This window comes from Balearica regulorum, chromosome 4 (assembly GCF_011004875.1).
Source record: "Balearica regulorum gibbericeps isolate bBalReg1 chromosome 4, bBalReg1.pri, whole genome shotgun sequence".
Taxonomy (NCBI): domain Eukaryota; kingdom Metazoa; phylum Chordata; class Aves; order Gruiformes; family Gruidae; genus Balearica; species Balearica regulorum.
This window is the reverse complement of record NC_046187.1, coordinates 36483158-36730019: the sequence shown is the minus strand read 5'-3', so window position 1 is coordinate 36730019 and position 246862 is coordinate 36483158. Positions and strand designations below refer to the sequence as shown.

The following is a 246862-nucleotide window of genomic DNA, read 5'->3' as shown; positions in this document are numbered from 1 at the left end:
ATCTTAATTCTCCGATGACTTTGCCTTTCCCCAGCCAGCAGGACAGCGATTTTGCAGCTGCTGCTACTGCACCTAATTTATCAGCAGCTTCCTTTGCCAGTGCTTGGAGCACCGACAATCGTGGCCGTAACTCACGCAGAACCGGGACTCCACTCTTGAAGGACACACGAGCTACACAACGCCCTCCTACAGCTTCCACGGCTGTGGGAGACGCTTGGCTGGATCGCTGGCTGACGCCCACCACCAGCCTCACGTCCCTGCCGACGCTCTTTAACGGTCAGGGAGCGGAGTCACGAACTGGAAACAGAATGAATATATCCTGCGCTTTTCCAGGAGTTACTCCTCCTCTTAGGGTGGCAGTAAGGTCAGAAATAAGGACAGCTGCCCTCACAGGGGGCTTCAGTGGCAAGGAAGGGAACAATTAGGATACGTTTCAATAGGTTGCCTTAGACAGTCTCCAGTGGAATAACGATCAGGTCCGATAGGACATACCGTGAAGGGTAATAAGGGTCTGCAAAGCTGAGCTATCTGATGCCAATCTGGAGCTAGGCAAGCAATCTGAAAGCAGCTTTTACACTAACTGCAGCTGGGGAAAAGGAGAATGGAATTGGCACCGGTCCCACAAAACACGCATTTTGGTATAATAGCCAGCTGTAGCTCTAGTTACTTCACCAGTCCTTCAGGGTGCAGTTTTCATGTTACAGCTAAGCTGAAATAATGGGTAGGTGATGCTGGAAAGGGGAGTCGTGCTTCTCCCTCTCATCCTCAGCACCTGGCGACGGATTCTCAAGGCATCAGAAGTAGCTCTCATCTGACCCCTGCTGCAAGCAGGTGGGTAAGGGTAGATTTCCACCAGCAAACACAAGCTATCATCAGCAGATTAGCTTAACTAATGTAAACCCACTGCCCAGAATTCCCATTTCATCACTGCTTTAAGTGGACTACACCGAAAGGGGCAGACCTGTCTTCTCCTGCTGCAGCTGGCAGTGGCACCCGCACACTTGGGTGATGAGCTCAGAGACCCAACCTCATCTGATGAGCACAAAGATCAAAATAACATGCTTATTGGTTGGACAGGGCTCTGAGCAACCTGATCTCATTGAAGATGTCCCTGCTCATTGCAGGGGGCTTGGACTAGATGACCTTTAAAGGTCCCTTCCAACCCAAACCATTCTATAAACAGTATTCCTTCCCATAGCAGGCACCTAGCCTTCTCTTGCTGTCAAACCTTGTGCTTCTTCCCCTCGGCACATGGGGAAAACAATTCAGGCTCCAACTGGGTTTGCTATCCCTCAGAACCCAGTGGTGCCTCTCAACCGCTCATTTTTACAAGAAGAGCCACTACTTAATCTCAAGCAGCAGAAAGAAATCATTTAATATCCTTTGTTCTGAGGACGTTTGTATGTTTGTCTAATTATCCAAAAGGCACCTTAATCCAAGGGGACCCACCATCTCCGGCTACCCAACAGCTGGCCAAAATCAGCTAGCTCCCAACAAAAAACGGCCAGGATTGCCATGGCAATTTATCCCCTTACAGAATGACAGTCACATCTTGTCTGGTCATGGTTGCTTTTCATCTTCTGATTCCCACCACATGGATTAAAATATGCAGCACCAAGACTGAATCAGGAACTCATAACAGACACTGGTATAGAGTCAAGTGGCATTTATGACCCATAATTTTAATTTTTTGCTCATTCTTCTTGTATTTCCTCCTGCTCCTATCCTTTCACATAGTTTAAAGCCATAACACTGGTTACAGTGTTTCAGCTCATATGCATACTTCAGAGCAAAGCCACATCATATCACTATTGTCTAAGTTAAAATAGACAGATATAAAGATGCTGCATTGCCACAGCACAACATTCTTTACCGAGAGGGTGGTCAAACACTGGAACAGGCTTCCTAGAGAGGTGGTCGATGCCCCAAGCCTGTCAGTGTTTAAGAGACATTTGGACAACGCCCTTAATAATATGCTTTATCTTTTGGTCAGCCCTGAACTGGTCAGGCAGTTGGACTAGATGATCGCTGTAGGTCCCTTCCAACTGAAACAGCCTGATCTATTCATTACAGGTACCTGCACACCAACGTGTAAAAGCTAGCGCATAAGCTCTTCTCTGTGAGGCAGTAACTTAACATCTTGTACACTCCACATGCTTGCCTGTAACACCTTCCCACTGCCTCAAACAAGAAACTCACTCAGAGACAAGTTTAACCTTCCACTTCTGCTTGTATTTTTCTGAAAACTAGCACTTCTCTTGAGTGGTTACCGACTCCTGCTATTTCTCACTAAGTGCTGCTCAGCAGCTTGTCATGAGTTACTTTTCCCCACATCATTGATGCATCCCAAGCAAAAAATAAAGATGCCTAAGAGCAAAGAAGCAGGTGTTTGGAAAACCAAAATACATTTCTTTGGCAGCTTCCATGGGGTAGATACTTTCAGCTAAATCTCTACCCTTACAGGCACAATTGTAATTGTACACAATAAGCTTTTGAGGCAATGTATAAGAATGTGAGGACTCTTTCTCATTTTTCTTTCCCAAAAGACAGATGTCTGGATGCCAGACACTATGTCTCTGACTCCTTAAAGGAATTGCCAGGAAGGGAGAATGGAGATGCATGCATTCCCCCCTCCACCCCACCCCAGCGTGGCCGGTGGGACTGTCCGATGACAAAGGCATTATTTTAGGACTCAGAAGACCAGGTACTAACCTTTGCCGCAAACTCATCCTTCTGTAATGAATAGTGGTAATTACCAGAACACTGAGAAAACAAACAGGAGCTGCTTTTATGCTGAGCCACAGACTCAGGGTGAAAATTCCTGACCTGCCACCAGCCAAGCTTAATCAAGAATTGGGAGTGGTTAATCAGTGCAGTTAACTCAGCATGGTATCAAGATTAGGATGCTTTAGGGAGTGACTGGAGACAGATTTAGGGGATCCAGAGACGATCTCAGTATTGCTGCGTAGTGCTGTACCACGCTGCCAAGCTGCGCTATCAGGATACTCTGTGCTATACTTCATCGCAGAGCGTGTAAAACTGCGTTTAACTTGAGCAAATCCTCGGCTCGGTAAAGTTCACAGTCACATTTCAAGCTCAACTACAACGCAACCCAGCTCAGCATCACAGCTCTGAGAAGAAGGGCAGTGGTGTACACATTGGCAGCCAACCAGCATCAAACTATTGGAAGTGCTACAATGCAAAGAGCAGCCTGTCGCTGCCAGACTCTTCACCCCACACCACTAACAAGCTCATCTGTGTGCAAAACTGTAGTTACATGCTTTCTAGCACAGTCCCTTTTTGTTGGGGAAAGGGTGACACTTAGCGATGCCCAGCAACCAGCAGTGAGACGACCTGCCGGTGCAGTTTGCTGCTCGGGTTCATTGGGACGGCGATCCCCGGGGACCCCAGCTTCGAGCGCTTTGCCTCCCGGGGTGGGACCACCCAGCTCTTCACTCTCTAACCAGACCTAGGTTTGAAAGCTGCTCAGCACAAACCCCAAAGTCCGTACCAGCTTTCTCCACGGCTGGGAGAGCAGTTGCTGGCCACAAAAATAGACATGCAGAAATAGATTCATATATTTAGAAGAAAAGCAGAGAATACCAATTCAAAAAGAAACAAGGGGTGGGAGGAGGCAAGCCAGCTTTCCTGTAAAGCTTAGCAGATGAATTAGAGATGAATTAGTTAGATTGGGTCCTTAGCAGCAATACAGTTTAAACACTACGAGGCTTAGGACAGGAGCCTTCCTCAAGACGAGAAGAGCGTTCTTGAATTACCAGCTTCCTTGCCTACCAAGAGCATAGGCACTCACATCTCGAAGCCACCAGGTCCTCTTCAGAGCTTATTTAATTCAAGCATATAATAATGCACTACTCCTCCCCCAACCGCTCCCACTAGCCAACGAGTTACCTACAACACTCAGAATTTATTTAGCAACATTACAAATGGGCTTTGCGTCTTTTGCTTTTGGTGTTTACCCACTGCTGAGCAACCGGAGAGGTCACTGCATTCTTGTGGGAAGAAAATGGCACACAGCAAACCAGAGGCAGCTGTCTACCTTCGGGGTGTAGCCATAGCTAGGTCTAACACAAATGGTTTAAATACCAGAGGCCTGACAAACTCATTTGGGTCATTGGTGTCTAAGTTATGTCACCGGTTGTACTGAGCTGATGTAGGTCGGTTCGTCGCTCGCTTTGGGAATGGTATCAGGTAGGCATGCAGAGGACCTTGCTCAACAAGCCTCTGGATTCAGGCGCCCTTTCACCTTAGGGACATCAAACCCTTACGGCAGACAGCCAGGAGTGCAATTACGGTAAACTGCAGGGCAAAGGAAAAAAATTCGCTTTCGCTCAGCACTAACTCCATTTTGGTTTATGCCCCCGCCAGGCAGCCCACTCCCTATGTTCTTGGTTCGACGGTTGCACTTGATGATCTTAGAGGTCTTTTCCAACCTTAAAGATTCTATGATTCTTGAACAACAAGGCCACAATGCAAGGGCCAGCCTGGCCTGGGACTTGGGCAGCCGTGAAAGCTGTCTTCAGCCACTCTGAAGGCACGTCTGCTTCCCAAATCAAAAGGTAAAGGTATTTCTTCTATTAGAAACACAGCTGAAGAATTAAAGTGCTTAGACCAAGACTGTAGTGCCCTTACATGAGCCAATCCCTTACAGAGGGCAGGTGGAGCTGATGGTTTACAAATGTGATTTTTAATTTCATGTTGCTCATGGCATGGGCATGTTTCAATATCAAAGAAGTTGCACGTTCCAGGGAATCGCAAATAGTTCAACAAAAAATGCTCAATTCAAACCCCCTATATTTTTCAAAGCTAAAATGAACAATTTTACGAGACTTGTCCATCTTAAGGCTAACAGTGCCTGTGCAGGCACTGGTACAATACTGTAGAAAATGAAAAATGAAAACATTTATGTGACAGTAATGTGCAGAAAAGAGGAAAAAATTCTCCAGCCTTGTTTTGCCTGGGGAAAAAGAGATGAGGTAGTAAGACAAAGTGGTAGTTAAAGTTAAGGTCCTATTTGAAACAAATTTGTTATATGCAGGGTTGGAATTCAATCCAATAGAAGGGAAAACATTTCTGCGAGGCAAACACGCCAGCCCTTGACCTCCCACCACTCTTATCAGACAGCACAACCGCTCCCTGGGAAGACGCAAGGATCAATTCATATTTCCACACCCACAAACACTTCTCCACCCATAGGAGCAGGAGCTCTTTCTTAGTGGGAAACTCCTTCCTCAGGGGACTCTGCTCTCTCAAACATCGTTTTGCCAGATCAGAGTGGAATTTCTCTTGTAGCTCCAAACGGAAGAAATCCAGTTTATAAAATTATTTCAAGTGCTTGACTGTCACTCCTAAGCCCTTTGGCCTCCTGTTGACCTTTAGGATTTTGAGACAAGATGCTACTCGTACTGCTTAAACTGTTTTAGCTTTGGGATCGCGCCAGACAGACAACTGACTGCAACTATTAGAGTCATTTTCCAGCACGTGGATTACTAGCATGTGGATTACTAGCATGTGGCCACTTAAGCTAGTTTTATATGGGATCAGAAGCCTTATAGGTCACAGTCTCAGGGTTTGTCACTCAGCTGCATGTCCTTTATGTCCAAAATCCTCTTTCTTATTTTCATTCATGCCCTCTTCAACTATACATGTACAGAAAGCCAAAGAATATGGCCCATAGATAATTAGCAGAAAACTTTGCTGTGTTATAGGACTTGTTGATTTAGAGAGGAAAGGAAGGAAAAAGTCTGGCAGAATTGTGGCACAAGACGTGGCTACTTTGTGATACAGCTCACGTTTACTTACGCCTGCTGTAGCCTTGAACTCCTTGTTACGTGAGCATATCTCTTCATCAGTTCTGTGATTCTCCTTGCCATTTATTTATGAGAAAAAGGGGTTAAATCATTTATTCACCATTAACATTTGCATTATTCCAAGTCATATCTTTTGAACAAATCACTGACTTTGACAGCAGAGTTTGATAGTTTTTCAAATCTAGGCATTATTTTCTCTTTTGCAGCTGTCAGTTCCAAAAGCTCCTTGTCAGCTCTCTCACAGCCATACCATGTGAGTATTTATTAGTACAGGTCCCTACACTTTCCTAGTGCTTGGCCGTTTTATACCGGTCAGCCTGCGCATCTGCCTCTTGCGAACCTGCCAGTCCCAATCATACGGATTCTGAAAGAGATTGGCTAATTGTCCTTTAGAAAAAAAGTTAAACTAGTTGATATGACCAACAGCTTAACTACAATTGTTAACAAGTAGTGAAGTCAGAGCAGAGGAGCTTCATGGAGTCTTACAAAGCCTGGGTGGAAGCCCAGGTTGCCCCTGCCCAGCCAATGCAACGGCCCACAAGCATCAAAGACATCAGGAGCTGGAGCAGCCTCGCTCCTTTTCTCTCTCGTTCCCTAGCTGAGGGGTCCCATCTCTTCCCTTGCCCTTACACTAGCACTTATCCAAGCCAAATTCAACTTGTTAACTCAGCAGACAACCATCATCAGCTTTTTTCTGCAAACATGCAGCACCTGGATATGAGTGACTGAATGAGCAACAGAGCAAGCCACTAGCTTGCAGATGCAGCTAGCAGGACTGGAGGAAAGACGGGCCAGGGTAATGGGGTCTTCCCCTTGTCACAGGGGTTAGCTATTAAATTGTTTCAAGCCCTCTCATAAAAGCACAGACTTAGAAAGAGAGAGGCAGCTACACAATTTGGCAAGAAGAGAGCTGGGGTGAGGTTACAGCTCACCACAGCACCATCACTTTGATGTACTTTTCACACTAAAAGAACCCTTTTGTTAGCATAAACACCAAATTTAGTTCACCTTTATGACAGGTCACCAGTTGTGCAGTACTACTAGCAGAGACCATGAATTACACAGGACTTGTAGCAGACAACGCAGCAGACATTTCTCCTTATTTCAAGTGTGCACACAAGCATTTAGAACCTTTGAGCATGAGAAAGAGTAGATTTATTTCCAAATGCTCCAGAGTTGATAATTACTGCAACCAGACCAGAAAGCCAGACGCTGTATTCACAGCGCCGTCACAAGTCCTTGATGCCAAAGTTCCTGGGCTTTGGTTTTATTTCCAATCCTTGTTAGCCCAACCAACAAGCAAACCTCAAACATTTCAGTCTACAGGTAAGAAGTGCTTACACGCTACAAGTCAGGCCATACCTCAGAGCTGTTCAAAGCTGTTTAGCATAATTACAGTTGATCATCTCCCCTCCATTTTTGTTTTGTAAATAAAGACTTTCTCCAGTAAGCTGCAGAATACTAAACAGCAATTTGGGTCATGGAGAGTGTGACACAAATTGAAGACCTCTTTGTTTCAAACTAATTCAAGTCCATCAACCAATTCATAGTCTAGTAGACACAAGGTGTCGCTCATTCCTGTTTGGTTGAGTAATTTTTGAAATTGGATATATTGTGTAAGAGTGACACATTTTTCAGATAGCTCTTTTCATATGCACTTGAGCTCAGTGACAGCCACACAGGTGTGTGGAACCTCTGCAGAACCTATTCCAACAGAGTCTTCACTTCCCATTATTTTTTGCAGTTAGTTTTCAAACTATAAGAGCCATTGTTTACATTTATAAGTGGGGTAAAGCTTCCAAAGATGCTAATAGTATTCACTCAGGTTCCAAAATTTTGTGAAGCTTTTTTGGTTTCTTACAACATTAACTTACCCCACTAACGGGTTATCAGATGTCCACACACTGTTAGGTCTCAGCTACAACAAGAACAGCTACTTCAGAAGAAAGTTTTGAAAAGGAAGATACCAAATACCATTTACATTCATTTCAGAAAGTTTATTGCACCAAATGCCGCAAAGAAATAGACCAAAATAATAGCGTACATAAACAACTAGAAGAAAAAAACCCATGTAGCTTGACATTGGTATTCAGTCATTCCTAAAAAAGCCTATGCTCTCCAAACATGCAATAGCAACACACATTTTTTTCTACTATGGAAAACCTGTTATATCTGTGAAATTAGCCCCCTTGACCTCAAGAAAAAAAAAAAAAAATGTCTAGAGTATATTCAGCAGTTCAGACTTGATTTTCATTTGGGTCCTTTTAACTGACATACAAGTTATACTTGAGGGATAAGTGAACTTCTTGTGTAAGCTTTGTATAGAAGAGTTTGGTGTGTCTGAAAAGGGTTTTTGACTTTAAAAGATGCATATGGTAGGGAGTGAGGAAGATCAATCTATAACTTTTGAGGATGCCATTAGAAATGTGAATTACAGCATCAGTATCTATTAATTTCTTTTGGGCAGAATAAAGTTGTATATGTGAGTTCAGAGTACCTACTTAAATTAAAATGTTTAGATCTTGGTATCATTTGGGGGTTAAAAAATTAATGTAGATTAAATACTACAATTCAGCACTTCATTCCTCCCCTCTGTGCATGAAGGTTTAGTCTTGCCTGAAAAAAAGCATACATTCTTGAAATTGCACACTGTGTAAACTGCTTTTATGTGGGATTTTGGAAAGACTGTGCACTCCCACTTAACCAAGAAAGTATGTATTTAAGTTTACAAAAAACTACATAATACTGATAAAAACAACTTTGGAATATTTGAAAATGAAGCTACATTATCAATTCTAAACACATCTGTACATTCATATCACTTTTCATCCTATTAAAATAAAAACAGAAACATGCCCTAAAGATGTCTAACAACACATCTGTAAATACTTACTGCCCTGTCATGCCACGCTAATTTACATAAACAGCAAGATGCTACCAAAAACAAGTTAAAGACTTAGAGTCAAAAAAAGCCCTAGAAGGTGGAATCCTGTCAACTGAGGTAGTACATTTGGTGGAGGGGAAAAATATGTATTTAACTTTCTTTAAACTAAAGCCTTTAAAAAAGGTAATAAACAGCTTTCATTTTGGATTTTCTTTCCCCCAACACTAAAACTGTGAGAACAAGATAGTTCATCATAAGAGCAGCAAAATGTTAGAGAAAGCAGCACGAACTAGAAAGGTTTAGCCTGGGCTGAAGAAAATCCAAGTGCTTTTGACCATCGCCTCACATGCCACCCCTAGGTTCATTTGATGTCTTACCAAAAGGCAGATTTTTTTTTAATTAATTTATTTTTTTAATAGTTGATGTAGTAAAATCAGGTGTTACTGCTCATGGCATTAGTCTTGAAATCACTGAATGTTGGCTGACCTTTGACTTCCTTAGTACGCTCTACGATAACAAAAGCACGTATTTTTATGTTAGCACATATTTCTTTGAAGAATTGTCAGAGTCTGTCCAGATAAAAACCCAACTAACACTTTAAAGGAACTGGAATTGACTTTTAATGAACTCTGCTACTATTTAAGAATGACATGAAATAGAGAAAGTACATGAGGATTTCTATATACACTCAGGGAAGCGGTTTCATAGTCCTACACATGCACACACACATTCTCCATCACAGGGGTAGTTTAGGAATATGTGACTTGGCCTATGGTTCTGACTTTGTCTTAACCTTGTGGAAATACAGAGTAATATCTGCTAGCAGCTCCATGCAGAGGTAAGTTTACTTTCCAGCAGATAGAAGGATTCACAGACCAAAAGATATGAAGTCTGCTCAACTATAAGCAGTAGGAAAAAACCTGAACCATAGAAAGATTTTAGCCTTTTTAGGCAGAATACTAGGGACAAGTATGAAAATGCAATAAAAGAAACATCTGGAATGTCAGGTCAGAAACCCAGCATATAAGGAACAGCTTTAGAAGCATTGTATCAGAATATTATGTATCCCTCCACTTGGAAACAACCCCTCTTCACAGTAGGTCAGGCTACCTATTTCCCTCAAAAAGCAACAGAAGGTTAATCAAGACCCCCATCACATTTAAACAACTCACAATATGCACATTTCATTGTTTCAAATCATTGAAAGTTTACTGTAGAAAAGTCCAAACATCAAGGTAGTAGGAAATAAAAACACTTTTAATAAAAGTGTGTCCCTTCAGTGTTAAAAATCTGTAATCACCAACGAGGAGAACTCATAACCGGTGATCAGGAGTTTCTTACTAGAATTCACCATTCCCAAGCAATTGTGCTGCTAGCAATCTGCTTGCAAGCTGACAATTTCGAACACCTCATTCATGCTGGCTCACAACAGAACGGCCCAACATTGAGTTTTCCATTTCTTTAAGAATGTTTGTTTTGATCCTTTGTTCTTTCCTCAGTCTGGTCCATAGTTTCATATCCAGCTTAACAGTGCTTTATGCAAAAAAAAATTTTTTTTTTTTTTACATTCATGTTATCAACCACATGAAAACAGTGAAATACAAAATTTTATTTTGCGTTCTAGAAACACAGAAGGCCAGTATCAACTAGTGGAGAAGTAGTTTCTGGTCTCAGAGTAGTTAACCTATTAAGGAAAGGCACCCGGATGATAGTTCAAGATTTCTGTAAAATCAAAAACGGTAATTGCAAACATTCATAGTAATATCAAATATTGGGGTTTGGCCCCTACATTTCATTTTACTTCAAATGATGCTCCTCTTTTATTCCTACTTAGAGTGACAACTAGTAGCTGGAAAAAAGAAATACTTTTGACTAAAGGTTTGGTGGGGGATCGTTCGCTGTCTTACTTCCCCTGTAAGATTGTCTTCAGTTTGCACCAATCGCTTGGTGTGCGTGCGCACAGACACGCACTAACAGCACTGTATCATACAGAAGTTTGTCAAATTCATACTCCTTAGAGATAGTAATACTTGATGACACCAAGACACAGGTTTAGTTCCCAGGACTACAGTCATACGGAAACTCAAAAGAGTTATTGAAGTTGCATCAGCAACAAATGTAAACTTGTAGCAGAAATTCCATAAGGCTTTCTCACAAAATCCCTATCTCAGAAGTCCATTCCATTCCACTTCTAACCATGGGCTCATTTGAATGCCTCCTCATTAAAACAGAAGCAACCACAGCTTTCTTAACCTCCTGTCCCTAAAGGAAAAAGTCACATCACCTCATGCATACCTCCATTCCCATGTAACATTTGGCTGCTGAATCCAGGTTCCTTGTTCCAAGCCCATCATTTCAACTATACAAAATCTTCTGTATGCTCTGCAAGAAAATCATGTCCCATCTAACACACTTGTGTACAGGAATGCTATATACATAGTTTACAGCTCCTCCTTCCCAGCAAAGAAACATACACCACACCACACTCACAAGCAAAGTATTACAAAATCCATTCTAACCCACTTGTTCTTTTAACTGTTACTTCATGGTTTTGAGCAGCGTTTTGGATGGCAGCTCCTGGTCTGCCACATAGTGTTAATTTTTGTCCTTTGAATAAAAATAAAATGCAAGGATGCGGTCGCTTTCTTGATTTAAGTCAGAAGTGAGGTTGTAAGAAAAACCTGAATGCCTTTTATGTTATGTAAACTGAAGTCCTCCGATAAAACATCCGGTTGAAACCAGCATTGGAAGGTGGTAGTCATCACCTGCTTTCCTCAGTGTTCCCCTTTACCAGTGTTTGGCACCTCTCTTCTTCAGTCAACATTCCCATTTTTCTTTATTTTACTTTAAGGGAATGACTATCCTGAGATTTTAATTTATAAAAGTATTTGAGCAACATACGGGGAATGAGTACTTGCTATAGCAGCCAACAAAGGCAAGTCATTGGATTCAATCCTAGAAATTAAAAAAAAAAAAAAAAGAGACAGACTTTAAAATATAGTCACCTTCACAAAAGAAGAGAAACACGGAGATATGTTTCGTGCACTTTAAAGAAACTGGAAATGTCTTGCTATAGCTGAGTTCATTGTTTAATTATTATTTATTGCCATTACTCATAACATACCAGTAAAGGCAGGTAATAATGTTTAAAACCAAGAAGTATGCTACCACTTAAGTTAAAAGATAGCAGTATCACGTTTTGTGGTATATAATCTTCTGTGGTTTAAGTAAAAGCTTTTATTTATTTGCTAAACCATAAGCCTTAGCTTGTAGTCTTACCAGTCAGTAGACACCAAATAAGCCCAGTTTAAGAAAGTACTAAACATTAACTTATGGAAGACCAAGCATTTCATGTTTTGACTTTAACTCAGTTCACCATATAATAGCACTTTCTTACCAAAGTTGACCAAAAGCTGGAATTAATTATTATGCAATAACAGTACCGGGAATGTCTCTCAAACACAGCGGTCAGTTTCCAACCCTTTCCAAATGTAAAGCTGCTCAAAGGCCAGGATGTATGTATATATTTATAGATATTTATACACATATTACGCACACTGAGAAAAGTGCTTATTTCAGGGTTTCACTATTTACAGCTACATTTCTCAGTGTGACATCTTGAACAGTTTGGATAAACATAAATTAAATTATAGCCACAGTGTTAAACATCCATCTTCTTGGGAATGGGTGTTCACTTCTTCCCTCTTCCCCCTCTTCTGCTGTCAGCAGGTGCATCCCTAAAGGCTGTATGTCAACCAAGGACTATTATTAGAAGACAGCTGCCAAACAGGACACCTGTCTATTTTCCTACACCTGCTTTTTGAGAACTCCTCTTCCCTTGAGATACAACCGCACCACCTAACCTTCCAGAGATTCTCAAATATTTTTTGGGATGGAGTTTTCATTAAGGAGACTGAGTCAGAAAACATGCATATGAATGTGTGGATAATCTCCTAATGACCAAAATACAAACTTTCTTCATTCTGAAAATTTAAGAATGACAAGTAATTTGTTCTTGCTGTAGAACTGTCTCTTCTCGATTCCCAGACGGATCAGTAGAACCCATTTTTACACTTTATTAGGCACATGAAAGAGGAGTGCTAAATATGAAGGAGGTCTTTATGGGAACAAGGTGTCAACATTCAGAAACTGAAAAGGAAAGTACCTGTCCCAAGTTTAGCCATTGGTTAAGACTGACACCTGCAATACTCACCCCAGTACAATTCCTAGTTCTTTTACATGCACTCTTGTATGTCCTCGCAGATATTCTGAAAGCATTTTGCTTTTGAGATACATCTCTTGTAGTCTATCCTCAAGATGCATTATGCACTGTAAACACAGACCAAAAACCTCAGAACAGCTTTAGGAATCGCATGAAGTTTTACAGCAATGCAAGCATATCATTTTAGCTTCTATCGTAGCTAGAACACCTTTCAAACTAAATCTCCACTCCAGAATCCAGAAGAGGAAATTGGTTTTATTACAGCTGCGCTAGCAACATTAAAAGGTTACACTACTCCTCAAAGGGGAACCCCCCCTCATAGAATTGGGGCATTTCGGCTTTCTTGGGCAGCAAGTTTGTTGCCCAAACTGCACATCTATTTACCACTCATGTTAGCCACAGTGTTTCTGCTGACTTACATAGTTTTAACCAGGTTCAAAGACACTCAAGACACCTTACTAAGAATCAAACCAGAAAAGTTGGATCAAGAGGTCTTTGTCACAAGGCAATACTATTTTTTCTGAAAGATTCAGTTTACACAACAGTTCCTAAAATTAGCACTCTAGCTTTAGGGATCTGCCATTCAAGAATCTAAGACTCAAGAAGTGAGTCTTCATTATCTTATTCATCATAAATCTATAGCTCTTTTGCTTACTACTTTACTGTAGAAGCTAGGTTACGAATCCTTTTTAGGCATTTGTTTTTATTAATACTAGGTAGTTGTCGTTTAAAATTGCTTAAACATTTGATGCTGCTTGCCAAAAGGTAATAGTTCAAGTTGAAATACCAATTAAATAACTCCTCTTTTCTTTCAGCAGTAGCATGCTAGAAATGCATATTATTTTTAAATACAGTCATGTGATGCACTGTAATTTCTCATACACCAACTTCAGGAGAGCAGATGTACCTTAGCTTCAAAGAGAGAGAGGGGTGTTTTTTGGTAAGACAAGGTAAGTAGAATGTCTTATCAGAAATTTTGTTCTAGGACAAAAGGTACATTCAATTTGATATATTCCTTCTTTCCACAGGGTCACTACTTCAAAAAAAGATAAATTAGTTCAGCTCTCCAAACTCCAGGAGATGAAAGCAGGAAGCACAGGCAGAACCTCACATTATCAAATGTATAATCATCCGGCAGGCATAGACAGCAATTAGAAACAGTAGCAGCAAATAGCTTCAGGCCATCGTCCAATGTACTTTTCAAGTTGAATGAAAACCATAAGTATTAGAAATGAGATCCTGTGAAACCAGTTTTGCTAATTAAAAAATAACAAGCAAAAAACCTGACTCATGCTTGTAGGCAGCCTATCACATATTTTTCTGATGGTCTGAAGCAAGATGAAGACTTTTAATTATTCTCTGAGCTTATATCAGGTCTTAATTATGGAAGATAAAGAGGCATTTTAAAAAAACATGCTATATGGTATTAGAATAAGATCACTGCCACCAGTGCAGAAAAGGCAAAAGCTTTTCGAGAGTAGTTTGGTCTATGTGCTTCAAGCAAGTTTTCACTCAAGTCATTATAATCTAGCCAAAAGGAAAACATTCTTTTCTTTTCCAGTACAGGTAGCCCTAACACAAAAAGCCTATGAGCACTTCCTCAGTGGTTCAGGAGAGCATGCAGCTGATTCACAAAGTAGCAGTTCAATATATTTCAACTGCAGTACACATGCTAAAGGATTATGGATATTTTTTAATTTTTTTTTTAAGTTGTGAGGGAGCTAGTAAGGAAGAATCCCATCTTATTCTAAAAAGGAGATTCTTTACATAAGATTATCTACTCCTCCTGACTGCCAGCAAAGAATCAAAAGACATTTTTCCTCATAAGCTCGGTACATGAATCCATTGTGTTCAAAAGGTTCGCATTAAGTGAGGTACATAAGTTGTGGTGTTTTTTTTTTAATGTTAGCTTCCTCTGCAGCTTTTCTCACTGACTAAATGGGAGAAAAAAAAGTCAATTCCCTTCTAAAAATAGAAGAGTAGCTTAAAATGAGTTTGAAGGTGGAGGTGAAACTTTTGACATATTGCTGACACGCAGCAGTTGTGATCATCACTTCCCTCTCACCCTGACATACTGCAAAGATCTCTGCAGTATGGTTACCAGTCTGAAGTGCCACAATAAAGATATCACCACTTGCCTTTCATCTGGTCTCGAGTTGGGTTTTGTTTTTTGTTGTGCCCCCAAAAAACAACAACAAAAAAATTCATCTGAACAGTAACTGCATGTAAAGAAACATAACTCTTAAAGGAAACTTCAAATATACTGCAGTATGCTCATCTCTGATCGATACTAGTACCTATGTTTTTGTCAAAATTTAAATCAATAGAATCATTACAATAAGCAAGTCACACTTCTCCCACTAAAGTTTGGTGGAACACTTCCATGTACTGATGGTTCTGTTTTAGCGAAGAGTTGTAAAATCCAGCAACAGAAGGATCAAAGTATCTCTAACATCAATTATAGAAAATTTACAAACTACTAGCACTGTCACTTCACTATTCCTTTTTGTAAGAAAAAGGCAATAAAAAAACCCCTGAAACACATTACGCCTCCAAACCCCTCCCACACCACAAAGCATACAGAAATTGCATACACAAACCCCTAGCCAGCATTGGCAAGAACACTTCAGTTACAGAAATTATTCAGTTTAAAAGTGCCAGAATTTAAGGCATTACTGTGCAAATATTAGGATGTAATTTTAACCAAAGTTGCCTATATTTTGATGCCCAGAAGAATCCAGAGACAACATTGACAATGTACCCACATATTTTGCCTAGCACTTGACTTCGAGAACTTAGCATAATCAATATCACTATTTTTTCCAAAACAATGCAGACTAATACTATTTACAGCTATTAAGTGTTTAGCTCTTATCTTCCTCTTCCATCTGCTAGCACAGTCTTTACACAGGCTTCCTACAAGTTTCTCAAGACTATCCGCTGAAGGACAAACCAATTCTGCTAATTGAAAAAGGGGTGACTACTGAAAAAAGACACCCCATCTTCCCTTACCTATACTCGTGTTTTAAAAACTGTCAGACTGGTGGGTAATTTTGTTGTAATCAGCAAAACCAGTATTACTGATTTGCTCTGATGAACTCTACTACTAATGAGGACAGGGATAGGGAGTATGGACTATGACAAAGTAGCATCCCCTGCTGCACCCCACCTGCCCCCAGGTGTTTTCAGGTTTCAGTTCCTCCCAGCAATCCTACGGAGACATCAGCAAGGCTATCCAACACAGCTCTTGTTGACAGGGTTGGCTAAAATATACATAAAACAGAAGGATCAAGTAATCACACAGAGGCATAATTATTTGGGGAGGAGAGAGGAAGCATCCACTGCAAGGAGCTGGATAGAAAGCCCAATAATAGGAAGTTGTATGCTAGAAACAGGCTTGGATAGACAGAAGCTTCAACAACATAAAGAGTAGAGAAGTCTGGAAGTTATACAAACAAAAAATAAAAGCCAAATTTAAAAGTCCTAATCATAAACACATGAGGACCATGCTAAAATTGCCTAACCAAGTTTAGTTTTGGCATATTTTGGAGTAGTTAACTTTAATCTGATCTACTAGATGTAAGTTACAGATGAAACAGTATCTGTTACTGGACTGAAGCATGTGTTCTTTTAAATATGTTGTACCAACTCTGCATTATTTCAGTTCACTGGTATAGCACCACAGTGTACAAAACTCTGCATTTGCTATTTAAGCTAAGCAATTTTCACTAGCTTCAGTCTTGAGTAAAGAAATACTTACAAAGTCAGCTGGGACGTTGAGTTTGTAAAGCTGTAAAATAGACTGCAATAAACTGGATACTTGACTCGAAACCAAAACATCCTTGCCTAACTTCATATTGTCCATCATCTTTCTCTGGCTGGTAGCTACTTGTACGTTCCATTTATCTGTGTCTGCAATAATGCAGACAGCTTCTGCTATGGGCTCATCTAGCACTGGATGCTGTAACAGATACAAAATACAAACATTACATGACACTTCCATATACATTTCCACAACTTAGTTTGAGGTTCCACTTTTATTCACACTGAGGCAGGGAATAAGAAAGTGATCCAAGGAATGTTTCTGTCCAATAGAAAACCAAAGGCATCTCAAAAATGAGAAGGAATACCAACTTCAGTGACAGAGTTTACATTCAGCAACATCAGGTCAGTTAGGTCTTAACTGCCAATTTGATCAAGGCATTTAATTTTAAGTAGTGCTTCAAAATCACTACTCCCCTATTTTTTTCCTTGAAGTATTCCACCTTCCCTGATAAGCTTCTTCCAAAGTGAAGTAATAATTATACCAGTGCAGTGATGGTGAAAGTATATTTAATGTTTCAGAGACATGTAAGGGATTTCACTATGCACAATCAAGGCAGGGTATGTATGAAGAGACAGTATCGTATTAGACCAATCTGATATTGTTTAAAGAAGTTACATACACATACATCACTGTTTCGGATAGCACATGGACTCATTCCAGCAGGATGATTCTTAATTGCTATAGAGATAAGCTGTTGACAATTACTAGATAAACATTTAAAATTGCATACAACGGTCACACCATTACTTTAGTGAAAGGTTGGTTATAAATTAATTATATAATTTAGGAATATCTAGAGTGAGAACATGGCAAAGTTCCTACCTATAAGCAATTACTTTCTGTAGCCAGTTATTTCTGCTACAGTCTAGTATAACATAGGTCTCCACAAGACTTCATCTCCCTTGCAACACATGCCACTAAGTGGCAACATAAGATGTTTCAACTTTCATATAATTTTTATGCAATGTAGATAAGTCTGTCTGCTACTATGACTGAAGAGAGCAGCAGTTTGAGGGTTTTCTCCCTTGTTTGTAACTTGAAGTTGCAAACAATTTTCCTTGTGTTTCTCTTTGAAAAGAAGTCTTAAAGGAAAGCACATGTGATTTTGTGTGAACAGGTTTTGCACACAATGAATTAAGGGCTTCCATCTTTCAAGATGACATGTCTGGCGTGGCTGTTAAGGACAGATAAGTAGAAAGAAACCTATTCAAAGGACCTGCTTCTGTAGAGCTCAGTAATATCACAACTCCTACTACAACTCAGAACAGTACTTTAACTCACATGCGTTGCATGAAGTAGGTCTGCCAGTAGACACTGCTTGAGTTTTTCATCGTTATTTATTCCATGCAGCACTAGATCAGGTATATATGTATGACAGTAACCACCTAGAAGTGATCTTCCAAAGTTTTTCACACATTGACTGCTGATTGTATTTGACCTGAAATACAGAAACACAAAGCAGGTAAGATTCTTTCTTGACAAACTGCATTCAGTGAATGCAAAATTCGGTTTATCACCCCTGCTTCTACTGCAAATATTAATCAAAAATTGTACTCATAATATAGTAAACCAATTACTGGTGCTCTTTGAAATGAGGATTTTGAAAGCTGAACTTTAACAACATATTGATTCCTTCAAAAGTTATGAAAAGGCAAATCTGCATTAGAGCTTGTGGTAGGTACGAGCTCCCTGTTCTGCAGCTAACAGGTTTGCTAAATTTGAGTTTTCTCCAACCCAGCCCAAGAAGCAAACTCTTTCTAGCTACCTACCTTAAGCATCAGCAAGCTCTGTGTGCACCTCTAAAGCTCAGACGTTTTCAAATAAGATGCCTGTATTTATTTCAAATCTGTCTGATTTGTCAAATATGTCAAATCTAAACAGTTACCAGTTTTAGGAAAGCTGCAGTTTTGCTTGTCTTCAGATGTTCTGTCTACTTGTCTACATTAAACATTTCAGGCAGTTCATATAAAAAAGTTTAAACACTTTTTACTAGACATTTGAAGAACACCTTTGTCACAAAAGTTCACTACCTAAACCCTTTCTGTCTTGGTCTTCTTTTCGCCAAGTCTGTTTACAAGAATTCTACCACATCAGTGTCTGTTATGGATTTGTTTGCAAGGAACTTAGTCAAGATCCCAGAGGATTTCAGACTTGAAACCCTTAACATCTCTAAAGTAGCAACAGCTTTTGAGTCAAAATTAGTTCAAAATTAATTTCAACTTCATTACCTTGGTAAAGGAAGTTCCACTTCTGCAAACTCTTCAAGTCTTTTGCTGACATTATCATGATGCACCTCGTTGGGGATACAACAATCACCTTCTTCATCACTGGCTCCAAGAGCACTGTCTGAACTCTCATTCCTTGGAATGTCCCCTTCAACTCGGAAGGCGATTTTCCTTCCAGCATCCCCATAGGGGACATCTTTAGCACCTACTTTAGGGGAATCCTGTTTGACAGCAGAACCTACTTCTACACAGCCAGGGGAATAGTTCTCCAGATTGCCAGAGCATAATGTTCTAGTTTCTTTCAGGCTTGGCAATTTTACAGTTTCTATATTATCTGTGGGCAAAAGTGGTTCACTAGATATTGTGTTTGCTAAATTCATTTCAGTTCCTTTACTGTCTATATGCTGGTTAAGTATACTCTCCTTCCCCTCACAAGGTGGGATTTGTGCGTGACAAACATTATGTTTACAGAAGGGTATAAAGGCAGCTTCACAACTTTCTTTTTTATTCTGGGAAGCATCCACAGTCAGATTTGTGGAACTTGAGGCACAATGTATCACCTCTGGATTTTTTCTGAATGCCTCCAGATTTTCTTCCATTTCTCTTCTATGAGTTTCTAAGTCTGACTCTGGTGACGCAGAACTTCCAATCCGAAAGGTGACTTTTTCTAAGTGTGAACTCCTGTGGCCAGACTTTTCAGGACAAGGTAAGGCAGATGACCTACTAGACAACTGTTTTTCCACTTTTCTCTCATTCTTGTTCTTGTTCTTCTTTATATCTATTAAATCCTCCAATTTACATGGTTCTTCAAAGTGGTAGGATATGATTCCTGTATCAGTGACAGTTCTACCATCAGCTGCTCCTTTACAGAAACTGCTAGTTAGACAGTCAACAGATGCTTCTGAATTCTGACTGGCCTTTCCTATTGCTTCTCTCTTTTCTTTTGAGGAGGCTGGGACAGCATGAGTGCTTTCTGGGTCATGTACCCACTCTGCAATACTGTTGTTCTTACTTCCATCATTCTTTGGAGGTAGGATTGGAGGCACAAGAGCAGGTTCATTTCTAACAGTGACAACCACATAATCAGACTCCTCTACCTCTCCCTTTTCCAATGCAGTTGTGATCTTGCTGCCATTTAGCACTTGCTCTCCTTCCCCAGCCTTCTCACTCCATGTCAGCTGATTTTCCTGCAGCTCAGAGCACCGAATGAAGTAAGTCAGAACATAGAGCAAGCGCTGCACCAACTCCTTGCGTTTTCCAACAATAACAGTTCGAGTCAATCTAACTGGAGAGCCTATGGCACCGTAGAGATCGCCTATATGGGAAAACAAAAGTTTCACATGCTTATGTTTGGTTGTAATGTGAGCTATACCATTTAAATTCTATACGTTCTGAAATGGCATTTACTATGGATACAAATCAGACAGTTAATTTCTTTCACAGTAACTTCATAAAAGTTTAAAACAAAGAATAATGAAAGAAGTCCCATGCACTTCTTACACCCGGCTTGTGTCCAGAAGGGTTTTGGTGGTTTTGTGAGGGATTAGCTGCTATTACTCAGTTTCCTTCTGTTCACAGTCACTAAGGTTTTGATTTACATGATGCTTACAAGATATTATCACTTAGAAATTGACACAACAGGGAGTGAAGAAGAATATAGACTCTGCTAAACTCTGAAGCCAGCTATACAATCTTCTATTTTTCTACTCATTTTCTTTCACATTAAAGTTATTCTCTTATTGCAGTCACTTTTTCTGTTAAGCACAGGAATTTTCATACAGAAAAAAATTAAATTATATTTTTCAGGACTAATATATTAAAAAAAGCAAAAAAGGATTCAACATTAGCTTAATAAATAAGGTTTTGAAAAAAGCAGCATGTAACTACCTTATTGGGAAAGGCACATGCACTTCTTTGTACTTGGAATCAACCCCACTAACATGAGCATTTATCTTTGGCAGTGGGTGGCAGAGAACTAGAAAATATATTTACTACTTAAAATACAACTGTAATATGAAAGGTAGGTACTACAACATAATCTGAGTCTCCCCAAGAACTGCTTATTTGCTAGCTCATTTATTCTGAGGAACTGCTTTTTTAAGAGCACTAAGGTCATACGTATCCTACTTTCAACGTATTTATTTGGGAGAGTGATAACTATCTTCCAGCTGCCTATAATCCTCTATCAGCTGAAGGGTTTCTATTCCAAAGTTGTGGGAGAAATAAACACAGATAGCCAATAAGGGAACATTCACATGCTCTATCAGACAAAGATGGGGTAACTCAAGAAATGTCTATTACCAGCTTGAGTTAACCCAGCTGTCTTCACCTGACACCCATTAGAGAACACCCACTAAATTGTCTTTGCCTAACCAAACTGTGGCTGATATCACCAGTAGATGGAAGAGAACTACCAAAAGCTCAATTTCTTTAGCCACCATAAGTGTTCACCTTGAAAGCAGGCTTCTCTGGCTTGAGGCTTTATCAGCTACTTGCTAATCTACCAGATTTTTTCAGGTGCTAAGTCCTTGCTCAGGACTGCTCAAATGTTCTGGACTGAGTTTGCACTAGACCTCAAGAAGCAACAATAAATGAAAGTTATAATCAGAGCTTCAGGAAGGTTTCTACCAAGGGCAAGGGAACCTCTGGTTTGAACCAGAGGAGACTAAACACAGAAAAAAACCCCAACAACCAAACACCACGTTTAGGCCCAGCCTCCTCTTCACCATACAGAACATAAAAGGAATAAGGCTCCTGACTCCACTCCTGCAAAACAAGGATCAATGAGACAGTAATCCCACTGCTCTCACGGTCTCCCCTGCCCAGATCTTCCATTTCCCATGATGCCAGCAATGCACTGGAGAGGCTGCTGCGTGGTGGCATCAGTGTGCTGTCTTCCCTCAGTTAAGGGCACCCTTGCAACTAGACGCATAGCCTAAAATGCCAGGAAATCCATTCCTCAGTAATGGACAATGGGCTTCAGACTACTCAGCTGGAATGAACCTCAGTGCCTGGTGGGCCACAAAGACTAGGAATCTGTAAAGGAAATGGGAAGATATCTTTTCACATTCAAGTTGGCACAGTTGCTATGGAAATCAGATTCAGGCTTCATGTTCATTTGCACAATTGACTTTTATATAAAACCATTACTAATAAGACAGTACTAAAAGTCGTAATTGTGATCTTCAACACATATTAGTGCCTACTGTTAAGAACATTAGATTGAAGCTGATGTTTAAGAGACAGTATTATGTCTTCCTGACAGTGGTACTTACATCTGTATCAGTATATTATTGTAATTGATATGTAATATGTAATGAAAACATAGATCTGAAGGTGGGAAGACAGGTACATCAAAATCCTTTCCTTAATAAAAAGTCATTTCCATTTTAAAGCACTACACCCCACAATTTTTTATCTTTCCCTCCAATTTCTAAAGGAGGAAACCAGCAGAGGGCAACATCTTACTTTCATTATCAGTTACTGAAACCACCTGATAATGGCTTTGTAAGAACAAAAACCACCCCCACCCCCAAAAAAAAAAAAAAAAAAAGCATTTTGAGTTCAGGCACTGAGAACTTGGCTAGGCCAATGCTGGTAGCAACATACAGCCTGGGAAAGCAAGAAGTGAAACAGACTCTTGACTAGTCACCAGTGGTGGCTCCTGGGAGTGACCACAAGAGCTACTGCTGATCTTACACCTCCAGTCCAGCTGGTTTTTATAACCCCAGGCCTGGCTACATCCTCAACACCCTAAGCAAGCTTCTATTTTCCCCTCCAAGTTTAATCCATTACTCCACTGCATAACATTTTAAAGACATCCTAAACCAGACAACACTTCTACTACAACTACATGGCCAGGGTAATAATTCTTAGTTTCATAAAGACTGCTGAGAATAACAAACATAACTGAGACAATTAGCAAGAAACACAACCAGTAGCACTGTGTAAGAGTCACATTATTGCTTTAGTGTGCATGTGTGTTATTTTACATGGCAATATAGTATATCAGTTAAAGTTAAGGCTGCTCTGATGTCAGACTCACAGCTGCTTCCAAGAAGGAGGAATTTTCAAGGATTTACCACTGGCAGCATTATTCTCTCAGCTCTCGCTTAATTGACAGCAGTTATTTAAACTGCTGTATCAAGATAACTTATAAGCTATAAAATATTTGTCAGAGAACAGCCTGAGGAGGCGGGCATCAAAAGAAAATCTTGGCCCAAGCCCACTCACATAACTGTGAATGAATGGAGGTACTGCCAGTTGCCAAACTTCTACTCTGTGGTCTTGGTGTCCATCCTAGCTCTGTGAGAAAGACAAAAGGAGGTAGCCAGGGCAGTTTCAACTACAAAGGGCCTCCAAGGCCCAGAGAGCTCCCCTCAATCCAGTCTGTTCCCTCTCGTTCTTTCCAAACTGTTCAGATCATTCACAACACTTGCACCATCTTAATATTTCTGTATCAAGTTACTTAAGCAGGCAGCGTAACAGAGGATGGCAACAAGGAACCAAGGAAAAAAAAAGCAGAGCACTTGGGCTATGCAAACAGGCTTCCAAATGCTCTGTCCAACCAGGTGCAAGACATCTGGTGGTGGCTCTGCCCAGCTTACAGCAAGGCAAAAGAGCAGATGCTATCTGGATGACAAGTAGCTGTTAAGTAAGAGGAATGGATGTAGGAAGGTGCTAGTTACAGAGAAGTCTGAAGTTTTCCATTTCCTACTGACCAAGCTGTGCCCAGAGAGGGTTATATGGATGGGATTTTGCCAGCATGTTCACAGACTGTGATGTGCGCTTCTCAGAGAAGGCCTTTATGGGAGGATGGTCAACCGGCATTACTGTTGGGACCCAAGCCAGGTGATAGGTCAGCACCGCAGTTAACAAAGCAGCAAAGAACCTAGAAAAAAAGAATATGACCAAAGTAACACCAGCAAAAGAATATCCCATTAAGTGCTTTAACATATCCATGTGCGCTGGGAAGCACACAAGCTTTTTTTAAGAAAAGGGGTAGGGGGGAAGCTTACTGATTCTTGTTGATCTGTTCTATCAGAAATGTAAATTCTTTAAGAAAACGCTGGCATAGCTGATTCTTTTCCAGGGTGCTGGACATCATATTAAGCCACACAGGCTCTGCAATCCTTGGAACAGAATATAGGTTCCAGATGGTAACTCTGCTCAAAGAAAATTTAAAAAAAAATAAAAAAAAGCATTAGCATGCACATTTCAATCTTGCAAATACAAGCAGTCTTTCCTCTTCTATTGTCCATTGATTTTTATTTAATTTTCTGTAAGATCTAGGAGACTAAACAAACTGGAAGAGTTTTCTGGACACACTAATTACTAGTGTCCCAGAACACCAGTCTCTTTAATTCACCGTACCAGTAACTTAGTGTCTTCATATGAATTACATATTTGCCTTCCCTTTCTTGCATTCCCCTGTGTATTTGTATTCAGAGGAATGATTCAGAAATCATTTTGAGAGGGGATAGAACCCATTCTATTCATTGCAGTGATTCAATTCCACATTCCAGACATTACAGAAACTCCATCCCACCAAAGCCTTGTCTGTCTCTCCTGGGCTGCCTCCCTTGGCCTCTGGCCATTCCTTCCTCCCTTAGGTACCAAAAAGAGAGCCTTTGACAGCAACTTTCTTGTTAGTCACACTGTTCAGCATCTAGAGCTAGGAGCAGACAACTCATCGGTCCAAATACAACAATCAATCCACTCATCTGCACAGGCATCAGCAGAAGCCAACTCCTGATGAGATCTTAGAGACTTTAACTGGCAGGTACAGGCGAGTCTTAAAAGACTAACTCCCAGGTACAGGCGAGTGCAACACAACTACTTTTAGTCTCATTCTGAAAGCGGCTGAGCTGGTTTTGCTAATGTTTGCTGGTTTCTAAAAACATTTACCCAATACCCAACACAGAAAATTCATTCACATTAACTTCAAGACTAGCTAAATTACAAGACCCTGCATTCAGTTTCTTACAACTGGAAGTGACAAATATCTTTAGAGAGGCAAGAAGAAGAGCTCTCCTTGTAATTCAGAATTCCATCAACTCACCTGAATTCTCCCAGGGCATCCATGACACGGCTGATATAAACCTGCACTCTTTGGCTGGATTCTGCTATTTTTCTACATGAGATCATGGCCTTGATTAAGAGTTAAAGACACAAAACAGCTTCTTAAAGGATTCACATTCTTCATCTTTTTAAGCTTCATTAACATGTCAAAATAATTAAGATCTAGCCCCAGTGCTATATAGCCACTCAGGACAGCAATAGCTGTCAGCCTCCCTCCACCTCATGAGAGGCCAATCCTTAAGACTGGACATGGGTAGAGAAGAGAACTTTGTTGAGGGAGTAAGGGGAAGACAGCAACAAACATTTGTTGTCTCTCTTTTAGTGACTGCATGAAAGGATAGAATACCATCATTTCCACAGTCTTCAGGGAGTCAAGAAAACCTCATAGTGAAATACACTGAGAAGGAAAGAAAAAGAAAAGCCACCCATACCATAAAACTCTCCATTCTCATTCTGACCAGAAAAGAAACTGCACCTCTTTTTTAGGATATGCTGAATTCCTACACTGGGCTCAGGCTCAAGACTACATGTGTAAGAAGGGAGGTAAGCTTGAAACCACGCACCTTCTCCCACTCTTCATCTATCAGATTCTAGAATACCTCATTCTGTTTAACACTTATTTTTCCACATTAAGCCAAACTAGTATTCTGTACCTTTTCTATTGCATATTTGAGCTTGTTCATGTGAGATTCAAAAAGAGGAAAGTGAGAGAAAAAGAAATCCTGGAAGTTTCTCTGTGCTTCTTCTTTTTCAGGCAGAGAAAAGATTATGCTGATTGCAATTTTTTTCCTCCGAACCATTGCAGGATTGGAGCTGCAGCTTTCATCAGCCATACTAAACATTTCTTCAGTGGACCTGTAAGACACATTTGTTAGGACAGTTACTTAGGTACTGAGAGGTAATTCTTCTTCTATCCATATCTCTCTATATAGTAAAAGGTAACTCATTCTTAGGTCTCCTTTGGCTGACTACATAAGACTCTTCTGTCATCTGTCTCTAAACAGAGGATACGCAACATGTTGATGGATAAGATGTGTCTTTCCTCAGATAGGAGAAAAGCAACCCCCAAAGCGGCCAGCTCCTAAAGCCACGTGAACATTTTCTTCTGAAACAGAGCTACTACAAAATCCCTCCTTCTGGATTTATCTTTAAGGGATATTAAGAAGAGGGAATGGACACACTACACACAAAGTCATTACCTTTTGTTAAAAGTAATTTTAGAGCTGTGAACTGCATCCAGCACTCATACTCCTACTTAGGTACTAAGCAGTATGTCCATGATGCTCCTGAATTTCTACTGTTGCTCGTGAAGAAAGTTGGGAAACATGCTACCCATACTGTTCTAGCATCTTAAGAGGGATGTTTTAAGGCACATAACCATGCAAAATAAGACTTTCTATTTTAACTGAAGACAAAATGTCACCACACAGTAATTGCTGTGAAAACACAAACTTAATGCCTGTAAATACAGGTGTGCCTAGGACAAAGTTGGATATACTTCAGTTTAAAATGCTTTCTTTTCTGCTAAAACCCACAAACAGTAGCTATTTTACAACTATTATTATTTCCCAAGTTCTGATTATTCACTTGATAGTCCTGCCACATTTCTTTCAACAGTTATGCCACTTTTCAATATTACATGTGGATTGATACTGGGATCAATACTGCTCAATATCTCCATTATCAGCCTGATCTGTAGATCAGAACACACCTTCCGTGAGTTTGCAGATGATGCCAAATGGGGGTAAAATGGTCAACACACTGGAGGACACTGTCCAGAGAAGCTGTGGAATCACCACCCATGGAGATTTTCAAGACTCAATTAGACTAGTTCCACAGCAACCCGGCCTAAATTCAAAGCTAGTCCTTTGCACAAGCAACTGATTTGGATGATATCCACAAGTCTCAGCCCAGCATAAGCTTTTCCGTGATTATACAAGAGGGTGCAAATCCCCTCATCCTGTTCCTCTGTAAATACTTGCATTACAGTGCTAGATAGTGATATTGGTGGATTTACAGAAATATTACTTTTACTTGCTTAACGTTCTTGATCAATTTCATTGAAAATTATCTTTAAAAAGTATATAAATCAATGAGTAAAATAGTGTGGTCAAAACGCCTTTTGGAAGGAACTTTAATTGAATAATGGCTTTTAATCCACAGAGAAATTATAGGGGGAGAAGGGTAAGAACAGACAAGAAAGCCATTAGAACACAAACAGAGACATTCAGAGCAGCAACTCATATGGAAATAGCTTGGTTTTGGAGTTTCTTTGTAAGTTAAGACAGCAATATCAGTGAGTGGTAATTAAAAGTTTGAAGGCTTTTCATATCAGAATTATCTTGAAATGGAGCCTGTGGCATTTATAGACCACTATGAAGCAATTAACAAGAAGAAAGCCTGAATGCTAAGCATTCATTTTAAGTTCATCCTAAAAATAAGTGGTTTACACTTTAATTGGTTTGACAAAGTTAAATATACGAAAGTTTCTCATCAAAGAGGTACGAGTCCAGGACTACAGGAAAACACACACACAATAAAACCCCAGCAAAAAACAGCTTGTGGGAAAACAGAGTTCAAGACAAAAACATAACCTCATTTGAACTTCAGGAACTTGCATGCAGAGACAGAAATTCTCAAGGAAGTTGGGAAAAGATGGTCAGTCAGCATCTAAGAAACATCAGAAGCTTTTGTACTGCTTCCCAGGAACAGAAATTGAAGAATTTAGGTCTCTGACAGAAGCCTTTTCAACAAAGCTGCTAATCTAGCTTGCCTGCCAATTGACTACATGGAGTTCCAGCTAGACATCTCATTTTCTTTGAGCTATTGGCCTAAAACATCAGTCACAGAGACTTGAATCTTGGCCGTACAAACTGAAGTGCACACTCTGTGGTCACTTAAGTATTCAACCAGAAGCCTACTGTTTCTCTAGCAATTAATCAGAAAACAAATATCTGAAGAGGGTTTTTTTAGCTTAGAAAGAACCCCAGTTCAAGAGTAGTTCTAGATAGTGGAAATAATCACATTTTGTTTCCAATATCTTTCCCCAGCATAGATTCTCCAATGTGGAAGAAACACAACCTATTCCCTACAGTGAATAAGCAGCCCCAAAAGGCTACTTGCCTCTAAACAATTTGTTACTTTTGTAACACTTTCAGGAAATTTATATTTACAAAACTTTGGCTGCTACCTAAACTGCACTGAAATTATCTTATTTACCCTAAATGTTTTAACTTTTTTGCATGCACTGCTCTCAGCCTTATTTCTTAAGGAAACTAGACTAAAAAGTATGTCCATTTACTGAGAGAAAAATGCTTACTAGCTTATTCTCAACTGCAAGCTTGATTTAGATAGCGTGACTACTGCCTTAGCACCACTGCACGATTCTTCATGTTAAAAATGATTTGGTAAGAATATCCAGGAAAAAGCTTCAAGTATTGACACTAGGGAAAGAAGTCTTTTCAAAAAGATTTTGTTTTTTACTGACCACATTTTAACTGCCAGCTTTTAGGCTACTCTTAACTGCAAACAGCGAAAAGGGAGAGAGGCCAAACAGTAGGAATTTCTTGTAGCTCTCCACTAATTCCATGCTGCCTCTGGGTGCAGGTGAATGAGTGCATACGAGCAGATAATCAAGAACCATTTGCTTTTTTGCAGCTGACAAGAGAAGAATTTGCTTATTAGCTATGAAAGGTCTGCTGCATTCCATGCTTTGTTATGCCACTGAGCTACAAAAGCTAATAAAATTCCAAAACAGAAGCCAAGCTTTTTGATCACAGCTCTTTTTTTTCCTCCTGTTTTGGCAGAAGTCACATCAGGAACATCCTGTACCAGCCGAGAGAGTCAGCATGGGCTATTACTCAAAAATTTTAGTAACTGCTCACTAGTCAGACTTCATCATAGTATAATGTAATTACAGCAGCAGCGCTGTTACAGTCCCTTTCATCTCAACAGGATGCTCTGCTCCTTCAAAATCAGTTTAATTTGCTTTTCAGAATGTGGCTTCAGACACAGCCTATACATTCAATAAAAATAAGCATATTCCAAATATATAAGGCCTTGCAGTTCATACTCAGCCAAAACTTGATCCTTCTTCATACTGGCATTCTTACGTAACATGCACAGAAGTTAGACTGAATTGAGAGTATTTAACAAAAGGATTTGTCCTTTTAAAGAAAAGAGGCTTAAGCTCTATTTAGCTTAAATTACTGCCAAACAGCTGTTGTAAGAAGAAAGGTGTTGCACTCACCACCTTGGAATAATCCCATTCTCTAAACTGGTTGTCTGACTTCGGAGCCAGCGACGTTGGTAGCTGCTAGAAGATGATGATGAAGAGCTTGGAGATGGAAAAGGAGTGACCAGAAGACTGCTCAGAGATGCTATCAAGAAAGCAAGAAACCCCACATATACTGAATTACAAAAAGTGCTGGTTGAATATTTTTCTTCATAGTCTGAGAAGAAATTCCCACAAATATTGCTCTTACTTGCTGATCTTTTTCACGTAACTCACTTGCAACAGGAAAGACAATGATTTTTAATAAGTCCCGCTGCCTAAGGACATTCTTTTCTTATAAAGTCAGAGATCTTCCCTACTAGAACATACTAAAAGTCATCTTATTCTCATTAAAAGCGTTCTGCTCTAAGAGGTGTTGCCCTCCCACTACAATAGACAGATCTCCTGGTCTGCTTTTCCTATTCAGTGCAAAAATATCTTCTCTCCCCTTGCTTTAGTAGAGGCTCCAACCAGTTCCTTCTCCAAATTATAAATTGGTTCAGAACTCAGAAAATGATGGCTGTAAACAATATCATTACAAATATTCCTGCATTCGGGCAAAAGCAGAAGGAAAACCGTTTAGCAGATCCAAAAAATTTTTGATTTACAGGTCACAAGGTGCCTATATTTCATGTGAACCACTGCACCAAAGAGTTGTAACATAATTACAAAAGTAGGCAAACAAGACACAGAGAGCAGATACCTGATCGAGCAATACCGCTGTCTCTGTCCTCATTTTGTCCTCTGCTAGGCATATCAACAGGCGTGCTGTGTGCTAAAACAAACAGATCAGATCAATAGAAAATATTACATAACTCACCATACTATTTGTCAGCATTTAAAAAAAAAAGTTTAAGTTTAAAGGTCACAAAACAGCAAAGTTACATTCTGTACTGTTACTCCAAATAAGCAGTATGGTATGAGCAGAGGTGGCAGCAAATAGTATTCCCATACTATCATGTTACTAGAGGAAGTTGGTTATTTGCCCCAATCTAAAAACATCTAAGAAGCTTAAGAATATGAATACAGTCTACATGATCAGAAATCAGACATGCTTTGAAAGCGAGGGCTGATGGTACCCCCATCTGTCACTTGACTTTGTGTGTGCAAGACTGTCATTTTACAGGTTAACATCATAGTGAAATAGTCAAATACGAAGTCCATTAAGCTTCTGATTCACTCCCCAAGCAGAGATTTACTACCCACAAAGCCTCACAGTAAGAAACATTCAGTCTAAGTTGTTTTACATTGAAGCATTAGTAGTGCAGTCACTCAAATTGTAGAGCATGCAAGATTTGCAAAGGCTGTGAAGAAACTGCATTGGTATTCCAGTTCACATTTTTGCAATTAACAGAACTAATTAGGCCTGAGATCTACCCACCTGCATGGGTCATCAGTATGCCTGTAAAAGGAGACTTTATATAGCTTAAAGTTTTGAAAATTAAAGAAATTGATATTGTTAAAGAAAAAACACCTTAAAACCTCCCAGACTTGTCTCAAGAATTAATTTTGAATGTCTGTCAAATTAAAAAAGTAGCAAGAGGCAAGAGAAGAAAAAGCTGTACACCAGCAAGACACCTGCACACCAGCAAGAAACCAGCTGCAAGCCAGGAAACATAAGTTCTCTAAGAAACATAAGGGCTCATTTATTATTAAAAACACTGCATAAAAATACCTTTAAAATTAAACACAGGGAATAGAAAAGAAATATGAACAAAAAGCAATTCGTTTAGCTATTTTTTTTGGAAGAAAGATTTTTTAACTATAAGCCAGATACATCTGTTGTCACTATTTTAGCCCTTTGTTTCTAGAGAGTAATTATGTATGTCCTGCCAGAACTCAGAAGGAGCTGGATTTGTGTGTGCATATGGATGGGTCACACTGTGGCTGGCATTCCACACAAACCTGCAAAGAAAGAAGCACTGCGGATGAGCCGGAGGGGACCTCCTTCAGACACACCCTGCAGCAATTTGCTGCTACACAGCTGTAACACACCTAGGAAACAAAAGCAATGTAGAGAAAATGCAATGCAAAAAAGTTAAAAAAAAAAAACAAACAGAAAGAAGGGGATGCATAGGGAAAAAAAATAAAAACAAACAAACTGAACCAACAGATGGCCTCATGTTGTCAGAAAGACATAGAACCTGGAAATATTTACCTAAATTACTTCCACTGCGACAGGTTCCCAAACCATTCTGATTTGAGCTCAGCTTTCCCAGGCTGGGATCTTGGTTGATGTATTCAAAGCTATCTTGTAAACTAAAAAGTGGAAAAAGTCAGTGTTCCTTAAGAAGGTGATCAATAGGCATTAATATTAGCTTGAGAATTAGGCTCATTTTATGGGAAAAAAAAGGCTGAAGATTAACTTACAATCAAACTAAAGGACCAATAGTAGGTTTTCTGAAACTGTAAGGAAATAGGCATTTATTTTCTATATAGGCTCCCTCTTTGAATTATGTAAGTTTCTGTATGTCACATTTGGGATTCAGTTTATTTGCATTTGATCATTTTTAAGACAAGGAAAAAAGGAACAGATGAGAAATAGTATATCTTCTGTCATTGCTGAAGGAAACAGAAGTGGAGTACAGGAACACAAAGGTTTCTCAAAACATACCCCTTCTTCACCCTTCTGGTAGCAGGAAGAGATCGAGGCTTTGATTGTCCAAAGCACCTGACCTCTGAAGCTTATTGCATGCACTGGACAAATTAAGAAGAGATTCTAGTTTTTAAACTTGGGTGGCCTGGCTGACATCTATCAAGAGAATCCTTCTCCATAGTCACCATTTCTGATTTTCTACTAGACTTTTCCACTTTGGCTAAGTCACATTTAGAAGCAGTGACAGAAGGACTACAAAAGGAGAAGGAAGGACAGACAATTGCATTGGATGGGAAACAAAAAAATAAAAGTAACACTCTTACTTATTGTTGCTTCCACTGAAGCTTCCTACCCTGGCTGAGAAGACTTTACTTATCATCAGCTGTGGGGGAGAGCTGAAAGGATAAACAGTCATTTCAGTGAGTCATCAATTCCAAGTGCCTAACAAGAGAGCGCATCACAGAAAAAGGACACTCACCGTATATAGTGAATTTTCAAGGTGGAGCCTTTGTAACTCATTGCCACTGAGCCAAACATCATTTCTCCCAGCATGTTGACATCAGAGGCTGGTCTGGTGTACTACACAGACAAGAAGACGGGAAGAACAAAGTCAATAATAACTTGGCATACCATTTCAATTTAATATAGTGCCATAGTGCTACATTTTTAATGGAGAATACAAGTTCTGCTTTTCCATGCAGGCTAAGATCCTGTGTGGTTCTAACACACTGAGTGTAAATACAAGCAAGTACAGCTCAAAGATGTACTCTGTTTTGCTCACTAGATGGGCATTGTTACCCTTGTTCCAGGGGGACCTTCAAAGGCAAGAAAGAGGAAAAAAAATTCTACTGCATTTCCAAGAAATAGCTGTCCAGCAACATTCCCATATAGAGTGTATGATGAAATCTGTAGGTGTTCACAGGACTTGATTCTGTGGTGTGGATCCCCAAGCATTAAACTGTCTTCCTTATTCAAATGAGTAAGTTTTCCTTCCCTGACCTTACAGAAAGCTTCTTGGAAACATTTTTGATTGGAAAATAATTTGTGAAGACTGTGTTTCTAAATACAACCAGACCGATTTCTTATTTTGTTTCAAAGACTGATTACAGAATCATAGAACGGTTTGGGTTGGAAGGGACCTCAAAGATCATCTAGTTCCAACACCCCTGCTGCAGGCAGGGACACCCTCCACTAGACCACCTTGCCCAAAGCCCCATCCAACCCGGCCTTGAACACTTCCAGGGAGGGGGCCTCCACAACCTCTCTGGGCAACCTGTCCCAGTACCTCACCACCCTCACAGTAAAGAATTTCTTTCTAACATCTAATATAAATCGATCCTGCTTCAGCTTAAACCCATTACCCCCTGTCCTGTCACTACACTCCCTGATAAACAGTCCCTCACCAGCTTTCCTGTAGGGCCCTTCAGGTACTGGAAGGCTGCAATTAGATCTCCCTGGAGCCTTCTCTTCTCCAGGCTCAACAACCCCAACTCTCTCAGCCTGTCCTCATAGGAGAGGTGCTCCAGCCCTCTGATCAGCTTCGTGGCCCTCCTCTGGACTCGCTCCAACAGCTCCATGTCTCTCCTGTACTGGGGCCCCCAGAGCTGGACGCAGTACTCCAGGTGGGGTCTCACAAGAGAGGAGTAGAGGGGCAGGATCACCTCCCTCGACCTGCTGGTCACACCTCTTTTGATGCAGCCCAGGACACGGTTGGCTTTCTGGGCTGCAAGCACACACTGCCAGCTCATGTTGAGCTTCTCATCCATCAATACCCTCAAATCCTTCTCCTCGGGGCTGCTTTCAATCCATTCCCTGTCCAGTCTCTAGTCGTGCTTGGGATTGCGCCAACTCACATGCAGGACCTTGCACTTGGCCTTGTTGAACTTCATGTGGTTCGCATGGGCCCACCTCTCCAGCCTGTCAAGGTCCCTCCGGATGGCATCCCTTCCCTCCAGCGTGTCGACCACACCACGCAGCTTGGTGTCGTCGGCAAACTTGCTGAGGGTGCACTCGATCCCGCTGTCCATGTTGCCGACAAAGATGTTGAATAGTGCCGGTCCCAGTACCGACCCCTGAGGAACACCGTTTGTCACCGTTCTCCACTTGGTCATTGAGCCGTTGACCACAACTCTCTCAGTGCGACTATCCAGCCAATTCCTTATCCACTGCGTGGCCCATCCATCAAATCCATGTCTCTCCAATTTAGAGAAAAGGATGTCGTGCAGGACAGTGTCAAATGCCTTGCACAAGTCCAGGTAGATGATATCAGCTGCCCTTCCCTTATCCACCAACACTGTAACCCCACTGTAGAAGGCCACCAAGTTTGCCAGGCGTGATTTGCCTCTAGTGAAGCCATGCTGGCTGTCACCAATCACCTCCTAAATTGGCTGTCACCAATCACCTAAATTTTTTTCCATGTGCCTCAGCATAGTCTCCAGGAGGGTCTGCTCCATAATCTTGCCAGGCATGGAGGTGAGACTGACCAGCCTGTAGTTCCCTGGGTCTTCCTTTTTACCCTTCTTAAAAATGGGGGTTATGTTCCCCCTCTTCCAGTCGGCGGGAACTTTGCCAGACTGCCAGGACTGATCACCGATAACAAATTTGGAGAGAAGTTTGTTAATACTGAAGGAAATCATTTACCTTCTAGTTAAGTATCTTTTTTCTACCTTAATTTATACATGCTTCAATTACATTTTTCTAGATGAAATGTTTATGCTTTTACTGAGAAACAGACAGAATACCTAAAAAATAGTTCTCTCAAAAATTTCACATTATAGTAAGACAGACTGAAGGGGCATCTTAATATACCATGTTCAACAGCTGCTTCAGAATTGACCTGAAGCATAATAGACATTTTTTCAAAACAAGGAGAGAGAATGGTATAGTGCTTTTTATGGCTTTCACAAATAATAATAATGCTATTTAATATCTTTTGTAACTCTTTCAAAGACAAGACCAAGACAGACCAAAAAGTTAAGATGTACCCACATGTTCTTAATCTATAACGCTTTAAAGATAGGGTAGGTATCTCGAGGTTCAAATTAACTTGAATATATTAAAAGTATAACTAGTCATTCAATGCATGTAAGTTAAGGCTTTTATATACAAACTTCTTCAGTAAAAATGATAAATACAAGCAAGAAAAGTAATAATATTACCTGATATTTCGGTATCTGTTCTTTGATATTTTGCATACAGCTTATTGAGGAACTATGGGAAGAAACATTGTTGTTCCCATTGCTTGCTTGGCAGTTCTTGGCAGAAGCCTTTACAGAAGCATCCTCTGCCATTTTCTGTGTCAAAAATAGAGCAATATAATGAAAACAATTATAGCAAACATGAGATCTCCCATCTGTAAACATATCATGGCAAGAGTTCTCTTAAACTACAAGTAAGCAACAGAAATAAAAGATACGATAATTTGGTTCAAAAAAATATGTATCAGTTTGAAAAGTTTTTTTAAAGGCCAGCATCAGAGAAAGTATAGAACTACTCTCACATCTATATTGTCATACAAGTTTTCAAAGTATCATACATAGTCAGAGTAATTAGTCAAAATTCCACTGGAAGATCATTCCCAATTGTTATGAATAGCTCTGTGTAACGTTTGCTAAAGTTTATGTAAACAAAATCTCAGCTTATGGGTTGCTTACAAACTAATTTCAGTAATCGTTGGCACAATTAATCACCCAAATTGCATATAACTTTTGCTCACCAACTGATTAACAAATTTGTTAAACAGAAGAACAGCCAGCAAAAACAAGGGGTGAATAACAAGATCATTTGGTAGATTTTATAACCTGGTAATTCTATTTGTCAAACCTGTAAAGGACTTGTGTGGAAAAAAAGGCAGAGAAATGCTTAAATCCAGAGGACTTTGAATTAAAAGTTTACTCATAGTTGCTATGTTTTAAGATCTTAGAACTGATCAGAAAGGTGTAAAGGAAGTTTTGGAAAGATACCACTATTCATATATGTTTCATAAGACAAGCTGTATTTAATTCATTGGGATTTGCTTAATACGGTTTTCTTGAACAAAACCCAATGAGTTTCTTGTTTTCTTTAACAGCTGCTGGTTTTTTTCCAATCTGAATGTTCATTAGATGTCAGTTAAAAGGGTCACATTATTTTGAACATACTTCTCACATACACTTGAAATGATTTATATGAAGGGAGCAAAACTGTAACCTTGCAGCAATCAAAACTGCTTCGAAAGTCTTAGAAAGCTTATCTCACACTCTTAAACTTTTTGTATATTTAACAAATTTAAAATCCCTTAATGAACATATATTTAATATGTATTAATGTAAACATTAATTCATTTGGTGCACATTAGAATAAAGTGTATTTCTGTAAGTCTCATTTTGTACCAACATGGTTCACCTCATTGGGAATGTGCACTGGCAGAGATCACCTAAATTTTTTTTTAAATGTCAACAAGGTACATGTAGATAGTTTACAGAAAAAACAAGCAAGCAGGCAAAAAGAAGTAACAGCCACTTAGACGCTAGTAAAAAGTAGACCTAGCCAAGTTTACATCACATATTTTAGGCTCAGCAAGATAAGAAAGGAATGGTAACAGGAAATTAAATGGAAATAAAAGTAGAATCCAATAATTGATTTTTATGACGAACACTTTGAATACCACAGTGCAATAACTGTAGTAAGTTGTAGAGTACTGGAGTCATGATGACAAGATGATGAAATGGGCAAAAGGAAAGATGCAGAAGAAAAAGAGGAAGAGAAGCCAAGAAAAGTGGAGTGGATGATCTGTCATTTTTTTAGAAGTTGAGTTTAAACTACAGTGATAGTGCAGCTTCTTTATAAATTTAAAAATAAGCCTATTATCATATTAGAAAAAACAAAATCCTGGACTTTTACATGTTATCCTAAATTTGCACTCCTGTTGTGCACTTTTTCCTGTCATAGTATTTCTGTGCTATTGCTTATCTAATCCTAGTGTGACTGTCATTAGGGGTTTAGAAATGCACCAGTGTCAGTAGTCACATGTTTAATGAGCTATTGACAAAAAATGCCTAATAAAAGTGGTCTGATACATGCCATCTGCAGAAAGAACTGGAGATTAGATTAAGAACACTGAAAAGAAATACAGTATATTAAACAAACATTTGGTTAAATGGGATACAGACCTGCTAGTTCCCCCAGTAAGTTTATTGCATACTTTAAAGACAAACAATGTATTTGACTATTCAGTGCAAATAAGCTTTTCTGTATTTCAGGAAAATGGACAAACACACAGTATACACACACACATATATACACTTTCTTGACTTTAGTTTAAACAGGACTGAGCTTGAGAGCAATTTTGCATTAACTTTAAATGAATCATGTTTTAGGCTTGCTGTCTGGTAACGTACCAAACAAACGACCAAACATTCAAGATCACTTTTAACATCTATGTTTGCGCGCCATTCAAAGGGCTTTGGCTGTTTTAGAAGGGTATCTAGATTAGTGCCTGGCTAGAAAACAGATTACACCCTGTATCATGTTATGAGAGAGGTTATAATCTGTTTTATGTCAGTGTTACATAGAGCTTCTGATAGGGTATTTTGTTAATTTTTAAAGTATTCAAGCAAGTAGAATAGTTTGAGTATTTAAATGAAGCCAGAAATATATTTCTTCCGGACATGCTCTGTGTTTTAAAACCAACTTTAAGATACAAAGTAACAATCTTGACGGGGGGGGGGGGGGGGGGGGGGGGGCGGCGAGGGCAAGCAAGATTAACAGACCCGTCTGACCCATTTACCCTCTTAAGTAGATGATCAGCCATCAGCTGATGATGCTCAGTCTTACTGATTTGGCATAATGGCATATTTGCAGTGTGACTGAAAGAGATTGCTGGGTTTTAAGCATCTTCATACATAATTTCTACAAGTCGCAACTATTGTATATAGCTAGTGATTCCACAATAAGCTATGTTAGTCTGACAGGCTGAAGCTGCTGGTTGTAACAAAGGCTTCAAAACAAACAAAAAATGGAAATAATTAAGTGTAGAAGAGAAACAGAGCTAGTACAAAAACCCCCAAAACTACCACAAAACAGAAAACACTATTGTTTTACTTGTCTTAAAATCACTAGGTTTGCTGGAAGCATTACTCCACAATTTGCATGCCTGGAGAGCAGCACAAATAGTTTTCATCTTGACAGCATCTACTCTTGCTTCTATGTGTGTTACCAAAACTTACATGACCATATATTGCCATGCGTCAGCCTTACACACTACAGCATGGTTAGCCAAAGTGGAATTGTTTTAATTCACATGAAGCCAACTTTACACGTTTAGAGACTGCTAGACATCACTGGAACAATGGGATTGCACAACCAGGGCTAACAAAAAAAAGCAGTCCCAGTCGACATTAAAAAGGCTAAGGAAATACTCAGTTTAAAGGGGTATAGATTGCTTTGCTTGAAAGCAAATCGGGTCTAAGTTGTTAAGTTTCAATACTGTATTTGTATTATAAATATAACAAATACCAGATATGTGTTCACGGGCTTCTTGGAATCTAGCACACTTGTTGCAGCTATCACAGAATTGAGATCAAGTAAAAGATCACAAGTAAGATTAAGAAGTTGACACTGTCATATTAAAATTCCTGCTTTTGAGAACGGAAACCAAAGAGCAGTAGGACAAAAGCAGAATTAGCATTTCATACCTGAACCACAGCTTCATCAATTTTGCGGACTGCTTTGGAATCAAATAAGACCTGTCTGCCTCTCCTCTCACAGTCTTGATAAACTATCAGGCGGATTTCATTCAAGTCAAACTCTGAAGAGGACCAGCTGCAGATTATAAACACAAGATGTTAAAATAGCATGCTTACTTTGCAGGCTTAAGTGAAGAAACAGGTATTTGGCAAATACATCTTTTACTCAGCATTTAGAAGAATCAGGCTGTAATCACAGAACTCCAAAGGGGCATCTAAGCCCAATGTCACTGATACACAGGCAGACACAGCCAAACCAATTTTCATCCAACCTTTCTTCAAAATTTTCCTGAAAGGGAACACAAAACTGTCTCAGCAATCTGCTCCAGGGCTACTCTTAAATTTACTCCCTTCTCTGCACACAGTTTGGATCTTCCTTATTGCAAGGTAGGTATACTGTTCTGTGCAATTCTCTCAGCAGCGATAAAGAACAACGGATTACCATCCTCTTTACTTTGACGAGCACAAGGTTTACACCCTCCCTCATCCTTCTCTCCTCCAAACGACAAACCAAATTCCTTTTGGCCAATTCCTGTCAATATAAGTTATGATTTTTCCCAAGTTTAATTCTTGTAACTGAAAGACAAGGTTTATGTTGTTCCATTATTTTTCTCCTTTCTTTTCTGAGGTGTTTCAGTGTTTACAGAGCAATCAGATTACCGTGACTTGATCTCCTACTATGATGAAACTCAATTAGTAGATGAAACCAAGATACCATTGAGATTCAACCTGAAGCAAAACAACCCTCTCAAGCCAGAATCTGCCCATTCCTCAGAGATATGCCACGGCACACGACTTGCCTCCTTCTGCTACTGCAGGAGGCTGAGGAGCACAACTGGTCATGGCTGCGATAGCAAGAGACTTTATTTCCTAATTCCAAAGGGAGTCGGGTCTGCACATCAGAGCATGGAGGTTTGCTTGGCCTCAGGTTCAGCTACAGAAAATGTTATGTAGCTGACAGGCCGAAATTAATGGAAAAAACCTTCTATTGCATAAAGCAGTGCCACACAGCACTGGTGCTCAGTCATATTGCCTCATGCTTGACGTGGATGGACCACATCTAGGGGGTAAGAGTACAACTGTTATTAATAGTTGTTGGTTTAACAAATTGCCTAACAGACTTCAGTCAAGGTCACACTGATCTCCCACCCAAAAGGATGTTTCCCAAAGGAATTTTCCCAAACTATGCCCAGAGAAGGAAGGTAGAGAAATGAGAAAAGAACACAAAAACTCTATATAGCTGAAAGACAAGAACTTCTGAAGCTGTGTCTTTTATTCCATGCTCTGTCACTAGTCATAAATCAATACTGAAGTAAACACCATCAACTCTTGCTAGAGTCAGTAATATAACCATGGGCAACTCAGAGACTTGCAAATCTAAAAAATCATTATAAGTAAAGCCAGCTTAATTTCTTCTTTGTGCCTCATCCTGCATTTCAGAGATCAACTCCCCTTTCTACATAGCTGGAAAGAAAAATACACCTAAATAGACACCTTTTTCAAAGCTTGAAAGACCTCATCAATCTGGAAGGTTTTATTCTATTTTTAAATACCTTGAAACAGAGTAAGCCAGACACCTATCTCCATTGTAAGGTAGTCTGATACAAGAATACTCTCTACATAATATACAAGGGTCCAGTACACATCAAAGCCAGATCATAGAACAAGGCTAAAGGCTGTTTTGCCACCAACAGTGAGGAAACTCATTGGTGCGTTTGTAACATGTTGCCTCCAAAATGCTAGGAGTGCCAGGCAGATTTCTTTTCAAGTCTTCATTTTCAAAGGGAGTCATAGCATTAAGTTAACCTGCATGAGATCAAACCAGATACCATTGTTGATAATTGCCCAACAAAGATCCTACACACCTCACATATACAGAGAGCTGCAACTACACCATCTGTTTTAAAAGTCTGTTACTAGTTTCTCAGCCTACTGCCTGTGCAATGCTATTACAAAATCCAGTTATACAGAATGCAAGAGAAGTCAGAGCCATCAATGGGCTTCATTCTAGTCTGCTGCATGAATCTGATACTCTTCAGTACTGGATACTCTGATACCTCTTCAGTTATACAGCTAGCTAGTACACACTTTCTGCAACGGACAGTACCTGAAGTCTTCCCTCCTTTTAACAACAAAGGTATATCTCTATGGCCTTCATTTAAATTGTATGCAAGAGCAAAGCCTTATTTATCTCCAGGACGCACACAGCAGGATCTGTAGTTCAGACCACAGGATTGCAAGTCTAAACTGAGAAAGATGCATTTCAGGCACAGATTGAGCCAATCCAGCTTTGCATCTGTCCACCAACGCTAAAAACATGCTCACTGAATTTAGGTTCCCTTATGAACGGGTGAATTTCCACATTCTGCACTAAAGCAAACTTCATGTTGTTTGTGCGGTGCCAGCTTCTGTGTAAGATGTGAACTGGGTTTTATAACAAATGCTGAAGTAGAAGCCAATTTACTAGCTTGATGACGTGCCTTTTCCACGCAATACATTAGAATTAAAGATTGTTGCCATCTTTCAGAGCTTCAGATTCTAGTACCAGACAGCAACAAACTAAGAAATTACATAAAATCTATCATACAGAGCTTTACAGAGACCAAATAGACCAAATCTAGGGAAGTAACTTCAGATAATGCTCCTTACAGTACTAACCAAATATCAAACTTACATTTTAATGAAGTCTTTGCTTCCAGGCTTTGAATTACCCAGAACACAGATGCAGTCCCTGCAGCAGTCCTAACCATTACAGAAGAGATCCATCCTACTAAAGCTTCATTTGACAAGATCAAGCGTATTTATAGGCAAGTTATACAAGCATATAAACCCAGTCTCATTACTTCGACATGGAATCTAGCACCAGGCCCAAGACTAGTCAGATGACCAGGATGTTTTTCCTTGTCACAAAAGCTGATGAGCACACTGCTTACAGTACCTCCACCCTTTATGGTTTAAGCCAGCTTATAAAACATACAGCCCCCAAAACAGGGACAGCAGAAGCATTCAATCATCTCCTAAAAGCAGAGTGTTGAAGAATACAGACAGTACAGAGACTCATTGGTCAGCTCTGTTTTCATACGCATAAAACCCAAGACTCCAAACCGTTACTTTTCTGTATCAGCTTCTTGTTTATTTAGCAATGCTGAAAGGCATGCGGGTTTTGTTTCTTCTTCACATACAGTTTCTGAAAAACAGGTAAGATTATCTTGTACAAAATATCAGTTCATGAAAAACCCTACGACATTACTGCATTGTATAGTTTAACACTCCTTTAGATGTTAGAAAGAAATAGCTTAAAAAAGATCTTTCACTCTTCCATCAGTTGTTTCTAAAAAGTAAGATCAAAATACAGGAAATAGGCAACAGAAATATTTTAGCCTGTTTTTCCTAAGGAAAAAAGGCTCCTATGCTCACAGGCAATCATTCACCTTGCCAATTATTTGTTAATTCACTAATCAATTTCAACCACCAAGTTTGACCAAGGGATATATATTTCTATCCACCAAAAAAAAAAAATCATGAAGGAGATAACAGACTCTTTCCTCTCCCCCTCCAAGGCCAAATATGAACTACTGTTAACCTTAAGGCAACAAAGAAATCCTTGTGATGCATTTGTGGGAAATAAGTAGAGGATGGGGAAACAAGATTCTGAAAGTGTTATGTGAAAAGCTTGAACCAAAATTTACACATTATTAGCTTGAATTTTCTATTTTTCATTGACTATTCTGTAACAAAATTATTAACTCTTCCACTTTTGGACTAGAAAGCAAACCCTCACCACACTTACAGACAGCCCCTTATTTTCCAGCTGCACTCCATTATGAGATTCCAGTAGTCTACTCCGTGCCCAATTACAACAAATATTGACGTTTATTCTTACCAGAAGTGCCCTTTTAGCTCTTTACCACCACTCCTGACACTCTCCTACTTCATGTCTCAAGACTCAGCTGTTTTCCTTATAGTCATATGGTAAAACCTAAACTGGCACACTGTTGATTGTTTCCTTTTTCTGTTTCTGACTAAAAGAGTTTACCCAACCATATGCAAGTACTGAAGGAAGTTATGTGAGTTATATAATATAGGTAGTTTTGCATATGTACCTACTGCTGGAAGTGTTACTTCTGATAACAAAACTATGTAATCCCCAGGGTAAGCTTCATATTTCTTATGTTTAGCAAGAATAAATGTGCTACAATCACTACTTTTGGATAACAAATCTTGCTTCTTTCAGTCAGTTTAAAAAAAGCCTTCAAAATAAGTTTCACTAAACACTAACTGAAACATCATTTGCTTTAGCCCTGTTTATATAAAATTTTTCTCATTCTGCTTATACAAGACAGACCTTACCTGTTCAATTCCTGTTTAAGAACTACTTAATAAATAGAATGATTAAAAAAAAATCTGTGCTGAAGGAATACATAAGAGACTTATACAACAAATGTTACAAATAAAATGAATAAAATTACAGTAGAGGTATTTTTCAGCCACCTGAGTGTCAACGTACTGCAAAATGACAAAACATGCTTCTAATAACATTACATCCTAGAAAGGTAAGGAACTGAAGAGACTGACAGCTAACTGAAATGTTTCACTTTGACTTAAAAGCAATGCGTTACGCCAGGTCATGTGTACTCTTAACAATTAGCTGAATTAAATTAATATGAGCCCATGCAGATGTTTGTATTTTGGGTTAAATGTGGCTACTTTGACCGAACATAATATTTTTGTCGTCAAATAAGAAAACAAGAGCCCCAAATATCCTTTCTCCCCTTTTTGTAACTACATGACCATTCCTATTACTCATGTCTGCTCTGCTAATTGCTGGACCCTTCCGTAAACTAACCAAATTCTCTGCAGCAGCAGAAGTCTGTCCCAGGGCACAAAAGCAGATCAGAAATGTAGCTGGAAAAAGGAAGTAAGGAAGGTGGCAATGGAAACTCCACCTCTTGGTGGCAGCATGAGTTATACTAACATCCATGGAGTTATACACCTTTAGGAAAGGGCACAAAGAAACGTTCCCTATACATTCCAAATAAGTATTGAGGCTGGTTATAATGTTAATTAAGTTTTCTTGTTCCCAAGTCAGTTTTCTGCCTGGTTGGTGAGCTGAACTGATGGCCTAAGGGGAGCCAGTTCCAAAAGGAATGGAAAGGCCAAGGCCAGCACAAGGGGAAAAAAGTACAAGAGCGTGATACCAGAAACAAAGGAACAAGAGGCGATGTGATTACTCTCTTTAGCATCAGCAGTCTGTTCGAACAGTTCAGCTTATCTAGCCTCACCTTCCAGAGTAGATCTTTCCTGCATGTGTAAGATGCTAGAACATCATCTTCAAGTCAAAATAAAGTCAAACTGTCTACGTTCATACAACAGAAAACCCAGGTCTACTAAAGATATTCGAACACTGGATAATTTTTTTTTTTTTTTGAAAGAAAGCTGCAAGTTTGGAACAGCTTACAGATATCCCAGCAAGTTTTCTCCCCAGATTCCATATTAAGCTGAAGTTTGCTTTATCATCTCTTAAATTGGCATATAAGCTACTTTCCTTTAGCTTATTCAACATTAATTCCATTACAGATAGGAGACATGGAGGCAAGGAGATCTCTTTTACTTAGGGGAAAGCAGACTCATTTGTTTCTGGAAAAAAGTCACAAGAAGTTTGCCCCATTCTGCCCTGAATCAGTATTTTCAGTTAATATAGCTCTCCAAACTCTGATCTTTACAAAGAAAGCTTTTGGTTCACCTTCATAATAATCAGCACGCATGCAATAAGTGAAGAGTGACCCATTAATTTATATTCAAAAACTACTGCAGCTGACCTTGAAAAGTTTTTGCAAGTGACTAATCACTCACTACTTCAGTGCAACATCTATAGGCTAGAAAAATAAAAAGGCTGAAACATATCTATATACCTACACATCTATCTATATTTTTCTGCTTCTTAGATCAGCAATCCTGAATGTAGAATAAATATTCTAACACCCTTGGGTGTTATAATTTGGAAAAAGCTGCCCTGAACCGTATTTTCAACAGTTACATAGCAGTAGAGACTCAGGCATTGGAGTCATGCTGGTACACATCTAAAAAAGAAGTCAAAGAAACACTATTCATACTCTAGATTACTTTGATGTAATGCTTGATCTAGAGGCCATTTACAAGTAAAGCAGAGGGTTCCCCTCTCCATTCTTCTCCACTTCACAGCAGTCTCTCCTGTCTGCTCTGCACACTGTTACTACTTGACCCACTAACATAGGAGGTGGCAAAAAAAAAAAAAAAAAAAAAAAGGGGAAACTAATTAGAAAACTAAAAAGAGAAGGTAAGACTACTTAACCTTAACTGAAAAGAAAGGCAATTATCCTTCATGCCTCAGTTTGCATATACATAAATCTTACACATCAGAGTCAAGAATGCAGATTCAGTTTCAAACAACAGGGAAGACTTTCTGGAGTACCAGTCACCATCAGGCACATGAGCATAAATCTAACATCAACTAAAGATGTCCATTCTCTGTCAAAAATCACATATATCAAAAAAGTTACATGCATACCTGTTTTGCAGCAGTCTAGTCACATTGCGCACACAGCTGACACTTTGGTCTCTCAAAGATGTTCTAATCCTTTCATCCAACTTGGTACAAGAAAGATTATTTCCAAGCGGTACATCGTTGTTGTTTCTTGCTCTTTCTATTTGTCTCCCTGTGCCGTTTGTAGCTTTTGGTGTACCCCCACACATTTTCTTTTGCTACAAATCCTCTTGTAAAGCTCCCTCAAAGAGACTAAATGCCTGCTGAAGAGATACAGCCTCAAGCTGATTTCTTTACTATAGGATCAACCATTAACGATGGTAATTTACCATCGGCTTTCTTCCCTATACAGGAACACAGTCTGCTGAATTTCCTGTTAGGGGCAAAAAAGGTAAAGAGATCTTCATATATTCTATAAGCCATTAATGCAGAAAGACAGCTGTAGCTAATGTACTGCTGCAATTATTCCAGAGGAGCAGACATGACTTTCAAGTTTCAGAAGCCATTGTAGATTTGCTCTTGCTGCTGTCAGAGTTTTTCCTACCAAGCCTGGTGCAAAGCCGTAGCAGATACAACAGCTAATATTGACTTTAACTATGTTTGTTTCCTGGTATGTGATTAGGTAGCTGGCAATTATGTAGTCACAAGACTGAACCATATGGCCTCTTAAAAAAAAAAAAAAAAAAAAGCACAGTTGCTTTTGCAGTGACTCGCCCTTAGTTGCAAGGTTGTTCTAACACTGGCTACAACACCCTGTTAATGGCTCTCATGTGAGCAAGTGTCATCTGACAGCCCCTAGCAACCTCACAGAGCTTAGGAGCAAATAAGAATCTGTCATCATTGCCATATGTTTATCAGTTAAAAAAAGTGACCAACACCAAGAAACATACTAGATATTGTGCACTGTAATGCTTTTACTTTTAAGGACAAATAGTATTTACACTTTGCCAAGAATCTGAAACTTCTATTTTGAAAAACTTTTTTTTAAAAAAGTAGAAGGGAAAAAAACCAAAAAAGTTTGTCACAGACATCAGGTTGGTTGATGAAAATGTATAGTCAAGTGCCTATTAAAACAATTTAATGACAGTACTGATGAAAAAAAAAATCTAATAAAATACTTCTGACCAAGAAAATTTAAGTTTTTAAACAAAATGAATGAACCTGATATTTTGTTCAGGCTCAGGCAATTCCACTGCAGAACAAAGTACTCTTCTCCATCCCTGATTTAAAACTTATCCATACATGTCTGCTCATATTTCATGTTTGTATGTAAGAACATGGCTCTCCCTCCCATCAGTAAAATTTTAGACATTTTATAAGATGACAGCCATAGTGCTGTTTCCCTTCCAGATTAAAAAGGGAAAATAACTTTGCTAATGGTCACCCAGAAATACAGCAGTAGAGTTAGAAAACACAGTAAGATTTCAAAACTTAGTGCTACGTGCTACCTGCTAAACGGCACAGCACCCTTCTTAAAAGGATTTCGTAATCACAGTAAACCCCAACCTCTAAACACTGGACAAAAGTCAAGCAGAAAACTAGAGCAAGGTTAGGTTGAACAACTTGCTCAGTTGCAGAAGGAAGCCTATAGCAATGAAACAAAGCCCAGTTTCAATTCCCAGAGTAGTGACAAGTATTAGATCACAATCACTCCTCCTCCCAAGTGAGGGAAACAAGTGAAAAGCTTTGTCCTGTTCTCAAGTTATTCAAACGATCTAGGAGAGGGCGACTCCTAGCCCTCACCTCAGTGAGGACTACTTTAAACATCGGGGTTCCTAGTCACCTTTGAAGTGCAAATGAAACAAGCAACTGATGGCCAGGTCCCTATGCTTACACTAAAATCAGCAACTGACAGCCTTCACTTCTGTCCTATCTTTCCCCCAAACAAAAAAAAAAAACACCAGAACAAAAATTCTGAAACATTAAGTTAAATGATCACAATACAGGATTCACATCAGGGACTAGAACTAGGAACTCCTGCAATCTCACTAAATAGACATGCCTTATCTGTGGATGAGGTCATCTGTAGAATACTGTAAATCCCAAAATACCTGGGGAATTACCACTGAAAATCCACAGAAAAGTTTCTGAACAAAAACCCAAATAATGCAAACCCAGATATGGAAAACACCCTGAGTCCAAGAAGGACACAATATAGAAAATGGAAGAAAGTGTCCTGCTCTCCACACACAATCCTCTGGGAAGCTGAGTTTAATCACTCTTTTCTAGGCTATGTAGACAGCATGTCACCTGCTCTGTTTGTAGGTCATTTCCTGTCCTTCATCTTCACTGCGAGACAATTGCCTAAATGATTTCAACTCAAGGTAATAAATACTTTAGCAAGAAAATTTGGGGTGGGGGAAAGAGGAAATATATATGATGAAGTTATCTAATTAAGAATAATTTTCTATACAAGTTACAGCTGTCCAGTAAAACTTAAGCACTGTTTCAAATCTAACAGAATATTTGCAGAGCCTCCCATAAGGTTTTATTTTCCAAACAGCTTTAGAAGCAGTCTAGGCAAGCATAGGAAAACAGAGAGTTTGAATCATACCTTCTGTTTCAGTGAGCATTTGTTTTTGCAAAACATACATTTAGCAAAACTGATACACAAAAAAATGCCTACAACCCAGACATTCAGGATGAGTGCCAAAACACGTGTTTAAAGGTGAAGTGGAATCTATTTTGGAGCACTTAGTTATGAATTTCCGTCTTTTAGTCTGTTGAATAGCTTATGTAGATGGTGTAGGTTCCCATCCTCCCTCCTAATTTGAAGTATTTACCCCGCATTACTCCTCCCCTTTTTAAAACCTTGGATATGGAAGAGCTGTGCTGATGCCGCACCACATTCTTTTTACACAATGATTTAAAGTAGTCCTAATATGGTAAAGCACTATTAACCTCAGATGAACTACCTTGTTCAAGCATGATACACAGTTACTAGTTTCACACAAGTTAGGCAGGATACATTGCAGATTAGTCATGCAACAAGTGAAGAAACATGTTATTTGCAGTACTTCTCTCCCTCAGTTCACATTTTCCTGTAGAGTTCTGGTGGAGAAAAATAAAGTTCTCAATATCAGATCCCTGTACAGAAAGGCTACTTAAAAAACCCCAAAACTATATATTACTGTATGAAAAACAAAACAACATTGGATATATTTGTTCACTGAAAAGTTGGAATTCCACAGACTCCCTGCTTACGGAAAACATACTGAATTTTTGCAAGGTTGTAGGCATTTTTCATCATTGTTGCTAGAAAGCAATACCATTACATATACACACAAAAAACAACCACAAAACACACACACACACCTGATAGAGGCTAACAAACACAAGTTAAAGTCACCATAAATTGCACACATCAGCTTTCCACAAACATCAAGAACAGCCTACTAAACCAGTGTTTCATAACTCAGCCGACTTTTTTGAGTTTGGATTCACTGCTCATTGGCTTATCTACAAGTCAGAAGTTTGGGAGATAGGTTTCATATAGTGTCTCAGTGATAATGTAAACAACAAAAAAACCCAAACAAAACAAACCTTAGGCAAACAAAAAATCCAACAAGAACAATGTGTTTGAAGCAGTACCATAAAGGGTAGAGATGGTGCTCTCAGTTGCTAGCCCCAGAAATGGAATTCTTCATTAGCAAAGAGAAGAGCCCAAGATTTGTAATTGCACAAAAAAGTGCATATATTTAATTGTGGTTTACCATGAAGAAAAGTGTTTAAAGTCCTAGTTTAACAAAAATAAACACAAAGAAAGGCGAAGTATGCAATAAGGTTAGCACACTAGATCTATCACTTAGCCCTTTTCTCAGTACAGAAAGCCTTGCTTAGTCTTAACTAGCTTTCCCTCTTCCATCCCACTTCCCCCCCCATCCCCCATAGCTTCTAACAGCTACAAAAGCTCAGTTGATCTAAATGAAGTCAAATATTTTACAGAAGTTGTTTCATATTAATAAACTTTATCATTTCAAAGAACTGAAGGTTTACTTTTTAATTTAACCCTCTTAAGGGTTTGGTTTCCCCCCGCCCCCTCCAGTTTATCTTTTTAAAGGCACCTCCAGTAACCAACTTCCAGGTTTCACTGGAGCCAAACAGTTGAGCCAAACAGCAGCCGCCGGCCGGGAGCAAGCGGTGCTCAGTCCAGCATCTCTGCTGAGTGCTGGGGCGCAGGCCGCCTGGCTGGCCGGGCCACCCCACCTCCTCCAGCACGCAGCGCTGGGTCTCAGCTAATGCATCATTCCCATGTCACTTGTTCCAGCGGCGCCATGTGACTGGGCCTGCGTCCAGGAACACAGCTACTAAATACAGACACTGCCAAGGCACGTCTGAGAACTGCCTCTGCCAGAAAATGAGATGAATAGAAATCTCTTATCCTACCAGCTTTACTGCCTCTGCCTTCCCCCACCTTCTCTTGAACAGAAGAAAGAACTATACATTGCATATCTGAAGGAGAATTTTGAGCAATAATGCAAGGCAGAATCTGGTATTTATAACACTATACCAGCTCTTGTTGCATTTCAGTGCTGTATGAAAGTACCAACAGATCTCAGACCTTAATATCTCCTACGTAAATGAGCAGGCCAGCACAGACACCACCACCACACCTTAGGGGCAGTATCCTGAGGCATGGGTTTGGTTGCCTGCTCTTTCCTGTTCCTTCTCCCTCTTCTGTAAAGCCCTATTTTTTATTATTTTTTATTAAGAAAAAGTCTGTATGCAGCTTTCAAGCCTCTCTTCAAAAGAGTAGTTTTAGAATATGAAAATATAAAAACATGACTAAGAAACAATATTATTTATTAGACATAAGTAAATATACATTCATGCCAACTGATACAGAGATATGAACAACGTTTGATGTTCAACATACTTCCCCACCGATATTTTCTAGTTAGCTGGAAAATACTCCTTTTGCTAAAACACACAAACACCTTCACTCAAAGTCACTAAAACCACCTGCATATTAACAGAAACAATTTTCTTACAGATTTCCTCCACTCCTGCTATGAAAAGGCTACATTCACAAGAGGGCTTTGTAGACTTCAGAGGACACGGCATTCTCTCTCAAACTTCACAGCCAAATAAGTTTAGGGTACTGTCTCCAAATCCCCTCTTCGTCCTTGCTCTGAACATGCACTACCACCGCACCAGAGAATGCTTCCGAGTGGGGCTAGAGGCAAGCGCTACCCAGGGACCCCACGCCCTTCATCCAAGGGAAATTGCTTCAGAAGTGATCAGGTTCAACTAACTCAAAAGTGCATACTCAGCAGTATGATTTCACTAAAAATAAATAAATAAGTAAATAAAGATATCTGGTTCTAGGTGCACCCTCCCAAATTCATAATCTATAAAATCAAAGGTGAGCCTTCAATTCTTGCAGAGATTGTAACTGAAAAGTTAGTCTGCAATAATCAGGAAGGAAACAAAAAAAGAAACTAATTATGTTGAATATTTATGAAAATTTACTGATTTACCCAACTGGCAAGGATATGGGAAAATACATACACAAGAAGCCATGCTTGAACACCCAAAAGTTGCTATAGCATGAACAAAGTCCATCGCCTCTGTCTAGATGAATGCCAGGAAATCCTGATTTAGATTGAATGAAGTGATAACATGGACGGATATAACGTCAGCTCCGGCATTTTTCACTAGTTATAGCCAAAAATATGTTTTGCTCCTCTTGTTGTTGTTATGATAATTTGTCTATTCCATCCAAAACACTTTACTTAACCCTCTCTTGTAGGCAGCATGGAAAGTAGCTTTCCAGTAACTAGCACTATATCTTGAAGTCTTACATACATTTATTTTCAAGTTTCACTGGAAAGAGAAGGAGGAGCCACGTTTTAGGACCTCATACAGATGATCAAGGCAATTAAATCACTCATACCATAAATCCTTCTCAATGAAAAATACTACGCACAAAACCAAACAAACAAACCACAGTCCTGCAGCTGACTGGCATGGGCAAACCTAACTTTGCTGCAAGACACTATGTAAGAGAGTTACATTTTGTTTACCACAAATTGCGTAGGACTTTGAATGTATAAATAGTCATTAAGTTATGAAATAGCCTCCTCCTTCAGGCAGGCCAACCGCTCTAACTACTCACATCGGATTCTAAACATTTTCTCAAAAATACTGGTATTATATTAGACTTAAAAGTTTAGTCAGCCAGGTCTATACACAATGACAGTTGACTACACCCAGTAACATGCTAAGATTTGGCTGCCAAGTGGCAGTCTGTCAATCATGAAATATCTAGACAAAAAAATAAAAAACCCAAAGAGCCATTTGCAACATTGTCATGCAACAGGAAAATGCTTCAACACTGAAGATTCAGCGATAGAAAGAAACTAAAATTTCAGTCAGCAAGCTTATGTAGCAATTATCTATTTCGAGAAATTAGAAACTTTTCTTCTTGTGAGAAGGTAAGAATTGGTCAAGTTCCTTCAGTGTTTTCTAGAAAAACACTGTATAAGAAAGTCCTTTATAATGGACCTGACTTTCTCCCGAGATGAAGTCTACCAGAGCAGACTCACTAAGAGCCTTCTTAACAATTACAGATTCAGGACAACTTCATTAGAAAATAAACAAAACTCTCACTTTCTTTTCTAGTCAAAACAGGGCCCACGGACACAACTCTAATGAAGTCTATACTCTGGCCAACTTCTAGTGCTTCAGTAATGCAAATGAAAAGCCACTGCTTCTATCATATGTCTAGTTCACATGCCAACACAACATTTCAATACAAATATACAATTATTTCTTTAAGCAGTAAACAAAGTTTAATTCAGACGTTCAGGTCACCTTTGACATTCCAACCAGGCATTTTTTTGCTTGAAAACAAAAAAATCAGGCAGATATCGTATCAATGTGTATACAGGTTCATTGAGTCAACTGTTTTGAAAAACCCATGTCCACTACAAAAATATAATGTTCTGTTCTCATTTTCCTGTCCATTGCATACCTACCCCTGGACCCATTATCCAGTCCAGCTATACAGAGGCATTTTACAGTTACCAAGTGCCACCATAAAGTGACAGAAAAAGCTAGTTTTCAAATACGCATTATTTTCCTAATTCCATTCAAAAGCATTCCCAAACATATTCCTGTCTGTAAAACTGCACACAGGAACTTCTGAACACAAGTTTAGTACCTGAATTGTTTCTGAACTAAACTGTACTCTGATCTAGTCCACAGTGGATGACTGACTTATATCCTCGAGTCTCCCAAATACTGAAGTCATTAGGTGTTACTCACCAGCTCTAGAACTTGGAATTATATGTGAAAACATTTTAGCACTTAGTAAGCATGCTGTATATCCACAGCCAGATGTCATAAATGTCTTTATAATCAGAGAGGGTTAATTTTTCCAACTCTTTAACTTGATGCAATTTAGAAACTCTTAACAGTTGGTAAGGCAGAGGTTGGCTCTCCTGAAACCGGCTACCATGTGAGAGCAACCTTCCTGCAGGCTAAAAGCCAAGATCAAGTAAGTGCTCAGATGCATGTCGCTACAGTTGTCTGCCAAGTGAACTGAAGTGGGTACCAACTGCCAGCTCTTTACTCCAGCCTTCTCAGCACAGCTGAGGACCAGAACATATGACTGAACTCTGTAACCATTTCTGCTTAACACAAACTACTGCAAGACATGGTTATATCACTGACCTTTACATAGACATGACTGAGGAGGGCTCCAACACTCTTTATTCTATCAACACGATCATGGAAGTGACAAATGTGCAGCAAACAATCAATTCCAGCACAGCATGGGAGAATGCAATAGCATCTCGTACCACCGCAGCCATTTGCCAAGACCAGAGCCTTTAACACCCATGGGCTAACCCTGCTGCTGTACAGCTGGGCCAAGTGGTTTCTGTACCTAACTAGCTTCTTCCTTGTGCCTGCACCGAAGGTCGCCAACCTTCCTTTCTGGCAGCTCAACAGCTCTCTGCCCAGCTTGTTTAACCCAGTCATGTTAAACAAGCCAGGACCTCAGAAACAAAAGGCCCATGACCTTTCCTATAGCAGGATTTGTCTTAAAAAGCACAACCCATTTTAGAGTGCAAGTTAGAGAGCAGAGCATTAAATGTGAAGATTTTAAAAGGTTATTTTGTAGGAACATGAAAGGAAAGGCAACGAAAGATGACAGATACAAGCACTCAACTGATCAGCAATAGTTGGTCAAGCTCATGTGCCCACACAGAAAAACAGAAGAAGATACAAAAATTTGTCTGAATATAAGCTAATTTCTTTTAGTTGCAGATTTTAAAAAATTTCCATAACTGTCTTTTCCAGACTTCAGAGGACTTCAACATTGCAAAGTTATATTAATTTCTGTAAAGTGATCCACATTCAGTGAAAGAATAACAATTTAAGAATGACCTGTTTAGAACTATGTATTCAAGAGTTTGTAGATCCTTCTCACTGGGGTTTCTGTCAAAAAACATCATCTGATGCGCTCTGCTCCTATTTTCTGTACCCCTGAAGCCATGGATTCACATACCCAGCCCCAAATGTTCAGCAATTTCACGTGTCAGATAATACCCAGATTCAGAATTCAGTGCAAAGACTCTGCATAGAAATCCAGAGCACTAAGTTCATTCAAGCCACTGTTTTCTTTCACGGATGTCAGTAAACTTAATGACAATAAAACCTAAGAATTATTATTGTAAGAAGCTTCCTGACTTCGTTATAAAATATTAAGTGTTCAGAGTTCTAATTGGAAAGCGCCAATATCAAATTCAGCCTGTTAGCACCTCTATTAGAAAAGTAAAAAATATTGTGTCAGTTTGTTTACTTCATACAGCTGATTTCATTAGCACCTGTGAAACTCCACAGAGCACCTTGGAGGAGAAAAGTTGAAGTGTATTGTATTGAGGTGAGAACATGCTGCAGAGAAAACTCCATACTGAGTCAGTAATTGCATCACACACAGCTCAAGTTTCACTTCAGCTTAGTCTATGGAAGGAGAGTCATGAGTCAGTTTTAACAGCAGCAAGTGTGATGTAAAGCCCTCATGCCCATTTATCAGTACAATTCTACAAATCTCACCAATATCCAGGAAGCATGCTGACTGACAAAATAGATATTTTGGCTGTTGGTCATGTAAAAACAACCATACTTGCCCTAATTGTAGTGGGGAAGGCACAGGTGCTATTACTGAAACTCCTAAGCTAGTCTTCTCGGTGCCTCAGAAGAATTCTTTGCCTTGCAGTCTGCACAGAACCTAGTCTTGTGACCTCAATCTTGCATATAAAAATATGACATTGCTATGGCATTCAAGCGACAAATGCATACAAATAGGGCAAATGGAGTGAGACAAGCAAAATGGAGAACCACCTGAGCCTGAAGATTAAGAAATGGAGGCAGAGCACACACAGAGGAGATGATTCATGACAGGCAAAGGTGAACAACCACATCCACGAGTAAGTCAGATCAGTAGTAACCTGACACTATCACAGGAAGTGCACGCAGAGATGCAGACAGATATTTGTTGTCTTCACATGAGTACCACCCAATTCAAAGTCCTCCTTTTCTTGCTTACTCTCTCTAGCAAGCCTGTTAACCACCATCCTGCAGAATTGCATTCCTCATCTTTCGCCTAACAAGTGTGCCCATGGAAACCTTCACATTGCAAGTACTGATAATTAGGATAGCATAACACTCTTACAACCCTTTGTCTAAGTGGCATGCAAGACAACAGTGTGCTCTTAATCAAGGGTGCACTTAGTAGAAACAACTGTTGATAAATCTAAAACACAACACATGGCTCAAACTGAGTCTTCTTTTCAGAAACCATCCCTGAACATCACTAAGGTGTAAAGTAGGTTACAGAGGAAAGCACACGATTGTTAGTGTCAGAAGGAATACATAAAGGAGCAGGCATGTCACCAAGGTTTGTAGCACACTTAGGCAGTATTAGTCCAAAGAATTCTCTTTGCAAAAGAAGTCCTCAGCAGCTCCAATATTACTGAAATGCCAGAACTAGAAATAACTTGCTTTTATGAAAACAATTACTCCATTTTCTAGCCCCTCTGACTCCAGATATTTTGTCATATCTATTCTCTCTGGGTTTTCAGTCTGCTGTTACTCACTGTTCTGACCAAAGCTACAGCTAAAGGCCACTACCATGCACAGGAACATCTACATCCCACAATGTCAAAGTGGGATGACATCATGACTAAAGATTACAACATTTTTATCAAACCTCTGCTGCAGAGGTTTCTTTCCTTTCGTCTCAAGTTTTAATAAAGCTATTCTGCTACTTCAACTATGTTTACATACAAAAGGTTATAAAGTTTACTTCAGTTTACACGAAGCCAGCCTCTACTGGCAATAAACTCTGCATCAGCTTTTAAAACGTTTCGCTAATAATTCAGCTCTTATGAATGAATGTCCACATTTTTCAGCTCCAAGTAGCTCTATTTCTCACTCACATCAATCCATTTACAACAGACAAGTATACCCCTACAGCATTAGCATCATTGCTTTAGATTGTAGTGCATTCTGCTTTAAGTTGTGCTACCAAAGGAAGGTAGCTCCAAGGCTTTCTGTTGCTACTATTCCCCAAATCACTTTCTACTGAGCATAGTATGTGGCAGAGTACTCACCTACAGAGTTTTGAACATGTAAACAGCAAAATTACCCTAAGAATAAGGAATTCAAGCATCTACTATCCAACTGCGCATCAATTTAAGAGTCAGGTGTATAGGAAATACACTACTAGCTGGTTATGCCACATAGTAAATTACTTGTAAATCAGAAATAAGGTAGCTCACTGGCAAAACCAATTTGATCAGTCGGGCAAGGATGCATCTTTTCATAGGATTAAATTAAATAACCAAGGTACAACCACCCCTCTGAGAACATCAGTAGCTTATGCATTTCTACACAGGTTTTTAGCCATCTGTGGCAAAAAAAAGAAAAAAGGGATGCCTTTTTGCAACTTTAAGAGAAAATGAGAGTTAGCCTCAGAGCGCAGCTAGAGGAAACCAAGAGGTTGTTCAGTGACAGAAGCGTGTAAGGGAGGGGAAAACCAAACAACTTAAGGAGAATGGTCTTGGTTCCTGCAAAGCTCAAAAGCCAAAGGACTCAGGAGTTTGTTTGTTTTCCTCCAAAACAGACGAAGGCTGGAAGTGTGGTTTCCATGTCAAAAGACCATACTTTCAATCACTTCCTCTCTAAGCTGTCTTCTTGAGTGAGACTGTAATAAATCTCTTTCTGCAGAACTTAATCTTTAGCTCTCATTACTAAGGGAAGGCTAATGCCAGAGCAGAGGTATGATACTGCACCTTAAGGATCACCTTCAGCTCTCAGTGAAGAGGTATGTGGCTCAGACTTAACTGTTTTAACCTTCCCTGCCCACATGCTCAGATCTGGCCCTGGGCTGTACTGCCCTTCCTACAGCACATAAAAAAGTGATCTTCTTCCAAATGTTTTCTGAAGAGTTTACAGCCAGATGTTTAATGATATTTCTATGCACGAAGATGTACATGGGTGCTCAGTAGCATTATTCCTGTGTGGATGTCTCCAAAGCTGCAACACACTCAAGAGAAACCCAATTAGGCTACAAGAATTTATTCAGGAGTGCTTCTTTTTAACAAAGATATAAGAAACTGACAAGCAAGCAGACTCAAAGCTCACTACAGCTTTCTTTCCTTTTTCAGAAGGTGGAACATTGCGAGGCTGGTAATAAATGGTGTGAAATAATGCTTAGCGAGTAGGATCTCACCAAGCATTTCAGCGCTATGACCAAAGGAATTACTAGTATCAGCTGCCAAACAAATGATCTCATATACCAAAGCTAACAAACTGTTACCAGATAGATATCCTGCAGTTACAACATGACATCCGTTCCATTATAGACACCAGAAGGAGCAGCTGATACTTAAAGCTGAAGAAACAGCCTGTTTGCAAGTTTCAGACACAGCTGAAATAACACAACCTTTTATTTTTAATAGAATCCACATAAAATGAAATTATTCCGTTTTACAACATTCCTTCATTAAACATATCAATATCATATCAAAGAAATTTCATCAGAGGTTGTAATCCACAAATTACACATTCAGCAGTGAAAGCAGCCTTTTGAGAACTCCAAGGCATTTCTTTTCGTTCTTACATCCCTTGATATAGGTACTTCATTAAAAAAAAAAAAAACACCAAACCAACTATCAAAGACTGAAATTAGCGTGAAACCTTAGCCCTCTATTTAAGGAAAATATCAATCTTTCATGTTGGAAAGTACAGAAAAGCACTGATGTGAAATCTCATTCTAGAATCAGGTAAACACAATTACAGAGGAACTGCTATAAATTTAAATACAATCAAACTACCTGCAACCCATATCCATTTCCTTAAAGCCATTCCTCAATACCTTACTCAAATATATGCTTAGCACTTGAGACGTTCTAGTCTTGAGATACTACGTGCTTATAAAATACTCTACTTAATCCCTAAAATTTGAAATTCATGGGGAGTAGGACGCTTGCTTTCTGCTGAGCACATGATCCTGGTAGCACTCAAAAAAGCTGTACAAACTACTCTAAATCAATCTTGTAAGGGAAGTAACATTTGATAAGGAAATAAAAAATATTAGGGGAATTTAGCCACATAAATACACATTTCTCACACACAAAGTAATTAGGATTTCCTCAGAGTATTAGAGGTTTAAAAGAAATATACTGAACTACAGTTACTCAAATGTCTCTGTTGAAATGTGTGTGTGTGTATATATATACATATATTTTTATGTATGCATCATACACATATATGCACAAACACATATATAGATACTTTTAGTTAAGGGAAGCAAAAAGAAGTAGTAACAGAAACCTGAAGCGGAAGATCTGCGTACAAAACTGCTTAGAACAAATACAATATAATGTCACTAATACCCATCTGTTCTCCAGCTGGTTTATAATTTCTCTTTAAAAAAAATAATTAAGATATTCTACAATTCTAACTACTACCCTTCTACCACTTCATACCTCCATTATTTTGAAGAGAAAGCCAGGCCAGTAGAAAGTCTATCCTAATAGCTCTATATTAACATCTTCACCTCATGTTTACTTTCTCCTCACCCAGCAAGAAAGGGTTGTGTCTACATGAACGTGTAGTACAGCCCAACAGGGCCAGATCCACAGAGCGAATTAATTGGTGTTAAGGACCTGACACCCACACCAGACGTGTTCTTGGGTTTTACTTTTAACCAGCTGTAGCCTGGTCCCAGGGACTGAATGCCCATTAGTGGTTGGAGCACGCTCTCTAATTTCATTCATTCCAACAGGAATCCAGTTTATGCACCGAAGCCACTTGGCTACATGAGCCTAAGTGGAGACAATTGAGAGGTTTTCTTTAAAAGAGCACTCTGGATCCAAATTAAGATGTTAATGCTCATGCACCCAAGAAATCATTTCCTGTGGCTCCACATTCAGCTATAGGCATCATGTCTCTCTTTGAGGCTGTGCCAGCTCATCCTGGTAAGCAGGATGGACCTTGTAGCTTGCTGTTTTCTTCAGAGCCAAAGAGAAGCAGCAGCACTGACATTTGGTCAAGCTTTAGCTCCCATTAAAGAAGAGGGAGCAGCAGAACAAGCACACACAGTACTTGTCAGAGGCAAACCTCAAGCCTGGTCAACGGCTCTCTGCAACAGAGCTTCTCCTGATGTTCCCAGGAAGACTAAAAAAAATGCACAACTTCCTAATAACATACTAGAAAAGGGAATAAAACTAACTACAATCCTTAAACATATAGGCTTGCCATTAGAACAGAAAACGATCCTGCGACTTTGCCCCTAACAGGGGCCAGCAGCATATGCTTAATAGAGAAGCTACCAAAGGATTAAATCTTCCCTTTTACTTAGGTCCAATCACATCTCTCCATTCAAACAGAGATTACTGTTCAAGAGAAAGTCTATTAAAAACGTTGTAGTAGAGCTTCTAAGATCCAGTAAGTATGCTCCTGCAGGGCATCAACAGATCACTAGAAAGCATTGCAGCACATTTAGAAGTCATAAGGAAGAAGCTTAATGCAATATTAACTGGCAAAAAAACCCCCACCCCACATGCAAAATGCTTCAGATCATTTTAATAAACTTAAATTTGCCAAAAACTAATCAGATAGCAAGGGAATGGGGGAAAATAGGGATAAAAAGGTTGATGGGTACCTACAGTAGTATTTTAATGATAACACTTTTTTTTTTTTTAAGTGTCACATCATTTAAATGTTATTCAAACTGAAAACTGAATGTGGAATATCTTACCCAAGGAATGGGAAGAAGAAAACAAATACAAACCCTAACCTCACAAAATACTCCAGATGGAGCGATCTTACTGATTTTAATGGGGGGGACACTGTGCAAGGAATCTGCCTTCATGGAGATCCTCAATGAATCCAATCACCTTAAAACTAGAACTACCAGCACTGGTCTCTGATATAGAGTACTTGGTAAGATTTTCAGTACAAGGCAAAATAATTAGTTATAAGTTAGTTGGGAATTGTCACTCAGTTTAAATGTGGAAAATATACTTGTTTTCTTTCAAATTAAAGGAGATACTTAATTCATAAAGTGCATAAGCGCTACATAAAGTAACCACCAAGTATAGCATACAGACTTTACAGCCTCCCAAAATTCACAAGCCCTGTTCTCTGATGCGAATGCAGCACTAGTACTGTGTCCTACCACCTTCAAAGGAACCGCCTTATAACCCAGATATCCTAATGCCGTTTTGATGTCACTCCATTTTTCACCACAGTCTTGCAACTTTGGCCACGCACGCGGCCGTGGCCCACACAGACCATCTTTGAAATTATAATGGCTCCGTGATTGTGACCTTTCATACTTGGTACTATGGCACTTTGTGGATCAAGACATTTTCCACCCCTCTCCCTTACCATTCTTAATAGTTTCATCAGCGAGAGCACAGATTCCAATTCAATCCTGTATACTATCTGATCACAAGACCAGCCAACTCATGCCAAACAGAAAAAAGACACAGAGCTTACCGGACACGCATGTGATGCTCACCAGGACCAGTTTGGTCTTGTAAGCAGAACGGATGCTGAAAGTAACAAAGCTCCAAACCACCAGCCTGAGCAAAATACTGTCCCCGAGGGTTTAGAAAACAGTAATAATTCAATATTATGTAAAGATTACATATTCAAGCCCTGAAGTAGCAATAGCTACTAAATCTCACCTTTGAGGGTTTGTGGTACCACAAGCAGAGAGAGCAGTGAAAGGTACCTAATGCTCGGTGGGTCACCAGACTATGCACGTGTATTTAGGTCACAACAATTAAGCCATTTTCTGATTTTCCTGCGCTGAGGAGACCCGAACGCGAGTTATCACAGCAATCACATACAAACGCAAGGAAAGAGGCGGCCTGGCGCCTCTCCCCCGGCGGTGCCGAGGGGGCCGGGCGGTGAGCGCCCCACGGTTCCCGAGCGTGCCACTGCCAACTCGGATATAAAATGGCTGAGAGATCCAACGACAGGGAAAGGCGGGAGAAGAGCCACCCCGGCGCAGCGGTGTCTCCCGCCGCCCCCCGTCCGTCCGTCCGGGGGTGCCCCCTCCCCGCGGCCCCTGCGGAAACTTCGCAGAGGGGGAACCCCGAGGGGGGCTGCGGCACACCTGCGCTGCGGCCCCGGGCTGCGATGCTCTCGCTCCCTGCCGGCCTCTCCGCCACCTCCCCCGCCGCCTGGCCGCCCCCCCCGGGGGGACCCATGTGGAGCCGGCTCCGGCGAGCCCGGACCCGCCCTGCCCCCGCAGCTCACCTGAAGGCGGGCCCCTCCCCCGGAGCCCGGCCGTGGGGGGCCGCCGCGATGCCGCCCCTTTTGTTGAAGAGCTTCTGGAGCAGGGTGGGGGCCATGCTGCCGCCCTGCCCCTGTCGCCGCCCCGCCCGGCGGCGGCCCCACCGCGCCTCTCGCAGAGGCTCAGCGGGCGACAAGCGGCGGCGGCGGCCGCGGCAGCATCCCCGCCGCCGCGGAGCCGCCCAGCATTGCGCGAAGGCGAGGCGATGCGAGGGGAGCGCCGGCCCGTTCAGCCGCGCCGCGCCGCTCCCGGCGGCCGCCCGTCACCTGACCGAGGGGCCGGGGCCGAGCCCGACCGCCCGGCGGCGCTGACAGCTGCCTCCCGCCCGCCGGACAGGGCACGGCACGGCGCCAGCAGCCGCGCGACGGGGACGGGGACGCGAACGCGCCGCGCCCCTCAAGCGCTCCCCATTGGCTGCGCGGCGCTCCCTGCCTCGCCCCCAGCACGTGGTAAGGCGGTGGAGGCAGGCTTAAAGGGCCACGGGCCTGCCCCGCGCTGGGCGGTGGCCGTTGGGGACCTGGCGGGGGGCGGGGCAGAGGGGCGTGGGCTTCCGCGTGGCCTTGGGCAGCCTGTGTGCCCGTGGGGGTGTGCAGCTCCACGCGGCGCGGGTGGGTCGGCACAGCCATTGTACCTGCGTGACATAGTAAGAAGCATGCGCATGTATATTTCTAATGTGTATTTCACGATACGTTTCTCTATGGGTTTATGTGTGCATACGCACACGCGTACACGCATACACACGCCTCCCCTGTATACGCATATGTGCAAATCACGTATTTGTGATCTACAGCCACATTTGTGGGCGCTGAAGCAAGTGTGAACAAACCACCCCCCGTGCCACAAGGGCCAAGCACGGCGGCGTCAGCGTCGGCCGCGGCATCGTCCCCTCCTGCCTCACGCTGGCGCAGCGCACGGCCCGGCTGGACTTCAGTGGCTTTTCGGGAGCTCACGTCCCTCATTTTGCTCCACGCACAAATACCAGTCACCAGTCCGGGAAAGTTTTAATCTGATGTTTTTTCTAGTCCTGGTCTCTGCAACGGAGAGACCCCCCTGGCATAAAATCACGCAAGTAGTGCGATTCCCTTTGGGAATCTGAACTTTGACGTCAGTCTTTGGCCAGGCAAGTGAGGACGTTTATGCGGGAAGGCAGCTCTGCTGAGACAGTGCCTATTTTCACTCGTTTCTCTCTAATTAACCTATTTCATTCACAAAATAATTATATAATGCTGCTGCATTTGGGGGTCACTTGGAGCTTTATGTTTGTTTGTTCAGTCTGGGGGAAAGGGTTGTGTGCGTGGTTTTGCGCAGCAGCAGGATGACACTACCACGCACCCACCAAGCGAACACAACTTCAAATGCTCCTTTTTAACCAGCCAGGTAGCTGCACAGTGTGGTGCAGCAAAAAAAAACCCCAAACCAACAAAACCATCAGAATCACGATAGCTTCCTACTCTTTTCAGGAAACTTGGAGATGAGACATGGGGAATGGCAATCATTACAATAGCTGACTGCAAACTCAACGTCCAGTAGTGGCAGAAGAGGTGGAGGACATGCTGATGCTTCGAAGCCAGCCTTGCAGTGGCTGGAGAAGCTGATTTCTCTTTAAAATAAAAATCAAGAGATATCTTTCTGCTGGCCTGATGATCAGCTGCTCCCTCTATAACATCAGATTGAATTTCGTAATGCTCAGCTGACCCTGTCTGGAGGTCCGTTCTCAGAAGGGATCACCGTTTTGAAGGCTCTCAACCACTTCATCTGCGAGACTGAATACCCAACGTAAATCTTTCAGCTTGGATGTTCTTATCGCTTTTCATTCTTTACTTCTGCGATCATCACCAAATGCCCCCAGTCATTAAGGTCAATCCACTCAACCGAAGCTGAAGGACAGAAAAGTAAGGGTACAGTGATGATAGTACACGGAAAGGGAAGTGAATAGCAGGGTGTGGCTGGACAAGATGAAAGACATCATGCCTGACATAGCAATCAATGCAAATGAGAACCTAGGCGTCCAGCTCCAGAAATAAGCACTGGACTGTATTTCTCAAAGAACAGTCTTGAGGAACCTAAAGTTGCAAACACCATGGCTGCCACGCCTGCGTTAGCAAGTGGTGCTGACCAGTGGGGGCAGAATCATAGGCTAACCAGTTGTCTTACAGAGCCTCATGTCCACATCACAAACATTTTACAAACATTTTACAGGGTTTTATTTTGGACTAGTCGTAATCTGGCCCCGTCAGCAGGATGAGTGTCAGTGGTTGGAGCTCAATTAATGTGTTTCTGAAAAACATTTGGTTTAGTTTCATCTGAAAATGATTCACTTGTATGCCCAGATGCCTCTCCAAAATGAGAAGCAAGACAAAAATGCAAAAAAGACAAAGCAAAAACAGCAGTGTAAATGCACCCTACACGTTGGCTGATGCTCAGTGCAAAATTAGTTCTCAATATTTTCTGTTAACATGTGTGACAGTCACTACGATCTGAAAATGATAACAAAACATTAGGACACTAGTGTTCTGAAGGTTATTTCTGAAAAAAATAATGGGGGAAACACAGCAGAATCAGCAAAGGATTATAAAACAACTTTCATGGTCAGTATGCGCTGTCCCACCCCAAACAGAGTTTGGCTAGAAAGAACACCTGGCAAAGCAAACGTGGTGCTTTTTCACTAAGCCATGAGTGCAAAATATGAGCAGATGTAAAGAAAAAAGCCATACCATCTCTCAAGCAGAGACCATTTACAGCAAGACAGTGTGTCTACAGCCCTCACTCTTCGAAGAAATACAGGAAATAAAAATGTGGCATATGAGAATCAAAACCTTATTTGTAATATTCTAACTAAGGGTCAAACTCTTTGTGTGCAGAGAAAGACAATGTAATTGATGAAACTTCAATCACAAAAGGAGCCAGATTCTTGATGTAGCAATACATGGGACTTGGTTAGAATGTTGTCAATACATAAAAAGGATCATTCACATCCTGGAATAGCTGAATGCTTGGATAAGTATTTATACGTTTCATAGAGCATCAATCTCTCTGAAGATTCTCTCCTGAGAATGTAGGAACAAGCTTTTACAGCCAGGACAGGCTGGGTTAAAAGCCAAGTCTCCTAAGCCACGCTTTGTCTCCCCGTCACTTAGACCTGGATGAAACTGAGCTCTCTTATGGCTGCTCCCCTTCCACCCTGCTCAGTCCTGAATGCACAAGTCCAAAATGCTCCTAAACCTCTGTTATCGGAACTAGGCTTTGGAGGAACCACAAAAAGAAGCCAGAGGCCGGAACAGGTAAGCTCTGAAGATTTAACAAAAAGTTTGTTAATCCAGGATGCTAGTTAACTTACTGCTTAGTGTAGTGATGCATGCTGTCTAAGTTACAGGAACACAGCAAGTCTTGCTACACTTTGCAATGTATCAGTGATATTCTGGATTCTGTAAAATAAATAAAAACTGACCTTTATTGCCACTTCAAACGTGCCAAGTAAAATGTGGTATCAAGAAATGTCTAGAATTATTCTCTCTCCATACTGTTATTATTACTATTTAGCACAGTAAGTCTTAAATTACTCTCCACAGAGAATATTAAAGCCTCTTATAAAATGTATTCCACTTTGCAAACAGGGACAGAAACTGAAAGAACGGGAGAGCTTGGGATTGCAGCCCCCTGCAAACCAGCTTACTCATCCTTCACTGAAGGGAGCGTTACATAAATTGCGCTGTTGCTGCAGCAACTTTTCCTGGCCCCTGAACAGTGCCACAAACGTGCTGCCTTAATATAGCTAAGCAGTTTCACTCTCTTTTTGCATAGAAGATACAGTCAGTGGAAAAAGAAAGACAGTTTAAAGGGAAATATTAAATTATTTGTTTCAAAAATACTGGGAAGTATTGATGTATGTAATGAAACATTTGATTTTCAATAGTCTCTGGTGTGAAAAATAGAGAGAAAGGCCAGATAAGGGGTGTCTTCTTTTAATCACCACAATATAAATATCGAGTAATATGGTGAGGATTGGACTGTGTGAAGATAATAGGTATTTAGAGTCCTCTGAAGTCACTACTGTTAACTTACATATCTTGTCAAATTCCTAAAGCAAAGGTACACTACTTTTTCCTCCAGAAGAGCCTGAAGATGTACGTACCTGTGAATGTTCAGATGCTTGTTTAGAACCTGGTTTGGTTCCCCTCTATAACAGAGTTGTTAGCATTGGTAGATTGTATTTCTAAGCCTTCAGACCAGGACTCCATCCAAAGCCGAGTTGGAAATCCATATGTCCCAGGTTTTCAACGGCAAAATCTATTGTGGGATTTCCCACTTGCTGGTTGCAATCTTGTCTTTAAATCCATGCTGATGTAGTTCACCTTGGACTCCATCCTACCCACGTTAGATGCAGACCAAAAAGGCTTTCTATATAAAAAAAGAATACAGTCATCATGATTGATATTTTAATACCTTTTGGTGAAAACTATGATAAACAGCATTATACATTTACATGAAGTTGCAGTAATATACAGGACATAAATTTGTATCAAAAGTGAGGGCAGGAATTTAGCAACAAAACTGACGTCCCACTTCAGCACTGCGGCAACAGCGGCCAGAGGCTAGCTAACACTTTGGGCCTCTCCTCCTCGCAAGCCATGGCTTGTCCTGTTATCAGAAGTCGTAGGCACTCTCTGCCAGGCCTCCTCATGTCCCGAGGTCCTAAATGCTACTCTGGTTATTTGCCTCTAAAACATGCTCTAAGCACATCTAAAATATATAGCTAAAAAGTCTGCTTATTTTTGCTTGGTTCTTAGCTAAACCATTTCTTTAGTGATCAGCGTACCTGAAAACTAGTGATGAGTAAATGCATGACTTTTCTTTCAATTCTGTCATATTATGTCAGCTCTGTGTAGACAATTTTCTTTTTAAAACATCCTGAGACAAGAACATATGGTTCTTTCATTGTTAAACATGGCATTTTAATTCAGCTTAGAGGAATCAGTTCAGAGTCAGTAACAGCTCAGTGTGGGTTTAATCTGGGACCTCTTTATTCAGCTTTACGCAGAAAAAGACTTGGTGCAGATGGAGAACAATAAGCCTGATGATGACAAAACAGATTTATGTCTCCCTCTCCTGTCCCATGTCTCTGTCATGTAGGTGACATGCTTGATGTGCCAGGTCACATGGGAATAGCACATGATGTACCCCGTGTGTCACACGGCAGAGGAAAGGCTGAGTGGCTGCTCCATTTCACAGCAGGCAGTGAAAGCATCCTCACCAAGCCTGTTACCAAAAAAATTGCATATTGGAAGTTTCTTGACAGCTTTTCTGAAAAGCTGATGAGGTATGTGTTTCAGTCGCTTGGACTCTATTCTGAAGCTACAATTCAGTCCAGTGAAAAACCCACAAACATACGATTACTCCTTTACAAACCAGAACGGCTTTTAATATCCTTAGAAAAGGCAGTTCTGCACTGAGCCAAAGCGCTTACCTTCTGGTGGAACGTACATGTTTAAGCTTCTGTTTTCTTTGCAGTGCGAAATACAGACTTAAAGGTGAAACAAGAAGCAAGAAAAATAAAAAAAAAGCAAAAAATCCTAGTCTGAAAATATAAATATTTGCCCATCTTACACAATCAGCAACAATTATAAATAATCTTTATTTTATAGTTTATTCTTTTGTGAATGCTATTTGACAGGCTAGAATGGTTATGAAATAAATTTGCTTATTGGGTCTTCCATCAGAGTACAAGTTTTAGAATGATATATGTATTTCTATGCATTTATCAATGATAGCTTTTTTAGTCAGGGTGGGAAGAAGAGGTAAAACCCAAGATTCTATAACTGGTTGGACACATAAGATCCACAGCCCTTTGGCTGATCTTGAGTTCAATTAGACTGGAATGTCATACTGCAGCAAGTATGATGTACTTGGTGGAGACCTGTACTTCAAGCCAATGGCTTCAAGTTTTTAGCACTCCCAACACATATTTATTTAATAATAATAATATTCAAACTAATTTTACTGGGGAGCCAAAGCTGTATGTGCAGAAAAATAAGTATCTGAATTAAAACATTTAACAGATAAGTAAATATAGGAAATATTTTGGTGATAGGAAATATTTTTAAATTACAAGATCATGAAGCATTAGAGGATCTCAAAGGCAATTTTACTGCTTGAAAACAGAGATTTTAGAGGACTTTATAAAGTAAGTCTGACTTTGAAAGAGATTATTTATCTATCAATTTAGTGTACAGCTTAACACATTAATTTGAACATTAAATCACCCAGTAAATTATTGACAGAAGTCACACTATATTTGTTTTTTACGATCTGTCAATGACTATAAATTAATGTGTAGTAATTATGCTACTGCAATGCTTGAGAGAGATTCATTCAGCTCACATATTTTCCAGAATCTACAACTGACACTGAGAAAGTTGCTTAATTTCTCTCTTGTTCAGCTCACATCTGCAAATTAGCACAGGAATTGCCTCTTTCTTTGTACCTCTGAAGTACCTTGCACATAAGGACTTCTGAGCAACTACTGCAATATGAATTACTAATCTAGAATCTAGACTATTCCAATTTGGCCAGAAAAAAAAACTGCAGGGAGTGCGTCAGTCTGCTCCTGGAAGAATGAATCACTGCTTCTTCTTGAGAGGAAGCTGCCAACAGCTCTTGCAGGGGACACACACCACCAAAACACACTTTACTCCCATGTCTGCTAAAGAAATCGCTTCTAGACTGTACTGGCTTGGCTAGCAACTGCTTCACTGAGATCACTTCCACACCACTGCACCTCACCTGTGCTAAGCGTAATGATAAAAATATCTCAGCCAGCATCCATGGCCAGATGCCTGGTGACTTACTGATGACTCAAAGCTCTGGTGGCCTTTGACATTGTGGAGCATGTGAAATCCCTGACACAGCTGCATGACCTGGCTCAGAGAGAGAAATGCCTTAGCATGGTTCCACTGATTCCTCACTGAGTGTTCCCAGATGGTAGCAGATGGCTTTTCCTTCTGTTAAGGATTCCCAGATGTTAATATGCAACAGCACTTGGTGCTGATCACCTCTTCTCTCCAACATCTGTACAAAGGCTGTGGGAATGATCACGATGCAGTATATGGACTGCAATGTTATTAATATCAATGCTGCTTCATCTTTTCTTTCAATTTGGGAATTACAACTGCCCTCTGACACGTCTAATATTGAGAACATACTGAGAGAGAGATGAAAACCAGCTTGGTGAAGCTCAAGTCCAAACCTATAAAGATGACATGAATTAGAGGAGAAAGCCTTTGGATGATACAATGAATCAAAGAATGAATGTAGAGATTTCTGGGATGGATTAGGGAAGTCAAAGGACTAGAGAGGCTCATTTTGATCAGCAGCATTCCCAGAAGGACGTAAGTTCGTGAGAACCCTTCTGCCCCTTCTGTTTTTGCCTCAACACATACCTTGCCTTCGTAATGCCAGTGAGCATGGGATGTGGCCGTGCTGACCGTTCATCCGCTTGGGAATTCGGCACCTTGAGGAGCCCCAGCAGTTTGTTGATAGCATTCACATCCCTTGGTCAACACAAGTGGCTGAAAGAGACTGTTTGCCTTGGAGCAATTATCGTGATACTCATACTTTGGGAAGAAACACATTTTGCTTTCAGACTGTAGTAAGACTGGAGTTATTCAGTGTTTCTAAACATTTATGTGGTGACAGTCACTTCTGACAATTTGCCGACTTTTCCATGGGTCACAGCTTTTCACAAAGCCTGCGTTTCTCTCATAAAACAGAAAGCCTGGCAAAATCAAAAATCCCTCTCCTTGCCCGCCCTTTCCAGGCCTCCTGCGTGTGTTTATATCCTCAAGAAAGAAACGTGGTTTCTTGGCAGATTATCTCCAAGTCATTGAGGGCTGCTTCCAGGCGGGACGCAGAGGCAGACCTTTCCCGCAGGCCATTTGCGGGACCGTGGCTCCGCCGTGCGGCACCCCGTACCCCGCAGGCCGCCACCGCGGGCGGCCCTTCCGCCCGGCGCCTCGGAGAGCGGTGCGGGGCCACGCCGGCAGCACCGAGAGGCGCCCGCGGCGCAGCCGCCCCCCCCCCCCGCCCAGCGCCGCCGGCCGAGGCGCCCAGCCTGGCCACGCTGCCTCAGCCTCGCCTCGCAGCGACTGCCCACGCCGCCATTAACTCGGGGACAGGCTTCCCGCCCCTCGGCGGACACGGCCCGCTCCGCCACCCCCCGCCCCGCTGGTGGGAGGAGCGGGGAGCGGCCCCGACCCCGCGGCCGCCGGAATCGCGGGCGGCCGAGCAGGCGGAGCCACCGCGGCAGGGGGCAGCTGCGATATGTCGCACCCGTCCCCTCTCGCCCGGCCCAGCAAGCCCTGCAACCCCCGCGCCTTCTTCGATGTGGACATCGGGGGCGAGCGAGGTGGGGAGGGGGCGGGAAGGGGCCGTCGCGGCGGGGATCCGGGCCAGATCCGCGCGGTGGGGCCGGGGCCGGGCGGGAGGGCCGGGGCACCCGTGTGCGGAACGTGCGGGGCCCGGGCCGGGCGGCGGGGAGCGGGCGGGAGCGGCGCGGCTCGTCCCCGGGCCGGGCCGGGCCTCGGGGCGGAACGTTCGCAGAGGGGAGGGACGGTTGGGCTCCGGTGGCGCCGGGCCGGGCGCTGTCCCCGCGGGCTGCGAGCACAAACACGCCGCCCCGGGGAGGAGGAGAAACGTGGCCCCGCCGCGAACGGGCGGCCTGTGGGGCCGGAAGGGGCCTCCTGCTGAGGCTTCCCCGCCAGAATGAACAGGCCCGAGGAAATAAAAAGGCAACATGGCTGCATAGCCACCCCATCCCCCGTGGCTTCCCAGGCGAGGGAAGTACTCGTGGGCGATGCAGGGGAGCCTATACCGCCATCAGTGACCCCCTGCGACACGTTCCCTTTACAGCCTCACCCTGCCATATATGTCCCCGGCGTACCTATGGCAGCGGCCTGCGCCTACGCACGTACTGCCACATGCTGTCGGTGTGCCCAGCTCGGCCTCCATCAGGGCGACTCACTTGTCAGGCTGTGACACCTGCCTGCGAGCCGTGGCCCCCCGCGCCATGTCCCCCGCGCCATGTCCTGGGGACGTGCTCCGGGCCTTACCTGGCTGCTGCCGCGGCCGGCCGGAGCTGTCCTGGGCCGTGGTGGGCTCCGGAGGTAAAAGCGCGGGCAAACAGGTGGTCCCAGTCATGCTCTTGGCATCGCCAGTGTTGCCAGAGGTCATTTGAGAATCTGGGCAAACGGTCAAAATGGAAATAAGAAAACAGCAACGTGGAAGCTGGGGTAATATTTGAAAGCGTAGGTTTTCCAAATTTGCTTGGGTGAAGATAGATGCTGCCTTTGTGTCAAGATGTTGCCTCTCATTTATTCATTCTGCTACTCAAAAGAATAAAAGAAGAAAGTCTGTAAGATGATTTGCCTTTTATTGACTTTCAGTTGTCTAATTTGTTTTCATTCCTGTATTAATTAGAATTAATATATTTACATTTAGCTTCCGGTAGAGTGGAGTTATGTTAACTAATTGACTGTGAGGCTGATGAGAAAACAGGAGCATCAACTGATGGCGGCTGCTAGGAGCGAGGAATAGCTCTCCGAGAAGCCAGTTTGTGAAAAGATGAGAATTTGACACAGAATCCATTTATCGACTGTTACAGGATCTGTTAGCTAGTCAGGTTTCACTTCTTTTGGTTAAAACATGTACATTTTTGGATTTAACAATTGTTTGTAGCATCTGTAACTGTAAATAACCATAATTCATAAGCATGTTAAGTATTACTGTGTCTTAGTAAAATTGGAGTTTAAGAGAATGAGGAGTAAGGTCAGTGTACATGCTTGGCATAAGCCAAATAAAGCCAATAAAAGTCTCCACAAACCAGTCTTTTTTATTGTATCTATTTTTGATTGAACAAACTACATATCTATGTTAAAATAGACATAAAATAAGTATGCACATTAAAATACATAATTTGGCTTTAATATGTGTGCCTGTGATTTCCCATGCACGGTTTTTTGGCAGAAAATGCCTTTGGAATTTTTGGTTGTTTTTGGCAGAATCTGTCTTTATTCCCCTAAATTATTCTTGATAGGAATTCATTGTTGGTAATAACCTTGCTGAAAACCTAATGTCACTCTGCCAGCAATTGCCGTGGAATAACACCAAAATGTAAATTTAACAGTAATCTAAATAAAAGTAATCAAGTCTGAAACATTAATTTCCTTTGTCCTATAATGCTCAACACATGACCATGCTAAGGACGGAACTTAAAAGTATGTCGCATTCTCTCTTTGTCATTTCAGTTGGACGCATTGTCTTTGAATTATTTGCTGACGTTGTACCTAAAACTGCTGAAAATTTCCGTGCGTTATGTACAGGGGAGAAAGGAACAGGGCCTACCACTGGAAAACCTCTCCATTATAAAGGATGTCCTTTCCACAGAAGTAAGTTCTATGAAATCCTCTGGTTTCCTGTTGGTAACAGAAGTCCTCCATTATCAGTGTTTGAAATAATGTTAAATAATATTTTGGAGCACTTGTTTAAGAAATAACTTGACTGAAAGTAAGTTTTTGACTTTTTGATCCTGCTAGTGACTAGATGTTTTAACCATGCGTTAGCAACAGTAAACTATAAATTTACTAGTAAGTTGGTAATAGTAAAACTAGTTTGCTATGAGTTGTGAATAGGTTGAAATGGATTTCAGGTAAAGGATTAAATATCAAGTGATGTCCACTTAACTGAAAAGGAGTATTTAGGGGAGACTTGATAAATAAAAGGTGGTTTTCGCATCTTTAGGTGCAAGTGCTGGGTGACAGGGATTGCTCTTCATCTCTGAATTGCTTTTCTTTCTGCCTTTCCCGCCTTGCTGCTATATTTTGTAATTATTTTATTTTACAGTTATTAAGCAATTCATGGTCCAGGGTGGGGATTTCTCAAACCAAAATGGCACAGGTGGAGAAAGTATATATGGTGAAAAATTTGAAGATGAAAACTTTCATTATAAGGTACTCTATTGAAAATACTAATTGTATTCAGTTTTTGAAGTTTCAGCAATTTTAATTTTTCTACAAGTTCAGAATCAGTGCTCTTTAGTCCAAGGTTAACATATTTTTAAGCAGTGGAAAGAATGTGGCAAAAAATCCCCAAACTGGTTTGTCCTTAAAGTCTTTGTTGAATACAGAACAAATACGTGTATGAATACATCCAAAATGAGGTCAACCTCATTAAGACAAAGATAACTGCAGTTTAAATTTTCTTTTTAATTGCACCATCAGAAATTCATTTGAAACACTACTTTAGTTCTCACTGAAGTAAGGATATTATTTTAAAAGAGTGGCAAATTTTGTCACTCTGAAGTATATATAGCATATTAGCATTAAATGGATTTTTTTTTTCATATACTACTAACATTCATAAGATTAGATGTAGGAAGTACCTTTCTTATTTCAGAAGTGGGGAACTCATGGTAGATTGCAGAATTAATCCAAAGGAAAATTTAAAAGAAAGCATTTTCCGTACTGCAGTTATTTTCAATGATAGGAAAAGTAAAAGGCTGTTTATGAATGGCTTTTTTTTTACCCAAAATGTTGGAAAAATGTGCTGTGAGCAAAGCAAGTTTTTGAATATGCAAAGATCTCAATTTGAGGATGTCATTTTAAGAGATGCTGGCTTTGATGGCAGGAATTCCTACCCCTGCTCACATACTGGAGCTCAGTATTTCATCACTAGCAACCATTAGTGCAGTCCCACAAGCAGTTTTGTCAGTCCAGCTGTGGGAAGAGAGGAAGGAGCTGTTCTGCAGGAGTAGGAGAGATTATTCCAGTAGCGTTCTGTTGGCGAGGTGCAATTCTAGCTCTCAGCTGTACAACCTTTTCCCAGAGTTCCTGAGCCAAATCCTGGTTGAAAGATTCAGACCGTATGACTGGATGAACACCTCAGGCAAGGACTTCTCCCTGCCACCGTGGAAATCCAAACACTGTATGGGAAAAGAGTTTTCAAAACAGCAGGTTCTTTGAAGTTGTAGAGACTATAGGGACAAACCAGATGCTTAAATACAGCTGTCTTAGACTGTTGTCTCAAACTAATCAACCTCCCATTGAGCTCTGAGGTCTACTTTACAGCAGTTTCTGCTCCCCTCCCCTCTGTGCTGTTACATTCTTTTTTTTTTTTTTTTCCTCCCCTCCTCCCCACAGCATCAAGCTTCTTGGGAATACCACAGCTTGCATGCTGCAGTCATGTACTAGTGTCTTGGTATAACATACTGGCTTACGTTAAACAGAGTTCCTTGCACTTAATAACCAGATCAACCTGGGGAGAATAATACTGTAATGACTATGTCTTGCCAGTTTAACAAGAGATTCACAACACATACAAAAAGTACATTTTTTACAGTACAAGTGAAAATGAAATAATGTGTGATGGAGCAAGATAATTCTTATTTTAAAGAAGGAAAAAGTATTTATGGGAAACAAGATCAACCTAATATCTTTTCACATTGGGCTGTTTAATAATTTTTTTTGTTATTTTGTGGCCTGGTAGCATGAGCCAAAATAATTAGATGGTGAAAAATCCCAACAAAATAAAAATATCTCTCCAGGAAAGTGAAGGAGTTAAAAAAAAAAACAACAATCCACCAACCTTTAAATAGTAAAGACCACAGTCCCCTAAAAGCCACAATTCTACAACATACTTTGTGTGAGTAGCCATTATAAAATTAACAATACATACCCATCTTGACACTGTAACATTAAAGTTGGTTTAAGTGGTGTTTTGCTGTTTCTTGAGGCCAGTGGTCTTGAATAATCCAGTGAGGAACTTCACGTATCTCTCAGGTGATCTGTCTAAACTCAGCAGCTGTGCAGGAGATGATAGAGTGTACAAGCAGCAGACAGATGTTACAGCATCCAGTCACACATGCGGCTCTGCTTGCTAGGCTGCAAGTAAAGATGCAGAGCGAGGCATTTGCCTTCTTCAGCCACAATAGGTAAAATTAGTTGCCAACTGTAGGTAACTGGTTTACCACATTGTCCTTGCTATATATAGTAATAATTGCCTTACAGAATCTTATGTATGGTTTTATAACAGACCTTTTATATGTTGGTTGTGATTTTTTTTTCCCCCCAATGCAGCATGATAAACCAGGGCTGCTGAGCATGGCAAATGCAGGACCTGGTACTAATGGCTCTCAGTTCTTTATTACAACGGTGCCTACTTCTCACCTGGATGGGAAACATGTGGTGTTTGGCCAAGTGATCAAAGGAATGGGTGTAGTTAAAATACTAGAAAACGTTGAAGTAAAAGGAGAAAATCCTGCTAAGGTAAGCAAAATCCAAAGCACTTAGGGATTATGTTTATTCTTCCATTATATGATGTATATTCATTTCTTCTAAATGCTTGGTGTAATGTTTAGAACTATTAAATGTTAACCAGTTATTTTTACTAACAGTGTTAATTTCCATTTTACTGTCTCTGTTAAGAGGCTTTTGTTCTTTTGTCATAAATTTCCTCTGCACAAACAGTTGATTTATTCAACACAGCTGTGGGGGTGGAAACCTTTATCACGGTGGAAATACACAGTTAGCAGTGTAGGATGGATGGTGAAATTAAAAGGTAGAATTCACAACCCTATCTAAATGAGATGTAATTCTTACGAATTTTCTATCAGAAGTTGTATTTCTGGAAAAGCCATTGGGGTGTAAGTCATGTCAGTTTGTGGTGGTTTGAAAAACTAATACCTCTAACTTTAAAAGACTTGGCAGTTTCAGAAAGAACTGTCATCTTAATGTAGTAGAACTTCCATGTCTTGTGTTTTCCTGCAGCTCAGCTTGCTGCCAGTTCTTCTTCCAGCCTCTCTGTGGAGCATGGGTATGGTATTCTTGGAATGCTGCTCTTCTGAAGGCAACACTTTCTGTGATAAAAGCCTTCTGATGGGGATAGGCTAATGATGTGATGGGCTTCTGAAATCAATGCACCCAAACAACAGATGAAAAAGCATTTTTACTGAATTTCAAAGAGCACTCAGAAGTTACAGCTTTTTTTTTTTTTTTTTTTTGGAAGTTGTCTTAATAAGCAGTACTTCTATTTACACTTTTGTTTTTTTTCAGTTGTGCGTCATTGCAGAATGTGGAGAGCTAAAGGAAGGAGATGATTGGGGAATTGTTCCCCAGGATGGATCTGGAGATGTTCATCCAGATTTTCCTGAAGATTCAGATATAGACTTGAAAGATGTAAGTATTTTTCTTTTAAGGTACTTATTTTATAGAATGCAAGACTTGTAGGTAATCTGAGTTACATGGTGTCTGTGATGATGTTCATTAAGCCTTTTTCTTAAGAATTGATCAAGGTCCAGATTAAATGGTGACATTCAATTTTAGGAAAGAGAATGCTGTGGGGAGGGGATAGCTGTCTCATTTTTTCAATTCTAATTGCAGCTGATGTATTCCCCAGTAACTAAAACCACAATTACTTACAGTTATTACACTTAATTTTTTTCTGTTGTTTCTTTTTACTTTTGTTTGTGCTGTAGTGACAAATTGCAATTACTATAACGCCATCCTGCAGATGACTAACTTACGTTGTACCTACACACTTCTCTGTGCAACTTTTTAAATACCCACCCTTAAAATTATTTTGCCTCATTTACTAGAAATAATAAAGGATCAACCTTTTTAGAAGATTCTTATTACATCAGAGCTAGTTGTTCTCAATTCCCAGTAGTTGTTTGCTTTTGAGGCTGTTCAAACTGAAGGAACACTTCTTGTTGAGAGAGAGGGAGCAGACTGGTGAAAGCAGCTCTTCTGCAGGTTTTTACGGTATCATGAAAGTGAAATAGGCAAACTGTGCAAATCAAACAGTGATTTGCGAATCACTGAAACCAGGGCAGAAGGGGGAAAAAGGGGGCTGCACGTGTACATTCCAAATACAGAATTAGAAATAGAATAGTAAAAAAACCATTACAGCTAGAAACCAGAAACTCCTCCTATCTGGCTATTGAGAAGCACTTCAACTTCTGAAAATGTTTTTGGATAGCACTTGCTGTGCTTCAGAACTGAAGTTGGCAGGTGCCTGCCTCCTTTAAACTTGTTCATATAAATTAAGTATAGAAACCACGGTGACATTGGTCTCATGTTGTGATCAGTTTGTTTTTTTTTTTCAAGGTCATTAATTCTAGTAGAGTAGAAGTGTAAACTGATAGTGTTACAAATGGCAATATATACATTTGTCTCAGCTTAAGACAACTGTGGTATAGACAGCAGTAATTATAAACTGTTTATTGCCACTGGAAAAGTAACTTAACACTTGAAATGTATGCCATTCTGGAAATAGAAATGATGGATTTGATAAAGACAGGCACTTGTCTTTTTATCCTTTCATAGGTGTTTGAAGTGTTTTGAGAGAAGGAGAATTGTGTTGATACAACTTCTAGTTTGAGAGGGTGCAGACTTCAGGTGACTTTGTTTTTGAGAGCAGAAGACAATTTTTTCTTGGGAATAAGGCAGTCTTGGTTGAATACTTTGTTAACATTTTCTTTTCTATGAATAACAGTCAACGCGTTTATATATAGTTCTGTGTGGTAGCAGCATTTAGGGGAAGGAGTTGAACTGCTATATTGTCTCTGGTATTTTCTCACCCTTTATACTGTAGAAAACCCATTAGGAATTTCATCTTTCAGACTATTGTGTTACATAGAGAATATTATAGGAGTGGTTTGAAGCTAGTATTTTTCTAAAATTGAAATACTTTTATTCTGAGATTTTACAATAATTTTTGAAAGAGGACGGACATGGGATCCTACTATTAAGTAAATCAAGACTTCTTTCATAATTACATTCATGCTTTATATTTTCCATCTATTTTATTAGGTTGACAAGATTGTGGCCATAGCAGAAGACATAAAGAATATAGGAAATACTTCCTTCAAATCGCAAAATTGGGCAGTGGCAGCTAAAAAATATAGTAAAAGTTTACGGTAAGGCTATCATCATTCAATCAGGTAGTTTCTGTAACCCAAATTAATATTGCTATCAAGCAATGATATGTGCATTTAAAAAGTGCCTGTTGCTGTGCTCTTTTCTATTAATTAAAAAAAAAAAAAAAAAAGAAGAGCCTTTTGAATCTCAAACATCTGGTTGATTTTTAGGTACTTATTCAAGTAGATCTTCTACTCGTTGCTGGGTAAGAGCAATAGGCAAGAAGTATTGTTCCGAACGGACTAAATGCTCCCTTTTTAATACTCTCACTGAGCTGGTGCATAACTGGGAAGAAAGCACAAAAGTATGCAGTGTAGTTAATGGACAGGAAAGGAGGGGAAACTCCTTTAGAAATCAGAGAAAAAGTAGGTTTAGGAAATTGGTAAGTTCAAGGGAGTAACCCCCAAATATGACACTTAATAATTCATTATTATTTTTCTGAGGCTCCATACCATCATCCTGACTCCATGTGTAATTCAGACTTGCCTTCAAAATCATGGTCATTCTGCTTTTGTCTCCATACTGCTCCTTTCTTCTTACCATGCTTTTTGCTTTATGTATATGAGTTTCTCCTAAAACTTTTTTTTTTTTAAAAGTTATACTGACCCTTATCCCTACCTTCTTAATAATCACTGGTTAACTAGCAGTAACAATAATGATTCATCTTACTGATTTCTTTGACTTGGAAGCTCTTTTTTTTTTTTTTTTTTCCAGAATGGTTGTGGTCTTTCATGTTTTGGTGTGATTTATAAATATTACAGGTGTATTCTGTTTGTTTTGAACATAACACAGTTTTGTATTATAAGTCTCCTTAGCTTTTTACCCTTTTCTCTCTTCTGATTTTCATCTTTTGCATGATGCCTGGCAAGTGGAAAAATCACTGGGACTACGTCTAATTTACTTTTTAAGTATTGCTTCTTTCTGTGATCCAAAGCTGTATACAAAGCATGCAACACTCAAAAGATAGGGCATGCAAAATTTGGACTTACACAGGCACTGATCTGCAAAGACTGCATTAATCATGGCATGCTTAAGATGTGAATGTATGCGAACACATAATTTTTATTTTTTAAATAAAACCCATATAAGTTTTATCTAGTAGGCCATTAAAAGAGTTAGAACTTTTATATCCACAACAGACCTTTGCCACTTGAAATAAAAAACTGACAGCATTAGCACACTGTAAATTAAGAATGAGATACAGTTTGCCTACCAATCAGAGATTCAGTAAATGATTTGGCTTAGTCCCAAACCAGCGTCAGTTTTGAAGTTCAGGAAAAAAGTCATGAAGGAAGACAATGGAAAGAAGGTGGAGTTACTAATGCTCATAAAACACCCTCCTTTATAAAGTAAAGTTAGCTTCAGATTTTAGCCATAAATGCCTACATTAATAAAAAAATTACCGAGGGGAGTGAAGGAGAGATGAAGTTTCCATGAACCTGGAAGGTGCAGTGGTGGTGATGACTTTTTGCCACAGATAAGCAACATGTTTTTTGAGAATAAACAGTTATTGAGATAAATTCTAATGGTTTCATGCCATCTAGAATCGTGCATTTGTCTAAGAAAAAGCATGCAGTTAGTATAGTGGAGGGATAGGAGTTACAGAAAAACATTTTCCAGTGAGTTCATCTTTTTTGTCAGGGTACATCTTATATTTAGGTTAATAAATATTTGTAATAGTGGAATTGAAGCTGCTTTAAAAATACCAGTTTGGAGAGGCCAGTTCACACATATCTGTGGAAAGATAGCTAAGGGCAGAACAAAATGGAAGTTGCAACACTAATACATGTTCTTTGTAAATCTGTTTTTCTGCAGGTATGTAGAAGCTTCTGAAGCAGTGGCAGAGGAGGTGGACAAACCGAAGTTAAAGAGTGTTGCTTTGACCTGTGTTTTAAACATTGGCGCTTGTAAACTAAAATTGTCGGATTGGCAGGGAGCCATTGAAAGTTGTTCAGAGGTAAACTTAATGTTTAGTATTTTGATTAACAATTGGCCTGTATAGAAAATGGAGACTGAAACTACAAAGTTTTTTTTAAAGAAAGAGTCTTCTGACAAGCTTATGATTTGAAAGTAAACAAAGTAGAAGGCTGATTGAGAAGTTAGTAATAACTTTCCAGTATGTGGCTTTTTAAGAAGATTTTGAAATTGAAATAACTCATTAGAAACAAGCTTTAAAAGAGGGCTGTTGCTTACTGCCAGAAAAAAAACCCCGCACACTGTCATTGTCAGTTTGGTATGCAGAGCTAATTTTACATTAGAAAGAATTAAACTGTCTTCAGTGAAAGAAGACTACTTTCTGGAAGACTAGTATGAGCAGAACATTTTACTTGCTTTTAGATTTGATGGTCTTGTATTTAATAGCCGAAGTGACTTTTCTAACTAAAGCCCTTTCAGGTTGACTTAGTGGTGAAATGAAACCAGTGAATAGGAAGGAAGGAGGAAACAATACATACAGAAATATTGAAAAAAATTACAATTAAAGGAAAAAAAAAAAAGGAAGTGACATAGGCATACAGACTGAATTTAGTACATTTGAGGAAACTTTAAATAATTCATTAAAACTGTGAAATTTTGAATGGAGTAAAGAATACTTTTAGCAGAGGATTCTGAGCAGCATCTCCTAGGGCTTCATGCTGAAAGCAGGAGTCTTGGCTAATCTGTGTGTGAGGGGTCTTTAGAGAGCTGGCTTGCTTTCTAGCCTGCTGATGGCATTACCGCATAGAGAACTTTCATAAACTTATAGTCAGAATGGACAAATGAGGGATGAGGAAAGGGAAAAAATAAGGAAACTGTGTAATGTTATATCTGCCATCTAGAAAATGGTAGAAATTGAAACAGCATGTAAGAATTACATGTAGAAATTATTAATCATAATACTTGCCACTGAGGAAAAGAAAAAAACTCTTCCTTTTTTTTAAGATTACAAAATTGTTAGATAAAGGCAACACCATAGCTGTAACAGACTTCTGTAAGGTATTAGCTTCCGTCTCACACACAGTTTAACACTTGTTATCAGTGTCTTAATGAGAACACCAGTTTCCTAGGATTAACTAGCAGAGTAGAAGGTAATTGTTAATGAGAAACTATTCACTTTTATGATTTCCTAAGGCCAAAAGCATTTTAAATTAACAATCTGTAATACATGCATTATTTGGTGTAAATAAGGAAATACAGCTGAACCTGTTCAAACAAACCTGGCATTAAAATAGCTGTAAGCACAATGGTTCAGCTAAAACCAAGGAGTGCTACCTATGTTGTACATGATACAGACACCTAATTTTCTAATTCTTGACATAGAAGAGGCTCTAGGCTTTAGAGCAGACAGGATGACTGCCCAGAGTAATACTTCCTTTTTATCAAGAACCAATACTGAAGTGATTTAAAAAAATCTGGATGCATCATCTAATATCTGTAATTAATAAATTGAAGTTAATAAATGAAATTAATAAAGCCACACATTCATGCAAAGAAATTTCATCAAATCACTAAGAAACCATAGTCTTGAAAATAATCAAAAGACACACTATAGAACTATCTGCAATAAGAAAAAAGAACATGATCTTCACAGGCAAGAAAACAAAACACCTAGCTAGCCAAATTAACTGAGGTACTTTGAAAAAATAATGTAAGTAATCAAATAATGGAACACTCTGTTTGTCCAGCCACTGTACTTCCTATTTTGATATTGTCATATCAGAGCTGGCATATACGCATTAGCAAAACCATTCTGCTCAAAAAAGGCATAATGACTGGAACTTGGCAGAGCTCCTGAAGCATGAGATGGATTGCTCGTACGTATCTTCCGAGCCCACCACGAAAAAAGCTTTACAGGAAATGCGTGTGTTTTCTTTAGGATGCCATGTGAGGTTTTTTTGGTGTGAAGGAAGAAGCTGCAATATAGAGTTGTTATACTATGAGATTGAAGGTTAGGATAATTTGACCTGCAGCAATACCTTTGCCTTAACAGAGAGAGAAAGAGCAGGTCCATGTTATCCACCTGTATGGTCATCCTTCACAAAAGGCCACTTCTGGTGTGGGGATATTAAAACTGATTAGCTAGCTATTCAGTGTGCTACAACATAGCATTCCTTTTTTACACAGTTAATGTTTTGACAGCTTACCCTCAAACCAACTGGGGAGATTGCTGGTGTGAACTGTGCCATTTGCAGAGATGGGAGGCTGTGAAGTATATGACATGTTAATGTGACAATTTTATTAAATTTACAGGCTCTTAAAATAGATCCAGCAAATACTAAAGCTCTCTACAGACGGGCTCAAGGATGGCACGGAATAAAAGATCTCGATCAGGCACTGGTAATGATCACACTATTTCACTTTAAAAAAAAAAATCTATAAACACTTCATCAGAACATTAATTTGTATTTCTCTTTTATTTAAGGCTGATCTTAAAAAGGCTCATGAAATAGCCCCTGAAGACAAAGGTAAAATAAAGCTTTTTCTTTATAAATTCTTTACCTTTTTTTTTTTTTTTAAAATGTAGAAAAGTAACCAGGGTAGTATTTAGTAGGAAGTCATACCAGGGTGATGCCTAAAATGCTGGCTTGTAACAGCTTAAATGCTCATGTATTGAGCACAGAGCCGAATGAGGTGGAAAACCTGTTTTTATATAGCAGTGATGCTTCTGTTGCACTGGGAAACCTGCTTATGTAGGTCAACAGCATGCCTATTGAATCATCTCCCTATCTCACAGAGTTCTTAGTAACTTAATTTCCTGGTCTAACTAGCTAAGATTTTTAGCTCATAAATTCTGTGTTGGCACCAATACTATGGTTGCTACACCCTCCTCTACATGGTAACCTTACTTTGTTTCACCTGGTAAGAGACAATGGTTTTTTTTGCTGCTAGTATCTGACCTAATAGAAGATTAAATGCAGTTCTGTTAAACAAAATAATGTGGGTAAGTTGCAGCAGCATGACCTGGTCTTGACATATCAGGAGACCTAATGAAAAGAGATCATTATAACTGCATCACACATTTTCTTTTTAATCAGCTATCCAGACGGAAACACTCAGAATCAAACAGAAGATAAAAGCCCAAAAGGAGAAAGAGAAGGCAGCTTATGCTAAAATGTTTGCTTGATTTTTTTTTTCCCCCTAAACTTTTAAATCTATGCACTAACTCATGCACAAGGATAAATGGAGCTGCTTCTTTCATTTGCCCTGTACTGCAGTTGTCAGTGTTTACAACTCAACAGTCTAATAATAAAGACAAACTGTTCAAAGGTGAAGTGATTTTCTTTTTTAAGCTCTAATAACTTGCATTTTCAGACTCAGGTATGTTTCTAATATGTGAAACAGTAGTGGTTGTGTTTTTACAGCTTAATAGTTAGTGCTTCCTAAGAGGCTTGATTTCACACCAGGACAATTTAGGCAGTTTCTATTAAGAGTTTTTATTAGAGCAGACCTGATTTCTTGTAAGGAATAAAAATGGTGGTAGACAGACAATGAAGGTGTAATGTTACACTTTTTTCTTAAACAGCTTTACAGGTTTTATTGCAGATGGGCTCCCTATTATCATCAGGAAAAAAAATTCTAACTGTAACTTTGATGTAAACTGTGTAACACATATACCAGTCTAGAAAATTGTCACTGCTTTTTTTTCCCCTACTGCAAGGTAGGATGACATAGTAAATCACTCCAAATAGAGAAAGAAAATACTTTCAAGGGTACATACTAAATTCTTCCACCATACCCATGATTCTGGATATGGCTCCTATTATCACTGAACTTCAGCAATAAATCCAAGATCCAAAGTTCCTTTGTCAGTCCTGAGAAGAACTTTCTTCTGCCTGCCACACAATTCCTGTAAAGAAGTCCTGTTTAAATAAGGCTAGGGTTTAACTAGAAGGCACCAACTTTTCCATTTAATGCAACAGTCATACCTAAAATTCAGAATGGCACATTAGTCTCAAACTCTTCAACATTCAAGTCAGTGCTGTATTTCAATTACACTGCAGCATAAAATACTGTTGGTGATCAGAAGTCGCTGAATAGATTTCCTGTCAGTTTACATCCCATTATAAGCTGGTCCTCCGCCACCTTCAGGCACTACCCAGTTAATGTTCTGACTCGGGTCTTTAATGTCACATGTTTTGCAGTGCACACAGTTCTGAGCATTTATCTGCAGTCTTGATCCTTCTCCTGTTTCCAGAGGAATATATTCATAAACTCCTGCAAAGGGCAAAAGAGAGCTGTCACTTCACTCAACAGTCTCCCCCTGCACATTTGCTCTACTACTTGCCAGCAAGCACAATGAGGGAAGTCTATTGCTAGTGTGATTCACCTGCCTTTTTCCATGTTTACTAGTTGTTTTGTCAGAGTACTGTTAATGTAACATATTTTAAGACCTGCACTTGAAGCCTCTTCTAGGAGCAGGATGGGGATAGAATGCTTGAAGTAAGTAGTAGGCCAGGTGGATTTTTTCCTCAAGTACTTAGTCTTTCGTCTTGTGAAAATCAGCTCAGGCGCATTTTTATTACCTACCTGCTGGACAAAATCTTTGTTCTGGTCCATCGAATACAGCCAAATTCCTGCTCACAGGGACGCTGTCATCTTTGAGAGTTAAATGAGCAGGCTGGTCATGTTCATGGTTTGTACCACTTAAAGCCACAGACGACAGGAGATCAAAACTGATTTTTCCATCAGGCTTTGGGTATTCGATAGGTGTGCAATCTTTGGCTGGCTTGAGCTGAGCAAAATCTGGTCCTAAATACATTTATTAGTTTCAGTATAAGTGACTGTAATTTGCAGTTAGAACAATTTCATTACGCTATTTTAACTTCCCTTGTCATCAGAATGAAATATTTCATAAAAGGTAGCCTTTTTCATGAGACAAAAACCCCATGCTAAGTAGAATAGTGTTTTAATGTCTTCAGTTACATTATGTGCTAACATGACAAAGTCTGCTTCACTGCCTTACCACCGATTTCTTTTCTACACTCTAAGGCCTTGCTGCTTGACCAGATGTGCTCTAGCTTTAACTAAGACCAGAAAAGAATGACATATACATTTAGTATCTTCTATCAGGAAATAATGCAATTACCTGGATGTTTTAATGTCCATGGTTCCATTCCTCTCAGTAGCCAATAAAATATTCCTGTGTAAATCATTCCTCCATACACACCAAGTATGCTATGGCAGGATGGCCGGATATTTCTAACCGCATACAGCTCTTTCCAGACCCAGGACTTTTTCAGGTTCTCTTCGTATTCTTGCACATCGAGTCCTAAAGCAGTACATTACTTGTTAGGTACCTACAGTGAGTAAAGACTATCCTTGAAATAAAAAATAATTGCTGAATAAAGGCAATTGTTAGCAACAAAGGCAACAAAATGAGAATTTCAGAATAGTAAGCTAGGAATGTACCAGACAACATATTTCAGCCTCTTGAAGAGACCTGTTTTGTTGACAGTTACCAGGAGATACTTGCTGCTCCTTTGTAGCCTCTAATAAATGACCCACAAGCAGCATTAAATTCCCTCAAACATCAGGAAAATATAAAGATAACTGGCCAGGTGGCTACACTGGCAGCTGTATGGGAAAACAGCTACTTGCTCATAGAATCTAAGAATCAGCCAGGAGAGTTTACCTGTGATCCAAGAGTCAGGTTTGCAATTTTAACGTTGTCAAGTTCAAAAGCTGCTTCTTTGCAAGTTATGCAACCACCAACATTCCCATTTCAGTAGCTATAGCTATGGCCCAATGGATGATGCCAGTGCTACAGAACATTTTTTCTCCCTTTGTAATCAGCAAGTTAATGTGAGATATTTGACTACAAACTTCTGATTTAAACTCTTTCATTGTATTCTTTACAAATACCAGACATTGCACACTTGACACAACACATCTACTGTGGCATAGTTAACACCAAGTAATTATCTTCAAAAAAACCCCTTCAAATCAAAATTTTCTGACAGCTTCCCCTTTGCCATTCTCCATTACTACTGTATAGGAATAGATGTTCTAGATAGTAAGTTTCAGGCCTTGTCTATACATGGAAAACATGCTTCAGTCCGTATTTTCTGTCTCACATGAGGCTTTGAAAAAAGCTCATTATCTATGCACAGAAAATGGGCTGTAATATTCTACTGTCTTGACAAAACTGGAAACAGCATATAAAACCTGTCTATAATCAAACAAGAGCGCACACTACCCAGCAAGAGTGTTTATTGTTTCAGATGGGTTCTAAGCATTTTACTCTGTTGCACTAGTTGAAGCTTTACCCTCTGTAGCATGTTTCAGCTGAATGAGAGCTGACTAGGACTGCATCCACCCCCCTACAGAGAAGACATTCCTAAAATACAAATCATGTGGCACCTGGCTGTAGCGTCCATCTCCAGAATAACTGAAAGTCTGACTGGGTTCTCCCTCTGGGCAGTCTTTGTTAACAGATTTAAGCAACAACTAATTATTTCAGACACAGTTACTGCTAAGCTGTTGGTGTTTCCAATTAAACACAAGGTAATTACAAATCGAAGTACAGTGATCTTACCTATTGTCTTTGATTGGAGATTTTCATTGATTAATTGGCTAAAGATGGCTTCTGAAGCCAACATACCGCTTTTCATTGCGGTATGTGTCCCTTTGATCTTAGGAACATTCATGAGTCCAGGACTGCAACCAATTAATAATCCACCTGGGAAAGTGAGTTTGGGTATTGACTGAAGAGGAAACAGAAAGAAAGGTGATTGGTTTGGGTTTTTTTGTTTGTTTGTTTTTTTTAAAGTGAAATCACATTCTGGAAATGAAACTGGCAGGAGGCTTGAGTGTCCTTTACATTTTTAGACTTGCATGTGCACTATCTAAAAATACACCAGAGTTATGCCACTTCGGGAATTTTGGCATAGTAAGCAAATAAGAATACAGGCATTGACAAGACAACATTTTCCTTGTATCCTCTCTCCAGTTGCTTTGTCTGCAACAAGACTGTGGTAATGTCACCCATTGACACTGTTTTCCTCCTTCAAGTTTAAATGAATTCTTTAAAAAAAACCACAACAAAACCCCCGACACATTTGTGTTCCCATTTTCCACAGAGTAAGTTGTATATATCTTATCTAACAGTTTATTACTCAGTGCTTTTTTCCACAAATTTTTTCTATGAAACTGTACAGTGTCCTCCCTGTCCTCCCTCAGGTCCCACTTAGTTTAGAAGTTGGTCAGCAGCCAACAAATACATTTTTGGTGCAAAATCATTGCCTTACAGAATGGGAGTAAGCAACATAATGTCATTGAGGACAGTCAACTCACAAACCTAAGACAGCCAGATTATTTGCAAACATCAGATCTCTATATTAATATACTGTTATATACCTATATTAACTAAGCAATACCTCAACTGTCAAGATAGTTACTCTCACCCTCATCCAATGAGGTCAAGATTTTAGACAAGGAATAGCTTCAGAAGGTGGACTGACTGCAGCTCGTTGAGCAGAAAGCTGTCATCAAATCCTAGGTCTGAAATTGCTGAAGCTAAGCTATGCACACAGCATTCCTCCAAAGTCTTTAGTACTGAGCAATGCTTGTGAATCTAGCATCCTGCTTTTATTAAAGCTGCCTCAAAGAATTTATTTTTTAATAGCCTAAATAATTTGACCCCAAACAGGTAGTTTTATTTCATGAAAAATGTAAAAAAAAAATTTATCCCATGGAATTCAAGATGATCTGAAAACCACATTTTGTTTCTTCTGCTTGTTCAATTGTTCTCTGTTTACTAGTCCCCCCCAGGGCTGGCCACTTTTGAATATTCATATAGTAGTCACAAAAAAAAAAAAAAAAAAAGTACTACATACCATTTCCCCTGTGTTTTGGGCAATTTGTTTAATCACAGACTTGGTGATTTGGTTCGTAGGAAAGGTAATTTAGGCTGAAAACACAACTACACCTCTTAATTTAGTTTTCAGTGACCAGAAGTTCAGCTATAGAGCAGTATTTCAAAGGAGTTAAGTATGTCAGATGTCTTTTCACAAGACCCTTGGCTGAAAACAGTTATTCTGTCACATCTATTAGGATGCAATGATGCAGCACTGACATAAGCATAGAAAGATTTCTTGACTGACTCTTTGAATCACATAAAAAGATGGTGATCAAGTATTTTTCTTCTGCAACAAGTGTTTCACTTACTAGGTAGTGACAAACATACTGTCAAAGTATAAACAAGACTAGTCGTGTAACAGGAAAAGTTCCAGGTACTGCAGCTTTGTTAGTAATTCTCGTTAGTACTATGGGAGTTGGTGCCTGTTTTCCCAGTCAGTTTATGGAGTTGAAGGAACACACCATGCCAGCATAGCACAAGCCCTCCCTGCCCCTGAGATACAGGGTGAAACTCTTTCAACCTTGAGCACCTGAAGAAGCCACCACCCTCTTGGCAGCAACTAGACAAAACAAGGCTGGTTTGGAGGAGGGAAAAGGGGAGACTCCTGCTCCCTGTAGAGTTGTCCCCCCCCACTCCCACCAGACAGGGAACCCCACATTCTCCACTTAGCTCGGGGTTGAAAAAATCTGTTAAGTGAGTCTAATGTTTGACACTTCCATGGGTCATCAATATGAAGGTTTTTTCCCCCTGATGTTCAGAATATATATTGCTCAACAAGAGCAACACCTTTTTATTTTTTTCCACAAAACTCTTAAATATTTTCAAAGTTTTTTGATGAAACAGGTACAAAACAGAGGTTGCATGGGAATTTCTTAAGTGCTTGATTTTGCAGTTTTAATAAATAACACCTTGTCCTGGTTTTCAGCTGGGAGAGAGTTAATTTTCACAAGAAGCTGGGAGGGGACACAACCAGGACAGCTGACCCAAAGGAGTTATTCCATACCATATGATGTCATGCTCAGTATATAAAGGGAGCTGGGCATTTTCTGGGTGGTGAACAAAGTCCAGGCAGTGAGCAAACTGCATTGTGTATCACCCATTCTGTATATTCCAAGTAGTGTTGTTATTTCCCTCTCGCTTTGCTGCCCCAGTAAACTGTCCTTATCCCAACCCATGCGTTTTACCTTTGTCTTTCCATTCTCCTCCCCATCCCACGAGGGGATGGAGGAGTGAGCGAGCGGCTGGTGCTAAACCACGACACAGCTATGTAGATGTAGTCTATCGAACTACGTCCCCTCTCTCACATCTGAAAAAGCTAAAAAATCAGGGAAACATCCAAGAGTGCTCACTCTCTCTCCCATCAACTTAACATCACTACATGTTAAAGACTAAAGAACACAGTCATAAGGATATCTAACACAAAAAAAAGTTTAGATTGATGGTAATTTTATATACCTATTTGATGCAATACTGTCACCAAAATGAAAACCGGAGCTACAGAACAACTTACGTAAGAAAATATTCCTGGACTCTAGTGATGCAAATGAGTCAGACTGCTATAGTTATTAATCAAAGCAACACATGCAAAAGAAGAGCTAATCTTAAAAATCTTCCTAAGTGACTCATCAATAAAGGTTTGTGTTGTTTTTTTTTTTTTACTGAAAGCATGTATTAGAAAGACATTTAAATTGTGACTTCATGATAAACTAGACAGTTCTATCCACAGGAAATTAAAAAAAAACCAACACAAAAAACAGAACAGTGCGAAGTGACATGTTGTTTTAAGCTCGGCAAAGAAGTCCAAAGATTAGGCAGAGATGTGCAAGAGCTGTAGTCTTACTGTCTGTGTAACTTAGCACAAACAATGTCTGTAAGTGACTTAAAAAATACCATGTTCTTTCAGCCATATGTTTCAAGCAGTACGAGGAGTATGCAATTGAAGTCACAATCTGGCTACTTCATCAAAGCCAGAAATTCCATAATGACTATCTGTGACAGAGAAACCAGTGCATGGGGTGGAAAGAGAAGTCCCTCTTGCATAAACGTCTAGATTAAAACATCTCTGCATTTTGTATCTTACCTGTGTTAATAAAGGACTGACAATGGTTTCTGAAATAAGTTAGTAGCACAGTCACATTACAACATGATATACTTACTGGACAGAGTAATCAACCCGCAGACTGATTAAATGTGTATCACGTGTGTAATCAAGAAGTTGCTTCATAAACCCATGTGACTCAGTCCCAGGAAGGCCCACTGCTGTCAAAGCCTAACTCCACAAGACTGTGACAAGAGTTACACTGCTGCTGAAATTCTACTTGCATTGCAAAAGCTGCACAAAGCCACATTTATACTGAAGAAGAGGTTTAAAAAGAAAGACAAAGTAGTCAGCAGAGTGGAATAGTCCCACACACATGCTGCAGATCACGAAAACTCAGGCTAATTTTAAGTTCCAAACTGAAAAGAGCATCTAGAAGATGCATCTAGGAGTCCAGGACACACAGCCATGCCCTGTGTTTCAAGGTTCCCACATGAGAACCTAACAGGTTGAAAGGACTTTAGCTGCTATATATAAATTGTAGACTATTTCTCCTGCAAGTTGTTCCAACCCTTTGAAATGACCTTAAGTCTCAATGAATATATTTTTAAAATTTAACCTTTTAGACTCCTTAAGCGAACAACATGAACAAGGTACTCCATCTCCCAAGAAAGCAGAAATTCAAAATTGTGCATGAAAAAGACCAGAGGTATCTGTCTGTACTCGAGGAGGTGAAGACTTCTCTGCCAAGCTACATAACAATTTCGGCACCATCATGGACTTAAGAGTTAAGCATTAGAAAGAAGTTCCCTCTGCTAGGATAAACAAGCAATTTGGAAAATATGCCCCCCTCCATCCCAAACCCCACATAAAGCCCCCAGATGAGTGGTGCTAACCTCTCTTCCCCAGGGTTCCAGGCACAACAACAAATGATCTGTAGCTTCTTTGCTGCTGAACACATTTGATTGTAATACAAACTCTACTTCATACTTCATTTAGAAAGTAAAGTGACTATGTCAGAAGATTTTTAGTATGACAGAGCTTAAGTCTAGCAAATCTCGGTAGCCAGTATCCAGCAAGATAAAGACTTTTCTGTCCAGCAAAACTTTTGGCCTTATTCATCTTTGTTATAGTTCAGCTGTTTCCCAACAGCATGCAACCTGAATCTACAGCACTAAAAACATGGCTACAGAAAACTCAAAGTAAAAAACTTCATGAAAAAGTTACCTGGAAACCACCTTCATTCAATGCTCTGGCACCATAGGCAATCCTTGTTCCACCCTCCAAAGTGGGCTGTACACTAGGGTGGTGCTTCCACCTCTGAAACTCCCTAAATGGATTCAAATAGGGATTTTGATAATCTAAACCAACCTAAAAAAAAAAAAAAGGTTGCAACATTAATGAAAATAAAGTATGAAATTTCAACAAAAGTTGGAAAACAATCACGTATTACCACATCAACTCTTTAAATCTATTATACTAAACCAACCTTAGGATCTTTCTACTTGGAGAAACTACTGCCAAAAATACATTCTATTAACAGTATAGTAGAAGCAAATCTGAGATTTTGCTGCTATAAAACTGTTCTCTGACTTACCTGAAACCTGAAGCATGGAAAAACATTTAATTGCATTGTAACCACTTTCCATCTGTCTTTGAAATAAAACAGTGACATTAAATTAAGCATGGTTTAATGGGCAGCATAAGCGAGAAAACTTGTTTAAAGTTAGTGTTTCAAAACCTCTTTGCCCTACAAAAGGTGGAAGAGGTAAACAATTATTTCTAGATAGTTATGTCCTTGTGCTCACATATTTTAAACAGTTTCTCACATCATTTAGTGGAGTCAATTAACATTTCCAATTAGGTGGGCCATTGTAATAAAGCACAGGGGAGCAATGATGAAAGCAGAAAATGGGGGGGAAAAAGACTTTGCCAATTGGCTGGATGCCTAGGATTGTTATCTTATGCATTTGAGAATTTGCTCAAAGACATACTCTGCATTTCCCATCTTTAATATACTCTTAAAAGGACTTATGTTGCCCAATTTTCTCATTTGAAAAATGGGTTACTTCTGGTTCCTGTAAGCTTTATTTGAGACAAATAACAAAATATATCATGAACCAGCAACAAACAGTACCTTGACTTCTCTGGCAGCTCACTGCTTTTAGAGCACTGCTTGCATCTACTTTCCTTGCTAGACAAAGTTAACGAACAGTTTCCAAAACAAGTGCAAGATAATCCTAATACAAGAATTAGCTCAGATTGACGTAGCTGTAAAGTTCAAAGACAAAAAAGTGCATCTATGTTCACACAAAAGTTGATTTTCTCCTATCTGAACTGGAGATAACACGAACATCACTGATTACCATCCTCTGTAAAATCAAAGCTCTACCCTTCTAAAAACAAACAGGATTTGAATGTCTACTGTCTGTACTTATTTATTCCAACATCAGAAATCTGCACAGGGTAAGTACACATCTGAAAAAAGCTAACAAGTTTTTCCAATGTTTCTTACAAAACGGTTAGACAAAAAATACAGCTTTCACCGCCCCACAGAGACTCTGGAATCCTTCTGAAATCTAGGAGGCCAAAGGGTCACCCTCAATCCCATGCTGCTGAAAGTCCAGATTGTGTCCCTGACTCTTACGTCTGTGTGTAAAGCATCCACACAGGATAAACAGTGCACGCTTCATTTAGGACCGCAGGTGCTAGAAAAACATTTCCTACCATTGCTCCTTGCATCACTGGCTAGCAGAACGACACACTCTCTCTAGTGATCTCAATGCTTCTGATAAAGAGGCAATAAGAAGGAAGATGCTGCCTGTCCAATTCAGATAGTTGCTAAAGAGGGCAAGTCAGATGGGGGTGAAGAATGGTAAGAACAAACTGAAGATCTCAGAAAAGAAAGAGATACTGCTTGTGGAAGGGAAGCTGCAGAGCGCTTCCACTTTATATGCTTCTCTCAAAGTGGATATGCACCCAAGGTTGACACACGAATAAGGAAACCAAATAGTACAAAGTGTACATGATTTAGATATTTCTTAACCTGTAAAAATTTTCTGAGCGCAGTTTTGTTTAATCATCTGGAGTATCTCTCATATAAGGAAAGGCTGAGAGAGTTGGGTCTGTTTAGCCTGGAGAAGACTGAGAGGGGATCTCATCAATACTTATAAGTATCGATGGCTGGACTTGATGATCTTAGAGGTGTTTTCCAACCTTAAGATTCTATGATTCTATGAAATATGTAAAGGGTGGATGTCAAGAGGATGGGGCCAGACTCTTCTCCAGTGACAGGACAAGGGGCAACGGGCACAAACTGGAACACAGGAAGTTCCATCTGAACATAAGGAAAAACTTCTTAGGGTGACCGAGCACAGGAACAGGTTGCCCAGAGAGGCTGTGGAGTCTCCTTCTCTGGAGATATTCAAAACCCGCCTGGACGTGATCCTGTGCAACCTGCTCTATGTGATCCTGCTCTAGCAGGGGTTTGGACTAGATGATCTCCAGAAGTCCCTTCCAACTCCTTACCAGCCTGTGATTCTGTGATTTGGTTTTGGCTTTACCAAAATTTGTTTGGATTGCAAAAAAAATGTATTTTTAAGTTTTCCATTTTGTTCTTAATAAAAGACACTGAAGTAAAGACAGATTAATATGACAAATTAACCTTCCCTAATATGAGAACAAACGCACTTCAGATGAAAAGTACTAAATTTAGTCTGTTGCTATTCTTGTGTTTTCATCTTCACATTAAAACACAGAGAATAAATTGCATAAAAATGAAGACCAAACAACAAACAAGCATGAAAAAAACCCTTCACTTACCACAAATCCAAGAGCAACTAAAGGTTCACCCTCATTTAAGTGGTAAAGAAAGGATCCTCCATATGTATGTCTGTCTAAAGGCCAACCCACAGTATGTTCTACTCTTCCTGGTTTCCATTTCTTTTCATCAATAGTCCATAACTAAAAGGAAAATCACAAAAAAATTACTTTCTATTGCAAAGTAGTGGCCTTTCAATAATAAAAGATAAACACACAATTAACTACAGAAGAAAATTAATTTACTGCTGTGACCAACGTATAAACTGATACAGCAAAATACCAGGTAATAAGTAGAAATACTTGTTTTGGATTATCATTGAATAATTTCCTAATACTTCTCTTTCTTGAAATGTTGTGCATCAGAAGACGTGACAGACTCCAGCACTATACCCCATTATTTTCATTCAACCACAAGACCTTTATATTAGTGACTTTGATAGATACTTCTGCTAAGGAATGCAATGCTTACATTGACTCTTTTCTTTAAAAGCTTTATTTTTTCATATTGATTACTGCAATTTCTTCACATGTTTTTCAAGGTCAGGCTTAACAATATCTGAGTTGATCCAAATATTTGCTGTCAAACAGGTCGTCCTCTCTGCTCTCTCCTACACATCTCCAGTACTCATCTGACCCATGGTCAACTCACAGAAGCATCTTTACGTTTCCACTAGTGAGGGAATTTTCTGCTCATTTCACAAAACATCTCTTTGCCATGGAGTTATGTGCCAGGTACAGTCTAATGACAGAGGACAGTTGAGCACCATTAGATCAGCTCAAGCATGGATGGCACATCTACATGAATGTTCCAGCTCAGACTAAGGAGCACACTGTTGAGCAGGACTCCTGATTCCTCTCACTGTGCTTTGGTTCACATCGTACAGCAGCCACAGAAGGCATGAACTGGGTTCCTTTCACATGGAAATCAACTCTAAGACAGGCTCCAGAAGCCAATCTAAAGCATGCCAGTTACAAAAGGGCACTCAGTCCATAGGACTAGACCAAAGCTAGTCCAAAGTAAAAATAACCCTGAAATGTGCACAGTATGGCTATCAGCTCATCAGCACCAACTATTTCACTTTACAGGTACATTTTTATTGGACTGTATTATTTGCTACAGCAGACAGTCTCATCTGGAGGCAAAGGATCTCTGCAGCAAAACCTTGCTTTAATGACAACTTAGGTATTAGAAATTTTAAGAAAGCCTGTCATACATAGGAATATTTACAGAGTGGTTATTCTCTGCAGAAGCGTAAACTAATTATTTAACAAGTATTTTGTAGCTGACAGCACATGCTTAAGTAATAAATAAAGAATATGTTATAGTCAAACTCTGAATATATTCTAAATAATACAGTTCTTTTTTATGAGTGATATTTCCCCAAGTATAAATTATTTCAAAACCGAAACCTGATCCTTATCTCAATTTTATAAGCTCAGTGAAGGTTTTTATTTGGGGGGGGGGGGCGGGGGTGGGGGAAGTAATCTGGAAGGTGTTTCAGAGACCATGAGTCATCATCGGGAACAGCCCTTTTCTCTCTCTAATGAATATACAGAAAATCCATAGAAAGCCTTTCCACCCCTCCTCAGGTATTAAAATCCCCTAAAATCAAGCAGCATGAATCTCTTTCTCATTTAGTAAAAGTACTGAAAACAGATTTCACAAATTAATGTGATTTCATATTAAGACATTAACAGAGTGGATTCACAGGTACCTCTAGTTATAACACAGATAGAAGAAGCAGCTGAAGCGAAACAGTCACAACACTCAGGGAGCATCATCTCTGATTAGCTTCAGACTAGCACAAATTCTGAAGTCTGAAAGTGTAACTGAAAAATCTATCATTCTAATGTCTTACATAAATTAGCTTGAAAGCAAACAGAAACTTCCTTACAGCTTCACAGTATCTTCCTTAACTGTTAAAATTATGCAGGTAATACCTCTTTCAGTCCAATGCCATAGCTCTGGGGTTGACATTTCTCCCTTAGGTTGTACTTTTTGTACAGCTGTTTGGCTAGATGCCCATGACAACCTTCAGCGAAGATGGTGACTTTAGCATGGAGTTCCAAGCCTCTTTCAAAGGTAGCCTACAAGTAGAACATTTCATCAGCAGTTAGATCTGTGCCGCACCAAACTCATAGCAAGAAAATGGAGGACGATAAAGTGATTTTACACTACTTCGTGGCACTGCCCAGAACCTACAAACCATTGTAAGCTATGGCTCTAGTCCAGTTGTCTTTTCCACATAACCATGATGCACCCCTGGCAAATCCTGTAAGGGGATTCCAGTAGAGCAGCATTACAGTAAATCATCATTTGTTACTGAAACAGAATTTTCCGGACCGGAGGATACTTGTATCACATCTGCTCGCTCATATGGTGCAAAGGAACCCTGACAGAAGAGAGAATCTTAACCTATAACTTCACACTTTAATTTTTCCTCATGAAGTCAGAGTAGAATAAAACATTGTCTCCCCCTCACAAACACATAAGACAGGCTAGACAGACGCACTAGGTCAGAAAAACCTGCATCAGCCCTGCCCCAAAAGAACCCAGTACCTCAGAATAAAGTTACTATAATATTACACCAATCTTACATGTTAAAACATATAGTAAAATTAAACTAACAGCAAGTATTATTATATTAAAAAAATTCTCATCAGAAATTCCAACGAGATTGAGAGCAAGATAAGGGGAACCTGCACACTCACGTATAAGCATGTCAGCTGTGTATGTGAGAGCACTGGACAAGAATATTAATAGATTATATTTGCAATGTAAGGATATAAGATTCTAAATATACACAATCTTGCAGGGAAAAAAAAAGAAAAAAGCTTGATTTGAGACAGAAAGCTTAATGTTGAAAAAGCTATTGAAAACAGTTTTAGATTAAGATATCCAGTGGTACCCAATAAAACCATCTCAAGGTAAACCAGCATATGTTCAGGAAAAGCTTATTGCTTTGGTTTTAAATTGTCTCTCAGGTGAAATCCGCTTGTAACTTACTGGTTGGAGACCTCTGAAAAAGGCCAGCAAATAAAAATGTTCCCTCTAGTCAGGAATTACCTTTAAACAGGATTTACAAGATTTCTGTGTGTTTTCTTTGAATTTCTGATTGCTGAGCTGAAAATTAACTAATCTTACAAATTACTAAGAGAACTACAGGGAACTAAAGATTAAAAAATATAACCTCTCCAATTTGAAGTAGATTTATATACAATAAATCAATTAACTACAACTTTACACTGTAAATACCAGAAATTCACGAATTTGAAACATTTTGGTAACATGCAAAGTTCTATTTCACAGTTAATATCCTTCTCCAGCATCTACGGAAGAATCAATGTGCAACTTTTTACTATGTATTTTTACCATTAGCATTTTTGTTTGATTGGTGCTGACTGCAAGGTGAAACTCTATTCATTAACCACAGTCTATTTGATTAGGCTTTGTACAAACACATTGAAGATATTCTTGCCTTGAAGGTTATACAAACTACATTTATTTGCCTGAACTTTTATACGCTGGGGGTATTATCAGCTGACCTAACCGACAGTTAAAACACCTGAATACTCAAAAAGTTTGCAGTAGTAGCACATTAATTATGTACATTAAAGAAGTTAATAGATACATTCTTCAGAATAAATGGGAAACAATAATCTAGGTTTTGAGGATGCTTTAATAAAAAGAAATAATCATAGTACCTTTCCATTTTAAAACTAAATCTCGATGACCGCAGCAAGCTGTATGCATTACTTGCGCCCCCTACTGGAGACAACGCATACCGGAAAATAAGGGCGAATATTCTATTGGAAAAATAACATTACTTTTCCCTGCCACCCCTTTCTCCTCCATTGGAGACAGTCTCTTAAAACAAGAGGCAGTCTTCTCATTCCCTACCTTAAATGAGAAAAATAGTCCATGCTTTTATGTGAAAGTAACTATTTCTTTGAAACTATTTAACTAGTAAGAAACTTAGGAAAGAAAGATCTTAAGAAAAAACTTGTACTCAGAATTTCTGCAGCCAGGTAATTATGTGTGAGAGTTGTTCTAAGTTATTCTGAGGTGACAAATTCTCCATACATATTGCACAGGGAAGTTATATGCTTACCACAGGTTATAGATTCCACTAAATATCAGCCAAAGTCTGACACTTTGGGCAGGGGGTCACTTACTAGATACAGAAATGCGACCAAAGATTCAGTGTGTACCTTGCCCCAACAAGGTAGACAGACTGTCAGCAAATGTGTGTCAATATCAAAGAAAACAAATCAGCCAGAAACACACTCCCATGTTGCCACATGCAGCCAGACAACAGCCTTCCATTTCACCTTTGCACCTTTTTTCTAGGAGTTCCTGGAACCCTTTCCTTTGTTTCCTGATTTCACATATGCCAAAGCACCCTTACAGTATTTCCTTCAAGTCACCCTCAAACAAACCTCCTTTCTGTGAAGGCTTTTTCTATTAATCTCAGAAGTTGTTTACGACATTCTGAGACCAGAGCTTTCACGGGTAATCAATCCATTTTATACACAGAGAGGGAAGACAGGTACTGAATTTTATACTTTTTGTTAGGCTGCAGCAAGACTACTGACAGTAATAGAAGCAGATATATCACAATTTCCATAATTAGACCCCTAGTTATGGAAAGACAGCTACTTACTTTAGGTGCTCCATCCTTTTGAATGCCTACATCATTAGTTGCTATCCCTTTCACGCTACCGTCTTCATGAAAAAGAACCTTTGAAAATATTTAAGCAAACAAACAAAACATTTCAATGATCTGCCATTTTAATCCATTCATAAAAAGTTCTAAAGCAGAACTTCTAAGCACTATGTCTTTAATGGTCAAACTTTAAGACTATGTATGTATTAACATGCTGTATGATCCACTTGCACTTTGCTGGATCTAGGACAGGGAATTTAGACACTGAAAGTCTTCACAATATGCTTCTTTTAAAAGGAACGTTGTGAATGTACAAATAAACTGGGAGCGGAGTGAAGGGGGTTCCAAAAGACGCTTTTTGTATACACACACTGATGTCTGTATTACCTCAGCTGCTGCATAGCCTGGATAAACCTCAACACCCAAAGCTTCTGCTTGTTCACCGAGCCAACTCACAAAGTGGCCCAGACGTACTATGTAATTTCCATGATTAACCATCGGAAGTCCTAGGCAAAAAAGACACACATGCATAAACCACAGAACACTAAGCAACATAACAAGAGTTGTATACATCAGATGTCATATCTTCTTCTACAACTACTACCTTCACAGTAACATCCTGTGTTATTACAGCCATCATCTACAGGGACCCTATCACTGGAAGCTATTACATTCCACATACACTTGCTGTACTACGTTGAATAAAATAAATTGTTTCATTCGTGCAAAAGTTGAAAAAGAAAGATGACTTTTACCGCCTCACCAAACTTTTACCTGGAAGAATTGGCACTGGAATTCTGTATTTCTTTGTTAAAATTCCAAACTTGTCTTCAGTTACAGGAGTATTAAGTGGAGCCTACATTAAAAAAAAAAAAAAAAAAAAAAAGGAAATAGAAACTGTACTGAGAGTTATGTTTCTCTAGCCAATCCAACAAAACCAACAAATAAACCAAACCAATTGAACTGGCAGTCAATTAAAGGTTTAATAAAGCACTTCTACAGGAAAGTATCAAAAGATAAAGTACTTTATGAGGCAGTATCAGTTAAGAATTAACACAACTATTGAGGTAAAAGAACTGGAACAGGGCCTTGCAAATCACTTCTATAGCTTGTACACAGGCTTGTGCTACATCAATATTCTAGACCTTTCTAAAGAAGGCAGCTCAACTTGTGTGTTTAGCCCAATAAGACAAAACAACCAGTCGACAGCCCACCTCTTGCAGCTCCCAGGTGACAGCAGGCAGCCAGCAGCCAGCCAGACAGCTGTTCTGGCAGAGGTGGCAGCTCATCGCGTGCTATCTTCCTTCCTAAAAGCATCTCAGGCCTCCGTTACACCACTACGTCTGCACAAAAGTCAGTGTACTATGCATCATTTCCTGAGGCAATGAAGAACTATTGTACAGAAACAAGTCCGACGTTGCTAAGAATCTGCCTACTGCTTGTGCACGGGAGCTGGATTCTGCACAAAGCAGTTAGTGTAGTGCATCCCAGGATGCACCAGACATACTGCGTATACGCAGTAAGGCCACCGGACAGAAGAGGAAAGGCCACAGCATATCTATGTAGACATAAAAGTTTAGCATAAAACTCAAGAAAACAGACTAAAAAGAAGGTAGGGGTTTTTTTGTTTTGTTAGACCATCGTATTTTAAAATGGTATTAAGTATCAATGGCACCAAGGTAGTAAGTCATACCAGAATGAGTCAGATACGGAGTTCGTTACAAGCTACTGATTAATTGCAGTGTTTATATGCTCATACATACCCCTCGCTCCTTCCAGTCTGGAAACAGTTCTTGTAAGGACCGTGGCTCAAGACAAGCACCAGACAGTGTATGGGCACCAATCTGAGAAGCCTTTTCCACCAGACAAACGCGTATTTCTTTGCTATGCTCAGCAGCTAACTGTTTGAGTCGAATAGCTGCAGAAAGACCCGCAGGGCCTGCTCCAACAATGACAACATCAGCTTCCTCTGCAAATCTTTCCATGTTTACCCCTTTAATGGAAAAAAAAAAACCAAAACACAACATAAACCAATCTCCAATTCCCCCAGGCTCTCTCTCACTAAACCTTGCTCTGTGATACTGGCTACTGGGTACCCCAGAAGCATTACTTTGCATACAAGGAGCCTAAAAATTCAGCAGAATCCCCACTTCAGTACTTGGAAGAGTGCAAAAGGACATTAGCATCCCAAAGTAAAATCAGCTCTTTTTAAGTTGAAGGGACATATACCATAAAAACAAATACTCAATCTCTATGCACCAAAAGTAAGTATCATCCTAGAACGTTAAACTTAAGAGCCCAGTTGACTAGCTGTATCAACTGTATCAAAGACGCTCAGTGAAACTCTAGGTAAGGCAGAAAGAAAAGAAAAAAGGCCCTTAAAACAGGTGACTATTTTACACTAATTAATCAGTGTCTTTTCTGGAATTGAAGCCATTAAAATTGCTGAATGTAGAGACTGGAATGCCCAGAGATTTATATAAATCTTATTTTCTCACAAACTCTCAAGGTAAGAACAACTGAAAAAATCCAACAGATACATACCTGACAGAATTAAATGTTCTTGTGACAGTCACTAAAGCAAAAGCTGCTTATATATATCCTTTAAATAACTAGGATTACGTTTAATCTGATCCCATTTTATAGCACTAAAGACACTCATTTTGAGACAGCTACCACAAAATTTCATTTGGAATATTAGTACTATATTTTAGAGTAAAGAATTTCTGTAAAAAGAAAAAAACCCAGCAACACATTTCAGTGTCTTTAAAACTAAGCAATAATAATAATAATAGTGCTTTTAAAGAATGCATTTTTTCCACTTACCTTCCCATCGTTTGTCTTTGTCCCGAGGATGAATTGTATAATGTGTAGTTATGCGAGGCACAGAGGCAGTAGATGCACATCTTGCAAAATGCAGTGATGGAACGCAGTCTCTCTTTATCAACTTTAGAGCATGAAAGCACTGACGTGCTGCAAAAACAAGAAACAGATTTGTCAAATCAGTCATTTTCCAAAATTTTCAACTTTTCAGAGACACAAGTTGCACAACAAATATGACAGCTCTCCCTCCAAAGGCTACCAGGTGATGCGAAGCTGAGGAACCATAAACACAGATTTTAAGTTTGTACTGTATAATTTTATATCAGAAAAAAAAAAAATCAAAGACTAAAGAGCTTCCCCTTTAAGCATTCTTCACACAATAACACTCTACACTGGCCAGCTGTTTCTGACAGCTGACATAGGATAACGTGTGTAAACAGATAAAACACATTTAAAGTTCCTATTTCATTTTGAACTTCAAAAGATTTCAGACTTCACTTAAAGTGACCAAACTGTAAAGAGAGGACATGCAAGTTCATCTCTTCTGACATCTCAAGACATGTTGAGACACACAGTTTGGACTACCGACACTAGTCAGTTCATCTAAAGTAAATGTCATGGTCTACAATAAAAGATCAGACTTAAACCCATGTGTGCTTTAGCCAAAGCTAGGAATTCTTGGTCTAATTTTCCTCTTTCACAAAACAATTACGAAGATGTGTGCAATTTATACTCAGAAAACTAGCATGGTTAGCACCAAAACTAGTTGTAGTCAAAAGGTCTGTGAACGAATGCACCTTGACAGGTATTTTTCCTTCCTTTAAGGATTCTCCTTCTCTAATTTCAGGGGTAAAGAAGGAAAATATCATATTTAAAATAGAGTATTTCTGCAAAACTACATAAGTAAAATCACCAACATGCTACGAGCAAAATGTTTTGCTGAGAATGGTGATTGGCAAGGCCAGCACAAACATCTTCCATTGTAACTCTGCACAGTGACAGTCAGGACTCTCTCTATAAGCCAAGTAATGACTATTATCTATGTTGGTTTCTTAACAGCAGTTTTATACTTAACCAACATAACATAAAAGCTATTATCATACCATAACTCTCAATTATCCTTTACCTGCAACCAGGCAGAATCTGAGAACAAACAATCTATTTCATAAGCCTGATAACAACTACACCTATACATATAAATTCAAACGTGACACCTTAATTTAATTTTTGAGATATTTTTATTTGAGCAGAACTGACAGTACTCTGAATTACAAAATACAGCAAAAAAAAAAAAAAGTCAATTATTTCACACACACACCAAAGAAGTGAAATTCAGCTCAGAATTTATCTGACCATCACAAAGGCAGGTCCAAATCCCGAACGGACAGATCCTTCCCAGTGAGCAAGCCGAGCTTGCGCTACCGCGCTAGTGAGAGCTTACGGACTCGGTAACGGGATGTGAAAACTTCGCACGAAGCAAACAATCCCTAAGAAGAGGCTTTACTCTTCCGCAGCCGCTCAATTCGGGATGCTGTGCCTACAATTACTTCGTCAGTAAGGGCGTGCACTCACTTGTTTTATTTTACCCTTTAAAAGAGGCAACATCTACTATCACTCCAAAAAAAACAAAAAAAAACCCCCCTACATTTGTTAGGCACCACGTTACAGACAAATACAACACGGGAACAACCCGTAGTTCAGGCTCGGCCAGCGCTCACGCACAGCTCCGTCCTGCCGTTCGGGAGCACCTTCAGACGGACAGAGGCCGCCGGGGAGCCACGGCCGTGCCACCGCTGACACCCACTGCCGCTCACCGGCCCCCCCCACGCCCGCAGGACCCGCTCCGGGCCCAGCGGCCGCCCCGCCGCCCGGACACCCGGGCGCGCCCCGGGCGAGCCCCAGCCGCGACCTTTGCTCTCCTTCCGCGCCGCGCCAGCCGCCGGCCCCACCCCGCCCCGTCCCCTGGGAGCGGTCAGCCGCCCCGCAGCGAGCCGGCGCGTTACCTCGGCCGGAGGACGGGCAGCGAGACAACAGCATAGCGGCGGCCCGCGACCCCCCTTGGCGCCCTCCACTTCTCGCGACCGCCCCCCGCCGGCCCTCGGCCACGCCGCGCCTGCGCACTCGGCTGCAGGCGAGAGGGCGCCGGTCCCGCCCCGTCAACCGGCAGGACTACAGCTCCCAGAGTTCCCGGCGGCAAGGCCCGTCCCAGCTTCCCTCGCGGGGCAGCGGCTCGAGCCGGTACGACCCGATTCGCTCATCTAATTTAAACAGGAGACGCTCGGAGGAAGCGGGGCGGTGGGGAGGAGCCTGGGCTGATGCTGCGAGGGCCTGCGGCGGGAAAGACTACCGCTCCCGGCGTGCAGCGCGACGCCCGTCGCCGCAGTGACGGACCCGCCCCTCCCCAGGGCATGCCGGGATGCCGGGGGCCAGGCTCGGGCGGGCGGGAGGTGGGGCTCGGCTCGGGATGGGCGGGGCGGTGTCCGTCAGCGCAGCGGGACATGGCCGAAGTGGGGCAGCTGTCGCCCGCCGCGGTGCCCGAGGGATCGCCGGCCCCCAGGCCCCGGAGGACCCGCGGCGGGAGCGAGGGGTCGCGGCCGCCGGCCGGCGATACGTGGGAGCTGCTGGAAGAGGTGGAGATGCAGATCGGCGACGTGAGTGCCGGCGCGGCGGGCGGGCAGGCGGGCGGGGGTCCCCTCACGGAGGGCACCTGGGGAGGTCGGGCGGGTGTCGGCGACCCCCAACCTCTCTGCCGTTCCTCCAGGCCGCCTTCTCCCTGGCGAAGATCCTGGAGGCGACGTCGGCCGTGTCGGCCCAGGTGGAGGAGCTCGCCACCAAGTGCTCAGAGAACGCCCGGTTCCTCAGAACATGGCGGGACCTGCTGAGGGAGGGCTACGAGTCCCTGAAGCCCAGCGGCTGACCCTGCCCCGCGGCGGCTCCCCCGGGTCACTCTGGGCTGCCCGCTTGTGTCGGACTGGAATGCGGTTCTTCTTTTTAAACGACTTTTTTTTTAGGGATTTCACGTGAATTGTTTGTTTTCCCTCAGTAGCTCCCCGTGAGCCCGGAGTTCTTTCAGAAATACTTTATGATTCGTGTGGATGTTGTGTGTAAGTCACAGACTAAAAGAACTTTGTTTAGGGAATCAGTCTTTGACTTTAGACTCTTCTGTTGCAGCTCAAGTGATCTCGTACATGAAATACTCGTCCTTTTTTTTTTTTTTTTTTCTTTATTTGCTGATGTGGTGGATGTGAAGTTAGTATGTGTGGTATGTCCAGAACTAATTACTGGTGGGTAAGTGGTGTCCTGCGAGGAGGTATTGTCAGCCCTCCTTTTTAAGAGCTGTCACCAGCACAAACCCTGCCAGCTCCAGAGAACTTGCTGATCTGACTTCAGTTTGTCTATGCATGCTTTTTCTTTGTGTTGAGGATGGGATTGTATGGCAAGTCATGGCTTATTTATGAGCTTTAGATAAGTCCCATATCCCAAACCTTACTATTTTTAGCAATATTACAATATATTTCTATAAATTTTGCAAAATTTTATGATACTTTTTGTTGTAATAAAGTGCCTTATGGTGGACCATATATCTCTGAATGGTAGAAGTTTAACAGCATTGTTTACTGATCAGATGAATTATTTTGAACTATAAGTAAAAGCTTCCATCAGTTAGAAAAGAATCTGTGAAATGTATTCTCCCATATTTTGGGAGGCACATTAGAGCTTTTTCACTATTAGGTCCTATTTTATATCTTTGCCTTCAGCAATTATTAGTTATTTAGTCTAGAGCTTTTCGTCTGAAAGATCACTAATCTGTAAGAAGTAGCTGTACTGAAACTCCTGTACCTTTACCAGAGCTATGTGAAAAAAGTAATGCTGAAAGTGGGAGGCTGTACCATGATTTATTAGTCAGCCTTATTTTTACTGGTAGAAGGACTTTTTTAAAAGACAAACTGTAGTTTTCTTACCAAAACAATAAAGATGTTACAAAAAATTCTGAAATCATGAATATTCTTGTGTTACTCATAGAAACAAAGATGACATTGAATATATTCACAATCAAGTGAAAAACAAAGTAATGCTGAGGATGAGCATCCTTGCGTATCTCATCAAAACCAGTTAACAGTCATTGAGAAGGCTTGGCCCCTCGAAGTACACAAGTTCTATTAAATTAAGTTCTAATTGCCTCAGTTAAAGGCTATCCACGTGCAGGATTTCACCCAGCTGTTTTTAACCCACAAGCCAAAATGTTGCTGAGCAGCTTGGAAAAGAAGCCATTTTGTTCAGCAGATAATCTTTTATTTCAGTAAAACATACAGTAGTGGAAACAAGAGGCTTAAGAATCTTCAATTTCAAGATAATCCAAAGTTCTGTAAACAGTTGAAGTGTGAGTCACTTTTCAAATTCTACTTCTTACACTGTCAAGAAGTTAAGTGCAAACATTGGAAGTATCTTTTAACTTCATTTAAAAAAGCTTCAGATCATCAATGCAAAAGGAGCATTTCTTTTACCTTTGTGGGCTTCTAGGCTATCGGACTGTGAGCACGGTACTGAAAGAACTAGGGAAGTCGTAGTAATTCATAATGGAAAAGATTCTCTTCAGTAAAGATATCTGAAGGAAAATGCCTCTGGAGGATTGTTTTAGATGGGATATTATTTTTTTTTTCACCCTTGTAACACTGGGAAGTAAAATAATGCCTCCGAAAGTGCTGAATGGCTGTGCTCCTTAAATTATTTTAACTGTAATGCATCCAATCAGATGCAAAAGGTGATTAAAATGTAGCTGTCATGACACCTATTAAGACTGATAGTCTTCTATTTGGTTGTCTCCCATTATTCCATGTACAGAGTGAGACATCTTAAGACTGAAATTTGTTGAAGTTTGCAAGCTGTGGGGAGCCACTTATGGTAGCCCATTAAGAAACAGTGAGGAAAAGAGCAGCATCAAGGTGTTGGGATACTGAGTCCAGTCTTTCCTGGGAAGGGTGCTCTTCTGAAGGGGGAAGCTTCCACCAGCTGTAGCTGGGGGACACTCAGTTGAGAAAAAAACCCTTTTTATTTTCTCCAAAGTTGTGCTTCTGCCTGAATTAGAACAATCATTACAATTTCAGGATCGTCTTTACATAAGTGAAGTAGTTGGTAAATTTATAAAAGGAATAAAATTTCTACTTGTCTGGCTTTGACAAATACAATAAACTGGTCTAATTATGAAATCTAAGTATTTTTCTTAGGACTATTTCTCCCTAAAGCTGATGTAGCCTAAATATAGCCAGTCAGAAATTTTGAGGAGAAAAAACAAATTCTTAATGAGAAAACCAATCATCTCTAAAAAATTCAGCTGTTGAAATGGGGAGTTTAAAAAAAAAAAGTTTAATGGAAATAATCTCCCCCCCCCCCCCCCCCCCAAGATAGGTGATTTTGAAACATTGTGCTTTCAGGGTGAGATGTTTTAAATGACAATTCGGTTTGTTTGTTGGGTTTGGCTTTTTTTCCACATTCTTGGCTTCTGGGAGGAAGAAACGAAACAACTGACTTTGACAATGAGTTGTCAAAATGTCAGGTACTGCCATGAGATGGTAAAATTGTTGTTGTGTCAGTTCTACCTGCGAACGGACACACTGCTCCCTCTTCTTCCTGCTTTGGTTCACAAGCCCAGGTGCCATTTTTCCTCCCTCGTTTTTCCTCATTGCTGTAAAGCAGTAAGCCCACAGATGTGAAGCTAACAGTGCAGATGTCACCATGAAGATTCAAAATGTATTTACGTGTATGAATTTAGTCTTGTTGACTGTGTAGTCACCGAAGCATCAGAGGAGTCTGTACAAAGCACAGGCTTGGTTAGCTTTGGCGTGATTTCATGGATTGGCCACATCTCTACCCAAATGAATGACGGACCATATGTTTTCTTACTGCCTTTACCTCTTTTGGATCTTCTTTGTCTGTAATTATACCAAACCTGATGAATCATTTCTTTGAAAGGTCGTGTAGTCAAAGTGTAGAGAAGAGGATTCAAAGCACTATTTATTGGCAGTATAAAAATCACCACCCAAGAAGTTATGGTACCTTAGGGAGGGAAAAAGAAAGGAAACTGTAACATCCATTCCAGCTTTTGTACCCATTAATCACACAAGCACTTGATGCCTATGCAGCACAGCTTCCTGGTGAGCAGGGTGATCATGCGCTCCTAGGCTGAGTTCATGTCATAACACATACTTTTCTTTTTCTCCTCACTGTTATGGTTGCACTGCCCTCTTACCTCCCTTTGTTTCCAGGACGCGCTGCAAAACCAGCCTTTTTTTTACCCTCCCAGTAGTTCTATTTATCCCTTTTACTTTTCTGTACCATCACTCCCAATTTGCCCTGGCACACTTCTTGTTCTGGCTGGGCCCCATTTTCTTGCCCCAAAACCTTTTGTCTCTGCTTTGCTCTCCCTGTCTCTTCCTGTGATTGCCGTTCCCCATCCTCTTCCCACCACTAGTGGCATCCAATCCTAAAGATGTCCCTGATGTCCTGTCCTGCAAAGCAATATCCTCCAGTCCCTGTATCCCCTCAGAGGTTGGTTTTCTCCTCTGCACCACGACTTCTGTGTTCTTGCCCCTGCAAAGGGCATTATAAACATCATCCTTATTTCCTTTTTGCCCTGTTGGTAAGAGTTTCTGTGTTCACACTGTCCTCCTTTTAAAGGTTTCCTGTTCTGCCTATATCAGGGTCTGTGTGCATTTTTTCATCCCTTCCTCTTCATCCTCACTGTTTGGGGGGTAAGTCAGCTTGTTACCTGAGGGGCTGGCAGAGAAGGGACAGGATTAAAGTGCTGAAAGATGTTAGTGGGTGCCCTCCGTTGCAGTATTTGGTTTATAAAATGATTATAGAACTGTTCCAACCTGCACAAAAAACTTAATTCATTCTCCCTTCCTCAAAGAAAAATAAATGCTACCAAATAGGGTTTAAAATTTCTGCAAACTCAGGCAGCTATCTGTGATGTCTTTAATTTTATGAAATGAGTAATTACTGTTTAACCTGGTTTATCCAATGCAGAACATTCATTTGCTGAACCCAAGATCACCCTGCACTTCAGCAAGGTTTCTTGACTCAGAATACATCTGCTTCTACTTTTCACAGTATTTTCCTTGAAATTTCTTAGGTGTTTTGATCACGAAGAAGCATTTTAGAAGATTTAAAATAACTGAAAATACTTGTCATAATCAATGTAAGTTTCAGACATTTGAAACGCAAGTCAAAACTTTGAAAAGGTAACTCCCAACACTCCTGGTCAGCACATAAGACAAAATCCTCTGAGCTATAATGTTTTCTCACTGACGTAGTATTGTGACACATATCTGTACGTTGAGTCTGAATCCGCTGTTGCTGATGGTACTGTTCATGTTCACATGGTCTTTCTAACAGGGTTTGCAAGCCCTACTTAAAGAGACTACTTTTCTGGCATGTACTGGTATTCCAAAGAGAAGGAATAAAATAAGGTACATTTTTTAATCTTTTAGGTTATGTTATTTTTATATGGGAATATATTAATAGCATAAGAAAGGTAAACAGAGCTTTATATAACTTAATGTTTTGAACTATGAGTACCAGTTCGTAAAAGAAACTTATTTCAGGATAACTATTATATTGTTAAATCAAGATAGGAAACACTGTATTGTCCTGAGCTGTATTTAGGCAACAGAAAGAGCAAAAGCTGTAAGATGAGAAAAGTCAATGCAATTCAGCCTTGGTTTTCAAATACATTTTGTACATTTTATAGATATTCTATGGAGGTAGACTTAATAATTTGAATTTTGGGTTTTGGTTTTTTTGCTGACTCTAAGGTGACTAATCTTTGATGATTATAGTAATATAGTTCAATGCAGTAGTAAAACTGTAGAGTTCTTTATATTGTGTGTACATATATATAGATATATAACAGTTCATTATAGTAACATAGTTCAATATATTCAATTATTTTTCTTCTAAAGTAGAAACAGCACTCTTCATACAGATACGGTTGAAACAACCTCACAAAAGAAAGGATATACCTGGTATTTCTACTTGAAGTAAAGAAAGGAGTTTCAAAATAAAAATGGGTATCCAACATAGTGCATCAGTAAATACAATGAAGAAAAAACGTTTAGCAAGGATCATCTCTTTTTTAATATGATTCCGAATTTCAGTAGCCGTAATAGCTGTTTGGTGAACACTGTAGAACATACTCCCATAGGAAAACACAATGATGATGAAAGCTGCCAAGTTTACACCTGTTTAAAGAAGTTAAAATTAGTTATAATTTAACAGCATAATGGCAATTCCACATCACCTATTTGCAGGCTGGGTAGTAAAGAAAAATGTTTCATCTAACCTGCTAGTCCCATAGAATTAAGAAGATCTGAGTCTGTCTTCACCTGAACACTGAATTTTCATCTCTACTCGGGTATTTGTTTCATTCATCGCCACCTGATAAATTGCTGCCATCTGATCCAAACCACGTAGTTCTCCTCTGGTCTTACCATTGCTCTACTGCCCTGGGAAAGTCTGTTCATTCAGGAACTTAACGGCCATTAATTTCTTCCTACTTTCTCAGCCCTTCATGCATTTTGAGGTACGTAAGTATCTATCTAATATAGTACAATATTCAGGCTGGAAAAAGTGTGTAAGTGCTTGCTGGAGCATCTATATACGAGGTGTGAACATCACAGCAAAGCTATCTTATTTGCTTGAGAGTTAAGTTCATATGCAACGCAATCATATATAAAGAAGAAATGCTACTTACCTAAAAAAATGACAACAGAATAAATCTGACTTCCTGAACTTTCTGTTTGTTCTGAGTGAAGAGGAAAACAGACGCCGTTGGTGCCATAGTAGTTCCTGAAAAATTCCTTATTGCTCAGTGGGATAAAAGCAACAGCAAACCCAATTATCCAGATAAGAACCAAAATGGAAATTGTCCTGCGTTTTCTGGGCTTCAAACACCTAAAAGGATAAACTATGCAGATGTATTTTTCCAAAGTCAGGTAAGTCAACAGTAAGACTGACACCTCTGTAGACAGAATAGCCAGCGATCCCACCAATTGACAATGTATACTGTCCATCCACAACTGAGCGTGCTTGTTGTATTCTCCGCGATATTTAAGATCAAAAGCTCCAATCACAAATAAATATATTCCCATCAGACAGTCAGCACCTGTGGGCACAGTGCTCAACATCATTATTTACACATCTGAATTTCCCATTCTCTGTGTATATGTAAATTGGAAAACAGACATGCACACATATATATGAGTACATATTAATAAGTCAGCTAATATATAAAGTCAATGTTATAGTTGGAATGCTATTGTGAATTACAATTAAGGCAATATAATTCAGTTCTGTTCCTTTTTTTGTTTTAAATTTTCATTTGGACTGACAGTCTATGTTTCATACTTGTTTCCAACCTGATCTTTTGAAGCTCAGATAAATGGATTTGCAAGTAGAAAAAGGTACGGCTTCATTTATAGAAATATTCTTGCAACCTTTTTTTTTATTCGGTCTTATTCCTTTCCATATTGACATTTGGCTTAAGATAATTTGTTCTGAGTAGGGCATCTCTGCTGGCTTCAAAGTTTAGTTTTGGTTTGTCCACCTTATGGTAGTTCAAAACTGATGTGCATGCCTAGTAAGGGAAGAGGAGCTGTCAACACAAAGCTGAAGGCTTCTCAGGTACTTGGGTTAGAAGTTTTGCATCACATTCAGATTGTTCCCATGGAAACAACAAAGTTTCAAAATGACTGACATGCTGTGTTTAGAAATGTTGCAATCGTTTTATACTCCGTTCACGATTATCTTTCAAAATGCAACTAATTGCATTTGTGAAATGCTTGTAGGCTCTCCTGTATTGACACAGGGTACTCGAGACTATGGTGACTGTACTGCCGAATAGTTTGCCCATAAAGGTGTCTTGCTTTTAGGACAAAAATTAAAACCCCCCTAATTCTTAATATTGGGCAGCTAGGAGTGATTGTTTTTCTATATTTGCATAAGTAACCTTTTGCTCGTGCGAAAAATAGAATAACTATCTTGAACACAATGTTTACATGCACAAATTGCTATTTACTCAAAAATGCGTGGTGTAATTTAGGTTTATGGGCCTTTGAAAAATTTGGAATTTTATTTCTCCTTGCTGAAGAAAGTGTGAATTAAACCTGCAGCATTAAAATCAAATGTGAAACCTTTGGAATTATCAACTGCCTATCAGTACAGAACAAAAGCAGCATCTAACGAGACCTCCCAATGCATAAGGTACACAGCGTTTTGTATTGTCATTCACAACAACATGAAAGCTTAGTTAATCCAGTGCTGGAAATATGTCACTACATTATAACAACAAATATCATACATGTGACGAGCAGATTAAACCAATATTCTTTTATGCATGGAGTACTCACAGCAGAGAGACATTATTGAGATGGCGTGGAGCTTATTCTCCGATCTAATGTAAGGCCTCATGCAGATAACAAAAATATTTCCAAAGCAGGTGATGGCAGAGACAACCCAGACAAACACTCTCTGTATGATGCTGGCTAAAAGATTCTCAAGGGATGAAATCCCATCAGTATTGGGCTTACAGCTGCGCACATGAGGGGCATATCCACAGTACTGGAATTTCTTAAAATATCTGGTTGTGAGAAAGAAAAACAAAGAAGAAATGGTTTTAGCTTGGTTACCAGAATATCAAAGCTCTCCAGTGACTACTCAGAAAACATATTCTGAAAGAAGAAAAATTAATTAAAAACTGTCAAATTCGACATCTGCTCACATGCCGCTTTGCATACACTATTATTTTCAGTATTCCGTAAATTGTAAAAATCAGACCAAAAAAAGCAAACTGGAATAATCTACTTACATGTGGGAAAGGTTTCTAAGGGGTCTGAACATTCCTCTCTGGATGTTTGTGATTTCAATGCCCTCCAAGCTGCTGTAAACAATATACTCTCAATAAAAGGCAATAGAATCTCAGTAGTAAAAGAACAAACTTTATGAGCGTTTAATTGTGTTTCTGTGATTATATGTAACTAGACATGCACTTTCATTGCACAGAATCTGTCATCCCTTTGAAATTTGAACAGAAAGTCTGCGTGAAAGCTGAAGTTGAATAAAATGAATTGCCCTTAAACTCACTGTTCTTCCAAAATCATGAAGGTGGATCTTTTACTGCTCTCAGCAGTGCAATCTCCGATTATTATGTTGCCCTTCCAAAGTATTGTTCTACTGATGCTCTTTCATCATCTCTGGGAAAATAATAGCTTGTTCCAAGAGTAATGTTTTACATGTCTCTTCTGTTTTTATCCTAGAGTGCTGTACTAGACAAACAAATCACTGCAGGAATTCAGTCCTCATCGTGTCAAGAGCAGCAGGAAGCTGGGACCCAGAACATGGCATGTAAGGGAAAGCGCTGACTTTCTTGTGACACGTAGATGGGATTTCTTATTTTATTTTTAATATATTGAAATCAGCACTATTATTTCCCCTGCAGTCCTAGATCAGGCAGAGGTCTTTGGTTCTTCTTGTGGGGAGCCTTGTTTCAATTCACCTTTCAATGCTTTGAGCGCAATATTCCCATAAGTTCTGAACATATTTAAGCAAAAGTGGAGAAAGGTACCAGTCTTACTGGTTAGTCGCTTTGGGCTGGTGAGTAGTTTTGCTAGGAGACAAGAAGAAAGCCCCAGGTATGGAAATTTGTTAGTTTTATTTAAGCACTGCACTGAATCCTGGCTTGTGCTTTCCCCAGCTATTCTTATTATTTTAATCTAGGAAAGAGGCTGTGGTAGGTTGACCCTGGCTGGGTGCTGAAACATACAGTTTCCTACAGATCTCTCTCAAGATTTAATAATTTTCTCAACTTAAAAATATGAAAGGCCATGGTCAATTGCATGAGTTCTTTGGTGTTAAATAGTAGATAAAATATATGTTGTAGCCTGACTGTTAGGGAGGTAATTAATTATTCTTTTCTGTGCTCAGCTGCTTATTTTCATGAAACTTGTACAGATTTAGTATGTTCAGATCATTAGCCATTTACCAAATTTAGTTGAAATTGGCCACTGGATTCCAAATCACTGTAAGGAAGCTGGACTGGCCAACAAAGGTCTGTGCACTGCTGGCTGCTTCTCAGGAGTCAGTTCATAAACTCCTATTATGCTCCTATCTAAGGAGGCATCTCTTTTTTGGATCTCCACCACCATTTTGAAACGATGACTGACAAGAACCAATGCCGTGCTCTACCAAGCTGGTTATTGCAGACATGCAGTGGCCTGTGAAGATGTACTTAAACCTACTGCAGGATAGTTTCAGATTTGCAAGAGTGTTGCTCCATTATCGCACAGTTTTAGGAAGGTCTCTTCTGGCAGACTTCAAGTTCAAGCTGCTGTGTTAGTGCACCCACAAAACCTCCCTCTAAAGTCTTCAAAAAGGTTTGTAAAAGTCCCACCTCCCTCTGGCATGGCAGCCGAATCGTACTTGGTTTATATTGTTCTTTTCATGGTCTTGGCAGTAGATTCCGTAAGAATGGAAGTATGTCCCCAAACTTGCACATATACCAAATTCCTTTATCATTCCTGTCTTTACCTATGCTCATGGTACCTGCCCATGGCCTTTATAGCACAACTGAACCCTGCACGATCCTTAAGCCCAGTGAACAAATTGTGCACGATCAAACAAGGGTTGCATTAATCTTGTTCTGTAATAGCAGAAAAGAAAATGTCCTTCTCTAAGCTGAATTTATGATCTCTTTGTCTTGGAAAAACTTCCATTATGAAACTGGTATTTTCGGGAAGGAAAATTTGAGTATTGCTAGTAATTTTTTGCCAGGCTCAAATTGTTGAGGATCGTCAATAAAACTATAAACTACTTCAAGGGCAATTTCTTATAAAACATGTTCTGGATCATGTACTTCTGAAGGAGAAGCGCATAATCACAATGAAAATATAGCTAAAATATAAAAACTTGATACTTACAGGGATTTGAGTTTAATTAAAAAGTCAAACTGGTCTATTTGTATTTTCTTGATTGGGTTGTAAGAAAGGTTCCTGTAAATACAACAGTGACATAAGTAACTTTGTGCATCTTCCTTGCAGCTTTTTCTAAAAATAAAGTCAAACTATGTCATCCATTTGCTTTTCCAATCCTGCGTGAAGAACTCGTACAATTGGCAGTTACAGCTGCAAATGGTAACATTCACTTAGCGTGATTCAGCTCGTTAAGCCAGTGGAAAGAGTAGTCAGATGCTTCACAGACATGCTATTGCCACGTACGCACACACGTACACACACAACTGTCTCCCCCAGCCTGCTGCTTAAAGGTTTTGACTATAGAAATATTTAGTTATTAAACTTCCAGGACTTGTTTTTCAAGTAAAAGGACGTAGCTGAACTGCATGCATTTAGACATAAATTACACTTGCTTTTGCTAGTTACTAAAATCAGTTTTTTTGTAATCATTTGTGTGAGTTCAAGAAGAGATGGAGGCAGTGGAATGTAAAAATAGACATTAGTATTAGATGGTATCTCTCTGTGTAAGAGAGTTTCTATGTACATCCCCTTTTACTTCTGCCTAGAACTTTTCCTTATGTTTTTGTTTTGATATTGTAATTAAAATGCGCAAACTCAAGAAATGCAGCTGTACACAGTTGGTTGCTCCAGTGTAATATGATGGATCCCAAGGATGCTGGAAAAGCACAAAAATAAATTATTCCTCATACTACCTCCCCTCCTCCGGAGAGGTCTTCAATTTTGTGACTAGTGCTTCTTTCAGATTATGCGAGAAAGACTGGGACTTCCCAGCAGCAGCATAGGAGAATTTGGCTATATATGCATCATGAGAAGAAGGGAGAACACCTTTCTGGTTTTGTAATGCCTTATGCTTTTTTGGAACTCTTTCACAGGAAAAAAGCAGTTGCAAACAAGGCATCTGTATGATGCTCTTACATGCTTATGGTCTATTTTTAGAGCCACATCTTGATATCACATTAAACATTCCCATCAAATTATTAATTTCTCATGATACAGCTAACATAGCTCATTTTGTATATGCTAACAAGATCTAGAAAAAAAGCAGAATTTGAACTTTCTATCTTTCAAGACATGCAAATACACATCTTTTACGAAACTATTCCAGGCAAAATGTTATATTGAATTATTTTTGGCTTAAGTATTTTTTAGGCAGAGCTTAAATGATGCATACAAACAAAGGTGATCTTTTCTTTCCCAGCATTCATAACTGAAAGCATCACATTGAATAAGTAATATACAGTTATATATATTAATAATCAAGAATCCTTACAGTTGTGAAAGCTCCTTTAGATCCTTAAATAAATACGGAGGAAGTGATTCAATCTTGTTGCTAGCCAAATCTCTGCAGAAACAGCCACAGGTAGGATACAGTAAGTTCTTACTAGGCTCAGTGATTTTACCGAACAGTTTTGCCGTTTCAAGACACACAGTTTTATTTTATTTCCTAAATAGCACGTTATTTATTACATGGGTTATCAGAAACTTGGACTATAAAAGAATGCTGTTAAAGCAGGGTGGGAAGCTAGATCCATCAGATCTGTCTTTGTCTAGTTAGTTCAGACATGCCGCTAGATAAATAGTTTTTAATTATTTTTTTACATCAGAAAGAAAGTTGTGCTTAAGTTGTGCTGTAGGAACTTGTAAATAAATCAAACATATTATTTCATGATGGGAATTCTTTCACATGGGCTAGCCAGCACATCTTTTAGTTCTTCTCTCAACCTTGCTCTTATTTCCACTAAACGTAAATCCTGATGACTGTGGACAGAGGAGTAAAGGTCACACGCACCTAGACTGTGGTGATGTAAGGTTAATTAACGTTATTCTGTTCAGGGAACACATCGATCTTTTGAGCAAAAACCCTGATATTGATACAGGGTACGTATTTTATTGTCTATTTCTTTCCTGTTAAATACATAGAAAAAACCCTGAGACGAGTGCTGTCTCCAGAGCACGTTATATGAAATAGAATTTATGATAAATGATATTTGCAATATGAATTATAAAACTTTGTAACTTGTGATACAAGTAAGAGAAGAAATCAACTCACAATTCATCTAACATCTGGAGAGAAGAAAAGCTGTTTTCATTTAAAGAGCTGATTTTATTTTGTCTCAACACCCTGAAAGAATAAAACAAACTTATGTTATTGTTTCTTGACATCTGTTTGGTTTTGGAGGAAACTTTTTATAAACTTTAAAATTTCTCTCTTCTCTGCATCTTCAAATATTTGCCCAATTCAGTTAACGACCTAATCGGATCGAGCAGCTTACCATTTCACCACGTGATGGATAACTTCTGGTGTCTAGACATGCATGTATTTGCGCATATACATAAATACATTTCTAAATCTTACTGTCAGTCGTATCACTTCATATAGTTGCATATATCAATGCTTAACTTTGCTATAAATGTGAACAGTGGTTATTGCGTATGGCAGTCATTTAAGACCAAGCATTTTGATTTAATCTCCTTGAGATCTAAATAACCGTGATACTCGGGAAGCTTTTATATTAGCTGTAATGAATCAGTTGACGGTTCAGCACAATCATATCTCACTCTGGCTGGCTAGCATATCCTATTACTTACAGCACAGTTAGAGTGTTGCAGGAGATGAAAGTGACATTTCTTACATGATGGATATGGTTGCCTTCAAGGTCTCTGGGATATAAAAACAAAACATAAATCACTGAAAATAAATCAAGGTGGCATTTACTCTAAGGTAATTAAAGAAAAATACTACCAGAACTTCATGACTGCACAAAAGAGAGTGGGAACCAGACATCTGATTTTCCACACACCTAGTTGATGACTTCAGGTCATCAACCCCGCAGTGACCCAGCAGGCACTCTGTAAGAGCCAGCACCCCATTAGAAAAAGTGGCGTGGAAGCGCCATAAGATGATGACAAAACAATAATTTCTAGTGAAATAAGGTAGACTTACAGCCAGTTTAGTCTTGGCATATATCGGCACAGAGGTTTATCAGGCAAATGAGCAAGAGAATTATTAATCATCTCTCTGAAAAAAAGAAAAAATGTATAGCTGGCTATACTTGCCAAAAATTATATTACAGAAGAAAATAATCTCTCTTAAGTTTGTACTTTGGAAAAAAAGACAGTCAAGGCTTGATTCTTTTTTCATAGTCTTGGAGGTAGTATTATTTTCTTAGACTTCTACATATTTTCCCTACGGCATTCTGCGGAGCAGTATTTTATCCTTAACTTGTTGATTACCAGGTAAAGGAAAGATGTTCACCTCGCTGTTTTTCAGTAAAGCAGGGCAAGTCAATATGAGTATTTTGACTATTCTATCGTTGCACCTAACCTCTGTTGGTGAGGGAGGAAGGGGGAAACGGAGGGAGGTTTCCCTCTGGCTGCAGGGGAAGGGAGTCCCTCGTGTTTGGGTCTGGAGGGGCAGCGGCAGGTTGCGGACAGGGTTTCAGGGAGGGAGGCTGGGCGGCTGCCGGGGGGCCCCCCACCTCCTGCACCGTGGCTTGGTAGGACAGCTGGCACCCATTGCTGCAGCTGCCGTGTCCTTGCCCTCTCAGTGACATTGTCTTTTTATCATTTTCCCCACCCATCTCCTCACACTTTTCCAAACACCGCATGCCCGTGGCTGCCAAATCTTCCTACTCCAGCACATCTTGCCTGGGGGTAAGAAAAAGGCAGCAGGTGTACTGCTAGCACTTCGCAGTCGTTACAAAAAGGTTTTCATATATATATATCTATCTATATATCTGCTCTTTCTATTCTGTTCTTTTAAATAACACTTTTGGCTCTTATTCCATACTTACAGGAGAATAAGTGATTTGAGTCCGTAAAATGTTAATGGCGAGATCCGATTTATCCGATTATTTTCAATTATCCTATAAATTACAGCAAATCAATATCAGATTGATAACTGACTGCAGTCTTAAATTGAACAGATGATAAAAAAATAACAGACTTTGAAGTGGATTGCTTCAAATGCCTATTCAAACTACTTAAAAAAATAATGTACTACTCCATAGCAGGTCAGGGTATACATTGAATTAATTTCCTTTCAGAAGAATTTGATAAAAAAAAAAATAAAATTAACTTAGAGAAAATAATTGCTTTCAATTTAGAAAAAAAGTCTTTTCTTTCCACTTTTTAAAATTCTTTGATCAAGAATTTGAATGAATTCTCTGTGAAAACAAAGCAGCACCACATAATGGCATTCCACGGCAATCCATCAGTTCAAAACACACAGAAAAATCTTAGGCATATTATTACTTGCTTATTTTTAATAACTTTACTGAGTCAAAACAGTATTTCATTTCATCTGTCTGAAAAGCAGTACTAAACCTATATTTCAGATTATGACAGTAATTTTGTCTGGGACATTTTCAAGCACTATTTACAGGGAAAGACCTGCCCAAAAAATTATCTTTCTACTATTTTATAGTATCTGAGTTATTTCTCATATTAATTTGTAGCAATCAATTACTAATAAACATTATTTAGTATTGTAAAAGTCATCAGTCATTGGAATCATTAAGGCCCAAGAACTAATTTATACTCTCACCAAAGTCAATTGGATTTTTACCTCACGCAGTGTAACAGGAGTTACTTGGTTATTATCTAGTATGAAGTACTGCCATGCACAAAAAAGAAAGCAATCCAAATATTTCTTTGTCTTGCTTTCATCATTCCTTCAGAAAACAAACATACAAATCAGAAAAATACGTACAGCCATTCCAGTTTGTGGAGATCTTCAAAGACACCAGGCTTCAAACTGGTTATCTTGTTGTTGCTCAGGTATCTGAAACAAGACCAAAAAGATAAATGAATGGAATAATTAACTAGTATCAGATGTGTGGAAAATTTATTTTAATTTTTTTTCCTTTACAGTTTATCAGAATACTCCTAAAATTTTTCATAATTATAATTTTTTATTAGGGTAATTTTCATGCCCTTCTCTGAAAGCAAGGTGGGACACTGTAGCGAGGACTTTCAGAGCAACTGTGTAGAACATTTTGCCGTATCTATAAGAAAACACAGCAAACTAAATATTTTCACTGTGTCATATGTCAGGCTCTTTGCAGTTTCCTTTTATAGAGTGATTTGTTGCATTACTGTTCCCAGGATCCCATTCAGTTTCAGCTAAGGACGTTAGTCAAATGTAGATGCCAGAATCATGGAAAAAGAAAGGCAGAAATGAAAGGGTGGGGGTGCGTGTGTACTATAAAGGGTCTGGGAAGGTAATTAACAGCAGCTGTAATAACAGATAATCAACCACTCACGGAACCAAAAACTAAAAGGTACAACATCCTTTTAAAAACACTGCAGAAACAAAAAACTGAACAATGCATTTTATGTGTCATCTCTTTCACTGAGCGTTATCCTTAAAAGTTGGAAGCACCTTTCAAAACCTGCTGCAGAATAAAGAAGATAGTGTTCTTTTCACTACTGATACTGGTTACTTTGATTTGCTTCTGAAAGCCAAAATACAATGTTAAAGAGTTTTCATTCATCGCAAGCTCTTGCTTTTGTTTTATTCCTTTTTAATTCCTTCTGACTTTGTGCAGGTAACTACCATACTGTCTCCTCTTCCATTCTGCAGATTTGGGGAACTGGGGTGAAGTATGGAGCCCACTTGTACTTTCAAAGTATTGTCCTGTCAGATAAACTTGGACAGATAGATACTTCACCGATAACTCTTAATCTATCTTTGCTTTCTCAATCCAATCGTTGAGTTAAAGATTTGGACCATTTTGCAACTTCCTGACATTGAATCAAATAAGAGCGAGACATCCGTAGCAACTCTCAGAGCTCTTCCTGTTGCTCTTTACTTCAGTATTCAAAAAGCAATACTTACAGTTTCGTCAAGTTGTATAAACCTTTGAAAGCACGTTCAGATACAGCTCTGATTTTATTATTCTGAAGATACCTAAGAGATAAACCCAACAACAATTAATTCTCTAAGCATGCAAAGTCAAAGCAAGCATAAATAACCAATTAAAATCTATCAGCGAAACTGAATGCCTGTGTGATACTTGAAAAGCAGCTGTCAAACTTGTTCCATCTTAAATTTGACAATACCCATTTCACAGCTATAGTTGCAAAGACTGCAAAATAAAGAAATACCCCTTGCCCCAGCAGCATTACAAAATTCATTCAAAGAGCCACTTGCTTTGCCTGAGGTGAACAACAAAGTGGTTCCTGTTTTCGGTTCTAACCTTGCAGTTCTCACCTGTGTGACCTGATCTTTATGTTTAGCCAGAACCCTGCCTCAAGCAAACTTTTGCATGGCAAATGTCAAATTAACACAAGTTTTTGAATGTTCTTGTTATGGTATCAGAGAATTTTAAAATTGTGGATTTTTAAGATGGTATAATAAAAATATAAAGTGAATATTGCTAATTTTCTGTAAACTAAAGAATAATATTTCTTTTCTTTCTATTTGACTTTGCCTACTTTGATTAAATAAGTTAAAAAAATATCAATTGCAAATGTTAAATGCTTCTAAAATATTTTTTAAGCATTATAGTGCTATTCTCTAAGAAATATTTAAATACAAATCATTTAAATTAAAGTACAGTCAATAAAGTGTCCAGATGCATTCCTGTTAAAAAGCAATACGAAATCTGACATTGGCTTTTACAAAATGGGTTTGTGTCAAACACTGCTCAAAAGCTTTCTGAAAATATACACTTATCATTCAGAAATGTGTGAAATTAAGTAAATGTAATTCAGTAATACTAATTAATATTAATATACATTAACGATTATTTATTTTCATGAAGATGTGGCTTTCCAGGCTTTAATAGTGGTACTTAACTCTGTGAACACCAGATGGTGCTGCAGTACAGCACAGTTTCCATAAAAGTTACGGTCCACTAAGTCTTCTAGGAACACAAGGGCCTTGGATTGGTGACGTAAGAGCCCTGCTCTAGACTTCTGCATTTGAGTCTTAATTTTACTAATTCTATATAAAGCAAAATTGTCAAAGGCTATGATTTTTGAACAACACATATGTCAGGCACCATAAAACGTAGCGCAGTATTGCACTGCTGTAACAATTTGTCTAGTTGAAGCGTTATCAAACTGGTGCCAGACATAATTAGGAGTAAAACCAAGAGCCGTGTAAACTCCCCATGACAGTGGGGAGTTTAACTTTTCCAGATTTCATTTTGTGGAATGAACTTCTTGAATTTCTTTTGGTATATTACTGTTCATTATAAATGTAACTTCCTTCAGACACAGTGAAAGTTTAGCATTTATCTGGTATAAAATAGTCAATATAAAAAAAAAAAATTAAATATGCAGAAATTATGGTTTTGAAAAAGAGAGATGCCAGATAAAGCTATTTGAGCCAAACAGGTTACACAATTAGATAATGTACTGAAGGGTAAGAAAAAACAAAATTTTTGAGTGTATACTAAGAGTCGTCACTTAGACGTTAAGATCTGTGTGTATATGTGAGAGGGAGAGGATGAATATTTAAGGCACCAAATAGATATTTTAAGTTGAAGTACTGCCTTACAGATTTTTAAGGTCTTGGTATTTCTTGAAAATGTCAGCAGAAAGTTTCCTTAGCAGATTCCTCTGAAGAGACCTGTAGGAATGAAAGCACACAGTAAAACCACTCTCCCGGCTTCTTACAGTGCTGCCACTTCTGTTATTCAATAAGAGCAGCTTTCACACTGCTAAATAACAAAAGCAACATGAAACCATCTGAATATGCTACCTCTGTTTGTCTGAATATTTGTATCTATTTCAGCAGTAAGCCAAATACTTTATCATCAAAAAATATTCTTCCATGTCCCCAGAGCAACTGACAAAATAATAGTTAAATCTAAAAGTTAAAAAGATACGAGCATAAACTAAACCACAGATTCATTTCAAACCTCAAATGCATACAGCTTTTATTTCCCAGTGCAAGTGTCCCTATGCCCCATCTCCATTGGGCACCGACTCAAGTTTCCTGTCAAGAACAAAAATCGTTCAGGGCATGGTTGGATTAGAAGAGACTCTAGCCCAAAAGCCAGCTGAACCCACTCACTGCTTTTTCTAAAGCTAGAACTGGGCCATTATTTTTTAAGTCTTTGTTGACCCGAAGCCAACAGCCAGTGTCAATATATATTTGACATTCCACTCAATCTTCGTTATGAAGTATCGCAGTATTCGAACAGGAACCCAACAAGGAGAAGCCCAGCCGCACGTGAGCACAAACTGGTACCAAACAGAAAGATCCGTACCCCTGCTCTACAGGGAGGATCCTCAGGTAAGGACACACGATGCTGCTCTCTGCTCATCCCAGAGAAAATGGTTTCTCAAAGGGTGATGTGCAACCTAAGAACAATATCAACCATTCCTTGATCTCTTCAGAAAGTTTGGCTTACACTTACCTATCTGTATGATGACCCAGCCCAGATTAAATCCTTTTAAATAATGACATATTCCAAGACATCAGATGAGAACTAAAAAGATTTGCTCAAGCAGGTTGTTCCACTGAGTTCAAGGTTATTGACCTTATTGGCAGGAATATAGACTGGGAATAAAGGCAGGTGCATAGAATAATGAAAAGGTCTTAAGCATTGTGTCTTAAAAGGAAACATTTATTCTGAAGATTTCTTTAGATTTCCTGAAACTGTTGCTAGCTCAAGTCACTGTTATAAACATGAAACGATTATTTCACACAGAGTTTTTAAGTTCCTATTCTCTCCTTTTCTGCAGGGAAAATCCACACTTAAAACATTAAAGGACTTGTAAACAGAGAGACACTGTGCTCTCACAAACACCAGCTGAGCCAACTGGCCATTACTATAAGGCTGTAGGTGTGAAGAGGTCGTAGGATCGGTAGTCAGGCCAGAACAGAGCAAGAGACGACTGCTCTGCTCTACTTACATTATGGTTATGTTTGAAGAGACTGACGGGACAGCACGCAATTTGGCAGCATCGCAGAAGACCTCCAGCCCCTGGCAGGTACACTCTGCTGGCACAGCACCAGCCACTGCGGGAGAACAAGCACATGGTCGTGGCAAAAGGTGGGATGGGTGGTGCGATGGGATGGGGAGAAAAGAAACGTGGTGTAAGAGAACGGCGAGCACAAAGGCAGACATACCAGGCTGGGTTGAACAGAAATTGAAGCACGCGTTTTTATGTAATTGATTTAGACCTGGGAAGACACTAACCATAAATACAAAGGGACACAAAAAATTATGTTACCTCCTGACCTCTGTGAAAGAGCTTGTAAAAGCTCTCAAGGTCTAGGCTTGATATACAGGAATCTGGCATGGTAATGATTTTTCAAATTTTTTGTGGCTCTTCTTTAGATTATTCAGTTCTCTTATATTTACTAGAATGAGCACAATTCTGTCCAGCTGAAAATGGGTCAGGAAGTCTTTGCTCCCTGTCCGCCTGTCTGTGCTTTAAGGTACTGCTCACAGTGGACAGCAGAGTCAGAAAATCAGTATGAGGGGATGAATGCCTGCAGAAGCAGAGGAGGTTTGCAGAACCATTTGATGTACGAAGAAGTGAATTTGGAGGAATGCTGTCTTCATTTCACTCTGAAACTTGTGTTTCATGGTCTTCCCAGCTGTATTAATATATCCAGATAAACATTTATATTGCCCTCCTAATTGGCACATGTTTGACGCTTCTCTTACAGAAAATGAATCACTCTTATTGGAAATGAAATGAGCTTCAATCCATTTGTTTGAGACATTAATTTTGGCTTACTATAAATGAAACTGCACTACATTTCTCTTTCCAAGGAGCATATGTACTGTATATTTCTTTCTAAGAATCATCAGTAATAATCAGGCAAATAATATCTGTAATTACTTACAGCACTCAGGTGTCTTCGTCTGAAACGCATACAGAGATTTCAGTTTATTGTATTTGTCCTTTGTATAATGCTTATCAAATTGCAGAGACCATCCATTGTTGTCTTCTAATAAAAAAAACCACAAATAGAAGACACATTAGAATAGAAATTTCATTGCATCACTTTTGCCTCAATTTTTATCTCAATAGCATGATTTTTTCAGAACATTTCATAGACCATTAAATGACCTTATCTTTATACAGCTGCTTAATCACAGGTATGCATGGAGATTATGAGCTGCATAGTAGCAACAGCTTATTATACCTTCAACAACGACATTTTCCATGAGAGTTGCACCAAAAAAGTATAATCTTTCACTTTTTGTTTACGTAGGAGTCTAAAAATGAGAGGCAACCATATATTTTCCTACCTTCTTAAATGTGCAGGTTTATCACTTGTCCAAGAAAGCTCAACTGATTACTACCACCCTGACTTCTTCTTCCAGAGTACTATCTCACACTATCACAGCATGTAATTTCTTTCCTGGAAATCTAGACAAAGGCCCAATGAACACTGCTTTTCAAGAGAATGGGTGACATGGTGTAACACATTCAAGTCAGTGTGTTTAAGTTAAACTTAATATGCGTCTTCTTAAACAAAGCATTAATCCATATTACCAGTTTGGTCACTGTGCATAGATGTACTGGAAGAGAGTAGTTTATGGCCATAAAGGTGAAAATTGAAAGGCGGATCTTTCAGTTCCTTCCCAGGAATAGAGATTTCCAGATACAGAGGTGCTGGAAATAACTGCAGACCTGTTTCACAGAGTCATAAACTGGTTTGGGTTGGAAGGGATCTTAAAGATCATTTAGTTCCAACCCCCCTGCCATGGGCAGGGACACCCTCCACTAGACCACATTGCCCAAAGCCCCATCCAACCTGGCCTTAAACACTTCCAGGGAGGGGGCAGCCACAACTTCACTGTGCAACCTGTTCCAGTGCCTCACCACCCTCACAATAAAGAATTTCTTTCTGACATCTAATCTAAATCTGACCCTCCTTCAGCTTAAGGTCATTCCCCCTTGTCCTGTCACTACAGTCCCTGATAAACAGTCCCTCACCAGCTTTCCTGTAGGCCCCTTCAGGTACTGGAAGGCCGCAATTAGATCTCCCTGGAGCCTTCTCTTCTCCAGGCTGAACAACCCCAACTCTCTCAGCCTGTCCTCATAGGAGAGGTGCTCCAGCCCTCTGATCAGCTTCGTGGCCCTCCTCTGGACTCCCTCCAACAGCTCCATGTCTCTGCTGTACTGGGGCCCCCAGAGCTGGACGCAGTACTCCAGGTGGGGTCTCACAAAAGAGGAGTAGAGGGGCAGGATCCCCTCCCTCGACCTGCTGGTCAGGCCTCTTTTGATGCAGCCCAGGACACGGTTGGCTTTCTGGGCTGCAAGCGCACACTGCCGGCTGATGTTGAGCTTCTCATCCATCAATACCCTCAAGTTCTTCTCTTCAGGGCAGCTCTCAATCTATTTTTTTGGGAGTCTATTGTATATCTGACATCTGTAAATTAACTGATCAGGTAAACACTTCCAAAACAGAGCACAAATACACACCACACCCAAAAAAAAAAAAAAAAAAAAAAAGAAAAAGAAAAAAAAGAGAGAGAAAATTAATTTGCCTTTAAAAACTGTGATCCAATTTTAGTTTTATTAATTTGAGTCTGACCTCTCTTCAGCTTTGACAACACCCACATCCTTTTAGTTTAAAGCATATTATGTAATGAATATGCACCAGTAGCAGAAATGCTCCTTAGGATGGCACTCACTAGCTGGTGAGTCAAAGCATCAGTGATAATTGAAAGCATTACTTTGTAATGATACCTACTGTCAAATAACATTATATCTCTGAGGATGGCTCTGCTTTACTAGTCATTACAGTCTTAGATTCACTTTTATGATATGTTAGCAATTATCTTCCCGCCCCCCTTTTCACACAGTAATAGTTCCGTTATACTTAAATACTATTCCTCATAGACATTTCTCTATAAATCTTCATATCCGAGTATACGTTACTCCTATATCTATTGGCTTCAAAATAGGCAGGGAGAAGTAAAATGTAATAATTTCTTTGCAACTTTTCCCATTCTGAAATGGCATCTCCTTTTTCATGTCACATTACAACTCTGTCGTTTTCTCAGCTAGGCAGGGAAATTACCTTGAGAGCATCTCCTGAAGTACCTATTTGCCCACGGACTGCTAGCAGACAGAGCTGTTCCGAGGGCTGCCAGCCCCCCTGCTGCCTCAGCTGAAAAGATGTACTATACATGCTGATTAATAGACATTATGAAAGCTTAAGTAACTTCAGGCAAACTGTCTTTTATCTAGTTATTCGTTTGGTATGCATAAATCGAAAAGGTAAACAATTCAAAGCAACCCAAACTCTTTGTCTTCAGGAATTGTTCCATTAAGAGAAAAGACAGACTTGAAAATCTTGAAATTTTCACTTGAAAATTAATGTGAATTAATTTATGCCCTGCAAGAATGCCAGCTTCCCACCGAGGGAAGGCATTTAAGCATATTTTACTAACTTCCTCGAGAGCACCTGGTACGCTCTGATGCACAAGCTTTTGCCAGGTTAGATCATTAAGCTGATATTCAGAAGCAGCCTAATGCATTTTGGACAAAATGAAAGGTGTTGGCAAACCTGCAGAAATATTGCTCCTGCCTGTTTTAAATGCTCAGCAGTTCAGTTTTAGAACCACCTCACAAAACTGCAGCATGGAATCCATAATTGATGAAGCGATAAGAACAGAACCTTCACCAAGCGGTGAGCCCCTCATAAACCCCCTGCCCTGTAGCTGGGGCTGTAATGAGGTTTCCCCTATCACTATTTCTGAATATTTAACTAGAACACATCCATTAGCTTTCATTTGCAAGACTGGATCCGGGAACCGGGACCTGAAGAAACTAATGGGAATACAGTATATGCAGAGGAGATGAGATTTAAAAAGAAAGGAATCTTTAATTGAGGATTTTTGAATAGAAATTTGTAAAGATGTATTAAAAATGAGATTATTCTTAGAGTATAATCATACCAAATAAATATTTTGCAGTCAGTAATACAGTCACAAAATATTTTTTGGACTTAATAATTACATTCACAGAAAGTTTTGAACAACTAACCGCTTATCTGCAGATTCTGAATATATAGTTAAAAGTCATAAATTCTAATCCTCCTGTAAGCCAATAAACACATAAACTATTGTTTTTCTGCATTTCCCTGCTTCTGACACTGAAGAGTGGATAGATGAGATTTTATTCCACCTTTTAGAATTTTGAAAGTGCTTTGCCATGTGACAAAGCACATGCAAGAGGTGACCATCGCTGCGGTTCACATCTGCAGAGAAAAAACACGAGCAGTGCCTCCTACACGAGGAAGTGGTTCCCCATGAAGGGGAAATTCACCACCATTTTCAAGGAAGTTGAGAGGCAGCTGTGTGTTTTTGGGTGGCCATAAAAGAGAAAGGGGAAGAAAAAAAAAAAAAGCTCAGAGAAGGGAGAAGATGGATTATTTTGTACTGGAAACATTCCAGTTGTCTGGAGTTTCTGGTCAGTTCATTTGGAATAACGGGCTTTTCTCATGGCATTGGTTTTCATGCCTTTGACTAGACATACAAAGCCGTATCTGAATATAACAAAACAAGTTATTCAAAGTTTTTCAAGCTTCAGAAATGTTTGCTTTGGGCTCAAGTTTTGTGCCCAAGCCTGGGACAGTCTTTATTTTATACAAACTGTTTTGTCAAATCCCAGAAGAATGTATTGTGCAAATAACTATATTTAGTACAACCGTTCGGTGAAGCACTCAACGCCAGAACTGTAAATCACTTTGTGATTGTTTAGAGTTTATATGGTAGGTTTGTGACCTGTTTACCTCTGTCGAGACGAGGTTCTCCAAACACTTTAAGAAATGACTGGTAATAGTACTGGTCTTGAAATCCTAAATCTATCATTTGGGGGAGTACAGCTCAGATGAGAAATTACTTTTTCCCAAGCCAGTTCTAAAATAGATTATGTTGGCTGCACTTCTGTAAAAATGAGATCTGAGAAAACAAGGCATCAGCAAATCTTCCCCTACGTGGGATAAGCGAAATAAGTAATCGTAAACGGGACTTATCTGACTACTGATTAACACACTGTTCCTTGCTAAAAGTTGTCAATTACCATTTCTGATGGGAAAGAGAATGGGTATGTTAATCCTGACAAACTACAGATTTGAATAATCTGTTCAGTGACAGATCCAAGAAAATACCAGCTTTACTTAATTGAAGATACATCTCTTATTTAGGTTGAAGCTTAGGAAAAGGACATTATCTATACGACTTTCCCTTTCTCTTGGCCATGTCTTCATGGGTTATTATGCAGAGAAACACTATCAGTTAAATGCACAAGCACTCTAAAGAGACACAGCATCACCCCTTGATTTCACCTTTGCTGTTGGTGGCCATAACCCGTGGACATATTTCTTTCTGCCAATTGTTCAAACATACTTTCTCTTGCTGTAAGAAATTACTGCAGGCTTTTCACAAAGATATCTTTTAGTACAACAAGGAAAACCTGTATCCTCCAGAGAAGAAGCAATTCATTTGAAAACGTTTGCAGATGAAGGAACATCATTGCCCTTTTCCACAGAGTTGGGGCATGCCTAATAACTTACAGTAGAACCAAAACCACGCTGAGATTTTTACAAAGCGGAGTGTTGCAGTGCCTGGAACATTCAACTCTGGGGGTGAATTTCACAGCCCCAATTTAGATAACCAAGTGGAAAAAAATGAAGAACCTATAAACTGGACACCTGCCAGTCACGGCCAAGGCAGCTTACCCCGCACCAAGCTGCGTGTCACTGCACACTGACTGCTTCCTCTACCTGCTGATTACTTCAAATGTAGCTTGGCTACTTGTACGGGACAATGCAATCACGGAAAACCAGATAGGAATCAAATCAATTCAAATAAGGTTTATGCTTCTCTGGATGAGCTAGATTACATGCTTACACAAGTTTATTCTTGATTTAAAAACAACCTAATTAATAGAGTGCAACTTTTAAGAAAATAGGCAGGCTCAAATTTCCGAAAGATAAATATCTTCTCAATATTGTAGCTTTATTCCTGTGAAACACTTGCATAGGGGAGTTTTTCAGTTTATGTAACAATACTTTTAATCTATAGAGATTAATTCCATTTTCTATTCTGTTTTTCTTGAAGTATTTACAATTTTTTAAATAAATGTGACAGAATAAATTAAAATAAGCTAATAGCGTGAATACATCCGTAAAACCTTGAGTTGGTTGAAAGTTCCCTTAGCAGTAAGCTGACAGTGGAGACCAAAAGAGACAAAAGTCTCGCAAAATGTAGAAGTTCCTCTTAGTTATCAACAATATTTAAAGATCTCAATAACAAAATCAATTAAAAGCCTCCAGAACTTCAGCAATGCTATTCCATTTGCTGATATTTGCACATCAGTGTCATATACCGTGGATTAACGGCAACGGCAGCAAGAATAAAATTTGGCCATATATGAAAAATTTCCACACGAAGCTTGAAAATCTGATCTTTTGACAAGTATTTGCTACATTTTGAGCATGCTGCTGACTTCCAAGCATTTTCTTTTTGCTTCATAAGCAGCATTTACTATCTAGGACTCAAAAATGAATGGTGTCTCATACATTTAAATCTCACATTTTAAGTACGATGAGGAAAAAAATGTCATGCCAGGAAAAGATGAGACCAACTGTAACATTATTCATTATTAGTATTAATATGAAATATAAAGTCATCAAGCTCTTCTGCAATGTGCCGAGGCAAAAATGGGAAACTCAGACCCTCTGAAATTTCTCATCCATTATGAGCAATGTTGTAATATTAAAACATATATCTTTTGTATAGATGTTTTGAAACATCCTATAGAAATTTAGGTTTCTGCTATGGAAATCTAGAAGATGATTTAATGAATCTACAGAACTGCAATAATTCTATCTAAGTTTATAGACCTTTAAAGAAACACATACAAAACCAGCATGACATCTATATAGATTGTTATTACTTTCATCCTGTTGAATTTTATAGGCTCTTTTAAAAAAAGAGGTAGTAACTTCTTACTTATTAAATAAGGCAAGCCCTATGACCGTATGGCACGCAGTAACAGAGGAGGCTTGTGCTTTGAGAGGTAAATAGGCGCGAGACTTCAAACAGCCGCTCCCTGCCCCGGTTCTTTCAGAAATCTGTCTGTGATTTCCAGCCTACGAGCTAGACAGAGCTTAACGAACATCTATAAGTGAACTCTACGTCTGGGGACTTGAATGCTGCCTTTTGTTCAGAGACCTCTCAGGCCTGGAAGCAACACAATGGTAAATACATTTAGCCAGTGAAGAACTCCTCCGGAGAGTCAGAAACATCTTAAATTAAATCTGCGTGCCTGTTCTTGCTTCACTGGACTGGAAAAATGTGGCTATGACACTGTGATTAAAAAACAAATGCAGAGACACTACAACCATTCCCTAACTGCCAAAAAATCAGTTCTGCAGAACTATCAGCAAAATTGTCCAGAAGCCAAATATCTAAACACTGAGGAAACTTGTGCTCTCAAAATAGCTCAGGCTACTTTGTTCCATTAACTACTACATAATTAAAGACCTTGCTTGTGAAAAAAGATAAAATGAAACACTCTAGTGTGGTGTTCTTTCCATTCCCCTTTTATTATTGCTAGTAAGTAGAGTGGTAGTCAAATATGTAATAGTAGTTGGTGGTTTTTTAATGCTCCATTCACAGTGCAACAGTCCAGTCTACAGATGTACAAGCGATTAGGCCCAATGCATGCAATTTTGGTTTTGAAATAAATAAGAATTCTGAAGTATTTGCATTTGTAACAATTCTTGTGCTAAAGTACCTTTTATCCTAAATGAGACTTATACTTGTGTTATTTGCACATAACCATTTCCTCTAGAGATTTACTAGTAATAAATGAAGAACATATTTCAATAACTAGTTCGGAGATAAGAACTATTGAATAGCACAAAACAACAGTAACCCTAATTCTAATTTTAAACAAAGCATGAACCATATCTACTCAATTCCCAATTAGATTTAAGAAAAGAAGAATTAGGGCATTTATTTATGAGAGTTATATATCACTGGCTGCATGGGCAGGTATCGTATATCTCCTGTTTCTGTGATGCTGTGGGAGATCACAACCAAGATTTCTTCATCTCATTTAGAACAAATACATAAATAAATAAAAATCACTGCTAGCACAGTGTTTCCAAACAGTCGTATCCAGTACTATTGAAGAAGGCTAACACATGAGTAACAAAAATTGGGGTTTTTGAAACATCCCAGCTTTTCATTAGTTTCCTAATTTAGGTAAGTTTTGATTCTTTGCTCACTGAAGACAGGGGGAGCCTTTCCATCGATTTCAGTGAGGTCAGTCCAGGTCAGGTCTCACCAGGCTCAGCCTCGCTTCATAAGACACGTTGTGGTTAAAAGTCCAGATGGTGTCTCTGAAGATTTTATATCGATCTTACTGTTTGCATTTTAAATTAGAACAGAACATCATCAATCCAATAACTACATAGATTTTGACTGCGTGTTTGGGTACTATCAAACCCTGATGGAAGTTAGCAAAAAATTTTCAATCTGAAAGCATGACTATCACAAAAATAGGTGCACCTGTACTTTACATCCAAGGGATTTTCAAAACCTGTAACTACAGGATGCTGACACATTGTGCTAAATATATCAGAGACAAAGCAGTAGGGCTTAATCTTAGACTTTAAGACATATCATAAAATATGCCTTCAAATTGGCCAGGTAAGATGTCAAGTCCAGAGATTCCCCTCAAAGGAGAAAAGCTCAGAACTTTTGAGATTTGATAATGTTTCTGTATTTCTGCATTTACAGTTTTGTACCAAACTAAATTCAAGAGCTGATGGGTGGTTTTGGAACAAGAAACCTGAGGTAAGTTACACTGCAATTTACTGGGAGGCTTCTCTCCAAGAACTGGCATCACATTAGCATCACAGCTCATTTACAGTTACGGTGAGCAAATCATGCTGACTATCCAGCAGAATGGCTGGAACATTACGGTTCATTGCAACAAAGGAAAAACAAATATTCAGTCTCTGGATGATTTTAATATTTAACTGCATTAAGAATTTTTGCAGCACTTTGTAATTAGCATATGACTACAAACTGATAACTGACCCAGTGATGTATCTAGAAGAGATAATGACACAAAAGCTGTTAGACTGATAACATCACACTTTTATTTGTGCATTTAAGAGTAGGAATATTTTATTCAGAGAAAGCTGACCCTTTCCTAGGACAAAAGTTTGCTCATTCAGCCCTGTAAGTAGATAGCATATCAGAAAACTTAAAAAAGAAAATATAAAGTGCTTATAATTTTTAAAATGTAAATACTTAATTAGGGAGCAGATTAAGGATTTTTTTTCTAAAGCTACTTAGATAATTAATATTTTGAAAAAAAAAGGAGAGAAAATCCATAGATGATTACCGGCAACATTACTTTTCTTCTGTCCAAATTTGTAGAGTACATTTATGTTATGATTTAACTTTTCATACATTTTTGCAGTTCGTCACATGTCAGAATTTGTTCATCTAAGCGAACATGCACTTCAGGATAATGAAACACATATGGACTTAGTGAAAAGCTAAATCACAAATACTATAGTTCTGTTATTTTTGTTTTCTGTTATTCAACCTCTATTTTATTCTGCTGTTAGCTTTAATTTTGTTTTGCTTATCATCAAGTGTCAGTGTCAAAGTAGAGACTTTAAAATGCTTCTTTCAATGAATACGTACTTGGGAATATGTACTTGGCACTTTCACTATGCCGTTGGGCTTTAAAGGGCTTTGCCTAGAGATTGTTTAGAGTACATTAACAGTAACGTTGCAGGAGTAATGTCTTCAATGTAAGAAATACTCTTTACTTGTTTTAGGAACAATTCCCATGTCCACACTACCATAGCATTAGGTGAGCAGAATTTGCTATTATGCCTAACATTTATCCTTCCTGCTCACGTTTAAAAAAAGCAATGAAGTAAACAAATGTTCTAACCTCCCATGTACAAACATCAAGTAGCTACAGAATCAAATCTTAACAGCTGTAAATAAACAGAAAAAGCTCTTCCCTTGGAAATTAGGCTGAAACCATTACATTTCAAATCAAACAGTCTCAGTAGGACAAAACACTATCAAACTCACTCTGCTTTGCCAGCTTGAGCTTTAATCGAGCTTGGGCACAAAAGGATGCTGGAATTGCTTTACTTTTTCCCACACAGTTTGGGTTTTGCTAACAGATAGGGAAATAACTCCAAGTGAAACAGGTGATATAGGCTAAATTGTTTTGAACATTGCACTTGGTCTTTTTAAGAGCTCGGTGCTTCAGAAAGGATGAGCACGGGGCAGAACAACAGAGAACAATTTACTGCCATACTCAAGCCTAAAAAAGGAAGTCCTCAAAACCATAAGCTTTTATGACACATTATGAAACTTTAAATAAAAAAAATTATTTAAAAATATCGCATTTATGACAAATTTGCAGAGATGCCCACTTCTACTTGATGGACTGTGTTTTCAAGTTCAAAAGGTAAGACTCTATTTTCTATGCATGTTTAAGGTTATGTAGTCATAGTTCAAAATAAGCCTCCTATCACTTTGGACATGATAAATTGCCAGCCGCCTCCTCCTCCTCTTATTGCCTTTTACTACATTGCCTCAAGCTCTTCTGCATCACAATATAACACAGAGTATTTTATCATTTTTGGAAACCCAACTGGGTGACAAAGGCATGCAAATTTTCAAAGACAGACGAGTGTTTTCTCTCTACTTTAACATCTCGGCTACAATCCATCCCTTTCTAGAAGTGGACAAAACGCTGAAGTTGAACTGACCAGCAGGATGTCCACACACTGAGGTTAAGGACTAGCATGGCAGTCTGAGACCTAGAGTCTCTTCCCAACTCAGCCTGTGATGCTAATTTCAGGTCATTTCACTTCTCTGAGCCTTAGTTTTATGTTTGTGATTTGGACATGGAGAACACAGTGGAAGTGAAAGAGGAAGCAGATTTGAAGAAGGCACCATGAAGCCAACCTTTACGTGCATGGGTTGGATGTGAATGGTGATTACAGCACATCTGAAAACATCTCATGGTGAGGATTCAGTTTAGTTTCAAACATTTGTGATCATGTTTTGCTATTACTGGGCATGCAGTGCATGAAACAGGACTCATATTGCAAATTGTTTCAAAGATTACAACAATAAATATCCCTATAGGAATGAAGTGGGGAATGAGAGAACTTTGTCCACTAAAAGAGGGAAGGGACAGAATTGCTACAAAATAGTTGGAGTGACTCGTTTCAGTATTTTCAGAGGCTCCTACCACGTTGGTCTCTTTTGCACTGATGCCTTTTACTTTTTGTTTCAAGGTCATTGAAAGACTTTTACAAAGTAATTCTCTTGGAAGACCTACCTGTGCTTTTTATGCTAGTTGCTTCTCCACTTGTTTCGTTCACTGATGTTTCTCAAAAGTGTAATTTCAGTAATTGCAGTTGCTGTTAATATTCAGCATGCTTCAGGGGTTGTATTGAACAGCTAAACTTTGGATTTTCTTACATTTAGAGTAACTGGTGGTTTGTCTTTTTCTTTTTTTTTTTTGTGTCGTACCCCCCCCCCCCCCCGCCCCCAGCAGAAGTATTACAATTTTCAAAAGAAGTCGGGTTTTTCCCTTTTCTTCTTCATCATCCTTTCCACCACAGAAAGAACTACTGTCCAGGACAGATTTGTGCTTTGTGTTTCGTTATAATACTGGTATGTACATAAGATATAGTCTTCACTATAGCATTTTTCCGTAGGCTTAAGATAGTGCTAGTGCTTTATCCTGAAGAAATTGTTAGCAAAGCTAGGTAAAGCAACTGCTATGTTTGATATACATGCATTTTTATTTTTTTTTTCTTTTTTCAACATATTTCTGAATTCCTTTGAGGGTCTACACTGATTTTTTTTTTCCTCCCCACAGCTGTTGGGTTGAATGTTGTAGACTGGCCACCTCAAAGCTTTTACTCAAATTTATGCAAGATAAAAGTGTGCAAGAATTTAAAAGTTGAGCTACTTTAATTAGACTACATTGTGGATAAGATTAAAATTTCCAATGGTATTGCATGAAACAATTACTACACTGAAATAATTTCATTCTGAATTGCTTTTCTGTAACCAGGAGCAATGACTTTAACTGAAAACTAGTTGTAAATTTAAAAAAAAATTGTGGAAGGAAACAGATACAACTGCTGGCATAAGGCAAGCATACTGAACCGGTCCTGGGAAACTGCAGCAGCATAAAAAAGGAGCCGGATAGTTTCTTTGTCTTGGGAGCTAATCATGAGGCTTCCTTTCTTAGTTTTTAAGCAAGATGAATGGTCACAGAACAGACCTGTCCCACAAAGATCTCCACACTTACTACAATGTAGGGGTGTTGCAGAAAAACTCATCAGGACGTTCCATATTCTCAGGCAAGTAAGCAACTCTTCCTTTATTCAAACAACAAAGTTTGACTGCAACACCAGTTTTTGAGAAAACATTACTGCTGAGTATGACCTTAACATGTTACACATGGCATGCATTTCTAAATGAGAATATGGGATCAAGATATGAAAAAAAACACACTAATTGCATAGGTTTTCCAGTAAGTCAATACAATGACTTCTCATCTTTTGTAATTTAGGCTCTCAGAAATTGAGGTTAACTCATTCTTGAATTACTAGACCCAGAAGAGGATTCAATATCGCAGCTGAATTGTCTTGCAGCTTATATTGTCTCGTATGTCACATTATGAAACTGTATATCCCAACTGCCGTTTGATCAAACTGTACGCTTTCAGCAAGCCGTGCATGATAGACTTTCTGGTACTCTGCAGAAATGAAACATGGATAAACCAACAGTTTACCATACTTGGACTTCTTAAACATAGGAGGGCATCACCAGCGGCAATGTCTGCCACTGTAGGGCAAGATAGTTGCAGAAGAAGAATAGAACAAGAGCCAATATTTTTTTCAGGATTTTGATTACTGGCGACAGAAAATGTGTTTATGGCATCAGTGAATGACATGAAACTAGAAGAAGATGCAGGTCCATTAGGTGGGATTAGAATTAAAAGTGACTTTCATATGGAGTAAAATGCTGAAATTTGATAGGCATAAGAATAACATACCACACATAGATTCAAAAATCAGCTCCACAGATATACAATGAGAACAACTATTTTCAAAATCTCATTGACACCACTGAGAACACTTGTGAAAAATACCTTTACCTTGAAATGTCGTTCAGAAAATTTATTTTGGTATTACATAGCTTGGAAGTTTCACTTTTTGTTTTTCTCCCCCCGCTCTAAAGGCTACATGCTTGGCTGGGACAGGCAGACGGTTCATTGCTTGGCTCCGGGGAGCAGCGTGCGAGGCAGGGCACCACGCATCTGGCTGCCCTCCATGTCTACAGGCAAACTGCTGAGGAACAGGAAGTCTAGTTTCCCCATCTGCCATGGATCAGCAGCTCTGGAGGGTAGCTCTGAAACTATCCAGGCTGTTAGTAAGCTGACAATACCAGTAAATAAAATGTGCTAGGGATGATTTTCTCCGCCCGTGGTCATAGCTCACAGCCAAACGGCTAAGCTCTCTTCTCACCAAATACCGGGAGGCCTTTCCCAGACTACCCCAGGTCTGTGCCACCCTCCGAGCAGCGTCCAGGCGCTGCGTGAGAGATGCTGCTCAGCACGGACTAAAGCTGTGCCGGGGCCACGCTCACAAATAAGCAGCGTGGACAGGTGTGTCCCAGTGCAAAGCCCGTGCCCTGCCCCTACTCAGTTTGCAGCAGGGGTAAAGTCTATGAACCAAGCGAAGTTCACGGCTGCTGTCTGGCGGGGCCAGGAGTGACCAGGATCACAACAGCAGGCAGCGGTGGCCTGGCTATGTGTATTCCCTCAGATTTTGACATTTCCAAGCCCCGAAGCCTGGTAGCAGCACAGCTTGTACAGCTCAGACAGTCACAGTTTTGGTTTTCCTCCCGAGTTAGGGCATAAAAGATTTCTGAAAAACCTTGAAAATTCTTCTAAATTATGTTTCCCATCCAGCTTTAAAAGTCACATTAAGCATATTATAAACTCTGTTAGTGCATACCTCTACCTTTCCTCAGCAGATATCTTTGCTAGATCACGTACATACATTTGCACACATCAAAATGACACAGGCAAACAAGTTCAAAGCATGGATAAAATTGGATAAACCGATACCATACACAAACAAAAACGTGGTACTTCCTAGCAAGTGGCTTGTTGGGTGGCCTTGTGAGCTAAAGCAAATACTTGCTGTATCCTCTGCAAAACATTTAACTTTCCTGTTCCTAACACTCTACTTAATGTGAGCGGTGCACGGGTTCCAGTGACTGCGCGTGCTAGACACAAAGAAAAGTCTCAACCACGTACCACAGTTGTCTTCGTCGGCCCGATTCCCGCAGTCATCCTCACCGTTACAGTGAAGTTGTTGGGGCAAACACTTTGTGATATTGCCACACGGAAAGTAGCCCAGGGGGCACCTGACCCCAACTCCAGAAACATGATCTTCCAAAGAGTCACGGATGACTAAATAGAAACAGAAAGAATATACTTTAAGATGTACTCTTAATTTTAAAGATTGAGGCTATGCTTTTATAAATACTCATTTGCATTTGAATGTGAATATCAAGTGATAAATACATATTAGTTCATTGGACATGCAATTACAATAGTATATTAAGTACTTGTTAACTTGGCAAGAAACATTTATATCATCAGCTAATTAAAATTTGCTTTGATATAAAGTAACCAGGTAATTCCTCTCCACGCATGCTAGGAATAAGATGAAAATGCTAATCATACAAGATAAATGACGTAAGGCCACTATTTAAAAGGATTGTTTCGCTTTGCACTAGAAATTATTTTATTATAACAATATAACAGATAAGGTGTGCAGATATGGATTATATTAATTTCTGCTGAAATTTTAGACCCAGATAGATAAGTCCTCTTTATACAAAGTCAGAATTAAGTATTTTAAAGCGTATTCTAATTTTAAAGCAATTTCTAGATGTAAACCGACCAAGGATCAAAGAACAAGGAAAGTGAGATCAAATCTGTGATGTGGTTTTGCTGCAGAACAACTAAGAAGACATAAAGACGCCAGTTATGAATCCTTTGGAAAAGTAGTCAACCTGGTCCAAAAAAATTGGTGATTTTGTTCAGAATCTATCAGTCTGAAGGTGAGATACATAGATGTGGTTCTGTTAAGCCCATTGCTTATAGGAAGTACTTTCACAGAATACAGGGACTTCATTCAAGCAGTGCTGAGGGAAAAGGCAGAGGGATGCTGACAAGGGACAGTGGGGGCAGCTGGAGGACTCTGCCTGTCCTCTGGTCCTCAGCATTCTGTTCTACAGCACCTTCAGTTACCCACACTTGCAGAAGCATGATGTCTTACCAGTCCCTTCAGTGCACCCGAGGGACAAATCCTGCCACCACCACTTTTTCCGGGGTCAGTACTACTGCTTTTGTAACAGATTGCAGGGTGCCAGCTCAGACTTCTTGTAATATAAGACTAACTTCTTCCCGGGAGCATGTGACAGAGAGGGGGTTATATTACTCTAGAATGCACTTTGCTCAGTCTCCAATATATTGGAAATGGAGAAAAGCAGAACATTACTTCGTGCTCTTCATGCTCCCAAGGCTTCAGTAAGCCTACCTAGCAAAGTACCAGTCTGCAAAGGCCTGCTAAATTAATTTTTGAAGTACTTTCAAAAAGGAGTATCACTTCCTAATTATAGATAGCATTTGACTTAGTGGATGCTGTCACCAAAAAAAAAAGATAAAGATATAAATTCCAATACAAATTATATTTTAGGTTTCATTGCTGTCTTAGAGCACTTGAAATGCTCTATGCCAACTTCATTAACTGTGATGTGATGCTCCTTCAGACAGTATATTGTCACTTCTGAAACACGCAACTACTTTTCCAGCTTACTTTCATAAGATAAAGTACAAATCTTTCATGCAACTTTCTCAGATTAACAAGGAATATGTTATTACACATCTGATTTTTTTCCTAATTTTCCTCCTGGGCTAAGGGAATCATCTGAAATTGAATCAAGTACTTCAGATTCATAAGAAATCTCTTCTAGAAGAACTTTTACATGTTAAACCCTTGACAATGTTTACAACACTTGAAGTTTTAAATGTAGGTACAGTACCTGGAGGAAATTCTGAGATAAATATTCTGTTATTCCCATATGCACAGAATTATTTTTGCTGTCAGAAGCATGCTGCTTAGGAAGTAATATAGTCAGCTCAGAATCACTGTATGATTTTGTAAAGTCAATTTGCTTTCATCCACCACTGTATAACCTATGCAATTGCTCAGAAAGACTTTTGCTGTAGGTCCTTATCGCGCCTATGTATGGGTACCAAAAATAAGGATATATTCCAATCCCAGGGTGAATTCACTCTTGCATGTTGTTCGTAAACCTCTCTGCTGTTCTGTGCCTGTATACAGAACATTATGTTTAATCTGTTGCACCCAAAAAGAAGTAGAAAAAAAACAATCTTACACAGGCTCATGGTATAGTGTTAAGCAAACAGAATATGTATAGTACATAGTGTCTAAAGTATCTTGCTACAAAAAGAAATCACAGACAACTAAGGGTCCCTTAAGTGCATTTATCTAACAATCTGAACAACTAGCCAGGCACCTGGTTGAAGACAACAATATGGAAAAATCAAACATAAATGGCAAAAACCCCCAAACAACCCCTTATATTTTGTCAAGCCTTTTTCACTACACACTGGACACAAATTCAGACTGAGCTAAACTTTGTGCTTAATGGGGGTGATCTCCATGCAGTTTAAGTTCCAGATGATGGCCTTTATCTTCTCACAGTATCATTCAATGGATTCTCATAGCATTTTCCAGAAATCATTATTAATTAGTCAAACAGTATTAATCCCTGAAATAACTAACGATTTTACTTTTTGTCATGGTTTAGAAATCATTCCTTGTGAAAGAGTACATAATTCCTCACTGTGTTTAATGATTTGAATTCTCTGTAAGTTTATAGCCTTGCTGATATCTATTCTGAATCTCTGCATTACTCATTTTGTGCTATGTCGGATTACCCTGGCATGTAAATATCTGCCTGGGAAAGAAGATAACAAGGCATCAACACTTAACAACTTCATTTTAGTCAAATCATTGAAAGCACTGGTCTTTGTCCATTGACTTGTTAACATCACTTTGTTTATGTAAAAAAAGACACAAGTTTGGACCCTGCAGATCTCTGGAGATTTATGAATGGAAAACCCCCCAACTCTCCATGGAAATATTTGGCAAAACTGACACAGGTAGACAGGAGTAAAATCCATTGTAAAATGCTAGATAACATTCAAAAGATACTTGCCTGGATTAAGGAAATTATCCATTATCCTCATAAAAGACACCATTTTAAAGATAGCACTGCAACAGCAGCAACAAAAGAACTATGCTTCTTATTTTGCAACTACAAATTGTACTGACAAAGTAATGATCTATCATACTCTTTTTGTCATGCGGTATTAAAGGTGTCAACTTTTCTACCTGTTATTGATTTTCCACAATCAAAAAAAATTGAACTACTCTTCTAGTGTCTGTTTCACTATCTTTTTTTTTTTTTTTAGCAATTAAACCCTCCTGATAGATATTGATTAATGATTATTTCATGTCATGTCATGTCACTGGCTGTTTCACACTGGTGTTAAATCAAGAAAAATATTATTTTGTATTCCTTTTATTAATCCATAGGTTATGTCTCTGATCCATATCCGTATCAAGCTTCAAAGGTACATCTATTGTTTTATAGGTTCTCATTGACAGCACATCTAGGATAGAACATCTCAGCTTTGCTTCTTATGGCTAAACGAGCACTGTAAAAGCAAAAGACCTCCTGTAACACAAAGGTACGACCATCAGCAAACCATATAAGCAATGAACATATTAAGCCAACCTTAATATGGCTTGATTAATATAAATTATTTGTGGCTTGTAATGAATAAGTTTGGACCAATATTTTCATCTTCCACAGTTAACAGAAAAATACTGATGTCCTTCAAAGTTATGGCCAACAGTGGGGTAGACTGATAGATAAAGGAAGACTAAAAGTTGTTAAACTACATATAAAGAATTCAGTTACAAAGGTACAAACAACAAAAAAGGTAGAACTTGGGACAGATTTGTTTAGGCCTCGGTTGTGAAGGGGAAAAGTACAAAGCTGTGCCAGACTTGATTATGTCTGAAGGTTTACTTTTACAGATACTCCAAATAAAAAAAAAAAAAAAATAAAAAAATCTCTTTGTGTATGTTATACAGAAAACAACCTCCCGCCCTTTCAGTGACCTAGAGGTAATTTCATACATTTCAGCCATACTGTACCAGTAAATTTGTTTTTTCCTCATAATGGTCAGAATAAATATTAAAATATTTGCAATGTTTCTACAACAAACAGAAAATAAATAGGTGAACTGGTATCAGTACATACAACAAAAACACAAACAAGCATCTTTCTGACAAGATGTTTGCCATCTCATTACAGAATCATGTTCTACCCAGTAGAGCATGTTCATAATTCTGCAAATTAAATATTTCTGACTGTTAAGTACTTCGGGTCCCCCTTCATCCCCTGATTCTTCTCAAACAAGAATTCACGTCGTACACCTCTTAGCCTTGTCCAGACCTGCTGCTTCAAGGCACTTATTGCCAAGGCAGACATCTATGACCTTTCTTCTGGCTTGAAGAAAGTGGATAATGCTTTTCCTGCTAGTCTTTAAAAGGTAAGGCTAATTTACCACTATTTTCCTTTTTTAAAGGAATAAGCAAGAGTTGGATTGTCATCTAATATGAGATAGTAAGGTTCTTTCCTCTGTTGTATGGACGCAGAATCACTGGGGAAAGAACACAGCAGTCCCTCTTTAAATTCTCACAAAAAGAGATCAAAAGAGGGGATGCATTTGGGAAAGCCAAGAACAACATATTCCCAGGAGAACACAGCTCTCCTCCCAGATAAATTGATTCATCAATTTAATCAAGTTCACTATTTTTGTGCATTGTTTGAAAAACAGCAGAAAATTTTGAAAACAGATGCTGGGTCACAAATGCTGTTTGAGAAATCAAAGAAGGGACATGTACACTAGAAGAACATGTATTGAACACAGTTACTTGTAGGTTCCATAAGACAAGTGAATATGACTCCATAAGAGAAACAATACTGGGCTGATTAGACAGAATCATAAGCAATTAAACTAATCAAAGCAGCATGGCTCACTGCTTGGTACTTGCTAGTGACATCAGTCTCAATTGGATTGCATATAGGTTGGAATAAGGGCATATCATGATAGCTGAAAAATATTTTTGTATTTTCAAAAATTTGAATCACATGAAGACCCATCATTACGAGTACAAAATGACTCTCAAATTCCAAATAAGCTAATATGTTTTTCTTCCCTTTGAAAAAGTTATCAGTTTGAAAGTACTGAGGCCAACTGAAAGTACTGAAATCCAACTATTTTCAAAAAGGAGTCTTTAGATGATGAGGTCCAAGGAATGATCATGGCACTGGAAGAAACCAACCCCCTGTACTTACTATGATGGAAAGCTATTTTACCTAGAAAAGCACATTTTTTTCAGAGACTAATGCAAATTTATCAAATGGTGGGGCTTTTCCCCCCCTCCCACCCATAACTTATTTTAGTTGCTGTACTTGTAGACACAGTGGGAAATGGGCTAGAGCAAGGGAGGACTGAAAATTTTCTTTTGAAATGATTGTTTTGAAACAGAATATTTTCCTTCAACTAAAACAGAAAGAGTCAACAAAGAAAATATTAAAGTTGAAATTGATTTTGCCCATCACTTTTGTGCTAGCCTGAATACTTTAATATGACAGTAGATTTAAAAATTCCTCTTCTGCTGAAGGTTCTTTGAAGGGTGTGTTGAACTGACTTTGAAAAACCGTTAGCATAATATTGAGGAGAGGACCTCATAGGCCTGTAACCTTTATTTTCGAAGACAAATCATCAGAACAAGACTATAAAAAAAAATTTATAACTATGGATTCCTTTAACTTAAAGGATGGTTAACTTAAAAGAACAGCAGTGACAAGTGGTTGACCAACTCTGATCAGAAGCATTTGGATCACCAAATGGCAGAAAAAAGAAGATATGAGCTCTTACAAAGATCTTATTTCTAAAAAACTAATTTGTTGTCTGGATTTGTCCGTTACAATAATATTTAGAAGTGAATGAAATTTAGTTCAGTCTTACATTAATTTTCTTGGTTTTGTTCTGAATTATTCCCACTTAACAAGGGAATTTTTTAGCAATTCATGACAGAGACTAGGATAAAGTTAGTCCAGTGTATTTCAGGATAGAAACATGAAGTTAACTTTTGTATGTTTTTATTTAACTTATTACAGCTTCATCAGTGGGAATGCATTTTTTTCAGCACGTAATTTTATAAAGACTCTCCTAAACAGTTGGACTTGATGATCTTAGAGATCTTTTCCAACCTTAAAGATTCTATGATTCTAAACCTGATACTTCTTTTAGGAAAAGCTTTCTAATATCTTCTGAGACTATGTAATGGGAATCCCATATTATTAAAAGTATTTTTATTAACATTAAAAAACTGTCCATAAGTAACATATTGAAAATAGATTCTAGTTTCATACGAGAATAAAAAAACAGTTTATGCACATGAACTTTCAATCTCCACATTTGGAGTAACCCCTTGGGCAAAACTTGTAGACCAATGTACCTTGCTCCAGTGGCAGTAGATTAGCATTAATCCTTGAGGCAAAGCATCGTTAGCTTAAAGGATTTAAACATCTGTACAAGATCTCCACAGGAGTATAATTAAACTGTTATCACTACATTGCCTTGCCTGTAATTTGCTCCTCTCCTCCTTTGCTAATCGTTCAGCCCTGATGTCTGTAACAGTTTCTAAATATCTGTATAGCATATGCATCGTGTTCGTAATTTTAGATTTTATTGGATGCAAGTGACACAGCGTCATTTATTCAGAATCCCAAACGGTTGCAACAGCTTCATTTCTAAAACACTAGCAATTTTTTATATTTTGGCTGTTGCTCCTGCAACCAGAATTACATTTTCAGTTTTATTGCATTACATTTATCTCTACTTAACTGTATGAGATGTCATTCTAGGAATATGTAGTGCTTGAACTACACATACGAGTTTATGACTGACGATATAAAATACTTGCTTTCATTAAACATAATATAGGGCAAAGGTTTTTAGCACAAGATGTGTATATTATGACTGTCTATAATGCATGCCAATCTGGTCATTATCTTGAATTTTAATTTCATAATGGTCTATATGTCTTGCTGTGGGTTTCACAATACTTTCAGAAGCATTTTCCAAAGCAGAAAATTTCTACTATATTTTGGAAAGTATAGACTCTAATCTCATAACAACATTGCTAAAGTTAGTTATCAGTTGTGCCACAGATAATTCATTCTAATTAATCCAGCTATAGCGCTGGAAGATCCTCTTTGTATAACTGCCAGATAAATCTGCTCCGGGGCCAGAAACTGCCAGTAGAGCAATTCAGACTGGGCACGTGGCACCTTGCCAGAGGATTTGACTCTTACACCTTTTATTAATTTGTCTTTTTGTTCTGCTTACACAGAACTTAGAATTAAAAGATTCTGATGTGCAGAAAGAGCTGGAAGAGATAATATCTGAAAAAGCCCCAATATGTAGTATAATGATTTTTTTCTGGAAACGTGAATTTTGTAGGGCATTCCAGAGGATGAGGGTTCAGCACAACATCCAACAAAGACACCAATTAATGAGCAGAGCCGAACCTTTTTATCATTCCCCTTCCCCTTTTCTTCCTCTCCCCAAATATACAGAATTTAAATGATGTCAGACTGTTATTTCTGTTTAGAAATAGATTCTGTCTCTCTATTCTGACACTATTTCCAATAGAAAATACCTTATGGTAGGCTTTCCTTTGCCCTAGAGTTGTTTTGCATCGGTGTAACTCCTGCGATTTCACTAATTTCTTTTTCACCCTGATGCGATACAAATCTAAAGCGCATGAAACACTAGGGTTTTGTTTGGGTGGCGTTAGATATAGAACAAAAATGAAGTCACCGATGTAAAGGTGTTAAATGTACTGTGCTAGTCAGTACTATCCCACCAGACAAGGCAGTGGCTAGCCTAGCCATCAAAATAAAGGAAAACTTCCCCCCCCAGGAGCTGATTCTTCCTCACAACCACTGAGGAGTGTGCTTGGGCTCCCTCCTCAAGCTCCAAAGATAAAAGAAATCTGTTTCAAATAATAATTTTTTCCCTCCTTTGAAACACTGCATTTGTAAGAGTTAATGATTTAAAGACATCTATAAAAAGGAAAAAAAAAAAAAATCCTGAAGCCAAACATCACAAATGGCATTTTTCATGTTTTGTAATCTCAGGAAAAAAAAGTTTCTTTTGTAGTGGCATTTGCCATGGTTTTTTTCCCTCTCTCTCTCTCCTATCTCATAACATGCTCAGCAGCGAGCTAATTTTTTTTTTCTTTTCTTTTCTTTTTTAAATCTGAGCAATCAAATAATTAAAAAATGTACTTTAGCCAAGAGGATCAAGGACAGATGGTTATCAATAAATTAGTGTCCCTCAAGCAACAATCACTCAACTCATCTGGATAAGTAGCATTCTGAATTTAAATACATAATGATAGTAATTAGAGATTACTGCAGAGAAGTTCACTTCAGACTTGTTGCTTTGCACAAGTTAACCCAATCAGCCATATGTAAAGTAAGGAAAAGTGAAACATTAATTAATGAAAATTAAATTATTTAAATTGACAAACAAAAGACATTTGTAATATGTCTCTTACGTTTCCATAAAGAAAAGACAGATTTAAGTGACGTCTGTGACACAATACCATATACAGGAGAGGAGCTTGTGTACTTCATTCATGCATGGAAGAAAAAAGAACTCCAGGAGATGAGGAAAAGTACTTGCAGCAAAGCCCTAAGAGAAAGGCGCAATGAGAAAGGGGAAGAAATTATAAAGGCAACGAACAGGGAAATTACTTGCTGATATTCTAATTGTAGGATCTTCTGAGAATATGTTATTTGTAAATGAGCAGAGTTAGCAAAGGATTACATGACTATCATTAGCTTCTCATAACAAAAAACAATCTCAAAAGATCATAACGCTTTGCCTAAGTTTTCTTAGGTCAGAAAGGACAAAACTGTCTTCCTTTTTTTCTTCTCTCCCCCTCACCCCCAACTACAAATTGCATGACTTAGCTGTAACTTCTTTCATATCAACATCCCCCCCCCCCCTCGTCACAGGAGCATACCAAAGACTGGTGGAATGACCACCTTGCAACACTGATGATAGCAAAACAGGTTTGAGAAAGCCAGCCCAAACACGGGCTGAGGAAAAGAACCTGAAGAGGGGCAGTGGGAGATTTTATTTTCTCTTTTATCATCTTCTTTTGCTCTTTAGTCTCTTATTTTGATACAGGGTTGCTTGAACTAAGCAAGCCACATCAGCATCAGCCACAATTTCAGAAGCCACAATATTTTTCCTCTTCTCCAAAGTAACACAGTCCTAAATAAAACTTTGTAAAACACTCTCAGGTAAGCTTTTGCTATCTAGGACTCTAGAAAGAGAAATGGAAAAAGGTGTTTTGGGTACACAAAGTATTTGAAATATGAAACAATCTGGTTTTTTCATCCATCATACCTTTAATAAAGGCTAAAAGGATTTTAATGATAGTTCTTACAATAGAACTAAGCTAGCATAAATTAAAATGAAGCTCTGAAGCATACTTAAGATTAATTTTGTAACGATAAAAATATATTATTTCTTGGTGAGCCTGAGACAGGATTATCTGATACATTTTATTTATTCACATACTTTTGTTACCATTTATAACTATTAAGAATTTAAATTTAATTTAGAACTACAAGTTCAGATTTGGGAGGTTGCTGTGCCCTATAAATCTATGAGATTCCACCCTCCTGAAGTATTACAAAAATAGAATACTTTGTTGTTCTGTTTTGAAGTAAAATAATTTGAAAGGAGTTTAGAGAATTTGTCCTCTAAGAGTTCATGGGACTATTTTGTGAAAAATCAATTTGCAGACACTGTGCTTAAACAAACGCATTATTCTGGGATTCTGACTCATGGATATTTGGTTCAATTTAAAAATCACAAGTTTTTCAATCTCTACTATATTTTACTATGAGTAAACATAACTCACTGCTATAAATTGTTACACTCCAGTTAAAGTGCCATAAAACAGAAATTATCTCAAGCTAATAGGATTTCTGACTTTCTTAAAGTGAATAATGTTAGCTGGTTGAACCATGATGGGAGACATCTGGTTTATTTCTTCTTTTGCAGATCATATAAAAATGTGCATGCAGGTTAAGATTGATAGATTTTAACATTATAACTTTTAGATTGTATCCAATCATTAACATACATAAAGAAGTGTTGTGTTAGCAGCACATAGGTGTAAGTTATCTGGATGTTAATTTTTCCAACGAAGTTAGAAAAAATAACAAGAAAATACATTCAGAAGTGACGTCCATTTTAGATGCAGCTTGGCTAAACAGTGCTTGTACATAGACTACTGATGGATTTCACCTCCGATAGTCTATAGCTCCTCCTTCTCTTCCTTTTGACCCCACTCCAACTGAATCAACACATGATGATGCCCGTTCCTGACACTGTTTCCTTGTTAGTGCACATGAAAGCGTGCCCAGTGAAACATGGCTTAAATTAGAGCAGTGCTATCACAATCCAGCGCTGGCGTGGCACACGAAGCAGGATGTGGAGCTGGGAGGGGGAGAGGTTTGCCCTGATCTGCTGCAGCACCGTGCTCCTGCAACACCTTTCCGTCAGGTCTCCGTTCACCCCACATCCAGCTTGCTGACTCAGACAGCGGGCTTTTCGGGAAAAGAGTGCCTTTCGGGAAAAGAGTGCCTAGAAAAACACATCCCTGGTCTCAGCAGGGACCGTAAGAGGCTGCTGCGATAGTTGTGTTACGACAGAGGAAAGGGGACCGAGACGAGAGTATTGGAACAGAGCTTTTGCCAAGACTTTGAAAGTTACCTAGCCAGATGCTTTGTCAGACATCTTGAGTCACGCACAACAGGATGCAAAATGACATGTATTATCTAAAGTCAATGTGTCTGAGTACTTTTATTGTCTATCATATTAAAGACAGTACCTTTTTTTTTTAAACTGCAAGATCCTTACTTTATTTGACCTATACCAGTGTAGATATATCAAATATTCTTAGCACCTAATGCTTCCCTATATAAAATGTACAGTATGTTTTTGAGAATAAATCTTAAAACTTCACATCTAAAATGAAGAATTTTTGTTATGATACCTTATTTCAACGAAGGATTAATTTCTAAAAAGAGTTTTCTGTGTTACCAGACATCAAAATCTGGCCGCATTTTTTTTAATAGATTGAATAAGGCTATTAAATCAGGATAGCATATTTGCAACTTACAAGATCATATCCCAGTACTTAAAGCAGTTGTTGATGTGGCCGATTATTTAAAAATATCCGTTAGATTCTCCAAAGATGCACGTACATAAATAAAAGAACTGTTTCTCTGGGCAAGGAACCAATCTGGTTAAAAAGATGATGTGAAAGCAGTGAACGTGTAAATGAAAGACTTAAAAAAGAAAAAAAAAAAAGAAAATAAAATCAAATAGTGATAAAAAAATAAAAGTGTAGAGAGAGGCATGCTAGAGAAATAATCAGCACTTATTTTAAAATAACTGTTTTTTCTAAAACATATTGGGAAAAAGAGAAACCTCATGTGACATATAAGTCTTATGAGTGTAGAAAAGCCCAACTATTCAATATCCGTTTCTGATACATATTTGGAAAGAAGAAAGCAATTTTATTCTTTCTGCATGATGCTGAAAATCTGCACCAAAGATAAAACAGCATTTCTAAATGAAAATATTTTCAAACCAGCCATAATAGGAATTTGAAAGGAATTAGTTGAGAAACACTTTGAAACTAATGTTATTATACAACACGTTTTGAAATACAAAGAAAATACCAAAAGAACTAAAGGCTTGCAGTGTTATTTGAATACTAGAAAAGAATGACGGTTTGTGAAAACTAGTGCCTATAGTTCCAAGGTAAGACAACACCACAGTTAATTCCCATGTTTTAACATGGAACTGAAGACCAGAATTGAAGACTCGAAAATGACATCAGGGAGTGTACTTTCATGGTAGATGGGCCTTCTTGAATAAATCTCTAAAAATTAAGATAATCTTTGTCAACTGTATCACTATTAACTTCTACAGACTAATCAAGGCATTTGACCTGCAATCACACGGCTTTCAAATTCATTAACGTAGTCTTTTTTTTTCCATACAGTGCAAACTTTGTTTTTAACTATGTTGTGGCCAGAACTTAAGTTTCACGAACTGATGCTGTTCTCAGCAGCTGATTCCAAAGAAAAGTTGGTCTATTGCTCTCTCACCTATTTTTAAATCTATTTTTTTAATTACACTGAAAACCAAAGTAAAACAGAAAAAAGCTTATATTTCTAAGTAAAAAAATACCACCATCACCTCTCTAAGCACCGTGCATTTTCCCCCATGTTCAGCACAGCATGTGATGGGAAAAAAGATTCTTCTCCTAGGTCAAGTCAGTGCTTTTATTTTCTCTGCAGAACAGAGGAGAAAGAGGCAACGCTCTCCTAGGCACATCTTCCAGTCTCAGTCACCGCTACAGCCTCTGCCATTCTTAGTGCTGCAGTGACACTTGCTCCTCTCTGGAGGAAAGAATTACTTGACAGAATAAACATTTTGACCAAATAAAGCCTTGGGAATGCTACAGGGTATGCTGGTGGAACAAAATGACCTGCGGTATACAGGACTGGGTGATTTAATGTCCTTTCTGGATGAACTCTACTAAGTGATCTTACGGGCACAAGTCCCACAAGACCAGCGTAGCTTCTGCTGGGCTCTCCCTCCCCACCACCTGGCCACCCTCTTCCCCTGACATCAGGTGTAGAGGGACAACTTGCCCTCCCAGGGCTGGCTCTCCCCAACAGGCCACAGCTGATGGCTCCAGAGACTCTTTCAAACCTGTGTTTTCCCATCGGTAATTCCTCCAGGTACCTATATCTCGCTCTGTCACACAGGCCAACTGCATGCTGGATGCCTTGTCAGCGTTGGGGACAACAATTAGCTAGCATAATACTGCGTATTACTTCTGCGCTTATACAAAGTCACTTCTTTATATCATACGTTGTCTTCTTGTCTTGGCTATCACACAATTTACAAACAGTTTCTTGGTTTTTTTCCGCTATGACAGGGACCATGTGCAAACGTCAGTTATTAGCAGCATACATTCAAATTCTGTCACATATCTTTAGATTTCACACATTTCTGCAAATGCACCTCTATATAATACTATAGGCTTTTTACCTACACTTTGATTAGTCTTCTAATGGATTACTGACATCCTGTTGTTTAGTCTGTCTAACCACTTATAAGTTGCAATATTAAAATCCTCACTGCTTTGGTCATGCATCTATAATAATTAGACTACTCATTTTTAGGTCCTCACAGATTGCTTGGATTACAGTTTAGAATATGACATTATTGCTCAGATGGGGACCTGAGATATTAACATATGTATGGCAAGTATTTCTGCTAATTTTAGGTTCCTATTTTCAGAATCAGCTTCACAGATTACTTAAAGCACAGCTTTTACAGATTTCAGCGACAGCTGTGAAATGTACGCGGCCATATCAGGATTATCAAGCCAAAAAACTAGAAAACCTGCCATTTGATTATTATCCATTTATGAAGCATTTAGAGCATTACTGTCTGGGGCAAGAAACAGGAACAGAAATCAGTTTTCCACAGCAGAGTTCAGTTGCCTTCATCACGCGGCCATTATTTTGTAATCCCCAGCTTCATTCACAATTTATCCTTATCTTCTACAGCAAATAAGGGGTCACACAGACAATGCAATTCACTATACATTTCTGATTCATTCTTTGAATGCAGTACATGAAACCTAAGTTCTTGTGGAACTATAGCATGAAGAAAACTTAGTATATGCACATATGATAAATTATGATTGCATCCTTCATCTTGATTCTTAAGCACTGAGTTTGCAAAATTAATAATGTTCTTTGATATAGGTAGCATCCTGAAATATTAAAAGAGAAAATCAATTTTCCTCTGACTTTTCATAACGTGACACCCTGCGGCATCACGAGTTCAGAACCTTAAGCTCTCCAGACTTTTGGTGTTTGAGAGGGTGGAGTGATCTGGCAGCATTAATTACCAACCTCTGAGCAGAGGGTGTTACACAGCAGGAGGAGACATTTTGCAGGAGACAGTAAGCAGCAGGACAACCTTGAGCTTCTTTCCATCTTTGTAGCACAGTGCTCACCCCACCAAACACAGCTCCTTTTTCTGCTCAGCCTCATCTTTTCCTCACCCTGGCTGCTTACCTCACCTTCCATCCTTTCTTGCCTAATCACTACCTGCTTCCCATCCTCTTGTCTCCTCCTGTCTGCGTAGGGTCCTAATACTGGTCTCACCATCCTCTGACCTTATTCCTCAGGCACTCTCCTCTCCTCTCTCAGAGCTCCTTGTCCTTCTCTAATTCTCTCCTTCTCTGCTGTTCCCTGCTGGCTCCCTCTCACACATCCCTTTCCTCAGTCTCTACTCTCAGACCAGCGGCCTTTCTGATTTCCACTTTCCCTTTCTAAGTAGCGTTAGCCTTTTCCCTCACCTCTCTTCTCCCTTGTTCCACCTTCCTCTCCCTTTAGCCGCTACTTTCAGTCTCCTTGCTCAGTCCTTCCTAATACATTTTCACCTTCTCTGTTTTTCCAGACGCAACCAATATACCTTCCTCATCCTCTCAGCTCCCTACACCTCCCCACCTTGAACCAGTCATCTCAAAGTCTGATTTGATGGCTTCAAAGCGTAGGACATACCGCACCAACAGGAAACCTTTGCCGAGATCACTGGTGACAGCTCCTGTGATGAGTTTCACCTTGGTCTCTAGCATCCAGGACCATCCATTAGAGAAGGTTAATTTTTACACTGCTGCAGCTATGCTGGAACAGGCTCGTTAGCTCTCGTGGAGTGGCCTGTCAGAGGACTCTCCCCTAGACACAGTGACTTTGTAGAGAAATACTGCAGAAACCCTTATTCATTTAAGAAAAGGCGTTGCTTAACACAAGATTCCCAGAACCGTTCAACATAGGCAAAGTACTAATTTCTCACTTTCTGAAAAATTGAAATTATTTTGGTAAAGTTTTGTTTGTCTTTTTCCTCGAGGAAAAAAAAAAAGGCACATTGCACATAAAATTTCAGCGCCAATGGTTCAAGCCTGGTAGAGTTGCTATAAACAGTCAAGACAGGTTTGGAGTTGCTATAAACAGTCAAGACAGGTTTGGAAGCTGGGTAGCCCCACATGCTATTAATGGAGAGGTGCAAGCAGCCTTGCCCATGCAGCAGTTGCCGGCAGACCAGCCTGTGCAGACAATGATCTAAGTTCCAGAGCTTCAATTTATCATCGTGTAGTCTTTTCACTACCCTCGAACTGAAATCGGAGGAAGATAATTTCCCGAGGAAAATCTCATCCCTGATTTTCTGTAAGGATACTATTTTTTTTTGTTGTACACACAGATATACAAGATGCACATTATTCTTCTAGCCACAGGGAAGCTAGTCAGATTAACGCCCAAGTTAAATGAAAGAAGAGAAATAATCAAAAATTATTATTACACAATGATTATTTGAGCTTGTGCAAAGGCTGAAGTAATTTCACCTTCCTATATACAAATCTGGAAGGGATCTTAAAATTTGTTATGAACTAAGCAAACAAGAGCACTATCATGCACATCATAAACTTGCACTCCTCCAAATGATTTGGGACGGTCTGTTTCCCACATTTGATAGAAAGCATTTGGTATAAGAAATCTTAGCCTTGAAAACAGCTGTCACGTGCATGCAGCACCAGAAGGCCTAACAAATTTCAGATGGTTTTAATAAAGTTTTCCTTGGCATTTTGAAGTGACAGTAAGGGAAGGAAAAAAAAAAAAGTACAAGGAGAAGAACAGAAAAAGGTGAGGGAAGGGGAACTGTAGGCACAAGAAGAAACAGGATTGGAAAACTTCAGGTAGGGGCACAGAGCATACAGGGTTAAAATAATAACCGTTGCAATTGTTTTCCACAAGAGGCCTGCCAAATTCCTTCTGGAATTCACTTTGAATAGTTTTACATACTAATGTTCTTCTGTTTTACTTAATGATTGATAAATGAATTGTTTGTGGGACTGTCACTTAGCCAAAGTCCAGGAGGTCAAAATAGTTTTGGACCCCGGAAAGCTAATCGAAGCACCTCTAAAGGCACAAACACGCCCTATGGTTACTGCAGTGATTACAGTTGGTTATTGTACTAAAGGAGAAGATGCAGCAGCAGCCAGTGCAATGCCAGCCACACGCCCAAGCAACCTGCCAGCTTTGCGGGGGTGGGGGGGGGCGACGAGCCACCTGGGCAGATGTTTGTCCTGGCTACCCATTCAACGGTGCCAGTTCCACAACTGGAGTCTGAAATTTACTTTAACTGATGCTGTTGCGCTGCTGAAAGCCATGGATGCTGCTTTGTTGTGAAAGAAACCCTCTACCTGGCATAGTACGTTCCACACGGGAAAGTATTCAGGCAGTTGCCGAGAGCTCCTGGTGCATAAAAAAAGCTATGTAGTTTGACTATTTGGATTTTGGGAGGAAAGATTTTCACATTAAAAGATTTAATGAAGAATTTGAAGGAAGACAATAAAATAAAAGAGTTATTGGAGTTATTTCTGTGCAACTTTAGCTGCTGAATGGAAAACTAAGCAGATGTAGATTGAATTGGTATGGAAGGATCGGGCAAGAGTAGTTTGGTATAATAGATATTTCCCATTTTACTTTTTAAGAATTAGGAGTATCTGTGAGTTGTAGAAATAAAAAAAAAAACCACATCAAAACTCTACAGCTGAACTTGTAGCAGTCCATAAACAACAAATCCAATTTCTAAGCAGAACTGTACTTATTTCAGGAGTGTTTGTTTTAATATCAGCTAGTCTAAAGACTTCAGCAAAGCTTAAATCTACTGTGTGGATGAGATCAGCTGACGCGTAGATGTGGTTACAATTCAGATTGCTGGCTAAAACTCTGAAAGTCAGTGTAGCTATGTGTCTTGGTTTAAATCACAATGCTACTAACTGAGTGAGGTTAGGAGAAGCAGCACTAAACAGGAACTCATTTTGGTCCAAAACAGAGCGCTAACAGGCAGCAGAGCCTCCAGGCATGCGTGTGCTGTAATCTGTGCCCGCACGGCTTCTCTCTAACAGATCTAGATGAGCCACGTGGTTTTCTTATAAGTGTTATATATGCTATATATGATGAGCCAACAAACACCTTAAAAAGGCAATGGCTATCGTAACTATTATACTAGAAGGTCTGTATAGTCATTCACAGCCCTCACCTGCTATCTTATTTTGCAATATGCCTTAACATATTTCAATAGGTTTTATAAATTCCACAGCTGAGATGAATGTTTCAACACTTTACTGTTATGGTACAGAAAACAGTAATTTGAAAGGCTTAATTTGCTTGAAATCCTTTAGCTTTTGTTCTGCATACTTTGAAGTACTACCTTTAACTACTGGCTTATTGCTCATGGATAACACGGGTGCATACGAAGCCAGACTTTGCTCATGGGCTTGATAAGATCTCATTATCATAGCCTGCTTAATTCCAAATACATTAATATCACTGGTTTTTTGTGCTTACAGCTCACATATTGTGTATTCCTCCAAAACATAATAGAAATGCTTAGAGTTTTCCCACAGATTTAACTAAGCTTTGCAACCGTAAAAATAACTGTAAGTGGAGCTTTACTCCCCAAACTCCTAATGCGCGCAATATCCCTTACAAATCTTATGTTAAGCAGTATAGTATGCACACGTAAACCCAAAAAGCTTTAATTGAAAGGCAGGAGAGAGACCAAGCTATTCTTCAGTACAGAAAAAGGTGGCAGGATTCAACCTTATGCTCCTATTAGTTTAACAAAATAGTTGATATTGCAAAAGGTAACTAATTCATCTACAAAATTAATAAAACATTATTCTGGTATTGACATAGTGCAACAAAAAACATTTTTAATATAAAAATTATAACTAAAGGAAATTATAATCATTAGGAAAATCCAACATATCAGTATCAATATTGGCAGCTTCACAGGGACAGCTTTACCCAAATTGAAAGCAGCACTTACGAAAAAGGTACTCAAACAGAATGAAGAAAACATTACTAAAGTAAGCAGAAGGTCAGGTGTAACTCCCACCACACTGAAGGGACTTGCATCTGAAGAAAGCTTAAATTTAATTCAGTCTTCTCCATCTTGCATCTATGCTGCCTATCATGCTGAATCAGACAGTAAAGATTCCTGTTACCTGAACACAATCTACTTTTTGAGAGCTACCAATTCTGGTAGCACTGCACAGTACCACTAAAAACTACTGAACTGAGTCTAAAATGTGGATTTCAAGGCATCCAAAATGAGTCAGTTCTATATGTTCCTTCATTAAATATTTACAGCAAGTATTTTTGCAATGTTTAAACTGTTTCTTATTTTTTAATTTCAGCTCATAACTATTAATAGTAACTCTCAAAGCATTAAGTACAAAAATATCTGATCCTTACATGCAGCTAGTAACCTTGAGAGACTGCATTGCACTTTAATTCTATCAAAGAATAATTGCCACGAAGAACTGTAAAATAACACTGAGTTATCACAGTTTTTAAAAGTTTATCAGCTATCTGCTTTGCAGTGCTCAAAGCAAGAAAAAAAGCCAGATACACTTACCCTTGGCACCAATAAGCAAGAACATATAGAAGCAGCACTCGGATGTCATATCTGTCTTTCAGCAATTCAATGAATAAAGTCAATGAACGTTGTCCCTGAAATTGCACACCAGCCAGCGCGCTGCTCGTGTGCTCTGCTTCCGACAGCCTTCAGCAGAGCATGAAGCCAGCTCCCTTCTCTCCCCTGCCTTCCTCCCTTACTCTCCTTTGCGCTAGGTTTCCCTCTCTCCCTCCTCTCTGGCGCGTGCACACACACGCACCCCCACCCCCCCGAAAGTCTCCGGGAGCACACCGGCTCCTCAGGCTCTCCCTTACAGGACGGGGACTGCTCTGCAGCAGGCAAAGGCTGGGATGTGCATGGACACGGGTCTGCCCCAAGGAAAGCTGCTGCTGCTGCACAAAACGCAGCCAGGTCCAGAGAATTGTCACCAGTAGTCCAATTCCCCCCCCCCTTTTTTTTTCTCTTAAGTCACAATACTGCAAGAGGCCTGAAAAGTACAGTTTTATTTAGGCAAATCTGTTTGAAACTAAACATTTGCTATAGTTTAGATAAAAACTGGTGGTTTCTCAAGTAAGGGGAAGTGAAATTTATAAACACAGTCCCTTTGTAGCAATCTGGTCACTCACTGAAATACAGAAAAATGCAAAATGTAATTTATTTCCAATAACAGCATGTCACTATTTTTACACATTAACCACTCTTTGTGACTAATGTTAAAGAAAACAATCTGAAAGAGCAAAGAGGGATGTTCAGAAACATATACTATATGGGAATAAGATTTTTCACTGATTCTCTCCTTATTTAAATACTTTGAGACATTCCTCTCTGGCTCTTGGCTTTACTGTTACCTGTGGATCATGGTATACTCGATCACATATGCAGACACACAGTTAAAAATATTTTTTTATGATGTGAAGCCTAACACTCATCAGCACAGCAAGGTGTATTTCAAAACGAATCACTCGGTTGAGATGAACTTGAGACAAGAAGCTAAATTATATCTGCCATCAGATGATTCAGATATTTTTCTCTTTTTCTCTCTTAAAAAACAAAAAGGGGGCAAAAACCCCCAACTTGATAGATTCAATAGCTTGCCAGGATGACACAAGTCAGGGAGCATGAGTAATGTGTCAGCAGCTACGTCAGGTACTTAGGAAGAAAGCCTCTCAGAACAGGAAATGTGAGCATGCACGAACACATACATGAAATGGTGAATTTAGAGAGTGGGAAGAACTTATACCATAGTCAAAGCAAAGTCCACATCATTGCTATGGCAAAGCTATCTATAAAATAGATATTATGAACTGTCAGTCTCTTGATTTCTAATATAAAAGCATACAAAATACAGAAGGGGTTAAACCAAAAGATTCTTGTCTATGGAAGCCCCAAAAGGTATGTTGGCATCTTCTGTACCAACACCAGTACTAGGCAGTGTACAGGTAAAAAGGGATTAAATGGATTAGGGACCTATAAAAGATTTCTTTTATAGGGTGGGGAATAGTTTTGGAGCACATCAAGTAAAACCACAGTCGCCTCAAACAACTAATCAAGACTTAAGATAATACCTATATAGTCTAGGGCTAACGCCTGGGCTGAAAAGGGCTTCCATGGTGGGAAAATAAGAGGAAGAAACTGAACTGAGAATGTGAAGAATAAGAGAAATATACTTTCAAGGAGAGTTAAAATAAAAGCTCTACCTCCTTACCGCAGGATGAGACAGAACTGATGTTCTAGAGAAAGTTTTTTTGTAGTATAGTTTCCTCTGTGGCTTTCTGCTTCTGATTTAGTCACCTCTATTTGAGACATTTAGGAACCATATATATTTTTTGGACTATCCTATTTTTACCTGATAATACAATAAATCAAGCAAGAAGTTTCTTCAAAAAAGCAGCTACAAAACCTCAAGATTTTCTACCTGAGGATAAACAGGGAAAACCCAAAATGCAGCGCACACCACCCTCACACGTCTTCTGAAGTTCTACCCCAATGGGAGTTGTCACTTTCCAGCCTTTCTCTTTTTCAAGGACCTTTAGCAAGGATACTCATTAAAGTGAATTTTGCTGCAAACACTCGCTCTATGGAAAATCCACTGAGATCTTCCTTCTTCTAAATTGCTTATATATTCATAATAAAAATACATAAAGAAGCAGCAGCACTTTCCAGCCCATTCTCTCAGTGTAATTATATTTAAACCAAGAAGCTAGAGTTACAAACACGCACACTTCTGAACTCTGGAATGCAGACCAGAGAAAGGAGGAGAGGCAAGCTTATTATTAGAACAAACCATTAAATAGGACATTACTAGCTTTTGAAAAATAGTTTTGGCTTACCTTACTTGAAAGCATTTTTACTACTTCTTTGAAGCACTTCTGTGCATTAGAAGGTCAATAAGTACTGTCCTCCCACCTAAAATGCAGAAAACTATAACATTTGGTGGTTTAGAACACTCTTTTCAAGAAAACAATGGCTTTATATGCTAGTTCCTTACAGAACAAAGGGATAACACATCAGAATTACATATTTGTTTCAAACAACTTGGAAGAAGATATTTGGCTTCATTAGGATGGTCAGTATTTGCTTGTATTTCTACTTACAGCAATTCTACAATTGAAATTCCAAAAACATTATAGAAAACTGTAGTATGGGTTATAATGCAGATGTTTACCTCTGAGTTACATGAAATGAGCAGGTTAAACTGAATTCACTAGTATAAAAGAGCTGTCATTTACCTTCTTTACCGGCTACTGACAAATGCTGGCGGTTTGACTTGCTGTGTTCACAGCTATCTGGCACCGGTCTAAAATTGCAGTTTTAAAACTGTTGGAACCTACACATCAGATGCGTGGGGACACCCTGCCATCCCACCCCAAACATTCAACCAACATTACATCATCAGCACCACAAGCTGCCAGAAGACATTAATGAACCGTTTCACTAGATCCAAATAAGTATGGCTATTATTTTATTGAGAAGAGTCACCTCCTGTTTCTATTACAAAGTGTTAGAAATTAAATAGAGTATACAGGGCTTAAAATTAAATAATGGTAATTATGACAGACTTGCAGATAAGCATTGCTAGCAAAGTTCTAGCACTTTGTAGTCTTTTTTCCTATAATTCACATTAGGTGCTACATAGAAGGAAATTCCTACAAGTAAACAAATCATATTTGTATGCATCACCATTGTAAGCACCACCATTAAAAATAAAAATACACTATGCCGTAAACCATTGCAGAAATAAGCTTGAATAAAAAGGTTTACTTACTCACAGGCTGTAGCTACTCCATTGGAGGTTAACAAACATTTTACCTCAAACTCTACCACACTCAATGACACAGCTGATAAGTTTCAGGTAGATTCAGTACAGGTGGGAGCAAAGGTAGCTCTCAGTTTTAGTGCACGGGGGGCAGATAGATGCACGCAAACTCTACCTGTTACCATGCTGCTCCCAGTACTAAGCAGTATGGGTCTCATTGTCCTTTCCTAAAGTGGGAATTGTCCTTGGTTTGATTAAGAATAGTTTTGAGGATGTTTTGTGTCATGTATCAAATCAAAGACCCACAAGACAATAGGTATGGCAATGGTGACTTTATAACTAAGAGTTGCTCATTAAGCAAAGTAAATTTTCAGCTGAAAGTATTGATGAGGTTGTCAGCTGTTTTGCTGCCCTAGCGAAACACAAGCAGCGCAGAGTGAAGCACTGAAAGTAAACCTGGGCCCATGTTGCTATCCACAGTCATGAAGACTATGTAGTTCATATTTAGAAATGATTCCTCAAGAAGTGAGCCTCTCACTTCCTCAGTCATTTGATGGCCAAACTCTAGGTTTTGTATTATAGCAATGTGAATAATTAACGTACAGATAAGGCTTCAGGACACAGCATTTAAAATGTAAATCCTCCATTATGTATGTCAATCCTACAATCCAAAAGATTTAACTGCGCAAATGAACATAATTGGCTTAATTACATTTAATTTACATAGCTTTCAAAGCTCCATTAGTATGCTTTGCAGACAGTGCAACTGAGAAGAAGACATTTATATTTTACAAGGCAACGGTTACCTTTGGAAGATATATTCCTTATTTAACACCTACATCTAGGTTTCCTGAGTTTGGAGCAAAGCAAACTAAATCAAAAGCTCTCAGGGAAAGTACAAGAATATTGAGGCAGCCTAAGTACAGAAAGATAAGAAAAGACCTCATCGACAGCAGCTTTTTCCAAACAGAAAGCTGTACTGCAGTACATTTATCTTTCTCAGACACTTGTGACTCAACCCATATTGTAAGAATGTGTTATCTTTTCATAAAGATTATTCTTCCCCATTGCACAATTGCAGAGATTTAATAGAATTTACCTCCCAAAAACCTGAAGAGCCTGGTACACCTGGCTTAACAGCCTGGACTAACTGCACAGGGACCTTCACTGCAGGGCCTCCGGACTTCTCGCTCCCCTCTCCAGACACTCTTTATTAGCACAGTCGCAGCTGAGCTGGGATTACTGGCATTTCCTTCTGGAGAAAGGGGAGAGACTTTTCTCTGCTGGAGAAACTACCTGAGCTAGATATTTGCTTCTGAAGAGCTTTAGTACAGGGACAGTACGGAATTTATTTTTTTTTTTTCAGTGCATATGCATATCCACCAAACCAGTTCTGTCAACCTTATTTAAGCTAAAGCAATTGTACAAAGTTTGCCTCTAGTGCCAGCTCCCCGCTGCAGAGCAATCCTAACTCCCTCACTAGGTCTGTGGGTTTCCCCTTTCCCCCCGGCTCCTTTTTTTCCCTTCCTACAAGGGGAGCACAGATAATGAGTTTCACTGTTCCGTAGGAAAACAGCAGACAGAAGGAAGGATTCAGGGATGACTATTTGTCCCTTACACGTCTTTTGTTGTTTGTAAATGGGACACTAGTTTGGCTGTAGGCAATGGCGTACAAGCAGCAGTCTCTAGCTAGCTCTGAGCTCATTGAAACGCTTCCCTTCCTTCTGCAAAAGGTACTCTCTGCTGCTGGGTGGTTTGGTGACCCTGTCCAGCTGTCCTTCCATAGCTGGTGTGGAGGAAGGCACTTAGAGCAAACTTACTCACTGCCTCCCTCATTTCCCCCAGTTTTCTCCAGATGTCTGTTCCAGCTGGGTGTTTTGACTAAATCAGATGAAAGCTCACCAGTGTGCCTGACTCAAAGCTGCCGCTGGAATGTAGAAAATACATTTCTTTCAGAATAACCAAACATATAAGTTTTGCCAATGATATCTTTTCCTAATCAGCCATTTTCAGTCTTTTGGTTTATCAAAGATTGTAACAGTTCTGTGATTGCATATGATTATAGGCATGATGTTAATGGCTTTGGTAAGCTACTGTTGCATTTGGGAAGGTCATAGGAATTGTATATGACATCTTACTTTTCCAGTGTGACTCATTTTCCATGTTATCTCTGTCATATTTGGGGGAATTACAATTTCTTTTTTTTTTTTTTTTTTACAACTCTTAAGCTTTTAGATGGAAAGGCAAACTTCCCACATATGAATAGCTGAATATACAATATTGGAAGATGTGAAGTTCATAAAATGTTCACTAGCAATATATTTACATATTTTAACATGAGATGGTACCAAATATATGATCATTGACAATTAAGTCATACTTTGATAGAATGAGCTCTAGAAATGTGCAGTTTATAAAGTTTTGAGGAGGCAAGGTGTTTCAATAACTCATCTACGAGAACCATCATGCTAGAGAATTATCAAAGCCAACTTCAAAGTTGGAGAGAAATAGCTGTGTGGTACCAGGATGGTCATAGAGTTGGGCTGTCTGTCTCCTGGATTAAGAAATTGTCCTCAATGTACTCCAAGGGCCTCCCGGACTGCTGACAGCTTGCTTGTTCATCCGTGCCTTTACATGTGAACCCACAATGTTCCCTGTATGGTATAAACTAAATTGAGGAAATGTTTAACTGAGATTCAAGAGAAGGAACAACCAATTAGACATGTTGGATAAACACATGTTAAAGTGGAAAAAAAAAAAAAAAAAAAAGAATAAGTGCAAACCCCTAAAAACCTCATAGGAAGAAAAGGAAGGTTATGGTATGAGGAAGCATGGCTTAGTAAAGGGCAAATATATAATGTAAGGAGACACTATCAAAAGGAGGAACAACTGAAATGAAGAATGCATTTGAGAGATTATTAGTAGGACTATCCATACCTGTAGTTTGCCACCGCACTGTTGTGAAGAGAACAAACTCTGTAAAATGAACCCATTTTTTGTGAAGTAGGTATGATTTCCAATCCAGTGGCTTTTATGTAATACCTTAATTTACAATTCTAATTTTGTGTTTCTGCAACAGCTACAGAGAACAGAAAGAACTAAAGGGAGCTGCAAAATTCAGAAATCCCAAGGTCATTGCTATATAATTACAAGTGACCAGTAAAATATTCTCCTAATGTTAGTAAATATCCATGACCTAAACACACTGGGGCTTTGAGTTCCTTGTTTGGAGTGTTTATTTAGATTTGTTTTTTTACACAGATACACATTTGATGCAATCAGCAAAGAAAGTATAGCATTTATCTGTATCTAGTACTGCAGCTTTTGAGAAGCATAAAATGAAAATTGCCTGGCAGAGCTAGGAAAGATGTTGGGTTTGGGAACAGCTGATAGCCTGTGGTGAAGGAGCTTATATTCACAGAGATTTTTTTATTTAAGTGAGCTTTTTTTCCTTTCCTTCAACTAAATTGTGCATTGAAAAAAATCAATATTTCTATGAGCAGCTTGAGCCAAAATGAGGAATTGATTTCAATATTAATCATACAGTTCTAAAGCACTGGGAGTGATACAAGTGGAGAAAACATTTTCAAAGTAACGGTGCAGAATGCATGGTTAAGCCGTAGGAAGTTATGACCTCCAGGTTTCTTCTTGTTTGTTTTCTGATTTTATTTTGAAATATAGCTGAAACTACAAGGTTTCCAAGACTGAGTGATAGTTGTACAAAATCAACATTTCAAGTAAAAATATTTGGCGTTTTCCCCCAGTGTTTGGCTGACTAATGCTATAAAAATCTTTTTTTTCCCCTTGATGATTTTTTTTTTCTAATCATCTTGAATGTTCTAATACCATTAAGATAATAAAGTATAATCGTAATGGATATTGAGATACTTTAAACAATGCATTTAGCCTGTTTTTGTATGTTATCCCAGGATGATTTCCATCTTAATTCTAGAAAACATCCTTGTGGTAGGGATTATAAGACAAAAATCCTAGACAAATGCTTGAACCACTAGCACTGTAATGGCATGCTATATCTTTTGCTCTCTTTCTGGCTCAGTCTGGGATTATTTTTTGTTCAGGAATGTAGCTTCAGTAAAAGAAACAGTTCATTCTCTTCCCCTTGATCCCTTGTGCGCTCCTCAGAGATATGAGAGAATTGAATGAAATCTTCCGCATCCTGCTCAAAAGCTTTAAACGCTGGGCTATGACATAAAAGGAGGCAATATGATCAGTCCTGGTTGGTGCTGACACACACTTATGTTAAAGGAAACAGCAGGGGCCATCATTATGCTTTGTATGCGGGCTGACTCTCTTTTGGTGTATAGGTGTGCTCTGAAATTAAGTCTTCAGAGGGCTCAGGCAGCTGAATGCCTAGTTTCTGGATCCCATTGAAATAAAGTGAAATAAAACTTGCAGGGGCTCTAAAATGAAGCTAACAGACTGTGTCTCCACTGGCCTGAAAGCAGCAATTTAGCAATGAATTTTACTTGTATAGATGCCATGTGATTTCAACAATCTGATGCCCTTTTTAGCTTCAGCCCTTATTGCTTGCTTAAAAGATGTGGTACATTTCTACAGGTTTTGATCTCGCACAATTTAATATACTTTTTTGATTACCTACATTTCTACCCATCGACTTTTATCTTCAGGTCTCTGAGGAAATACAGATTAACAGTTATTATTCCTTTTTTGACTTTGTAATTGCCTAAAATGTTAAAACAAATAAATCGGAACTGATGGGTAGAATTCTAAGAAGCAACAATTATTGTATTTCTGATCTATGCATGCTTTATCCAGGCATCATTTAAATGCCTTGGTAGTAACGCTGACTTCCTCCAGATCCTTATGTCTCTACCAATATATAAAGCCTTTTATTTTTTTTATTATAAAAGATGAATCAATAACTGTGTGCTGAAATAGTTTTAGCATAAATAATTGAATTCCAATAAATATAGAGTATAAATCCAAAACTCTAAGAAGGCATTCAGTGTAAGGACCCTCCACATTCAGCACAGCTAGAGGCACACTGGCACCCTTCTAGAAAAAGGTGGGAAATTTGCAACTTTTTAAAAAAAGTATTTGTAACCTGCTATCTAAAAATGTGGTGCGAATCCATACAAACATACACCTGGTTTTAAAATCAGATAGCTAGATTTTAATAAAGCTGCAACCAACAACAGTTACACTTTGTTTGAAGTGTAAAACTGGACAAAAAGCATATATGTTTTTACACCTTTCTCTAACCACTTGCTAATCAGGGTATAGCCCTAAGGCATGATAAAGTAAAACTCAAATCCCACTGTCTTGCAAATCCTGCAGTATCTAGTCGTTGAGACCAGCATCGCTACATTAGGGAGAAGGAGGTACTTCTTTACGTTAGCAACCAGTTGGGAAGGTGCCATCAGGCCTGGGACCGGCCCTGACACGGGGATGCCAGGATCCCCAACCTTTGCCTCCTGTAAATTCATCTATCCCTCCAGGGGGCTATCTGTGACCTTTAGCAGCTTCTTACAATGTCATCTCTCACAACCAGCAGTTTCTCACCTTGTGTCTAGTAGTTTCACGTGTCCTCATCCATTAGCATGGCCTGGTCAGGGGCCTGGGCATTTGCCCTCAGCCCAAACACTTTACCCAGCAGGCATTCAACTTGCTGTGGAGCCAGATAGCATCAGCAGCTCAAAGGGGATTAGGTGAAGTCAAAGACACTTGACCATGAGTGGTGTGTAGAAGGTCTAGGTGAGGTTGTATGCCCCAACATACCTTGTCTAGCAGTTCTGGATGCTGGGAAATGCAAGGACAATACAGAATGACAGATTCACAGACTGGTAGGGGTTGGAAGGGACCTCTAGACATCATCTAGTCCAACCACCCTGCTAGAGCAGGATCACCTAGAGCAGGTTGCACAGGATCACGTCCAGGCGGGTTTTGAATATCTCCAGAGAAGGAGACTCCACAACCTCTCTGGGCAACCTGTTCCTGTGCTCGGTCACCCTCAGAGTAAAGAAGTTTTTCCTCATCTTGAGATGGAACTTCCTGTGTTCCAGTTTGTGCCCGTTGCCCCTTGTCCTGTCACTGGGTACCATTGAGAAGAGTCTGGCCCCTTCCTCTAGACATCCACCCTTTAGATATTTATAAGTATTGATGAGATCCCCTCTCAGTCTGCTCTTCTCCAGGCTAAACAGACCCAGCTCTCTCAGCCTTTCCTCATACAAGAGATGCTCCAGTCCCCTCATCATCTTTGTAGCCCTCTGCTGGACTCTCTCCAGTAGTTCCCTGTCTTTCTTGAACTGGGGTGCCCAGATCTGGACACAGAACTCCAGATGTGGTCCCACCAGGGCAGAGTAGAGGGAGAGGACAACCTCCTTCGACCTGCTGGCCACACTCTTGTTAATGCACCCCAGGATACCATTGGCCACCTTGGCCACGAGGGCACGTTGCTGGCTCATGGAGAGCTTGTTGTCCACCAAGACTCCCAGGTCCTTCTCGGCAGTGCTGCTTCCCAGCAGGTCAACCCCTAACCTGTACTGGTGCTTGGGGTTGTTCTTCCCTAGGTGCAGGACCCTACACTTGCCCTTATTGAATTTCATTTGGTTCCTTTCCACTCAAGTCTCCAGCCTGTCCAGATCTCACTGAATGGCAGTGCAGCCTTCCGGTGTGTTGGCCACTCCTCCCAGTTTAGTATCATCAGCAAACTTGCTGAGGCTACACTCTGTCCCCTCATTCAAGTCATTGGTGATTACATTGAATACACTGCCCAAATACCATCTCTCTGATTTCCATGCGTAGTACCCAATAGCTAGGTACCAGGTCAGTGGTTAATTTGTTGAGGTAAGCAGCACTATAAGTTTACGTTGACTTTACTCATTTTTCTTTTACCTGCATCAGCAAACTGCAAATCAGTTTCTTATTAGTAACTGCTGATCCAGATGAATAATTTTCTTTAAATATGGTTATTACAGCATGTTTAAGAAGCATGAGCACAGCTTCTGAATATCAAGTTTCCTCTTCCATGGCAAAGGCGGCTGCAGAACATGCTTCATACTGTCCTCTAGTTACAAATAGACCTACCCCAAGAACAGCTGTAATTCAGAACAACATAGAAACAACAAAGAGGAGAGAATAACTGTTTTTCACTTGTCAGAAGACAGATTTCTGAGGGAAGGGTTTTAAGTAGTTCTTCTTCTGTGATGATTAATTTATTCCTACCTGGCCTTTACTATAAATTCGTTCCATTATTCTACTTCTTTTTTAGAACAGAAGAGGTTAGAAAACAAGTAAGAAATGATTAAATGGTGAAGTTAATTTTCAGAATAATATGAAATATATATTTTTTCAAGTTCTGAACCAAAATTCATTATTTTTTCCCTGTATTTTAGCCTGCATTTAGTTTAATGCTTTGATCTCCTTTTCCAGTGGTCGTAATGACCGATTAAAAAAATTCTTGAATGGACTGGGCAACACAAAAAAAATCTGAAAGTAATAAGAATTTGGATGATGCTTTAATGAATTTATTCTCCCCATCTTGAGCAGCTGACCAGTAAGAATTAATGATTCTGTTTTCCAGCACAGATAGAGCAATCCTTTTCTGAGATATCAGAAGTGTTGCACTGATAATCTAATCTATTATCTGATTCTAGGAATGCAGGCAGCGTTTGAAAATGGCCCTCTATAAACTGAAAATTGCTACAGGATTGTCTTTGCTGCTAATAATACCTCCACCCTGAAGCTGGGGGTGTGACTTGACATAAGTTCACTCATCCTGCAACCTCATGAATCTTATTACTTTGAAAGGAAACAGCGTACACCGTGTTATTGTGGTAGAACTGGATATCAGTAGTATGTGGTAGTATTGGATACCAGTCAGTCCCATGTTACTGCCTGGCTCACACTTGTCATTTCTTTTCATCTCTAATTTTGGAAATAGTTTCCTATCCCCTAAATATATAACTTTACAAATACTTTCCTGTTACTGAAACATCTTAAAGGCAAATGCACTTGGATTGGGAAATTAGAGTATTTTTATCAATATTAACTCTGGAAAATGGAAACTAAGTATTATAGTATCAAAGTATCAAAATTCTTATAAATAGCTTAGGGACTAGATTGTCAAACATTGAATATATTTTTGAAAGTTCTTCTTGGTAACCATTGCAAATTCTACGAAATTGTGCCGGGTTTGAGTGTGTGGATAGGGCAGTAATCAGGGAAGAGAAATTCAGTAGATTTTTAGCAGTTATTCTCAAGCTTTCAAAATCTGCTCATATGAATGAAAGGTTCAAGATATTACATGAGGTATCTGCTTTTTCTGTTTTGTGGAATTGCTTTCATTGTCAAGTGCTATAGGTCAAATCTGGTTTAGGACATCTCATCATCAAGCAAGATATAAGTCTGAGTAATTTTTCCTAAAAGAACTCAAAACACAAGATTTTTCTCAGAGGTTTTCTCCATGGATGGATCATGAAAAGTCATTAGGTGGGACAGGTTATTCTTAAAAATTTTTTAGAGTAAATTTTTATTTTGCTTTAAATGATTTTTTTTTTCTTTTGGCATAAGATTCTTGTTTAGTTCAGTTCACAAGGTTTTAGCCATATGTGCTACCGCATGCACTTTTTAAATGTTGCAACTCTGCTGCAATGACATGCAGTTTTTCCACTGGGGCAAGTTTTCCTTTCCTGTTTATTTCCTCATGAGGTGAAATAAAAAATATCACAAAATACTTTGACAAAGAAGCTGCCACCTTTAGGCAGTCATGGTTCCCTGCATGCTTATTACGTGTATTCGATTGTTATTGCTTCTTTAGAGCATCCACATGCAATTTAACAAAAATGGTCTGAAACTTTTGACATGTTTGGAGAAAGTACAGCTGTAGGGAAGATTTGGCGTGAAACGCTGATGCAGTGCAAAATAAAAATAGCAGGCTTCAAAAAACAGACTTCATAAATCCAAAGTTTCGTAGGTGAACTCTTCTGGGATACTGATCTAAAAAAAAAAAAAAAAAAAAAGCTGAAGATATCTGGCAGCTTTTTGGAGATGCAGCATTTAGAATAAAAGAGTAAATTATACTATTCTGGGGGAAGAAAGGCAGAGTAATAAAAAAAATCAGCTGGGTTTAATCAGTAACTTTTTGTTGCCCTCAAATACAAGAGAGTACTGAAATGGAAATGAAATCAGATTGCTGAAGATGAGTACAAATGATCAGGCATGCTGGCCAAAATCAGAAAACCAAAAGGGCAAACTGAGTTGCAACTAACAAGGGACGTCAAGAAGAACAAGAAATTCTTGGACACGTAATTTAAAAAGACAGTGTTAGGACTGTGCTTACTGATAAATGTATTATGAAGGCTATTTAGTGTAATTGCATTTCAGAGTGCTTAATGCTCTTTATCTGGATATTTTCACTCAAAAGTTCAAGGTGATCATGTGGCCAACATAAGAGCAACAAGAAGGGGCAAAAGGTAACGAACAATTTGGGGTACATGTAAATAAGTCAAATATCTTCCTACTGTCCTGGCCCAATGGCCTTCACCCTAACATGCCTTGAACGCCTGGCTCAGTCAATTAGAGAGGTTAATGGTTATCTTTGCAAACAGGCAAGTGCATGAATACTTGACCTACTTTCCTGACAGTTTGTATAAAATAAAATTTGTGGCAGAGGGTGTTAAAAACTTGGAAAATATGCAGAGAACATACTAAAAAATAATAGAAGACCTTTAGTGAGTCATTCTCTGTAGTTTATCAAAACAGAGATTAAAAGGTAACTTTATGGTATATGAACACTTTTCTGCAGAGTTACTTTTGCTGGTTACTAATGGGCTATGTAATATAACAGAGAAAGATCTAGTATGAATAAGCAGTTAAGAGCTGAAAGCCAGACAAGCACAAACAAGAAATAATGCTTGGCTTTCTAACAACGAGGACAATTAATCAATGGAATAAATGACCACAGGAAGCACTATATAAACCATGCTTTAGTCAACACACATATAATTTGGGCTCATTTGAGGGAAATTTCTGTAGAATTATGTGTGCTATATTCCCTCTTCCCTACGCCTATTGCTTGTGAACTTAAAACCCGTGAAACTCTTCTCATTTATCCTCATGGGCAACAACAGTATAAATATGCTTTTTCATTTGGGATCATGATGCCATGCAGGACCCCTAGATTACATCTCAGAATAGAGAATATACATTTATTACTCATTACCTGATCAGAGTTTGACTACTTTCCAGCTAAGACATGGGTGTTTTATTTGGATTATAACGGGTTTATAAAAGCCTGAAATGTCATTTGTCAAGTACAAATATATAGCTGTGGCATGGCAGATACTATAATGGAGAACCATGTTCATCCACAGGTGCTGTGTAGATGGCACTGAGAATTTGGAAAAACTCTGCTCCTTTATTTCAAAGAATGAAAACATAATAACGTTACCCCAAAGAACTCCATGGTCCTTAGTGTGGACTTTTAAAGTCCTTTTCAGCAAAAGTCCAACACAGTATACAAAACTGCAAGTTTCATAAAACAAGCTAAAATTTAGTACAGTCCACATAACAACTTAGTGGGTATTGTTACTCAATAGTTCAAAAGAGTTGTCAATTAAAGGTGTGAACAAGAGATGAAGAAAAGATAGGGGCATCTTCAGGTGTGAATGTGTAATTTATTTCAAGCCAGCAGGCAAGGCTGGTGTAAAAATAGAACAAACTTTAATGAAGTCAACAGCGCTATTGAAAGTTTGCTTTGAAGCAGAATTTACCACGCTAAGAGCTCTGAAAATCCCTGTTAACCAGACCACTGAGGTAGCAAGATATCTCTTTTCCATTGTACGTACCTCAAAGACTTAAAATATACAGGTTGGGCTATGACACCATGATGAAGGGGTTACTGAGCACTGGTAGAGGCAGAGCTCGTGACTTCAAGGGAGCAGTTCCTTCCCTTGGGAACAGTCAACAGACCCTGTTTTTTCAGCAAAGCAGTATTGCAGCTTTTCCAAAGATGAACTAGTGGCAATGTTCAGATCAGTCAAGTTTTGTCTTTCCTCTTTGGCAGAGGTTCTTGAAAATGAGACCAAAGGAAGTCCAAGCAATCAAGTGGTACTTATTTAATCAGTTTTATGTTTGGTTTTTTTCGCTCTCTCCACACTGGCAGATGCTATTTGCAGAACATTTAGTTGCTCAGTAAGTTGGCAAGGCAATTTTTACTTGAACACAGCACTAATAATGGTCAGCAGGTTTGAAAAATCTTTATAGAGATAGAGGAACTAATGCACTTGTCTTCAGTGTTGCACATAACCCTTTATAAATGCTTAATTGCTTGTAAGGGATATTGCAGACTCCCATTCTCTCATTCTCTCGGTGAACTACTCTTATCTCTGTTCAAAATCATTAGTATTTCCTTGGGACACAATAGATCAAGCACCACATAAAGAAGAAACAAATAATGCTTTTCTGTCAGCCTCTACATTTTCATTTTTTTCAGGTTCCATTTTTGTGTATAGTTTTAAAAAACCTAGCAAGTTATAAATGTGCTTTTCGTACATCCATATATTGGGAAATGGAAAAGTTGAATAGAATTCTCTGTTAGTAGCAACCTCTCTTTCCATTTATTTGAAAGGAAGCAGAAAGCTACAGATTTGTCACAACACTATTAAACTAATAAGCAGTTTCAAACAATCAATGCAAGCCAATTAAATGTGTCTCCACGTTTCTAGACTAACAAGCAGAGAGTTACATTTAAATTGAAAATTTATTCAGCAAAGACATAAGCCCCTCTTCAACATATTCTATAAAATTAATGAGGTACAATATGCCCCATACATATTAGCAGTTCCTTCTTTGTAGGGGCATTAAAAAATACAATCAGCCGGCACTTTAAACCTCTGAAGCGTATTAGTACAATGTGCTTTGCCGTATTTCAAAGTTGGCAAAATGGCATGTGACATAGTAGCCGGTCATTCAAAATCTCCCCATGTGGCGTGGACGGCGATTGTATGCTGCATCTCTCATTTCCTTTGCCACCCTGATTCATCAAACCTGTTGTGCTATATCGGACACCCATTTCTTAGGCTCACTTATGGTGAGAACACGGACTATGTGGAAGATGCAGCATGCCACAGGCATACAGAAAACATTTGCCAGTACTCATATGCTAGGTTTCCTCAGACACCCACTGCTGTTTGCTGCTCAGTGGTTTTCATAAGAGTGCAGGGAACCTTCCATGGCATCTGCATGAAGGTCCTCTTGCAGTCACTACATTTGTTGGTCCTACTTGAGGGGGCATTTAGTCAGTTAAGGCACGCTATCTTAAACAGATCCAGGTCTTCCCCTTCACTGTAGGAGTCTAAAAACAATTGCAGGCAGTGCAACAGGCCTGGCATAGTTCTGAGACTGCTAAATCTCACGCAGTCTCCTAACTGAGTATATGTTGTGGGTCACAGATGGTAAGTATTCCTGATTTGCAAGATGACAGGACAGCCATTAGGCTTGCCCTGTTAAAGAAATGCCGGTTCATACATAAAGCAGCAATCGCATCCCTTCATATGTTTCATGTCAGCATCCTTACTGCCTACCCTGTCGGTAAATTCTCCAAGCAACAGTCAGAAAAATCTGGGCTGCTCTCACAAGACACTTCTAAAGAGATCTCGGGCTCTGACCTGGCACACCAATAACGTAAAAACCTCTTTGCACACAATTGCCATGAAGCTCGTATGTGGCTCTACCACAGCTTCTTTGACTAAGACCACTGGGGAAATGCATCTGTAATGATTCAGAGAGCAACACTTAGAAGGCCTCCTAACACTACTGCAGAGACTAGAGGTGAAATTGAGACATGTGATTCTGACCACGCTCTAAATCAGGATTTTTCTGAAGTAAAGGTATTGGATCAATTTAGATGTTTCATCCAGAGAATTTGATTTGGCAACAAATACAGCCGAGCCAAAAATGTGGGTAGCAGACTTCCTAGCATCCCTGGTTACTCATGTATAGAAACAAACAGAAGACTCTTTCTTTGTGCCGACTTGTATCAATAGCTCATTGTCTCAAAAAAATAGTGCAAGTTAATGAAACAGAGAAAGGTAATTCACATACTCCAGCTTTAGGCACCTAATCTAGATGTCTGTAATAGGAACACTGTATCCAGTGGAATTTACAAGGATTATTCAAAGTTTCTTGGTTTCTTTTGGGAAGCTCAGCTGACTACAGGGGGCTGTGATAGGGTACATAGAGTTAGCTTCTATATATGCACTCCCAGAAGCTCTGGACAGCCATTATAAAATGCTGGAGACTGCTGAAGAATGTAAAGTAAAATTTAACTATGTTTACATTTTTACTCACACTTGCCAAATACTGTTGCTGACATCACACTTAAAGTCTGCCAGACTGCTTTCATTTTGGCTCGAGTTAATCTATTTGATGAAAACAACCATCTCAGCATTCCTATGATGTTTCTTTTTTTTTTTTTTTCCCTTCTCTCTGCCTATGGCCTCCTTTCTAACCTGCTAAATGTATTTTCCTGAAGAAAGAATTCCTGCTTAGCAAATATGATACATTACAGTCTCCTTGTGCTGGAAACTATACAAGCTCTTGCCCAGAACTAACTTTAAATCAAGCATATTGCTGGAAGAAAATCAACTGAGTTATCTTTAAAGTTCTTTTCTAAATATACATTCAGTAGTATAACTTATTCAAGTTTGAGTTTTAAAATATTTGGGTGTTCACAATTATTTTAACAGCAAGTAATAAAAGAAAGTAAGAATAACAATGCCTTGGTTTATATTTTCTTTTTAAGAATAATTGGCTGCTAGGGGCCTATAACTTCACCTGCTTCCAACTGAATCTTTTTCTAATTGCACCTGTGTGCTTTCATCCCTGCAGTGAGAAAGTCTGTGGCCAGTACACTTAAAAAAACCAAAACATAATGATATTCAAGTTTATACAGTTCACTTAAGTCCCTACACTTTGATGAAAGTAGCACATAATTTTTATTTAATGTTGTTCCTCAGAATTGTTTGTATTTCAAATATTACTTTGAGTCTTGTTTAGATTTAGAGAGAAAGTAACAGTGATGAGTAAAAAACCCACACACTTGGTTACCCTGAAATCTGCAGCATTATATGGTACATGGGATTGTACGCAATCATATTTTCACATTGTGTAGGCACTTTTCTCATCACGTTTCTTGCTGTTAGTATGGTAGCTACAAGCCAAAAATGATGGTTAAAATAGCAGAAAAGTAACATAAGTCACAGAAGAAAACTGCTATCCTCAAAGTACATCTGAGTATAAAAGTTTAGTTCAACAACAAGATACCACTTGTATTATGCTGTTTTAGTTATATTAGTCCTAGAGGATGTCAAGATGGATTTTTAAATAACACATTGTGTTCTTATTTATTTCTTACAGAGGCTTATGTGCACAAAGACTTATTGGAGGGTTCATGGCTGATTACACACACAGACTCTAATGGTGAAAATGTCTCTTTTTTTGGGGAAGTGGGGGGCAGGGGGGGCACACCAAACCACAAAGAAAAAAAAGAAAAGAGAAAGGGAAAACTGCCCAGTGGATACCTGGGAAAAGAAGCAGCAAGGCCTCCTAGGCAGATGTCTCGCTTTGGGTGTCCTCTGCAGAGCAACCCATGTTCCCACATGATACTCCTCTCACGGTAACCACACAGCCTCTGCTAGGACCCCCTCAAGCCCCACTCTGAGACGGTGCAGGTGTTTTATGCTCGTTTGCTGTTCAGTTCCTTGTTGGCTTCCCCTGTGTAAATTAAGAGTAGGAAAAGGCAGGTGAAAGGAGGAGTGACTCTCACACAGGTGGCAATCACTTCCCATGAGAACCTGCCATAGCAATAGTATTAGGGTTTGCTTGAAACAATATTGGAGTCTGCAGGTGAAAAATGCCACGAGCGGCTGTGACTTAGCTGAGGAAAGTTTTAGTTTAAAGAGCTGCAGTGAGTTCTCTGGAGATTCTGGAGATTTGGTTTTTTTCTTTCTTTCTGATTTTTGCAGAACACACAATTTAAGTACAAGGGATAGATGAACGAAGAAGATTACACCTGGTGCAATACTTTTCCTGTGAGGAAAGTTAAACAATTATTACTTTGATCCTGCATCAGCTTTGGCAGCATGAAATTCTAGCTAGCACATAGATAGGCAATAACACAAAACTGCAGAACTGGAAAATAAATTTGTTTTGGACCCTTCTTTAAAAAGCCCAGTACTCTCCTGGGCAGATGTTTTCCTCAGCCAGTTCATTCTAAGACTGAAGAAAAGCCATCAAGAAAAATCACTATGTTGTCTCTCTTCAGGTATGGTGGACAGTCAGCACTGACAGAGATGGCAATTGGTGTTTATTGATCCATTCATCATTTTTACAGACTTAACGGACTAAGACTTAAATAGCTAAATATTCTCTGGTTCTGGCAGAGATGTGAAATAAACTTTGATTTTGTTTTGCTGTCTTTCTAGGATTATAACCTTCCAATATTATAAGAAGTTAATGAATTTCCCTTTAGTTTCATTTTCTTTTAAAATGCCATCATAATAATTATCCTAAGGAAGCAATAAAAGATTTTGTTGTTTCCAAGTACAGGACTTTGGAGATCAGTTTTATGAACTCAGGAACCATTATATGTATTATTGCAACAGAAGGATAGCAAGTATGTTGTCACAATGTGCGAGACTATTTGAAAATAGTGCCCCACGCTCCTCACTGAGATTATTTCTGTTTTACCATCTCAAGAAAGAGATGGTGCTGTTATTCTTTTCTTCCTTTTATTGTTACTCATATTGTTACTCTGTCTTTTTGACAGAATCTTCTTAATTAATATACCCTCTTCTTGCCTCCACATATTCTATAGATTTTCTTATCGATCAAAGATGGGCTCACTGTGATTCTGTCTTGAGGGTTGTGATTCAAATCCTTACATGTGATCCAGCTGCTTGGTATAGTGTTAATAGCTTAAACTGAGGTACGTGACTACTCTGTTCACCCTAAACAAAATGAAAGGGGAAAAAAAAAAGGCACTTTAATATTGTTTCAGGATTTTGATTCAGGATCTGACTGCTTAAAAAAATCATGTATGTGTATCGGTTTTAATAGGCAATGATAGAATATTTAATTTTTCATAAATACATACACTTAGTTAAGTGTATGTTCAACAGCAGCAACATATCCTTGCCTTGACATTCAAGTAATGAAATTATCTCAGACCACAGAGGAAGCATGAAACAAAGGATGCGAAATCTCAAATCCATGTAGGATGTCAATGCAAAGTTAGGGTATTAAAAAGCAAGGTATTTTTAAACTACTTTTTGCACACTTTTTGTGTAACTTGACATGTAAAGCAAAGCCATTGGGGAAGAATAATTATATTGGCAACTCTCAGACAGAGAAAGGACCGAAGGAAACCATTTTATGATCAGTATTTCTTTCAGAGTGGCCCTGGCATTCCTTGCAATAAGGTTTCTGTTGTATTGTCCGGACAATTGCTTCTTTAAGTCATTGACAGTGTTCGTTCATATGATTTAGTGGCTATCTCCCAGTTTTAGATCCTTATGTGGTGGGTTGACCCTGGCTGGGTCACCAGAGCCGCTCTGTTCACTCCCCTCCTTCACTAGACAGGGGAGAAAAGGTATAACGAAAAGCTTATGGGTCGAGATAAGGACAGGGAGAGATCACTCACTAGTTAATCATCACGGGCAAAACAGACTGAACTTAGGGAATTCATCTAATTTATTACTAAGCAAAACATAGTAGAGGAATGAGAAATAAAACCAAATCTTAAAACACCTCCCCCCACCCCTCCCATCTTCCCAGGCTCAACTTCACTCCTGGCTTCAACCTCTTCCCCCCCTCAGTGTCACAGGGGAACGGGGAATGGGGGTTACGGTCAGTTCATCACGCGGTGTTTCTGCCGCTTCTTCATCCTCAGGGGGAGGACTCCTCTCATCATTCCCCTGCTCCAGCGTGGGGTCCCTCTCACGGGAGACAGTCCTTCACGAACTGCTCCAACGTGAGTCTCTCCCACAGGCTACAGTCCTTCACGAACTGCTCCAGCGTGGGTCTCTCCCACAGGGTGCAGACCTTCAGGAGCAAACTGCTCCAGCATGGGTCCCCCACAGGGTCACAAGTCCTGCCAGCAACCCTGCTCTGGTGTGGGCTCCTCTCTCCACGGGTCCACAGGTCCTGCCAGCAGCTTGCTCCAGCGCAGGCTTCCCATGGGCCACAGCCTCCTTCAGGTGCCTCCACCTGCTCCAGCTTGGGGTCCTCCATGGGCTGCAGGTGGAATCTCTACACCCCCTCATCCTCCCTCCACGGGCTGCAGGGGGACAGCCTGCTTCACCATGGTCTTCACCACGGGCTGCAGGGGGATCTCTGCTCCAGCGCCTGGAGCACCTCCTGCCCCTCCTTCTGCACTGACCTTGGTGTCTGCAGATGTTCTTACATCTTCTCACTCCTCTATCCATCTCCAAAAGCTCTCTCTAGCTGTTTTTCTCTGTCTTAAATATGTTATCACAGAGGCGCTGACTGGCTTGGCCTTGGCCAGCGGCGGGTCCATCTTGGAGCCGGCTGGCATGGGCTCTGTCAGACACAGGGGAAGCTTCTAGCAGCTTCTCACAGAAGCCACCCCTGTAGCCCCCCCACTACCAAAACCTTGCCACGCAAACCCAACACACCTTAATAACTGCTTAATGCACAATGTCTGATATCCGAATGTACTTTAAACAGAGTAACTTCTGGTAATAGAGATGAATTAAAATGAAAGAATATGAACCAGGAATATTGAGCATCTGATAATTCCACTCTTTGAATATTGTTAAATCCAAAGTAATTATGTCAATTTTGATTAACTTTGCTAAATTTTCTTTGACTGATATCTGAATAATGGTTATTGCTTTAAAAAGTGTTTGATTTTGCATCCAGTAGACCTTTATCACCTAACATTTTAGGTAGTAATGTAAGTACATCCTCAAGAAGTCTTTGTTCCTGTAACATTATTCAGCTGCAACAGGCCAAATGGGGAATACTGGTGTGAGCCCTTAATAAAAGTGTGTTTGTTGCCCTCATGATGGCAAGTAGCAGCTCTTTCAGATGGAGTTAAGAAAGTCAATCTCCCACTCTACTCCCTAAAACCTTCCATGACCTGCACAGAGGGAGGACAGGAGGCAACGTGCACTTTGCAGAATGGCCACTGGGATCAGTGAACAAAAATATCAACCTCAAAGCCTGGTGCTTATGGTTGATGGTCACACCAACTCTCTTTCTACCATCTGCTTAGGGAAATAGAAATTCAAGCTGTGTTTCAGAATCTTACTCAAAGATACTCAAAGATTTATATTTTGCTAGACAAATTTATATGCAAGATAAATGTTCTTGGATATATGAAGCAACCTAATAATGTTTCTTTGTAAGTGATTAGAATAAAAGTAGCATACATTTTCCAAAGGAATATTTTTTCCACACACACCTACACAATGGCACAGACAGATGTTTGTGACAGGCCCAGCAGTAGCTATCAAAATCACATTTGTTAAGTTATTTTATTTAGCTGAGGTGCTGCTGTTTCCTTCCCATACTTCACTGGTCAATAGCAATTATGACTACCTTTTCCAGAAGATAGCATCTTGGGCTATTGAAAGAATGGTCACAATTATCCCAAATTAGTTATTTCTATGACAACAATATGTATGTTCTTACTAGACTGATCAATTAATTTTGTTTGCTGTCAATGCAGCTTAGTAATGTACAAAATATTGGTAGTGAGAAAGGGCTAATAGTCCAGTACCTAAACATGGCTTCAAAAGGAAAGACAGACAATTGATTTCCTATATCCTGACTCAGGCATGGGCAAGTTTGCATATAGACACTATATGATCAAAGCTTGTTATCATAACAGATGAACAGGAAGAATTCTGGTTTGAACTTGTGAACTATCTATCTATAAGTTAGACCTATCCTTGGTTTTGTCAGATTTCAAAGTATATTCTATTTATGTAATAATTTCACTTCTATAAAGGCAAGGGAGATGGTGGTCATTGATTTACATAGGAGCTTTAATTTCAGATATTCCCTTAAATCTCTGAAGTAGCATGTGAAAAATATACAGATTCCACAGTGCTATAGAAAGTGTTAATATATCATTAGAAGTAAAGAGAACAAAAATAAATAGTTCAATGATTTAAGCAGTCAGAATTGCAAAACTTCTTGAATGGGTATTTTTTTTCTTTCTGTCATAACCTTTTCACTAAACCATTCACAGATTTTTCAGTCCCCAAAGTTTTTCTTATAATTAACATGAAATTTGGCCAGGAACAGTAAAGCTTCTTCCACTTGCTCATCCAAGAAATTGTGTGTAATGTCTCTGAACTTTTTCTAAGTCAAGGGACTGAAATCAGACAAGATAAACCTGTCCTTTCCATTTCCCCCTGAATTTCTAGCTACCTGTTAGAAGTTTCTTGCACTCATGAGCCTCATTTAACATTGCTCATAAGTCTTCTCTTTTTTTCCTTCTGGGGACACACCATCATTTTTAATGCATATTAACATCTCTTAATCAGTGCAAACTTCCCTTAAAACGATGAAATCCCTTTCTCGATTAATAACGGAATACTTAATAGGATTGCCTTACACAGACACCTTTTCTTACTTTTGCAGCTTGTTCCATATTTCTCTTTCCATAGTATTTCCGCTGTTAATAACAGACTCGTTTTCTGTTTTCTTTGTCACCTACACAAATGCAGCAACACCTTTCCAGCCTTTAGCTGTATAGGACTCATCTCTATTTTCAGTGACCGACCTCTCTACCACACCAGCCATGCAGAAAGTATCTTTCGGGCAAGGACCTTTTCCTATCTACTCTAAGCCTTAAAAACACCTTTAAATTTTCAAACCTTATTTCCTTTTCTCTGTTCTTACATCCAGAGGAAAAACAAAAAAGATTTTTTTGCCATATTCTTGTATATCACATAAGCATCTGCAGTGCTCTAATGCTGGTGCCATGCAATTCGTGATCCTGGGACTGAGAAAGGAAAATACCTTTCACCTTGTAACCAACAAACGGTTTGCTTATGCACTAAAATGACGAAGAGCCTCAGTTATGGTAGTTGATTATAATGATGGTCTGATATCTATATGAGTCCGTGATGGGAAACAAGAAATCTTAGTGTAAGATTCATGCTAGTGTCTCTGTCAAGTGTGCGCATAATAATTTGAATCTCATTATCACTTTCATCTGTTTCATTTTTTAATAGAATAGAGATAGTAGTTGTAGGTGATGAAGACTACTGATGTATGCAGACAGTTATGATTTATGCTTTATTTTGGTGTAGGAGTGAAGAGAATACCAAGGACCTCAGCCAAAAATATTCAGGCACATTAAAGGCATCCTTGGAATGAAAGATTCATCTGAATAAACTTAACTGACTCCAGAGAAAAGGTATAATCATGTTTTGAAGAATTATAATATAACCTCACTGATTGCTGTATTATGGTTGGGACATAAAAGATATAACATTTTTCTCTCCCAGTATTCACTTTCAGCCTCTGAATCTAGCCTGCCTCTACTTAACAGTATGTCTCTGCTAACAAAGATGGAGAGTCACAACAAACATTTATCTGAAAATATTTTTGCATAATGTGTATTCTAATGTTTATTTGGTTCCTTAGGTCCTGAATTCTTCAAATATTACAGAACTGTTCACATGCTTCTAGTTAGGCATATACTCCAATATATGGGGCTGTGCATAATACTGTGATTTCGGGTCATAAAACAATGTTATGAATACACACATATTGCACCATTTGTCTACATACCAAATCCTAGTATTATTTATTTGCATATATTTCCTTACACAATTCAATAACTTTTACTATAAGAAATAGATACTAAGCTACTGAAGCTATTTTTATTCATCAGCTCCCCCAAAGCAGGTTTCAGGTCTCATATTGGCTCTATGCAAGGTGGGCTTTGAAGATAACTATTTAATTTTCTCTTCCTTTTCTCCTGACCCCATTGAAAAGATGGGAAAGCTTAGCATTAAAAAATGTGTACCTCAGCAGCTGCATTTTAGCACAACAATTTGAAATATGGGGTAACAACAGCGCAGTAAGAATAAATGGATTTAGAATCTTTGCATTTTGTGACCCCCCAAATATGGAATTTTAAAAGTGGCATTTATGCATGTAAAAATCAATATTCACTCCAAAATTTACCCTAGTTCACAAGGTAATATAAAAAGCACTCCCTAACAAACTGTCCTGCTGCGTGTTAGATGCCTAAGGGTTCAGAACAATTAGCAGAGGGTCCAGAAGAGTATTGAACTATTCTTAGAAGATATCGACCTTCTGCAGCACCTACCGCACATTCTCAGGAGGAGCAGGAACTAATGCGGTGGTATGAAAGCGTGGCCTCCATAAACAAATCCTTCTGCTGCATCTATTTGCTGTGCAATTCCTAACCTTAAAAAGGATGGGGAAAAGGGAGGGAGAAGCAGAAAGACCAAGCATAGCTGCCATTTGGCCAGCTAGCAATTTATAATGTCAGCAGCTAAGCTTTGAACAGAGTATTGGCACCGACACGGTAGATAAGACTTGTCTCCTGTTCCTTTTTACTATTACTTCTCAGAATCTGAGAGAGTCAGAAGTTAGTAATTGGTTAACAAAACAGTTTATAGACAAGGAAGACTTGTGCATGTCTTGCATGCACAAGATATCTAGTGAGCAACGTTTAATTAAACCATTTGTTATAATTCTATGCTTTGAACAAAACATTTGTTTTTCATGGGTGATTAGTTTTCCCTTTATTCAGCTCTGTCTCACTCCCCTACACCAGAGCACAGAGTGTTCTTACCTCTCCTATAGTTCTCAGAGTATTTATAAAAATAACACACATTACCATTGAAACCTTTTGTTTCTTCCTATCTCCCCTCTTTTCCTTATTCTACGCCCTTACCTCTTAATCCATTTTTCTCCTTCCTGTAACCTTTCTCCAGATTTTTACCAGTGCCTACATATTTTCCTCTGCTGTCCTCTTTCCTATGCCCTCTTGCTTTCATGCCCCTGCCTCACATTTTTTCCCTAGTTTCCTTTTACCCTCTGTGGACAGGCTTATTAATTATAGAGGAAAAAAAGCTGGCAATGCCTTCACCCAGGTGTGCGTGAAAGGCAAGCTCTGGGGCTCTGGACTGTCTGTCCCAGAAAGCTGCAGGACCCGTTCTTTGCCCCTCTTCTGGGAACTGTGCCCCTAGAATTGGCTTGAGGGGTGCACTCTCCTCACGCCCACCAGGGCTGTCTCCTCCCCTGCACGGGGTTCAGGCTCTGCTGCTTCCATTTTGGCCCCATAGTTATTTATACCGTGAAATCGTTTCCTCCTAACACTACCTGCCTCCTCAAATGAATGTTTTAGGTGTGTTTCCATGCCCCCAGAATGACTATTACTTCTCATGCATAATTAATCTCTGCTGACTTCTTCTCCAGTAATGCCTTTGTCACTCCACTTGTTCTTACTAATGTGAATCACCATACCCTTCCTGTGAAGTGAAAAAAACACTTCTATTACACTTCAACTGTTTGCTGTGCTTATAACTTACATTGACAAATTTTCTATTAGTCTCTTCTTCCCCACCAGTTTTAATTTCAAAATGGCAGTGTGTTATATTTGTTGGTGCTAGTTCAATCCTGTCTTTGAAACCTTTTGCTAAAATCTCCCCTCATTTCAGTTTCATCTGTTTTGTCTAAAACCTGAAATTGCCTAAATTATTGTCTGCACCTTATAGATATATCTGTCGCATTTACCTCTTGCTGCCTGCTTAGTCCTTTTACTTAACAGTCCTCTATCTCCCTAGATCCTTGACTTTATGTCTTTATTCATAGCAATTCACGCTTTGAATACTTCTCTACTTTCTGTTAAGCTCTACTTCCTTCTTACAAGCTCTACTCTACATTTTCTGCCCCAAATAATCCTCTGGCTCTGCGTTAAGCAACAACGATGCCATGCTGTCTTTTCACCACCATGGTTTGGGTGTCTGGTGAGACCTCCAGTGAGGTCTTGAAGGCTCCTGTGTTACAAATGCTAGTTAAAACAGACCCACAGAAAACACTGATAATTTACTCATGGTCATCCACTTGGCCAGTAATTAGTCAGTCAAAATGAAAATGCCTATTTGAGGGAGTAACAATTTTTAGACAACTTTTTTTTTAGAAACCATGTGTTTTGTTACACAGTGTTACAACTGGTACAGAAACCAAAATAACTTTGTACCTCCAGAGTTACCTGAGGTGACTAGTCAATTTATAGGTGGATAAAAGCCTTATGTTAAAATGGAACATGATTTTAGGATGAAGATGATGATAAATAAAATGAAGACTATCTGGAAAGTCCTAAAACCAACTTTAGCTTAGAGTTTGAAAAGAAAATCAACTGCAAATTTAACACTGAACAAATTAGTAGTTGTCATTTCCTCTGCTGTATGAAACTTTCAAGTGTTATGTTGCTTTTATGAAAGACTTAACACCTTCACAGAACCTCACAAGATATTTTTCTTTTTTTAAATGCCAATGATAACTTATTTTGTACTTATTTTCTTCAAGGTTTTGAAGAAAAAAAGTCACAGCAGAGAGCTGCTCCCATCAACTTCAGAGCTCCGCTGTCTTTTCTATCAACAGTTTCAGCATTTCAGAACATACAAACAAGTTACTTTGACCAATTTCTTCACAGAAATGCAAAAGAAGCCCGTGGCCAATTTCAGGCATGCTGTAAGATACAACTACCGCAATCATGTTGAATTTGGCTGAAATGAAGGTCATTCTATCCAAAAACAATACAATGGATTTCTTTGGTCAGTAGATTTAAATGCAGAATATTTTGGATTTGGGTAACTGGGGAAGAAAAAAAAAAAAAAAAAAAAGTATTTTTTCCCAACCTTTAACAGTGTGGCTTTAGACAATTTTAAAAAAATATGTTTAACCTAGTGAAATCACTGATAACTTTGCAGCTGATTTTAGATTGTGTACACTTCGAACATTTAAATGCAAAAGAGGAACACAGTTTCCCTATTAATAAGGAAATGTGTAGCCTTGAAAAAAATAAATGAAATTACATTTTTTTTCTTCAGAGAGATTATTTTTAATATAGCAGGAAAATATTAATAAACTTATAGATGGTGCCGTTCAGAGTTCCTCTTGTGCACTGAGTACCATTCCTAGTTACTCAGATTCAGTTACACAGAAAAACTACGAGGAGGATCAGGAGAATGGAGAACCTGCCTTAGGAGAAACAGGCAAAAGGAGCCAATTTATTAGCCTAATAAACAGAAGGCAGAAGGTAGCTGGGGTTACTTTCTGAAAATACTTGGTGGATATGCAGGGTGTGGAGAAGTCCTCATGAGAGACTGGGAATATGGGAAAGAACTGTTTAAGCTAACAGACCACACCAGCAGGCAAATACCTGGTTAATATAAATAGAAATAACACAGTGTTATTCTCTGGAAAGTACCAAACTGTCACCGTGAGGAGTTTCTAGAACAGCTTTCCCAATAAGTATGAATATGGGAACCAAAGTGGGTTTAAGATGAGAACTCGTGAGTATAGGATGGATTTTATGGTACAGTTATCTGCACCATCAGGAATCCTGGTCAGATAACCACAAAGCTTCCTTCCAGATTAGTGGTCCTGAATGTAAGAAATCTATAGCAGATTGTAAATACTAATGAAACAGTTATTTTTTATTTTTTTAAAAAATTAATTAATTTATTTATTTATTTAGGGCTTTCCTGCTAGGTTTTCTTTTGATCTGTGTTATTACAGCAGTATTTCAAAAGAGAAAGAATAAATTCAAGACATAAGGTTTGAGGCTTAAGGGGACATGGATATTTGGGTAGTCTACTTTTTGTACATTACTGCTTAACAGTGTCCCTTTTGGATTGCTTATATATCATCACAATTTATAATGGAGTAATTAATAGAGGGAAATGGTATGCATATAAAAAGGAATGCAGGAACAATAGCTAGTTGCCAATAGCCACATGCAAATAAACAGTAGAGAACTACAGGCTACTTTTTATTATTGTCAAAAGGAATATAATAGCAGAATATTTAAGATAGTATGAAAAATAGTAAAGTTTGTTTTAAAGGTGGTCTTCAACTACAAAGCATGAGTCTTTACTTTCTCTGAGGATATTCATACTGACTTTCATGAAGCTTTGGGATCATGAACAGAGACTGATTGAAGTTAATGTGCTTCTGGCATTCCCTACTTATGAATTAAAAAAAAAAAAAAAAAAATTCCCCAAGAGAATTCTCATGAAATTTCATCAAAATCTGAAAGTGAAGGGGAGGCTGCCCTCATGACTCATTGCCCGAAGCAGCTGTGTTGTTACAGACACTGTTGAAATAGGTGTGTGCTAATTGTTCTGTAGATATGAACTGTTTGGGAGATTTTCTAGTCAGAGTAGAAAAATACTATTTGGACAGGAAGACAAGACATATCATTTTGCCTCTGACTACAACATGAAAAGGAGTTGAATATTTACAGCAGTACAAAAGGCACAGTCTTGGTGACAGCAAAAATGAGCTATTAGTTCCTTATTACATCAAAGTTCTTCAAAGGCACTTGTGATAAATGGATGAATTTATTACTCTCAGGTTTTTCTATAACACGTATCTCAGGTGCATATGAACATTTTTTAAATAGCACTTAGTTACAAGGACAGATTTTCATATCACTGCAATGCAGATGCATTTGTAGGATTACTGGGGCATTGCAGGTCTAATCTTGGAAGAAATTCTGATCAAGTCAGGCCAGCTAGCATCTTTGTGAAACATCAGAATAAAGGTAATTTGAGAAGTTAAGGTGAGCGTGGCAGAGGGATCTCTTTTATATATTTTTCATGTGTAACCTGACTATACAGGTATAATCATGATCATAAATAATCCAATGCATAAAATTCCAAAAAAGATTTTCCAAACATGCTTTCCTGGATGAATATATGGGAATAAAGAATGTTTTATTTTCTCTCTTTGAAGTACACTTCAGCTATATGTTGCCAAAGTACCCTAAGGCAGAAAAGAAACACAAACCATGACCCTCTCCACCCACTAAACCACTCTGCTAACATTGTTAAGAATGTTATGTTAAAGTTGACTTATTCGGGTACTGACTTTAGATAAATAGATATTGAAATTACTTTCTATTAATAGATGTGCCACAATATTTCATGCTAATAACCCAGGGCTGAATCTATTTTCCTTGTGCATATCTAAGCCTATTTAAGAATGTAAATGTCTATAGACAGATGAACAGAATATTTGAAAGGGATTTTTATCTAGGCCTTAGGAACTTCTGCTACTTGATGTGCCTTTGCTTTGGTGGTTTTGGAACTAGAGTGATTAACACATTTATATCTACCCATTAAAAGGCTGTAGACATGATTTTAATATTTTTTCTTATTTTCTTTTGCAGGGACTTAGAAAGGCTGCTTGTCTCTTCTAAGATAATTCACTGTAAAATCAAGTTAAACATAGAATAAAATCAAATTACACTTTTTTATTTTTTTTCTCATGATAACAGAATACTATTTTAAAAAAATGACTGAAAATTTAACATGCTGGAGTTGTTGGTTAAAAAGAATATCTATGTGCAGTTTATTAATTCCTGTTGAGGATATTAAACTGTTAGATTATTGAATACATTATTTATTAATGCATATCAAGTCAACCATTTTCTGTCACATCTCTTTCAGACCAGGAAAAGAGAAAGGTCACCGAGGCTCTGGCATTTGTCAGAAGGATATATGGCTGAGGAATTAGGGAAACCTGTCCAGCCTACTCCGACGTAAGAAAATGATGGTATTACCTCGGAAACAGGACAAAGAGGAGACCTGCTAATTCAGGATCTCAAGGCTTATTATTTCAAGGCGCTCAAGTTTTGAGATACTTGGAAAGGCGTTAGTCTCAAGTGCTTAGGGAGGCGATCAAAAGAGCAAGGCATAATTTTCGCAACAGACATCCGTAAAACCAGGCAAGAGCCTGAGACCTATCCGCAGAAAGGGAAGGGATTCTCTGTGGGCTCACAGATGGGAGAGGAGACTCCTGATGACTGACCTGTCTCAAATGATCAGAACTGATAAGGGACATGATGCAGGAAATACATACAGATATTTTGTATTTCTTTAGGGTTGTTTCTGGGTGAGTAAGGAATTACTATTTTTTTTAATCCCTCAGAAGTTAATAAAATAACTTTCAGAAATAAAGAAAATTCTTAAATTATCCTCAAAGCCTACCAATGGATCATTTTTTGCTTTGATCTTAGCACGTCCATGTATAACTGATTTATAAACCCTGAGTGCCCTTAAGGTGGTAACAGGAGGAAATGCTGTCATGATGCTGTCAGCAGTGATCCTTAGGATGTGCAGCAGCAATGTCTAGGAATAGAAGGAAATCTATGTTCAGGATACATATCTAAATAAAGAAAAAGTCCTGGTGAGGGAGTTCAGCTTGGACTTTATAGACATGATACCACTTTTTTTTTTTTTTTTTTTTTTTTTTTTAATGACCATCACCTTGGTACAATGGTAGCTGTAAAAGAAAGCCAGAGACAATTTTAATTTTAGGATAAGAAATCTGGGACATTTTCCTTCTTAGCTGGTTTTTATTTTTTTCTTTTTAGTAATTTACTAGGGTTCTCCTCCCCTCTACTTTTCAATATTCCGCCTTATAATTATTTGTATCAGACACTGAACACCAGTTCAGTTTTACAATTTTAATACCCTTCATTCCTTCCACTACTGCGAGTTCAAGTATTCAGAAACCACACATTTAAAAAAATCTAGCAAACTGATTTTAAAATGAAGCCTGAGCTTATTTATGTTTCACTTCCAGTTTCTGTATTCTTAAGTTATTCTCACTTTACACTCAACACTTACAAGGTTCATGATAAAAATCAAGAGAGTCAACAAAAGTAGAAGACTGGATGTCTCTTAGTTGAAAATAATTGCAGCTGTGGCATAGCCATGTGCCAGGTCCTGCACTTGGGTCACAACAACCCCAGGCAATGCTGCAGGCTTGGGGAAGAATGGCTGAAAGCTGCCCAGCAGAAAAGGACCTGGGGGTGTTGGTCAACAGCCGGCTGAATATGAGCCAGCAGTGTGCCCAGGTGGCCAAGAAGGCCAACAGCATCCTGGCTTGTGTCAGGAATAGTGTGGCCAGCAGGACTAAGGAAGTGATTGTGCCCCTGTACTCGGCACTGGTGAGGCAGCACTTCAAATACTGTGTTCAGTTTTGGGCCCCTCACTCCAAGAAAGACATTGAGGTGCTGGAGTGTGTCCAGAGAAGTGCAACAAAGCTGGTGAAGGGTCTAGAGCACTGGTCTTATGAGGGAGTGGCTGAGGGAACTGTGGTTGTTTAGTCTGGAGAAGAGGAGGTTGAGGGGAGACCTTATCGCTCTCTACAGCTACCTGAAAGGAGGTTGTAGCCAGGTGGGCGTCAGTCTCTTCTCCCAAGTAACAAGCGATAGGACAAGAGGAAATGGGCTCGAGTTGTGCAAGGGGAGGTTTAGACTGGATATTAGGAAAAATTTCTTCACAGCAAGGGTTGTCAATTGCTGGAACAGGCTGCCCAGGGAAGTGGTTGAGTCACCATCCCTGGAGGTATTTAAGGGACATGTAGATGAGGTGCTTAGGGGCATGGTTTAGTGGTGGACTTGGCAGTGCTAGGTTAATCTTTTCCAACCTAAGCAGTTCTGTGATTCTATTCTATGACTCTCTGATTCTTGCACAACACAATGCTTAACATGCAGATTGATTTTTCCCATTCAAAAATTGCTTGGAAAGTTTTCCCTCACAACGTGGAAGCGATTGGCTAACATGAAAAAAATCCAGCAGACTTGCATTCAAATTTGTGATCTTCTAATTAATCTGAGATTTATGTAAAAAATTCTTTTCCATCTTTATTGAATGACTAGAGAAAATAGATATTGACAAGATGAGTGTAGTGAGCATTTCCATGCCACATATGGCAGCATAGTATTTACTTATTAAGGAGAAAACATAGCATGTCAAAGAGAGAATGCATTTCTCATAAGATATAGAATTGCTTTGTATGATTTCCAGTTGAGCAGAAGTGGAAACTCAAGCCCGGAGAAAGCAATTTAGGTTACTGACCACAAAAGGAGTCTAAATAAGCATCAGGGAAAAAAAAGAATTGAAGGGAGAGGAACGGAAAACAAACACGTGAAGACATACATAGTGTTGCGTATGTTCATGTAAAAGGAAAAGAAGCTGAAGAGAGAGATTTGAACAAAACTTCTCCAAGACTAGTTGTCCTACAATATCTCTTCCATTATTTTTACTTTGCCAGTAATTAGATGATCTGCAGCAACAAATGAAAATGACATGATGCCCCCCACAGAAACTTAAGATAGATCTCCAGTAAATCTGCACCTTTACCTAGGACTAGGATTAGTCTTTGGGTATTAATTTGGGGATGTCACATTTGAAATAGAAAAGAACTTCAGGCAAATAGCTAAACCACATAGATTAATCTGTGCATAGAAGGAGGTTGTAAGGCCAGTTAACAAGTCCATAACAAACCAGTGAGTCATTTGGCACTGTGCCTGGTGAGAAGGATGGCTTTGGTGTATTGGAGGAGCTGACCCTCCTTGTTGCTGTTGAAATCCCCTAGTCACTTTTAACAATGACATATGCTTGCCCAACTCTGATTTTGTAACATACCCATCACTACAGTCTCTAGGTATTTGCTATTTTTGTTAGTTTTACTGTAAAGAACACTGCCCTCCTGTACAGCTAGAGATCAAGCTGTCTTCTTGAGCCATACCATTTGTTAAGCAATTGCTTCAGAATATTTTCATACAATATACTGATTTGGCTGTGTACCCAATGGCATGTCAAAATGTACTGGACAGAGTATGATTTGCTAGGAATAGCAAATCCTTTTGGAGATGCTTTTTTCAGTGAACTCTTTCATATCCTTGCATAATTGCTGAAGTAAACAGAAACAGCATCATATTTCCTCCATTTCAAGAATGAGAGGGAGCTATACAAATAGAATTATGCAGCATGTTGCTTTTGGAGAAACTATGCTAATAGCCATAATAACAACACTGTATTATTTAACAACACATAATATTGTGTAGCAACTCTGTTGGCACCAGTTCATCACAATAAAACAGCTATTTATTTGCCAGTGGCAGGAAATTCCTTGTTTTAGTTCATGACACAAGATAGACAATGGATACAAGGACTACATTATCAGTCTTAAACAAGTGGACTACGTAACATGTTAGAGGTGCAGTGAAATTCTGAACATCATTCACAGAAATGTGAGATTAATGCCATATATATACTCACAGCCCTTCTCTCTGGGGGAAGAAAAGAGGAGGTGTGCAGCAAGAAGGTCAAATCCCTGTCAAAGGCAATAGAACACTGTCCCCATTAACTGTAAACTAGTTCAAACTGAACCTTAACATTCCCAGGATAAAGCACGCTAAAACTCCATATTCATTTTTCCAGGAAACTGTCCTCTGTGCTAAAACCCCATAAAATGGTTTTGAAACAAAGCAGATGACAGCACTTTCATGGTTTAAGATTCTTGAAAATTTACTGGTCTTGGTCTGAGAATATGTTTGACAAAGTACGAGAAAACATGCTGTCCTCTTAATCCATTAAAATAATGGAAAGTTTTAAGCTGGGACATTAAATGCAAGACTTCTGACGGAGTTTTTTTAGTTATTAAATCACCAACCGCACAAAATTGATAAAGATAACGTTACATTGCCTGACTTACTTCAGTATCAGATCCAGCATATTGAGTGTGAAACTTAGAATTAAGTATCTTGAGAAAAAAAAACAAAACCTCATTGATGACTGACGATTAGCAAACAAAACGTTTCAACTCTTGCTTCTTAGTTTCACTGAGGGAAGAAATACAATTTCCAGAAAGAGGGAAATCTCATTAAACTTTCACTTAAAGCAGAAATGGAGGTGAAGTTCAAAGTATTTAAGCTTTTATTTTTTTCCTTTTAAAAAAAAAACAAACCTGGATTAGGTAAAAAAATTACTACATTTTTATTTGAAGGATTTTAACCAGTTGAGAATGAGTATTTCAAATTAAAATTTTGTAATTCAGTGAAATTAAGCATGTTCCTCTTCAGTCTAACATAAGTCTGAACTTTTTAATCTCATCACAATCATGCTGGAAAGATAGAATACATAAAAGCACAACATTTTTCCTTCAGCTAGGATCTCAAAATTTACAGCTGATTTGGTACAAATTGCTGTAGAAAAATAATAAGGATTTTACATAAACGGGAGACTTACAGATGGTCACTCTAACCTCAGTCACCACTGCAGTGAATATTGTTTATGTTGACTATTGAGGGACCAGAACAAAACAGCCTTCAATGCACAGCTGATGGACTCCAATATAAATGCTGTAAGGTCTCTTCAATTACTAATATCCCCAAAATAGTAAGAATCTGTTCAGGTAAAACATCTCAGTAAAGCACTGTAGAATTGCTTTCTATATCTCTAACCAGAAGACAAGTGAATTGCCTAAGAGAAATTCCTGGCAAAGGGGTTCCTACACACAGAACAAGAAAGCAATGCTCGTTGCAACCTCTCTGCTGCAAGCATGTCCTTATTCACAGACTTTCTTGGCAAATCTAGAAGAAAACAGGATATATTTAATATCAAACTACCACCAGGTTTGCGTAAAGAGTAAGTTACCCACAATAATCTGATTTTCTTCCATGAATTCTTCATTACTTGAAGTATCACATATCTTAACTCCTAAAAGGCAAGCAAACAAACAAAACCCAGCTTTGAAGACAAAGCTTAAATTGACACACACCCCCCCACACACTATTCCCCTCTGGTTAAATGCTACCAGAATTTATTTCTATTTCTGTATCTCCTATGTCTTAGTGAAGTCTCATACCTCCTCCTTCCTGCCATGGAAGGGGGCCACGCAAGAAGATCCATCTCAAAGTCATCATGAACAATGCAACTGTACCTATACCCTCTTTGTAGCAAGACTTTGTAAGAATGTCACAGAGAATTGTATAAGCAAGTAGAAAGACTTGGACAAAGTTACTGTATATGTCTCATCCTAAAGGACAGCAAATGTGATTTGCCCTTAGATGTCCCACGGGAGGGAGGGTGGTTCATATGTCTACCATTACTTAGTACTTGAATAATAAGAGACATGCATATTTAGACAGGAAACAGGCAAGAGTTTTGTAGTAGCTTTTAAAGATGATCAACATGGTACTGATATCTCACACAGGTAGTCCAGAAACACAAGGAGGAAGCCAAGAGAGACTAAAAGCTACACTTTGGAAGGACACAGAAGCACAGATGAAGGGCAGGGATATGATTGACTAGGAGCCATAGGGCAGAAAATAATTTTGGTGTTATAATAAACCAAAAAAAAAATCCAAAGCAGATAATTTGTTGCAAAAAACCCCAAATAAGTGTATGAGAAAAGGGTTATTTTTTTTACTCTAATTGATACTGGTGGGATCTCACTGGGCCAAGATGACATTCAGTTTGAAATGTGTTCTTAAAGAAAAGGACAGATAGATAATCCAGAAGAACAACAGTCAGAATGATGAGAGGTTTATAAAGTAAGACGACAGTTTATTTTCTTTGGAAAAAAGAAGACAGATTCTTGGAAAAGAATTATTTAGATGAGAGAAGAAGTATTTGTTGTTAGCTCTTCAGAAATGAAAAGCAGAAAAGGTCAAAACGTTGGAGGGCTGTTAATGTTCTCAGATCACAAACAGCAGTGTGGGAAAGGAAGAATCAGCAGTCAATGCTATCTTGAAAGGTAAGCATCAGAAAATATGCATGGCACCTACTCCACCAAGACACTCAACATGAACAGGCTTTAACAGAATTTTTTACTTCTTTTAGTTGAGTGTGGGTTTTTTTTTTCTTCTACAGCAATTGGACTGTGGGAAACAAGAGACTGTCAGGCATAGGGGTGTTCGAACACCTCCAATGTGTTCTGCATCCACTGCTGTACGAGAGGAAGAGCTGGCATCACACAGATGCCTGCACAGCTCACAGGTAGGTCCAACAGCTGCCACAATTCAGCCAACACAACTTCTGAGCTCCACTTCCATTCAGTCCATTTCTTTTCTGGCACACAGAGGCATTAGCACTGTTGCAATATGTTCTTAAGCTCCCAGACTGTGAGTAGCTAATCTCATACCATATCTATCTAGAATGCATTTGCAGAAGTCCAAGCTGCACCTTCAATTATGGTGCCAGGAAAAAATTTGAATCTGAAGATCTTCTGGCAAGGGTGGAGGGGGAGTGGCTGAGGAAGAAAAAGGGGTGAAGGATTAGCCACTGATAGGTTTATCTCCTGCTATTTTCCCCAACTCCTACCTATTTGTTATCTTCTTGTGAGGATTGAGAATTTGTCTCCACAACTTCCTTACAGTTCACAATTCTTTTTGCTCCATGGAGCAAAACTCCCTCAGAACAACTTAGAAGAGCTAAGTCACGATGAAGGCCCAACCATGATAGTTTGCAAGACCAAGCATAATTCAGTATAATTTTTGTAAATGGAAAGTCATTAACTATGAATTTAGGTCAGTATAACCAGCCACTTTACACCCAGCTTTTGTTATTTAGATGCTGGATTTCATTTCAAGAGTTACATGAATGCTGTCTCCTATCAAGGCTATCCTGAATAAAAATAGAAATTCACAAAACTGGGGTTTGTGTCCTTTGGAACTCTAGATCATATTTCAAGCAGTCAAAACATTCAGTTTACAAGCAGCAGGTGTGACAATGATGGCACTTCTACTATAAATTCTCTGTGACATTTTTGTAATAGAAATATAAATCAAAATAGATGACAGAAATACAGCCACTGAACAGGCTAAGTCTAGAATATGATCAAATTTATCACACACCAATAATTAAAGGGCAAATTTCTCAATGGCCAAAACATATATAATCCTTAAAGAGTTTTTTTTTACCCAGGGATGAGAAAATATGATTTTACATTTTATGTAACGCTCGTCCTTCCAAAGATCTCTTCCCTCATCACAAAGCAACACGGACTCGTTACATCAGACGTTCCTCAGGAATGCATCTTTGGCACATTATATGGCAGAGTTCAACAGGGCTCACAAGATCTTTAAGACAAATTGGGAGGTTTATTGCTTCTAGTGCAAGTTATGGGGAAAACGTAGATGCTAATAGCCTGAGTCAGAATTTGTCTGTGACACGATGGACTACGACTAGAATCTGTACCAAGTACCTGAAACATTATTAGCCTGTTTTTTCCCTACTCAGCTTCTAGAGAGCTGGTCTGTCATCGCTTGTTGTCTCCCCCCACCCCCAACCTTCTCTCAGATCTGACACCTCATTCAGATTGATGAGTCCAGTTTAGTACTGCTAATCCTTTGCTGTCCACTTCTCGGTTCTCACACCCCACCAAAAGTTCACTTACGATCTAAACACAAAATTAAAAATATTATCCTGAAACTCTACCTGCCTTTATGTGCAAGAATTTTTAAAGCAATGTCAGTGCAAGGAGGGAAGGGCTATTAGAACAGATAGTAGAGGAGATACACAATCTGTTCTTATAATAGGACAGAAAAGAAGTTGGGATAATTTAGCATAGAAAAAATGAAGGTCAAAGCAGAATAAACTTAACCCCTGTAGACACATCTACTGGGTGAAAAACTAGAGAAGAGAAAGAGCTACAAAACAGTACTGAATACAGAACAAATGAGCTTATGGTGATCACATGTAAGTCTGGGACAGATATAAGCAGAAAGGTTCTAACCATGATGGAACAAAGATTGTGGAACCCTGTATCTGTTAGAAATGGCAGGGATGAGAAAAGTAATCGTAGTCAAGATGCACTCGTCACATGCCTGGAAGTGATAACACGACATTGTTGCATGTGATAAGAGGGCAGTGGAAAATGCCAGTCTAAACCTGCAAAACTGCTTTATTACTAGCAGCGATTGAAAGAAAAATGAAGTCTGTTGTAAAATCTATCCTACACACCATATCTGAAAAGTGTCTGATGCTCTAAAAAAAATGTGGGTACAGCATGTAGCTGCCCATTTTAAATCTTACTTATCTATAATTGTAAGATGAACAATGAACAAGCATGATTTTGGCTTAGAAAAGGAAAATGTGGTATCTAACCATAAGACCAGCATATGACACTCACTTAAACATGCAGTTTGGTCTTTGGCAACCTGAATCCAATTTCTTTCAGCAGTTATAAATCTCTACAGCACATTTGAGTTCTGCCACCAAAAACATTGTGCCTTTTGGCCTGAAGAAATGAATAATTTCTTTATGTTTGTATGTATAATATCATCCCCACAACAACAATAAAATCTAGAAATGTTATGCGTATCTCCAAAGCAAAAAAAGTAGTAGTTGTTGGTTTTAAAATGAAGACTGTTTTGATGTTCTTCATAAGATGGTCTTAAAATTCAGGGGCACGGCTTTTTCAGCGAGGTCTAAACTGGCTCTTGTCATTGAAGTAATCCTAGGGACTCTAGTCATACTGCTTCCAAAAATCTCTTGGTTCTTGTTGCAGAACCATCGTGTTCCAGAACAACATCAATTTCTCTACCAACTCGTTTGAAATCAGTTCCCTACTATCCTCTTCACTATCCACAGAGAAATGAAAGGAACCACTCTCCAGGATTAGTTTCTTACCTGCACAAAACCCAAGTTGTCTGATAAATTTTCACAGCCTGAATAAGTATAAGGATATGCATAGCAATACGCCATTAAATCTGATGGTGAGAGCACACCAGCCAAGATTCCAGATAAGGAAGATGCAAGAAGAATATATGCAACAAACAAACAATGATCTCACTTAACAGGGGCTCACTTAGGGTAATAAAGAAAAGCTGACAGTACTACAGTTCGTGCCATTTCTGTCCTGTGGATAAAGTGCATAGAAGACTATGGTTTTCAGATTGGTCAATTTGATACATTTTAAATGCACTTAATTTGAAACAGGAATAAATTGCTAAGCAGTGTCAGTATTTGCTCTGAAAGAAGAACATATTCCTTAGGAGGATGAATAACGTCTGATGAAAACATCAGCCAAAAAGCTGCAGAACATCAAAGCCTAAAATGGTTTTAATAAGTTTAATAAAAGAAACTGTTACACAGTGTAGAGAGAAAATAACTTTTGGTTAGTGCAGATAATTTCCTTGGGAGCCTGGATTGGCCTCACTTCTGTTGTTACATTATACAGAATACATGCATTTTAATTAAATGTTGCTCTGATACATCTAAAATGTAGGACAGATCATTTACTGTATCAACAGGATATGCTGCCCTAGGATGTACAATCCTTCACAAAATTAACCAAATCGGGCCCAACTGTGAAAAGGGTCAGGTTATTTAAGCAGTAAATCTGATTTCCATCACAAAGCATACTATGTGAAAAAACCCTCTATTTAAATGGCTTCGTTGTCATCCACGTAGTGGCCTGCAGCCGGAAAGCCATTCTCTTTTTGCCTGTCTTGGGATTGACTTGGACTGCCGGAACACTACCTGGTCCACAGGAATCAAGTGAACGAAAGCAGACTACAACGCATAGCAGGAACATGACTTACAAAGCAGATTAGAGTGTGTAATCAGAACATAGTTTAGAAGGTCTCATTAAATTTGCATTTACCACTAAGGCAGTCTCTTCCAATCATTTAGCTGTAGATTAGAAAGTGATCAAAGTTAGCAGGACAATACAGAGGTCAAATTTGCACTTCTGCATTCCAACTTCTCCAAATTTTTAGGCTTTTTGGGCATGGGAGTCATGAAGACTGAGCACAAAAATTAGTAGAAAGAAAGTAGTTAAAAAGCAAACTTTTTAAATTAAAAAAAAACCAAAAAAACTCCAGACTTCTCAATACCAACAGCAAGCACACATTGCAAATCAGAAGGCTCTAACACTAGAGCATTTTTTCTACAGAAACTTGAAAGTCAACTTTCTGAAATAATTAGCCAGATTTTTAAAATACTGTTTCATTCTTGGGCCTTATATCCAAAATATGTGAAATACATACTGATTTTCTGTCTCCAGCACTAGGAAAAGCTTAAGCGACTACATTAATCTACTGAAAAGAGAAATTTAAGACTAAGCCTTAGGAATTTTATTATAAACCTTGAAAAATTCTTCATTTCCCCCCTGCCCATAAGTTATAGTTGAAATATGAAGTCTTGAATGCCTCCAGCTGATACGCTTGCAATGTCCAGATGCAAACCCACCCTAGGGATTTCTGCGCAAGTTCTGAAAATCATTCCTTTTAATGTCTCAGGAAAGACCCAGACAAGGCTGCCATGGAGAGAAACGGTATTTTTTGAAAACACATTTCTACCTGTAATGATCCAATTACTTTTCCTAGCCCAGTGAGATGGTTAGGAATGGGGTGGTATAATAACCTTGGAATATTCTCTACCATTAACCTGTTGAGCGTCGACTCATACAGAACTTACTCTCATGGCTTGGCACCTCTGAAAGGCGTTTAGCCAGTGCTTGCCTGTTGCTGGGCATGCACGGGAGCGTGCTTCCCAACAGCAAAGAGTTCATTGTAGTGGCTCACAAAAAAGCTGTATATTACTCATAGTCTCTCACCATTTCTGAATTGACTTTGTATCCAGTGACAATTCCCCTTTTGCAAAAAGTAATGCATGATTTAAACTAATATGCTTACTTGCCTGCACAAAGACACAATACCCAGCAATTTGAAAGACACAGAAGTATTTGCTTTGTTATTTTGCTTTATCCCCAGGCATTTGACTTTTTTAGCTCTTTTTACTTAGCTATTCTTCCCATCCTTATTTTCTTGCAAGTGACAAGCCTTTTAGAGCTCTCGAGAATAAATTGTTTGCTTCTGCTTAGAAGGGAGAGAGTAAATAAAAAAATACCTATAGAAAAATATATTGCTCATTGCTTCATTCTGTTTTTCTTATTTCTTGAAGGATGAACATTTTCAACATTCACAAACTTTTAGGCTAATTTTTTAAACTCTTCTGCCATAGTTCTTCAAAATAGTACATCTAGTTGCGTATCTACATCCCAAATGCAATGCCAGCAACAGTGATATCTGTTTTGATCTAGGACCAAGACATTTCCTGCAGATTGTCCCTTCACTGCATCACAAAATCTCTCCATGGAAGCATTCAACAGTTTTTGATTTGTGAAGTGCTAACTAGTGAAGGTGTAAATCATTTACAGTAAATTTAAGCCTACTATCAAGCAGTTACCTTTCACAGATGCCTTTGAAATGGTCCACAGACTGAAAGACATTTCTCCACAACATATATGTCAGATCACAAACTATTTTTTTTTCCTCCTCTGATTAATTATTTATCTGTACACTGGCAGATGGAAAACAGAAGGTTGTTTGTTTTGTTGGGTTTTCCTGCAGTTTAGAACACTCCTAAGGCAGGAGGCAGCCAGCATGGTCAGTGCTATGCCGTGGTCTTCCAGTTCTGGCTTGTGGAGACCTTTTGATGTGACCATATCACTGAATTGTAGCTGTCCTCAGCTTCAGAATGGGCTTGCTGAAGCTAGTCATCAAATGAGCTGACCTGGGCTGGGATCAGAGCAGCCTCGAGCCAGCGCTCAGATCAGAGAAAGGAAAATAATATTTGTAGTTTCTCTCCTGTGTGACTCTGACTGGTGGCCAATTATTTATCTACCAAAAATGAAAATTCACTTGCAAACAGTAAAATTACATAGTCCTAGAAAAAACAAACATCAAGCTAGTTTCTAGGCCTCCTTCAGAAATTTACATTTTACTGTTGTGTTTGCAAAAATTAATTTATTCACTGCAGCCACAGCCTTGAGAGCAATAATGCTGCATAATTTTTTGTTGACATCACAGAATTTGGGAATCAAGGTGTAGCACATTACATTTTTCATTTCTCATCAGATTAACAAGCAGTAACAAAACCTTGCAGAAGACAGAATTTCCTATAGTTTGGATGCCTTCCCTCCCCTGCCCCCAGCCCTCCTTTAGTTATTTAGGCATAATATCCCCTAGAAATCTTAGACTAAGACAATATTGTATTTTTCTTTCACTAAAGGGTACATATCAACAGCTGTTTAAAGCAGTCTCACTCTCTTCCCACATTAGAAAACACATTCTTGAAAACTCTTGACCCAACAGGAGCCAAAGTTTATTTTCAACCCACATTTTAGATCTCACGTGAGGAGATGGGCTTGACTGATCCAGCACTGTTGCAAATAATGAAGTTATGCTGATTTATACTAAGAATCTGGATGACTATACTTATTTTATTGCTCTTAGTGCATTTTATAACATACGTGGGTTTGAATTTCCTTGTATTTTATATATTTTCACAGTTAAAATTGTCTACCTCTAATTACTACTGATACATTTAGAGTTGTGATTATAATTACAGATTTTGCTGTTTAAATGTAAAAAAGTATGGAAACCAATCTTGCTTCTCCACTGCCAAGAGTGGGAGAAAAGACATCAGGAATTTCCTTTATAGTGTGAAAAAGGCAACTCTAAATTATTAAAAAAAGAAACCCACAAAACACTTCCAAACTCACCAAACAGAAAAGCTTTACAGGGCAACATCAGCACTACTTTTTGCTGCAGACTTAATTCTGCACTAGCTTCAAGTTTATTTAAAACAGAGATATTTTACGTTGCATTATTTTAATTCATTTGCATATTTATCACTTTACAGTTTGTTGGGTGATCTATTTTGAAACTATATTCAGCTTCATGTATGTAAGCACTCAGATTTCTATCTCAGTAATGCTAGAGGAAGTTACAAACAAACACAGAGAAAGCAAACAGGTAAACCACAAACATTCCAGTAGAAGTATATACCGACCAAGGCTTCCAGAAAATGAAAGAAATCAAAGCTTCATGCAAAGCACCAAAGAAATCATAATGGTGGGAGAATAACAGATCTGATTTCAGGAGTTTTGAAGAAGGAATTATCCCCTCTGGGAGTGAAAGATGCATCAAACATTAACAATTTATTTTCCAAGGGAATGCTCATTTCTTTGATGTGCTTCTTCTAATGTACTCATGCTATAGTAGAGCATGTTGTTTTTCCCTCAGAGGAGGATATGTATGAGTAGTCACATATAGAGATTAAGGAAATTTTTAAATGCACTTCAGGGAGACACTGAAATGCTGAAGTGACCCATTCAGCAGAGGAACCTGCGTGGATTGGAATACACCCTAAAGCACACACCAGCTTGGGTTTTGTTTTCACCTTATCCTCTATTAGAGTGGTGCTGACATTCTCTCCTCTGTGATAACAAACAGGGGCATCCATGCTCTCTTGAAGGAGAAGGGGTTAACTCAAATGCGTCACAACAAAGATTGAAAATAATACATTTGTTAATTAACCTTCAACATACTTTTACTAGGTCAACACTGGTCAGTTTGCGGGGGGGGGGGGGGGGGGGGGGTGTTTATTCATTTTTTCACATCTTCAGTATTTTCTCAGACAATTCCTAAATAACAGCCTTCTCTACTCCTGAGAGCAGGAGAGCAATCGACAATCTAGCTCTGCAGCAAAAATAAGATTTGCATTAAGTTACTCATCTCTTGAAACAGATGTCTGTCTTGGTATCACACAAAGGATGAAGAGAAGACCAAAGCATTTAATACTCTTCCAGACTCTTTATTGTATGACCCTTTGGATTTTTCCAATTCTTTCAATAGTAATTGAGGATCTGAAAACCTGAAAAAAGCCTTGAAAAGTTTGAAAGAAATGTGTGCTAATTTTACCCAAGAGAGGTGAAGAATAAGTTCACACAGCTCAAGAAGTTGCATAAGTCCTGAACTAGAATAAATTAGATCGCAATTATGATCAAGGTCAGGGTCAACAAGAGTAGTGGGCAAAGTCTGACTCAACTTTTCACATTACATTAGTTAGCTATGCATCTTTATTGGGCACAGAAATATGTTGAGTTAAAGGTGTATTTTGACTAAAGTGAAATCTGTCAAAATGACCCAATTCTTCCACTGCTGAAAGCATGGGAGTTTCACTACTGGCAACAGCAAAAAGCAAGATCTATCCATATCACCAAGATCTCCAGCAAACCTCCAAGTTTCTGCAAGTACTTTAGAAGATGCATTGGACACTGGGAAGAGTACACTTACGATACTTTTCTGTGCCAAAGCTGAGCATAAAATTCTGAGAGCAGAAAAGACCTCAGTGATTCTTCTTTTTTTTTTTTTTTCCCCCTGCAGGAAGAGAGATCTTTTTAGTAATCACCCTATGAGGAGAGGGTGATGTTAAGGGTAACGCACCCTTTGTCTAGACACAGCCTAGCACAGAGGAGGAGCGTGCTCCATGCAATATTTTGTTAACAGTTGAATATTTATGACACTTATCGTGAAAAAGGACAAGGTGGCCTTTTGAGAAACACTTGTATAAAGCCTGTGGTCTGGAGCACATCCTTGAAAATTTGAAGTACTCTCTCCTGCATATACTTGTAGTGGAGCAATTCGAATCACTAGAGACTGATTAGAAAGGCTGCAATCAGTGACTAAAAAAAGTTCTTGTATTTTATATGCAGACTACTTAAATAACGACACCTTTATGTACAGCTTTACAAAGGCAGATATTAATACAAATTATTTGCTTCTTCCACTTCCTTTATCTATAGCGAATCATAAAGCAAGTGTGCATTGTTTCTATTGCCTACGCAACTAAACTTTTATATCAAGATTTGGTGGGAAGGCAATGAGGGTCTATACTTTGTATTTGCAAATCTTAATGAAAGTCTGTATTAAAACATTTGGCATCTGAAAAAGAAGGTATATAAATAGCTCTGCAAGATAGCAGGATGTTATCAAATTGCTTTTGGCTAAGAACTCAGATTCATATTAACGTTTGTTGTGATCTGGGAATGCAAAAAGTATAACATAAAAAAAGTTTTGTGCTTTTATTTGGATAGTACTACTATAGTCTTCTGTTTGAAGTGTTATCAAGAGTTTAGAAAGGATAAAAAGAACTTCTTGATATCAGATTTTATATACATGTATAAATATATAGGTAAAAGTACTGCCTTAAATATATGGGTTCCAGAATTATTATCTGACATTGACCTATAATTTCCTTAAAGCATAGCAACAGCTTAGTCCAAGCCAATATTCCAGTCAGTTTATAGGGATGGAAGTAGGGGTGGTTTTTTCCCCTTAGTCATTCAAAATATGGTCTTAGAGTAACAGCTGTTGTTTGGAACAGTAACTTGGTTTTTCAGTACCACAGAGGGCTAAGATTTCACTAGCGTTCTTGAGGATCAGTTCTTATATTCCTGTGCTTTCATCCAAAGAGGGGATGCTTCGAAGGATTCTTGTCTTGATAACCAACAGAACAGAATGCACCTTCTTTCTATATAAAGAAGATAAACTTGTTTACTCATTTGATAACAGGAGGAGGAACAGAATGAAAACGCTTTTGCAAAGGAAATAGTTGACTGATTTTCTGGCTGGGTAACACCGACATTGTTGAAAACTAGACCTGCAAGCTAAAACTAAAAAATGGAAGAGGATGCCTGTGGTTACCCTCACAGCCAATGTTTACATGCTGGCTGTGTTGGTACCAGTATTTCTATTGTAAATGTTTAAAAGCCTCGAGAGATGTGTTCACTCCAACTGCTAAGATCCCATTGTTTTATGTAGTTTAATAAACATAAATCCAATACACGGGGGAGAATAAGTGCAATATGCAAATATAAACTTCAATTTTTCATATTTGTTCAAAATTTTCTTTACTCACTATTAATTTTATGCAGAACTTCTAATGTTTTACTTATCACCTTTCATTTTGGCAAGACCGTATAGCTGAAAGGCAGTGGTGTCTCAGATTAAACACAGCAATTAGCTGTTCTCTAAGTTAACCTCTTGTGCTACAGCAACTAAAGAGATTCACAAAAAGTGTCTAAACACTGTACAGTGCTGATCTCTTCTCTTACAAGTATCTTTTCTAGGCCAAAATCATCCTTTCATGCTGAATCAAAACTTAGTGACAACCAGTTATTTCCTTCGGTTGAGTTCCTTCAGTACTCTCAAGCATTTCCTGAACACAGCCACACAACACTAGAACAGCTTCCAGCTGAGGCCTGTGGGACACTACTGTAAGGTTGATAAAGATACAATTAAAACGCACAAGAGAAATTTAACATCCACCCTTTAGAAAAAATATTTCTTATGTGACCCCCATGAGTTGCCAAAGTGGATCACCTTGGGTTTTGATGTCATACTTCTCTGTTCTAGATGCATCCAGCTTTTGATTTTAAACAAAAACACCAATTTATACTGTAAAAATAAAAAAGCAGATCATAAAACTAAGGTCTAATTCTGCCAGGTGCTGAGCACCTCTGTGCTTTGCATACTTAACAGATTCCACTTCCAGAGGACTTTATTGCTGCAGTAACAATCCCTATGTAACTTTAGAGGTCACCTTCTCAGAGTCAGCTTTAAACTTCTTTCCACACTGACCCTGCCTGTAGATCTAGAGATTTGATTCCTGTGCCACAAGAAGATTCAGATACAAAAAAATTCAATTACACCTGATGTATAGCACTCTGATAGGAATGAAGGAAGGTTTGAGTGCTTTGTGACTCATCCCAGCTTCGGGAAGCTGAACACTTTCACAGAAGAGATTTTCAAGCAATCATAGAGAACAGTATGTATCAAGCAGGTTACATTCCTTCCAAGAAGGAATGCTACCAAGTGACCATACTATGTGATCATCCAAACTGATATCTAATTAAACTATACCATTATCTTGTCAAGCTCATACTTGCTCTTCTGGGGACAGCACCAGATATTTTAGAACAAGGTGGAAGAAATCTTTCCATAAGCAGTTAAATAACCCACTTCCAAAAGTTTCCAATTAATGTCCAAGATTTATGTACACGATCTTGTGCATCAGGTCAAATTATCTGATAATTTGATCTCAGTATTTACAATAAGTTGTTAGTTTTTAAAATTCAGATTTTCTACTACTTATGCTTGAAAATACATGATTATTCAGAAGACAAAAAAATTAAATGAAGGCTCTATATTAAAAAAAAAAAATAAATGTGACAAATAACACATTGTTTATGCCTGTTAGCTGTCATATAGGATTAGTCTTCCCTGCTTCTTTAAAACTGTGAAAGAGCATTCTGAAAAAAATTATGTTGCATGACAAGTATATCCCTTTATAAAAGCAGGACAAACTTTTCTTACGACTTCTGCTTAATTCATCCTTCTCAGACTCTTCTCTTTGAGTCAATTTTTTCTTCCATTATATCTTTCTGAGGATAGTCCCTTTAAGTTCAGCAGAATCATGAGCTTCAAGATTTAGTGTCTTTAATAATTAATAATTACAAGCTGAATTTTCTTTTGCTGAAAGATAAAGGACTTTTAATTTTCATCTTTCTCTTTGTTTTAAGGAAACATCATACCTATGTAATAGTAGTTCCTTTTCCAACTTAAGTAGCTTTAATACTAAAAGCATTCTCAGCTTGTACCCGGAGAAATCTGATTTCTTCTTGAAGTAACAGTAGGAAGTAAATCATGGCATTCAGTACTTTTTTTTTTTAAATTGTAGGTGTGCATCAGAGAGCTTTCAAGTTCTTTGCAATATAGATGTAAAATATAGGAGATTCCTAGCAGAATTTTAGACATATTGCAACTTAAATACCTCAATCTTCCAACCTAGCAAAAGGAATAGTACGGTATATAATTATCTTCTAAACAACACCTACCAATCATCAGAAGGCTTGTGAAATCTCCAGGAGTTGAAACTAAACAAGCTGTTTGAATAGGCATTTGCAAATAACAACCTTCTTAAGTTCAGCATTAGTCTGTAAATAAAAGTCTTGAGAAGGAAGAAGTCTTGTGTTTGTCAGGTGCCTTATTTATAACTAATAGCCTAATTGGGTCTACAGGTGGATGAGAATCTAATTAACTCTTTTCCAGTTGGCAATGGGGAGAGTTCATTTCTCTCATACGTTAAAGGAACAGCTGTGTTAAGAAATGGTCAATTTAAATAATTTCATGGCTCTCGGAATGAGCACATCGTCCACCACCAATATCATACATTTGTAGTACAATGCTTACTAAAGGAAAAATTGCACATAGCAACATTTTGAAATAGACTATTTTTGTACAGAGAAAACGTACTTAGTTATTGCTTTACTTTGCTTGTGAGGCTTTTCTCATTCATAGTCTCTTGCAGTGATCATAATGCAAAAGCAATTACATCATAGCATGTTGCTATGGAAAATGTTATGAGGTTATTTCACTAAAATATGGAGTAGTTGAAAGCTGACTTTTTATAAAGGAGGTCATCAAGCTGAAAATCAAAAATTCCTGTTATTTAGTTAAAAGTGTCAGAGAAAATTTCTCAGCTTAAAAAAAAGATAGTAAAGGGAAAGAAAGTACTTTGTAACTAACTTTTTAAAACAGAGACATGCTTTTTAACAGTTGGTCTAGCCAAACCCAGAGTTTAGAAATTGGTTCTTTTAAAAATAATAAACTGATAGTATCTCTTTAAAATAGTAAAAAAGATCGTAAGAGGCAACAAAAGAGCAAGCATTAGTAGAAATGTCCCTGTTTAAAGCAAATTAATTACGTAAATGGATATATTGGTAATGGTTATCAAATTGAATGTATTTTCCTTAACTGAATTGAAGTATCTAACTTAAGAGTTTTCAAAATTGTCTGAAAAATTTTCTGTGTGAATTTTCAAAAAAATTCTACGTTATTAGCTCCAAAAGAGAAAATGCATCATAGGGAAAGTCAGCACACATTGTCCTGCCTCTCCATCTCGCCCCTCTGCTGTTAGTTTGATCTTTGGCCTGTGGACTGAATTGCCCAAGGAAATTGCAGAGTTGTGCCACTCAGTGTAAATTACTGTGTAGAGACTTGCCAGCTTGACATGAACCAGTAACTCCTTCACATCCAATACAGAGCAGCTGTCAAGTAATAGTGTTCAGCCACACTGATCTATAACGAAGCCAGTCATCTGGAGGTTCAGCCTTGCAGATCCCAAGTGATAGACTTTTAATGTACTTTTGATTAAAATTCATACTTCTCAAATCTTTTATATTGCTCATTTCACCTTTTGCTGAAATGTAATGACTAATGTACTTAACGCTTGAGCTGCGCTGCAATGCATAGGATGTGTGATTAAATATGCATTTGAAGATTAATTAACTTGCTTTGAGTAATCAGATTGTGACTGAACAGTCTGCAACATTATCTTTAGTACAGTGATAAGACTATTTCAAAGCCAACTTTGTTTCAAAGCATGAAGAAAAAGAAGCTAATCCTTCTGCTGATGCAATCTCTTTGACAGAAATTTCCTTTTGAGATACAAATTTGCCTTTAAAATACGACCATGAATATAAACAACAAAACCAACAACAATAATAATGTTAGTAGGAAACTACCACAAATAAAAATTCTGTAAGCTAAGCAAAGGATAACAAACAGAAAAAAAGAAATGAAGAAATATGCCTCTTGCTTAAGTTGCTCATGATGGGCATATTGTTCCGTCTGCATAGGGTTTTCTGAGGTTGAGAAATAGTATACCTTTGGATTCTTGAGTGTTTCCAATGTTAGTAGTGCTTCACCACTTCAGCGTAGTTGGATGTTGTAGTAGCAAAACACTCTTGGTATAAATGAAGACATGGCTCTGTCTCAATGTGGTAATGGGTTATGAGCTCCACTGAGAGAAATGCAGTTTTGCTGGTCCACCTTATGAGGTTTGTGACTTCTGGTGGCATGATTCAATTGAACAAGGACCACAATGTTTTGTGCCCCACAACAGTCTAAGGCTGCTGCATTAACTGGTCAATAAAGGAGAAGTGTTAAACTAATGTAGGTTGCAGTGATTGGGAAAAGTACCTGTGCCATCATTTGCTTTTTAATTGCAAAAAAGGAAGGAGAAGAAAGAAGGAAAAAGGCTGCGAATGATCCTGAAGTCTCAGTATGCTATGGAAATTGCTAGTTTCAGAGATTTTTGCTGAAGAAATATGAAGATTTCATTCAGAAGTCTTTTTCCTACATATCTATTGCTTTTCATATCGGAAATTATCTACAGGAAGCAACGCTAACCGCAAAAAGCAGAAGAGAGACAGTATACTACTGAAAGATGTGATCACTTTGTTTTCTGACGACTGCAATTTAAAATCAGATTGTTTTGTTTATTAGAGTTCTACACTTATATAGTAAATCCAGTCAATGAGACTTAACATATGGTTCATTTGAGCTCCTCTTGTTTGAGCGGACAAGCAGCATGCTGTTGACATACTGCCTTGAACTTCTAGATAGCGGTAGAATGGAATAAGTGTTCGTCTTTGAGGTGTACATAAAGAGGAGAAGCCTCTACTTTGCATAATAAACAACAAACCCACAACTGTTGCAAAGGCACCCATAATAATTCTGAGTTGTGAATTTCCCTCATGTTCTTCAAAAGTAACCTGAAGATGTTGTCTGAAATGCACTTTTGGGGGTTCTTGCTTTCTCTATTCTTTTGCACAATTACATTTAGATATTCATGAAATATTTATTTCTTCAATTTTATTTCAAACACCTTTCAAATAATCCAAGGAAAGAGATGATGTTGACACATGAAAGAGTAAAAGGTGGATACTTGGCATTTACTGAGAGCAAGTCACTTATTTCCCTAGTGAACCACAACAAAACAGTTATGTCACTGTGGTAACCACAGAGAAACATTGAAACCGACCATGAAGAAACACAGGGCCCGCTGAGGCTTGACCTTTTCTAAAAGGATGCTCTGAGAATTGTTCACAGCTGCGCATTCCCAGGCCAGTGTCCCTTTCTGTCCCCATCCACAGAAATACTGTTGTTCTAATTAAATAATGTAAGAACTGCAGATAGGCTTCCGATATGTTTCTTTCACATTTTTCTACGCTTTTTTTTTTTCTCCTCCCCCCACCCCAACACTTCAGTGAGTGAACATAAAAAGAGTAGGAGGCCACTATTCTTACATGCTGCGAACTTCTGGCAGCCCTAGGTGGTACGAGTGCTGACCAGGGCTAATCTGAGTCTTCTAGCACTTGCACCTAGAACTCTGCACATGATTTCCCGCGTACTCTGGCTTCTTCCTCTCATTTTGAAAACCTCTAAAATAATAAGCAGACCTATGGTACAAAGTGTGCCCATTATTTTATCCATGTTGTCAAACACTCATGCACACGTGCACTGCTGTGTTGCATTATGCCAAAATCTGAGCAATCCTGTTAGTGCTTCTAGATTGTCTTGCCTGATAACTGCCTGGCAGTTATCCTTCCTCATCTTCCCTTTTCTGTTCTTCTTCCTCTTTTTTCTTCTCTGTAACACTGTTCCTTTCTGTACCCTGACATCTTTTGCTTTCTTTACATCCCTAATTTTGTTCTTTGTACCACTTCATGTCTCTTTGTTGGCCCTAGTTATGCTTGCTCCCTCCTTTTACTCTTACACTTTCATCCATGATTTTTATTCTTTCTGTTCTTACTTCCTCTCTTACTCTCATGTCTGTTCTTTCCCATTTCTAACTACTGCCCCTCTTTCTCTTCAGCACTCTTTTCTATTTGTTTGACATCCTCCTTTCTCCTGCTTCTCACACATTGCTCCATCTGTCTCTTCTGGACTTAGGCTATAATTAAGTCTCAACTATTGCTCATGATAGTTGAGACTTAGGAATAGTATAAATGCAGACCATATTCTTAAAATGAAGACATACCACACAGGCTGTCTAAACTCATAATTTGAAAAATTGCTATAAACATTTAGCAAGGAGAAAACCCCAGAACATTGGGTTGAGTTGAGGAATTCAATATTATTCAGAAAAAGAATTCTAGTGTATAGGAATGCACAAGCAAATGGGTATGAGCCCAAGTCAGCATTTTTGCAGGTATCCCTAGCACAAAGAATTCAATTCAGTTTTGCACTTAGTAAAAGTATATCTTGGTACACAGAGAAACCTGAAGCATCAGCATAAAATATTACAGATAGCTGTAATATTTTCCTTGTTTGGAATGTGTGAGAAATAACAGAAAATATTAATAAAGAACAGGTTTTTAAGGGATAGACAAGTGTTCCGACATGATTTCTCATTCCACTTTTTTTTCTCATTCACTATTTCTGATGACAAGGTAGGAATTGGAAACAAGGATGGTCAAGTTGCCAAAAGAGTTTTATTTTAATTTGAGAAGAAAAATTTATCCGTAAACATGCAGCTTTTCCTTACATCTGGCAAAACACAGTAGTCGTCTGCTAATGTCATTTCCTTTTTCTGAATTTAACTTAAACATACTTTCTTTAAAAAATTACTGGTTTTAACTGAAGAGAACACATCATGAATAAAATAATCCTCTGTTGCATAGATATTAATGGTCATATTCCTCCTTCTCTCTGAGAAGGCCTTAGTTTTCAAGATCAGTAATCTGATGTTTGCAAAATGTTGGAGTATAAATTCAAGTAAAATCACCAACTTGCTTCGGACCTTCTTGTGAGTTCTTCGGTATGTTTAGATTTATTCAGCATGAGATTGGGCACATTCAGCACTTTATGTCCATATTAAAGGTCTCTGTAGAGCATCTCTTTTTTGGTTTTGTTCCTCTTCTCCTGTATGGTGCCAATGAGCCTCTTAGGTTACATGATAGAAGCATGGCTTCTGCTAACGTTCTGCTTTTCATACTGCCTTATCTTATAGAAATAAATGAGTAATCTGTTAATGAATAGACTGTCATATTTGTCATAGAGACTGTAGATTTTTCAGAGAGAACTTTGCATGAGTTCTCCATCTATAGGCTCAAGCACTACATTTTTTCAGAAATACAGGAAAGTCTGTAATATTTCTCTTGCAAATTTACTTTCCCAGTATGCTAGAGTTCCCTGTGCAATGATTAAACTATTTTCCCTTATCACAAACTGAGTAAAATTAAATACCCTGTTCTTTAGTCTAGTAGGTAGCACAAGCAGTTTGATTAAACTGCCAATTCTGCTAGCAGCATTTGAAGCTAAATCATAGAAGTTATTTTTAGTTAGGAAATATAGAACAACAGTGAGAGATATCTTTTGTTTGCTGATGTTTGAAATGGTAGAATATGTCTAGTTAGTCCCTTGAAAATAGTCGTGTAGCATGTGTCCACATAGTGGAAGAAGAGATCCCAAGGACAGGAATTTAGGAATTACCATGCCAATTTGGGCTCAATTCCACCTCATTCCATATGAGATTCTTTATGGAAGGACGCAGCAAAAAGGGCAAATGAGGAATTACTTTTAAAGAATTCACCATTTCTTCCTAAACAGAAAATTCTAAGCTATTTAGAGAGAACAACTTTTAGGACCAAGGATATTCACCCAGTGAAAGAACATTTGCAGGCCAGGCTTTGCCACTAGCAATAATTAAGGCAGTAACCTTCTTCAGAAAGAAACTCCTCCAGAAAGGGCCAAAGAACCTATTTAGGAAGCTTTTTTTCCATTGCTGGCACCTGATATACCACGGGTCTCACTTACAAACCCTCTGCTCCAGAGACAGAAGAGTTCACAGCACATCACACTGTCGTTCTTTGTACCTCCTATTACAGCATTGTAAATAACATTGGCTGCAAATCATTTTGTGTGACACGGTATGGAATTTAAACAGATAGGAATCAGACTTTTAGATATACACTTAAAATTCTAGGCTTGAGTTATTTTCCACATTAGTTCTGTAAGGAATTATGTGGGAGCAGCTGCCCTATTATTTCATTAGAAATGTTTTTAGAGACCTGAAAAAAAAACTAAACTCCAATTTATGAGCTTCTTATAATAACTTCAGCATAGCATCTGACAATTTTATCAGAATACCTCTTAACAGAAGATTAAAATCTAAGAAATCCCATCTGTTAACAAGAAAGTTTTCTAAAACTCTCGAAACCCATTGAGAAAATTATATTGTATTTATTATGCAAACACCTTAAGAGCAGGAAAAGGAACATTGTTTAACAGATAATTCTTTTTTATTACTGAAATAAAATTTGTCATACTATCCTAGGAATTATATTTTTTTTTCCTAGTGATCCAAGATACACCAGATACACTATTTCTGAAACAGGTACAACCATTTGAGAGAGAAATGTATAATGGGCTAGCAAAAACAGAAGATTATTGGTTCATTATTTACCTAGCAAGATGGAGACATACATGTTTTACCAATTACCTTCCTGATGATATTAGCCCAGTCAAGATTTGTGGGTTTTGTTTCGGATTTTTTTGGGGGAGGGGGTGTTTGGTTTGGTTGTTGTGGGATTTTTTGTTTCTTTTTTTTTTTTAATATTTAATTACATACACATGTGAGCATTTCTATTTGTTATGCATGGATTCAACTAAATGCCTCAAAACCTCAGCTCCCTGTGTTTGTGCTGAAGTTATCCTTAAGCTGCAAATTCCAAATTATAGTTATACTTACTGCAAGTCTCTCTTTAACAACATGGAGCCTTCCCAGAAGTAGCTGTGATTTTGTTGATCTACAGAGTGATTCATTATTAATTACAAATGAATATTGTTCAGGTGTTAAATTGCCTGAGCACAATGTGTAACAGAATCCCAGTCAGTGAGCTGAATTCAAACAGAAGGGCTGGAACTGTACGGTTTAAACTCAAAAAAAATCACAAATTTTTCTTGCTTGATGGAGAACTCACATACCTATGTAATCCCACCACGTATAGTTTACTGACTGAACAGAGAAGGAATTCTGTTACAGTTCAGACAAGTTATTATTTTTACGAGGAAGGACATTATTACCTTTGCTTTTCTGATGACTCGTTTTTTGTGCCTATAAACTTATTCCAGCTCTGACACATGGTGTATTTAAGGCAGAATACATATTTTTGTCAGCAAAATACAATAAGATTTCTTGTTTAGGAATGGAATTGATAATATACATAGTATCAGGACAAAGAAATCTTGTTACTGTAATTATAATTCAAAATTTAAGGTGGCTTAAATTCAAATCAAGTGGCTTCATGGGCACAGGAACCTGCTGTGCCAGTTTTTCCCAACACATTTCTCAGGAAAATCAGAGACTTCAGCCTTTTTGAAGCTCAGTGTCTTGGCTGGCAGCACCAAAGATGACTAGCTATATCTGTAAAAGTAGGGAGAATTTTAGCGTTCATTCAAAGGCAGGTTTCTCACCTCCTCTTGGTAAACTGTGATTAAGCCCATTAATAAAAAGATAAAAGAAAGAGGGGTCTCCTCAACACACACTCAGAAATTCCTCTATAGAGAGGAATAAAAGATTTGAGCTACAACGTACAACTTCCATTGCAGATCTGTGTCTGTCCCTTCATTTCTTGCTCTGACTGCAGGGACAAGGAACATCCGACAAGTCTGCAGACTCTCCTTGCACCCCTGGTTGCTTTTCTAGCCTGAGGAACCTGTCTCGTTGTGGCTTTTTGTTCTGCATATACCACGCTATGAAATCTCAACCTTATTTTTTTTCTCCTAGACAACACAGTATCCCATATAACAAACTGGAATATAGCATTTTTTGAGAAAGGCTTCATTTTCATTATTAATAGCAATTTTTGTCTGAATTAATTTTGCAGGGCAAAAAGTCCTCTTTTGCTCTTAACTAGAGAGGCCAGAGTCTTCAAAAATTCTGACCACATTGTGTTCAAGAAAAAAAAAAGAGTAGGAAAAAAACCTCCTCAGTGCTAAAAGCTGTTCCAAATACTACATAACAATAACATCGAACTATGAAGCATACTGAGCCTCTGATTTCCAACAGCAGGTTCTTTTCTGTTTAGCAGTTTCTGCTTGTTTGATGTTCCTCAGGTGGTTGTTTGCCTTTCAAAATTTGTGCATAAGTAAAGTTTTAGCTCCAGTACGCTAGACAAAAATACTTATATTGACTGTAGATTTTGCTGGCAGATACACACATTCACTTGTTTGGAACTGGAGGCTGAAAGAAAGAATCTACCTTAAAATTCACTTGTAATTATTGTCTTAGAAATTCCTGGAAGACATTTCTGAAATAAATGCCTTAATGAAGTGCAGTTGAGAGAGACTGACTCATTGTGATATACGGTAAGGTAGGATGCTGAAAGCATGTGCAGTTGGAAGACTTTAGAGTATATTCATCAAAGGACTACATGGTGACAATGTCAGTGAATTAATGTTTAAATTCAAAGCCAAAGACAATAATATCTAGCTATATAAATAACTTTGGCAAAGTCAGTCCTCTATGCAATTTAAGCCACGGCAATCAGACATTGTTTTATGTCACATTAGAAAAGAAGGTGACGTGCCAGGAATTTCTTCTCTGTGTTGGGTTTAAGTAATAGTCCCCCTCCGACATTCCACCTTAATGAAAAAGCTGTACAAAGCATTTAGGAATTATTCATCCCTTCAAAATAAACGCTTTTTAAAGTACCAAATTGCGTAAAGAAAACAAAATGCTTGGCTTTGTGTCACTTCTGCCTTCCTAGCCTGTAGGTGAGGGATCCGGATGGGTATTTTGACAGTAGGTCAGGGTGCACAGATTGAAGCAGCACAACAGCTCCGGATGATACTGAATGGTCACCTTTCTTCTCAGACCAGATGTTACCACTTGTTTTACTTACCCGGTTATGAGTTTTCACAACGGACAGAAAGCATCCTGCAACACTTTCTACACAGAACCTGGCCAGCCCTGCAATGGGCGGATGCAGAAGTTACCTCGCGCAGCTTCACTGATGACTAACTGGTAAGCTCACCAGTTCATAATGATTCTCCCAGCCTTAAATCTAGTCGAAATCTGATACGAATTACAGATAAAATCATCAATAAAATAGCTATTGACCGTCAGTTGTCTGGAAGACTGGTTTCACTTTTAGCTAATCACTGAAGATACATAAAGACCCTGTAGGTCAAAATCAATGTTTTACGTCTTTCATTAAAAAAAAAAAGAGATGCTGACTTCAGTGAGTACAAGTTCTTGGTGACGACTGTCTGTGGTTGCAGTATAGAGCTCATGACAAAGGTATAACTGGATGAAGTCTGAACTCCTTACTTACAACTCAGATTACTGAGTTTTAAGACTGATTACTTAATACTGATTTCTTAAGACTGGGATTACTGAGTCTTAAATCATTACTTAAAGCAAACAGCTTCTTCCCATTCGAATACAGCATATTTTTATTTTATCTGGCAGAGACTGAACTACAGAAAAGAACCTACAATGTTTAAAAGAAACTTTTCATTTTGGTAACTATGTATCACTGAACTCTGACATCACTATATCAGTGTAACAAAAATAGAAATGAAAAAGTTATAGAAAAGAATTTGTTTTACTCTGTTTCTCAAATGTTAATCTTAAAGATTTAAAGCAGTAATACTAATTACTTTATACATATCTAACGTCATTCATCTTTGAGGTAGATTTGCATTATTGTAAAATATTACAGTTCTACTGAGAGTTCTATTGACCTCAAAGGAGCTGCAACAGTTTACTTTGAGGGGGTAGGGGATGATAAATTTACAAAGATTAGATCATAAATCAGCCTTGAAAGTGCAAAAAGAGCATGCTTTAAATTTTTCTTCTTTTATATTGCAGATGGTCTCTTATTTACTTTTTATTGGTAGCTGCGACAACACCAACCAGGGAACATTCCTCAGTGTGCTCTTATTATCAAGTCTGACAATGGGATGCTCAGCCATGGGCAGAAAGAGGATTCTTTTAAAAGTCTATTCACAACCTCAGTAAGTTGTTTACTCCTTTCTTTTGCTTGGAAGTTTACCACTTCTACCATTATTTGCTAAAGGTTTTGAAAAAAAAAGTAATAATAAGGTTTTTTATGCTGTTTTGTGTGCATCCACTTTGAAATACTGGAGTATCAACCTTTCTTTTTTTATTTTTTATTTTATTTTTTTCTTAAGACTCTGTCACCGAGTCACCACGTTCCATCAGTACCATGTGAACCACTTGTAATTGATGGGCATCAACTGCAGGTGAAACTTTTTCACTTGTGGTACTATCACCTGCTGCCATGAAGCACTATAGATAGGTCTAGGTTATACACTTTAAGAGAGAGTCAACTTTTGAGGCTGTTGTTCAGATTGAGTGTTTTGATTTTATTAATTACACGGAATAGGGATCAGCTAAGAGGTTTGATTCTAAGTCCAGAAGATGGGCTTGTCACTGATTTGCAAAACATCAGGAAAAAAAGTTTGAATCCATCTATGCAATTTTATACATCTTTTAAAATCTTATAGTACAACTATTCTATGTCACAGTAGATAATTAAAATATTCCTTTAAGAAGAAACGAGACACATACTATAGGTCCCTTTGTAATAATAATTAGATAAATTACTGAAAGCAAATAATATTAGGGATAATCATCTCTGTCATAAATACACAAATACTTGCAGATTTTACAACAATAGAATTTTTATTGTGAGAAACATCTGAAAAGTACAAAGCAATAATCAACTTTTCAATTTTGAATTTGTATAAAAGGAAGTCTTCTACAGTATTCTAAAAATAAATGAATAAATAAATAAATAAATTGGACTTCATGCACTGTGGAAGTGAGAAAATAGGGTATTGCCTCAAGTAAAATAAAAATCTAAGAGAGCGTGACCTAAAAGGGAAGATCTTTTTGAAGTCTTTGAAAGACAGCAAGGAAAAGAAGTTTCTGAAACATAGCCCTATGCTACTTCATTTTATATGCCTTCCATTAATTGATTTAATCCATGAGAGCAGAGGAAACTCCTCAAAGACTGCATCCCCAACTGCCTTGGCCTCTGACCCTGCAACGGTTTCAGTTTCCCCAGGAAACCTCCTCTTCCCGGAATCATACGAGAAGGCATATTTCACACATTTTCCCCTTTGTCAGGACTTGCATTATGAGATTTCAGCTTTAAAATGCTATGCTTCCGCAACAGATGATTTTGCAATGCTTTCCTATTAAATCTTCAGTTAGAAGCTCAACAAACAACATGGTACTTTACAAGCCCTTTTTGCACCCAAGTTAAATAAAACCCTCACATTTTTCCAGTGCATTTTTCTGTTGTCCTAAACTCTCTTACATCTTCTTAAATGATTTTAAACCAAATTCCATGCTTACAAACCAAATGAAACAAATAAAAATATTAGCTCACGATACACCTGAAATTAGGGTGAAGATGAATGGAGGTGAAATACAAATTTTTAAAGCAGAATCTCAATAAGAATGCAGTTCTTTTGGTAATTGTTCATGCTCCATTCCTGAGAATCTGCTGAAGTGAATATTTTTCACTGTGAGAGCACTTGTAACTTACACATACTTGAAAATTTGTGTTTTGTATGGAACTAAATAATTTGAAAGTTATTGAACTGGAAAATCCTGCAGAGGAATACACCTGGGAATCTACGACTTGAAAAAGTTTAGAAGCAAGAGCTAGCAGCTTAACATGCACTCTTCTTGAGTCTATGTTAATTTTTAGCTCATATTTTACCCAGGAATCCATATTCTTTCAATCATTTCTTCAAGGGATGTCAGTAAGTCAGTTAAGGGAAACAGAATATTTAGTTTGACAGGCAATTTACACCTGAAATTTCAGACTCCTTAGCACACACTTACTGGCTTAGCATGAGAACTATCATTTAAATGATAGCGACATTTGGACAATAATATTGTCCAAAATGCAGTCCTAGTTCCTTTGTCATATTCATACTCCTATTTTCTACCCCAGTTGGCTTAGAAACAAAGCAACAGCGTGCAGTAGGACTGCATATATCCAAATTCCATTTTAGTGCTCAGTGAGTGAGGGTGTGAGCCTGTATCAGGCTGTGAAATCTCAGCTTGGACGAGATTTTCTAAAAAGTCAGGTACATTGTAACAAAGCTAGTTGTTATGTCACAAAAAATATCATCTTATATTGTTTCCATGTTAATAATGGATATTACTCTTGTGAGTAAAATTAATATTTCACCATTAATACTTCTGTGATCATTTCCCTGTGCATATAGACATGCCTTATCATGTCTACAACACGCTCAAGCACATGACAGTCTCGTGTCATCCTCCACTTTTAAATGATCAATACTGCCCATGAAGGGCCGCGTGAATTCAAATGCTGGTCAACAAGAAAATTCTGTTATTTAGTTTTTGTGATAACACTGTGGCGATTGGGAACCAGCTGGCCCCTGGCTGAATCTCTGGGGCAGGGGGGAATACCAGAGGTTTGCACAGCAGCTCTGGCAGAAGATGGGTGTCCTTGTCACAAGCAATGGTATTTTATGGAGAATGCTCAAAGCAGTTCTGGTCAGAGGACACATATAATGCCAGCAATACAACTTGTATCTTATGGCCCATTCCAAAATCTGATGATTTGATAGATTTGTATTCCAATATCGGTAGTATTTTCAACTACCTTTCTTTTTTCCATTTAGCAAACTGAAAAGATTGAAAATGAGTTAGTACTACCTGCAATATCAAGGTTTACTGATGCCTTCTGAATACTGTCTGCATATTAATTTCTTTTACAATAAAAATGTCTTTCCCTCGCTTTTTAGCAAACTTCAGGGAGCGAACAATAATCTCTGCAAAGAAAAAACCAGTACTTCTGTGCTTTCACTTAATAGCCAGCAGAGTTATAGCTTTTAACGTAGAGCATCTTCAGTACCTATTTCCCTCAGGAAGAAAAATAAAAATACTGCAAACACATATCCTTTCTTTAGTATCTGAGTACTTTTTTAAAAAAATAAAATTTATAAGAGCACAATTAACCACAGGAGTCTCTGCTCCTGTTGTTTCTTACTCTCAGGCATTTATCTCAGTAGGAAAATTCAAGCAGAATTGACCTGGCTGCCAGTATTTCTTGGGCACTCCTCAGAAGAGGCAGACAAGAGTCAAGAGATACATTGCTTTTTCCTTTTGAAGTGTTGATTATAAAATAGGCATAGTACTAGCATTTGTAACTATACTGTCTTTTCTCTACATGATCATTTCCTGTTATTTCTTCGGATTTAAGAATCAAGAAAATCTATTACAGTAAGGAAAAAAAACCCCAATACTGAAGATTATTTCACTTCAGATTTTACATAGAACACTGAGTGCAAGAAAGAAAATGAAACAGTTGGAAAATAGAAAACTTATTTTGAGACATTAAACCACAAAACGTTACTGACTAATATCAGGATTTTAATATCCAAATGCAAAAGAAAATTTAAGTTTTAGTTTGTAAGAGCTTATAGTTACTTTGCCTTTTTTTTCTTTGAGTAGACAGTAGAGTCTGTGCCATGGCTATTACATAACATTATATTGCTATTTATATAATGATGACATACTAAAATAAAAATCTACTGGTTTAAGATTTTCAATCTTCTAAAAAGTAATATCTTATTTGGCATCAATTACTGAATAGATAAAAATGAACAATCACTTTTTAAGGAGGTATTTTATCATCAGAAGTTTTGTCAGTCTCCAGCCCTCTGAAAATCAAGATGATTTCAAAGCAGAAATGCTTGTTTAAAAAGAAGTTTTATCTAAACAGAAATATTACTCTGGTACTGGTCTGAATTATTTCATCTTCAATAGAACAGCAGTGTTATATGTAAAAAAATAAAACCATAACTATTTAAAAATCAAGCTGTGCTATTTTGATTCATAAAACATAGATTGCCTGGCAAGTTAAATCATGGCAAGCATATATTTTGGTTTGATGCATGCAGAAAACAATGAAATTGCATACAGGGCAATCAAAGACAGGTTTGAACATTAGGAATCTAATTTATATCCCCTTCTCAGTGAAACAGCTTCTGAACTTGCTTGCCCAAATTAAGATGCATCATATTTTGAAGTATATTTAAGCAAATTTTCATCAGAATTCCCACTTGCAAAATAAATTTAGGAACTGAGAGGCAGGAAAGAGCTAATTTTAAAGGTATTTAAGCACTTACTCATCTCTATGCAGATTCTCCTAAGATTTTCTGAAGTAACCAGAGCATGTTAGACCGTTCTGTCGATTTCAGCACCTACTGCCTTTTAGCACCTACAAACGGGAATTTAATTGTTTAAATCCTTTTAGATAGCTCAGATGTAGGTACTTCTACAATTCATAAAATTCTGGCCCAAATACAGCTGGAATGAAGTCAGCTTTTTAGCTTTTTAAGGATCATTACCAAATATCAAACTCCTTAGAATTTCAAATGTCATATCTGTTGCAAGTCTCTCAGTTTATATTACCAGTAGCTTCATTACAGTTAATTAACAATGTATAATACTAATTACACCCATCAGACAAGATTAGTTTGCAGGTGCACCTCTTTTCTGAAGAAAATGTGCGAACAGTGTTCTTTTTCATATGTTAGCTTTCATTTGTTTTTCAGTTAACAAATAGCAGTGATAGCAATTATTTTTCTATTTGTTTCAAATATGTTTTGTCAAAAAAAAATTAGGGCATTTGGGTTGTTTTTGTTGTTGTTGTGGGTTTTTTTTTTCCTTTCCTTTTTTCTTCCTAGCAGGAAACGAGTCAAAATCTTCAGATACACTCTCGGTTCTGTTCAGGCAGTATGGATAAACATCTTACCAAGTCCTCAGTGTAGATTCCAAGGCCAGTCAATGGCAAGTACCTTTTCTTGATAGCAACAGGCATGTCTTTTCCCTACTAAGGCTTGTCAAGAAGATTTACCTAGAATAGATCATGTTACAGTGCTCAGTCTTCATACCCTCAGAGCTATTCCTGCGTGTTCTTCTGCTACTTGGCTATTTTGCACTGCCGAGAACAATCTAATCCTGTTTTTGTGGCAATTTCAGAAAATGAAAGATCCCTTTCTGGCCTCCTTGCGCCTAGCTCACTTATATCTCAGGATAGAAATCCACAGTCCCGCCTCTCTCCAGATTAACTTTTTATTCTACTTTTTTCTCTATTGTGATTATCTTAACAGGTCTGAATCAACATTGGCATCTGCAGGAGTTTTCTCTGTTACGGATAATGGCAGAGTTAACTGAAGAACATTTCACCTTAATTGGGCAAAATACCATTATTCAGAGCAGAAATTTAGAATTATAGAATTTATAGAATTGCACACCCTTAGTTTACCAGTGACAAAGCTTCCAAAGGCTGATTATCAGTGCTGACACAGGAAAGAGAGTATACATGAACATAAATTATTAGTCACAGCTCCTTCAGAAAAAACATCCATGAAGCAGGAGTACCTGTCAGCAGCAGTAGCCCTATATACCTAAAATAATATATATTATTCTATGTGGCTTTCCTCAGGGGTCGGTATTGGGACCGGCACTGTTTAACATCTTTGTCGGCGACATGGACAGTGGGATCGAGTGCACCCTCAGCAAGTTTGCTGACAACACCAAGCTGCGTGGTGTGGTCGACACGCTGGAGGGAAGGGATGCCATCCAGAGGGACCTTGACAGGCTGGAGAGGTGGGCCCACACGAACCGCATGAAGTTCAACAAGGTCCTGCACATGGGTCTGTGCAATCCCAAGCATGGCTACAGCCCAGGCACAGAATGGATTGAGAGCAGCCCTGAGGACTTGGTGGTGCTGGTGGACAAGAAGCTCAATGTGACTCGGCAACGTGCACTTGCAGCCCAGAAAGCCAACGTGTCCTGGGCTGCATCAAAAGAGGTGTGACCAGCAGGTCGAGGGAGGTGATTCCGCCCCTCTACTCAACTCTTGTGAGACCCCACCTGGAGTACTGCATCCAACTCTGGGGGCCCCAATATAAGGACACGAAGCTGTTGGAATGAGTCCAGAGGAGGGTCATGAAGATGATCAGAGGGCTGGAGCACCTCTTCTATGAGGACAGGCTGAGAGAATTGGGGTTGTTCAGCCTGGCGAAGAGAAGGCTCCAGGAAGAACTTATAGCAGCCTTCCAGTACCTGAAGGGGGCCTACAAGAAAGCTGGAGAGAGACTATTTACAAGGACATGTAGTGATAGGATGAGGAGTAATGGCCCTAAGCTGAAGGAGGGTAGATTTAGATTAGATATTAGGAAGAAGTTCTTTACTGTGAGGGTGGTGAGGCACTGGAACAGGTTGCCCAGAGCAGCTGTGGATGTCCCCTCCCTGGAAGTGTTCAAGGTTGGATGAGGCTTTGGGCTACCTGGTCTAGTGGAGGGTGTCCCTGCTCATGGCAGGGGTGTTGGACCTAGACGATCTTTCAGGTCCCTTCCAATGCCAACCATTCTATGATTTATAAAGCTACAATAATATGGGAATATTCTACTCATCTACAGCCTCTGTTATGCCTTGTTGTAATAATAATATTTGAATTTTCTATGCTACAGTAACACTGTTTCTCCTATCACCATGACACTTTCCAAGTTGCAGCAGTATTTTGGAGTAAGTTAAACATAAAAATTTTCTTAGCTCAATAAATTGGATTATTTGACATATAATGAAAACAATTATCTATATTTGCATTGATGTTTAGGCAGTTTAGCAGCTTAGGCACATCCTGGTAGCACATGGATTTCCTTCCTACTTCTTCCTTCATTTTGATTCTCTGCTATTTCAAGAAATAGAATAAATAAATTGTTTATTCTGTTTCAAAAAATAGTGTCATCTGGAAATGACACATAAGTAATTAAAACTGGGAATTTATTGATAGGCCAGAACAGCATTTACTCATACACACACAAAAAAAAGTTTTTAGTTCCGCTTTATCACATCTCCTCTGATAACGATATCCTCAGATTGTTTCTCTTTTGTTAAACTTTCTTAGCATCAGTCACTGGAGTAAATGTAATCTCATTTTAATTTTTAAAAATGGAAAACTAATGCAGTAAGACACAAGGCCTATTTTTCATTAACGTAGCCATTAGATCAGAAATTAATTATTAGAATGCATTCAACAGATATATCATAAGACATGAAAGCAATTATAAACCAGTTATTTTATCATTGCGCATGATGCTATTCATTGTTCTGGCATTTTATATAGGAGAAATTTCAATCTGTAGAACTTTGTTCATGAAAATGGACAACCAAGATCTACATGCTCTGTTTATTGCTTGCTTTATAGAATCATACAATTGCTTAGGTTGGAAAAGACCTTTAAGATCAGCAAGTCCAACTGTTAACCTACCACTGCCAAGTCCACCACTAAACCATGCCCCTAAGCACCTCATCTACATGTCCCTTAAATACCTCCAGGGACGGTGACTCAACCACTTCCCTGGGCAGCCTGTTCCAGCAATTGACAACTCTTGCTGTGAAGAAATTTTTCCTAATATCCAATCTAAACCTCCCCTTGCACAACCTGAGCCCATTTCCTCTTGGCTTATCACTTGTTACTTGAGAGAAGAGACTGACACCCGCCTGGCTACAACCTCCTTTCAGGTAGATGTAGAGAGCGATAAGGTCTCCCCTCAACCTCCTTTTCTCCAGACTAAGCAACCACAGTTCCCTCAGCCACTCCCTCATAAGACCGGTGCTCTAGACCCTTCACCAGCTTTGTTGCCCTTCTCTGGACACACTCCAGCACCTCAATGTCTTTCTTGGAGTGAGGGGCCCAAAACTGAACACAGTATTTGAAGTGCTGCCTCACCAGTGCCGAGTACAGGGGCACAATCACTTCCTTAGTCCTGCTGGCCACACTATTCCTGACACAAGCCAGGATGCTGTTGGCCTTCTTGGCCACCTGGGCACACTGCTGGCTCATATTCAGCTGGCTGTCAACCAGCACCCCCAGGTCCTTTTTCTCCAAGCAGCTTTCCAGCCACTCTTCCCCAAGCCTGCAGTGTTGCCTGGGGTTGCTGTGACCCAAGTGCAGGACCCAGCACTTGGCCTTGTTGAACCTCATACAGTTGGCCTCGGCCCATTGATCCAGCCTGTCCAGATCCCTCTGCAGAGCCTTCCTACCCTCAAGCAGATCAACACTCCTGCCCAACTTGGTGTCATCTGCAAACTTACTGAGGGTGCACTCGATCCCCTCGTCCAAATCATTGATAAAGATATCAAAGAGAACTAGCCCAAGTACTGAGCCCTGGGGAACACCACTTGTGACTGACCACCAATGGGATTTAATTCCATTCACCACAACTCTTTGGGCCTGGCCATCCAGCCAGTTTTTCACCCAGTGAAGTGTACACCTGTCCAAGCCATGAGGACCTAGTTTCTCCAGGAGAACACTGTGGGAAATGGTGTCAAAGGCTTTACTGAAGTCCAGGTAGACAATATTCACAGCCTTTCTCTCATCTGCTAAGCAGGTCACCTTGTCATAGAAGGAGACCAGGTTAGTCAAGCAGGACCTGACTTTCATGAACCCACGCTGACTGGGCTTGATCACTTGGTTGTCCTCTGTGTGCCATGTGATGACACTTAAGGTGATCTGCTCCATTACCTTCCCCAGCACTGAGGACAGATTGACAAGCCTGTAGTTCACTGGATCCTTCTTACGGCCCTTCTTGTAGATAGGTGTCACGTTTTCTAACCTCCAGCCAGCTGGGGCCTCCCTGGTTACCCAGGACTGCTCATAAAATGATGGAAAGCGTCTTGGTGAGCACTTCTGCCAGCTCCCTCAGTATCCTTGGGTGGATCTCATCCGGCCCAAAGACTTGTGTGTGTCTAAGCGGTGTAGCAGGTTGCCAACCATTTCCTCTTGGATTATGAGGGCTTTATTCTGCTCCCTGTCTTCCAGCTCAGGGGGCTGGGTACCCAGTGAACTACTGGTCTTACTGCTAAATACTGAGGCAAAGATGACATTAAGTACCTCAGCCCTTTCCTCATCCTTTGTCACTATGTTTCCCCTTTGCATCCAATAAAATGATGAAGATTCTCCTTAGCCCTCCTTTTGTTGTTAATGTATTTATACAAATGTTTTTTTATTATCTTTTACTGTAGTATGAAGATTAAGTTCTAGCTGGGCTTTGGCCCTACTGTGCCCTTCTCCCTGCATAGCCTAATGTAGTTGTCCTGAGTTGCCTGCCCCTTCTTCCAAAGGCCATAAACTCTCCTTTTTTTCCTGAGTTCCAGCCAAAGTTCTCTGTTCAGCCAGTTCTCTTTTAAATTTGCATAAACACCAATTATTCTAAAAGGCTATTTTTGACATTGATTTATTCACAGCCAGAGCAAGATGATACCATCCTAGCCAAAAATTGTTGTTCTTTAATTGTGTTTCTATATAAAAGCAAGTAGAAATCAGATCTAAAACCCCACTACATTCAGCAAAACACAGAAGTCATAATTTTTATATGGAAATCAGCACCAAACTGCCGTCACGTTAGACAGGCAAACAAGAGATGCAGGGCAAGTCAAATCATGAGACAAATTAATGCTTCACCAGGTTAGGAATGAGTGAGTTAACCAGCCCTTCAGCTTCATCAGGTCTGGAGGGATGAGAAACTAGAATCCTCCCTTACACTGAGATGCTTAAAAACTTGTGCTTTTATCAGAAGAATCTTCCTCGACTGCCTTCATCCTATTTCACCTTCCCAAGGGGTGGGTCCTCTGTTGGCTGGGAACAAGGGTCCTCGTAATGCCTCTGCAGGGATTTCCTACAGTAGAGCCTTACTATTTGTCCATACATTGTAGCACAATGAGTGCCTTAGATACCTCTTGCAAAAAAAGTTTTATAACTATGTACAAACTGAAGTTTAATTCCACATTTTTATTTCTTTCCCAATATTTTGCAGATGGCACAAACTCATTCCAAGGCAGTGATGCCTCAATTCACTCTCTAACTGAAAAGCAAAACTACCCATGAAAAATACTCCTCTATTTGTGACTTGCTTATTGGTCACACTGCTAAAGAGGAGAACGTCTTTCAGATTAAACACGACTACTTCTGCTAAAGTACTTTAAAACAATTCCTACATATATTGCTTTGGGACAGTGCCCTAAGTTTTCCTGTTTCCAACACTGCATGGTCCAAGATAAGGAGGTTGGTTTTCTACCTTACTAGGAAAGACAGAATTATATCTCCTCCTCACTGTGATGAGGCAACCCAGAATGCAAATCTGGAATGGTTATTTGCCTTTGATTTTACTTCTATTATTGAGAACATTGCATCATTGGACATCTGGACTTGTGGTAAATGGCAGTCCTGAACTTGTAATGCTGTTACACATTTTTTCACTGCTGTGACCTTTAACGTAGCAGAATAAGTTCAACTTCTTTATATATACTTTTTATACTTCTGTACAAATCTATATAAACATCTATTTTTTTCCTCAGCTATTACTCCATAGATTTCAAAAGGAAGATAAATACAAATGGGAAACGTAAGTAATAGGTAAAAAATGTAAAAATACATTTTTCTGGTTTGAATCATTCATGTTAAGCCATTTGACTACTCTCAGCACAGCTTAAGATAAGCTGAGATAATTTTTCTGAACCTTCATTATTTGTAATTGACAGGAAAATCTTTGAACTAAAATACAGAATAAGTGTTGCAGCAGATAACCACATTTACTCCCTCTTGCATACCACAGAAGCATAGAAAAATTAAAGGAGGGATAAAAACCTAATCGAGAAGTAATCCTAATTGCAAACTGTACCATTAACAGTTCACAAATTGTAATTTTAGCAGACTGTACTGTCATTTTACTGCAGTCGGGTTTCTTATTAGTACCCTAAAATAACAGAGACTGAAATACGTGAAGCTACTTAATCCTGACAACAAGGCCCATGGCTACAAGAAATAAATATTTATGCTATGGCCAGATTGCTTTTGTAGGTAGTGTTATTTGGTAATTGTTTCAAAGAGAGCAGTTTAACCTCAAGTTTTATCTGTTAATATACCAGAGCTACTGATTATTGATTATTTCTTAACCCAATTTCACTGAGATTTTACCTGACTAAAGCAGGGAAAGGCAAGATTTCCTAGGAAGGGAAAGGGGTAGCTCTTCTCCACACAGCCCGAGAAATACTTTCCCCTTGCTTGAGATCCTTACTGCCGAACTATTTTGAAGGCAAGCAGAATGAGAAGGGAGCAGCGAGATTAGCACAGTAGAGTATTGCAAGAGGTCAGAGAATGCTGCGAGCAATAGGGGTATCACAAGGAGTACGGAGATAACATTAAGATGCTTCTACAAGGAAACGTTATAAAGATATGTACTAGACCACTCAGAAGCTTTTATTCCTCTGATTAACAAACATTTTAACTTTCTTTTTAAGGTATAACTTCTACCATAGTAACCTCTTCATTGAGTTCTACAGGCTTCTGTATGTTGGGCAAAACAATGATGGTTATATTGTCACTTAATCAATTTTAATTTTTCCCTGGCCACATTGTGCTTGTTTGGCTGGGATAAACTTAATTTTCTTCATAGTAGTTATCATGGGGCTACGGTTTGGATTTGTGCTGAAAATGGTGTTGACAACACAGGGATGTTTTAGTTGCTGCTGAGCAGTGCTGACACAGAGCCGAGGGCTTTGCTGCTTCTCACCCCACCCCACCAGAGGGGAGGCTGGGGGTGCACAAGGAGTTGGGAGGGGACACAGCTGGGAGAGCTGACCCCAACTGACCAGAGGGATATCCCATACCATATGACATCATGCTCAGCAGATAAAGCTGGGGGAAGAAGAAAGGAAGCAGGGGGACGTTTGGAGTGATGGCGTTTGTCTTCCCAAGTCACCATTACGCGTGATGAAGCCCTGCTTTCCTGGAGATGGCTGAACACCTGCCTGCCCATGGGAAGTGGTGAATGAATTCCTTGTTTTGCTTTGCTTGTGTGCAGCTTCTGCTTTATCTGTTAAACTGTCTTTATCTCAGACCACGAGTTTTCTCACTTTCACTTTTCTGATTCTCTCCCCCATCGTGCCGTGGGGGAGTGAGCGAGTGGCTGCGTGGGGCTGAGCTGCCGGCTGGTATTAAATCACAACACACATTTAAGAGGGAAATACTGGAGCAGGTATCACAATACACCAATAGATAAAAAAAAAATGTTTAAGATTCATCTCAGAAACAGACAGTGATCCTATGAATAGTTCGGATTTTCTTTCCAACAACAGTGCTTTGTATAGAAGTGAGGATAAGGATGGTTACAGGAATAGGCAAACCACCCACCCCTTCTGTTCTGCACCTGCCCGGGTTTACAGACAGCAGTGTGGGCAGAATAAGAATATTTGACTGAAGAGTTTAAAGCATCCCTGCTACCGAGAGAGAGATTTTATCATTTCCTGACCAAAGCACGCTGTTACTATTTAAAATTACCTATTTCTTGCTTCTCATCAGCCAAGTTGCTTTGAGAGCACTGTCAAAGCCCTTTCTTAGGAAATTATTTTTCCTCTTCCCACACTCCAGTTCACCATGCAGGAACTGGTTAGGCATATGCATCTGCCTACATCTGACTCTCCTGTCAAGACTGGCACATCTTAGCCTCCCTTATTAAGGTCCCTGTGGGCGCAGCGTTGGAAGGCTGCAATTTCATCCACTGGTGTGCCTGTCACACGGCTCACTCAGATCAGGGCTCCTCTTCTGAAACTTCTTCAGCTGAAGGACATGCTTTCAAATCTTATTTTGAAGTGGAAGACCAGATTCCAGAAAACAAGATAATCCCTTCATACTGGCATCAAGATGGTATACAGACACATACTTGCTGTTTCCAAGAACTGATTATGGGCCTGGACTTACATGTTTTAAAATATAACAAACATCTTCAGCACAATACAGAAGTAGAGAATTTATATAAAGATAGGAAAGCTTAAATTAAAAGATAAGGCAGGTTGGCAAATGGACCAGTTCTTTAACATTCCTCATGCACAGCCTTGTCTATTAAAAAAACAAAACAACCACCCCCCCAAAACCAAACAAAAACCCCCCAAATGCAACAGCAGTTTAGATCACAGCACCAGCAGTAGAATTATTTTCTCCCCAGTAACTACTTTTTTTCTCATAATTTTAGGGGAGCTACATGAGATACTACCTTAGAAATGAACTGATAGTATATGGATCAGTTCAGCAGTGTTTGTTAAGAGATATACGTTATTTAAATGGAAAAATTCTTCTCCTGGTAAAGTGAGCAGAGCATTTAATTCCATTATGCAACTGACAGAAGTATCACTACACTATGAATTAATATTTTCAGTTGCATACAAGAGCATTTTATCTAAACAAATTACATTTGCTTCTGATAGTCACTCAAGTAGTCATAAGAGGACTAAACCACTATTATGCTTTTCAGCTGTGTCCTTCCTCTAATAGGTTCAAACATTATTAGCTAGTCTTAGCGCCTACAGATTTCTAAATGAAGTCACTAACACGCAATGGAAATTCGTGCTGAGTCCTGTTTTTGAGAACAGACACAAGGAGCAATAATGGAATTATTATTTGAGTTAACTAGGAAAAGAAATTGCGCTGGTGAGATACCACAATGGTGGGGGGAATTACTGAAAGTGTTCTCAGACATCAGAAGTGTGCAAAGACTCTGCTTATTTCAGAGTTTATTCTTTCCTGTACTTCACTCTGTCAGGCTAGAAGAGACAGATTCCGAGTTGTTAGATACCTGCGTGCAGTCATGCTAAAACATGACACAGTCCCTAAATTAAAAGCCTAATCTGTTCAATACGCCAGATTCAGACTGATTTGCCAAAAATCCCCTCAACTCAGGTAATTAGAAATTGTTATTCTAATGTCATTGCTTTTTAATTTTATTACTATAGTGCACTGAAAACACGATCATCTTCCTCTTGGCTTGATCTGTCACCTGTACTTCCTGAATTCCTGCCTGTCTCCCATATCTTAATTAAAAGCTCATTGTCCTTCTACTGGAAGTCCTACACAAATGTTCTGCTTGTACTTCTCATCACGTGTTCCTTCTGCTTTCCTCAATCACCTCTCTAATGTTTTCTGGTTTATTGCCTTCTGGAGTTTTGCCTTTTGACTTACACTCTTCCTTGTGTTTGCCTTCACAATTAACACAAACCATGGCCACGAATTTGGACCAAAGTTGCAGAAAAAAATACAATCACTCCTAATCAAAAGTGTTTCCCATCTGTACTAAGAGATCACATGTGGATTCCACGAAGAAATGTCTTTGCTCTGCAGTAAGAAGCAGGACAGAAGCCATAGGAGATGAAATGTAAACAAAGTGTAATCCGTAATAGGCACGGTACAGTTCGTATTATACACACCTGCTAGAAACAGCCTCTGGTTGTGTGAGGTTCTGTGTTAGAATTAGTATTTCAGAGGTTTTAGTAAAATTATGACTCTTAATGTTCTTGTTCAATATAAAACTTTATCATTTAAAATCTGTTAAGTTCTAGTTTAAGCACTGCATGTCAATTATACTTTCTTTTGAAAAAGTAATTTACTTTTGTCTTTCAAACCACATCTCTAATAACTTGGTTGTGCATTCAATACTTCTTGCATTATAACCCATAGTGCCTAATCATTCCTTATTCATGTGCTTCATATTATTAATGTTTTGGCATGTTATTTTCACATTTTGGTTCTATAATTCAGGCTGAGGAGTCCTGTTCTACTTAAATAAGGAATTATGCAGTACAAGGGAAGATATGTTGTTTCTTTATGACTTTTAAAAGTCCACTATACACGTATTTCAGAGATCAGTGAACTGAAATTGTACACTGGCATAGTGATATTTCTCCATTTACTGTTTAATAATTTCTAACCCCCTAGCATTTTTTCTACTGCTCCTAATCACTGAGTTGACATTTTCAGGCAGCCACTTGCAGCAATTCCCAGATCCTTCTTAATTATAAGCATCTAAATTAAAGTGTATCTCTATATGTCTATACACACCCATATTGATATTTACACCTTTAGGGTCACTGTATTTTGCAGATACACACAACTCAGTCACTTGAATCTGTGACATTCTTTGCAATGCTTTGATGGCAGCCCTAAAATTTGATATTCTGAATAATTTTCCATCAGCAAGTTGTCATTAATCTAAAAGCTAATGCTTCTAGCAACAGATACAAAGACATAATGAATTAATGTAAGATAGAGGGCAATAGTTGTGCTGAAGTGCTTTCTTCCTTTTAAATTTTCAGAAGCAATTTCACGGTGTAGCAGCTCTTTATGCTGTCTAGCTACGCAACTACACAGAAATCCATTTGCTGGAGTCCAACCATGCTGTTTTGGTTCTCCCTCACGCAAGAGATGTAAGAGGTCTCCAAATCCTGGTCAGGGCACATTTCATGGAGGCCCAGTGAACAGATGTTTTCTTGTGTTGTCAGCTCCAGTTATCACACTGACATTTCATGAAGACTTAACACTGAAAGACACCACCAGTCTTTACACATCACATCCTTAAACAGCCCTAGCCATGAACAGCAGACAATATTTAATGCGCAATGCCTAAGGCACAGCTGATGAAGAACAAGTCCTATGCCAAACTGTGTTTACACCAGCTAAGATTCTGAATTTGTAGTAAACTCAAGATGTTATCTATAAAGGCAAGGAAATTATGCTAACTAGGACAAGCAGCAAATAAATCTGCAAGCCCAGCAGGGCACAGTAAATTTACAGATGTTTGCAAAGCATTTCTCTTCAGGTAAAAGTTAAAATTCTTACCAAAGGAAAACAAAAAGAAAAAAAGTTTTAGGTAACAGCAGATCTGTCACAACAATGAGATAAAAAGTAACAAGGACATACTCTTCTTAATGTGCTAGGCTGAGGTGCTATTCACTGTTCCCAGAATTTCCTCAGGGGACCTTTTCACAGCAAAACAAGTTAATACAGCTGATTTTTTGCCCATAAGTACACAAAAAGTCACAATCCTATTCACTGGTTTTGCTGTGAGGTGTCTGTTAGTAGCAAACAGGAGGATAGCGGCAGCATCTTAAATCAACTTAACCCACATCATGAGAAACATGAGTGAAATCCTGACTCAGTGGCAGAAGTCTATTAATTAGGTCAGTCCGTCTTGATAGTACCACTATTTCCCTTCAACAACAGAAAAGCAGGGAATGCGACAAGATTGGTAACTGCCAAATAAAAGCAATTTAAAACAAAAGGTGTGATCTGCTAAAGAATAGCATGGCTTGATATCATCAAAACCATAAGATTGTACATAGTTCAGCTTATCCTCCTTTTTCCGCGATTCACTATAGCTTCATTGAATGGATTGCTGCTTGCTAAGAAAAGAAAAAGAATATGTCAGGCACCAGAGAAGAAAAAAAAGAGACAAGCATTTTACTTCAATGTCTGCAAAGTTAAAGGAGTGAAAGAAGAAAGTTTTGTGGTGACTAGCCTCTCAAAAGCCAAGAAAATACAATGTATGTTGCTAGAGTCACAAGTTGCAAGTGCTTAATTCATTTTTTAAAAATATCTTCTTGTTCATATTACAAACATCACATAATACAAAATGCTGGCAACCTCTAAAAAGATTCAAATGAGCACATTTGTTAATCATATACAGCTATAGTTAGCTAGAAATAGTAGCTTTTGTATGGATTTATGAACTAAATTTCAACTACTTCACTAAAAAAATGCTAGACACAAACATCTGAAACAGAAGTTGAAGATGAGGTTATGCATGCTCCCTGCAAGTACATCTGGAGGATTCACAACAAGCCAACAGTCTGTTTCCTTTGAACTTGATGAGCACAGTATGCTTCAAGGAGCACAAGCCATGATGTGGTTTTATACAACAAGTTCCAACCTTTCAATTGCGCACAAAATCAATTGGAAAATGAACTGCAGAGTCAAGGCAGCGCTTGATGTGAAATATTACTCTTCAGTTAAGTACCAGATCAGCCCTTCTCCTAAGCTGCATCTGTGAAGAGCCCGTGACCTTTGCGCTCCTGGGGCTCGTCCTCGGTTAGGATCAAAGCTCAGATGTGTAAATACAGGTGGGGCACAGCTATCATTCTGCGGCTCCTGAACAAGTGCTCCTCTCCCCAGCCCTTGTCCGTAAACAATAAAAGGGAAAAATGACTCATCAGTTGGAGGCTGTAATTTTTTCTCTGGTCCATGAACAGTAACAATGGACAGTGTTCTTTGAGGCTCGCCTATGGGCTCGGTGAGAGTAGCTCGGAGCACTGGGACATAGTTACTTCCCTCGCTGCAGCAAACCAAAGGGCACAGAAACATGAGTGCCACCAGTTCTCCCATCTCCGTAACTAGCGAGGTGAAGGCCCTCTCCTTCCCCACCCCTCCCCTGCCTTGGCCCTGGGAACAGTGTGGTTTGTCTCCCGGTTCTATAGGAAATGTTTTTTAGAAGAACCACAGCATGAAAAATGCTAGGACATGGGAAATAACTAATGTATTTCATTACTAGTGTATTCCTATATAAATACCAAACCGTAAGATCATTGGGAGTTAGTTACACAACCTGAAAACACATGGTGGTGTCAGGCTGCCTGAGTCACCCATACTAGCAGGACTAATGCAGGTCCCATTTCCTCTAAGTCTTATCTCCTCTGTGCCTCTTGTTGCACCAAAGTGCAAGAGAGACAAGAACTGTTCAGTGTTTACTTTAAAGAGAATATATATTTTAGATTTTAAAAAAATGTTTTATGTTATCACGAAAAATGTAAGAACCACCACATCAGCTGTATCAGCTAAAATACAATGCTCGACAGTCACTACCTATCAGCTAAAGGAAAGTGGAATCCATCAGTCATTCAGTAATTATGGAATACAGCATTAAACTTCAGTCTTTCATTTGAAAGCAAGGTCTTTTTGGGTTTTTTTTTAAAGATACTAATTGCTAGCATGCATCATCTTGGCTGTGATTTTATTTTCATGGCAGATGAAAGCTCAAGGATCAGGTCAGACTATGCAACTACCATATAATCAACTGAATATTAGTTGAAAAGAAAATTACGATACAAAAAAAATGCCAGTTTTCACTGTTCACATTTGAAGACACAGGAATTAATGTCTTCAAATTTTTTTCCAGATAACAATCATTTTTACTAAGAATGTGAAGAAATAAAAGTCTGGAAGAAGGGCAGTGAGTCTCAGAAGATTAATTAATAATAAACATAGGGAAAGGAATAAACAGATAAAGGAAATCTAAAAAAGGTGACAGGGAGTTCTCTGGTTCCCAACACTGCACAAAAATCTTACTTGGAAACTCCCAGTCTACCTGTATTTTAAGGGCTAGATTGCCTCTTAGTATTACCAGAGAAAAGTTCTAAGAATAGGTTTGAGCTTGCTTTCGGAAGTTATTAAACAGGCACAAACAAATATTTGAAAGTATAATTTTGTCCAAGAAATGTGATTCTTCCACCTTGATCCTACTTTTATCTTTTTCTTCAGTTATAGATAGGAAAAATTAACACCCATCCCACCCCCCCCCCCGCCAAAAAAAAAAAAAGTTAGAAATATTCTGGGTCAGTTCTTACACTGATATAAAAACACACTGATATAAACAGAGCCATGATAATTTATATTAGCTGTAGAATTTTCTCTTATTAAACTCAGTTGCCGCCAGACTGTTTTGTATAAACAGCTCTATAAACAGATATCTGTTAATCCAGGATTTCAACATGAAAGAAGTACCAGTGTTACTTCAAACTTGAAACTTCAAGAACAAGAAAATCTCAGAAATGAGCAGAATATTTATCCAATATATTCCAAGTGAACATCACAAGAAAATATTTTGAAATAAATACATATTTAAACCATAAATCCTGATGAATTACCACAAGGGATTTTTCACAGGAAAGAGCTGCAAGAGGTGAGCTTTTTTCCTTGTTGGCAGGACAAATCCAATAGGATATCTGCTTAGAATAAAGGTCACACTCAAGCCTTCACAAACAAGAATTTTAATTAACGCCCTAGCAGTCAGCAATTACATTTGCACATCTGATAGCTTTACAATACAGACTGGAGAACTGCATCAAACTACACACATTTACATGGTACTTGCTCTGGACAGGAGTTCAGGTTTTTTGTTTGTTTCAGAAAGCCAATGTCCTTGTACAGACACCAGGCAACGTGAAGGTGCTCCTGCCCCGGAAGGTTCAACTGTTCCCCATAATTGTACCCAGCAGATGGATACTGGGCCCATACCAGACACTAACTTAAGAGCATCCCTTAAAAGATATAGTAGAAACTTCAGATATCATTAGAAAAGACCCTTGAGTTAAAGCAAACTGAAGCACACGGTAACAGCTTAAACGTAAAACGTAAACCTATATGCATCTCAACTGCCAAGGTATAAGCCAGCTTCATTTTTTTTTACAACCAGCATGAGACAGAGCCAGTCCTCTAATAAGGGATGGATGTAGCAGATCCAGCCTCATCGCCCATTTTCAGATTTATCTCAAACCACAGCAAGTAACAAATGCAGTGAGCAAAACAGGATCTGAACTGAGACAAGTAAAACCAGGCACTGCCAAGACAAATTTTTCTACTACTTGCTAACCTGTTATAACATTTCCACTACAGCACTAGTAGCCAGCTTGTCCTGTCACTAAAACTGACAGGCTAAATATGGAAAAACCCAAGACACATCCACTCAGGATACTCACTGCTCCAAAGCAAGCAGAACCTCAGGATACCACAGTAGCACACAAGGCTTCTGGCACTTCACTGCAGTGTAGGATAGGAAACAGGTGGCCAAGGTTAGGGATAAACTAGGTCCCAGAGTAAGCTGCCTTGAGCAACCGCTTGTTCATTCCTCGCACAGCTGGGGAGGCAGATTACCAGGCAGAGTTGGTGCAGACCCACCAGCAACTGCAGAACAGCCCCTCTGCTTTGAGTCTTCAGCAAGCACTTTGGCTTGCCCAGCTGTGGAAGGCAAGTAGGAAACACCGTGCTCTGTACTGCATCTACCCTTCTAACATCTTCACACAGCTTCATCTGCTCCCCTGATCCTTTTTCCTCCTGGAGCTTTGCTGTGCTAAATAAAGGCATCTTTGATTTTCTGATGCTCAGCTCAGATTTTAATCATGCCATACATCCTTGCATCTCTTGATTCTCTGACCCTTGTTTCTGCTTGCTCCTGCTCTCCCTTGAAGGTGCTCTAGGGATCTCTGGGGCCTGAGACCTGTTGTACAATATGGGTCTTACACAATCCTCAAAAGCTAGCCCTGCCCTGGAGGCAGCAGTGTGAACAGGGTAGTCACTGCCCAAGCCCGTGCAGATACAGTTCTCCTCCCTGAGAGTTACGGTTGAATGTTTTGCAACCATTTTTCCAGACTGAGGTGTTAGTAATTCACTTCACACAAACTATTGAAGAGTATACCTCATTGAACAGTGTAGACTGTACTTGCAGACTTTAACCAAATGTGGAAGGTGACCTACAGGTAGAAGTCAACTAAACAGATGTTCCTTCCAGAGCATTTGCATTGGTACATCAAAGTGGCCTGGTGCTGCAATCACAGTATCTTCATAAATATTGTATTGCATTGTAATTATTTTAGAAAAATAGTGAGTTACAAGACTAGCGGTTTTGTCAGTAGCTGTCTGGAAATAAGATATAATCTGCCATTATTCAGGAATGACATTATAAACTGAAGTGCACGGCACCCTTCAAGTCTTACTTAAATTACAGTCACTGTTAACACAACTGTGAGCGCTGACATAGGGACAAGAACTAATACCGACTGGGAAAGAAGTGACATGTTAAAGTGCATCTGTAGAGGAGCCTGAGAACACCGTATTTTGGTTTGGCTAATTCTTTGTTTATCAGCAATTTTCTGGCATGGGGTATATTCCAGGAACATAGAAGTTCTTGTGATCTTTAAGAAGGGAAACAGACCCAGGGAAATTATAAACATCCAATTTAATTCAACTTATTTCATAAATATGTGAACAAATTACTCTTCCTTAGACGTCTGAGTCAATAGAATAATGGCTAGGTAACAGGCAAGGATCTGTCAAGAAGAAATTGTGTCTCACCTGGACATTAGGAAGAAACCTGACCTGTTTTCTTTCCAGTATCAAGTATCAGGGCGGTACACATCATGTATCTTGACTTGAACAACTGTATCAGATGTTATATACAAGCTGGGAGAACGCAGTCTAAATAAAACCACTGTAAGACCAAGGGAAATTTGTACTCAAAAGAGTAATCAACTGTTCCCTGTCAGAGTGAAAAGTAGTCCTGTATTAACTTCCAAAAAGTATAGGCCAGTATCATACAGCATTTTCATAAATAATTTACAATAATTAGAGAGTATGTTTATTAAATTTGCAGATGACATCTGGCTGGAAAATGCTGCCAACTTGTTGGAGGACAGGATTAACATACAGAGCAAAATTAGAGAAATGCCTTAAGGGGGGGAAAAACCTGTCACACACCAAGTTCTGACACTTGGGTAGGAATAAACAATATGGGACAGGGAAAAAGTGGGCTAAGTAACAGTTCCAAGATCAAACCTGATAAATAGTAGACAAAGAAGGGTGGAAGAGAAAGGCAAAATTTTGATTGCAGCCTGAACACTTTAACAACATCAAGCCGTGATGGCAAAAAGTGTCATACTATGATGTGTAACCACGAACAGAGCTTGCAAATTGGATGAAAAAATCCCATCCCTGTTGCTGCTCTTTGTTTTTTAAGATTGCAGTCTGACTGCCACGTCTAGTTTTTCTAGACACATCTAGTCCACTTAGTGAGAGTTCAGCAAAGAACAAGAAAAATGATGAGCACATTGCAAACAAGGGAAGTCCGCAGGAGCTGGGGTTGTCAAATGTACTGAAGAAGGTTCAGACAACGTGCATTCCACATAGGAAGGTTAGCTGCCACGAGTAAGAAAATAAACAGTTCTCCACAGTGGTGGTGGTCATGCAGCAATGGATATAACATTCCTCAGAGAGAATCGCATTTGGATATTAAAGCTTTCTAGCAGAACAGGTAGTTAGAAGCTGGTTAGGTTTTACAACATTTTTAGGCAAACTACTTCTTTTATTTAGTTTTTTAAAGAAACAAGTTAGACGATAACTGGCAGAAGTGATTTACATAGAGATGACCTTACTTTGGATAGGACAATGATTGAGCAGATTTAGCATGATGCTTCAATGTAATAAACATTGCCATACATAATTTTTAAGATTTGAATATGCTACACAGAAAAGTAAGTATTCAGAAAATGCCCAAAGTTATTTGAAAACAATCTCTGAACCACGTACTTGGCTCATATTGCAACACCGCAAGTTACAGAAATGTAATGTTTACTTGCAAAGTTCCATAGAACTGAAATAAAAAAACCCAAACTTTCCCAAATATTCGTACCGTGGTCATGATTTCTACATAAGGTTGTTGCAACTAAACAAACTAGCAGCAAAACACAAGCAATTTATTTTACAGCACCATTTTTTCTGTATTTCCTTCAAAACTCTTAAGTGATTGAAAGATAAAATTTTTATGTAAACTGATGACTTTAAAGAATGTTTCTAAATAAAAAACCACTTCATCTCTTCATGTGTATCAGCTCCATAAAGAATATTCCAAGACATATTTTACATTCAAGTCAGTAACACAGAGTATTATAATAAAACAAATCAGCTTGCAAATACATACAGTACTACAGGCTAAAAATTAAAATCCATTTATCCACCTGCACAACAGTGAAATACATTTTATGATCACATGAAGTTTAGTACCTGAACCAGAAAAAAATTAGTAACTATAAAATCATTTAGCTTTATTTAATAAAATCCTTTGACATTCTTACTGTTCCAAGAAATGCAGAAACAAACATTTCCAGATTTTCTTTCATGCCAAACGGGAACATTTAGCAAAGGTTTTCTTTTTCAATTGCCTGAAGCAAGTTATGGTAAATGTTGGTCATACATTTTGAAAATTATCATGTACTGCGATATACCACTCTTGTCTTTCTGATTACGTTAAACAGTAGCACCATCTACTGGTCCACAGGATCCTTTCAAACTTTAGAAAAAGCCGTGGAGAGTGATCCAGCCAAAATGATGCAAAATGCTACTGAGAGTAACATGTAGTTTTTCAGGCCCTGGATAGCCAAAGGGAGAGAAAAAAAGAGAAATACCACATTGTCGTAATAGGTACCCGTTTCACACACACACACACACAAAAGTAAAATAAAGAACTAGGCTTTCATTTTATGACAAAATTAATAAATCCATTACATGAAATGATACATTTTATACCATTTCATATAATGTTTGTAACATATTTGCTGTTCAAAACAGTTTCACACAAGCAATCTATGATGCTGTATACTTAGTCAAATATTCACAAAATTAATTCAGCAATTTTAAAAAGTATTTTTAAAGGCCTTTGTCTATTTTCAGATTATTTTTAAGCAGTAAGCACTTATGCAGAGACTATTCTAAAATGTATGAAAAGGATGAAAGATTTGGTGAGTCACAAAAATTTGGATAATAAACATGATGATCTTCTAGTGTGGTGCAATATTAATCTGCAGTGGGAGACAGAGAATTTCTAGTTCCTAATCCAAGGATGCCTTATGTATTTTTACACATTCACCAGAAATACTGGGAAAGATGATCTCTAATGGAAGATTAGCTACCTAAGGATCCTGGACAGACAGCTAAGGGAACCTGAGGATTACACTGCTAGCATTCAATGCTTCAAATTCCAGTAGAAAAATAATTTCTGCCATGTATGTTAACATCCAGTATAGTAACTTAAACTGTTCTAGGCAATCACTGCCATATCAGTTCAGGAATCTCTACACTATACTGTAATTAGCAAGGCCAACTAACCTCTGTCTCTTTTTGGTCCTTTGGTGAATCTGATCCTGAAAGCGTAATCTACTTGTCTATGTGATTATTAGGACAATTGCTCATTCCCCTGCCCCCGCTGAAAGAACTGGCTCAAATAAAGACTGTTTGCAGGCTGTGCTTGGCATCCTGCCTCCTGGCCCTGCTACAGACTTCATTTACTCCCACTGCTGTTCATATAGTTATGGAATTCAAATCTTCATTCCTGTAAAAACTGCTCACAGTTCTTTACCTTTCTTGGAAAACTTATTATTGCATGATATGACTTTCAGCTTCATAACGCGATACTTGTAAGGAGGAGAAATCTAAGAGAGAGAGCTGTATACCAAGTCATGCTGTTCCCTAGAGCTAGAGACAAGCAATAGAGACTAGGTAAGAGATCTAGTAAGATTACCTTGATTTCTTTAAATACAAGGACTCCCCACATTGCAGCAACAAGGCCAGGACCCTAAAGAGTAAGATTAATTTGTACATTACAGCGTTTCATTAAAATGTGCCACCTTCTAATTATTGTTCTCAGGGTGGTTGAATTTTGTCTGGATAACAAATTTATTAGGCCTTTCCATTCCATATAATTACAGCACTCATGGCAAAAGCATAAACATCACTGAAATCTTTACAAAGTAAGACACAATAAAATCTTCAAGAAGGGCTAAAGAGGCAAGACTTGTTTTCAGAGAAGGTACAATTTCTTTCTAAATGACATTGTGGAGTCTGCACTGGCTGTTATATGTTCTTTCAGCAGGTGCCAAACGTGCATCACTTTAGTCCAAACTACAGTCCACAATTTTACCACATTTCAGAGGATTATTGAGGTTTATTGGCAGCTATCATGGATATTCCTAACATTTCCTTTATTAGTATGACTACCTAGTTGGACAAAGTTTGATTTTATCACTCAGTATGATGTCAAGAAACAGGAACATAAATGTTTTTCCTGTATAGCAGGCATCTGGACAAAGTAAAGCCAGCCAGATAGACAGGTCAGGAAAACTACTGATTATCTGTGATGTTCTCATACAGATTTCCTAGCTAACAGGAAACAATGACATGCAACGATAACTGCCAGGCACTCCTGGTTATACAGTTTTTCCCCCGTGGGAGCAATGATTTGAATTTTCATGACTGATGAGAAAATATTATCAGAATATGAAGCGAAAATTGGCTCTGTTCATGCTTCCCATTAGAGCTGCTCTCAGAAACACTTGACAGATGTTTGGACAGTGATCTTCCTCTCTCCATCTTCAGTACCACTGATCGCACAGATTCAGGCCAGCAGGAAACAGTGTCTCATGCTGAATGTATTTGTGGGTGCTGTTTCCTAGTGAAATTGCCAACTATTATTTGAGTAACAGCTAAGGTGTTATTTCGCTTTCTACATAATGTACACTGTGAGAGAAATGCATTTTAAAAATGAAACCAGTTGTTAAAGGGATGTGATGAATAGCTCTCTGAAATTCTCTCTAGGATGAAGTAAAGCAGCAATTGCAAACCTGTGGACCAAATAGGCAGTTTCTCATCAGTGCTGTCCTTAAATTTTTCATTTTGTCATTTTATATCCTTGCCCTTCAGGCATACTGATAACTGAGTCTCTAAAGCAGCTTTCCATTAATCCTTCAATTCCTAATTAGAATGATCCCAAGCGTTTTTTTTTTCATTGCATACTGCAGAGTTTATTCTGATTTACTGCATCTTGAAGCAAAGCTTAATCCCTATTAACATTGTTTCATTAGTTTGCTTCCAAACTACAGCTGTTCAGCAAAACTTTGGTTTTGATATTTATGAACTCTCATTTGCCAGAAGTTATCCAACTTTGCAGCACCATCTAGTAGGTTGGCAAGAGAGTAAAGGTAAAGTTTATTTTTACCTAGTGATGGAATTTATGGAGCTCCTGGAAATTAACCATGTTTTAAAGGTACAGTATCACAAATAGGAATAAACCAAACAAAATAGGCCAACTTATTTTTCCCTCATTTGCATAAGACAATTATTTTCAGCAATACGTAATCTGTTCTGTGTGTTCAAGAACTGTAAAAAGAAAAAATGCCTGACTTAAGAAAAATGACTGCTAGAGGATAAAAATCACAAATTAAAACATCCAGAACAAAATGTATTTTCTGGGATGAAAGCATAAAAAGTTTCTTCTTTTAATCAATTCAGTTTACTACTTAATATTGATATAGTTCTGGTTACAGAGCTTTGGCTTTTACATAACCTAAAGACTCACACTTTCAATTCCTCTGGTTTTTATGCTTGCCATTCACCAAGATGGTGGTTGTCACAGTCATGTATGTTCCTAAAATCTAAAGGCTAGCACAGACAAGCAGAAGAAAAAGCAACGTATACTCTTAATTAAAATGCTCTGGACACATCATAATCACCAATGGGGGGGGGGAAGGGGAAACCTTCCTTTTCATTCCAGTCACAGATTTTATTTTTTATATACTTACTGCAGTAATTATTGGAAAGCTGACCACAGCACTGAGATAGTGATTGGCTATGAACCAGCAGCAATTGGCTATTGCCCAAAGCACACCAGAAACAAACCCTAGAAAAAGAAATCCCAATCAAAAACAAGCACAGCAAGGTAGAGACAGCAATTTGTGCAACATTTATATTTATAGCATGATACGGAAATTGTATGTATGTATTTTAGTATATTAACTACTTTAACAAGCTGACTCTGATAATCTAAATCAAAGCTCAAGGATAAAGTCAGCTACTCCAACTGAAGTAGCAAATTAATTAAAGTTTACAATTTTCTGGGAAACATGCTCTCCACTCTGGTAAAGTCAGTTTTTGAAAATCCACCATATGCAATATCATTTTATTCTAATTTCAGATTAGAACAAAAATTATGTTTCCTAACCTTAACTAACCAACCTAATAGGAGTGATCTTTCAAAAGAGACAAAAAGACAAATTAAGAAACTTGAAAGGCGAACTACAATTCCAACACATAGCTTGAACTAATCACTGCAAAACAGTCAGAAGTAGTAACTGAACTTAATTGTTCATTTAAAAAAGTCATACCTGGCAATATGGCTTGGGGATAAACATTAGGTTTATTTTTCCTGACTACACAGTAGATCAAAAAGTAGATGGTACTTGTAAGAAATATTCCACTGAAGTGTGCAAAAACATAATCTAAATCTGAAAGAGAAATTACAAAATTGTATTAGTCTAAAGCATCAGTTATTAATTTTAACAAAATTTGTTTCGCTGACAACATTCGCATAGACAAAACCACATAAGGTGCTATTGCTAACACCTCAAATTCAATTGTGACTGTGATGAATGCAGCTGTCAGTCTGACTGTGGGTGGTCAATTGCACGTGTATTAAACGTAAATTAACTGCTGCGCTAACCCCAGAATTTATCACAAGCTTTTATGCATTTCTGTGAGTTATCTTTGGAACTCTATTAGTCAAACTACTAAAATAATTTATTAAAAACTTGAAAAAATCCTCAGGTGAGGCAACAAAACTGGGGTGGGGATTTTACAAAATTAGATCCTCTCCTGGCCATCTACATTTGCATTCCTGTATACGGCCTTGTTTCTTTTCTGTACATTTAAGGGCAAGACAACTTCACGTACTGCGTAAGCTAAACACAGCACAGTTTTGTCTTTTTTGTTTTTAATCTTGAAGCATGTATCACAATTTTGATCACTGTAATCATTAACAATAACAAATTTTTTATGGACTAGGTATGCGCTGAAGAGAGTACTTCCAATATACTAAAGCAGAAACATTTAGCAAGGTGATCTCTATCCCCTTGGAGTTATAAATTCTCAACAGGAAAGGCAGCTACAGTAACAATAACATCTGTTTTGTGTAGCTGGGGAATATCTAAGTTGCAGTATTCAAGAGAAAATTGTATGTGACATAACATTTTCTTAACAGCAACAGCAATACGTTGCTCTCAAGCTGTTGCTGGTATAACCTGACTATACACTAAATTTTAAGGAAAATGTTTCTGGGCAAATATTGTTTGAAACTGGCAATTAGGTTTTAGTTACATATGTTGTCATATATCTCTTCTGTTCATCAATTAATTATGATCAAGCTTCTCCTCTTCCTTTACTGGTGTACTAATTAGGCAATTGGTACAGCTTGTGCCCTTGTTTACCTCATGTTCCAGGCATATGAACTTTATGTTTTGAGGATGCTGGCTATGTTTCAGAAGGCATTAAATTCTGTGAGTTAAGTATGGTATCCTCAGGGCTGTGTCTCACTGTTCTTTTAATGGTGTAATTCACCTCTGGGAAAGAAGGAGTGCTAGTACTATGATTATGACAACATATAACATAGTGCAGAACTGAAAAGTTGTCATGGTATACTTCCGGGCATATCAAGAATTTGGCTCTAAGCCTTTAGGAAAGCAGGAGACCACAATAAACTGATGAAATAAAGTAGAAGTGACCTATTAGCCTTTACCAAATTGACTTGCTCCTGTGTATATAGTTTCATTTCTTCTTCCATGGTCCTTGATGTAAAGTACTGGTACAAAACTGGAACCGTAGAGTATTCCAGCTACTACAGCCAGGCTACATCCTCTTTAAAAAGGGCAAAGATCAGAGAAAATAGGCTAGCGTTAATTAAGGAAATAGACAATACACTTAAGACAAGTCCAGTATTACAGTTAAAGACTGTATCATTGCAAAATTGCTAGCAACACTATAAAAATAATGTATCTTAGCACATTTTTATTTCCTAGTGTTAAAATGGTTCAACGTCATAACTTAGTTTTCCTACACTTTGTGGCCAAGTAACATGGACAATTCCTGCCCAAAGAGCCTGCAGTCTAGATTAATGAGAAATAAACTAACTAAGATTTCCTAAAAGCAGAGCTAGGAAAAAAACAACAAAAAATACAGTTAAAATGCTCCCACTGTCAGTTTCACTGCTGCAGTCTATATAATCTTTGTAACCACTCCCAGGTTCACCCTCTGCCTCCAGACCCTTGTGTTCTTGGCTGTCTCCACTCCCCACACCAGCCCCTTGCTACCTGTTCCTGCTGCCACACCGGAGCACTTCTGCTGCCTCCTTACCATACTGCCCTGCCTTCTCCAGATGTATTCACTTGGAAACCACACCTGAAAGCATGTTATTAGCATAGGCTCCTTCCATACTGGAGTGCTAATCAACCAGGTCATAAAAAACAGCTCTGTAATTACTTAGTTGCTATTATTATTTACATTGCAAATGTTGTACTTTTGTAGTAGTAACTAATGCTTACTTGATAAGGTAAAGCACACTCAACAATTCGAAAGAAAAAAATCTAACAGATGCAGCTGTATATAGATACACACCCTAGAGTAGTACTTTAAAAACTGTTAGCGCATGACTGTGCTAGGAAAACCACAGGACAGAAGTTCTGCTCTTCCTCTGTGTTCAACTACTTACTTTGGCTACTTGGCCTGCACCAGTAAAAGAACTGTTAATAACTTACATGAGTCTTTTTTTTGCTGGAGAAAGTCTGTTCACCCATGAGTCATCAGAGGTATCTTCAGAAACATTAATAGACTGCAAAAACCCAAGAGTTTTCACTCTTTATTATCAAACATTGTATTAAACAGAACAGTAAATAAAATTAAAATGAAAGGAGAAACAATAGGAATTTACAGAAATACTCTGAAGAAAGGAGAAACATATTTTTTTTTTTTAATAACAAAATAATAATTGGATCTACCTACCTCAAAGTTTATAAGTATGAGTTTGGATATAGATTTTGGGTTTACTACATAACAGAACACTCACTAGCATTTTTTTTTAAAATCTGCATGCAGGTAGATCTAACTTTCAAAACTCATCCTTCCTTAAATTTGGTGAAAGATTTAATCTATAGATTTTATTTATGATGTGTTTTTGCCCTGTGTTGATAGCTCTAGGGTTGCTGTTAGAATATTAGGGCTATTTGCAAACAGGGAAATGAACACTCCTATCTGCAGCATGAAGAAATTGTGACATCCCTTTAATCTAATCCTGCAGATAGACTGTCTTCTGTGATTTGCTCTGATAGACTGGAACCTCTAATGAGCATTAAGCACAGCTAGAAAACTGAGGGGCTCTCTGTTCAGGTAGGAATCGAGTTTTGATGCATCACTGACCTGCAAGAGTAAGGTACAATGGTAGTAGGAACCTACTGTTCCCCTGCTTTTGTTGGATACTTTGGGCTCCCAAAGGAGTGACAGCTAATCTGGCACCCCTCCGTGGCCTCCAACCTGTGCTACAGCCGATCCTGAGAATCAGCGACTCTTGACAGTCTTCTGGCTCTGCAATGTGGCAAAAATCTGGTGGGTAAGAGTTATACACCCTTTTCCCTTCCATCTAAGCACCCTCCTAGTTTTATAGTTAAGCTTTAATTAAAATTACTTCCTCTTCTCAGATAGGAAAGTAATACACTCTGTCTTTTATATAACCTGTCACAATGAAAAAGGACTTCTAAGCCATTTAAAGCTGACAATAGAGAAAGAACACTTGGGAAAACCTTTTCTGTTTCTCACATTCAACTGGATATACAAGATCCACAAATTAAATACAATCAATGCATATTTATGTATTTTATGTAGTCTACCACAAATCTTAGCAAATTTGGTTAACATTAAGCAATTTTTTTGGTTTTAAATGGATAGGTACTTTAACTGCTGTAAAGTAACAACTGTAGAGTACTTACACTTTCTCTCAGTAAAGGTGTACTTTCTAATGAAGCTGAAGAACTCTGGACTTCAGTTTTTATAAAAAGAAATATGACAGCACTCAGAAGAGAAAAATACACCAATAAATACCATGTCAGCTCATAAGGACATAACATTTAGCGTCCAGAGACGAAAGTTTTATTTGGAGGCACATTATTTTCATTATTGCTCTGGAGTCACTTCAATATATTTTAAAAATGCAATTGGTTTTAACAGTCTCATCAAAGAACCTAAGTAAGGAAATAAATTAATCTTTGGATCACTTTATAGATCTCTCTTCTAAGTAATGAGATTGAAAAGTCTCCTTTTTACAGTGTGTAGTTACAACCACATGCTAACAACAGTTGCTTTAGTTAACAGTGCCCTTTCGTACTAAACCACACATACAATGGAATATCTGCATGAAAATTCTATATGTAACAACTTAAACCTGCACAGAATTGGCTCTGTGCTCAAGGAAAATGTTAGTTTTCAGTCTTCTATCATATGCGAGTAAGGGAATACTGCTCCTACAGGGCCTCGTGCATGTGGAAGAAGAAGGGGTATTGCTCAGTGGTGCTCCAGTGCACTAAGTGAATAAAATGAAGAAGAAAGGGTAACGTTACTACTTGTGCCCCCAGATCCAGCAAATCACATAAATACCAGAATGGGCAGGATCTGGTCTTTATTTTTATGCAAGATATTTTAATGATTTAGGAATTCCTTCTCATAGCTGTAAACAGAATGCCTCCATTTGAAGAGTGATTCATCTGCTGAAGGAATAAGGATAGAGATAAAAGGATGTCAGCTTCCTCCAGAGGGACTAGGCAAACATGCACAGGTTCCACACAGGAGGCTGACATTAAATATACACTTCTCAGCTCTGCAGAGCAACATACACAGGCTTTGTGCAGCTTGCCAGGAAAACATGTTTGGTCAGGATCTTTCTCCCTGTTGATCACTCCTCCATGATATCTCAAAAACAGGCAGGAAGCAGATGGTGAGCTGAATGGATTTCAGGCAGGAATAGCAGTACTGCTAGTATTTTATGAGTACCTCACAAAATCACATGCTACATGTAATGGCAATGGGTAAAAAGCTGCAGAATCTCAGGAAAGAGGAAGATCTGGGGCAAAATTAATGAATCTAAGAGCAGCTGTCTCCTAGCAATCAAGAATTGTTCTATCATCTGCATGGTCGTAACACCCTTCTTTCCTAAAGGCATTATGTGCATCTGCCGTTTAACATGCTTATGGCAAACCTACCACCCCGGGGATTTAGGGCCACTATTACGTTCCTAGAAAGACCTTCCTGGCCACCCAGTTTTAAAGCAAGAACTCTGTTACATAGCAAAGACTCTCTTTCCTCTGTTTGGACCAAAATGTGCACTTACACAAATAATACACAAAAACTAAGAGTAGAAGTCCTTCTGAAGATCCCAAAGGAAGACACTGGGAGCTGTTAAGTGTTGCTTAGGAGTCAGAAGACAGGGAGCTATTAAGGACAAGAGATAATGCAAAGCTTCTGGCTTTTTGTGGACTCTGACAGATCTGGGAAGGGGTGCTGTGGCATATTCTACAGTTAAGAGGAAGGATTGTATCTCTGACTGAGTGAGGTCAGATCAGAAATCTCACAGAGGTTTTCTCACCAAGATTCTTCTAGTCAGTTTTTCCTCTCACAAAATTTGGGGAAAATGAACCATTTGAATAACCTAGCTAGGGAGACAATCAGTGCATCACTGCTTTGCCTTGAACATGCCTACCAGCATAACAATGTAGTTCTGTGTTTATGAATAACATTTCACCACTGTACTGGCTATCATGTGTGTTTCTATTTTGAAATACAACACTCACCAGCTAGGTATGGATAGCTCATGAATTCTGCAGTATATCAATTTGCAAAAACTACTTCAATACATTTGTCCTCTAGTTAAATTGTCCCTGTGCCTACTAAATATATATTTTACATCACAGAAATTTAAATTTTTACCTTAATAGTGAAAGTCCAGCTCCAATGTAATTTAGGATTGGTCTTGACACCTCTTCTGGGTCAATTCCAAACCAACCAAACCTGGAATATTTAACCAGTTTCACTTAGTTGCACTGACTGCATACAAATAGTTAAATTATAACCCAGCCTTGGAAATCTTTACTCATGGAAATAATTCTGCTTAAGTGTATGTTTGTAATATTGGATTGGTGCAAGTTGGCTTGCAAAAAGCTATGTCTACTTTACAAAACTAATCTTTAATTTTTTTTTTAATCTGGGTATTTAAAAATTGAAGTTAATTTAAATTATTTTATCAGCCCATGCTGTAGAAGAAAAAATACAAAGACCGTACTAGTTTTACATTAACAAATACAGTATTTATTCACTCAATTATTTTAATGAACATCACTGGGCATTCTTCTTCCTATTGAGGCAGAGGAAATGCAAAAAGATAAAATAACCCAAGTACTTTTCACTGAGAGGGAAAAAGATCTTAAATATATGATAAATCCTCTTTATTGGTGACAGTGGTTTCACAGCAGTTATTAATGAAGAATAGGCAACATTAATTATGTATGATTTAAGACTTAAACATACTCACCTTGAACTTGCCCAACCTGTCAACAAATTAAAAGAAGCCCATATCAAAAGACCAAGAGCTAAGCCAATAGTTTTAACAATAGGGACAACTGAAACATTGCCTGAAATACAAAAAACAAAATTAAAATTGGTTAAAAACTAGACTGTGATCTTGTATATTTTTGTTTTAGAGTCTGTTGACTGTTCAGAAGGCAAAGAAATTTAGGCAACTACAAAGTGGCAGGAAATAGTGTTTTTTAAAAATAAATACATTAAACACAGACTTTTCCTCAACACCATTTTTAAAGATATTTTTGGTGTGAATTTGCTGCTTATAAAATAAGCATAACAAAATAATATTTGCTATAAAGGTGCAGCTCCATTAATACTGAGACTTTAAAAAGCCAAATAACTACCAAATAACTACTACCTTAAATATGGAAAAGTTTTTATCACTTTTTTTTTTTTATGAAGACTTAGGATTACTTTGTGTTTCAAGAAATAGAATCTCTTTATCCTTACCTGTAGCCCACAAAAAACCCCCAACCATAGCAAGAGGCCAAAACCGTGGGCAATTCTGTATTAAATTGACCACCAAAGAAACTATCCATATGGAGGCACAGAGAATCCATTGGAAGAACATGCCTACAGAAAAATCAATTGCACACAATTGAGAACCTGTAGAACACTGCATGTGTGAATCTCTTAACATACTATGTT

The 246862-nt window shown here is 38.8% G+C and overlaps 6 protein-coding genes and 1 long non-coding RNA gene across 19 annotated transcripts in view; 3 read left to right on the top strand and 4 right to left on the bottom strand.

Moving 5' to 3' along the window:
- Positions 1–9115: 9115 nt before the first annotated feature.
- On the bottom strand, positions 9116–61401 carry FNIP2 (folliculin interacting protein 2). 7 transcript variants are annotated; one of them, XM_075751787.1, is made up of 18 exons: positions 60970–61401; positions 38610–38736; positions 35094–35228; positions 32414–32514; positions 32259–32330; positions 31498–31598; positions 31245–31334; positions 30043–30114; positions 29316–29445; positions 25720–25921; positions 25047–25135; positions 24004–24150; positions 23707–23876; positions 18989–20300; positions 18042–18198; positions 16695–16895; positions 12926–13041; positions 9116–11094 (listed from the first exon to the last, which is right to left on the bottom strand). In XM_075751787.1, exons 1-18 carry the CDS (start codon positions 61062–61064, stop codon positions 10998–11000), a joined length of 3414 nt encoding a protein of 1137 aa, XP_075607902.1. In that variant the 5' UTR covers positions 61065–61401; the 3' UTR covers positions 9116–10997. The 7 variants fall into 7 exon arrangements, with proteins under 7 accessions (XP_075607902.1, XP_075607904.1, XP_075607901.1 ...); XM_075751789.1 differs by having other exon boundaries at positions 9116–11667; positions 60970–61400; XM_075751786.1 differs by lacking the exon at positions 60970–61401 and adding an exon at positions 45208–45769 and having other exon boundaries at positions 9116–11667.
- A 7692-nt stretch (positions 61402–69093) lies between these two features.
- On the top strand, positions 69094–82214 carry PPID (peptidylprolyl isomerase D). Its single transcript, XM_075751796.1, has 10 exons — positions 69094–69407; positions 71305–71445; positions 71900–72006; positions 74131–74319; positions 75106–75228; positions 76864–76970; positions 78787–78928; positions 81199–81285; positions 81371–81413; positions 81984–82214. The coding sequence occupies exons 1-10, from the start codon at positions 69323–69325 to the stop codon at positions 82070–82072; spliced, it is 1113 nt and encodes a 370-aa protein (XP_075607911.1). The 5' UTR covers positions 69094–69322; the 3' UTR covers positions 82073–82214.
- Positions 79010–102307, bottom strand: ETFDH (electron transfer flavoprotein dehydrogenase). Of its 3 annotated transcripts, none has more exons than XM_075751793.1 (13): positions 102160–102307; positions 100160–100306; positions 99097–99326; positions 98108–98189; positions 97721–97839; positions 97331–97408; positions 94608–94754; positions 92667–92807; positions 90072–90215; positions 85484–85652; positions 84035–84217; positions 83476–83697; positions 79010–83163 (listed from the first exon to the last, which is right to left on the bottom strand). In XM_075751793.1, exons 1-13 carry the CDS (start codon positions 102191–102193, stop codon positions 83000–83002), a joined length of 1860 nt encoding a protein of 619 aa, XP_075607908.1. In that variant the 5' UTR covers positions 102194–102307; the 3' UTR covers positions 79010–82999. The 3 variants fall into 3 exon arrangements, with proteins under 3 accessions (XP_075607908.1, XP_075607909.1, XP_075607910.1); XM_075751794.1 differs by lacking the exon at positions 102160–102307 and adding an exon at positions 101815–101958; XM_075751795.1 differs by lacking the exon at positions 83476–83697 and having other exon boundaries at positions 82086–83163.
- Positions 102308–102615: 308 nt separating this feature from the next.
- C4H4orf46 (chromosome 4 C4orf46 homolog) lies at positions 102616–104152 on the top strand. The gene is made up of 2 exons (XM_075751797.1): positions 102616–102807; positions 102918–104152. The coding sequence occupies exons 1-2, from the start codon at positions 102655–102657 to the stop codon at positions 103071–103073; spliced, it is 309 nt and encodes a 102-aa protein (XP_075607912.1). The 5' UTR covers positions 102616–102654; the 3' UTR covers positions 103074–104152.
- Positions 104153–105707: 1555 nt separating this feature from the next.
- Positions 105708–155412, bottom strand: RXFP1 (relaxin family peptide receptor 1). The gene is made up of 19 exons (XM_075751784.1): positions 155367–155412; positions 155053–155103; positions 136516–136671; positions 122996–123100; positions 122053–122158; positions 120689–120760; positions 119021–119092; positions 117893–117964; positions 116976–117047; positions 116126–116200; positions 115771–115842; positions 115232–115303; positions 114452–114523; positions 113128–113199; positions 111021–111092; positions 110563–110792; positions 108909–109319; positions 108178–108396; positions 105708–106210 (listed from the first exon to the last, which is right to left on the bottom strand). The coding sequence occupies exons 2-19, from the start codon at positions 155099–155101 to the stop codon at positions 105909–105911; spliced, it is 2301 nt and encodes a 766-aa protein (XP_075607899.1). The 5' UTR covers positions 155102–155103; positions 155367–155412; the 3' UTR covers positions 105708–105908.
- A 56412-nt stretch (positions 155413–211824) lies between these two features.
- Positions 211825–218159, top strand: LOC142601732 (uncharacterized). The gene is made up of 3 exons (XR_012835310.1): positions 211825–212061; positions 212911–213056; positions 217803–218159. It is a non-coding gene; the product is annotated as an uncharacterized LOC142601732 (long non-coding RNA).
- A 17432-nt stretch (positions 218160–235591) lies between these two features.
- Positions 235592–246862, bottom strand: part of TMEM144 (transmembrane protein 144) — a 15747-nt gene continuing 4476 nt past the window's right edge. For 4 of the 5 annotated variants that reach the window (XM_075751779.1, XM_075751778.1, XM_075751780.1 and 1 more), the window contains 10 exons: positions 246665–246787; positions 246165–246264; positions 245564–245644; positions 243574–243655; positions 242350–242423; positions 241335–241453; positions 239929–240048; positions 239347–239444; positions 237291–237344; positions 235592–236142 (listed from right to left, as the gene is read on the bottom strand). In XM_075751779.1, the coding sequence (XP_075607894.1) occupies positions 236059–236142; positions 237291–237344; positions 239347–239444; positions 239929–240048; positions 241335–241453; positions 242350–242423; positions 243574–243655; positions 245564–245644; positions 246165–246264; positions 246665–246787 (935 nt within the window). In that variant the 3' untranslated portion in view covers positions 235592–236058. Of the gene's footprint in view, positions 236143–236425; positions 237245–237290; positions 237345–239346; positions 239445–239928; positions 240049–241334; positions 241454–242349; positions 242424–243573; positions 243656–245563; positions 245645–246164; positions 246265–246664; positions 246788–246862 lie in introns of those variants that run through there. The other variant, XM_075751782.1, reaches the window with a different exon arrangement.

What these genes read in the sequence shown, in the direction of transcription:
- FNIP2 (XM_075751785.1), bottom strand. Translation starts at nt 45,392, where the DNA reads ATGTGTGGGGGTACACCAAAAGCTACAAACGGCACAGGGAGACAAATA. An exon ending in AACAGATACCGAAATATCAG is followed by an intron (nt 32,515 to 35,093) that starts GTAATATTATTA and finishes TTGTCTGTGTAG; the next exon opens with TACACCAGACCAGCCTCTGA. An exon ending in TCAACGTCCCAGCTGACTTT is followed by an intron (nt 13,042 to 16,694) that starts GTAAGTATTTCT and finishes CTGTGTTTACAG; the next exon opens with TGCATAATGCATCTTGAGGA.
- PPID (XM_075751796.1), top strand. Translation starts at nt 69,323, where the DNA reads ATGTCGCACCCGTCCCCTCTCGCCCGGCCCAGCAAGCCCTGCAACCCC. An exon ending in GGACATCGGGGGCGAGCGAG is followed by an intron (nt 69,408 to 71,304) that starts GTGGGGAGGGGG and finishes TTGTCATTTCAG; the next exon opens with TTGGACGCATTGTCTTTGAA. An exon ending in AGGATGTCCTTTCCACAGAA is followed by an intron (nt 71,446 to 71,899) that starts GTAAGTTCTATG and finishes TTTATTTTACAG; the next exon opens with TTATTAAGCAATTCATGGTC.
- ETFDH (XM_075751793.1), bottom strand. Translation starts at nt 102,193, where the DNA reads ATGCTGTTGTCTCGCTGCCCGTCCTCCGGCCGAG. An exon ending in CTGCCCGTCCTCCGGCCGAG is followed by an intron (nt 100,307 to 102,159) that starts GTAACGCGCCGG and finishes TTGTTTTTGCAG; the next exon opens with CACGTCAGTGCTTTCATGCT. An exon ending in TCCAGTGCCAATTCTTCCAG is followed by an intron (nt 97,840 to 98,107) that starts GTAAAAGTTTGG and finishes TTTTTTGCCTAG; the next exon opens with GACTTCCGATGGTTAATCAT.
- C4H4orf46 (XM_075751797.1), top strand. Translation starts at nt 102,655, where the DNA reads ATGGCCGAAGTGGGGCAGCTGTCGCCCGCCGCGGTGCCCGAGGGATCG. An exon ending in TGGAGATGCAGATCGGCGAC is followed by an intron (nt 102,808 to 102,917) that starts GTGAGTGCCGGC and finishes CCGTTCCTCCAG; the next exon opens with GCCGCCTTCTCCCTGGCGAA.
- RXFP1 (XM_075751784.1), bottom strand. Translation starts at nt 155,101, where the DNA reads ATGACATCCGAGTGCTGCTTCTATATGTTCTTGCTTATTGGTGCCAAG. An exon ending in CTCAAATCACTTATTCTCCT is followed by an intron (nt 116,201 to 116,975) that starts GTAAGTATGGAA and finishes TCTTTTTTTCAG; the next exon opens with AGAGATGATTAATAATTCTC. An exon ending in ACTTCAAGTAGAAATACCAG is followed by an intron (nt 106,211 to 108,177) that starts GTATATCCTTTC and finishes TCCCTCCCTAAG; the next exon opens with GTACCATAACTTCTTGGGTG.